Source organism: Doryrhamphus excisus, chromosome 4 (genome assembly GCF_030265055.1).
Source record: "Doryrhamphus excisus isolate RoL2022-K1 chromosome 4, RoL_Dexc_1.0, whole genome shotgun sequence".
NCBI classification, from domain to species: Eukaryota; Metazoa; Chordata; class Actinopteri; order Syngnathiformes; family Syngnathidae; genus Doryrhamphus; species Doryrhamphus excisus.
Window position 1 is genome coordinate 10,919,751 of NC_080469.1, and position 266,399 is coordinate 11,186,149.

At 39.8% G+C, this 266,399-nt stretch overlaps 13 protein-coding genes across 27 annotated transcripts; 9 read left to right on the forward strand and 4 right to left on the reverse strand.

Annotated features, from left to right (window-relative positions):
* Window positions 1–4,063: 4,063 nt before the first annotated feature.
* On the reverse strand, window positions 4,064–53,365 carry ssbp2b (single stranded DNA binding protein 2b). Its single transcript, XM_058070422.1, has 17 exons — window positions 53,101–53,365; window positions 29,001–29,073; window positions 26,498–26,559; window positions 25,852–25,936; window positions 12,787–12,876; window positions 9,525–9,584; window positions 9,370–9,436; window positions 9,227–9,297; window positions 9,075–9,142; window positions 8,852–8,900; window positions 8,735–8,770; window positions 7,765–7,819; window positions 7,617–7,687; window positions 7,448–7,526; window positions 7,322–7,350; window positions 7,150–7,248; window positions 4,064–5,637 (listed from the first exon to the last, which is right to left on the reverse strand). Exons 1-17 carry the CDS (start codon window positions 53,154–53,156, stop codon window positions 5,608–5,610), a joined length of 1,080 nt encoding a protein of 359 aa, XP_057926405.1. The 5' UTR covers window positions 53,157–53,365; the 3' UTR covers window positions 4,064–5,607.
* Window positions 53,366–68,522: 15,157 nt separating this feature from the next.
* LOC131128066 (arrestin domain-containing protein 3-like) lies at window positions 68,523–72,120 on the forward strand. Its single transcript, XM_058070590.1, has 6 exons — window positions 68,523–68,893; window positions 69,206–69,275; window positions 69,797–69,944; window positions 70,422–70,524; window positions 70,601–70,866; window positions 70,957–72,120. Exons 1-6 carry the CDS (start codon window positions 68,641–68,643, stop codon window positions 71,056–71,058), a joined length of 942 nt encoding a protein of 313 aa, XP_057926573.1. The 5' UTR covers window positions 68,523–68,640; the 3' UTR covers window positions 71,059–72,120.
* Window positions 72,121–73,077: 957 nt separating this feature from the next.
* Window positions 73,078–75,753, forward strand: LOC131127750 (arrestin domain-containing protein 3-like). The gene is made up of 6 exons (XM_058069950.1): window positions 73,078–73,192; window positions 74,536–74,596; window positions 74,689–74,833; window positions 74,921–75,017; window positions 75,240–75,496; window positions 75,574–75,753. The coding sequence occupies exons 1-6, from the start codon at window positions 73,078–73,080 to the stop codon at window positions 75,751–75,753; spliced, it is 855 nt and encodes a 284-aa protein (XP_057925933.1).
* A 2,495-nt stretch (window positions 75,754–78,248) lies between these two features.
* Window positions 78,249–84,649, forward strand: LOC131128726 (arrestin domain-containing protein 3-like). Its single transcript, XM_058071836.1, has 7 exons — window positions 78,249–78,590; window positions 81,352–81,396; window positions 81,488–81,548; window positions 81,653–81,803; window positions 82,195–82,291; window positions 82,375–82,631; window positions 83,416–84,649. Exons 1-7 carry the CDS (start codon window positions 78,329–78,331, stop codon window positions 83,668–83,670), a joined length of 1,128 nt encoding a protein of 375 aa, XP_057927819.1. The 5' UTR covers window positions 78,249–78,328; the 3' UTR covers window positions 83,671–84,649.
* Window positions 84,650–84,817: 168 nt separating this feature from the next.
* Window positions 84,818–89,196, forward strand: LOC131128249 (arrestin domain-containing protein 3-like). 2 transcript variants are annotated; one of them, XM_058070916.1, is made up of 6 exons: window positions 84,818–85,159; window positions 85,245–85,323; window positions 85,403–85,550; window positions 85,665–85,758; window positions 86,876–87,132; window positions 87,762–89,196. In XM_058070916.1, exons 1-6 carry the CDS (start codon window positions 84,925–84,927, stop codon window positions 87,957–87,959), a joined length of 1,011 nt encoding a protein of 336 aa, XP_057926899.1. In that variant the 5' UTR covers window positions 84,818–84,924; the 3' UTR covers window positions 87,960–89,196. The 2 variants fall into 2 exon arrangements, with proteins under 2 accessions (XP_057926899.1, XP_057926900.1); XM_058070917.1 differs by having other exon boundaries at window positions 85,248–85,323.
* A 535-nt stretch (window positions 89,197–89,731) lies between these two features.
* On the forward strand, window positions 89,732–92,961 carry LOC131128258 (arrestin domain-containing protein 3-like). Its single transcript, XM_058070937.1, has 6 exons — window positions 89,732–90,051; window positions 90,169–90,229; window positions 90,303–90,450; window positions 90,516–90,612; window positions 91,451–91,707; window positions 91,996–92,961. Exons 1-6 carry the CDS (start codon window positions 89,805–89,807, stop codon window positions 92,242–92,244), a joined length of 1,059 nt encoding a protein of 352 aa, XP_057926920.1. The 5' UTR covers window positions 89,732–89,804; the 3' UTR covers window positions 92,245–92,961.
* A 3,455-nt stretch (window positions 92,962–96,416) lies between these two features.
* On the forward strand, window positions 96,417–99,664 carry LOC131128333 (arrestin domain-containing protein 2-like). 2 transcript variants are annotated; one of them, XM_058071074.1, is made up of 6 exons: window positions 96,417–96,626; window positions 96,727–96,787; window positions 96,845–96,992; window positions 97,084–97,180; window positions 97,577–97,833; window positions 99,135–99,664. In XM_058071074.1, exons 1-6 carry the CDS (start codon window positions 96,437–96,439, stop codon window positions 99,324–99,326), a joined length of 945 nt encoding a protein of 314 aa, XP_057927057.1. In that variant the 5' UTR covers window positions 96,417–96,436; the 3' UTR covers window positions 99,327–99,664. The 2 variants fall into 2 exon arrangements, with proteins under 2 accessions (XP_057927057.1, XP_057927056.1); XM_058071073.1 differs by having other exon boundaries at window positions 96,727–96,992.
* Window positions 99,665–100,976: 1,312 nt separating this feature from the next.
* On the forward strand, window positions 100,977–108,335 carry LOC131128792 (uncharacterized). Of its 8 annotated transcripts, XR_009129703.1 has the most exons (10): window positions 100,977–101,293; window positions 101,792–101,852; window positions 101,932–102,067; window positions 102,890–104,504; window positions 104,598–104,658; window positions 104,737–104,872; window positions 104,949–105,039; window positions 106,572–106,728; window positions 106,905–107,161; window positions 108,021–108,335. XR_009129703.1 is itself a non-coding variant. In XM_058072028.1 (9 exons), the coding sequence occupies exons 4-9, from the start codon at window positions 104,282–104,284 to the stop codon at window positions 108,291–108,293; spliced, it is 1,041 nt and encodes a 346-aa protein (XP_057928011.1). In that variant the 5' UTR covers window positions 100,977–101,293; window positions 101,792–101,852; window positions 101,932–102,067; window positions 102,890–104,281; the 3' UTR covers window positions 108,294–108,332. The 8 variants fall into 8 exon arrangements, 3 of the variants coding, with proteins under 3 accessions (XP_057928011.1, XP_057928013.1, XP_057928012.1); XR_009129702.1 differs by having other exon boundaries at window positions 104,949–106,728; window positions 108,021–108,334; XR_009129705.1 differs by having other exon boundaries at window positions 104,768–104,872; window positions 104,949–106,728; window positions 108,021–108,334.
* Window positions 108,336–119,666: 11,331 nt separating this feature from the next.
* On the reverse strand, window positions 119,667–128,476 carry tmem167a (transmembrane protein 167A). Its single transcript, XM_058071173.1, has 4 exons — window positions 128,362–128,476; window positions 127,353–127,462; window positions 125,722–125,756; window positions 119,667–125,587 (listed from the first exon to the last, which is right to left on the reverse strand). Exons 1-4 carry the CDS (start codon window positions 128,362–128,364, stop codon window positions 125,517–125,519), a joined length of 219 nt encoding a protein of 72 aa, XP_057927156.1. The 5' UTR covers window positions 128,365–128,476; the 3' UTR covers window positions 119,667–125,516.
* On the forward strand, window positions 128,373–149,723 carry LOC131128383 (DNA repair protein XRCC4-like). Of its 2 annotated transcripts, XM_058071171.1 has the most exons (7): window positions 128,404–128,577; window positions 132,564–132,732; window positions 134,426–134,628; window positions 142,914–143,080; window positions 143,522–143,674; window positions 144,616–144,704; window positions 147,226–149,723. In XM_058071171.1, exons 2-7 carry the CDS (start codon window positions 132,594–132,596, stop codon window positions 147,351–147,353), a joined length of 879 nt encoding a protein of 292 aa, XP_057927154.1. In that variant the 5' UTR covers window positions 128,404–128,577; window positions 132,564–132,593; the 3' UTR covers window positions 147,354–149,723. The 2 variants fall into 2 exon arrangements, with proteins under 2 accessions (XP_057927155.1, XP_057927154.1); XM_058071172.1 differs by lacking the exon at window positions 132,564–132,732 and having other exon boundaries at window positions 128,373–128,577.
* A 6,107-nt stretch (window positions 149,724–155,830) lies between these two features.
* On the forward strand, window positions 155,831–190,388 carry LOC131128430 (versican core protein-like). The gene is made up of 15 exons (XM_058071283.1): window positions 155,831–156,044; window positions 156,922–156,985; window positions 159,553–159,936; window positions 160,695–160,869; window positions 160,965–161,092; window positions 163,019–163,312; window positions 166,467–167,576; window positions 170,845–185,079; window positions 185,159–185,272; window positions 185,357–185,470; window positions 186,266–186,424; window positions 186,545–186,627; window positions 188,153–188,297; window positions 188,790–188,972; window positions 189,035–190,388. The coding sequence occupies exons 2-15, from the start codon at window positions 156,922–156,924 to the stop codon at window positions 189,190–189,192; spliced, it is 17,346 nt and encodes a 5,781-aa protein (XP_057927266.1). The 5' UTR covers window positions 155,831–156,044; the 3' UTR covers window positions 189,193–190,388.
* Window positions 190,389–198,199: 7,811 nt separating this feature from the next.
* On the reverse strand, window positions 198,200–210,189 carry LOC131128052 (hyaluronan and proteoglycan link protein 1-like). 4 transcript variants are annotated; one of them, XM_058070571.1, is made up of 4 exons: window positions 210,092–210,189; window positions 200,584–200,925; window positions 200,095–200,397; window positions 198,200–199,359 (listed from the first exon to the last, which is right to left on the reverse strand). In XM_058070571.1, the coding sequence occupies exons 1-4, from the start codon at window positions 210,120–210,122 to the stop codon at window positions 199,070–199,072; spliced, it is 966 nt and encodes a 321-aa protein (XP_057926554.1). In that variant the 5' UTR covers window positions 210,123–210,189; the 3' UTR covers window positions 198,200–199,069. The 4 variants fall into 4 exon arrangements, with proteins under 4 accessions (XP_057926554.1, XP_057926555.1, XP_057926556.1 ...); XM_058070572.1 differs by lacking the exon at window positions 210,092–210,189 and adding an exon at window positions 209,121–209,314; XM_058070573.1 differs by lacking the exon at window positions 210,092–210,189 and adding an exon at window positions 203,264–203,376.
* A 45,134-nt stretch (window positions 210,190–255,323) lies between these two features.
* Window positions 255,324–263,597, reverse strand: LOC131127691 (uncharacterized). 2 transcript variants are annotated; one of them, XR_009129549.1, is made up of 2 exons: window positions 257,414–263,597; window positions 255,324–257,210 (listed from the first exon to the last, which is right to left on the reverse strand). XR_009129549.1 is itself a non-coding variant. In XM_058069827.1 (2 exons), the coding sequence occupies exons 1-2, from the start codon at window positions 263,594–263,596 to the stop codon at window positions 257,669–257,671; spliced, it is 5,835 nt and encodes a 1,944-aa protein (XP_057925810.1). In that variant the 5' UTR covers window position 263,597; the 3' UTR covers window positions 255,324–257,668. The 2 variants fall into 2 exon arrangements, 1 of the variants encoding a protein (XP_057925810.1); XM_058069827.1 differs by having other exon boundaries at window positions 255,324–258,416; window positions 258,510–263,597.
* Window positions 263,598–266,399: the final 2,802 nt, after the last annotated feature.

The following is a 266,399-nucleotide window of genomic DNA, read 5'->3' on the forward strand; positions in this document are numbered from 1 at the left end:
GGGCCACAGCTTGAGGGGGGCCACACAGACGTACTACTTTTTGGACAAACAGTGCTGTCAGTAAAAGGAAGAAAATATTGGAACCTACCATCAACAATTAGAAATTCTCACACTCAAAAACTGGACGAAACAAACTAAGTCTGTGACCACTTTTTTAAGCCTTTCTTCTGTGTTTAGGTTAGTTTTTTATTGTTTTCTCATAATTTATTGTCTTTTCTTGTTACCTTCCAGCTACAGATGGAAACATTTAGTTGAGCATATTCTGGCATATTTCCATCTGTATTGTTTGCAGATGTTCATCAGTATGCATTGTCTCTAATCATTTAGAAGCCCCATAATAAGCAGTAGAATTTACGCAAACACTACGACTTTGCAGTATCTCATGCTGTAGTCTTCTTTAGGTTGTCTGGTTGGCCTGATGGATGACCTCTTCTGGACACAGATCTGGAAGAGAGTGGAGCCTTTCCATTTATGCGTGATGGTGTCAAAAGTGAGATAGAATAGCAGAATAGGAAGCATCTTACCTGTGATGTCTCCAAAGTGCAAATCCTGTGTGAAGTTCAGGCATGCAGCCTGTTTCTTGACAACCGGTAGGTGAGCAGCATCGAGTGTTCCAGACTTTGCTGTTACACACAAAGAGTATTGTGTATTATGTTGAATTCGCTTTGGTGTGAAGGTGAAGCTGTGAACTTACTAAAGAAGAAGAAGTGTCTCCTTCTTTGGGGGTCCCCGTCGGCGGTCTTCACCACAGTGTCGTCAATCCAGAGGAGGCAGTCAGGACACGGCTTCAGTAACTTGCCATTGTGCTCATGACCATCGATGTCAAGGACAAATACTAGATATATCGTACATAAATATGACTCCTGCTATTAACTGTACAGGATATATCTATTGGAATGTACTTACAGTCTACATTTGCAGTGCGACATGGAGTACTTTGATAATAGCATGTTCCAGCTCTGAAGAAGAAAGTAAACTCATGACTCCATATCACAATATCGGCGTTGCTGAAATTAAAATAAGAACAAAAAAAAATTACATTTTATCTCTCCAACTCAATGTGAAGTCAGTACTGTTGGGGATAGGTGTGAGTTCGATCAACGAACTTGTGACTGTTTTAAGGTCATTCATGGAATCGACACTATCTGCTGTTCCAACATGATAGATCCATTTTCCATATACCTATGAACACATAACCAAAACGTTTTGTTATTTCCATTCTGGTAGCTTCACAGATTCTGGGGACTACAAACCTTGTTCCGGTCCTGCAGAGGTGCTAAAACTTCTTCACAGGTGGGATCAGACGTTGCAGCCACAGAAGACAGAGCCAGCAGGCCTAAACACAAGGGAGCAAACATGATGAAATGTTTGATGATAACGAAATGAACACTATTGAGAGCAGGTTGACTGAACATGAATGCACAAAAGAGGGCCCATTATATAACATGACGGACATTATTATGCAAGCAAGGACTTGGGACCTAAGGTTAATATTGACATAACGTGTTATTGTTCATCGGTATTACGGTATAATGTTTTTTGATGCCATATTTGTTTCGCTATTTGTCTGTGTGACATGATTCATAGAATGTACCCGTGGAGAAACAGCAATGATAGCGTGAAGTTGGGGTGAGGTTGTGGCTGATGGTAAGGCTCACTCATTTTGTTTTGTCTGCATTATGTACACTCTAAACTGAACTCTGAACTGAACCCTAAGGTCTAAATCTTTTCCTGTGTACCTTTTGAGTGTTAAGCTACTGTATGATGATTATAATGTTGTTTCTAAACTGTGAATTAGTCTGAGTGACGTCCAAGCTGGAGGTGAGTTTTTCCATAGCTCACAATTAGCTCCTGTCAATATGTAATTTTATAATATGGACACTTGCAGTGTGGCTTGGATTTCAATTTGTGAAAAATATTACTATTCGGCTCATTTTTGCTTATTACTTACTTCCTCATTAGTTCTTAGTTATTTACTCAGTAAATACTGTGTTTTTGTGTTCCTTTTTGTAAAATCAGACCGAGGTCTATCTTGTTTTAATGTCCAATGATCGACCCACATTATGTTTGAGCTACTACAACAGCAAGTCGGTGGACCCAGACTTTGCTTCTAGTCAGTGAGTCCCATCCAATCATTGAGCATGAACTAATGAAGTCTGCTGGGATGATAGGTGAATGTCTCCTAAGACAACCATTCCAGTTGTGATCGATTCAATGCCCCGAGATTATGTATAATGTATCATTATCCTACTTGAGAAAACAACATAACAATATTTTTGCCCCCAGGATCCCCTGATAGTTATGAAATTCAATTTATCAAAGATGGATTTAGACTACAAGGTCGAAATGAATCAATTAGGATATTCCTCTCAGAAGTGGCACAGATGTGTCATTGCAGGGAAAATAGAAACATATCCTGGATATCCTCAGATTGCCTTCAGGCCTCTTCCAAATGTGAATAAAAACATCTGCCACTGGGACGGTGCCATACCCGATTAATCTCAACTTGAATAAATACTGTCAATGCCTCAATACCTCCAATGAACTTGTTTTTTTTCCCATGGGAAAACAGTAACATGTGGCACCGTGAGGGCGAAATTTAACTCTAAAACAACTGATAAACTGATGTGTCACCTGGACCTCCTTAACAAAACACACACCTCCTGCAGAGCATACAGTATATCTGGAAGCTGAAGTTGATGGTGGAGTTTTAATGCACAAGAAGCTTTTAAACATTTCAACATTGAGCCAAAAATAATGACAAAAAAAAGGGGAAAAGAAGTAGACTTAGTATGGAGGGAATAACAAAGGGTGTAATAAAATATGGAACAAAAATTGTTAATTGTCTTGTTTATAAAAATCAGTATAATCATTCCACACTAGGAAAGACCATTTCAAATAATACGAAATAATAATTTCTACTTTCTATGAGTCAATCACGATGTTTATATGCGGTCAACATTTGGGTTAAGGTCCCAAATGTAAAAAAAAAACGCACAAAAAAAATTCTCAACAAACGGTATTTCCTGCCAAGATTACTTTCGAATAGAACATGTGTAGAATTAATGTTATTTTCCATTGGGATATCCCAATATACATGACCGTATACACAACCCGATATTCAGGTTAGAGAAAGAGTAACCGTGGGTAATATTCAGGTTTTTTGTAAACATATGAGGATATTCCTCAGGGTATTTTCCTTTATAATACGTGTACACACACCTGGTCGTCCCCACATATTTTCAGATCTCTCCAGCGATCTTTAATGGAGCAGGTTTTTATCCACGTTTTCTATGTACAGCATTTCTGTATTCAGCTACCCATCTATCCAGACTAGTCGCCCAGTTTCTGACACGGAAATTATTTTCATTTCCATGATGCTTCCAGGCTTCGGTGTACAGATGGTATTGGCCGAGTGATGAGCAGTGCCAGGTTTCCTCCAAACACTACGACTGGTGTCAAGGCCAGAGTTCAGTCTTCAGTCAGTTCAGGGAATTTAGTTTCTCATGGTGTGAGAGTCCCTCAGATGATTTTTGGCAAACCAAAGGCAGGCTGCCATTCATATTTTATTAAGGAGTGGCTTCGTGGCAAGGGGTGGAAGTACTGTAAATGTGTGAGTTCTTAGTTTTTGAAATAATGCAGCAACATAACAAAATGGGAAAAAAACTTGTACTGGATATATGGTCCACTTTTCAAATTCAGTAGGGGTTGTCACGGCAATAACAGATGCAAAATATTACTTCTAGGCAGAGAGTGTATGTAAATGATTTAAAGCTAAGTTGGGGTCAAATTGCCACCTGTTGTATGCTTAAGAGTCAGATATTGGATTGGAGGCCTGCTGTTTTTTTAACAAACATCATTACAGAATGTAATTACTGTACAAAAGGCTCTATCATCATATGTAATTAAATCCAGGCGTAGCTTTATTGGTCCTGTCAGGTGCAAAATTCCAGCCCCAGCCAAGAGCAAAGGTCACCATAGGCTGCTCTCCCCACAGAAAGTACAATTTAGTGTACTTGCTGTTCCTGTTAAAAACACATACACACAAAAGACAAAATATGTCTTCGGCTGAGGGAAGAGAAGCTTTATACCAGCATATTCAAAAACATTGAAATACTTCTCCGTATATTTACAAAAACTTAATACAAGAATAAAAAAAGCGAGAATGAACACATCACAAATGGAGTTCAACATACTGTCACCAAACATGGTCCAATGTACAACTGCATCCTCTGGTAGTCCCACTTATGGCTTCATACTTACAAAAAGAACCACAAATAACAGTTACTGTATCTGTGTTAAGTTGTCACGGCGCATCATCAACATTATCCTCCTGTTTACAATAAGAATTGTCCTTAAATAATATGAATTATAATATCAAATACACATACAAGACAGGGAGCTACATTTGGGGGCTGTACACTTTGCAGTTAGGAAGGTGGAGAGAAGATATTCACAGGCTCGTGGACCTTTTTTTACATGATAAATAAAACATTGAAAAACATGATGTAGAAACTTGCTCACTTTCTGGCTGGAGCCTATCTCAGCTGACTTCAAGAGAGAGGCGGGGGTGCACCCTGGACTGGTGCCAGTCAATCGCAGGGAACATATAGACAAACAACGACTCACTCCTATGGACAATTTAGAGTCTCCAATGAACCTAACATGCATATTTTTGGAATGTGGGAGGAAGCCAGAGTACCTGGAAAAAAGAACATGCACACTCCACACAGAGAGATGCCCAACTGAGATTTGAACCCAGATCTTCTGACTGTTTGGCCAACATGCTAACCACTAGGCCCTTTTCCTTTCCTTTATTACTTAATTTAATATTTTAACCCAAAGGAAAGAGGCTGCAGCAGGGCACATGTGCAACAGCAATCATGAAGCAACATGTAATAGTAACCACTGATTTGTACAATATTTGGTATCAAAGTTTAAAGAACTTGCAAGGGCCTTAACTAAATCCCCAAGTCAAATTATTTTACGTTCAATGTTCATGTAACATCATTACACCATTATGTCAGTCTTTGCCTTGCCTTGACTGCTAGAATTACACATGAAATGAAACAACCTGTTTGAAAGAACACAGAGTGGGTGGTCGTCTCACAAGATGACGAAAATGTAGAAAAATCATCAATGTCTCCTTAATTTTCTTGTGAGAAAGATTTGACAGAAAAAGTAATAAAAACAAGTCCATGTTGACAACCAGTTACAGTAAAGTGAAGTTAACCATCCATCCAACCAGATTGTCTTGAAACTTAAAAATAAATAGGATGCTGGCTGTCTGTGTGTCAGGACATAAAATGTTGTGTGTGTGCTGTCACAAACACAAATATACACACACTTTTCCTCCATGTGTTTGACTGGTTCCTTTTGTACAATCGCATAGTTGCAGAAGAGGAACTGCTGACAGTGGCCAAGAATGAGGCAATTTAGAGGCGACACAAACGACGGGGGACGTGAGGATGATGGTGGGCCAAAGGTCTGGGTCTCTGTCCTGGCTGGGGGGTGGGGGGTTGAGGGTGAGGAGGAGTCACAGGACTACATGTTCCTTTGCTTTTTGCCAAAGCTTGGAAGCAGATTAACACGACGCTTTCCGAGTCCTCACACGCTCATGGTCATGTTTGGAGAATACTAAGTAGACAGGAAAGAGATTGTGTCAACATCCTTCATAAGACAACTTTTTTTTTTGTCAGCATTTTGTAATCGATTATTAATACGCCATAAATTACGGCTTATAAACTGCACTCACTACATTTAGGACAGGAGCCAATCATGAGCTATCACTGCACTCACAATAAGCTTGTCAACCTATTAGAAAATGCAGGTCATTATACGGTATATAAAAGTATAACAGCATCACTGTCTGATTTGTGGTGTGATCTTACTAAGAACACTTTACTAACACTAAATTCATCACACAGCAACTTAACACACTAAAGGTATCGCTGAGAAATATACTAATATGTACCAATGTAATAACATTTTTCTTGCCATAATGCATTGCACTTGAGAAAAACATTTAATCGGAGGAGAGGTAGCAAAGAAAATGGCGGATGGTGCTGCAATGCTGTCTCTGTCCATCACAGGAAGCCAGAATACCCAGAGCCCAGAGCTCGGAGGGAGGCTGACGTCTTTGCAGTGCCCAATTGTATATTTTTGAGGTATACCTTTGGAGTGCTAAGTTGCTGTGTGATGAAGTTGACAATGTAGTGTTCTTAGTACAAGGACTCCATGAGACTGTTATGTTGTTATACTGTTATATATATATTTATATAATGACCTGCTGCGATTTCCAGTAGGGTGACAAGGTCGTTGTGAGTGTACTGATAGTTTGTGACATCAAAAAGCTTTTTTTTCCTCACTGACTTGTGAGCAGAACGGCATTCATACAATTAGCAGTAGTTATGAAATAAAGGACACGTCACAAGCCATAAATTAGCTATGCTGTTGTTTAAGTTTACGAAAAAAGTAGCGGACACACCAGAATTTACAGTAATAGGTACTCTTGTCTGTGTAGGTCATGGCCCTCCAAAAGTGAAATGACGCTCAAGAATGGGCAAGGGTGAAACATTGGACTATTCTGAAGTGGCTTTCTATGAGCCATGATTTGAATTTAATTGAACATTTGTGGAAAGAGCTGAAGCGTGCCATCTCGAGAAGACACTCATCATCCTGAGAGCAGCAGTTTGCATATGAGGAGTGGGACAAAATACATATTGACAGGACAGAGGCAGGAGTCAAGAAGACCACGTTTGTTGTGTTGTTTAACAAGGTTAATCAAGGTTAAGGTACCAGTTTTATTAGTATTTAAAAAAAAAAATTCTAATTGCCATTCATTCCACTATGCCTTCCTTGTCATCACCAGTATTACCATGAATTATTTTACAGGTATTCAATTTTACAGGTATTTTCTCACTTTGTACATACTCTATTGTAAGTAAACTATATATTTCCAAGTCTTATTCTAAATCCTATTAAATGTATGTCAGACGGCAATGAGAATCCCCTGTTGCAAAAACCAACAGGGGTCACTGATGAGTAAGTAATCCAAGAAGCTTGAGTTCTGTGGGATCAAGTCATATCTGTCAAGTGTTTTTGTGTACTTGCAAAAGCATCATTTCTGGCCGCAAAATTGACACTCACACTTTCACTCTGAAAAGGGTTGAGGAAGTTTCCACCCATCTCTCCATCCTCTCTGGGGGTTCCTGGCTGGTTACTCATACTCAGATTACCCGGAGAATTCTGCATCAACACAAGAAAACCTTTTATTATAAGCAACTGTGGAGCTAAAACCTCAGTGATGTATTCATCTTACTTTTGGGAGACTGTCCATATCGCCAGACCCTGAATGCGGTAAATGCATATCTCATTAACATAGTTGTAATTATCTGACAAATTAAAAAAAGGAAAAAAAAACGAAAGAAGACACAAAGACTTGTACCTAATGAGCCATTCATGTGATGTGGCTCCATTCCAGCCATTCCTCCTAATGGGCCGTCACCACCTGCACCCATGGGAAACTGAGGGCAGACACACAGCAGACAGCCATGCACATCTTACTAGAAGCTACACACTGTGGTTCAATTAAAGTACACACTGACATCACTAACATTTGGTCGACTGCCACCTGGAGGGACTGTGTTGATCATCGTGTACATGTTGTCACCAGAGTTGGTTGAATCTGTTGGTAAAATTGCAAAAAAAGTTGATAGAAGGATGGGATGGTGGACAGATGCTGGATCTACATGCTTGTATTACCTGCCGGACTTGGCATTATCGGAGTGCCTGGCGGCCCCCCTCCTCCTGGAGGTCCCTGAAATTTGAAGTTCCATCAGAGCCACTTAATTATAGTCTGCATAAGTGATGCCAATTGACAAATCTTCCTTAATGTATTATGGGGGTAAATTAACAATCAATTAAAGGTCCCTTGTTATGCAACATTTAATTGATATTCTAACAGTAATATGTGTCTCTGGGACCTTTTAATAAGCACCAAATCACTTGTTTATGTGTATGTACTGTATATATGTGTTTATGTAAAAAGTGCACAGTGACACTTCTTGGAGTCACACTCTGTTGGAGACAGGCCTGGACAAACAAACTGATTAGCATCAAAATTAAAGACATATATAAGGGTGCTTAAAAATTGGGCATATTTCAATATAAGTAGTGTGGCATGGTGATTAATCATGATTAATTAATTTGATAACAGTGTTTAATCTGAGTAAAAAAAATATCATTTGAGAGCCCTAGTTATTAAGATTATTATGATCCACGTGCAATATTAAGGGCTCTAAATGCAATATACTAAGTTCTATGTGAAGTATTTCCATAATGCCTCATATTAACTCACTAGCAAGATCTCAGTGTATAGACTGGTCATATATCTCATCTCGTTTCATATTATCTACATACTGTATTGTATATAACTCTGGGAAAAACTGTTGATTTTGTTAATACTTGGGTTGTTTATTTTTCTATATTGTGTATTTTGTACTGCTAAACTGATTCTGTACTCTTGCTGCTGTGCAATGCAAATTTCCCCACTGAGGGACAAATAAAGGCAAATCTTATCTTATCTCATATATGAGCATTTGTTTTCATATTTGTTATATTGCTGGTGTATACCATTGTTTATTATTAAAAGGAGAACCATACAAAAATGCCAATGCCAAAAAAACATGGCAAAACAAATCTCTGTTTTAGTTTAGTAATAAAGCATACATACCACATAACTGCCTGGTGACGCAGATGAATAAGGAGTCTGCAACATACACAACGAAGATGTATAGCAAAACAATCTTACAAAATGTTTCAAATTGATTGTAATTGGTGGAACGCTCACAGAGTTTGAATTTGGAGGATTTGGCCAGGGTCTCCCCGCTCCTGGCCCCCTGCAACATACACATTAAAAAACATTTAGCCATTGTCTTGGGCTGATATGACAAATCTTGCAGATTTTTAACCAGAAGCATGTGAAAGGAACACCAAGTCACACACATCTGCAGACACACACACACTTGTTTAATGTCACCTTGCCTGTCAGTGTGTTTATTAGTAACACTCACATATTCATGCCTGGCATCCCAGGCCCAACTAGCGCATTCAGTGGTGGCCTCATCCCTCCTCCGTAGCCCTACAAATACAAACACAACACAACACAACAAAATGTCATGAGAAAGACTACAGAGTCATTATCAACACACACACACACACACACCTGGGCCCCGAGTGGCACCATGCCTCTTGGTGGCGTCATCCTCTGCATTGGTCCGCCCATATTTGGATGTCCTGTATGACAAAATCAAAACTCTAAACATCACATGTTTCTGTCTGCCTGTCTGTGTATCTGTCTATGCCTACCTTGCTGTCTTGTGGGGTCCATGCCACTGGGCAACATCGGCTGACTTCCTGGCACACCACCAAGCCCCTGCAGTCAAAATAGGATCCATCACTAGAAATATTTCCATCTCCTGTATTGAATATGTAGCCTGCCAGCATCTAATGACTAGTCATACCTGATTGGGTAATCTGAGAGGTGGTCTGGGTCCTCCAGGGTATCGAGGGGACATAAAAGGCTGTAACAAAGTTAAAAACATGTGAATATGAACATAACATATCAATTATATCACTGGAATGCCATGCATTTTATGAATAGACATTTTCAGTCATGCATCTTCATACATATTGTAAATATTGTGATTGCATCCTATTAATAAATTAATAACTGGTATGCAAAATACTGGGAACTACTTTTGCCTCGCATGTAGTAAATAAGAGGATCGCAATGAACAGAAATACCACTGCAAAGCCATGTGGAGAAGTGGTTTTTAATGCAACCACTAGAGGGCAACCAAGTTCTTGCATTGGTTTGGGGCTCCTGTCCTGTATCGTTTATGCTTTGCACAAATAATAACGAATGACGAATTAAAATGTGATTTACAAAAATAGACCTGATTACAAATGAATGAATAAAATGAAATGTTTAAGCATACCATGTGTAGGTAATAAGTGTACAATGAATTGAGCATTAGACAATGTGGAATTGACTCTTTTCTTTGTAACTATAATAGCTTCCACACTTCTGGTAAGAAGAGTGGAAGAATGTGTGTGCAAGGTTTTTTGTACTTTCAACCAGACGAACATTTGTGAGGTCGGGGTCGCTGATGTCGGAACTGAGAGAGGCGCTGTTGCTCTGTTCTATAGTTCATCCCAAAGTTGACCTGGCTGAGGTCAGAGTCTGCCACTCCAGGTAAAATGAAGAATTAAGTTGAGCATTCAGGGCTTCCAAATTCTCAGACTTTTGGTGAAACTATTCCCAGGAAAACAGGTTTTTTTCCGACAAAAAGTGAAGTGGAGGCGGCCCCAAACGTGGTTGTCGGGCTAACCGGTGAGACTCATTCATCTGTTCTATTGATCATATTTATCATTTGTGAGTGGTTAATATACATTTTCTTCAGTTTCAATTTGCATTTAATACATGTGAAGCATATTTTTGCATTTCGCTTGTTACCGTCTGTTGATAATGAACATTGGCAATTGAAGACAGAGGGTTCTGCATCTGAGTAATAATTCCAGCAGTCACTTTTATTGCAAATGTCAACATCAAGCTAGCCGGAAGGTTTAAAGGGGTAGGCACGAGTGGTGTGTTAAAGATAGACAGTTTTATGGGCATATCAATTATTCATTCATTCATTCATTCATTCATTTTCTACCGCTTTTTCCTCATGAGGGTCGCGGGGGTGCTGGAGCCTATCCCAGCTGTCTTTGGGCGAGAGGCAGGGTACACCCTGGACTGGTCGGCAGCCAATCACAGGGCACATATACATAGACAAACAACCATTCACACTCACATTCATACCTATGGACAATTTGGAGTCGCCAATTAACCGAGCATGTTTTTTGGAATGTGGGAGGAAACCCACGCATGCACGGGGAGAACATGCAAACTCCACACAGAGATGGCCGAGGGTGGAATCGAACCCTGGTCCTCCTAGCTGTGAGGTCTGCACGCTAACCACTCGACCGCCGTGCCGCCCGGCATATCAATTAATCACAGATTTTTTTCATTCACTGGTATGTGTGGAATGTAATGTAATGTATGTGTCCAAACTCAAATGTATACTTATTAAGTCGAAGATTAAGCCTTTGTTTGTCATTATGCAATACACAATAAAACTGATTTAGTCAACACCTGAAAAGTCTGTCTGTGTGACAATCTGTACTTGCCAGTATAGCCATCGACAGAAATATTTGCATGAGGTATTCTAAAGGCGATGCATCATTTCAGCAGTGAGTTTTTGAAAGCTTGGACTGGAGAAAGGCCAAAGGAGTTTATTGATCTGCATGTCAGATGCCAGCATCCAGGTTGGACGGATAAAGACAGTTAATCTATGAGCAACTAACTGGCAGAGGGGCTTCATTTGGCTCTGCTAAACTATCCCCGGGCTAACACTGAATCCGTTGCGTATCCGTTGCAACTGCTGGAAGAATTCCACAAGATTGAAATCCCTGTTGAAGTCTCACATTAGCTCCGTGTGGTGCAGCAGCAGCTATAGCGGCCATACGGCAGAACGGAAGGAATCCATTTGAGGTCTATGTTTTTTTTCTGGACGCCGCAGCCGTAGCACTATGTGGTCATGCTAACGGGAATACTGTGTCAGATGCCTCGAGGTTGAAACTTCCAGTGTGAAAACACTATTATGTCTTTTTATTGCCTACACCAGGGGTCTCAAACACGCGGTCCGCGGGCCAAATGTGGTCCGCAGGACACTAGTTTGAGGCCCCCGCCTTGATATGAAAGTTTAATGTTAGTGCGGCCCGCTCAAGTTTGATATGGATGCTGTATGGTATCATGTACCCAGAAAAAATTATTACGTTTGATTAATGTTCATGTTAAAGGTTAAATAACTGTTAATAGTTATCCTCCCTATCTGTGTGGAAGTGGTAAGTTTTTGGCTATTTAAGTTTAAAGGAAATAACTTGAAGGCTACCATTTAGGTCGCTAGCGCTCTAGTTTGCGAGTTAGCATGTGTCTCAAGACATGCAGTTGCAAAAAGAGTATAAATGTGACTATAGTTGTGTTTTGTCATGTCTACTGGGCTCTAATAATGCTTTGTTAATTTTAATCTGATAAAAAATTATTTGTCTACCCACCAACTATGTGTGGTTTCTTAAGTTTTTATGTGCCGTTTTATTGTTATTATTATATATTCATTTATTTATTACTGATTGATTGATTTTATTTATTCTTGATTTGTTTATTTATTTTTCATCTTATTTTGTGTAGAAAAATAAAAAGTAAGATATTTGAGAACAGTGAAATGTTTTATCAGAGCTTTTCTTGTAGAAAATTGGAACCAAAGCGAAGTTTTTTTTTATTTTTTTGTTTTTAATAAATGCGTTTTTTTCTTCTTTTTTTTTTGGAAAACCTGATGAAAACCCAGACCCGAGCTCCAGTGGCCCCCAAGTAAATTGAGTTTGAGACCCCTGGCCTATACACTGGCATTACGTTGGAAATGTAAACATGACATCATTCATGGTAACGTGGTAATCACATCACATATTCAAGAGGCTCATCTTGGAAATGGAAAACCACAGTATTGAGTATGACACAGAAACATACGACACCCCAGCTGTGCAGGCAAATGCAGCTATTGTTTTCATGAACTTCCTGTTTACATGGCTAGTTATCACATGACCATCGGAGTCAGTGCAAGTGCCACTGGATCAGGACCAGAGCTGCACCATAGTCAATGTGAGCCCGGTGTATAAGCTCACCTGAAAAAATCCTGGTGGGACCGGACCGACTGGCATGCCTTCTCCTGGGGGAAGGTTCCCAAGCACAGGGCTGGGAGCTGCTGCTGCACTCTGAAAAGGGAGAGTATACATTCAAATTTGTATGAAAATAAAGAATACTGTCATTGAGAGCGTAGTGGTTCGCCACGACTCTGAGGATAAGCGTTGTTAGAAAAATTGATGGATGGGATGGCTTGATGTAACGGATGCCGCGTGACTCTGTCGTTGTTAAAACCTCACTCCCTCTACCTCAAGAGCTGCACTGACCGTTCGTCTGACAGTCCGGCCTTTTGGCAGAGCGGTCAGCACTCTCGACCCCCATCATGAACATCTGTGTTACATTGGCGGGTTACATTGTTGCCATGACCCGGATGGGAGTGAGGTTTGAGGGGGGGTGAGTGTAACGTATGCCAGCCACTGTGGCGGCGAGAGTGTGAAGCAGGTGGGATACTTGGATATTTTAAATACATATGAAATATTACACAAAATGTGTAACCAATTAATGACAATTAATGAGGGATTACTGTATTGTACTTTATAAGCCAGATATATATATATTTTTACAGTTGACAGGCGACACTGCCACTCTACATTGTCTTGTCTGCATCTTGTGTCATTGCACTACAACTCACAAATCCTAATTAGTTACTATCTTATGCGTGAACATCTACATGTGTGATGATGCAGGAACATGGTGCCTGGTGGTATTTTTTAATTTTTTTTGGTTCTTCTGATCGCTCACTCTCTGGCTGAGATCAATGGGCAATGGTGAAATTTCACCCAGATTCTCTGAAGTTTCCTCCGGCTGACATTTTAGGTCACAGAGGAGCAAGGTTTAATCAGAGCCGAGATAAAAGCAGACTGATTACGCTCTCAAATCCTCCTTCTTCCCTCGTCTTTCATTAATATATATATATATGCTGATGCAAACAGAGCTTTGGGAAAACAGTGGACACAGATAGAATTAGCCAACTAGCGTTGTGTAACATCGAGGAGCATCAAGAGCATAACTTTGTGAGCCCCCCCAATGCATCTTTCTTGCACCCTGGATTACCCAGAATGCATCTGCACTCTGGCAGCCTGGGGGTCTGCTGAGTTTGCCTTCATCCTCAGAGAGAGAGCAAGAGGGAGAGAGAGGAAAATGAGGACAAAGCACAGATTACGTGTATGTGCGCACCAGTGGGTGTGCACTTTTTGTTTGTGTGTGTGTGTGTGTTGGGGGGGACTGAAGGAGAAAAATATCTACCTGACCTGCTGACAAAGCATTTTTTCTTCAAATGAAGGAAGAAGAGAGAGATACGAAAAAAAACAAAAACAAGCGAAAAAATCTGCCTGTCCCAGAGAGCAGCACCAACATCATTGAAACACTTATATGCTAGGACTACGTTAAAAAACCATAGCATTTCAGTATGTGGAATCAAACTATGGAATGGATTGAGTAAGGACCTCAAACAATGCACAACGATGAGCCAATTCAAGAAACAATACAAGCAGTTGATGTTTGCTAAATACAAGGATGAAGAGTCTTGAACCAGTCATGATGTGCTATATATATCACTATATTGACACTTACTATGGTACACATAATGTCATTGTATGGTCATATCACCTTGTACTTCCGTACGGGACCAAAAATTACAAAATTTAAAAATAAAAAAAAAACCAAAAAAAACCTTAAACTGTATAAGCAGGAAGTGAACAAATGCAACTGTTACTGATTGTAAAAGTACCAGATGGAGGGGTAGGATTTAATAAGCTTTGCTTCTTCCTACTCCTTTTCGACATGTGGAACTGTGAACTGATTATGTGATGCATTCAATTGTAATTTGATGCATGTTCAAATTAAATAAAACCATTACCATTACCATCTTTATTCGCGTACAAGGGGAACTGTGCAAATGGATACTACAATATCGATACTTCCCAGACCAGCTGTTCCTGCTCTAAAACTGATACTCAAATCAAAATATTGATACGTCAGTCATTTGAGGTCATGCCTGTCTGAAACATTTGTCTGTTGAAGCGATGGCTGATAATAATCATTGTCACGTTTTATTATTTGACTTATTTTCTTTACAGAGCATTTCACATATTTTAGATTATTTTCTTCTCTGTTTTTGTGGCTGTTGTATTTTAGCTTGCCTACACTGTAAATCACACCGCTACCTCATTAGACTTGAGGATCATTCAATCGTAAGAGTTGTAATAAAAGTTGAACTATAGTAACTTTTTAGTACAGCATCATCAACTTCCCCAAATTGTTTGCCAACTTAATTCAAAGCAGCTTAAGGGAAATCTTTGAAATCACTCCTGTTTTTTTCAGCCTTCTCATTTGCAGGCAGCCAAAGTTAAGCATGGAACATGTACCTAAGACAGCGTTTACTGTAAAGTGCAGTTGGCGTGGAAACAACTGCACTTTAAAGTCACTGTTGACTTGCAGCTGCAACCCAGAAACCCACTCAAAAAGTATCTCAAAAGTTTGTAAACAACAGAGGAGGCGTTATGATGTAAATAACATAAAAACATCAAGGTGAATGAAGTAGAGTAATCAATATGACTTATATAGTACCCATACATCCATCCTCTTCCGCTTATCTTCTTCTTGATGGTAAAGGTTGCAGACCCCTGACCTAAATACTGTATATAACAGTGTTCCTACTGATGGGATGGAGCAACTGTAGAGGAGCAGGATGAGGGTTAGTCTACGTTACAACTGTATTTAATTGCAGAAGCAATCTTGTGGACATTTTGAAATAAACTTGGCAGTGCAGACAAACCACTTGAAGTGAGGCTGATCCCTTTCCACAGTACTTCCCCCGTGGAGAATGCAAAACATTTGTCAGACATTTCAATGGAGTACAATTACACAACAGCACACGATTGTATAAACTAATCAGCACAGAACATACACACGGCACTAATCCCATCACTGTTATGTCTCAGCAATACCTAATGAGATAACACACTATATGTTTACCACTCTTGTTCCTGGCTAATGTGTATGTATAACGCGTCCTTTGTGTATCTGTGTGTGTGTGTGAGTGAAAATGCGGAATCATTTCCATTCTGCTTTAGAGATGGAGCAACACTATGAGAGACACTGCGTGAGTAGAATCTCAAACATCCTCCTGTCGTCTCGCTCTCTGTTTCCGCCTTTTTCCTCTTTGCCTGTATTTCTCCTCCACACTTTGTTTCTGTTGCAGACCGGCCGTCTTATAATGAATATTATATAAAAAAAAAATTTTTATCACACATTCAGTATGTCAAAAAACATCAAAGCTAACATCGTTCATTAGACGTTTGTCACAGCAGAAATACAAAAAGAAGGTCTTTCACCCAAAACAAACTTTAGCACTGTTCAATGGAAAGAGCGTCAATGGATACACATGCTCTGCATTTTGTTCGCAACAAACTTCTGTCGCAAGGTACGTTTGAAAATTCCATAATTTGCTAAATTTGTCAATACGGTGTATGTTGCCTCAAAATGTGGTTCGGGTAAAAATAATTTGGGGGCTTTCCCTTACATATGGTGGTGTGAAAAAGTGTTTCCTCCATGATTTCTTTTTTTTTTTTGCATGTTTGTCACACTTATCATCAAATTTAAATTTAAATATTAGTCAATGACAACACAACTGAACACAAAATACAGTTTTTAAATGACTGAATATTATTAAGGGAGGGGAAAAAAAAGTTATAAAGTCATTTCTTCAAGCTAAAGTAAGTAAGTAAAACAGTGGTTCCTCAAGAGCACAACCATGACTCATCCAAGAGGTCACAAAAGACCCCACAACAACACCCAAATAACTGCACCCCTCACTTGCCTTAGTCATGACTCCACTGTAACAAAGACACTGGGAAAAAAAACAGCGTGCATGGCAAAGTTCCAAGACAAAATCCGCTGCTGAATTCCTGAGGACTTCCGGACTACTGCCAAACCCCACTTTCTAATTTTTTCAGTATAGGAGATGATAATAAATGAATAAACTCTTTGGGGATATACTTGAAAAGGGGTTAGGTGACAAAAAAGACAAAACGCAATCAATAGTGTATGATAAGACATCTACAAATTGTGCAAGTATACCTCATGAAGTGTCTGGTGAGTGTATGTAGTTAACCTGTGAAAATATTTCTCCAACCATGGCATCAGTTACTACGGCTGGGTTTCATTTTGGTGGAAAAAAAATATAAAGATATATATTACTGGCTGTGGGATGTTTGAAGGCCGCCTGCAATACAAGAGCTCTAGAAACACACCACACAGGAAGGAACTCCATCCTTCCCTCTTTCTCACGCTCTTCATCCTCTAAAATGCCATTAGTGTACTTCCTGTGCTAGAGAGGCGGTAGGGTGCAAAGAGGACATGTTACAAGTTTGAAACACACACATACTCAAGCACGTGTGCACGCACCTTCTCAATACACTCTCTTGATCGAGATCTTGCCATCCGTGGTCTCATCGTCTGGAACACACCCTGACCTTATTGGGAGCCATGCACACCACTGAGCGACCATCCATTCATTTTCAATGCTGCTCACCCTCACGAGGGTCGCGGGTGTGCTGGAGTCTATCCCAGCTGTCTTTGGCCAATAAATCTAACATGCATATTTTTGGACGGGGCAAACATGCAAACTCCACACAGAGATACCCAAGGGTAGAATCGAACCCAGGTCTTTCCGACTTTGTGGCCTACATGCTAACCACTCAACCGCTGTGTGGTCCCCACTGAGCGACATTCTGAAATTCTGAAAAGTCTTTCATGTGTAGAATGTGTATGCTGAAGCAGTGTACAAGCATGCATACTGTATCTTGGTTGTCTATGTAGTTTAAAAATCAATATCAACAATTTGTGGTCACAAAAGATGCATGATCTGCTACTTTTTACAACAACAACCATCACTATTTGTAGAATTCCTTCTATGTTTGGAATGTATAATTACATCATTTATTTTAAAGATGTATTGTACAATGTAACCATGAAAACAACACATTTGAGCTTGTTGGTGTTTATAAATCAAATGCACATTAATTTCTGTGTTCACCACTAAAAGAGGCCAAACATAAAACAGTCAAGTTGAGTACAATGAATTTGTAGCAAAACAAATTTATTTAATTATAAAGACTTTTAGAGTTAGAAGTATGTCAATTCCAATCAATAATAAAATATCACTGTGCCTGGACTCTTGATCCTCTCCCATCTGTTCAGTCTTTATCACCTTTAGGAGAAAATGATCCAATTATTTTCTATAATGGCAGCAATGCAAATATACCCGGCTTCAGGGGGTCATTACAGGTAGGATGCTATCAGCTATTCAGCAAGAGGGGGTGTCAAAGACAGTGGCGTTGCTTGTTTATCACTGATATATATCAGCCCTTGTAAACATCTCTGGCCAGTGAGAGACCATGTGAGATGTGAGGTGGCGCAGCGGGCTGATGCTCTGTCAGATAAGTTGCAGCCGACTGAAAATGATAGCCAGCCTGCTGCTGGAGAGCCACACTTCAGCCCAAGTCCCTATCTCACTTGGCTTTAGCCACGCTGGGGGAGATAAGAGACTCAACAGAGCAGAGAAGAGAAAGATTACACCCACAGTTTGTGATGAAGAGGATGCTGTGTCATGGTGTTTTATATCTGACACATGGCCATTAAGGATACATTATGGCCGTAACATTAGGTACAGTGCTAAATGTGCTTGCTTGTTGTGTAGTTAAAATTTAAAAAAAAAACAAGAACAAAATTACACATGAATAATACCAAATGCATTTGCAATTATTATGCATTATGATAACCATATGCATATTTACATTGATTTATAGAATATGATGCATATTCAACATTTGCTCTCATTCCTAATGTTGTGGCCAATGACTGTATGCCTCTAATGTGTAATCTAATTTTGCAGTATTTCATTAAATAAATGCAAGAAAAGACAAACAAGTTTTAAAATAAAATTGTAACTGAAACAAAGATGTGTGTTGACAGCAGCAAAAACCATCAATGGGGTTAGTTGGGGGTCAAAGAGAAAAAAAAAGACTGTGTCAGCATTCCCACTGCTGTCAGTAGTCCTGCCAGTGCTTTAACATCACTATCTACACTTCTTTCACTGTAATCCTTTTCATGCACACAACCTATGAAGGACCATCCATCCATCCATTTTCTATGCCGCTTATCCTCACTAGGGTCACAGGGGTATGCTGGAGCCTATCCCAGCTGACTTCAGGCGCAAGGCCGGGTACACCCTGGAATGGTTGCCAGCCAATCACAGACCTATCAGGGTGTTATTGTGTAAACTTGGCCTGCACTCACCTGTATTGTTTATCATCCAAAGTGTGTCTGATAGGGTACAAAACAAGGATGTTAGTGGACCTGCCTTCGTTGAAATGATGACTGAAAGTGATGCAGTGAAGCTCACAAACACATTTCTCCGTTAAATGCTTGTCCACGATGAATCTTCAGTTGAAACCACAACTGCAAGAAACGTATCCCTTAATGCAGACAAGAGTTATTCAATTTCATATTTGATATTCAAACTTCACGGCTTTACACTATCATGATTTTTCAAACACATATTAATTAATTTGTCACACCGATCAATGGCACAAAACGTGCATTGAAAATGCACATTTAAGCAAATTTTACACATTTTACGTATTGTTTCTTAAAGTACTTAAGCATAAAAATTTCACATTCAAATTGTGAATATATGTATTATTCAACTTTGGTCAAAGTGTCACTAATTGTTGCTGGCTGAGACGAGCACCAGACTTGATTGCTAGTCTGAACCCCCAACGTCACTTCCTGTCCTTCCCACATTCGGAACACATTTACTACAAGCACAAGTATTATTTATGTCTTATTTTATCTGATTATATCTACTATATTGGATAATACAAGTGTAACAGTGACTATAGGGGTGTTATTTCATGTCTTGAGGGCTCGAACAATGTTTTAAAAATCATATTTAGAACATTGTAAACTGATTTTCTATGCATGCCATATATACAAAAAATGTCCATGTATGAATTAAGCAGAAAATCAGTTATCACAGTCGGGTCTGGAACCAATTAATCACGATAAATGAGGGATTATTGTATACTGACAAATCACAATATTAGGTACAATGAGATCCAATGAAAGTGCCTGAAAAACCTCACAGTATGACGCAGTTCTGTTCTGCACTACCTGAAAGTCTGAGGCAAGTGATATGTATGTCTGAGTAAATATTTTAGAACGTTTTTTTGTATCTAAATACTTTGTGTTTAATGTAGGTAAAAAAACACATTTGAACAACTGAGTTAAAAGTACGACACATCACAATACACACCACTTAGAAAAGCACATTGCTATAATATATTGCCCCTTCCTTTAGCTTGTTCTCTAACTCACACATTCTTGTCTTCCTCTGCCCCCAGTTAACCTCTCCCCTTCACTCCACGGCATGCTTTCAGATCGGTTTAGGGGTAGCGAGGTGCACATATGTCAGCAATCACACCAACACATACAACCTCTCACTGCCCTCATGTCCAAACATGCAAGTAATATGACTCAGCGTTAAGGGGCTATGGGAAATGAGCTCCTCTGAAACCAGAACACTGTGTACTTTTTAAGACTTAAGGGTCAGGGAGAGAGAAAAGGAAGTATCCATAAAAGAGGGAAAGGCATCTCAGGTGGAAAACAACGGATGAAAAAGTGAAGAAGGAGAGAAGACAGACATATAGTGCCTCCTGTTTTGCTATACTAACGGACATCATCAAAACCATTTCTACCCCAGCTCAAACTGGAGTTTTTCCTGCTTTGTTCTCCCTCACATCACTCCCTCTCCAATGCCCCCCCCACTTCTCATTGCCATGACGATGATGCTACAGTGAGTCACCTGCACCTCCTCCCTCCTCCTCAACTGTGCCAAGGAACACTGGAGGATGGACGAGACAGAGCGAGAGAGGAGGAGAGACAGCTCTGTTTCCTTGGAAACAGACTGGGGGTCTCCACATCCCCCCATTGGTTCACAACTGGTTGGAAGCAGCTTGTTACCCACAGTGCTTAGAGGCAACAGGGTATCTGCGTCCTTCTGTCCTTTACGGTTATGTTTTAATTTATTTCAAACACGCATACAGTTTACATTGAAAGATTCATGGTTAATGTTTCATGGTTCTGGTTAATGCTCACACACACACACACACACAAGTAAAAGTGTGTTATAGGCTTACAAAATAGATACCATGAAGAGGACAGAAAAAGTGAAAAAAAAAACAGTTTCCACAATTCATGTATTCTATGGCCTTTTCCTGAACAGAATAAAGGGTTTAAGTGAATAAGCTACACATGCAATGGTTTTTACGACCACATCATGGTGATCAACAGTTTCTGCAATCGGCAGTGTGCACTCTGCACTCAGTTAACTCCTGGTACAATCAATCTGAAATTCAAAACAAAAGTCAACATATATAACAACCCCATTTAAATGCACCAAAGTCATAAAGTGTGGTGCAAAGATAATGATTGCACTATTTCCTATTATGGGGGAATGCTTCCATCATGTATTTGTGTAGTCCATCTACCGTATATATGTTAGCACAGTTCCAGTTCATAGAGTGATGGGGTGAAGTTTTGACCACACGGGTGAGGTTCTACCACTTGTGTGGATATCCACTAGAACTCAAACACAGAAAAGAATAAATACATTCAATAAATAAATAAATACAATTCCTATATCCACATTTTTATTGAAATTTGCACCAACATTCTCTTCTACTGGGTCTTGTGCAGTTCAGTCAATCAGTGTAAATGTCATGGGGTCCTCCTTCCCACGTCCCGCCTTGACAGTAAATACATTTCCAAGAGTATCAAAGTGACTTGCTTTCATTACTTTGTTGTTTGTTTGGAATTGTCATGTGTTTTCCATTTCCCACAGTGATACTGTATAATAAGAGTAGGCAGGCTTTTCACTATTTTCATATGATATTGGATGTATCTTCATTCATATACAGAAAAGTTAAGTCCAACTTTAAGCCTTTAAGTCAAACTCATGGATCACCGCCTCAGGACAAGATAATAGTTATGTAGGATATCAATTCGCTTTAATATCTATCTGCAGGTGAAATGTTATTCAATTACGATGGTACAAAATATGTAAATTTTGCCCTGGAATGACAGTATGCATGCAATTAGTGTGAGCACTTTTTGATTATTATTGAAAAAATGTAAATGGATACTCTGTTGACTTTTAAAACAAATGTCACAGCCTCGGTTATGATAGTATATGTTATTTTATGATATACATGATTCCTCATGTTGCACTACATACCTCATGTCTGTTTATACTGTTTACATTGTTAATTGTAATATTGAAGTAGTCTTTATTTAGTTATTATTTTATTACTTTATTTAGTTTAGTTGTTGTACTTATTTATTACTTGTTGCTGAAATTTTATGTATGCTGTATGTCGAGCATGTATAGTATATTTGACAATAAAGTTGACTTTGACTTTTTGACATATTTTGTAGTGTGGTTGTACTTGTCAATGTCACAGCTTTTGTCTTGACTCAATGTTAAAACAATAGGAACCAAAGGCTCTATTTGCCGGTATGAAATTTGCTTTAACTTCTTTAATACTTGGGGTAGAGAAGTGAATGATGTATCAAATTAAAGTTCAAGTCACTGTCATGTTGTATCAGACAGAATTAATAACCTACTTGATTTTACATATGTCAACATTTTGGAACATTCCTAATATATGTGCACTGTAAAACTTCTATCAGTGTATTCTCGCGAGTTGCTGCGCCTCTTCTTTCAAATGCCTAATTTGATCAAGAGGATTATGTGCCAAAAAAGACCCTACTTCCATAAGTTTCAACACCGAATTGAAGATTCCATACCACATTGACTTGCTGAAGAATTTGCATGATGTCCCTCACTTTTGGATTCAGTGTGCAGGTTTGGACTGCATTATTTGATTTTGGATTGCATTCTTTACTATTTTTCTGTCCTCATTGATAATGTATTCTTAAGTGAATATGTGAGCATTATTAATAATTCATACTTGATTCCCTTACAAAAAACAATAGGAATGTAGGAAACTTCACCTGTACTATCTAATACCCAGGTATTTATTTCACAGTTATACTGGGCTATGACTTACTGAATAGTTACTTATCGTATCGTTCTAAATGAACCAATATGGTCCTTGAGTCATATTGCCAACCGCAAATTGTGAATCGAATCATTATATCCCTATGCACAAGTCACAAATCTGAAAGATCACTGTGAGAACTACATCAGACCATTTGCAAAGTTTTATTTCTTTGCACACTCAAAGACATACCATTCACTTATTAAGCATCATTTTGCCCTGAGGACACGTTTTCCCCCACCCAACAGTTTGCTTCTGTTAATAAGCATATTCTTATCAGGGGTTGCACAGCACAGCCAGTACAAGTGTCAGACGCTGATAATGTCCTCAGTTCAGGAGTCGGGTATTGCACTCATTTTTCCATTCCAGCAGAACCTGCTGTACGACCAGTTTTCTTTGTGATCTTAAACTGCCTATGTCTACTCTGAAGCAAAATTAACCAGCGGAAATTGACTGTGTGTATACAGTAGTACTCAACATACCATATGCAATCTTATATGTATAATCGTTGAATTCCTATACATCTTTGAAGTTTTCTTACATTACCTAAAATGCAGAATGCCAATACAGTTTGAATTGAAATACCTCGCAGAGTAGTCATTAGGCTAAAAATGATTTCTACAACAGCCTCATTGAAGCCTGCCCTCTTCAATCAGGCCATGCCTGGACAAAGCATAATCATTTAAAAATAACTTGCTTTCATGACATTGTGGCCTCTTGCAAATGGAATCCATTCATTTACTATTGAGAACACAATTTACAAAGCACTTAACAGGATTGAAAACCGCACATCTGATGCCTGAGAAGCCTAATGATAGGAATCAATATCAGTGCATATCACATCACACAGTTCCTCAGTCTGTCTTTCCCTGGAATGAGAAACTTTACCACCGTTTCTTAAAAGACCATCACCCGTTGTAGTGGCATTACCCTTGCTTGAAAACAGACACTAATTTTCTACCAAGAACAAAAAGATGACATGGATAAGCGTAAAAAACAGCAGCGTTAATTAGCTACATGCAAGTAATTACATTCAGAATGTCTGATTAAAATCTCCATCCATTTCAAAGTGAACAAAATTAAGGCACAGTACCCTTTTTTCAATAAAAAAAAAAACATTTACCACGATTGTCCTCTCATTTAGTTTTAATTGAGCGACAGATATCTCGGTAGTACTTCTGATTGAATCTCAGAGACAGTGCAGGATTGATGTGGTTGATTGAAAGTGACCCCCGTCTAATTACAATTGGTATAATTATACTTATCTGATTATATCCCTGCAGGAAATGTAAAAATAATTTGTTGTTAGATGGATTCTTAAGGTGATGCTGATCACATGAGAAGAAAAAACTGCTGTTGTTTAGATGGCTGTGGTCAATAGTATACATTCTGTACACTCTATACTCATCATGGGCATGAATGACATACAAACTTCAATTATTTTCAAAGTTTAAAGTTTGGTTTTGAAAGTTCCACACAATAAAGCCAAGCCCGATTTGCTTGTCATCAGTGATGATTTTTGTTTCGTTTCATTGTGAAGGTTTATAAAAAGGATACATGTATTTACGTTTATATTTCATATCTGTTTTATCCATCTTTTCACCAGTCCATCTTTCCTACATGTATCCCTCAGGACTGAGGTCACCCTGCCCTCAAGCTGCCTTCCCCACTGCCATAGGATGACATCATCGCATAGCTGCCTCGTCCTTGGAGTGACTATTCATCACCCTGATCATCAATGGCATCACCTGCCCACACACACACACTCCTGCACACGCACACACACACACATAATTGCACCAGTTGAGATCTTGCGGCTGCTCTACAGGACGGCAAACATACAAAAAAGAGGGATAGAACTGCATAGAAGAAGATGTGGAGGACAGGGTGCTCCTGCTGGTGTAGGCAGAAAGTCCTGACCTCTGCACTTCTAACAATACATCTCAATAAAATATAATCCAGACAAATCTGATGAGTCAGACCAAAGGACCCACAGAGCAAACAGGGGTGAGAAGACCATCAACGCTCATTCATCACGTTCTCCTCCACAAGCAAAAGCCAATGTACAGTATGTCTTCTTTATAGTACACTCATTCGCAATCCAATCATGTCTTCGTGAACAAGTAATACAGTCGGGACGAGGTGACCACATAACTGACTGATCATGTGGGTAAAAATCGGGGGTAAACACTTTTCAAGCATTTTCTAGATACATTTTCAAACTATTCCAGCATATTCCAGCCATGGAAAAGCATAAATTTAGAAAAATACAATACTGAACCAAATATAAGACAACCCTAAATAAAAAAAGAGAGTATTTTGCAAGAAAACGTTGTTTGAAAAAATATTTTTACGACACAAAAACAATTACAGAATGATTACGTGACATATATTGCTTTGTTTGTCTCAGTTATTCTGTAAATTGCTCTCAGTTCAATTCATTTACCCATCCACAATTTTCTCTCAAATCAACTCAGGGATGCAACCTTTCAATTTGTTAGGGGTTGTGAATGATGGGACACAATTTGGGATCGCAACCCATGCTGAATGCATTGAGGGCAACATTGTGTACCTCTACACAAATACAGTACACGTGTACATATACCTCATAGTACTATTGTCCTCTCACATTGAAAGACATTACTTTATGCTAGAAAACTAAAATTGGAAGCGAGTTCTGAGATATGAATCATCAAGGCTTCAGTGTCACAAAGGACCACCTAGTATTAATATAACATACTATGTTGCTGAAGGTTGAGTATCCATAGGAACATGGATGTGGTCACTGAATGATTCAAAACAACTGCCGGGAGCCAGACATATAATCAATTAAAAGTCAAGGAGTTTGAGTCGCAATATAAACCGTTTTCAGATAATGCAGCATCATTTGTGGGAGAAATGAATAACATGTAGCTGACTCACGTAGTCATGGAAGGCCTTGGCCTCACTGGAGTGCTCACATGTGTCTCTTCTCTCTGGGGCAGCACAGTACAGGTCCCAGAAAACACTGCAGCACAAAGATCTCTTTGAATAAAGACACCCATCAGAAAGAAATAATAGCATTTTTATGTCATGGTCATGGAGTCGGTCCACTACCTTGTAGAAGAAGGAGCTTTGGAAAACATATATTATAGGCCTTATACTTATTATTTATTATCTTATATCATATTCTCCTCCAACTAATGCAGGACAAAACATGCAAAAACCCTCATACGTGATATCACTGGATAAGCGATATTTCTGTGTAACCATGGTGACACTATACAACCAAAGTCAAAAGGGTTCATTTGATTAGGAAACATCCCTTAAGAATATGTGTATGGGGACAACAAATGTTTAAGGTTGGTCACATGATCAGCAACCTACGGTCAGGCATATGGGTGGTCATGCAGCAACAGGCTTAGAACTTATTTTGTTCCCATACGCTTTCAGTATTTTGTGAAATGTTTTGTTTCTCCATTAATGTGTATTGTATCAGGTAGTAGGTCCATTCAAATTTTCTAGTTGAGATTAAAAAAGTCAAGGTTAAGACAAGGTATGGTTTTTGCTCTATGACATTTAAACTTACCACCACCAAGAATGGAGGAACCCCGGAGGTTCTCCTAATGTGATGTTCTTCTCCCATCGGATCTGAACAAGAAGAGATAAAATGTTGCTTGAGTAAATACTGAAAAGAAGGGGTTGTGATGCAATAGAATTCTTAGACACATTACATTATTATGTCATTGTGATATGGTCAGTGTTTGTCCAAGATCATTATCCATTCACAATAACCTGAAGATATATTTCAACTGAGGTCATGGACATGTACCAGCCTGAGGAGCACAGGCTGCACAAGCACTCTTCCTACCCTGTTTTTGTCCCACTGCAGTATTTCTTACTAAAAATTATTCCCACGCAACTTTATGTGTCTTTAACAGTCCATTGGGGGTATCAGCATGTCAGACAAATAACATTTAACAAAGATGTTGCCAGACCTAGCCAGATTAACTACTCACTATATACTAGGGTTACCAACTGTCCCGTTTTGCTCAGGGCATCGCATATATTGAGCAAAAATGGCACATAATCCACATAATCCTTCCCGACCAATCAGTATCCATCAAAAATACTCATTTATTCAAGTTTGCTTGAACAGTGGACTCGTCAGAAAGGTATAGAAAGAACAAGATCAGGCACACAAATCACTTGGGTTATATGCAGTGACTCAGTGAAGGTCAGTGACTAACACAGCAGTGATGTCACGCCGTGTACTTGAGTTTGATTTATGTTCTCACAATGCATTTAAAAGACATGAACACACATGCCACACAATCACACCACTGTTCTATTTCCGAAGAACTAACCGGTTGTCTTTGTCATGTCTAAATTTAACATTTGATAAAGCCAGACGGAGTCATCTGTTTTAAAAGAAGTACAAACGATAACAGGAAACAGAAGAGCATTGCTCTTTCAATCAGACTGTCCTGACCTCGGCTGCAGGTCAGACTGTGACTTTTGAAGGAATGCTTTGCTTTGAAGCTCATTGGAGGTCAGGAAGGAAATACCTCTCTTCTTGCATGCTTCAACAGCTCCAGCAAAGACGTTAATCTGGCATGCACCATGACGAAGACATCACAGTTACTCAAAATGAAAAAAAACATCCTTCACACTATGAGGTTGAATTTGCCCCTAAATTGTAAAATATAAACAAAACATGAAATACAATAATATATTACAATAACATATTAATATAGCAATGGCAATGACTTCCAGGAAATGTTTGGTGAGGGAAAGCTAAGTTGCCTGAAGTGGTCGGAGAAGAATATGGAAGTGTTTTGTGAACATGGGTGAAGCTGGACTATCCAACACATTTCCAATGTTACTTTTTTCGTTTTAAGAACCAGAAGAGCAACTGTAAGTAGCAAATTTATCAGTGTACTGTGTTTACTCTGTGTACGTAATCGGACAAAATGAGCTTGACAGCTGCCAGGAAGTCGTCGGGATTGTGACCAATCACAGTGGTGGTGGAGCCGGTGGTGGAGTAAATTTAACAGACCGTTTGGTGTACCTAAATAATTTTTTTGTACATTACCTGAAAAACACACTAACCGGGGCAGACACTAACTGAGGTTCTACTATATGTTTCCCTTTGTTTGGTGCATATTTTGCTGCAACATTATTTTTGTGTTGGTATTTTGGGTTGATGAGATTCCTGAGGCGGCAGATACACTTCAAACAGTTGTGGATGATAAAAAAAGTAGATAACATGCCTTTAAAGTTATGTTTTACTCCACCCTACTAGCTCAGCTAAAGCAACATTGGCGCTGAGAATGTGTGCCGGTTGTGTACAAGGCTGTGTTTATACTTGTTGCTCTCTTAGCTAATGCATTCTCACATTCAATCCGACACCGCCTATCCTTTTCATCTTCCACATCTGTGGAAGAGAGTGCACATAAGGTGGAGGAGGGAAAAAAGATGTGAGTTTGCGCATGTGCATGCACACACACACACACACACACACACACACACACACACACACAGTCAGAGTAATGAGAATTGGTGCCAGGTGATGATGTAACCTTTTCCATCCCCTTGTTCTTTGTTCTCCTCTTAGTTACCACAAATGTCTAAAATTGTAATTTATCGTCATTTTGGTTGAGCCACCACAATCTACTGGCCTACTTTTCACCTCATCACCTTCTAAACTCATTTGAATTACAGCAAGGACACACTTGCATTCAAGGGAGAGAGTAATGGAGGTAGAGATAAGGACACAAGCAAGAGAAGAAGGAAGGCATCCAAAAAGGACAAGAATGAGTTTTTGAGGCAATCACAGTCAGTGATATCATTGAAAAGACATCAGCTGTAAGACGTCATGCTTAATGTTCTTTGGTGTAATTTCTTTTAAATCCAGAACCTGCATTAAAAAAGCTTATCTGCTGCAACCAACATGTTGGCTCAGCACTATTCGTCCTGACTAATTCAATCAGCTGTTACATTTACTGGACACACTGCAGGAGGGTCAGACTATTTGTCAGAGTGTACTCAACATGCACCACATTAACATGCACAGCATGCTGGTGACTTACCTCTGAGAGGAAGGTCTGTGCTGACTTCTGGGCTCCTACATGCAGCAGGTACTCGTATACATACAGAGCTAACCTGCACATAAACGACAAGAATGGATTTATAAGTCAACTTGTTTAAGAGAATTATAAAGTACATATTTCGAGCTCATTGATAGTGTCAGTTCAAGCTCCAACTACACTTTTCTATCACTTATATTTCAGCTGGAGCATATCCCAGCTGACTTCATGCAAAAGGCAACGTACACTCTGGACTGGTCGCCAGTCAATCACAGGAAACATTCAGTATAGAGACAGCCATTTACAACCACTACATTATCAGTGACACACTTTGACTACTAATGCAATATAATTACATCATATCTGGCTGCGCCAGGATGCAACGGTGAAGGGCAATGGAGTTTTTTACTCTACTACTTTTTTTACTGGGTACTGCACAGTTAATTCTGATAGCTGTCTTTTGACTTAGAATCAAAGCCCACAATGCATAGGACAGAATTCAGGATAGTTTACATGATTGTAAGACTTTGTGTGTTGCTATGAATGTGTTTCTGAGGGGAACTGAGTGGTGGGACAGACAGGAAGTGACATCAAGAGTTCAGAGCTGAGTTTTAGGTTGGCATGTGTTACAGCTGCAACAGTAGCCTGTGTTTTTATATGTACAGTATTTTATTATCTGTTTAATAAATAAATAAATTCTGGCAATCAAGTCTGGTGCTTCTGTGTCTCACTCAACATTACAGTAATGTTACTGTATAACATTGATTGACTCGTGTGGAGTACTACATAGTATCACGTCTGATTGTGTTTTCTGAGTGACTATTGTATTTTAGTTCATTTAGCCATTTTTATGCTTGAAATTTACATTGCTGTTACTAGTAATAGGCTGTATTCAACCATGAAACTGCATAATTTATGCCATCCATCCATCGTCCTTCGTTTATGCGACATCGGGTTGACAGGGCAGCAGCCTAAGCACGAAGCCCCACCCCAAATCTGACATTTTTGATATACATATACAGCTTGAATCTAGATTGATTTTCTAATGCCTGAACAGCAAAAAAAGTAGTTTATTCTTCCAATATGGTGCAAAACCACAAGTGAAAGTGGATGTGGGGGCGCTCTTGCATCTCAGTTTGTTCATCTACAAACCAACATCACCAGTCCTATTTCTAGTTGTCATTGCATAGGAAGAGAGCTCATGTACTTTATGTTCAGTGCCACCAGCGTATGTACGGATGGCTAGATTATTTACCATAGCATCCCACGCAGACAGGTCAGTTACGATCGCTGATGAATGGTTGCGTCAAAGTGGATGTGAAAACATGGAGACTGACTGTATGTCAGTTTAAGTCCCGTTCCAAGTAAAAGTCCAGAATAGTTTAAATGCGAAGTCAGAGCCCTTTTAAAAGACACCACAGACTTCTATGGAACAAGGTAAAAATAAACTCTCCAGACTTTCTGCATGTCTTGAAAATGATGGACGGTGCACCATTCTGCTGTACTCACAGGTACGTCTTCTCCTCCATCCCACTCCTACACTCCCATCCATCTCCTTTGTCACTTTCTTCCCTGTTTCCTGCTGTCAGTGAGCCAACTTCCATTGCACCCTGCACCTCTCACTGACCATGTTTGTTTAATGATGAGAGGAGTTGTATTGCACCACGCCATCCTTTCTACCCCGTCATCCCTCATGTGGCCTGGTAGTTACGATGTCTCACTAAAGAGATACAGACGGAACCTTACACAGGGACAAGGTTAACGAAACAATGAAAAGCTCGACAAAACTCTCAACACCTTGACAACTCAACATGAATAAAACATGTATCTAACTACGTTTTTCCCCCCCACTCTGAACATTTTGAGGAACAAATACTTTATATCACTTAGTTTTCTGCCCAAGTCAGTGTTTTCTTCTTCTGACTTGTCAAACTTTTTGTCATGCATCTGCCTTGATAGAGTAATTCAATAAAATGATGCTGCATACATGCACAGTTAAGAATGAAAGCTATAATAATAATTATAATAATAACGACTGACGAATTAGTGTCACTTTCATTATGTGGATATTGACAAAAAAATATGAAAAATAACACATTAGAATATAATAACTATTCTAAATAACAATGCAAAAACCAGCCAAAATGGACATCAGATGGTATTTTCTACACAACAAGCTTGTAGATAATATTACTATGACTCATTAGTTCACTCACTCTATCCATTACGCTATAGAACCAACACGCCCTGGTGTTGAGACAGGTGCACAGAGTGAAACCTCTTGACAACCAGCATGTTTGGTTGGAAAAAAAGATGAGGAAAACAAACATGCATCAACCTCCTCCTCTTTTAAAAAAATATTTAATACACAGCAAAAGAAGGCAGAAAGCAGAGGTAGACATAATGGTACTTTGTTAGCATTTCATATTGACTAATGTTAACTGCTCATTTCCTTAAAAGACACATAAAAAGGCTTAAGAAACACTAAAATCTCTAACGCACCTTGCTCATTGTTCATTTCCCACTTGTTCACTTGATAAAAAGCACTCAGCTATGTGGAAGTGGACTGACAGTGAAAATACTGAGCAGAGATAAGCTTTAAGGATTAGAAGACGAGGAGACTGTTCAAGGTTAAGAATCCGCCATATTTGACACAATAAAGTGAGAGCATTAGGGGTCTTGGATGAAATAAACTGTCAGTTTGAATAATATTTTCATTAGTGGGTAAGCAGTTCAGCTTGAGGCAACAGGAACATTTTTCATTGGATCCGTTTCCATGCTCTTGGCCCATTCACATTAGAGTTTTTGTTGTTACACACAAATCTAGATTTCGTAATAGTAGAATTTTTAATTATAGTAATAAAATTAAATCAATTCATCCATTTTTTATACATTACATACATCTGCCTATCACAGATGACTTCAGGCAAGAGGTAGGGCTCACCCTGCACTGGTCCCCAGTCAAACGTAGGGCAGATACTGTACATACAAACAACCATTCATACATAGATTACTTAGATGACTAATCCACTACTCCACAGCATTGCCGTAAATAAGATACTGTATATTAACTTAAATTAAAAAAAACTTTAACTGCATAATAAAACAATACATTATTTCCATCCATCTATTTTTTATACCGCTTGTCCTCACAAGGGTTGCGAGCATGCTGGAGCCTATCCCAGCTGTCTTCGGGCAAAAGGCAGGGTACAGCTTGGACTGGTCTCAATACATTATATATAATGTAGTATTCATTATTATTTCATTATATTTTACAGTATATAATTAAATTGTACTTTGTATATCTTTATAATATGGAAATATGTGTCGGAATTACTTTTCCTTTTCCTTCTGAGGTGACTGGGTACAAGTGGAGGAGGTAAGTGAACCTGAAGATCGCACGTCTGATCTTTTTCTCCATCATATTGAAGTGTTTGTGTGCTCTCTGACTCAAATCTAATCAAATTTATGTTTGGATCCAACCCTCATCCTGGCTGCTGCTGTGTAAAGAAGCAGACAGTCAGCGAGTCAGAGACCACCTTTGTTTGAATAAAGGCACTTTGTGGAAACCGTTGATGGTATCATTTGGCAATATTTTTTGAAATGCTGAGATGAGATAATTCATGAACTGCTTCTTTTTGCATTGTAAGGTTATGCAAATCCCGAGATTAGCTCAGAATGGTATTAGTATTTGATTAATTAACTACTGGCAATTCTGACAAAGCACAACGCAATGGGACTGATCAATGTGGAGTTGGCACGTTCTCGTAGTACTTGCGTGGGTTACCACTCACCTTCCAAAAACATCCATGTTAGGTTAACTGGAGCCTCTGAAGTGTCGATAGGTGTGAATGTGCGTATGAATGATTGTCTTTATGTGTTCTGTGATTGACTAGCGACCAGTCCAGGGTGCACACTGGAAAACCTTTGAGAAAATATGTCGGCGAGAGGGTTTCGGAAATGTCGCCACATTGGAAAAACTGATTCTGTGTCTGTTGAACCCCGTCCCTCCACTGCTCAGTGTGGAACTGCTGCCACACATCTTGACCTATGACATTTGCCTTTAACAGAAAAAATATATGGAAAAAAAACAATTGGCTCCCAACGACGCGAGCCGTCCTAACAGCTGATTAGTTTGCAACTGACACAACACTATACTAAAAGGACTTCAATACTAATTGTGGGATCTGAGACTTATCAACTAAATAATAAATATGTATTGAAATAAATAAATAAATAAATAAATAAATAAATAAATATATATATATATATATATATATATATATATATATATATATATATATATATATATATATATATATATATATATATATATATATATATATATATATAAATCATAATATGTGACACTTTTCTGGAGTCACAACTGAGCTTGAGTCAGTCCAACATAATAGCATATGTGGTTTAAGTGCCCTACTATGAACTGTCACGAATAACTTGCAGGTGACTATGTGACACACACGGGAGAAAGAAAAAGGACTTACAGAGACAGAAAAAAGGCCACATCAAGCGTGCAGAGGTGAAGGCATCGTCGAGCAAGATGAGATGAATACTCGTGGGATTTGAGCATGCTCATATTCCAATTTTGTAGCTGCACATTAAGCAGCAGCTCACTTAACATCACACCCTGCTGTGACCTCCTTTACTTGAAAACAACATTTTTCTCTGCTTCAATATCAACTTAACCTAACTGCGCTGTTTAAAAGAAATGAACACATTTGGTAGAATGTGATGTTAGCGGTACAATGCGTATTGTATTTATATGAGTGAATTTCTAGTTTTAAACCATGAATATTCTTCTTTAATCGTAAAAAAAATGCAAAGCAAAAATACAATAAATCAAGTGGTTCAAGAAGGTCACAACAACAACCTCTTACTGTTAAAATGTCATCGTTGCAGGGTGAATCTTTGCAAAAACGTCAGTTTCGTGGTCATGTGATTGTTGTTAGCAACTGATTATTTGTTAAGTGGTGTTGATGCTTGTTGTTCAGTGGAGAATAAATGAATTAAACCACTTATCCTCCACTCCTGTCTTGTTCTAAATCACATCTCCATATTTGGTGACCCTCGAGGTTAGGGATGAGCCGGATACTGGTTCTACACCAGTATCTGTTACGGATAATGCATTTTTGCCGGTGATGATTATGAAACATGTACATTTTGTCATTATACGTATTCCTGTTTAAAGAAAATGCTCATTATGTATTCACTCTTCATGCACTGTGATTGGCCAGTCACACACAGCGACTGCCTCTCAGCGGTTCCTCATTCACGTACATGGTGCAAATGGGAAGTTTAAGGCGGCTCTGCGTTTGTCACAATGCCTCCACTTTTCTTCAGCTTGCCTCTAATTTGGTTTAAAGTCATTTGGTAAACTCATTCTGGAACTTCAAGGACTCCCAGTGAAACATAGGGTCAATTTTTAAATGATGCTATTGTTTTTAATAGTGGAAGTACCTGTCTGGGCTCTGGCAGCGCCACTCGCCAGGTAGGGCCCTAAGGTCTACAGACAAACCGCTGCTGCCGTCCCGCTCAAGACTCACCAAAAGAGGGGACGGAGCCTTTTCTGTAGCTGCGCCAAAACTTCTTCAAAAGTCTGAGATGCACAAAAATTCAAGCATTTTGTTTTTTCACTGACATTCAACAAAAACTGAACAGGCACACAGATTTTGTTTTTTGTATATTTTATATTTTTTAAACTAAATTCACCTGTGATTGGCTGGCGACCAGTTCAGGGTGTACCCCGCCTCTCACCTGAGCTGGGATAGGCTCCAGCATACCCCCGCGACCTTAGTGAGGATAAGTAGCATAGAACATGGATGGATGGAACTAAATTCGCTGTCTATGTGTTGTTGTAGCATATTTATTCATTGACTGTCTTTTAGTCTGTATGACTTGTGCAACACTTGGTGAAAACTAGTTGTTTTTAAATGTGCTATATGAATGAAGTTTGACTTGACTTGACTGAGTTTAGTGGTTTTGAAACTGTGACTTTCTCATATATGGTATACCTTGAGACCAGTAATCGGCCCATGCCAAATGCTGAGCATTCATCCATACATGCATTTTCTTTACCGCTTATTCCGATTAGGATCATGATAGAGTGATAAAGGAACCTTCCATGAGCCTAACATACAGTATTGTATGTGCAAAAAGCACAAAGCCAGAGCTACCCATGAATGAATGAACCATACCAGCTAAATCAATAATAACTTAATATACTTGTCTACATCACACAACTTTTATTAACAACTGCCTCAAAGGAGACAAATTGTAGCAGTCCACTGAGCACCCTGCATCAAGCGCACGCCACCTGTGGATGAGCTCTGGCTGCTTTACGCATCACGTGCTCCTGACCACTTTGGCCCAAATAGAGAGGGACTCACACAAAAGAGTGAGCGGTGATCAAGCTGGTGCCCCCACTGAGGACAACCCTGTGAGTGCGGGCCAAACACTTTCCCTGATTAATCAAGCCTCGCAGCACGGCTTTATGTGCCATTAAGAGCTGCTCCAAATGACTCCACTTCATTCATTAAAGTAGAGCATCCTCTATGGGTTGGAGCGGCTCGCCAGGAAGACCGACGGACATGTGAGGGCGCCGGGGCACAAGGAGGAGAGAGACAGGGGCACTGAGGCAAGATGAGCAACAACAAATATAGACCCATTACTATGTTGAATAATTCATCGTAAATGCAAGGCTTTGAGAAAACAACAGACGAAAAAAAAATACAACAACATTTGGGATGGGTTTTTTTTCCACCCAGTGAAGATTATCTTCAGAATATTTATGCACAGACATAGTCTAGGAATGTAAGCGTTGCACAGGCAAAACTCTTAATGAGAACATCAGGCTACACCTGATTAATCCCTGTTGCATTATCATTAGACTAAAGTATAATTGAATCTGTGCAAGGGACGACTAGGTGCAGTCACAGTAGCTTGTCTCTTTTGCAAACTTGCACAAAAGTCATACAAACACAAACAGAAGGGGGATGCACAAAAGGTCTTTCATAAATAGACACATACTGTAGCTAAGTGATACATATAAGAAGCACAACAGAAAGATGAAGAGACAGAGCAAGAGAGTAAATGATTAATGAAAGGAGCGGGGAAGCGCAGTGAGAGGAGGTCAGGACAGGGCTGAAGAGGAGATGCTGCCGTCTGGGAGCAAAGCCGAGAGGCACAACATTGTAAACATGCTACACACACAAGTATCACCTTAGTGTGGGACTCAAGCTTATTTAAAAGGGGGCCTATTATACTTTGTCCACTTTCCTGACCTATAAATGTAGTAAAAATGTTGTATTTGATGTATACGATGCCAAAGTCTCAGATAATGAGGTCTAAAAGAATGGCTCAAAACGCTCTGTTTCAAAAGGCGTGGTAAGACAGTTCCTTTGTGACATCACAGAGGGCCGGATGTCCTTATATATAAACTCTCTGCCCTCCCCCAAGCGAGCAATGCCTCGAAAAGGAACACCACTTTTGTTTACAAATTCCTAAAGACGCCACTGTCAGGTACAAGTAGTTGGAGTTCCTGATTCCCTACCAGCAAAAGAAATGTATTTTAATCTGTCACCGGTTTTGTGAACATGGGCCCCGATGCAGCTTGACTACGAAACTGGAAGTGTATCTACGCACTCGGCAGTGTGACCAACCACAATATTGAAGCACTTGCAAACGGGCCCTTTAACTTACGATAGACTTGCCACCTTGCATTTTGAATGATTCAGTATATGTTTCTTGATTTGATACTGTCTGATAATAACCCACACAATTGTGAAGAATATCAGTTGGTTGACTAATAAGAGCACTGGTAATCAACAAACATACCTGATCTTGTCCCTATATGAATAAGACAACAAAAAATGATAAAGTAAAAATAAATGAAATGACACTTATCAGTCTCTTCCTTGCTACACTATATATATATAAAATTGATGCTTTCGATTCATCTCCAAGTGGCTGTGCACTGTAGCTGTATATCACTGGCTTTGCACTGATGCATCTCTAATTGACATTTCTGCTGATGATCATAAGTTGAATCTATATCCTCCATTACACTTCCAAGAAATCCCCCTGAGATATCTCTAATGGCTTCTGCTAAATGCACGGTGCTTGTGCTGAGATTTCTATAAAGTGTTTTCTCCTGCATAGATGTCAGCGGCAGGTTTGGGATGTAGCTAAGTGTTGGGTGGAGCAGCGAAAAGTTCACTCCAGCTTTGAAGATTAGCGGACACGTCATAATCCCACATGGAAACAGTCTGGATGGAAGACATTTGTACTCAAATAAACTTTGTTTCATCTGCTCGTGTTCCATGTTTTGTCTCCACTGTCTTATGCACAGCTTTCTGAGCAAATGTTTGTCATAGTCTGTATCCCTCTCACTTCCATAGCCAATGATGAGGCTCTTGGTAGAGATTTGGATCCACTTTGGCACAATCCAGTCCATGCTGGTGAGAGCTGTACTACAAATACCATACTGGTTGCTGATGAAGGCTGCCTGAGGTGAGCGTGTTTCTCATAAAGAGTAAAAGCTGTTTATAGAAGTTAAGAAGGACTTTCCCTCCTGCAAAGGGAAGAATTCGCAAGTGGAAAGGTCACACGTGAGAGTTTAAATCCAAAGAATGAACTTCATATCCTGATGGGAAGGAAGAGTTCTGTGTTCTTTGGATCACCTTTTGTTTACCTTTCATTAAATTGGTATTCCAGAATGCCCCTCTGGCACTAACATTTTAGACCATCCAATGTAAAATGAAAATGTACAAAAAATGTGTGGTTACACAAGGATTTAGGGTAGTAGTAGTTTTTTTATTTGCTATTTTGATCAACAAAACAATTGAATAACCAAGTAATCACCCATCATCATGGCATGATCGTACTACTACTGTTATATTACCCTGAAGGTGATTAAGGTGACATAATAATAACATTGGTGTCCCAATTTGACATTGATATTTAATATTGGTCCCATATCAGCAAAAACAAGTATTCGATTATATCGGCCAGCATTCAAATCCCAGATATTGGTACTTTGATACATACACTAAAGTCCAGACGCCACTTCAGCACTTCTATGTAGAGTAGCTGGATTCAGCATGCAGATGTTCGTGATTACAACAATAGCGTGTGTTGAAATTTTTCTATACCGCTTAGCATGGAGGTATGCTGGAGCCTATCCCAGCTGTCTTCGGGCGAGAGACACAGGGTACACCCTGGACTGGTCGCCAGCCAATCACAGGGCACATATAGACAAACAACCATTCACACTCAAATTCATACCTATGGACAATTTGCAGTTGCCGATTAAGCTAGCATATTTTTGGAATACTGAAGGAAACCGGAGAACCCGGAGAAAACCAACACACACACGGGGAGAACATGCAAACTCCACACAGAGATGCCAGAGCGGAGAATCGAACCCAGGTCTTCCCAATATCCTGACTGGCCCCATTTATCTTTATTTCACTTTAAAATGCGGTTGTTGTTGTTGTCTACTCCTATAATCTCCACGCTGCACAGTGAACGAACTACTTATTTTAGGAACAATATTGTAACTAAGCTGTCTTTGTAAAAGCAGATGAAATGTAATACTATGAACAAAACAGTGTGAGTCTTCTCATCTGTCAATGTAAGTCACGTTTGTTGTTGTGGTTAAATTTACACACCTTGTTTTTTCTTTTCTGAATATAACATTTTGGGAAAGCAAGCATTTAGATTTTGACATTTTTGACAGGCGAATAAATAATAAAGTGCCTTCGCTTTCTAGCAGAACGTGAATCACGACTTGTGTTGACTCTTTAATGAGCAGGTAGAATTATCCCACATAATACTCTGAATGACAAGATCAATTTCAACAAGCACTTGTAGTAAAGACTTCCCATTTATCTTCAATTGAGACAAATGCAACAGGAGTGAGTCTTTGTGACTGCTAAGACGGCTGATTGGTTTGTGGGCTCCGTTCTGCAGTTCTGGCAGGATGCGGAAAATCAGTGTGGCAGGAATTAAGACATGAGCAGACAACACAATGAGGAAGGACACCTCTAAGCAATCACCCTTGCACAATGAGGCTCACTGAAACAGTTGTTGTTCTGTCAGCAGCGGCGAGACTCTGCTGTCTCAGAGCGCAGACAACAATGCGTGGTGCTGAGATAACAGGAAATGCCAGCTTATCGTAGCGCAGGAGGAGCAGACAGAAATGGTGAGACAGTGCAATGAGTGAGAAAGCCCACTAAATGTATTGATATTTACGACAATTCATGGGCTTTAACATTTTGGTGCAATAAAGGAAGAAAAAGCAAAGGGCCGAATTCAATACAAGCAGATGTGAATGTGTCATTTCTTGATTTTAGCTCTATTTCATTGATTTGTTTAGATTGAGTCACCTCTCAAGGGAAATTTGTTTAATTTCACACATGGAAGAACATAAATGATTTTTAGCAGTGATTTCCTTGTTCAAGTTTGTCTATACAACATTGCAGAAAATCTTAAATTCAACAAAGCTATGCAGTCAGATGAGTTAGCAATGAGCAATTATTCCTGCTATTATTATTACAATTCAAAAGGTAAGCATCAAAGGTATTTTAGGTATCCGCATTTAAGAAATGACAGAATTGTGAGATTGGCTAATAAAAACGGAATTTGCTGTGTTTACGCATTTGGAAGTGGGCCCTGAAAGAAGTTTGGGATAGCTCAAAATGCTCGGTTTCAAAAGGCCTGGTAAAACTGCCCCTTTGTGATGTCACAGAGCGGCAGACTTCCTTATATGGTTCATAGTTAGGAAGTACTTTGGGCGTGTGACCAAAGGCGAGCCGTGGGTGGAATGAATTAAAACAGATCGTTTTGAGAGGAAGCAAAAATCAAAGGAAATACAGCTGGAATAGGTGCATATTCTGGAAAATCTAAAATGTTTTTTGTGGGGGTTATTGTGTGTAGCTGCTCTATAGGAGATCACAGCAGAATTTTTGTTTTTGGGGGGGGATTTTTGTAACTTTTTTTCTGAAAGGACAATGGTGGTATAGAAAATGAAGAACATGAGAAGAGAAAGAGCAAACGAGTCACATAAAGAATTCTCACACTGAAAGCGACAAGACTCCGGTAGTGTATTTGCAGATGATGGCTGTGTCATTACTGAGCAGAAGTGGTAGTTCTGTCAGGCAAGTGCTTCTCAAATAGTGTGGCAATCCACCCTGGGTGGGTATGGTGAAGGGGGATGTGAGTGGCAGAGAGGACTTTCAATATTAGGGCAGACCTGCCAACATGTATGAATATGTCGTACGCAGCATGCAATTTGACTCTTGAATACGCTTGTATGCTTCATAGCGCTCAGTTTTGTTGCATTCCGCTGGTTTCAGTTTTGAGTTCTGTCTGTATAGTACAGATATATAAATTGATTTATAAAGTTCTCAGTAATATTTAAAATGAGGAGGGGGGGGCACAAAAACATTCCTTCACATTCCTACCTACCTATAGACCAATTATATTATTATAGACCAAACGTGCGTGTTTTTGGAATGTGGGAGAAAACCCAAACCCATGCAGGGGAGAACATGCAAACTCCACAAAGAGATGCCAGCACGGGGAATTGGCTGTGTGGCCTGTGTGCTAACCACTTGTCTACCGTACATTTAATGCTGTTTGATTGTTCAACTTACGTTAGGAGCATAGAAACGGTCAATTGCTTGTACAATTAATATGTTTTATACAAATAATAATTATTATAATAATTATAATTATTAAATAATTATTATTTAATATTATTACCAATAATTATAATTAACTTAAAGTTGTTGAATGTCATCATTCCACAGCGATGTTTCATTTCTGTTCTCTTAATAGAAGGCTGCGCCTCAACTTCACCCTAACAGGAAATCTCACAGCCATCTGCATGTTGTTCATCTCCCACAATGCAACATGGTACAATCAGAAGCAAACCCAACAACGCCCGGGGGAGGAGAAGATGAATGTGAGGATTCCCCTACTCTAAATCTTTGGATTAAAATTACTTTCTTTAGAATCCTAATGAAGCTTCATTCTTTTGAACACCAAAACCATGAGATGAGACACAATAAATTTGGGAAAAAAAACAGATAAATGCAGTTTCAAGCAATCAACGGCAAGAATGGGATGCTATTAAAACCTATTGGATGTGAAAGTAAAAAAAAAGCAATCAATAAATGTAATATAAAGTTGTTTTAATTAGCTGCAAATGTAACAGTGGAAATGAACGTAATGAAAAAGAAGACAGAGAAAATAACCTTTTCCATAATTGAAGAGCTCGCCAACAATACACACTGTACTGTTGAACAAGTGAACTAAAAGGTTGCAATGTGACCAATGTCTTCCATAATACTGAACCAGTCAGACAACCAACAAAATATGTTAGTCCTACTTCAGTTCTCTATGTTGGACATAGTTGTGATTTGTGATAGTTGTGTAATTAGTCAATTTTGGACCCATTTTAATCCGCAACGCTAGACAACATCATCTGACACGACCAAAACTAGATGAACAATGGTACCAGCACCAGTAGTGATTGCTGGACTTACCATTTAATTTAATACACTGGTCAAATATGCATTGGATCAGGGTGGTTTGTGTGGTTCAAAGTGATTCTTGATGTTGACCATGGACCATGGGAGTGAGCGGAGTGACTATAGAGAATCTTGACCGATCTTTCAAGGCACATAGAATATTGTTTTGTAGGGCTGTATAAACATGGAACATACCACTGTGCAGACGCCACTGCACAGGACTATCCCCACAAATTTGGAAACATGCAATTGGCCAAAATGTCATGGAAAGATTAACAGTCAAGAATCAGGGCAATCTCAACTTGTCCAGATATATACCACTAAAACATCTTTCTTTTTCTATAAACCTTAGAAATAACATTAACTAGACCTTGACAACGTGATGTGCTATGCTTTTTTACAATCTCATCAAGGATTTAATCGGGATTGGAGGACAGACACCTCTGTGCAGTCAAGTGAGGACGATACAGCTGAAGAACTTCAAGTACACAAAGAAGATGGGGAATGTAGAATGGGTGTAGGAATACAAGTGGAGAAAATGCAGAGAGGACAGGAAAAAGGTACCATGTACTGTACGTTTTAAGGAGTTTCTAAGCCCAGCCGTCATGCATGCTTAACCTTGCGCTATCGTCAGTACGATGCTGCTTGCATACCAATGACTGAGGAATCAGCAGTAGTTGTCTGGCAGGGAGAGGCACAGCTGCACAGAAGACACACACTGGTACTAATTGGTGAAAGATGACATATATACAGTATATACTCACACAGTATACTCGGCTGGTACAGAGGGACATGACTAACAAGATAAATGTGTGAAAACAAACATCAGAAACTGCATCTTTGTCAGGTTATCATTCATTCATTCATTCACTCACAACCATTCATGCTCACATTCCCAACTCTATACAATTTACAGTCTTCAGGTAAGCTACCATGCATGTTTTCTCACTATGCTTGCAGAGAAGGGCTGAGTCTTTGGACTCAGACTATAGTTAAGTTAAAAGTTTGACAACAAAAATATGTTGATTAATTTTGTCCTAGAAAATATGTGACTGTCCACAAAATAAGAGGAAAGTGTATATGTGTGTTTAATTGTATATACTGTATACATTTCAAATTCTATGTACATTTATTGATGATCATAATTATCCATACATCCATTTTCTGTACCGCTTATCCTCACGAGGGTCGCGGGCATGCTGGAGCCTATCACAGCTGTTTTCGGGCAAGAGGCGGGGTACACCCTGGACTGGTCACCAGTATCATAATTAGCTTTATTGTTTTATTTAGGGCTGCACGGCGGTCTAGTTGTTAGCGCGTCAACCTCACAGCTCGGAGACCAGGGTTCAATTCCACCCTCGGCCATCTCTGTGTGGAGTTTGCATGTTCTCCCCATGCATGGGAGAAAACCCCACGTGGGTTTTCTCCGGGTACTCCGGTTTCCTCCCACATTCCAAAACCATGCTAGGTTAATTGTCGACTCCAAATTGTCCATAGGTATGAATGTGAGTGTGAATGGTTGTTTGTCTATATGTGCCCTGTGATTGGCTGGCGACCAGTCCAGGGTGTACCCCGCCTCTCGCCCGAAGACAGCTGGGATAGGCTCCAGCACCCCCGCGACCCTTGTGAGGATAAGCGGTAGAAAATGAATGAATAAATGAATGTTTTATTTAATTTTTGTTTTATTTTGTTTTTCCACCGTACTGATTATTGCACAATAGTATTGATACCATAGTTGTCAACCTTTTTCTATTGAAATACCCCCTGGAGTAGATTTCTTTCAGCAAAGTACCCCTTTACATGTTTTTAAAAAAAAACATGTAAAACACAGTACTGTAGAATGAATATCTGACTTATTAGTGTCCAAAAAAAACACTCCATCTGGAGTGATGATGTTTGAAACATTTGGAAATAAAAATGACATATAAAATAACTTTAATTGTACATAAAGAAATAATTAACTTCATCACAAAAAAAATGTGCAAAAAAATAATTAGCAAATTAAAGTGTCCTTGTTTCTCTTTTGCTGTTCTTATAAATATGTGTTATTTAATACAAACACAAAAACATGTATGAACTTCCTTGTTTTTTATGGATTTATTCTTTACATTCTGTCACAATAAACATATAAAACTTCTGCACTGAAAATATTGCTTTGGCATTTTGTCAAGGCATTCATCCGCAATTTCAGAGGAAATTGGAATTTTTGTTTCCATCAAACAAAATTAAGTCATGTGCCTAAAACACTCTGCCTGCAGACTGAAAGTGTTAGTGTGAGTGTTCTCTCCACATTTGTAGCTCAAGTTACAGTAAATGTTCTGAGGGCACGCACATCTCTGCCGCGCTGCGGTTTAGAGCTAAGCTGTGCACATTTTGTGTCTCCAGTATGCAACACAAAACTTCCAAACAAAACCACAAATGCTACCACTAACAACACAGCCATTACCAGACTTAAGCGGCAACAAAAGGGAGCATGACTGTCTCACCTACTGTGCAGTCTTCTTATTGGAAGATTGCAGGCATTCCTTTACAGTGCCAAATGACAATTAAATATATTAAAAAGAAGGTAAAGTGGAGGGAAGGGAGAAGTGTAATGGTGGAGTTCTAATTAAAACAGAAGCACTTGAGGACACCCACGAGTTCCCGAGGGACAAACATTGATAAATTCACTTAAACGCCTTTTCAAAAGGTGTGACAAAAGGCTTTGAGGATGCTGGGGCCTCTTGTCCTTTTCTCCATCCTCTTCTTCATCACATCGTATCTGATGCTGGTCCTTTGTTGCGTTGATCCTTTCCCAAGGACCCCAGGGGCTTACAGCACCCACCTACAGGTTCCTGTCCATTGACTGACACATCTGTCCGTCACAATTCGGCTTGTGTTCATCAGAAGCACACACAAACACAGCACACACCTTCAATAGGAGGCTGCAACTTTGATAGTAATTCTGTTTCACAGTGCGGACAGGCTTTCGGGATGCCGACAGATAAAAGACATGAAGCGTCTACAATGTAAGCTGCCATCACTTACGGCATTACTGTGGGTGGTCATGGTGCAAGAAGGCAAGAAGTACAGAAACTATACATTATCCATCCATTATCCATATAGTTGGATAGATGGTTTATAAAAGAAAACTCTTCTTTTCTCAAATCATTCTTGTTGATGATCACAGTTGTTTACAAGAGCTCAGTGAGAGCTACAGTATGTAATAATAATGATTATTGTCATTCCTGTACATAGAGGCAGCATGGAGGACAGATGGAGATTGATTATGAGGGATGAAACATATGGGGAAAATGCTGTAAGCAGACAGCTCAGATGGGCTTATGAAGTAGCAAACACTGCTGTCATCCAACACACACATTAATACCGCTCTATCCCTCAAGGCCCGTCGCTTTAGGCGGATGGGTCAAGCAAACACAACAGACTGCACCATCAGATATCACCTTCTGAGCCCTGCTTGCAACTGTCACTTTCTCAACTACCAGATACTCTCGGAACTATTCTACTTCAATATTTTGTATGGTTTAAAAAGGATGAAAAAAACGTTTTGCTTTAAAATTTGCAAGCGAAAAAATACACAGTCCCTTTGCGGTTCGAACATCCCTCGCTCTATCGTGTTTTTTAAAAACATTAATTAATTAATGATTGCTGTTTTGTGGTTAACTACGGCCTATTATTTGTAAAAAAAAAAATATTGAAAAACAAGTCATATGTAGCATTCTGGTCACTATGTACAGTATTAGTATATATACATATACATATATATATATATATATACACATGTATATATATATATATATATATATATATATATATATATACATGTATATATATATATATATATATACATATATATATATATACATGTATATATATATATATATATATATATATATATATATATATATATACACATGTATATATATATATATATATATATATATATATATATATAAATAATAGTAGTTACATGGATGAGACACAGATTACATTACTTTAATACTCTGGATGTTAAGGTAATGGTGACTATAGGGATGTTATTTCATGTCTACAGGGCTCTAATATTGGTAAAAACTGTATGCTCCAACTACAAAAATATTATGTTTCTTAATATTCAAAACTATGTGGAAACATATAGACATATAAACATATAGACAAACAATCATTCACACTCACAGTCATACCATGCACGTGGAGAACATGCAAACTCCATACAGAGATGCTGAGGGTGGAATCGAACTCGGGTCTCCTGGCTGTGTGGTCTGCGCACTAACCACTCGTCCGCCATGCAGCCTTCATTACAGTGTACAGTCCTCACAGTCTGACGCTCTTTTGTAACTTTATTGTGATCCGAACACATCAACAGCAGTGAATCTCAAACAGCACATATACATCTCCTACTTCCAGAGATAGTTCCCTACTCATTCCTAAAACAAAACTCCCTCATTCTAATCTCGCCATACTATCGCTAGCTGCATTTACATTGACACGCCGAACTCCAAAGAGCAAAACAACATCTTTATTTTGCGTGTATGTGTAAAGTAAAGTGAAAGAATAGAGAAACAGTAAGTGGATATTCTTATCTGCCTTTAAGTGTGCTTGGAAATACACTAAAAACTTTTGAATTGAACTTAAATTACATGGTGTCTTTGATGCAAACCCTTATAGCTCATAATAACACGCTTAAAGTGTGATTCAAATGTTATGCGACTATAGGCAAATACATTTACAAATACAAATACGATACAAGTAAATTTGAGCTTTCGCTACAGTTTATTAGGAATGCATACAAATATTTACAGTATAATCGTGTCCTGTCATTTATGTTTTCGTTATTGAAATACAGTAGATTGTCATATTTTAGACATAGTTGTAAATCGTGATTAACCATTATTATTATTTGAAAACTGTGATGACTTTGAAATTTGCATCATATGACAGCCCTAATTATGACTTATGATTTTGTCTTCTTATATGAAGACAGTTTAAGCAAAATTACAATTATTTGTGTCCTTATGTATATGACTGTGACCTGACTAGTCCTTGTAAAAACAATGCTAATATTTCCTTTTTCCTTTTTCAAATTAATCAAAACTAAGCATGATTATCTTTGTTAAGGCAGAATTGTTAAATAGACGTTATGTTACCACTAATTAGATTTGGATATTGATCTTCCACAGCAGTCCTCTGTTCTCAATGACCCTGACAGTAAATGTAGTAAACAAACAAAACACTCCTACATCAGGTGGCAGCTTGTACAGACAAAAGGAGCTCAGTTGATACAGGCCAGTGTGAACATACATTGTGTGTGTGTGTGTGCTCTAATTTCATTGTAATGTGACTCACTCTGACAGCGCTGGAGTGGCAGCCTGAATTTCTTCTGTAAGATAAACACTCCCAGCATGCAATGTGTTGCTTCGGTCTGCGTTATGCTGCAATTGCAGCCTCCTGGCAGAATATGGAGGTGTCTCTGGTTCAGAAGTAGCCGCGTGTCTGCGTTTGTATGTGTGTGCAGAATGTTGATCCACAGCTCCACAAATGTCTAGGTCTCCACCAGATGGAAGGTAGCTTGACTGAACTATGACAATGATAACTACTTATGATTTATTATTTCATCATCAACATTTAGTTAAAACAATGAGTTTAAAAGTTATGGGGAGATGGGCACATGAATGTGCCTCCGGTTGTATGATGCATGGTTATAAATAAAAAGAGTCATACTAGTGCTGTATAATTCACTCAGAACCACTCAAACCTGCAACTACATACATATGTGAACTTTGTCCATCAGCTGTCAATAGCAGGAATTGTTGAACTTGTTAAACAACTGCAGTACACAGTTAGTGGTCATGTACTGTCACTCCAAATCCCAACCAAGTACAAGCCATAACACAGGTACAGCCTGCCAGACAGGAAGAGCCCAGATCTGCTGCTCTCTGAGAGCCGTAAACACTGTTCAGTGAAGCAAACACATATTAAGACTTCACAACCTCATACATTGACACACTATGTTAATCTACACATATGTACATAAATTCAAGTATAAGTACCCCATAGGGCTAATTATTGGACCCCAATGGCCATGTATAGGCAAGTTCTGAGGGTACACGTATACCAAGTGTACAAAAGTACAAGACATTGTAAATGCAATGTTTTCTGACAATAAAATGAATGCTGTCCTTAGTACAAAACCTTATCAGCCACTGTGTTGGCTGCACATGGGTCTGTGAAGAAAAGGCTACAAGTTGAATCACACAGACACTGTGGTGAAAGTCAGCCTGTAGTTGCTATAGCAGCCAATGAGAACTTGACAGCAGGTTACCTGTCAATTAAGCTGAAATATCGGAGTTCTATGTTTATGAAAGCCTCAATGGCCATGGCGCCACTTTGATGACCGTTATATGGGAGGGGCAAAATATTAGGAACACTTCTCAGTAACACCCTGTGCAGTTGTACATCAAATTACAACCTCCTAAACGAGCACTAAAATAAATCAACACCTCCCGCCAACAGTTCCAATAAAAAGTGAACATTATAGTCCTCATAAATGGAAGATTTATGGCCAGGTTTAATGATGTAGCTGATCAGGGCGACGTTCACGTCATCTGTTGCCTCCTTTGTTGTGGCTGAAATACTAAGCATTAACGACCATTTATCATTCAAATAAAGGTCACTTGAGGGCATTTATGAGCAATTGTTTTAATGGCTGCTCATGTTTTGTTTCGACTGTAAAGTGTTTGTTTTATCATCAAGAACAAAGAGATGTGTTGGCATTCAAAACCATCTATTAAAGATGACTATTAAGCACACTATTATATTCAGAAAAGAAAGTGCCGACCGGTCTGCTTATTTCAAATTCTCGGGCAGATTGTGCAGACTGTAAATTACTTTAAAGAGACTACTTATGTGCATCTGCAGCAAGGACACATGGGACAAATCAGATGAGCACTTGCATGGAGGTCAAATGCATTTAGATTTCACATGCATGTACAGTATGTGCAGCTGCACAGGTCCGTATCCTGAGGTCAACACTACATGCAATGAACTAATGATCCAGCAAATTCCATCACCCCAGCCCATTCCTCTCCTCTCTCTCGCTTGCTCTCTCATCTGTTGTCGCTCGCTCGCTCTTTGATGGCCCACTGTGCAGCAGAAATGAGAAACAACGGCTCAGCAGTAGCAGTCAGACCCGCTCTGCCTCTCTGATACACACCACTGATAAACAAGGCTGCTTGTTAAGAGCGAAATTAATCTCGCCCTTGCCTGCCTTTTGCCTTTCGCTGCGTTTCCATCTCGTCAGACAGTTCTTTACTTTGTCACAGCCTAGCAGCGCCACACAATATAAACCTTCCCCTTTTCTTATTTATTTTGATGTGCAGATAACATCATGGTCTGAAATGACTTATTTAAATGTAACACCTATATGATTTTCATAGTACAAATTAGAAGCCAATCACTCGCATTGATCAGTGTGGAACACTCAAAAACTGTATTTCAGGTAGAGATGCATTCAGTATTATTCTTTTACCAAGACAATTACGCTGATTAACACTGACACAAAGCTTTAAGCAAGCTGGGCATCGCTAGGAACACGGTTGTTATTGTCTTGGATACAATGTTGTTTGCTAACTCTGAGTGGAGTATACAAGTTATATGCGGTGCGTACACTAGGAGTAAATTAATGTTTTGTATTTATTGAACAGGGTGAATATGTATGAGAGGGTTAATGTATGCACCACTACATCCTCAACGTGATAGTCAACATGAGTTCTTGAGTAATAAATGTGTAAGAATCCATCTTACTGCACAAATGTGACCTATATTGTGTCAATAAAAACAGCAGCAGATGAAACTTAATGTCTCAGTATGAAAGAAAGGTTTTTCTTCTTTTGCATAAAAGTATAAATCTCAAAGTTGAATTTACCAAGTAATAATGCCAAATCACCCGTCATGCATGTTCCAATTTGGTACAGATGCTTACCAAGCAGCATACAAAATACATTAAAAAACAAATACATTTGGAAACCATAGATTATTAAAATGTTTACCTGTAAATTCTGCATGAATTTGATCAGTACATGTCATGAAATCATGGAAATTGAATATTATGGAACATAAATATGAAAGTGCAAGAATTAGAGGCTCAAATCTCAACATAAAAAATGTTAATGATAACTGCTATAATGCAGTGTGTGACATTATTCGCATACACATAGTTCAATACATCAACTATTGAACCTGGTGCCATCTCCGGGTTCGGGATGAGAGCCTACATTCCTATGAGCTTTGTGTCTTGTCCAAAAGGACAAGACCGCTGGCACAAGCTGCTGAAATCCATTTTCTCCGTGGAGTGACTGGGGTCTCCCTGAGAGATAAGGTGACAAGCACTTTCATACGGGAAAAACTTGGAGTAAAACCTCTGTTTTTCCACATTGAGACGTGCCAGATGAGGTGGCTTGAGCACCTGGGAAGGATGCCTCCCGGATGCTTCCCTGGGGAGGTATTCAGGGCACGTCTGACGAGTATGAGGCCTTGGGGAAGACCCAGGACAGGTTGGAGAGACTATGTCTCTCAACTAGCCTGGGAGCGCCTCGGGATCCTCCTCGAGGAACTGGATGAAGTAGCCAGGCAGAGGGCACACTCTGCTGTGATTGGTCACATTTCCAAGTATTTCCAGACTATTGCCGAACCCCACTTTCAGATTTTTTCAAATCGATGTCCAGCGAGGTTTTCAAGTCAGTTATTTACATGACAATCTCTCAGAAGGAAGTTAGACAGACAGCTGCCAAGCCTGATGCAGTTGTCAAGTTGGTATTCATGGCACAAATTAATGACATGCTTGTGTCTTCTAAAAATGTTTAACTAAAAAAATACTACTGTATAATTGACAGTATTTTTGAGTTGCTGACATTTTAAAATGTTCTCTTAAACCAGGCACTCCTTCATATTTTTTTTTGTTGTTGTTGTTAGCTGAGGATTTCAGCATAGCTAAAGGTTAGTTATAAAAAGATTTACTGACTGCAGGCATAGTGTGTCCGGTGAGAGGATGCTGCTTCTGGCTTCAGGAACAGTTTATTTCACATTCATGTTCACAAAAACAGTCCCATGTAAAATGCAGCTGACAGATGAAAATATATATTCTGGATATACACTGGTAATCACCAACTCCAACCACTTTTGCCTGAACTTGCCTCATAGAAAGTTTTGCTGGGAGCCATAGCTAACAACCGTAAAAAGAGCAAAGCAGAGCTGTGGGCAGGGCAGTCCGAGAACGTATCTGGCCTACAGAGCATGCCCATATAAGGAAGCATGGCTCCCGCACAAACATCCAGTGTTAGAAAAAGCTCTCTGAAGAGCCATCCCAAACTTCTTTTACAGCTCACTTCCAGATGCACAAACCTCATTATCTGAAATTTTGGCATTGTTTAACATGAGAATACAACATTCGAACAACATTATAGGTCAGAAAAGTGGAAAAAGCACAATCAGTCCCCTTTAAACTGTTGAGGCTTAACCATGAAAGGGAACCCTCATTGTCTGGATAAGTTTCCGTTAGATACATTTACATTTTTTTTATATATTGAAAGATATCAAGATCCTGGGGTCCACCATGTTGCATTTCAATCAAGTGATTGCACTTAAAAGTTTAGCCTTGAGGAGCTAGCTGAGTCGACTACCAAGAAGTATCACTATAATACCACACTGTGCAGCGTTTGGTTGTGATTAACAGGCTAAAGAAACGAGGGAACTGACGTCAGGCTTCACAGCTTTCCCACTCATAAGGAGAGGAGAGAGCAGTGGGAGACTGCTTGTGGCCTTAAATAACTTCCAAAGAATTAGCAACTGTGTTCTTGACATTTTTTTTCTTGATGGATTTGACATATTTGATCTGTTGTGTAGAATTCCTCTGTGAGAGGCATTTTCAATTATTTGCCCCAACAACAATAATTATGTAACAGCTCTTTGAAAGTGTCAGTCAATACTAAATATCTTTTTTGGTAAAGCTCTTGTCTCATCTTGTCTTATCATTTCTTTGGTGCTTCCATCTCAGCTGATTCCCACTATGTGGTATGTAAGACGAAAACCCGTAGGGTGTTTTAACAACCACCTGGAAGGAAAACTCTTCTCCTGTTCATATCAATTCGTCCTCCAGACAACTGACGACTTGATGGATGGAGATGTGGTGATGTCCAATAACCACAATACAAGTGGCACAAACGAAGCAGGGAGCAGTCATTTGAGGCAGAAGTCAGATTGTCTTTTACATGCTCATATTCAATAAGTCAAATGCAATACAGATCCCTCACATTTCAGCAATATAATTAGTACAATTCTAATTCTAATCCAACATATACTGTGTCATTCTGAAACAGATCACTAACCTAGCATGATTCCCTGCCTTGTTTTCAATATGGTAACAAACCTGAAGACACCTCCGAGATGACAAGTACCTTGCTGAGAAAGTTATTATGTCATATTATGTCTCTAGACCATAATCCAGTTGAACACCTGTGGCAACCAACTCCATGATGTCAACATGGAGGAGTGGAAGAGGATTCCAATAACAACCTGTGTAGCTCTTGTGAATTTTATGCCCAAAAATATTTAGGCAGTACTAGACAACAATGGTGCTCACACTAAATGCTGACATTCTAAATACAATCTGTTCACTATAAGGTGTATTCATTTGTGTTGCCAGCTACCAAGACATTACTGGCTGTGTTGACTTATTTTCAGGCAGTACAGTGACTACTCTAAAATTTTACACAAAGAACGAAAGCATTAACACAGCACTAATCTATAAGGGAATAATTATAGTTTGTACCTTTCAAAGTGGACAGACAGAACAGATGCCTTGCACATCATCATGCACTAAAAAAAGTATTCACAATGAACATTTTCTCATGGAAAAGTAACCACATGCAAAAAGCCAACTCAAACTCTACTTTAACCCTTTTTAAGAACATTCAAGTTGACCGTTTGTTTTATTGTTCCACTTAGCTATTCAGTCATAACATACTTCTGTCAAACAAAAAAACATGTATTTCCAAGCAATTTTCACTATTTAAAAGTCGTCTTCTCCTACCTTGAAAACATACAATTACAATTCAAGCATTTTCAATAATTTCAAGCACCCATGGGAGCCGTGCATGCAGCAGTTGAATGCCCGCACTTCCTTCCCGGCTCCCTGTGCATCCAGACACAATGTCTAGTTTCACTTTCGCAAGTACAACTAGACTGTTAAGGTGCACATTTTAAACGGTTGTGCAATAATACATCCAGAATTGATTTAAGTATGAGAAGTTGGACTCGACTACGGGATAGAATACAGTAGGTAAACAAACACGCTGAATTCTACCTCAATTTATCTAAAAGCTGTCCAAACTGTCTTTCTTTCCTAAAATAGAGCAAGCAGTCAACTTTCCAAGCCCGAGCAGAGAGCTCCATGCCGCGGCTCCGTGTGTGCCTGTGCTCGGCTGCTCACGCACGTTCCCTCCCCACCCCCCTCCTCCACCAGCAGCGGTTTCCTCCCCCATAAATAAACTTACTTTTCTCTGGCTTGGCTGTCGGACGGCACGTTGCTACTCTTGCCTTTGGCGTACATGCTTGCAGAGAGCTCCGATTGTCACGCACCTGTCAAATCATCACAACCTCCTTGGGCACAGCCCCGTCACCATGGCGACACGAGCAGCGTCCGCTCCCATTGGATGCCGCTTCTCGCAGGACCGCCCACGAGAAGTGGCAACTGCTGGTGAGTGACAACGCAGTCGCCACGCCCCTCCCGGTAAGCGCCGCCTCCTTGCACTCCCTCTCCTGTCTGTCTCACCACTTTGCTTTCTATTTCTTAGCTCTGTCTGTCTGTCATTTCTTCCCTGATTGGAAAGGCTCTCCTGACACACACACACACACACACACGCAAACACACCCTCCTCTCTCAGTGCAAAGGGGAATTTGAAACCGTCCAACAACTGGCTTTGGCTGCTCCTTTTTACAATCACACCCACCACCTATACGCGCACACATACACACACGCACTCATTGGAGTGTGCATACTCTTTGAACACTTTGCACATATGGACTGCTCCTCACAGCTGTGTTTATTTACACACGTTGATGCAAACACATGTCAAGAAGAGCTTGTTGTACACACAGAAAACATGTTTGCACAGGTGAGAGAATGAATATGTGAGACGACAGTGTCAGATAAGTGAAGTGATAGGGAGGCAGAGGTGTAAACAATCACCTGTTGGAGAAACTATACAGTCTCTGTAGTAGAAATGTAATAAGACACGATTGACAACAGTTCAGTCACCCAACTAACGAGACGCGTTGATGCACAAGATTGGGTCCACGAGAATAATGCAAGGCAAGATTTTAACATTAATTTAAAGAGAAGTACACATATTTATTTCCCTTTTCTGTGCATTCTAGCATGAGTAAACAAGTTAATATGAATTGTATAACAACGGATGTCATGGGAAATACCCATTTTACGCTAAAGCCCTCACAATTTTTTTGTTTTAAATGCAGACAGTGTTACAAAACATCTATATTAACCAAGCTACAGCGATATTGTTATTGTAGAAGTTTCATCATTTTTCATTTTCAACCGCTTTTCCTGACGAGGGTCGCGGGGGTGCTGGAGCCTATCCCAGCTGTCTTCGGGCGTGAGGCGGGGTACACCCTGGACTGGTCGCCAGCCAATCACAGGGCACATATAGACAAACAACCATTCACACTCACATTCATACCTATGGACAATTTGGAGTCACTAATTAACCTAGCATGTTTTTGGAATGTGGGAGGAAACCGGAGTACCCGGAGAAAACCCACACAAGCATGGGGAGAACATGCAAACTCCACACAGAGATGGCCGAGGGTGGAATTGAACCCTGGTCTCCTAGCTGTGAGGTCTGCGTGCTAACCACTAGACCGCCGTGCCGCCTATTGTAGAAGTTAACATGCAAAAAATATTTATCATGACGCCTCAGTAGCCGCTAGTCTCAGCTGCTTCTTCGATATTACCGTATTCATTACTGTATCATATACATCATATACTTTATCATTCATAGTAGTGATGCCACAGTTTACAATCTGACTAGTTTGTGACTGCCCTGTTCTCGCAAGGCAGATTTTCTCCAAACGAGATACTCTATGTCATCATATTTTCATCTCATAAGATCTCATGACACCCCTACCATATAACCTACTGTACATACCTAAGTAATTAAGTTGAGAACTGTCAATGATCAAAATCAAGGTGGGTCAACTTTGAGATTCCAACTAAACACCTGGACAGACTGAAGCAGTGGATACTGGTTCTAAACTTAGACCAGACTTGCTTGGGAAACTCAGCAAGATGCTCATTTGGAGTCAGCATTTTTTTTACTTGAGGACTATGCTGAAGTCTAGTGCTGAAAGGTACAGCCATCCCATCAGTTGGCATCACAGTGAGAACGAACAGTGCAAAGGACTGTTTTATTATGGTCTTATTTTGTCTGTGAAATGTTTAGCACTGGTGTTACATGCTCACACTGAGAATGGTTTAGTGTTTCACTATTGCTGTATCTGCGGAGCGAGCACCCAGCAACATTATTCTCTGCCTGGGGGAGTAAAAGTAAAAAGTGCACGTCAGCGTCGTGTCTCACAAAGTATGTCAAGATTAGTGGTGGCAAACGCTATTCTGCTGTTGTTGACGGAAGCAGCGTTCATTGCTATGGGCTATGTGAAATCAATGTGCCCATGAAGGAAGTTCCGGTAATTTTTAAAATGACCAAATTACAGGCAAATATTGTAAGTGTTACAGCTTGAAAGTGCCTGTTACTATCTCGCCACAGCATGCAATTATATTGTTAAAAGTCCACAATTATGCAAAATGTACTTTTTAATAGTGTTAGTATAGTAACATGTATTCTTAGAGCCATGGAATATCAGCACTGCTCACAATTTACATTGTTGTATGTGATATATGGCATCTATTTTGTTGGACTTGTATATGTCAAAAGTGGATAACATGCATGGCAGTGCTTCTTGGAGCCACACACTCTATGTCAGAAATAGGCATGGACAAACATACAGTGGCTGATTAGCATTAAAGCTACAGTACATACACACAAAATAATGTGTTCGCAGTAGGACACTTTTAAAGGGGACCTATTATGCTCATTTGTCAAACTTTTGTATTGAGTTATGGACTCCTATAGAGCAGCTACACACAATCACCCACATAGAAAACGTTCTAGATCTTCCAGAATCTGCATCTATTCCAGCTGTATTTCCTTGGATTTGTGCTTCCCGCCAAAATTGTCTGTTTTAATTTATTCAGCCACAGCCCACCTTAGAACTCCACTTTCTAATATAGTGGGTATAGGAGTTGATAATAAATGAATAAAGTCTTTGGAGAGCTAATTGAAAAGTGTTTAGGGGCTACTGGTGGCTCATGAGCTACTGGCTGGAGACCCCTGACTCAGAGTGGTAGCATAGGCACCACTGGTGCTCCTCCAATCTCACCTGCCCGAGGAAGAGCACTCATTGTCAGACACACTTTGTCAGAAGCACTGCTGGTGCCGTGGAGCTCAGGAGAAATCTTGCCTATCCGAGGAGGAGCACTCATTGTCGCATAATAAAAAAAAATATGAATAATAAAAAGCATATGTCCACTGTCTAATTTCCTGCACCAAGGCTAGATTTTGAGCAACACTCTTCAGGTGAGATTATTAGGGGACTTCTGAAATTAAAATTTTTGGAAAAAGACCTTTAAAAATGTGATCTGTTGTGTGGAATTTGTTGTTGATTACTCATGTCTTGAAGCAATTAAAATACTTGGCTATAACTAGCAGATTCACTAATTTGCTGTCGAATAAGCATGAGTTACAGCCATGCAAATAAAAACATCACAACTCCTTCAGGCAGCAATTTTCTGCTCAACAAACACTGGTATTGACACAGGACTTCAGAACATCCAGAAATTAATGATACCTTTCCATAACAATGGCTTAATCATTCATTTTCACAAGGAAATTCAGTGAAATGCACATCTCTATAGAAGAACTGCACTCCATCATACCAACCAGTTACTTAATGTTACAGTCCTCACAGGAAGTCATCTGTTATCAGGGTTTGCAGGAGGGAATAAGTGCTATGTCATGCCGCTGTCCATCCAAGCAGCTGACAGAGAAGAGGATACACTCCAGCAGTTGTCACAATATAGCATATACACTAAGACGGCACGAGGAAAGAGGTGGACCACAGCACAGCACAGTTCATTGTGAAAAACACTACAGGCTGTTATAAAACGGCTGATTCACCAAACACTAGGCTGTCTGGGAAGTGTGTGCGCAGGTGTGTCTGTGTGCGCAAAGTAAGGGCGCAGCACAGGGACAGCAGTGTTTATGATTATGCAATGCTCCTGCGATGTGACCCACTTGGAGTGGATGCTGCCTTGTTCTCTTCTGTTATCTCTCATACCCCCAAACTCCGATTTTTCTCATCTCTGTCATCACCCCCTGCTCTCCCTCCATCCCGGTGCCAAATTAACCCCTTCCCCCTGGAGACAATTACTGGTTCTATTTCAGACAATCAGAACTTTTAGTTTTGGGATGAGTTCCTCTGGATGGATCACCATGACAACCACTCACATGCAACAGCCATGTGTTTGAGAGGACGGGGAGGAAGACAAAAAAGAGGGGTGGGCGGTATAGAGAAAAGAAGGGTGACAATCCATCCATCCATTCATTTTCTATGCTGCTTATCCTCATTAGGGTCGTGGGTATGCTGGAGCCAATCCCAGCTGACTTCGGGCGAGAGGCGGGGTATAACCTGCACTGGTCCCCAGTCAATTGCAGGGCACAAATAAACAATCATTCACGCTCACATTCATACCTATGGGCAATTTAGAGAAGGGTGACAATGTGAGGGGTACACATGAAGTACATTAATTTTAATTTCATTTTGTTATTTTAATGTTAAAAGTGGTCAGATTCTTTCCATACTTGCATGTGAAAACATTGGCTGTGCAGTTATTAACATTACAGTTTACCCCTGGAAAAAAAATCAAATTTGATAAAAAAAAAAAAACAAAACATTCAATGCCCCACAGTAAATGTGTAAAGTATTTGCATGTGTGGTGACTGGGGATCCTCCGATACATTTCTGTAAAAAAAATATGTGATCAGCATATGCCGATGCCTTATGCCTTTCAAAGCTGATCACAAAAACTGATCGACGACACAAACATGTCATGGATGTGCATGCGTGCTGTGTCACGTAGGATTGACAACACCCGTATTGAGCCAACAAAGAGGATAGTGATTCTGCGAGGATGGTGGCTACTATTATTTCCATGGGATATTGGTAAAATCTATGTTGTCGATGTCAAGGCATTCCCCTGACTGGTCCTACAAAGTTCCAAATATACAATTGTTCAGAAGCTGAGATTGTAAGTATTTAAGAAAATAAGACATCTATTGATTCATTAATGAGATGATTAAAAAGTGTGACTTATGTCAAGTAGCATAAATATTTGTCACCAGACAAGGCTGTAATTATTGACATATAGAATCTGATCACATTTTCGCACTTGGATCCAGGAGAAAATCTGGATCCAGAAGATACTACCTCCAGTCACCTACTGCTTATTACTGCTACATGGTTAAGCCTTGGTGAAGGTCTACACCATCTGACTTATTAAACTCCTATTTTGTCTCCCTTTTTCCTGTCTCTCAATCCATCCACAAGATGCTTCCCCTCGCTGTTTTAGCATCAGTCCATCTCCATCACCATCTTTTACAGATAGCATGTGCATGGATTACAGGATTTCCAGAATTTAGTATGATTCTTTTGGTTGTTTTTTATGCAGTCATGCAGTCACAGAACACTTGTTATTTACACTGTGGATAGACTTGTCTTTCGCTTGCTATACAAGTGTTGGCATGTTAGCAAAACAGCCTTTGTTTACTGAGCTTAGCGATGCTGCATAATCGTATATTTCCACTGAGAGTGTCTGTAAGTAAGGAAGCTAATTAGCAACCAATTAATGTTTCCGCACAAAAGAGGTTTGTGACATTAATTGGCATTGAAGTTTACAAAATGTAGCACATCAGTAAATAATTATGTATAATGAAGCAGAAACAACATTCATTCATTCATTTTCTTCTGCTTTTTCCTCACGAGGGTCGCGGGGGTGCTGGAGCCTATCCCAGCTGTCTTCGGGCGAGAGGCGCGGTACACCCTGGACTGGTCGCCAGCCAATCACAGGGCACATATAGACAAACAACCATTCACACTCACATTCATACCTATGGACAATTTGGAGTGGCCAATTAACCTAGCATGTTTTTGGAATGTGGGAGGAAACCGGAGTACCCGGAGAAAACCCACGCATGCACGGGGAGAACATGCAAACTCCACACAGAGATGGCCGAGGGTGGAATTGAACCCTGGTCTCCTAGCTGTGAGGTCTGCAGAAACAACAGTACTACTTAAATATATTGTATTATATTGTTTTGCAATCAAGTATGATATTATCCTTTCTGGCTCGCCCAACCCAAGATCCATCCCATCAGAGGTAGACATGTACTACAAGTAGTATATGGTCACTTGCACTCACAGATATAGTTTGGTGTTGTGTGCACACACACTCAGGCATGAATGGAACCTATTTGCCAGCATGTATATGTACGAGGTGTGTCAAAAAAGTTCCAGGACTGGTGTCACAATAAATAGCATCCGTGTTATCATGGAGTTGTAGCCACAAATTGTCTTCTCACAACTCCTGCCTCTTCTCCTGCACTGAGGAAAGCAAATGCCGCAGGATCGCTTTGGGTTTCTGTGGCAAGAACTCACAGTAAGCAGTACCCCTCACACTGAAGAATCCAATCAACATCAACAGTCCTGGAACTTTTCTGACACACCTCTAAGCTCACAAACAAGCACACAGCTGGAACAAAGCAAAACACATAAGACTCCTCTGGTACTTGGGTAAGGGCGTCTTGAAACTGCCTGACCCATTAGGCGCTTCCTTCCTTCTTTTTGCTGATGAAGAGGGTGCCCCAACCATGGATTTTACTAATGGTGGAAAAAGTTACCAACCCTCAACATGACAGGCTAACAAAATCTGGAGCTAATTAGAACTCTGGCAGGTCCTATGTAGGCAAATTACTTGCCTGAGGGTGACTGTTGGTGTATAGAGCAACAACATGCAAACATGGATGCATAGGTTTAATTCTTAACAGTAATGTGGATGGAGATGGATCTTATCATGCTGGATGGACACCGGCCACTGACTTGGAGCAGCCCGGCTGATAACTGCAAGAATGGTGGGTGCTTCTATGTTTTGTTTCACATAAGCACAGTGATACATGACACTGTATCAACTGTATCATTGTCATGTACGTCAGCTAATCTGATGTATATGTACTTACTAAAAATAGACAGCAGATGGCAGCATCTAAGCCACTCTATGACCAAAGGTGACTTTTGACAACACACTTTCATGGTGAAAGAAATGCAGTGCAACAATTCACATAACTAATGCAATCCAATACATTATTGACGGGAAGATGAAACAGAATATAAGACAACCCACACACCCCCATCGCTTTCTTTTCTGCCTCTCCATCTTTAGCTCCGTCATTAGATGACAACATGAAAACACAAGTGTTGCCAGGTCTCACAAGACAAATATCCAGCTCTCTGAAAACAAGTGTGAAAAATATACAGTGTATACGTACAGTGGTATGAAAAAGTTTAATTTAATTGTCAAGATTTCCCTTTATAAATTACTGGTTGTTGGAATCAGCAATTTCAGTTAAATAGATCATACAGCAGACAAACACAGTGATGTATGAGAAGTGAAATTAAGACTATAGGATTAACAGAAAGCCTGCAATAACTATTTAAACAAAAGTTGCAGGTGCCTAAATGTGGTCACCTTTTATTAATTTAAACACCTTCAACACTAATTATTGGAACACAAAAACTGTCTGGTAATCTACATACACAAGTGAAGCCAATCATGAGAAAGGGTATTTAAGGTGACCAATTGCAAGTTGTTCTCCTCTTTGCATCTTCTCTGAAGAGTAGGACCATGGTAGCGTCAAAACAATTGTCAAATGACCTGAGAGCAAATATTGTTCAACATCATGGTTTAGGTGCAGGATACAAAAGCTAGCTCAGAGATTTCAGTTTCTGTTAGGCTCCATTCTCATGAGCACAGTGAGGAACCCAACCCACAGACCACCTCCAAAGACCTACAACATGATCTTGCTGCAGATGGTGTCACTGCGCATTGTTCAACTATTCAGCTATTCTGGGAGTCATGCAGAAGACGCCTTTAATGCTTGCAACATATTCAACATTAGCACCCTCTTTGTAAATAGAAAATATAAATAAATCAATGTTATTTTTCACAGAAATTAGATATTTGAGAAGTTTACGTTGAAAAAATTCTGCCATTTGGTTCACCACTTCTCACGGAAGGAATGATGGTGGGCCCAGCTAAACCAGTTGATAAGCACTGTGTTAGACAGCCAGCCTTTTAGAGACTATATTCTCGGGAATAACCACCATTTTATTTTATACTCTTAATACAGCTATGAGCATTGTGCAAAAAAAAATTTTCACAAAGAATGAATGGCAAAATGTCCTTTCATCAAAGTCTGATCAAAGGCTGCGTGTCTGATTTGTTAGGACATAGTAGCTGTTAAACAGGTTGTCATCTATGTCATTTTAAAAGGTATAGAAATAGCTTTTCCAGTAGTACTGAAATACAGTACATTGTGTGTCTAAGACCTTTTTATAGGCAATGACGATGATTCATACAGTAATTAGGCAGCTGTTAAATGGCTTGTTACTCAAGGGGCCTCAAGCAGTTCTACTCAACAGATGTTCAATAATTACGCAGGAGAGATCACTTCATCTTTCTAGGATATATGCAGTGATGCTGACCAACTAATTGATTATGTTAATCATAGTTACGATGCAGATTTTTATTTCAACTGCAAAAACATCAGAAAAGTCAGAAATGTGTGCTTTACTTAAGAGTGTGTATAAGTTCAAATATCCTGTTTTGGTCAAACCTCAACATACACGACAAGACACTTTTGACTCTTATCATTTCTGTCTGGCTTTATAAAAAAAAAGAATGTGACTGCGCAATAGCACAAAAGTCTCTCACAATTAGATGCATGCACTGCCTTTCTCGGAATTCTAAGCAGGTTTTCCATTGGTGAAATTCCTGATGATCTGAGCTGGGTAGAACGTGCGCAGGGTGCTGATGTGGATAAGCGAGCACACCAACACAGGAGCTTCAACAAGGCAGCCACAGAGAATTATGTGTAAGAATTGCTGCAGATGAGAATGACCCAAAACATGACATGAGGCATCTATATCTATCTATTGATCAATCCAGCTAGCTATGGACTGTCTAGCTTTGTTACACGTCTTCACTTGTTTTCATTTTGTTTTAAACTTATGTGTTGAAAAACTGAAAAACAGCATGCATGAGGTACACCTGCAATCCAACATTTAGTACCATGTACTTCATCCAACTATTTTCTATGTCACTCACTAGGGTCATGGGTCATCGGCAGTCTGAGAGCATTGGCTCCATATGAATCGAACATAAAAGAGAGTGAGCTTCTTCTCAGCTATTAAGCTATTTTGTCAGGAGCGGGACTACACGAGTGCTAGCAATTAGCAAACAGACGCAAATATGAATGAAGCCGAATGCCACAGTCCCAATGTGGCTGTGCAGCAGAGACTTCCTCCCGACAGTCAACACGTACTGAGGCCTTTTGTTCGGCGGAGTAAATATTAAACAAAACGGCACAAAATGGTGCAGGTTTATGGTTGCGCACTGTGGTGCAGCTTGTAATGCACAAGAAGCAGTGATGCACAGTGTTGTATTCAAGCATACTATGTATTTTACACAACTCAGATAACCTCCTATAATAGTTTAACAATACACTACATAACTGTACATATGTGTGTGTAGGTTTTATTGAATTTATTTATTTATTTTTTTCTTAACAGAAATGCCACACAGCAATTGATAGTGAGGAAGATGTGCAATGCACTATTCCACCATGCTGCCTTATACCACATACTAAATTATTAGTTGAAATACTACATTGCAAAAACATTGTTGATATTGGCTTTTCTATGCCCCACCTTAAATTAGTATTTTATTATTTATTGTAAAGCAACATTTTTAATGGGACTGTAACATAATTTTTTGTGTCCTCTGTGGTGCACTTACTCTATTTACAAAAATAATTCAAACAAACAGGTCGCAGAGCTTCTTCATTTTTCTGTTGTTTTTTCCAATAGCCATCATTCATAAAATCATAATCAGCAAAAGTAAATTAACAAAACACAATTTTAGAGAGGCCCTGAGAGCAATAAGTGATAAAATGTAATTCTAGACTTTGGTGTGCATTCATTCTTGACTCTCTACAGGCTTGGACAAAGAGCATCTAAGGTGGGTTGAAAAGTATTTCATTTGGAAACACCTTTACCCCTCAATCCCTCTCCAAACCTAAATGATGGATGGTCCGGCATCAAGGTCAGGACAGAGGTTGTGTGCCCATATTAACTGCCCTCTTCCACTGATACACTGTCAGACCCTGTATTTGGAAAGCTCCCATTGGTCCAAATGAAAACGAGTGCAGAGTATGGCTATATGGTTGTGTCATGCCATTTTGAGCATACATATGTCACATGATGTATACAACCCATAAAAATATTCAAATTTGCCAATGTACAGTACAATAGAACCTGAAAAGTAAAACATAATCCGTTCTGAGATGCTGCAGTATTGAAGTATTTAAAGTATTCTGTTCAGCTTGTAAGTCACAAAATTCAGTAACATTGAAAAGGCATTGTTTTGGGAAAAACATTTGATGTTTTCCATGTATAAAGTACCGGTATACCGTTTTACATGTATAAAGAAAGTGTGTTTAAAGATGCAGGGAGATTGAAGAGGCTAGAGAAAGCGACCGGGCAATGAAAGAGAAGGAAAACAAAAGTAAAAAAACAGACAGAAAATGTTGCTAAACACCTTTGACGCGTATCTGTTGGAACGCGGCACATACATACCACAATAGCAGTCCCTTCCAACAATGAAATCCCAGCGGTTGCTGGTGTGGCTGATGGATAAAACAACTATGCACGATGCACACACCTTTTACAATTGCCACCTATGGTGTTTTAAGCAGCAATGTTGTGTAGGTTGTGTGAAAATGTTACTTGTTTGTTCGCAGAATGCCAACTCCGCAGGAGTAGTACAAACATGCAAAAGAAAATGAGTTTCCAATTGCATAATCTAGGTACGGTATGTTAATCTGACTTTTAAAAAGCCAAACACAATCTAATTACGATGCATGGTTAAAAGCTGGTTTATGCCAATTCATGCAAATATTTGTTTTTTTAGGGCATCTAAATGTACTGATTGAGTCGCTGTGTGAAGTTTGGATGAGAGGTCAACTGGATTTGCTTTCGAGGTACTCTCTTACTGGCTGACAGCTTTGATTTAAAAAAGCTAAACAGCTCAAGGCAAATATTTGACCTAGCTGTGACAGACATCCCCTTAATGCTGCAGCGGCAAAGTGATTTCAGACAGCGATCCTTAATCATTTTCACAAATAAATGTTGGTGAGATTGATATAACTTTGCTGCCAAATGCACTTCAGTGTGTGTAACAACTTATTCAGGATTAGTAAATAGGGTTTTCCTAACGTGTGTCAACCTGCATCATGCACAGAATCCTACTTTGACCTTCATTTATAGAAAAAAACAAGTTGAAATGGAAAAACAGATAGCTAAAACTTCCATCTTTGCCCGTAGAGCCACTGTGTTTTTATGCTCCACTGCCTGCTTTAAAAGAAGCACAGTTGCCATGTTCCTGGCTGAGGTCTTTGCAAGGTGAACGGTAATTGCTGAGGGAGGATTTAGCCTGACGTTGGAACAAAGCAACTCTTTTGTTTTACTGAGACACTCCTTCTCTGAGATAGAACTGTGATCTACACACGAACCTGACACATGAATATAATATGTACTGTAGGTTGTGCTTGGGTTTTTTTCTTTGTTGAACATAGCGTACGTATACATGTACAACAGAAAAAGACTGCATAAAGTCAAGTGAGTTTTAAAATACATGTAAGCATATTAATCTGACGGGCTATTTTAAAGTTATTAAACATACAGAGAAAAAAATATGCATGAAATCAGTAATCTGAGAATCAGACCTATGAATCCAATACAGTATGTGCTAATCCTGCAGTGTAGACCAATAAATATGGTACATTAGAGGTATACAGACCACTGAGTAAGCGAGATAATTGAAGAAACATTGAAAAAAAAAAAGAAATCCCAAGTTTACATACTATATTTCACACTTTACAATTGCAAGGTTCCGTGTTTCAGCTTTGTTTGAAGGCATTCAAGAAGTGGTGTCACTGCAGCAAAGCGATGTCATGCCGTGCATGTTGCTGTTTCTATGTGGTATGGAGTGAAGAGGTCTCACTCTGTACCACCACATAACTATAGAGCTGATAAAAAGTAAGCTGATATGGTACCGCAATAACAAAACACAAAAATCTGCAAGAACAGATACAGATGGACAGCAGTTAGGACACGGAGAACCAAGTTCACATCCAATACAATCCTGGCACAACAGTTCACATAACAAAGGTTCCACCTGAATACTGCTCCTACTGCCTGATATTATTTTCTGCTGTATATACATTTTCACCGTAGCAAAAATACACACTTTACACCAGGGGTCTCAAACTCAATTTACTTGGGGGCCACTGGAGCTCGGGTCTGGGTGAGACAGGGCCGCATCAGGTTTTCAAAAAAAAAAAAAAAACCAAAAAACGCATTTATTAAAAACAAAAAAATTAAAAAAAACTTTGCTTTGGTTCCAATTTTCTACAAGAAAAGCTCTGATAAAACATTCCACTGTTCTCAAATATCTTACTTTTTATTTTTCTACACAAAATAAGATGAAAAATAAATAAACAAATCAATAATAAAGAAAATCAATCAATCAGTAATAAATAAATAATTATAATAATAATAATAAAACATATTTCCTTTAAACTTAAATAGCCAAAAACTTACCACTTCCACACGGATAGGGAGGATAACTATTAACAGTTATTTAACCTTTAACATGAACATTAATCAAACGTAATAATTTTTTCTGGGTACATGATACCATACAGCATCCATATCAAACTTGCGCGGGCCACACTAACATTAAACTTTCATATCAAGGCGGGGGCCTCAAACTAATGTCCTGCGGGCCACATTTGGCCCACGGGCCGCGTGTTTGAGACCCCTGCTTTACACTTTGTTTCATTAAATTAACCCCCAAAAATATTTGAACTACTATTTGAGTGTGTGACATACACATACTTATATATCTGAGTCCTGATCAGGAGATAACGTCCAATTCTGAATGAGTCTGAAACAATTTGATCAATTCCCATTTTCATAATTGTTTGAAATGACCACGCCTTCCCACAAACAGAGTTGATCAGTTGTGCATGGTTGTCACGTCTTTCAACACCATTCGAAGCCACATCAACCCTGATGAGCATTGTGCTGCAGAAAGCTATCAGAGGATCTACACAAAATTAGGGCTGGCAACTGTTCCCTCTGTGGCTTTCAGTTTTACTACAGGAATTATTTTGGTGGGTGAAAAAAAATCACAACAGCAGAATACTGAAACATGAACGCCTTCTTACCATGCAGCTCATCTTAGCTTAGCCCGGAGACAGTTTTACCAGACAAACACATCATGAAGTGACAACCTCTCCTCTTAAAAACAGTCAATATCAGTGTTCCTGATTAAAGCACAACATTTCTGACACTTTCATGTTGCTATTAGGATTCTGCTTTGCTTCTTATCATTGTACTTGACTTTCCTTGCGCATTTCCACCCACATACATCGTCTCCCTTCCCTGCATCTAAATTGCAAATGGCAGACTGGCGGCGGAGCTCCTCAATGTCATTAGAGTTGACCCTGTGGATTAATGGGGGGAGAGAGATGCTGTGTAGAAACTACAGATCAATAACGGAGCTTATTCTTGAGGTACTTTGACTTCACTTTGGATTTAGATCAGTTGCACAGAAATATCCACTCAACACCTTTTCAGAAAGAATGAAACAGGCAATAAGGCTCCAAGTTATTCAGCAAACATTCTAATTTAATTGCATTTATAATTTGAAGTGCACCCCAAATAAGGACTGTTGCATTAGGTGTTGGACTTAAGTGGAAATTAGAGCTATTAATTACATTTTGTCCATAGTTACAGTAATTAGTCACACTTGATTGCAGATAGAAATAAATTTTGATCTATAATAAGTAGGGATTTAAATCTTTTAGTGGTAAACAATGATACTCAACTATGATAACAATATCAAATTTTATGTAAATGGATATCAATTTTGCAAATATAGGACATTACTTTATTCAGAAAAATAATAAGCATTCAGAAATCCCCCAGCTTTTGCATGTTGAATGGGAGCAACATTTTGTCTCACTTTGTCTCACAGTCCTTGAAAGCACCTTCTAACTTTGTCCCATGCTGTACAGATTGACTATGATACTGTAGTTTTACACTTTTTCTTTCACCTCATTTTTGCTCCCAAATTCTGATACTACAGTATTTGGGAAAGCATAGAGATAAGATATGATGACCTTATTGAGTGCTCATGAGCATATTTACGTTTACAACCTCTCTGAATAACGAGTCGTACTCTGGTGGATGGTGGGTCTGTATTCACTTTGGGCTTTAAATCTGATGTTGTTCCTGTCATAGTTTTACACAATACATACTGTTATGTACATTACATTGCTGTAATGTGTTGATGACAAGCTAGTGCCCTGCTAATGCTATTGCTGCTAGCTCTTCAGCCATGGTCACATTAACATAAGTCCCCAAATAGCTGTCCTCGGCTAGGCATACTGTTAACTAGCATCACAGACCCAATTTTTAGCTTGCAGGGCAAACCAAAAAATCATCCCAGAGATGGCTGCCATTGAAGGAAACTTCTTAACAGCCCCAGTGGAAATGTAAAGTTTAAGAATAGTTCACACATTTGGCACTGGAGTGTGTGAGAAATTGTTTTTAGTCAGGTAATGATTTGTATTTTTGACAGCAAGCCTTTTTGTCAGAATGTAAGCCGAGGTCTTCATGGATCAGTGCATTCCAAAAAGATAAAAATATAAACACTCATGCTGCCAAAGGTACCACAGTTAACAGTTACCACAGGTACAAGTGCTTACCTTCACCTGACAAAATAGGTGTTCAGGTTATATGGCTTGTATATTGTGCAACATAAACCTATATTTAAAAACATGTAATTATGTAAAAGCATGTTGCAAAAACTGTGCTTGAAACTTGAAAAGGATTATTTTACATAGCTGAACCTGGTAGTGCACACACACACGAAGGACAAAAGCAGACATAATAAAAGTATATAGTGCCATCTAGTGGCTATATGTTTACAAATGAGCGAGTCATTGCATTGCAGTGGCATTCTAAAATGTAACAAAGGAGTGGACTTTACACAATATATTTCATTGGTTGTTTTTAGTGGAATACAACAATAATGACACAGACATAATAAATGCATATCTATTATGCATCATGATACACGTTTATGTTGTACTAGCTTCTGTCTTTAACTGTAAAACGAGGGGAGGTGGGACTAACCATAATAATCAACATATTATCAAATCAACTACATACCAGTTTCAATAACCAACCATTTTGTTTGTATATTAATATATTGTATGTATACAGTACATACATTTAATCAATTATTTTATTCAGGTTGGAAGGGGATCATCCTATGCTCCAGAATATGTCAGAATTCATGTTTGCCCCCAGTTCATGTTATTGAACCACAGATAATTTAGGTATCCACGTAGTCCCGCCTACTTCATCCTGCGCCTGCGCATTACGCACACATGTTGGGTGGGGTGTTGTTGTGGAGTAATCAGGCATTTGTTTCTACATTTTCTGTGCAAACCGATTGATTTGATTTATATATGTAACTAATTGAGATATCAACAATGTTCGCCAAAACGTTTAAGGACTTTTGCATTAATTTTAATGGCAAGAATACTTTTTCCAGTGGAGACCTGATGACTGGACAGATTTCCTTCGAGCTAGCCAAGGCGACAAAGATCAGGTCGATCTCAATGTGTCTGACGGGACGGGCAAACGTCCACTGGTCGTCCGGTGGGGGGAAGAAAAGGAATCGAAGACACTACAACGCAAATATTGACTTTTTTAATCTCAAAAGTATGATTTTGACAGAAGGAGGTACGTGCCCATTATTGCTAAATTCTTGCTGCACAATCAATTGTCATGCGGTAGTGAGTTTTCAAATTGGAGGCAATAATGCTCACTTTTGATTAACAGAAAAGTACAACATTGAGATCTTCTCTGCGTTATTACTGTGAATGGTTTCTGTTTCTAATAGTAACATTCCCAAACGACAAGTATGATACAGTGCAGGCACAGTATTCTGTTCAAGTCAGAGTGATTTACAGAGGAAACTTTGATTAAATTGTGAAGCGTACCTAATAAAGTGTCCAGTGAGTGTGAGAGTCCTAACTCGCCTTTGTCTTCCAGCTGTTGGTGAAGCAGCGAAACTTCCGCCTGGCAGGCATGTGTATCCATTTACATGTCATATCCCACAAGGGTGTGTAAGAGCCTCTACTTTTTCTATGTCGTGTCATGTTGCCATCATGTGTGCAGCATCGTCGGATCACACACACCAGCCACTATATTAGTTATACCCTGCTAGCACACTGGCATTGGTTTCTTCTTTTATTCACTTTCAGAATTTCCTGTGTTCTGGATGCCATTGTTCAACAAGGCACTGGAAACTTTCATTGCAGCATTGGGATGTGCATTTGTCCAAGATATTCTATACCAATTGTCCTTATTCGGGTGATTTGGATTATTGCATATCCTTATTGTAAATGTTGGTCCTTATCGACATGACAGCATCACACAGTTGCTGCAGTTTTGTCAACAGCACATCCATGATGTGAATCTCCTGTGCCCAATACAGTCCAGGTGTACCTAATGAAGTGGCAGGTGAGTGGATAAAAAAATAACTACAGTGGTTTTCTGTATGAAATGAGCCTTCGAAAAATTATTTTAGTCTATTCTCACATTTAAGGTATTGTATTTAAGAAATGCTATACATCAATGCAGGGACTTCCCATCCAGCTTTCATGGACCTCATGGTCTAATACGGTACAGCCTGAAGGTGAGCATCGACAGACCGTGGCATATGTCAACGGATTTTGTGACAGAGTTCAACTTTGTGCACCACATCAATTCCAACCAGCCCGACTTATGGGTAAGTGTCAACTTCAGCTGCTAGCAGTCAGTACGACTGGGTTATTGTTCCAAAATTTCTTTACATTAGACACTTTTAGTGACCATTTCTCTGCTCACAACAGCCATTGTAGAACATTAAGAGATGATTTTGTGTTGAATTGCATTGATCCATTTGAGGGCTGGATCACACAGTAACACGACAATGACACAAGTGCTGAAAAGAGGAAAATGAGACAATGAAATGTTGAAAATATCATTTAAACTGCATATTACATACAATCTGAGCAGAAGATGTTTTTATATGTGAAATTGGATTGTATACAGTGTATTGATAAATGGATATCTTCTTGCATTAGTGTTATTGATTAGTTTTCACTACTCCACTTATTTGTTTGTAAAGTTACATATAGTTTTTATATTGGGGGAAGGAAATATCAGATTTGAAAATGTTGGAAAATGTGAAAAAAAACTCCTTGCTTACATCTTCCTTCTCCAGTCTCCTCTATCAGGCTCCAACAGCATGGAAGTGTGCTTCCTCTGTTGTGCTTCAGGTCCCATCACCATGACAGCCAGCACAGAGAAGAAAGCCTTCTCACCAGGTAGTCTACCTTTCTTTCCATTTTTTAATGATTTGGTTTAATAACCCAACCAATGCACAACAAACACTTCCTCCAGGTGAAATGGTCAAGATAATCTGCGACTTCAGCAACGCTTCATCTCGGACAGTGACTCCAAAGATCAAACTGCAGCAGAAGCAACATTACTATACTATCAACAGGATCCATAGCCGATTAGTGGTGAAAACCATGGTCTCTCAGATCGGGCTGCCCATTGCCGCTCACACCTCAGACATGCATACTGAGTTGACTTTGACTATTCCCATGGACTCTTCACTCTCCATCTCCAACTGCAGCATCCTCAATGTGGAGTACGTGATTGAGGTAGGAGCAACAGTATGTCCTTGATGCATATGTATATACATATTCATATCCAGTCTTGATGCATATGCTTTTGTCTTGTGTGTCTTGTAGCTGAGGCTCTGTGTAAGTGGTTCCTCGGACCTCACCGTGGTGTTTCCCATCATTCTGTGTGACATCCCTTTTCATCCTCTGGCATCTGGAGTAACAACTTAAAGGAAAACTGCACTTAAAAAAAGGCCCATCATCCACAATCATTATCCTTATCCACGTTCTAAAGATATAAAAACAAAAGAGGAAGCTTTCGTTGTCTGTGCGTCTAATCCAATACACCCCCGCTCCCTGGGAAAAAGTTCAGGCTCAGGATTTTTTTAATTTTATTTTTTTACTGTTAAGTCCTGTGTATGTTTTACCATATTGTAAATATATTACATTTACATACATTTATTTAACAAATTTATTTAACAAATACTTTGCACTTAACAGTTTTAATGCTCAGTTTTGATTGAGTGTAATATTTACTTCTCAAGTCTGCTCGGGTGATCACCATTATTTTGTAATTGCCTGTCATAACTCCTCTGTTTACTAACTTGCCAAACCTTTAAGACTGCGTTGACACTTTTGGTATTTGGTATGTAGAAAACGATATGCGGTGGTCTTTTTGTCATCAGACCAAAGGCTGCCAAAATGAATGAAAATACTGCCAAATAATTGGGTCCATACGGTTTATATAGGTTGGTCTGTATTCAAGTGTTACTTACAGTATGTATTGTGAGATGGAAGTTTGTTTTTTCCAGGGAAACATGCCATAATAATTATTCCACAGCAAATTGCAATTTCTTTGTTGCCAACTGGTGTGTGATGTAAGTAGAAAGTAAAGCTTTATTGTATGTAAATGTTCTGCATGAATTGCTTAAAATCCTCAGCCTTATTCTGGATTGCCTTCTCGAAGAAACTGATGCATTCTTTGTTAGTTAGCAAACACTTTTATAGTTCTAAATATCTTTGGACAAATATATCTGACTTTGTTACCCATGTAACTACAGTATGTACATTTTTTAATTCAAAAACGGTTATTGTCATACTACTGCAGGTATTTTTTATTGTAAACATCATGCCTTTCAGAACACCAAATAACAGCACTAACCTCAAACGGTATGCTCTCTTACAACCAGAAAACCATTGTTGAAAATTTGTTATTGATGTTGAATGTTGGTTTGTCTATAATCTACTTGTATATGTCATGCAGTATTAAAGGAAAACACTGTGTTACTGCCATGTGTTTCTGTGTTTGTGTTTATTTTTTGCTTGTTTTACTCATGATGTAAGCCTTTTTAAACACACTGTAATAATATAAATGCATTCTATCAATAGGTGGATATGATGTAAGAGTAAGTATGTGTAATATACAGTGCAGGCACATGTCAAATGAAAATATGCACCATGTATTTGATTGCAGGAGTTCAATTAAGATAGGCTCCAGTATACTGTACCAGTGACACTAGAGAAGACAAGCTGTAGAAAATGGATGGAATTAAGACAAAAACACCAATTAAAGATTCAGTAATCTTTTGCAAACATGTAAGAATAATCTACTGGATTAAGTCATTAAAGACATAAAAAAATACAAGGCCATACCAACACCCTACCTGGACCAGTCAGACCACATATGTATCACTATTTATGTTATCTTCCTACATCCCCATTGGGACAAGAGAGCCCCCAACTTCAAAAAATGTGCCAATACCGATATTTTGGACTGAAGAAAGGCAATATCTGAAATATCATGATATATGATATTTTTTACTGTATGTTCCAATTTTTAACTTATGTGCAGTACATGTGCAGTTAACCCACAGGGGAAGTATTATGCTTATTTCATCTATTGCAAGTACACAAAGAGTGATGGCAGAACAAGTTACATAATGCACAAATACATAACAATGTTTATTACCCATTAGCAAAATTCTAGCCTGTAATTTGAAGTTTAATTATGAGCCAAAGGTTGCTTTGACAACATATAAGTTTAGAACACACCTTAACCATACCTAACTTTCTCACCTGACACTACAGAAGTGTTATTCTTTATCAGCAGGCATGCAGCAAGTTAAAAACTTTTCAGTGGAATACAATCCCATTAACAAAAACAATGTGTTCACCAGTGGTGATTACATTACAGGACAGATTATATTCGAAGTGACACAGGACTGCAAAATAGATTCACTCTGGATCAAGATGAAAGGAAAAGCGAATGTGGAATGGACCGAACACTACGGAAAAACATTTGTAGTATACCATGACAAAGAGAAATACTTCAGTATCAAGACGTTTGTCATCCAGGATGGCCAAGGTAAGTTGTTTCATTCATTCATCAAACCACACTTGACAAGCTGTTACAAATGAAGTGAAACCTTGGTTAGCGTCATTAATTAGTTCCAGAAGGTCTGACTCTAACCGAAATGAATGCTAATCAAATCATGTAAATCCAATCTGTTGTGTTTCCCAATGCATACATGAATGCCTGTTGTTTTGAAGGCACATGCTTTTACACATGCTTCATAGTCAAAATAGGTGTGTCCCAATGACGTACATTGTTAGCTTTCTGGCGTTGTAATGTACAGAAAAGTGAAAGAAATACATATATGTCCATGTTTCATTGTAAATGATGTGCAAAATAAAAAAGTGCAGTTCCACTTAAATCAGCAGTCATATCCTTCTTGCTCATTTCTTTGTTTGATTCTCGTCTTTTGTCGTATTTTTGTTTGTTTGTAAAATTATCCATATTATCCTTGGTATCATCTTCTGGAGAAACCCCATGCAACCAAACAGCTAATCAGTAGAATGGGGGTGTCCAGTTCGCTGCAGTTAAAAAAAAAAAAAACGTTTTAATTTATTATTATTCTTAAAATATAATTTAACAGGAAATCTAAAAACAACAGCAAAAATGGAAAATGAAAAAAGTAATGTTGCAAAATAAAGTCAAAATATTAAGAGAAAAAAGATTAAATTTCACGTCATATAATGAAAAATAATTTTTGTGTCAGAGTTTAAATGTTTATAACATAATAAATATTATGTTAATAATAATATTATTTATAACATAATAAAGGTGTAATTTTTTAGAAAATTTAGGTAAAAAAATGTGTAAAAACTGTGATTGGCTGGTGACCAGTCCAGGGTGTACCTCGACTCTCGCCCAAAGACAGCTGGGATAGGCTCCAGCACCCCCGCAACCCTCGTGAGGAAAAAGCGGTAGAAAATGAATGAATGAATGTGTAAAAAGTTATAATATGGGGATAAAGTTATAATGTTACAAGGGGGACAAAAATCTAAAGATTATATTGAATATTTGAAATATTTGGAAAATAAAAGAGTAAAAAGACTAGTTTTTACTAAGAATATGATTTTTCACCTACAGTATATTAAAATATATAAAACTTAGCAGCTCTACATGTATTTGCTATGCGGGCTGTGCATCCATTAGTTTTCAGCATGAAGCCCTCGGTGGAAAAGGTTTGGACTCCCCTACTTTAGAAGGTGTGACTGAAGACAAAAATGGTTAACTTGCAGGTTTATGATCCAAACAGTTCTCGTCTTGTCCAAAAAATGTTAGCTATGTAGGCATGCAATGTTTAAAATGCCATAAGTAAGGGTATGTTACACACTTGGCAGTTTAACCTTTCCATTTTGCAGGTAATAATAATGTCACTCAAGGTTGCCACATGTACCCCTTCACCTTTCAAATCCCCCAACAGTGAGTTAAAACCAGATATTTGGAATAATATCAACTTTGTACGATATGCTGCTATTGGTTTTCACTCGTAAAGTGTGTTTGACATCCTGTAGAGACCTGCCGTCTTCATTCAAGGACTCGTCGGGAAAAATCAAGTACACGTTGGAGGCAAACCTGAGTAGGTCGATGAGAGTGGACAGCAAAGCCAAGACTCATTTTACTGTCGTCCATAAAGGAAGCTGTGACCCGACCTTGATGGTAGCCATCCTACAGAACACAAATACACATTATCATAGCTTTTTAATGATGACATAAGCACTGTAAAACTTCTTTAATCCACGTCAGGTTCCACAACGCGACATCATTGATAAGAAAATGAGCCTATTTTCTTCAGGCTCAGTCAGCATGGAAGTTACTATTGACAAAAGCTGCTTCTTCCAAGGTACTTTGCAATCATAGGTTGCTCAAAGTCCCCTTTGACGTTTTATGGTCTGAGGATAAGGTATCAACTGTAGGTTGCCACGGTTGCTCTAATGAGTTGAACAATACAAACAAAACACTCCGTACACACATCCACACCCTCAAGTCAAATAACTAGTGCCTACTTTGTTTGTTTCTGACTTGTATGAAGTGTATACTAAGATGTTTTCTAATTGTTTTGCAGGGGAAGACATGAAGGTGGTGGCCTATATTCAGAATAGGTCTTCTCAAAGTGTCAGGCCAAAGTATTGTTTGTATAAAAAGTACAGTTATTTTGCAAAAAGCGAAAGGCGAGTTGAAACCAAAAACATCCTCAAAGAGGTGGGGGACTCCATCCCACCTTTTACTGGTCACAATGTCATAAGATTCATCACCATACCTCTCACTACATGCGAATCCATCTTGAACTGCAATATCATCAAAGCAGAATACCGGCTGAAGGTGTGTATGACAGGATTACAACATACTGTATACGTTTCAATGATCCTGGTCAGAACTGACTTTCCATCCCATTGCAGGTATACCTCGATGTCAAGTATGCTTCTGACCCAGAGATCAAGTTCCCAGTGGTTATTGTACCGGCTTGGCAGGGATCTGATGAGGAGCAGTTGCCCACAAATCCTGAATTTGAAGAAAATTCAAAAATGGGTGCCACATACTTCATACAGGAGCCAACAGCCTCACTTCCTAGATTTTAGAATCTAAGCTAATAATCGTGCTAGTAATCGTGCCAATTGGATATGTCCTTTTATTTACTGTTTGTGATTGCTGTGAAAAAACAATAATAAAATTTGTCTTGGCCAGAATTTATTTAATTCTGTGAGATTCCTTATGCCGCAACATCAGTTTCCTTTGACCTATCTCCTTAAAAAACACCATAAACTGTCCAAGGACAAAGTCCTTTTTTATCCTTCCTTACCTGTCATAATTGATTGATTGTTGTACTCTTATCAAAGTAATACAAAAGCATTAGAATGATAACTATTACTAACAGTGCTCAAAGCAACAGGCAAGGTCAGGGTCAAGAAAATTTTTACTGCAATTTTGTATATCTTTCTAAAGCCTCTTGGCGACTAATTTTTTTCAAGTGTAGTTGGAGACTTTTCTGGTATTTGGAGAGTTAGCTGTCAAGAGGCTTTTACAATGTGTCACAAGCGGTCAGTGCGCAGTCAGCTTCCGTGGCACGCTACCTGTTTGTCCCAAAGTCACCACCTCAACGACTAGCGTGTCATGGGCGCCACCAGATAGCTGTAGTGTGTTTGGCATTAGAAATAATTTTGCTGGTTTTATTTTTGCAATTACTTGCTTCAGACGAGCTTTGGCGAAGGGAGCCGAGGCTGAAGACCCACATGGTTCTGCCGACCGCTGTCCGAGGTCAGTCAAGGTCAAGCCTTTAATTTGGCCGAGAGGTGTAAATACCTCTGTGCTGTGCATATTGACACATTCTCTCTAAACTGGCCATTACTGTCTTTGCAAGAACCTTTTGAGACATTAGGGGTTACTTATGTTGTGGCCTTGTGTGCCTACATTTTCAATGGTCAAAGTCAATGGTTATTTGGTTTAATACCAACATGCCAACACAGTTACAATAGGGAATGCCACATGTTTACACTTGTACAGTCCAACATATCTGAAAAGAAGTGGGAATAAGCAAAGCGGAAATCCCTGTTCCTTTGTTCACTTCCTGTGTATGACTTGTCCACATATTAAATTTGTTTCCATAGACACAAAAATAAGAAGGTGTGATAGTAAGACTAAATCTTCCGTGTGTCACTGGCTCAAGAACAAAAAAATACAAGAACATAACAACGTGCTTTAAGAGAACAGATGTACCACGTAATTGCTCACATTTGTCATAATTAGAAATAAAATGTTATAAAAACTGTCAACTGAAAAAACTGTCAATTATGGTTTTGTTGCACAAAGGCACAAGACTGGTGCATGTGCAGATCACAAAATTAATCCTTTGAAACCGAAAGGATTTAAAAAGAAATGCTATACTGGTTGCTATATTCCTGTTGAACCAGTGCTTTTTCAAACATTGCTTTTGTGCCTTATCTACCCTTTAGTTTCGTGCTTGTGGGGCGTAGCATAAATTGTCATACCAGGAAGGGCAGGATATAATGCTTACAACTCTTGAAGGTGAAGCTTGAAGGTGAATGGCCTTTCAACCACTGCAGAAAGCAGCTTTATTAAAGTATTTTTTGTGGATAACTTATTCAGTAGTGGCAGAAGAAATAGAAAACATATAATAAATAAAGGAGTAATAATAGACAATAGAGAAATATATTTCATTTTCTACCGCTTATCCTCACGAGGGTCACAGGGGTGCTGGAGCCTATTCCAGCTGTCTTCGGGCGAGAGGCAGGGTACACCCTGGACTGGTCGCCAGCCAATCACAGGGCACATACAGACAAACAACCATTCACACTCACATTCATACCTATGGACAATTTGGAGTCGCCAATTAACCTAGCATGTTTTTGGAATGTGGGAGGAAACCGCAGTACTCGGAGAAAACACATGCATGCACGGGGAGAACATGCAAACTCCACACAGAGATGGCCGAGGGTGGAATTGAACTCCGGCCTCCTAGCTGTGAAGCCTGCACGCTAACCACTCGGGTTCCGTGCAGCCCAGAGAAATATATAATGTACAAAATATATGACATGCAATATCTTCATTCATGCATTAATTCATTCATTTTCTACCGCTTATCCTCATGTGGGGGTGCTGGAGCCTATCCCAGTATTATGAAAAATACAGCAAAAAACTGACAGCTTTGTGTAATGATATGTCAAACCGTCAGTGTCAGTAAATAAATATTGGATGGTATTCATTAAACAAACATACACAAATTAATTCAGGATAAATTTGATCAGGAACTGTGATGTACAATTAAAGAATAATACAGAAATTAATTAATTCCAAATGTAATCAGACACTGTGGTGCTCGGCATCCAGCTTTTGTGTACTCAGAAAACACTGTTTTGTACACTGTAGTGTTTCTGGCTTCATCGAGTTCCTTGCTCAAACCATTCCACAGTTTACTGTTATGTTTTGTCTATTTCGTTTTTCTCCTCTCTTTATAAAGTAGGTACATGTTAGAGATGGGGATATAATATTTAAAAAAAGTAACCGAACCGTCCAGCAATGAACAGCGACGGCCAAGCGCAAGCGGGTAGACAGCAAATTGAGACACACCCATTGCGGAAGTCGATCCTTGTCGAGACCCGCGGGAGTCTTGGGGGTAGAGAGTGGACTAGTTTCACCATGTCGAGCACAATAAAGAGCCTTAAAGTTACTTACAACGAGAACGGAGATCGTAATACGTTTACTGGTGGTGACAACCTGACTGGAAATGTCACTCTGGAAGTCAGCAAGGATTGCGAAGTGGAGTACCTCTACGTGAAATTTAAGGGGAAAGCCGAGGTGTTGTGGACCGAGAGGCACGGTAAAACTACCGTCACGTACCACTCAAAAGACAAGTACTTCAGCATTAGACATTACTTTATTCGAGACAAAAACAACTCAGGTAAGTTTTTTCTTTTCTTTTTTTTGCATGCATCCACGCCTGTTCATCATTCTCAATTTACTCCACTTAACGGAAATCCTGAAGGTTATTTTTAAGCTACAAGAGAGGTCGCCTTGCCTTATGTTACTTTACTGTTAGAAAGTTAGAAATGTTTCCACAGATTCGAACTTCCTGTTAATGACCCCCAAGCGAATGTTTGTTACACAACAAACGATTTTTTTTCAACCGTCCTAACACAGATAACGAGCTGCAACCCATTTTTTGTCCGTCACATCCACTTTTGCCAACTTTTCAGTAAGAAGATTATCTATTGGCTGTCCTCGAAGTAGATAGCGTCATCGTCTATTTTGCATATTATTTGCATATGATGTTGTTAAATGCTGTTGGAAAAAACATAACCCCCGAGGAGAGGAAAAAACAGTGATTAAAACGCCCTAATTACCTTTAGAATTGTTTGTTAATTTAAAATTGGCCATAATTTCATGAAAATAACATGTTGGCAATTGAGAACTTAGCATTAGCACAATTGAACAGTGAATAACATTATGTTAACATGACTCTGTGTGGTTCATGAGTAGTACCCTCTTCTGGTGAGTATATGTAATGGTAATGGTTTCATTTTATTTGAACATGCATCAGGTTACAATGGAATCCATCACATAGTCAATTCACAGTTCCACATGTCCAAGGGAGTAGAAAGAAGCAAAGCATATTAAATCCTACCCCTCCATCTGTTACTTTTACAATCTGTAACTGTAACATTTGTTCACTTCCTGCCTTCCTGGTATGTATTTTTTTAAACCAAATACAGAAGTATAAAGTGATGTAACCATATAGTGACATAATGGTGATGTCTTTACAACTGCAATGATATTGACCATAATTATTATTAACCATATTAAAATATAAATTAACCGTAGCAAAGTAGTGATTTATAATAAATAAACACACCATGACTTGTATTTTGCGACTGCATGCGTTGTTTCTTGAATTCGCTCCTCCTTGTGCATTGTTTGAGTTCCTTACTCAATGTGTAATAGTTGTAATAGCAACTGAGAACATAGAAATACAGTAGGCTTAAAATTACTTACATTTTCCTGAAGCATTGTAAGCTAATCCACTTAATTTTATTCATAAAGAGTACCAATAGACTAACAATAAAATACAAATGCACCACCTCAAAAATGTTGTTAATAGTATTTCCTAAAATATAATACAGTAAACCTCGGATATATCGGATTCAATTGTTCCCACTGGTTTTGTCCGATATAAGCGAAATCCGTTATATGCGTATACCGGAAAATGTCCGTTTTACGCATATATCGGATTTATATCCGGTATATGCGTAAATCGGATTTTATCCGTTATAAAAAGGCACTTCCTTGACTATGTTTCCAATGTACCTGGACGCGCAGGCAACGCTGCAAACGCTGCAAATGACGTCGTATAGCGGCCTGTCACGATTCGGCGAATCGGAGCGCCACGATGCGGCCATCCGATATATGCGAGGGAAATTTAATGGAAATGCATTGGAACGGGACTGGAGATTTTGTCCGAAATAGGCGAAATCCGTTATAAAAAATCCGATATATACAATGAATTTTTATTGGAAATGCACTACAGAAAAATTGGTTCTTTTTTATCTGTCCGTTGTGAGCGAATTTCCGATATATCCGAGTCCGATATATCCGAGGTTTACTGTACTTGAACTGTAATTTTATAGACACAGTCTATCAAATGCAAACATGTCTTTCCATGGGAAGTGTCATCACAAAAGCAAATAGTTTAATGTTGCCTATTTACACAATTTATACAAAAAAGAGAATCATGTTTCTATGTTTTCAGTGGATTCAAAAACATTATTGCCTTCACTTTCAAATCACTTTGCCAGGCAAGTTGCTGCTTGCCTGGCAAGCTGTGCACTGGGAAACCTAATGATCATGACATATTGTACGTACGATTCCATAGTAATTACATGCGGTTTCAATTTAGAGTTGACTTACCCACTTATGGATGTCCACCGACAACCCTGGCCAATAAAACCTTTTAGAGATTACATCTCTGGTTTTAGTTTGGTCACAGTGTGCCCCAGTAGGACTTGCATGAATGTCGACAAATATGTCGTTGGCCACATTAGTCCCACAGACTACTTTAGTTTTTATGGCTTTTGAAGAACCCGTGTAAGCTCTGCTCCTATATAGTAATCCTCTTGTTTATTCTGTAGCCATTCTACTTTAATTGCTTCAGATGTTTTCAATAATTTCAGATATAACCATATATACCATATGATACAACCATCCCCTTCCATGTGTGGGCTTCTTTTCACACACAAGTGCAACCTGTATGTGGCGCCATCTAGTGGTTTAGGCTTGTCATTCATATATCTGACCTTTCAACTGATTCGTTTTTTCCTGATTTCGGAGTCGCCACAGCGAACCTTTTGCTTTTGGCTTGAGCACTTTTTGAGCACTATTCTGGATGCCCTTCCTGACGGATACCAATGATGCTTACTAGTGGAGATTCAAACCCAGGGCGTTCTGAAGTCCACAATGCTAACCACTACACCACTCATACAATACTTCCTGATTTACTTTACTTTAAGTGCATGCTTGACGTAATTTTTGAGATGAAAAAAATCTTAGGGGCTCAGGAACTTTTTAGAAGGGCTCAATCAACCGTAAAATAGACATGGTGACTGATGATTCTCACAACCATCACAAAGATTTTGGTCACTTTGAAATGTTCCATTTGTTCTCCATAGGGGATGATGATCAATCACTACTGAAAAACCATAATGGAGAAACATGTAAGTATGAAAGACCAGGTCGATTTTTATTTGTAATGTAACAGTTGGACTTTTTAAATGTATATACTGTGTTGTGTGTGTTTGCTTTTAGACAGTAATGTACTTCCTGTTGGAATTCATGTCTACCCCTTCAGCTTTCAGTTCCCTTTGCAGTAAGTCCACTTGTATAGAAACAGATCAAAAAGCTTAATGTACTTATTTGGTCTTCATATGAAAGCCATGAACTAATGTCCTCTGCTGTTTTGATGCTCATTAGGGACATGCCCTCGTCCTTCAAAGGTTCTGCTGGTAAAGTTGTGTACCTGTTGGAAACCAAGCTAAGCAGATCGATGAGGTTTAGCACAACGGATACTATCAAGATCCCCTATGTGACACAATGTGCGCCAAACATTATGCACGAACTAATGGTAGGTGATGAGTTCCATTGAAATGTCATTTAAATGAAGAACACATCTATGGGTCAATGGTATTAAAGGAATGATTTCTCTTAAGTAAGTGTTGTTAAGTTGGAAGTTTATTGAGCAATGTGCGATGGTATGGTTTGGACAATGGTATGTTTTTACTTTCTCTGCCAAACCACACAGGCTGAAGGGGTGTACTGCAAGGCAAGTTGAACTGGTTAACACATTCTGTTGAGTCTAAAGCCAGGCTTGCCTGTACTACACCAAAAACCTACACCAGAGGTGTCAAATTCATTTGAGCTTAGAGGAAATATAAATACGTTGCTGGGATTGGGAGTTTGGGATTATAAAAGTGTATAAACATGCCTTTGTTTATTGGATTGTTTTTCTCTCATAGGCACCGCAGCATGAGTGTAAAGATAAAAAAATGAGTCTGTTCAACTCAGGAACTGTCGCCATGGATGTCAATCTTGAAAAAACAGGCTTCTTCCAAGGTGATAGTCCCTCCAGTAACTTCCACTCACACTACCCCTACTTTGTCTGGCATGTACATGCTGAATCATGCTCTGTGTTACAGGAGAGGGCTTAAAGATTGTGGCATTCATTCAGAACAACTCTTCTCGTGAAATCAAACCCAAGTACTGCATCTACAGAAAGCACAGCTTTTTTGCGAGAGGGAAGAGAAGGCTTGATACCAAAGATCTCATTAAAGAGGTTGGAGAGCCTCTTGCTCCATCTACCAATCAAACGGTTACAAGAGTCATCACAATCCCCCATGATGTGGACCCTTCCATCCTGAACTGCAGCATCCTTAAGGCAGAGTACAGACTTAGGGTAAGTATGTTCTTTTTTATGTTCTTTGTTCTTGAAAAAATAATTATTATAATATTCAATTTATTAAACAATCACAGTATACTGTATGTAATATACACAAACTGTATGATGACCAACGATATACTTCAGTATGCGTCTTATCTCATATCTCATTAGTATTAAAACGCTTGTTCATGTGTAATTTTATCTGTATTAACAATGTTGTGATTACAGTGCGCCTGTATAGAAAGCCCACAGCAAAATTAAATTTTTATGAGCAAGTCAAACTTTGTCTCAACCACTGTGACAAAATCAAGGAAATTATTTTAATTGTATTATTTAACAAAAAAATTATAAAGAAATTACTAGGGCTGTGAAATGATTAAACATTTTAATCAGATTAATCACAGTTTTTAACCACTGGTTAGATATAAACTTGTTATTTTGGACAGCCCAACAAATGACTGATTATTTTAGTTTAACACACATAATTAAAAAAACAACCAGAATAACGAATCACAGATCTTTACAAACCACGCTAAAAGGATTATTAAAACATATAATCTAATTTATTCCAATATGTTTACATCCAATTCTTGATGATACTCTAAATAAGTGGTTCACTCCAACACACACAGCCCATACAGTATTCATTTGACTATCACATATTAAAAAGTCCAATTTATAGTGTACTTGGTTTTGATCATACAAGAATGAAAACTTTTTTCTGACCCTGTTTATAGCCACTGCACTGACCTTAAGTAGGTTGGATTCATATTTCTCACTGCAGCTATATTTCCCATAGGTTTACCTGGATGTAAAATATGCTTCAGACCCAGAGATCAAATTTCCTATAACCATCCTTCCAGCCCCTCAAGTGTCTGCAATGGCACCAAGCCTGCCTGATGCTTCTGCTGGATTTGAATTTGGAGCCTTCGGAAGCCAAAACCTTCCAATGTGGAGCACTGTGCCACCATCACAATCTTTCAATCCCCCTCCTCCCTATGAAGCTCATGGAACATACCCTACGTTGACAGATTTTGGTGGTAAATACCAATGATTTTATTCTCCAGATGCTTGTACACCAAGGGTCTGATCAGCTAAGATTCCAAAGAGCAAGCACTGGATTGCATGTCTAAAGAAAAAAATACATACTGCGTGTTGTGGTTGATGTACTTTGATTGCTAGCACAGCTTTAACAGTTACAAAAGTGGTGTGGACCAGCCTATTTAAATGAGGATTTGGCTTGTGCAACTGGTTGAGTTTGAGGAGAGCAGAGTGGCCACAAAATAAGGTTTTGGTCGAAGATGCAAATAAACACCGGTGAACTCCAGCAGAGACATACCATCATATAATATTTCTATATTGGTGTATTTTGTCATTTAATATATATATGTCCGCGACCCTTGTGAGGAAAAAGCAGTAGAAAATGAATGAATGAATATATATATATGTTTTACACAACAATATATTAGAAGAATATAGAAGAACAAATGTATCACTGTGCATCTTCGGGGAGATGGGAGACTTGTATAATTTGCTCTTGATGCTATAAAGCAAGTACCGATCGGAGCACCCCTAATATATTGTATGTACAGGGTGATTGAAAAGTAACTCACTACTTCTAATTTCATTCAGAACTAAAATTCCTACAAGAAATGAACATGAGAAGAATGTATTGTATGGAGTTTTATTTAAAATTCGATATATGTGCCAGACAGCGGAGACCATTGATTTTTATCAAATATGTGACCTACGTATATATCTTCATTGTAACAATCTTAGCTTGTATTATTTGGTCCAATTAAGATTTATGATCATATGTTTGCAAAGTGACTTTCAAGTTGGTTGCTTAACTAGATGATTTGCCTAAGTAGTGTATATACCATTTTTATATTTTAGACATTTGTAAGCAATTATGTGTGTAACTACATTTCAATCAATGATCACAGAGTACTGAATTAGTACACTGATTTGTCCTTGTCCTATATTATATTTCACTGCCCTATTTAATAAATAAAGAGTAACTATACAATCGACTATCGAATTGGAGTGTGTTTCTTTGTTTTTCTTTATTTTTGCTTCACCCGCCCCCTTGCTCACCGTAAACCAGTAGTGGACGTGCATTACAAAATGGGAGTGGCACCAACATTTTAGTTGACGGAAAACATTTCATTTAAAATGTGACAAAACCTGACTAACCCGCAGCCTGTCATCTGATCATGTGACTAAAAACAATAAGCCCATATGTAGTTCATGCAGGTCACAGTTTCTTTCTAAATATTAGCTTAACATTGTAGGATTCTTGTGGAACATGACCATCAGTCATTTTTCAATTGAATACGATGCCATTAATCATCAGAACACCTTCACAAATGGAGATACCATCAAAGGAAGAATCATTGTGGTGGCGTCAAAAGAAACTAAAATCCAATCACTGACTTTGATTGCGAAAGGAAAAGGAGAAGCCCATTCTTCTGAGGAAGACAGCACTTTCAGTGTTTATGAGAAATATTACACCATTAGACAGGAGATCCTGGGACAAAATGGTAATGTATCATTTTATCAGTTTTTATTGTTCTTCGAGGCACTTCCTCCATGTGATTACTACAATGTAACATAATGAAATTAAAGCAGACTTTCATGAAGCCAGAGTGGGATCAATTGCTCAAGGAAGAAACGCATTTCCTTTTTCATTCAAGATACCTGACAGGTATTTGGTTATTTTTGTGTTGACTTGACTAGACATGACTGTTGCGCATATCATTTATATGTTTTTTTTTTCTCTACAGAGATATGCCGTCATCAATCAAATGCCGTTTATGTAGAATTGTTCATAAGCTGAAGGCAGAGCTTAAGCAGTCTAAGAAGTTGCCGAAAAAAGCTGACACATACTTCACATTTGTCTCCAAACCAGCTGTGGCTATACCTGGCCTTATGGTGGGAATTGTTTTATGTTTGAAATGAAGCTACTAAATTGACAAAAATGAAAGTTATTTTTTGAAAAACAATACTAAAAACGCATGAATTTTGAAAAGCAATTTGTTCCTTCAGACACCTCAACATGGTTGCAAGCAAACGAGTGTTAACTTTGGCTCGGGAACAGTTTCCATGGATGTCCACACAGACAAAATGGGATACAAGCAAGGTAATCATGTATGCATATTGCTATATTATACATTTGCTTTCAAATGTGATTAACATAATTAGCGTTCAGGTCTATTAGATTATGTAGTCGTGTTGCAACATTTAACCTTTTCACAACTATGCAACCTATGAAATTTTAACATAAGCAGGAGCTGTTTTAAGTACTGCCAATTCTGGCATATTTGCCACACCCACATGTCCACGTCATAAAATGGCGAATTGTGGCTTGCAAAATTGTGGCTTGGTCTGTGAGGACCATGTAGCTCTTTCATAGCCAAATATGAGCTATGAAAGAACTCACTGCAAATTTGTCAGCCCTTTGGAAAATGCAGGTTATTACTCAATATAACAGTCTGACCGATCTTACAACGAACACTGAAATCATCACACAACAACTTAACACTCAAAATGTATATATGAAATATAGAAGTACCAATATGAGTTTAAAATAAAAAATTTTTTTTTTTTACTTTTCCCATAATGCATATTTTCCCAGCCAAGCCTTTCATTGTTTATTCCTGCCGTGGCACTGCAATGATATTAGCCTCCCTCTGGGCTCCTCTGGTGGAGAGTGGCAGCATTGCAGCACCCGGGCAGCAATAACCAATGAAAGGCTTTCCTGGGACTAAAGGTAAATGCATCATGTGAAAAAGTTTTTTTTTCTTTTTTTTCTTTTGAATTTTAAATCAGTTTTCTTTTTGTATACTTCTTAGATACCTTTTGAGTATTAAGTTGCTGTGTGATGAGTTTAGCATTCTTTGTATGATGACACCATGAGTCAAACTATAATAACTTCCTGCAGTTTGCATTCAGTTGACAAGCTTGTCATGAGTTCACTTAGAGCTTGTGATTGGCCAAAAAAGAGCTGCCATTTCCTCACTGGTTTGGTGACTCTCAATGTTGAAAGAAATACTGTATTTTTACATTTATTTATAGACATCCACATGATGTTTTGCAAAACCAATGCAATACATTAAATAATACATAAATGAAACATACGCTACTTTTCAGTCTGCCTGGACACATTCTTCTCACACAGATTTAAATGAATTAAGCCACTAGCCTTTTTTAAAGGTCTAAATAAATGTACCTAAACTAAAGCATGCCTCTTCTTATAGGAGAGACTCTCCATATCCGAGTTGAAATTCACAACCAGTCAACTCGTTTAGTGACACCAACAGTGATGTTCTTTTTGAAGGAGACGTCCTTTGGAAATGGTTACCAAAGTGTAGTTGAAAAAAAGCTCCTTCAAATGGAGGCCCAGCCTGTGGCTTCTGGTAGCACGGAGTCTGTCATCAAGAGGATCCCCATCCCCAGAAGACTACCACCCTCCATGCTGAACTGCTGCATGTTCACGTTGGAGTACAAGCTCAAGGTAAACTAGACAAGGTTGCAACTAACAATTATTTTAAGTTGATTATTCTGAAGCTTATTTTGATTAATTTTGTAATCACTTAGGTCCTGGATAGACCAAATCCATATATCCATTTATAAGCCATATAAACCAAAAACAAACATTTAGTGCTTTCGGTCAGAAGATATTCAGATTTTTTAAATAAAAAAATGATTAGTCGAATACCAAAATAGGTTATGCTTCATTACTGAGTTAATACGTTTGCTTGTTTGTCATTGGTTATATAAAACAATGTTGCACTAACAAACAGATTAGCAAACCTATGTTGTCATTGCAATACACAATGAGGCTGTCAGCTCTGTTACAAACTTTATTTGAGCCATACAACTGAATAAAAAATGTAGTTATATTTCGACACATTAAAACGACAGCATAGGCCTATTGCATCTCCAATGATAGGATTCTGTTTCCAGCTTTTCTCGCAGGCTTGTGTGGCTACTACGCAGAGTTGATCAGACTCAATCATAAAAGCCCTCAAGCTAATTAAAACATGTGACTTGAGTACTATTATTAATGCACAACTTAACTCTAAAATTTATAAAATCAACAACAAACTCAATGATTAAATAATATTTTGTGCTTGAAAACAGGTCTTTCTGGATATCAAATACAAAGTAGATGAGGGGGTGACAATTCCAATAGTTGTCCTACCTGGCATTCGAGAACAACCAACTCCTGCAGCATTTGGAGGTGAAGCATCAGGGAACCCCAACCACCCAACCTGGAGCAGTACTCCTGAATCTTTGGAGCCCCCACCATCCTATGATGCATTGTACCCATCCAAATAATGGTTCTGCAATGTAAGTGGACTGTAAAGAAAAAAACACCAGTGGAAACTTTTGACCATGTTTCCCTATGATGCTTTGTCTTGTGTGTCATTATTCCTTTAGATTATAGCTCTTGGTTTATTCTCCTGGGTTTAACATAACTACTTGTAATATTATAGCTGGAGCATACCTAAGCTGAGCACTTTCATTGCAGCTACTGCCATCTTGTGGAGTTCATCAAAACTGCATAAGGACGTTGCCTATAGCCACAACTGTTGTATTGACCTGGTGCAAAAAAAACGACTGGTATTTTATTTTTGTAGACCACACCCAGTGACTTTAGGAGACTTGGTGGGGAGTTGACTTGAGCATTTATGGTATGCTTAATAAGTTGTATGTTCGATTGTACTTTACCATACTTCTGCCCTAATTTGGGTCAATGCACTTTACAAAAACAAATAAGATAATGATCATGTGCTCGTAGCACACAAACAGATTGTTAGAACCCCACATCATGTTTGTTATTGCAGTAGCCAACTATAGGTTGCAAACTTCAGACTGCTGTCTTTCTTCTCAGACATTTTATAAATAAATCGACAGGGTGAGCCAAAACAGAAGCACAAAAAAACCTGGTATACAGTAATCCTTCCTTTATCACAGTCAGTTAGTTACAAACCTGACTGGAACAAGTGAATTTCTTAGAAGTAGGCTTCCTTTTTTTTATAATTGCAATATTTTTGTAGTTATGGCATAGAAAACCTGTTTATGTTCTCCTAAATAGTTTTTTAAAAACATTATTAGAGACTTGAAACACCCACATAGTCAATTTTACATACATATTAGCCAATATAATATATAATAATCAGAGAAAATGAGCCATAATTAATAGACCTTTACTTGTATAGTGCATTTCTACCTTCAAGGTACTCAAGCGCTTTTACACCGTTACCACGTGTACTGAGTGATAATGCAACATCAGTAGCAACTGGGCTTCAGTATCTTGATACTTCGATACTACTTCGAAGTATTGAACCCACAACCTTGAAGATACCACTATACCACTTGAGCCAGGGCGTCTCTCATAATAAAACTTGTGCTTGTCTGTGTTGGAATAAATGTGTTTCAGTGCGAGTAGGGTAGCAGAATCGATGGCGGACAGGAAGTGATGTTGGGAGTTCAGAGTTATTATTTTTACTGTGATGTTATTATTATTGTGCCTGTTGTGAGATAATTGAAACCTGCAATAAAAGCCTGCTGTTCTGGCAATCGAGTCTCATGCTTGTCTCACAAAGAGAGACCAAAGTAGATGCTTGAAAAAGCTTAATTTACTGAAACAAATACATACAATTTGCTTAAATGTAACATATATTTGAAAAAATGAGTGAAGCCACAAAATTGGAATCACGATGTGGCAAGGGACAAGTGTATGCCAGTTTTTGTCAATTGTGCCATAATATAAGTTTAGTTCATCAAATCAATCAAAATCAGTATGAGGGCAACCATATTATGGAACCACAAACCTTAACAGGTAATTTCTCAGTTTATTTGTAACGGTGTCTCCTGTTATAATAAACATGGTAATTGACCTATTGAAAAAGTCTTTTCTGTGATAAAAAGATAATCTAGTGCTTTATAACACTTTACTTTTCATTCCCTTGTGTCCAATTCGTGTCGTAGTAGAAAACTACTTTGTTATTACTTTTGTATTGTATGGAGACATAGAGGTGTCACAGACGAGAAAAACAAGTTTTACAAAGTCTACGTGCTCCATTCCACCTTTTCATACCGTCTCTCTCTCTGAGCTCAACAGTCATTTTCTGCTTGGATTTACTGCACACTTTCATAATTCACTTTTCTTTTGGGAAAATGACCATTAAACATTTCTCCATTGAATATGATTCAATCAATAGCCAAAATGTCTTCACAAATGGAGACACCATGAATGGAAGAATTATTTTGGAGATCTCCAAAGAAACTACAATTCAATCACTAACTTTTATTGGAAAAGGAAAAGCAAAGGTTCGCTGGCAGGAACATTATGGACAACATGATCATCGTTACTACTGGTCTGATGAAAAATATTATGATGTCAAGCAATATATCTTGCGAGATGGTAATGTATCATCTTATCATATATTTATTATTTTTAGACATTGTGCTCAGTGCAGTTTTGGATAATTTAATTTTATTATGATGAAGCGCTAATTACTTGAACATTTCACTCTTCCAGGTGATCAAATAATCACCAAAGGAAGACATGTGTTCCCTTTTACCTTCAAGATACCTGACAGGTGAACAGTTATTGCAGTTTACATTATGCTAAATGTTGCTTTCAGGTCATTAACATGTTTTTGTACTTTACAGAAATATGCCATCATCATTCAATTCAGGGATCGGCCAAATTACTCATAAGGTTAATGCAGAGCTCAAACAATCGATGAGGTTCACAAAAAGAGCTAAAGCCCACTTCACTTTTGTCTCCAAAGCAGACATGGGGATACCTGGACTTATGGTGAGAAATCCAGGGCATATTTTCATGAATGTAGTCCTTATTACAGATTGGCATGCTTTTTTCAGGAACCTCAACACGATTGCACTGATAAAAGTCTCAGTGTCTTTGGCTCTGGAACAATTTCAATGGATGTTCACACAAACAGAATGGGATACCAGCAAGGTAATGATATACTGTATTTGAACTACCAGAGTTTTATAGGGTTAGAGTGAGTGTTAGTGATGATTGAAGCCCATACATTGAGTACACCCTCTTAACCACACACTAGTGGTGGGCGGGTCGATCCAACTATCGGTAATATCGATCCCAATGTTGGATACCAATGTAAAAAGATACTTAAAGGGGACCTATTATGTTCATGTTTTTTTTCATTGTATTGATTTGTGGACAGAACGCTTTCTAGATCTTCCAGAATCTACACCTATTTCATCTGTATTTCCTTGGCTTTCTGTTTTAATTTATTCCACCCATGGCCTGCCTCCGGGATCGATACCAAATCTAGCAGAATCGCACACCACAACTACAGGCGGAACTCACTTCCGTGACCGCCTTCAAAATGAAAGTGCCATTTTCCCCATGTCTGCGTAAACAAGAGTGCCATAAAAAATATCTCATATATGCATCTGGAATTGCATGGGTGACTACATATTCCTTAATCACAAGCACAGACAGTTTGACAGTTTGTTGAAGATTTTGTAGCAATGTGTGCAGAGCCTGACTTCGCAGAATATAAATTATATCGTGATACATCCCAAAAAATATTGTGATATACATATGCTAAGGTCCATATCGCCCAACCCTACATGAAAGACGAGGTACACTGTCACTAACTGACATGGCTGGTTAAGGACACAAGGTCAGAGTCATTTTTCCTATTCCATTGTACCAGAGCAGATCATACTTTTGCTGTTATATTGCCATGAAAGTAGCCACATTGTTCATGTACAGGGCTCACCATAGCATTTTGTGTTCAGAAACCAACAGCACTCTTCCTTTGCAGGAGACAATCTCCAACTCAAAGTTGAAATTCACAACCAGTCATCTCGTGCTGTGAAGCCCAAATTCATACTCTACGAACGGCAGAATTTCTTTGCCCAGGGTCACAGGAGACAAAACACAACGAAGATCCTTAAGGAGAAAGTAAAGACCATTGAGGCGCATAGCCAAGAAACTGTGAAGAAGACGATCACCATCCCCAGAGAGCTTCCATCCTCCATTCTGAATTGCTCTATCATCAAGCGGGAATACAGGCTGAAGGTAAACCACAGAAGTTTCCTCCCACATTCCAAAAACATGTTATGTTAATTGGTGACTCCAAATTGTCCATAGGTATGAATGTGAGTGTGAATGGTTGTTTGTCTATATGTGCCCTGTGATTGGCTGGCGACCAGTCCAGGGTGTACCCCGCCTCTTGCTCAAAGACAGCTGGGATAGGCTCCAGCATGCCCGTGAACCTTGTGAGGATAAGCGGTATAGAAAATGGATGAATGGATGGACTATAAATTGATTGTTATGTTGTAATCCAACAAAGTTCGGTTTTCACAGATCTCTCTGGATATCAAGTACTCGGTGGACCCAGAGATCAAGCTTCCAATTGTTGTCCTACCTGCCTTTGAGGTTCCTGACATAAAACAACCACCTGGTCCTGATGTCTTTGGATTTGAGACATTTACAAACTCAAACCAACCAACATGGAGCCAAGCACACCAGCATCAAGCAGCACCCCAACCACTGGAGCCCCCTCCACCATATGCAGCACACGCAGCATACTCATCCTCGCGTAGTCATTACTAAATTGGACACTTACTATAAATCGCATTCCAATGTGTTTCCATCGCAATTAAACACAATGTACCGAGAATGGCAAAGAAACTACCTAGAAACACAAAGAAACTAAAACAATAGTTCCCAAAATGTTTAAAATTAAAAAACACAGGTGAGATAAGTTTTTGTTATTTTAGAACACATAAAAACTAGTACTTTCAACATTGCTTAATCACAATTGCCTAAAAATGTCATCCAATACTTCTCTACAAGAGAGGAGAAATATGAGCCATAGCACTTCAGTATGTGGAATCAAACTATGGAATGGATTGAGTAAGGACCTCAAGCAATGCACAACGATGAGCCAATTCAAGAAACAATACAAGCAGTTGATGTTTGCTAAATACAAGGATGAAGAGTCTTGAACCAGTCATGATGTGCTATACATATCACTATATTGACACTTACTATGGTACCCATAATGTCATTGTATGGTCATATCACCTTGTACTTCCGTATGAGGTGCATTATTATATACATATAAAAAAAAACTAAACTGTATTATGGAAAGCAGGAAGTGAACAAATGTAACAGTTACTGACTGTAAAAGTACCAGATGCATGGGTAGGATTTAATAAGCTTTGCTTCTTCCTACTCCTTTTGGACATGTGGAACTGTGAACTGATTATGTGATGCACTCAATTGTAATCCGATGCATGTTCAAATGAAATAAAACCATTACCATCACCATTACATTCATTGATAGGGATAGGTTCCAGCATGTCCACGACCCTCTTTCTTGAGGATAAACAGTACAGAAAATGGATGTATGGATGTTATGTAGACATTTTTTTTTTATTACCCTGCCTCCCGACCACAAGTCACTGGTAAAGTTACTAGTTAAGTGTATACTATACATGAACAAGTTCGGGGGGGGGGGGGCGTGAAGTTTTTTATAAAGGAGTATAAATCATCGCATTCAAATTTTTATTATGTTACTGTAAATGTCGTAATCCTGATTGTGTGGCCAAACCTGAAGCTCCATTGTTCCATTGAAGGAAAAAGCAGCCCAGATCATGATGGCGCCCCCTCACTATGCTGTGGAGAAAAAAAAAATTGGAGGATCACCTTGTCATGCCAGTAGCGTTGGAAGACTGTCAAGGTTGCATTTTTTACTATCAGAGAATAAAATGTTCTTGTACCTCATGTTTGGTGCTCTCATGCAAATTCCAAACTGGCAATTTTGTGGCGTTGTTCTTAAAACTCTGCTACCACAGATGCCATCTGATGGTTATTGGATTGCACTCAGCACCAGTAACAACCTTCATTTGGGCCGAGGACCTTGATGAGCAGCCAACAGGATCCTCCGACTCAAGGCCATTTTACCTTGGGATCTTTTAAGAACTTTAAAACGTCTTACTGTGCCCAACATTAGCAGCAATGACCAGCTGCGGAAGGCCTTGCTTATGTAGCACAACAATCCCATCCCTTTCAATAAGAGGAAGCTTTTTTTACCTTCGTGATCAAGAGACAGTGGGAATATGTGACAAAAAATTTTTTGCTAAGATTTTGGCTTTCAAACATTTTTAAAGGTTAACTTTTAAAAGTCTTGATCAGCTAATGAACTGTCTATTTCAGTTTGATGGCTGTTTTGTCTCATTCTAATTTCTTTTAAGTTCTACTTTGAATCTCCTTAAGTACAAAATCAAATTGGAGAACTCAATCCAACCTGGAGGGCGGCACGGTGGTCTAATGGTTAGCGTGCAGACCTCACAGCTAGGAGACCAGGGTTCAATTCCACCCTTGGCCATCTCTGTGTGGAGTTTGCATGTTCTCCCCGTGCATGCGTGGGTTTTCTCCGGGTACTCCGGTTTCCTCCTACATTCCAAAAACATGCTAGGTTAATTGGTGACTCCAAATTGTCCATAGGTATGAATGTGAGTGTGAATGGTTGTTTGTCTATATGTGCCCTGTGATTGGCTGGCGACCAGTCCAGGGTGTACCCCGCCTCCCGCCCAAAGACAGCTGTGATAGGCTCCAGCACCCCCGCGACCCTCGTGAGGAAAAAGCAGTAGAAAATGAATGAATGAATCCAACCTGGACGTATTTGCTTGTATATACAGTATACATATATAGTGGTGGTTGAATGATACCCTGGGCGTCAATACAAGTACTACCCCTCCAAGCCCCCCTTTTCCCCACCTCAACACACTTCAACTTTTTCCAACTACAGAAAGATGCTCAATCTCCCATTTAATTGCTTTTAACTCAAATCCACATTTACACAATTAAAAGTCTCATTCAAGAAAATAAATGAACAGTCGTTAGTCTATAGCAGGGGTGCTCATTAAGTCGATCGCGAGCTACCGGTCGATCGCGGAGGTGGTACTGGTCGATCGCTGGTCGATCGCGGCCTGACGTTAAAGAAATATCATCCCTCATCAATGCCGTCACTTGATTGATATACAGGGCAGCCATTCAGATGACAACTGAATGTTGCCCTTCGGGCGACCAATCAAATCAAACAACGTCTCTAAGTGCAGCAGAACTTACGATGTCAGCCTATCATCCATTGCCGTTACTTGATTGACATACAGGACAACCAGTCAGATGACAACTGAATTTTGACCTTTAGGTCACCGCTCATGCGTAAACAACGATGCAAAGTGCTAAGCTAGTCGGCGAATTGCGAGATTTTAAGCCCTCGCTAAAGTTTATGGTCACTAAAATGAGTGAAGGAGCTGGACCAAGTAAAAAGGCAAAAACTGGACCAAGTAAAAAGGCAAAAAACATATCACTTCCATACGGATATGGAATATTATACGGATATTATGATACGGATATTATCCATGACTGATAAACATTTGGAAGTGTGCTTGAGGCTGGCTATCAGCAGCTACTGTCCGGACTATGCATCCCTGGCTGGTTCAATTCAGTGCAAGTCATCAAAGTAAACTGAGGTAATTACAAAAAATGTTAATAGTTAATTATGTGTGTTTTGCAATATTGGCTCATTTGGTTATGTAAGGTACATCAACATACATTGTACGTACAAATAATCCTCAATACATTTGAAAATAAAGAGATGTTTTGCATTTTTGTAGTGGGTAGATCATTTTGACTCGGTCATTTTAAAAGTAGCTCGCATGCTGAAAAAGTGTGAGCACCCCTGGTCTATAGCCACCAAGTAATGTTAGCTTATTTCATTCATTCATTTCATTCAGGCGGGGTACACCCTGGACTGGTCGCCAGCCAATCACAGGGCACATATAGACAACCAACCATTCACACTCACATTCATACTTATGGACAATTTGGAGTCAATTAACCTAGCATGTTTTTGGAATGTGGGCGGAAACCGGAGTACCAGGAGAAAACCCACGCATGCACGGGGAGAACATGCAAACTCCACACAGAGATGGCCGAGGGTGGAATTGAACCCTGGTCTCCTAGCTGTGAGGTCTGTGCGCTTATTTCAGCTCTTCTCAATTATTTTCTTTCATGCCCCCCCAGAGACAGAAATGTTCTACCCCTTCATTAAAATCTAATGTGTACATTTCATCATGTACTGTTCTGTTGTTTAGACAAATTATGATCCAACAAGAAAACCATCAGTGTAACAGAGTACTGTAAAACAAGAATACTCTGGACACTAGTGTACAGTGTAAATGAAGATCATATTTATGATGACCATATGAAGAAACAAACCAGCTACAAGACCAGAATTTTCAGGGTCTGTGAGAACCAGGTTGCTCTTTATTTGACAGGAGCCAATCAAGAGCTATGAAAACACTCAACATGAGCTTGTCTACCCATTGGAAATTACATGAGGTCATTACTCAATATAACAGTCGGACATCTTACATATAATCTTGAAATGATCACTTAGCAACCTAACACTCAAAAGGTAGCCAAGGAATATTTGATTCTAATTTAATAGCGTCCCATCATGCATTTCGTCAACCTGTCTGCCAGTGCACAACGGCGGCTGATGAATGATTGAAGCGTGTTACACAGACAAAACTGGTTTTATAAACTCTCCATACGTCACATCACTACTTAATAGCATCTTTGTGAGATTCACCACTCATTTTGTGTTTGGATAAGCTAGAGGCTTAAATCATCTGCATTTTTTTGACCTTTTTGGAAAATGACCATCACAGATTTCTCTATTGAATATGATTCCATTAAGAGCCAAAACATCTTCACAAATGGAGATACCATGAAGGGAAGAATTATTTTACAGGCCTCGAAAAAGACAGAACTCAAATCATTAACTTTGATTGGAAAAGGAAGAGGAAAGGTTAGTTGGACGGATGTTGAAAGTTACGACGAGACCCTGTTTGTGTGTGTTTGTCACCAGCGTGCAAATGAGAAGTATTATACTGACAAACAGGACATCCTGAGAGATGGTAATGTATCGTCTAATCATATTCACTATTCTTTTATGTTTCCAGTGCAATTTTAAGATTATGATTATGATGCTTCAGTTACTTCTATTCACTCCTCCAGGTCCTGAAATAATTACCAAAGGAAGACACGAGTTCCCCTTTGTCTACAAGATCCCTGAAAGGTACAGTTATTCCAGCAGAATGCTTTCAGGTCATTTACCTGGTTTTCTACTTTGCAGAAGCATGCCATCTTCGTTTGAAAGAAAGAATTGTAGAATTGTTCATCAGATTAAGGCAGAGCTCAAAGAATGCATGAAACTAACAAAAACAACTAGAGTCCCTTTCACATTTGTCTCCAAAGCTGACATGAGTATACCCGGACTTATGGTGAGAAATCTATGATCAAACAGTTTTTGATGGTTTCATGAATGCAGTGCTCATTAAGTTAGCAGATTGACATGCTCTTATTTTTTTTCAGGAACCTCGGTATGGTTTTTCTCATAAGCGTCTCATTGTCACTGGCTCTGGATTCACTACAATGGCCGTTCACACAAGGAGCATGGGATACTGGCAAGGTGATGATATAGTTGAACTACACCAGATTTTTGAAACTTAAGAGTGAATGAGTGAATACATTGAGAAGCAGGATACAGCAGCTCTGTCACAGCCTAGAAACTATTTAGCGAGTACTGGAGGAAGTGAACCGGACGATGAATCGTATGTAAAGAATGAGGTTGGATCTGGTGTATGACATCATGAGGATATGTTATTTCCTGGATGTTAGTTCCCTGAGCTAATCAATTACATCAGAGATAGTTGTTCAGATAGTTCCCTGTCAGATCAGTCAAAGGACCAAAACAAGTAACACATTTTTACTGTAATTTCATATAGATCATGTACAGCACTCTGCCACTGCTACAACTACACATGCGATGTTGTGTTCAGAAACCAAGAGTACTTTTCTCCTGCAGGTGAAGATCTCCATGTCAAAGTTGAGATCAATAACCAATCATCTCGTGACTTGAAGCCCAAATTCGTATTGTACGAAAGGCTGTGTTTCTTTGCTCAAGATCGCTCAAAATGTTGCATGACGGAGATCTCGAAGGAGAAAGGGGAGGACATTGCCTCACATTGCAAAGACACTGTGATGAAGGTGTTTACTATCCCCAAAGATCTGCCTTCCTCCATTCTGAATTGCTCCATCATGAGCCTGAAGTACATTCTGAAGGTAAACCACACACATGAATTCACTTGGGTGGGATTAAGTTATGAACTGTTTCAATGTGTGCCATGAGGTTATTCACAGGGATGAGCGAGTACGCTATCTGTTCACCGATATAAATTATCTGTATCTATGCTCGGAGTAGGTGGGGCATAGATGGAGTGGGTGTGGCTTATATTGGCACATTATTCTAAGTCTGAAATTGACACGGAATGGTCAGAAGTTGCAATATTTGTGATTTACTATTCAGTTATATATGTAATGTGTATGTGTGTAAGTAATCTGTAAGACTATTATTTATTTTTTGGTATAATCTGTGTGTGGCTTATATTGGCACATTATTCTAAGTCTGAAATTGACACGGAATGGTCAGAAGTTACGATATTTATGATTTATTATTCAGTTAGTTACTATATATGTACTGTGTATGTGTGTAAGTGATCTGTAAGACTATTATTTATTTTTTTGGAATAATCTGTGTGATGTTGGTGATTCATGCCAACATCCAGTGATGGCAAACAGGGAAATCATCAGCCTTGATCACTGTATTTTTCTTACAAGCACCGCGTTCAGTACTACAAGCAAAGTGTTCCATGTGTTATCACTACCCAAATTAGAAGCAAGCAGACAAAAAAAAGCCCATTGGCAACAACTAATTGATCGAGCCATACACAGCTGTCTTGTGAAATACACAGAGTATTAGTTATTAGTTATGAAACAAGAGCATACTGCAACGTATTAAGAGGGGTGTAAAAATTTACCATACAGGCAGAATGTTTCTCTTGTACTACTGGTGCACCTAATGTTGTAGCCAGCCGATGTCGGTTACCTTTACCGCTGTATGTGTACTGCCAACTGAAAATTACAAATATTCTTATATTGTAGGTCGCACACCTGTTTTATGTTCACTTCATGTAATAAGCCAAAAATACACTTCATGGAAAAAAGAGGTCCTGTTACACCGGTGCATTGAATGACTCAACATAAGCCTGCCTAGCGCTGTTTTGTCAAATGCACTGCATAACTTATGAAACAAGTAACTTTTTTCCAAGTAACTTTAGTTACAAAGCAAAATAGAGGCAAGCTGAGGAAAACCTAATAAAGTTTTTAACTTGCCAATTGCACCGTGTATGTGAATGAGGCACCGCTCAGCTCCTCTGTGGCCGCTGCCTGCAGAGTATAAATAAAGGGCAGAGGGGAAATCCTAAAATGTAAACAAAACGGGAAATTAATCATCCAAGAGGAATATGATCGGTATTTGAAACGATATTTGTATGTTTCATACCGACAAAGTAGTATTTTTACAGATCTACCTGGATATAAAATATGCAGTTGACCCAAAGATGGAACTGCCAATAATTGTCCTACCTGCCTTTGACCGTCCTGTTGCCTTTGGATTTGACAAATCTGAGAACTTAAACCAAATGACCTGGAGCAAGACACCACTCCAACCACTGGACGTCCCTCCACAATATGAAGCAGATGAATGTAACAACTGATAGATTATAGTAATCACCAGTATTCCTACCTACAGTATGTGGAAAGATATATTGAATAATGATCATTGATTGTTGCTTGTTTCCCCTCTGTGTGTTTGCTTTGACTTTTTGTACTGTTTATGTGAAAGCGGCAATGTAATTTTTCTTAATGCCTGTATGTACTAAGGACATTTATACTTTTGGTTATAGTAAACCTGGTTCCATTTTTGGTAGTGTGGACCAGTTTGCAGTGTTTTGTTTATTAGTTTTTAATTAAATGTTTGATGCAAATGTTAATCATAAAAACACTGAATGCAAAAAAAGTCTGAACACAATAAACATTTATATTTATAAGTGAGAATAAAATATGAGACTACATAATTAGCCAATTAAAAGCCATCTGGAAGCAGACACTGACAAACCAAAAGAATCGACTCTTAAATCCTCACGACGTCTCCATCATGCAATGAAACCCTATTTTAATACATAAAATATGAGTTAGAGCAAAATATAGAATGGATTAAAATATTTCATAACCGACTTGAGGAAAACAGAACCATTTCCACATCATGAACCTCTCAGCTCAGTTATTTTTTCAGCTCTGTTACGTTCTCAGCCCCCCCTTACTGTTTACTGCCCGCTCCTGTAGCATCTATATTTGAGAAGCACTGCCCTAGCCTAATGAAGACACACTAATGCGGTGTAGAAAATCCTTAAACTCCTCTCCTTTAACTTTGAATTGAGGACCCTTGTATTTATTGTTCATTATCATCAGCTGTCATCTCACTCATATTTAATGAATGAACCAGCTCAGAGGAGGATGGAGGAAGATGTGCAAGAGAGCAGGAAATCAGGTACCATACGGGAGATAATGGTGATGTTCACTCTGAAGTTCGCAAGGAATGACATCCACTCCGGATTGTAAATTGTGCATTTTTGTAAAGATTTTTACTCTAGTATTCAAACTGTTATAGATAATGACATTAAATAAAACAATGTACTTTGTTTATTCAAACTTCCTATTGTTAATCATTTATTCCTATCTTCTTGCTTTCATTACATTTTGATGTTATTTATTAGTGATGGTGTGGATGAATTATGGAGAAAGGGTAAAATTAAAAACCTTTTTCCTCTTTCTACTCCTTTTCAGAAATGTTACGCAAATTTTACCACATGATTAATATTCCATAATGCAACTTGATGTCTGAAACCAATAAACCAGTTTTTTACTCAGTAAGTCTTTTCAATGAAATGACATACCAAAGAAACTGTCATAATATATTGGACTGATCGCCAGCCAATCACAGGGCACATATAGACAATATAAACAACCATTCACACTCACATTCATACCTATGGACAATTTGGAGTCGCAAATTAACCTAGCATGTTTTTGGAATGTGGGAGGAAACCGGAGTACGCGAAGAAAACCCACGCATGCACGAGGAGAATACAGAGATGGCCGAGGGTGGAGTTAATGTAACTTGATGTCTGAAATTTAAAAAAAAGGCCATAATTTGTGCTTGCTGCATTTCAAGTTGGGCCTTTTTTGAAACTTTCCATTGGGATGACGTGACCAAAGTCACATACCAAAAAGATGTCACTGATAACGAAGTTATGAAACACACACACAGACAAACAGGTTTAAGGAACCTGAGCACTGCAGCTGTTCACTCCACGAGACAACAACTACACAATCTCCAGGAGGTTTCACTTTTTCTATATTTTCAAAATGACTATCAAACAATTTTTAATTGAATATGATGACATCAATGGTCAAAACAGCTTCACCAATGGAGATACCATCAATGGAAGAATTGTTGTGGAGGTCTTGAAAAAAACTAAACTCAAATCAATCACTTTTATTGCAAAAGGAAAAGAAAAATTTCGTTTGATGATACACCGTGTAACGCTGGGCTATTCTTCGGAAACTTCCTATCCATCTGAGGAGATATTTTATCGGGTCGAAGAAGACATCTTAAAAAATGGTAATGTAGGCTTTTTTTTTTTTAGATTTTTGAGGCAGTGTTTACTTTTCAAGTAGATAGATATTAACTGACTTTTAAGCAAGTTAAAAGAACATATAAAAATATCAAATAACAACTCCTTTGTTATTTGCATTTCATTCAAAATGCAGGGTTTTATTGTTGTTACGACTTAATATCATATAATGCGGCCATTGTTACACTGGTATAACTGTATAAAGATGTTGGATTAATTGGTGAGTCCAAATTGTCCATAAGTATGAAGGTGAGTGTGAATGGTTGTTTGTCTATATGTGCCCTGTGATTGACTGGCGACCAGCCCAGGGTGGACCCCGCCTCTTGCCCAAAGGCAGCTGGGATAGGCTCCAGCCCGCCTGCAACCTTCATGAGGATAAGTGGTACAAAATGAATGAATAACTAAGATAAGATTTTTGTAAACTTTTTACATCAGTGACTTTAGGATAATGACATTGATATTTAATACCAATAACCATTTTTCAGGCACTCAAATTATTGGTAAAGGAAGACATGTGTTTCCCTTTTCCTTCAAGATTCCTGACAGGTATTTGGGTTTCCTTCTCCCAACCCATGTTGACTTTTATTTATCCATCATTTACGTGTTTTGTTGTTTTTCTTCTCAGGCCAATGCCACCCTCTTCAGCCACAGTTCACCATAAGCCAAAGGCAAAGCTTAAACAACCAATGATGACACAAAAAACATTTGAAACTGACTTCACATTTTCTCCAAAAGATAACATGGATAGCCTTCCACTTATGGTAAGATTTATTACTCTTTCTATTGTTAAAGGCCTATTCAAACTAAAACTATCGTATTTAGGAAATATAACTGTTGTTGTTTATTTGCATTGTTGGGAAGTTCTGCATGCAGATAGCAAGGTGAAACTCCCTCATTTATAGTGAGCTTTAAAAAAAAAAAGCCATTTTTGGTTGCAGTGGAAAGTTTTTCTTGGCAATCTCCCACAACCTTTAAACAATTATATTTTTATAGTGGAAAACATGGAAATTTGGGAGAACTGTAAAGTATACTGCAACATGTAATATCAAAACATAAGAAAAAAAAAAGAATAGATAAATTACAACAGTGGCCCGTGATGTGACAACAACTGTAAATGCAGCCAGCTAGATCTAAGTTAAGCCAGTGATGCTCACAGAGTGCAAGCATAAACCACTGAACTAAAAATTAGTATGTCATATGAAGAAATGAACAGGTGGGTCACTAGACGCAACACTACCAACAATCACGGTGCTAACACACACAAAAAAACATGCAACAGGTAAGTAATCCAAAGAAATACAGCTGAATAGGTGCAGATTCTGGAAAAACTAGAAAGCTTTCTGTGCTGGTTATCTTGTGTAGCTGCGCTATAAGACTCCAAAAGTCAATACAAAGGGATGAAAAATGAAAAAATTCAAAATTATGGATGAAGTGTCTGACAAACGGGTGGCACGACAGCCATGAACATCCACCTCATCCACCTTACTTTCCTTTACATTGTTGGAGTAGACAATTGTACACAGTCTGGGCTCTGAAGCAAAATGTTTTTATTTGTTTTATTAGATTTTTTTGTTGTCCTACAGGGGAGGCTCTTCAAGTCCAAGTTGAAGTCAATAACCAGTCAAGTCGATCAGTGAAGCCCACATACGTGCTGTATCAAAAGCAAACTCGTTCTCTGCCAGGCAAAGCAATTTAAAAAGGCACCTACACTTTTGATAAAGATGCTTAAATGGGACCTTAAGTGGAGGCTTTTTCCACTTTTCTGACCTAAAAATGTAGATAGAATGTTGTATTCTTTAAACCATGCCAAAAAGCACATGTTGAATAGAACAAATATATTAGCAATTGATAAGAAAATGAAGACAGGATAGGAATTAATTAGTTCTGCTTTTTTGAATTGTAATATGTGCTGTATATCAAAGTAAAATATATGTATGTTCAAATAAAATCAAACCAATACTTAAAGGTATGAAAACGTGTCCATGCATGGAAACACCGTGGAACATATATACATACATATATACATATATATACAGATGCTCCACCAACTAACTGTAACTACGTTCCTCATCACCAAAATCTGACCACAACTGGGCTCTTGGGACAAATTGGGGGGTAAATCATAGTTGATGCACTACACTGCTGATGGGGATGCCACACAATTTCATGTTAAAAAATTCAAACCATCTCTTTAAGACCTTGATCATGATTTTTGTTGATGTTGATGATGTTTAAATTATGACTGATGAATCTTTGAAAGTTTACATCTAAACCTTGTTAAGCTTACAAACAACATTAATGACCACCAGAGTATGAACCTTAGGGGTTCTATGGCAACTAAAACTTATTTGCTTATTTTCTTGTAGCCCATCCCAGTCTTGTACAGATCTACAATTTTATCCCTAATGTCCTTAAACAGCTCTTTGGCCTTGGCCATTGTGGAGAGGTTGCAGTTTGTTTGTGCGTGTGTACAGGTGTCTTTTATACAGGTAACGAGTTCAAACAGGTGCAGTTAATACAGGTAATCAGTGGAGAACAGAACTTCTTAAAAAAGAACCAACAAGTCTATGAGAGCCGAACGTTTTACCGGTTGTTAGGTGATCAAATACTTATTTCATGCAATTATATGCAAATGTATGTATACGCTTAACCCATCAAATTAGAAAAACAGCACACCCCACAACCCTAGTGAGAAAAAGTGTTATAGAAAATGGATGGAAATTAGGAAAAGTGTACAATTATTATATATTACTATGTACATAGACTACCGTTTTTGAATGACAAACATTGAATGAATTAACCAGGTTAATATGAGGGTTAAGACATGATTGGTGGAATTTTACAGCAAGCAAATGGAAAATTTCCCTCAATGGGAAATTTCTAGAAGCTAATGGAATTGTACAGGCAATTTAAACCCGTGACTTCAAACCTGTTTTACAGGCTCTTGCAAAGGCTCAGCTCACTCATTCAACCACATGATCTTGATCTGTGCAGAGCTTTTTACCTGCTGTCCTCTTTCGAATAGCTTCACAAATAAAGTCTTCATGGATTCTTTGAAAGAAACTGAAATCCAGTCATTAACTTTTTTTGTAAAAGGAAAGCAAATATTTGATTCGTCAATACATCGTTCTAATTTTTACACCGACTACCAATCCCAGGAGAAATGTAACTATGTCAAACAAGATGGTCTAAAATCAGGTAATGTACAAGAAACCAAGAGATTGCTGTGATTTTCTTCTTACTTTAGTAACATTGGATAAGGATAATTATACTTACAACTATTTTTTTCAGGTCCCCAAATTATTGTTGAAGGAAGATGTGTTTTTAATTTTTCTTTCAAGATTCCTGACAGGTATTTGATTTTCTTTGTCTCAATTATTTACATTTGGTTCTTTCATTTAAATGTTTTGTTGTTGTTGCTGTTTCACAGAGTAATGCCTTCTTCTTCATGTTGGGTTCAGTATAAGTTAAAGGCGACGCTTAAACAACTAATGAAGCAAGAAAGAATTGTTGAATCTGGCTTCATATTTCTTCCTAAAGAAAGCATGGATAGCCCTCTACCAATGGTGACATTTTTTTTACATAAATGAATATTAATATCAATATCTTAGGAGAAGACTGCAGTAAAATGTGTTCTTTCAGGAACCTCAGCATGTTCACATCCCCAAAAAAGTCTGGGCTTCTGGAGCAGTAGCAATGGATGTTTACACCCAAAGAATATCATACAGGCCAGGTAATATATACAGCACACACACACATGTACAGTATATGTGAACACACATATATAAGTATAGTATTATAGTATTGTTTTGGTGTGGATTTATCATTTTCCAAAGGTTACCAATTATTATAAATATCAATAAGCTGCTAAACATATTGCAGAATGATGTACACCTCTGCCGTCTTCAATCAGTTAGAGAGAAAAACTTTCGCCTATGCTCAGATTTGGAACACTTCCTCTCATTTGTGAAAGAGGAGGGACAGGGTGCGGCATAATTTCATGCACATGAAATGGTAACAGACACATTTCAAAATCGAAATAAAACCCACGGCACTTAGGTTCTCACACGACTGCATTAATGTGCGTAATGTGCGTAGCTGCTGCTAAACCTACAAAAGCATTTCAAATGGAGTGGGGAAAAAGAATAATGTAAGACTCGGAATGGGAGGATAACTTTTTTGGGGCTGACTCCATGTAAAGTAATGTAATGGAACGTCAATGTAACATTACTGATGCTAAGTGACCAGAATACTGCATGTCAACCACATAACAATGATCACTTATCAATTCATGACTTTTTGAAAAATTGCGATAGAGTGAGGGAATGATGTTCAAACCACGATCGAACGAGGGATGACTTGCACTCTCAAAAACATGCATGTTTGGTTAATTGAAGACTTGTCTGTAGGTATGAATATGAGTGTGTATGGTTGTTTGTCTATATGTGCCCTGTGATTGGCTGGAGACCGTCCAGGATGTACAAAGTCAGCTGGGATAGCCTTGTGAGCCTAATGAGGACACGTAGTATAGAAAATGGATGGATGGATGGCACTGACTTCTTCGTCTTTCTCTTTGAGCTTTTCCCTTCAGAGGTCGCCACAGCAGATCAATCTCGTCCATCCAACCCTGTCCATCTGTCTCTCTCACACCAACTGCCCTCATGTCCTCCTTCACTACATCCATAAACCTCCTCTTTGGTCTCCCTCTACACCTCCTACGTGGCAGCATCCTTCTACCAATATATTAACGATCTCAGTCCGGCCTCTCATATTTTTTCTCCAAGGCCTCTAACATGTAATGTCCCTCTGATCTACTCGTTCCTGATCCTATCCATCCTGGTCACTCCCAATGAGAACCTCAGCATCCTCATCTCTGCTACCTCTAGTTCTGCTTTCTGTCTTTTCCTCAGTGGCTGGTCTCATGGCTGGTCTCACCACAGTTTTGTATACATTTCCTTTCATTTTAGCTGAAACTCTTCTATCACACATCACGCCTGACACTTTTGTGTCACAGTGATGGCACTAACTATCCAATATTATATTATGATCCGTTGTTAATTAATATAACGTGTTTCACAAATAATTTATGCCTTTTAATCTATTTGATCTTAGTTACAAACATCTATCCATCCATTTTCTTTTGCCTATCTGGGTATGGGTATTGGGGGGCAGCAGTCTCAGCCACCTCTTCCAGTTTTAATGGGGGGTACTGAGGCGTTCCCAGGCCAGCTGTGAGACATAATCCCTCCAGCGTGTCCTTGGTAGGGCATGCCTGGAACACCTTACCAAGGAGGCCTCCAGGAGACAAGATGTTCGAGCCACCTCAGCTGCTCCTTGTGATGTGAAGGAGCAGCAGCTATACTTTGAGCTCCTCCCGGATGATGGTGCTCATCACCATCTTAGACAACATTTTTCAAAAAATGTGAGTTACTTATGGTCATTTATTTCTTAGATAACAAAATATGCTGGAATGTTATCTGTACACATTTTAAAAGTTCTATGATGGTGGAATTTGAACCCCAAAACAGAAAAACATATTTCTATGATGTATTTTTGAAAATGTTCATTCGAAAGTAACAAAATATTTTCTCATCTTAGGTGAGACTGTCCGAGTCACAGCTGAAATAAAAAACAAGTCAAGTCATTCAGTCAAGCCAACGTACATATTGTACTGGAAGCCAAACTGGACTGTCTCAGGTCAAAGGATACGTTACATGTTTCCTATTCTTGAGAAAAAAGCCAAGCCTGTTGCCGCCCATAGCAGAAAGATTGTGACCAAGATGATTACCATCCCCAAAGGGTTTCCTCCTTCCATGTCAATCAGACCAGAACTCAAGAATGAGTACTTCCTGAAGGTAAACAAGACATTACCAGACATGTATGTGCCTCTATTTGTCAATTGTCATGTAAAAAGACTTCAGTAGCAGCACCGTTGTTAAAGACACTTGTAGTTGGATAAACAAACTAGAGGTGGGATTTGGGGCTCTTTGAGGGGAGCCGGATCTTGGTCTTTCAAACAGCCGTTGTATTAAGTTTTATAAAGCCAGCCTGGTCTCAACTTAATAATAATAATCACTGGGAAGCATGAATGTAGATATCCTACCAATGTGGTAACCTTATTTGTTTGACATACGTATGTGGATTACATTTCTAAAAAAAAAAAAGTCTTATGTAGATTTATTGTAAATATTCCACAGGGTGGCACTATATCACTTTGACGGTGACTTCACAATTTAAAAAAAACATGACTTGAATATGTGCAAACATTAAAAAGAAAGCAGGCTACAATGAATTACCATGCAAAACATTGCAATGGTTTCCACATAGACGTATTGTTAAGTAATACAGCACAACAAAGCTACACTGTGAATAGTGCTCCTGTTTTTTTTAATTCTTGTTTTACTGGCGCACTCACGTGAAAGTGGCGTGTAGAAAGTGGCGTGTAGAAAGTGGCGTGTAGAAAGTGGCGTGTACAACGTGGCGTGATGCTATTTGCATATCCACGCTCCTCCCCGTGTAACTCTGGAACAATTAACTCTTCCCAGCTGCGACTCGGTTCCCATTGTTCTTGCAATTTACTTCTATGTCATCCTTTCTTGGACATTGTTTTGTTTTATGTACATACAACATAAAGACATGAAGACTTGTATCTCCTTAGCTACTACACGTTAAAGTTGCATCATGCCATAAAATGACAAAGCATCTTTTTCACAGGTCAATCTGGATATGACAGGGACAAACTTCAAACTTCAAGTCAAGCTTCCAATATTTGTCCAGTCTGACAGTGTTGCATCACAACAACAATCACTGAATGCTGTTGACCTTGGATTTCGTGGCTATCACAACCAAAAGCAAGACATGAGTGATGGAGGACAACCAAAAAAGAAGGCCCGATCTATAGGCTGTCCTATTGATTTCAAAGAAATAGAAAAGGATATGTACCTGATGGATGAATACAAACCAGATTATTCTGAGGGTTTCAACTAACGATTATTAAAACAACAAGAGAACTTACTGTTTTGTTGTTGTTATTGGAATTAGAAAAGGTTTTTCCTTTCAGTGATTCAGGTTTGTCCATTTGACCAGCGATATAGTTTCAAGTCTACTCTGGTGGTCATTGTTTTGGCTTCACAGCATCTCCTCATTATGTCATTACAGTCTACCCAGCTGATTTTGGGCAAAAGGCGAGGTAAGGCAAATTGGTAAGGCAAAACTTCCTGCTGGAGAAAACCAGAGAAGTTGAATAAAACCCACCTGGCAACTCCACACAGAGTTGTTCCAACTGAATTTTACCGTTGATCTCGTGACCTTGTGGCCAACACGGTGATGACGTAAATGGTAGTAACAAAAATTAAGTTACTATTGGTTCTTCGTTTGCCACTATTCATTTAGTGGCACTGAAATGAGCACACAGGTTGCTCATTAGCCACCTGTCACAGGGCGAGATGCATTCATGAACGACAGAATTCTCAACAATGTGGAATGTTCACATTCCAGGTTTGTGAAAATGACACATTGCTGTTACGCAATGTGTAAGTGGTGACATTGGATTTGCAAACATGACAGGAAGAAGCGCCCATGTGAATTACAGGTAATAAAGGGTATACTGAATGTTGTACAGATCCATCATATGGTTCTTTGGAAGAATTCTGCACTCTATGTAGTCACATTCTATTTAAATGTTAAGTATTTCAAAATGTACATAAAAAAGAAGGCGTGGGTATACCACATGTGGGGCATACCGGTACTGCGCAAGAGGGGGCGCCAAAGCGATGTGGTTGAAATTATTTGGAGCTGCATTGGTCTGTGCAGGTATTAATTATATGATCATATGATCAATAACGACCAGTTTTGTTCGCAGTGTCTTACAAATGTCATGCATTGTGGATTACCCTTTTTGCATGTTTGCATGCCCTTTAGAAAGTAGGTAATTGGGCTTCTCTGGACATACATAGTAAAAGAGCACACGCTGGTGGTCCTTTCTGCTATTGAAAAACCTGTTGAAACACCAACTGACTCATGTCACTTGAGTGCTACATTTCAAAATATTGCTCTTGAAAAGAACATGAAATGTCAAACAGCCATTTAAGTGATTTAGTTGCTCCAGTTATGGTAATTACATGATGAATCTGACGGTATAATGATTTTAGGTGACAAATCAACCAAAGATAGCACCAGGATAATACGGAGCAGGTTTATATATGCATATTTAGTTCACCTTTGGTCATTGCTTCCTTTGCCACCCCCATTATGTGACATGTGACATATATGGAAGTACAGTGGGAGTCGAACAGTGGCTTTGCATTATGACGAGAGCCTGCTAACTAGTCTGATTCTGTGTACAGTGTGGAGGCGGTCAGCTCCACACACACACACACACACACACAGAGCGCTTGATTTTGGAGAAAGGGTAGCTTCTGGCACCTCCCTCCACCGTATAGCCAGAGTTAGTACCATGACAACCATGCGGGCCCGCTGGCGTCTCCCTGTCTTCAGCAGCCGCCGTTGCCATGGTAACTCCCCACGGGGCTCCCTCAGATCAGCGGGATGGGCGTCCAGTTGACTAACGCGCTCCCAGCCTGGGAATAGCTGAGGGAGGAAGGAGAGAGCGTTGTGCAGGCGTTGTGTGAATGTGCAAAGCAAAAAACTGCGGCTAGGCGTATAGCTTTTGCTGCATGCAGCATTTAGCACGCTATCCCTATTATTATGGGATATTATAACCTCATTAAAACAAGGTTGTGTTATCTGTGAACAGCCCTGATGCTAAAATGAGGTCAAGTTTAAGTATCAGCACAACAAAGTCCTACCTGATTTGTTGAGATTAGACAAAAATACACACAATACAGGGGGCTGCACGGCAAGTGGTTAGTGCGCAGGCCACACAGCTAGGAGACCCGAGTTCGATTCCACCCTCTACCATCTCTGTGCGGTGTTTGCATGTTCTCCCCGTGTATGCGTGGGTTTTCTTCATTCCAAGTTAACAAGTTAATATGAACTAGCTAACAACGCACATCAGTGGGACCTACCTATCTAGCCCTCCAAAAAAATCCCTCTAACATTGACTTATTGTTTGATATACATGCTGTGGTCATGCATTAACAAGTACATTGATGATAACATGTAATACTTAAAGTATATTGCTGGATTTTGACAATTGAAAACATTACCAAAACGTCTTTCATAGGCACACTGATTTAGCCCAGGAGCTTACGCTACTTCTGTCAACAACAACATAATAGAAACAACGATAACACAATGTCCGCTCGCATCGGGATAGCTGTGTCTTTCAGCAAGACTTGCGCTCCACTCCTCAGACATCAAATGCTGACAGCAAACAAGCATCTTGTTGAGTCCACCCATCCATCCATTTTCTATGCCGCTTAGCTTATCTAATCTTTTATTTATTGTAATTGTGTCTTTCAGATGGAAATTATTTTAAAAATGGCAAAAAACTGATATATGAATTATACAATTTTCTTTTTCTTTTTTTTTACATTTTGACAAAATGATTCCCATTTGTCCTCTTGTTATAGTTTCTTTTTCTGAAAAATATATGAATGATTGTCAAAATGTAAAAATAAAATCAACAATTGGGCCTTAAATCTGCATGCTTTTTTTTTTTTTTTAAAAAGTAGTACACAAACCAACAAAACTAAGGTAACCTACCAGTCACAACTTTATGACCTGAAGTATAATCTAATGACATCCAGTGGTGTAAAACCGCACTGCATCATGTTGAGTGGCGTTTCACATACAGTATTTTGGTCATTTAGCACTGCAGTTGTACGCCACTGCAATCTACAACCACATTAATACAAATTTCATTAAATTAATACATTTATGACAGTGTCAATCAAACAGAGTGTTATCTTTGCAAAGATAGAATTGATGATATAGTTCTTGCCCCGTGTTTTATACAAGTCATACAGTTCATTCATATACTATATCACACATTCACACTCACAGTCGTCCGCTATGAAAATGCTTATTTCTGCCATTGAGAAGTGACACTTTTGGGAGTTTGGAACTTGTGTGTCCCCCATATGGCCTTACTAGGTCCAATAGCAGGACAGGATTGTGTGTTTTTTTTTAAATGTCTTTAATTGCTCCAAGCTGTGAGTGCACATGAGCTCCATATTCAAAGAAGAACAGGTTTAATCACTTCAAGCCAAAGATGGAAAAAAAAAAAAAGATAGTGTTGTTTGCCATGTGTGCACAAGAAAGGGAAGATCCAATTAGGTACATCATAATGAAGCATTTATTTTGGAAAAAGACGGATAAACTTTCCATAGTAAACACTTCCTGGTCTAAAGTAAGTGCAGAAATGTTTTCTCTTCATCATATAAAGTCCTTACACATATAAAAAAGTGACACAAGGCAATTCAGTCAGTGTTACAGAAGGCAATGCGCCAAAACATTCTACACTAAATTTAAATAGTTCATTGTTTCTAGTTATGCGTGCATGAATACGTCTATCTTAACTAGCTCTTAAGTGTGTGGCTATATTGCGCACTTGTAGTGGTCACCTTTGGAACTAAAATTGGTTTGATTAAAAAAAAAAATCCCTTGATGCGAGATGATTATACAGAAAGGGTATAAAAGAATGAGGGGAAAAAAAGTTCATTTATGAAACTCAGAGAAGCAGCCTCCTCTGCATAGATGGACATTGCATATCTTGCAGCCAAACACGCTCTCATGCCGTAGTCCCTTGTTGGTGCAGTTCCTGCAGCGCCGCGAGCGCTCGGACATGCGCTCCAGGCGATGTCCATACTCAATGGGTGAGTCAGCATGCCTCTTCCTGGCGGCCCTCTCCATGCCTCTCGCCCCCTGGTAGTCTCCGATGAGCTGCTGGGCGAGGCGCACCCGGAAGTGGCGCTGCGTGAACTGCTTCCCATTGAAACCAGCGGGCGGCGCGCCCCCTCTGCTCTCCCTCAGGATGATGTAGGCGTTTACGATGCACAAATTGACATAGAACCACAGGAAGTAGCGCCACCACTTCCTGCACGGACGGCCCACCTGGTAGCACTCCCTCAGCTGGTCGCACAGGTCCACCCCCCTCATGTTCTCTTGGTACAGCAGCAAGGGAAGAGGCCTTGGCACGCCGAGAGACAATCCTGAACTTTCCATGCTGTCGCTGTCCACCTCACCATCCACCTCACGGCCGTGTTGCTCCCCTGGACTGATACCCACAATCCCCGGTGCAGAGTTGGTGGACAAGCAGCTAATGACCTTGATGTCCCGTGTCACTGTTGCCACCAGGTTGCCACGCTGACACTGATAGAACTCCCCCTGTAACAGCTTTCCCACATTCCGAGGGCGGAGGACCTCGGGATAACCTTTGCGTCCCGACTGGGTGGGCCCGCAGGCATAAAGTCCATCCCTTAGCAGTCTCTGGAAGAGCGGCACGGAGGTGAAGAAGCTGTCCATGAAGAGGTGGTGGTACTGACCTTCCAGGCCACGCACAAGTGAGGTCACCACGCGGTACCCCTGTAACACCACCGCTTGGTCCTCACTGGGCCGGCCCATGTGGATTTTAGCCCGGTGGCAGTAGCCCGAGCGCGAGTCGCACAGCATCCACACACTCAAGCCTTTCCTCAGGGGCTTAGAGGGCATGGAGTGCGTGGGTGAGGAACGCCCTCTTGTGACAAGGGCGCTCTTGTCTATGGTCAGACAGCGGTTGGGCGTGTAGGCATCCCACATGGTGTTCTCCAGCACATCCAGGAGAGGCCTGATTTTAAAAAGGCCATCATAGCCACGCTCACCTCGCACGGGCTCCGCCTCCCTGTCACACAGCTGGAGGTACTGGGTGAGCTTCTCAAAGCGCCGGGCTGTCATGGTCTTTTTAAAGCCTGCATTGCCTATGAAAATGTCGCTGGCCCAGTACATGCCAGTATCTGGCAGCTGATTGATGCCCATGAGGATGTTGAGGCCCACATAGGCTCTCATCTCCCTTGCATGGGTCGGGTGCCAATGTGGGTCTGTTTTGCCGCTCCTCCTTTGCCGATAGAGGGCGTAGTTGTTTGTTTGTTCCACCATGTGTTCAAAAAGAGAATCTGGAAAGAGTATCCGGAAATAGTCACGGGTGTCGGCGTCGTCTCCCAGCGAGTGCTGAGGGCCGCTGGCAGCATTGAAGGGCTCGATAGCAATCACCTGGTCCGGTTCGCCCCAGAAGTCCGGAGACGTGCAGTCCTCATGCAAGTCTTCGTTGTAGCCGAGAAAGCTGGCGCGCTCCTCCTCCTCTTCCTCCAAATCGGAGAAATCGAGGTCAGAGTCGTTCGAGGTGGCGTCGGAGCAGTTAGTGGAGGTGCAGCACTCCTCCGAGTTCTCCTCCTCTTCGTGCTTGAGTCCATTGCTCCCAGTCACCAAAATGATGTTGCAGCCTCCCCCGGCCACAAGGCTGCTGGCCGCTGCTGTGCACGCGGAACCATTCTCCCCCTCGCCACCGTCCTCCTCGTCTTCCTCCTCCTCCTCCTCCCGCCGCGCTCCGTCTTCCTCGTCCGAGTCTGGCTTTTTATACGGAATTTCAAACCACTTCACATCGCTTGAAAGATTTAGCGGGTACTCTTGGCTGTCGCACGCCGCACTACTTTCTGTATCCGCGCTCGTTTCCAAAATGGTAAAAAGCTCCCTTCCGTTTCTTGCCGTCGCCATGTCGGGATATTAAAGTGCCCCTGCATGAGTCCCTTTTCGGCGTGTTTTTTTCCACGCGGCAGGGAAATACACACACAAAGCAGTCATCCGAAGTGAGCCGATGTACACAGGAGGGCAGCGTCACGGCCAAAAGTTGAACCTTATGCGGCGTCTGAGGGCTTCATTCGCGTTGTTTCCGCTCCCGGTTCTTTGTGGGCTTCGCAGCGCAGTGTGGCCGCAGACGTCAGAAGCTGCATGCATGTCCTGCTTGCTAGGGCGTTTTGCGACTGCAGCTGGTGGGGTTGCTAGTTCGCAAGGCTGGCAGATGGCCGCTCGCTCTTCTAATGCCCGCTGGCATTCAGAGCATAGCCATCATCAGCCTCGGAGCAGTTTGCACTAAACATCACATAATGCAGTCTTAACAATGGCAAACTTTTGTGTAGCCATAACAAGCAAACGTTTATTCACATCATCATAGTGCATACATCCACTACTGGGAGGTGCATGAACAACTCACAACATGAATGCATCCTGAGTACAATGCTGTGTTGATGCACATCACACAGCAGTGTGGAGTCATCACTAGGGTGAGCAGAGAGGCAGTGTGTTCATTCATAAACATGTTTCTTCCCTCTGACAGGTTCCTACATGAACCTGAAGCCCTATAGGCTATTGTGGAATTAGGGACCTCCCTCTCTTTTATGAATGTGGGCAGATACTCCTGTGTTTTACTCCAGGGCTGAGAGTGAACAGCTCCCCCTGATGAGATTGATGGCTCCTCTGCAGGTTGTTTAAAAATAGAAAGCGGTTCACTTGTGTGTTTACACTGTTAACATTTGATTTGAATCAATACTCTTATTGTTGGGCATACATTATTACATGCAGTGGACCAAATTTAACCTCCGCTTGTGTGTATGTGTGTGTGTGTGTGTGTGTGTGTCTGCCACTCATGATAATGATTTTGATAAAGCTTCTCAAGCAGAGACAGATTACAATCATCACTCAAATTTAATTCAAATTCAATCTTTTCCCAAATGCAGAGCAGAGTATTAACAGACCAAGCAGCGATGTGTACATGGTATCCAAATTTTGTGATTTTGAGAAAAAAAATGTAAATGTGACTCTGTTATTGTCATGTAAAGACGCAATTTGGAGCAGAGATTATAACACAGTTGGAGTCTATCTTAGTCCCTTAAAGAAAGTGATTTTCTGGAGCATACAGTATTCTGTGCGTTCTGTTCACACTCACTGTAGCAACAACAACAAAAAAAATCAACCAATTTGGCCTTTGACATCATTGAAGTTAACTTATCATGTTTGAAGAATGTTTTTCTTTATTTTAACCAAGCTACTGCGGCTTCCCTGAAGTCTTCTGCCACCCTCCTTGGGATCGCTTGTTATATATTATATTGCTTTTTTGTTGAACTATTTCACCATGTTCTGTTACGGGCCTTATTGGCAGAGGTACTCAAAAGTGCCCTTCAAGCTGATGTCAGTTTCTTTAAATTTGACTTAAAAATAGCAAACAACCCTCTGTAGGTGGATTTTTGCTCACTTGGGAGGTGACCAGTTAAATCATGTCTTCCTGTTTGGGGAGTGGGGGGATGGGCTGCAGGAAGAGTCCCTTCCAAATTCTTTGAGCTGCGGCCTGCTAGTCTTCATGGCTGGCTAAGCAGTGGGCCTTGCAGAGAAGGCAGGCACAGTGTATGCATCCTTTCTTACGAGCTTATCGCTTCTTGTTTCAGATTCTTGTTTCAGTTGGGGTTGTGTTGCTGCAGTGTCCTGTTTGTTATCCACGGCGGACATGGGCTGACATTGGGGAGGCAGTGAGTTTGGAAACAGTGGGAAATGCGACAGGCTAAAGCCCTCAAATTTTTTTTAAACCTAAAAATAGAAAATAAAGGGGCAAAAAGGCGCACTTCCAACATTTCCAGGCCCCTGGAGCAGAGTGCTGCAGCAGACCCCTCAGAGAGACTCCTGTGGTGGGGTGGAGAGACGCTGACCAATGGGGGCTTAGACCTTCTGTTAGCGTGTGTGTGTGTTGCTGCTCCTAACTCAGCTCCTCCATAGCTCAGCTCCCTCATGGATGAGTTCAGAGAGGGCCTCAGTGTGTGTACAGTATATATGTGTGTGTGTGTGTGTGTGTGTGTGTGTGTGCAGCTGACATCATAGAGTGTAAGAAATGGTGCAGCCCCAAGTAAAACTGGATTGGTGTGATTGGTGTGTAGCTGGTCTTGATGTTATGGCAACTGAAAAGTAAAAAAAGAAGCACAATCATCACTGGAAAAAACAGCAAAATATACCAAAAGATTGTTAAAATTGAAGTATGCTTGCCAAGTGTAATTGCCATTTACATGTATTATTTATATATAATTCATTGTATTCAAAGAAAACCTGGCATGCATCGTCTTGGAGAGGCGTCTGTACAATCGGCCAGCGCCCTCTTGTGGTGTTTACAGAGAAGACAGTCAACACCATTTTTTAGAGTGACATTTTGCCCACTTGTAATAATGACATATGAGTACTGTATTAATTTAAAAAACAATACTAAGTACTCTATCGTAATGAATATCTATATATTTGTATATATTTACTAGAGCTGCAGTGACAGCAACTTGCATGAGAAAGAAAAACTACACTTTTAACCACTAGGTGGAGGTAAAATACAAAACACATTGGAGCAATTTGCATGCTTTCATTATAGTGAACGTGTTTCACGCTTTCTCAAAGTAAATAACAATGAATGTGTTGAAAAAGAATTTGATTAAAAAGATTATATACTCATCCCTCTGTCTTAGACTACACACACATTTGCTTTGGATTTTGGCTTATGGTCACGAGGCCATGTGTTCTTCATTACAACTGCAATGGAGGAGGACCAAGGTCAGTCCACTGGACCGTGTCACTGAGGCCCCGGCACTCTTGCTGGTTCTGTTTTACAGTGGTTTTATGATTTTAACTGTGTAAATTGATAGACAGCTTATAGTTTATTTGTTTTGAGTGCAAATAGTGTCTCAGCGGTTGTGTGTTACATACATGACAACTTGCATGATTTATTCTATACGCAAAAAAAAAATTGTGTTTCATCACTGTACCGTATTAAAAATGAAAGTTGTATATTACTGTACAACATTTTTGACTCTGATAACTAAGACACACTATGGTAACTAAGCTGAACCTAAAAGAAAAATATGACTATTTTCAGAATTCTTCATTATTTTATATATATTCAATGTGATTGTAATACTCCCTTGTGGGTGAAGTAATTTCAAGTTACCTTTTTGTGCATTATTATGAAAATATGACACAATTATTTTGATTTTATGCTTGGCCAAATGCTAGAAATCTCAGCTTGTCTCCGCTGCATATTAGTATTGTTATTGTTGTCTTGTGACATAACATTTTAAGGAAAATCCCCAAGGTGACGCATAAAAGGGCCACAAAGTACACAGTTGAATATTGTGCAAAAGTCTTTCCTCTGCATATAAAAATGAGTGACGGAAGCTGTGTCGATCAGCAATTAATGATAGCTTTGATGAATGAGTCACTAATCCTCCTACACACAATACGACAATAAAATTGCATAGTGAGTCACAGCAATGCGAGCATAGTAGTGTGAAATGTTCTGCATTTGGGTTTTAGATCACTGGTGCATCCCCTGCTGTGATTTATCAGTTATAAATAATGGTTTGCAGTGCTTCCAATTCCAAGAACTGTTTACATGCTTCATTAAATGAAATCCAAATGATAGCGATGGGGAAACATCCACCATTAGATGTTGTATGTAATCATTTATCAGTGGTGTGGTTGGCAAAACAATGATTTCACTTACATAGCAAGCAATTACCTCACCAAATACTTTCTGTCATGATGCCAATGTAACATTGCTGACACCTTGTGACTGGTATAGAATACTATATATTATGTGTCTTTCAATGCCTTTTCTGAATGAATTAGATTTGTATTTTACTTTATTTAGCAATGTTTATGTGTGTAAATACTTAATTTTGGCCAAAAATGGCCCCAAAATTTGCTTCTTCTTCTTTCTCTTTGGGCTTTTCCTTTCAGGGGTTGCCACAGCAAATTAATCTCCTCCATCCAACCCTGTCTTATGCATCTGTCTCTCTCACACCAACTACACTCATGTCCTCCTTCACTACATCCATAAACCTCCTCTTTAGTCTTACTCTATGCATCCTACCTGGCAGCTCTAAACACAGCATCCTTCTACCAATATATTCACTATCTCGCCTCTGGACATGTCCGAACCATCTCAGTCTGGCCTCTCTGACTTTATCGCCAAGGTCTCTAACATGTAATGTCCCCCTGATGTACTCATTCCTGATCCTATCCATCCTGGTCACTCCCAATGAGAACCTCAGCATTCCCATTTCTGCTACCTCCAGTTCTGCTCACTGTCTTTTGCTTAAATAGTCAAATTGTTCCGCTAATGAAGAGTCTGCCTCATTTCAAGTTTATTTGTGCACTTGGATGATCATGCAAAGCAGGGGTGTCCAAAGTGCGGCCCAGTGGCCATTTGCAGCTCGCAGCTAGCTTTTTTCTTTTAATCGTCTGAGGCCTGTGTAGAAATAAATTGGATTTTTAGTATGCCCCCCTCTGAAAAAAGTTTGGACACCCTTGATGTAAAGGAAATATACAAAAGTGTAGTTCATGTTTTGACTAATAACTCAGCCTTCTGCTTGTGTGTGACTTGACAGGCACATGCAAAAAGGTCATGGAGACAAAAAGCTGTTTTTTTTCTTGACTGATAAACACCTTGTGGCTACAAAGTTGTCAGAGAGTGAGTGGTATTTATAAACGCTTGACGTTGTTTTAGTGGCCCCCAGTGACTTATAGTGTTAACTAAACAGTTTTAAACCCATCAGCCGGAAGAATATAACACCCTTGTATTTCCTCTTCAATGTCTGAATGGTGTTTTTGCCATTGAAACATCACCTAAATCATTAATGGTGATCAATCATTAATTATACTGTTTTCATGGTCTTAGAAGCTGTGATTATACAGAGGAACTTGTGCCAAGATCAGGGAAGAAAAGTGTCTCTGAATGAATTACACATTATCTATCCAAGTTTCTTTTCTGGAAGGTTTCAGTGTATAAAAATCCTAGCCAGTCATTTGCAACACACTCTTTTCTAGCCAATTCATATTCTTCCCACTTGGCCTTTGCCTCCCTGCTCATGTACTCTTGTCAAGTCAACTCTTCTACATTGTAAGCTATGGAAGGCCTTCCCCAGGCATGTCTGCCTCACAGCAAGGTAGTTCTGGGTCTGAATTAGCACTGCAATTATGAATCAATGATTATTCTATTATCCTATTCATCTACAACTATTTTGCTATTCCATTAAATTATAAATATATTCTGACTTCAGCCTCTCAAATGTGAATATTTATAATTTTCCATGAAAGCAGAGCATATTTGTGTTTTAGACAAAACAAGGTATTGACACATATCACCTACGACTTTGAAAAACAGCAATGGACATTTTTGCCTCTTTTCGGATAAGATGCAGACCACACCAATAACTGGTTGTGTTTGGTTCACATTGATTTGGTCCGTTTTGGGTGTATGTGTCAAACTCTCACCATGGAGGGCCGAGATACTGCAGGTTTTCTCTCCAGTGGGTCATTTAATTGATGAGCTCCTTCCCTCATGAAAATCACTTGCTTTATTGACCGGCTGGAGAGAAAACCCTGTGCAGCCTGGGGGGACATTTGCAGCCCTTAACTTGTTTTTATTTATTGGCCCACACTACCAAGGGGAACCTCTAGAATTATTGTCACAGTTTTCCAAGTAAGGATTCCAGACGCAGAGCCACTCCACAGTTCAAGTGAAAAAAATAAGTATTTTAATGAACAAAAAGATGGTGAAGACCAAATTGCTGAGGTTGACGGTGCAAAACAGCGCAGGGCACAATAGAAAAACCATTAGTGGAAGAAAAAAAATAACTACTACAACAACTAACAAAATATGAATTTCATGGTGACCAGGATGGTGTCACAAGGTGCAAGGAGGCTGGCATAAAGAATCACAAACCAGAGCAGACACAAGAGCAGCCAACACTAACCGGATAGGTAAGCAGGACAAATACCCCTAATGGCAAAGTGGCTACAGGTGCACCTTGAGCCACCGCACCTCTCAGGAAGTCACAGGGTCTTAAGAGGAAACAAAAAAAGAAAGGCCGGAAAGGCAAGTTTATTTATAGAGCACTGTTTGTATTTAAAGGGAACAGTGTTGTACAGTATTTTGTCAGACTTGCCATGTTTTGATCAAACTACATCATACAGCCATTATTTTTTAAACATTTTGTCATAGCCTAAACTCAGGGTGGGTGCGAACATAACTTATACAGCTCATCAGGAGTCTTCTTACTAAGTGGGTGTGTTATTTTCATTTCACAGGACCAAAGCCTGCGGTATGAAAGTATTCTACTTGTGGCCCCTAAACTGCTAGGTTACATCACAACTGAGTTCCATAACAACTCTGATGATGGAACCACTGGTTCAATATGACAATTGATGCTTTCCCCTATTTGTGATTTAAGTACACTAGTTCCAGTTGCATATAAGTGTGGCTTGAATCATCAAACAAGATACTTGAGGCTGCAAAGGAAGCTGGCATGTTCACATCGGCCTTACCACCCTGGAATCTCCTGGTAATTGCACGCTCGTCCATTCACAGCATGCGTCATTCAGCACCAACCCAAAATTGCATTGCCACTGGGAAGTTAAACAAAAGAGTTGACGTAGTATATTTCATGAGACCACTGCAGACATATAAACTGCATTATCAATGGATGCATGGGAGTGTATTAAAATATGTAAATACATAGTGTGAGCCATTCAGCAGCAGTATTTTAAATGTGCTTACTGATATCTGATAGTAAGTAGCTCATCATCATCATCATCAAGGGCGAGTGTTGGTGTTCCAAATGATTCCTTCCAGCCAACTATGGCAGCTTTGAGAAAAGAGGTAGAAGGACTTCCCACCTCATGTCTGGAAATCTGCCTGTTACACTCCAGAGGCCATGCTTGCTGCCAAGGCTGAGATGCTCTCTGGTTTTCCTGGAAGTGACAGGGAAACTCTGGCCGACAGTGCATACTACTGATTATTGTACACTAAAGCTTCACTTATTTGGGTGGGTGCCAACACAAATTCTACTATTTTTTATTGTACCAGAGTATGCAAGCTAAAAATATTCACTTCAGTTAATTTATTCTATTGCTTTGCTTTAAAGAGTATTCAATCACTACAATGTTATTATTCTATGTGAATATTTGGAGACTCTCTGAAGGGGTTTGAATGATTCATGGATAGTCCTCTTCCCGTGCCCAGATTGCCACTAGTTTGCAAAGCGACAACCAATTATTTTGGAATTGACTGAACTGACTCCTTATGTGCAAAACACACCACAAACATAGAGGATACTTTTTTTTCAGTTTCAATGTGGCTATTTTCTACTTACTGCATTACTTTGTGACGAAGATTTACTTTTTCCAAAAATGTTGTCTTCCTATTCATTAAAATTCATATGTGGAATGCCATGATTATTTAATGACCTTAATATCTTATTACTCCCACTGATAAATCTCTGCTGTCAGTGACCTTGGGCTGTCCAGCTTTGCGGACCCGCCTTTAAAAAAAAAAAAGAGAGAGTGTGTTCTGTTTCCTGAGGCTTATGAGCATGGAGAGAAATGTCATGTGCACAAACAGCCACCTTCAAAGGAGACGTGCAGTGCTACAGTTATGAGACCACAGGGAGCTGTCTGACTGGACTACGTTGAAAAATGTCTCATGTCACCATAAAATTTCTGGTAAAACGTACATGTGGAAGGAATTAGAAGGGCTGAGAGGGCTGAGGATGAGTCTGAAGAAAATAACGAACAGTGTACAGTGAGACCTTGGAACACCAGCACAATTCTTTTCCAGGAGGTGACTGATTTGTTGGGATTGATAATGAATTTCCCCCATAAAAAATAAATAAAAAGACACAGTTTGCCATCATAAACGTTCTTGATGACGACTTGAGTGTAAAAAGAAGTTAACGCCCATAAAACGTAAACACACCAAAACACCCTACATTAAAGGGGAACTGCAATTTTGGGGGAATTTTGCCCATCATCATTCTTTCTTTTTTCTGTGCATTATAACATGAGAAAAGTTAATTTGAGCTAGCTTACAATGCTGTGATATACCCATTTTGAACTTCTGAAAAAAAAAACCCTCTAACAACGTTACATCATTTCACATACATATTAACACATACAGTGATGATAACAATGTGTATTTTGATTATATAACAGGGACACCTTGCCAATTGCTCGCCTCAGCATCAGATCAGGAGGTCCTGGGTTCGATTCTCCACTTGAGCATCTCTGTGTGGAGTTTGTATGTTCTCCATGTGCCTGTGTGGGTATTCTCCGGGTACTCCGGTTTCCTCCCACATTCCAAAAACATGCTAGGTTAATTGGTGACTCCAAATTGTCCATAGGTATGAATGTGAGTGTGAATGGTTGTTTGTCTATATGTGCCCTGTGATTGGCTGGTGACCAGTCCAGGGTGTACCCCGCCTCTCGCCCGAAGACAGCTGGGATAGGCTGGCATACCCGCGGCTTTAGTGAGGATAATTATTTTTAAAAATTAAATTATTTTTTTGGTCCTGATATATGACAACCAAATGTTTGGAAAACTTTTCCTTTGATGAGTTTTGCTCTGTTTTCAACCTACTCCACTCCATCCTAAATCCTAAATGTTGCTTGTACAACAAAACATTAGGAATAGTCTTCATCCTCTCTTCTTTCATACTCTGTCTGAAGAAGTTTGGGTTAAAACCAAAAAGCAGCCGCCCAAACTAACGAGTCATCCAAGATAGCAGTAAACCGAGAAGCCACTGACCATTCAAATAAACCAGGATGAAAAAATAGACTGGGATAAATGGATAAATAAAACAAACCTTCTGGAACCTATTGACTCATCCACTGCCCTGTCTTCTGTCGTCTCTTTTGGGCTCCATCAACATCCCTTTAACATTCCTCAATCCGTCTGTTCAATTTAAGAGCGATATCAGGAAAAACAGTGATAAGATGGGAGAAAACTTCACTGGAAACTGTAAGGATTCCCATCTGTATGGACGTTTCTATTAGGCTCAGCAGGGAATGGAGAAATGTTGAATAACTGTTGACTGTCACTTAGTTACCTTGAAACATATTCCATCTGAAACATCACACGTAATGTGCTGAACAAATAAAGTTAAAGCTGACAATGATAAATCATATGCAACAAATTGAACAAACTGTGACTATATGGCATAAACAGTTATTTTTCAAATTCATGATGATGGTTGCTTCAGGTCACTTTACAGGTACTTGGACATAATTTCCACAGTTCAGTTTGATCTGTCCCATAAACCACATAATCTTCAGGATCATTGTTTTCCTTGCTTAGATCTCCAAACATTATATGTAAATCAATCAGAACACTCAAAGTCTATCCAAGAAGCAGGGCCGATGAAAGCGTTGTCTATCATCAGGCCTACCGTATTGTTTCCCTTTCATCATCTGCCAGAGACATTAAGGTGGTTCATTGACTCAGTGATGTTCTTCCAGCAGTCCAGTATCTCTGCTGACCCAAGATGACTGAGAGCTTCCTGCTTCTCTCTGTCTCCTGTGTCCACATCACGGCCTGATAATCACGACTTCAACGGCAGGCATCACTTGATGCTTTATCTTGACCCGGGAGGGTTCAAAACAACTCAACATACAAGGTGCATTCCCTAACAAGGCCCACAACGGAACATATGGGAGTGGAGGGATATGGACACTCATCAGGTATCAAGATTGTCAAAGGTGAGGGTGTCAACAAGTGTTCTTTATTTAGCACTCACCACTACATGGAAAAAAGGCCATATTTGTGTCAGAGTTGCTTTATTATCTGTTGATTTAGCTTTCAGCCTGCTTGGAACCAATTGATGCAAGGATACTGCAAAACTATATTATGACATAATAATTTAATCGCATTACAGTATCACTGCATGCTTTACAGCTCGTCAATGCAAATACTGTATTGGCAGCGGTGATTTTGAATGGGAGTGTATGAAACGGTGTCACACCGGAGCCAGCAGATGGTGCTGTTAGTAAAAAAAGCTTGTTAATGTACAGATTTAATATAACGTCAGAGTTGATGATTGAAGAGTTGAGTGTCGGTATAAGGTTGTTTTTTGTTTTTAATGCAAATGTTCTTAGTCTTCACAAATGAGGCTTCTTCTTTGGAAAAAAAACAGTGATGAACAAATGGCCACTGCAATGTTCCTGCTGCTTTGCCTTGTAATATATTGCACTGCAGTACATTGAAGATAATGCAGTTTGGGATTTTGAAAGAGAATGTTTGGTTTTGTACTGGATGTCAATATAGTGTAAGTAGTTCAAGTGTGTGATGCACTTCCTGTTGTGTGATGCAGTCAGCTGACCATCCCCTACATCAGTGATTCCCAACCACGGGTACGTGGAAACATTTCATAAATAATTTCCAGGCTAAGTAAATATTCTTAATATTTCATATTAGGTCAGACAATAAAATGGAACGTGTGAGTGGCACACCGCTTCCCCAGGGAGACAATAACCTGTGATCAGTTGGGTTACATTCACTTTTGGAGAATTATCGACACATATGAGTGAGTGGTTACTGTAGGGGTACACGAGACAAAAAAGGTTGGGAAACACTGTCCGACAAAGATGAGTGTTGACAGTAAGGTTGCACAGGAGGTTATCAGAAAGCCACTCGCTCACTCGAACCAGCGAGCCGGATACACTTTACATTGCTTTCTTGTCAGGTCTAAAGTCATTCAAGAAAGCTTCAGAAGTTTTGTTCTCTGCACTTTATCTTGTATAAACAGTGATGCATTTTCAAAGACACAGAATGCATATAAGTTACCGTGGATGTGTTTTGTATGCAAGTATTAATTTCATTTTACAATCTAGTATTGGGATTACACAAGCACAAAAATGCAATCAATGTGGCTCACATGTTTACAAAAATGTTTTTATAAACAAATATGGCAGACTGGTTCACTTAAAAAGACTTGGGGTGCTCTTTGTGAGGGGCGATTGGACAGCTGGGGATTTTGTGTGATATGACCATTAACCACCATTGGGCAATGGAAGTACACAATTAAGGGGGACAAGATGAAGAAAAGCAACCAGCCCAGTCCCATCACATCTAAATACTGTAGGTTGCCAGAAAAATTGAAACTCAAAAGTTAGATTAAGCTTTTAGAGTCAGCTGTTTGAGATGTTTGGACCTGCATCATTTGATCCAAGATCTTATTTAAGAACCCTCTCCATTGGTGCTCCACCCACATGGATGCACAAGAATGGAAAAACAAGGGCAGGCCTCCATATTCACAGTGGAATGAACATACTCCGGGACTATCTGCTCCATGGCAACAGGGAGTGGCAACAAGTCCCTGTTTTTACATTATCCCACAGCCACAGTTCGTGTTGTGCTTCTACCATAGTATTGTCCATGTTCGTGTTATTGTTTCCATGTGAGTCTTCATTGGAGTGCTACTGTAGGAACAGTATACTGAATGCCATGATGATACAACAGCAGGCCACCCATGGACTCTTGCGCTCCCCTGCAATTTATAAAATAATAATGTCAACCCCTCTGCATAATTTCACAAATTTAAATTTGGTTTCAATTTACAAACATCATGCTTTATATATACACAGCATATTTCAAAATAAGGTATTAATAATTTTATCTTACCTATTCTGGCACATTTCCAGAAAATTCCTAGTAGCCTGAGAGATAAATAACATTTACAATTAAATTCAAATTTTCCTTTTAAAGTAGAAAAAAACCCCACCACTATTTCCCTAAGTGTCATCCCATGTTTAATACTGTATACCAGCGTCACCAAATGATTCGCTTAGTCAACAAATAAAACTATTTTATGACACACTGTGTTCTTCTGTACCGTACTAAATACAAATACAAAATAGATATTGGAGAGGTTTTTCCATGAGAAACCACCTTGATATGAAATAACATTCAAATTCTGTCTCCCAATTGACATACTGACAGATGGACAGAATGCCCGGCACATAATAGTCTCCTCATGAGAGGCTTTTCCATGTTGGTGACCACTATAATGCCACAGAAAAACACTGTAATGATCATGACTACTACATTGGACTCCGGAATTTTGTAATCACTAAAGTCACCTGGCTACGATGTCATGAGCAGTTCTTTGCCAACAGTCTCAAAAATGTTATCACAAAACCCTGTTTTGAAGTTTTACAATTATAGGTTTACATACATAAAACAATTATAAATGCATATAAATGAAAGGGCTACATTTAAGGTTACTTTTACTTTCACTGAAGACCTGATTGTTGATAAATACGCGATGTGGCAGCAAGATCAACATGGTCACCACCTTGGGTTTTGCTATGAGTTATTTCTTGAATTCAACTCAATTTGTTTATCAAATGTTGGCACTTGCAACATTTGCTGGCTCCATTTTGGGTTATTTTACATGTTTAGAGACTTCAGGTGAAAAACACTATTGAATTATATAATTCATGGCAAAACAAAGTTCTCCTCCGTATTCATCTCACTGTCAACATTCACAACTTCAATAAAGGTAAAAGTAAACTTTAGGGACGCTTTGATTGATCATTGGGCCCCATGAAAAATAAATCATGTTGGGAACCCCTTTTAATTTTTTAATAAATTACCAATTTTGGGGGGCCCGACGTCCGTCAGGGCACCAAGGACTTGTCAAACTTTTTCCCGTTATATGGCACCCATGGCCAAGAGCACTCAAATAGAAAAAAGTATAGTTAATCCATGTGATTCATATCAGCAGCATAAAACCCTGATTGGAGCATCCCTGGTAAACATAGATCTTCATTTATCCCTTTCATTCACCATCCATATATATTTGTTTTTATGCATGTAACACAATAATTGTACATATAAAAATGTGTTTTGTGTTAGCATTTTTGGTTTTATGGAACTGATTCATTGGATTTACATTATTTCCTTTGGGAAAAAATATGTTTCGGTTAGTCAGACTTTCTGGAAAGGTCTAAGGACGCTAACCACTGTTCCATTATACTCACAATATAGCTCAGTATGATACAGTGCAGTTTTAATAAACAACAATGAAAACGGCAAACAGCATCATAAATTATATATTGTTGAATTAATACCTCTGGTAGTGTCAAATAAAACAGCATTATTATCATCAGCCAATTTGTTAAAGTGTGCAATGTGCATCTGATTATATACAATTATCCCACATTTCCCATTAGATAAGTCATCGAGGAGTTAAAACATTACAACTGACAATTATTTAAGAGGAAATATAAAAGATCTTGCTGGAATCATACCCGGTCTTATTCTTGTCCAGCAGGCTGGGAGCCATCGCTCTGATGTAGGCACAAGTACAGATCAGGAGGAGAATCACTGTTAGCAGTGACTGGAAGTTGAAAATGGCTGACTGGAAAATGAGAAGAGATAAATACATTTAAGCATGATTGAGGGTCCACTACCTGGAGAACATACCAACAGAAAGTGTTTTGGTGTGTTTTTGACTGTGAACTAGTGGCAATACAGTTTATGTGTATAGTTTTGGACTCCCCTCTGTTATGCGTTTATTACTAAAACAAACCATTCTCTACTTATGAGAAAAATATGTGGATTGTGTTAAAAAACCAGGGAGAAAAATGATGGAGAATAATACGGACATAGACTAAGACTAAGCCTGCACTATTTAGAATAGCTTTATATTCTAATAGTACAATTCTAACTCTTGTTTAGTGATGTTTGTTTAAAGTGCTTTGTTTATATGATTCGAGTTAAATATTAACAAACTTGTTGCGCACTATGAATGCTGCCGTACAGCATCTTCACACTCGTTAACAACTCGTTAACAACTCGTTAACAACTAGTTAACGAGTGTTAACAACAAGGACGTTACACTGGTGCATAACATATTATGGACTCTGTAAGTCGCAAGCTTCAACGGGACCCCGTGCAGCTACGTGGCACTGCACAGAACTCATAGCGGAGCTAACATAAGTTGCACTCAGCAGAAAAATAATTGTTCATAAGACTCATGTTCGTACAGCATGGTGAACAACATGATGACGTTAACGGTGTTTCAAAAGGCAACATAACGTGATCATTTAAAATTAGCTAAACATCGAACCTCACATAGCTAGCTAAAGGCAGCTAGCTAGGTAGTGTAGTCACAAATGCGTATAACTATGCGGATATAAATACATGACTCACAAGCGTAGTGTGATTGCAAAACGAGTTAAATTAAGGGCACGTTTTTTAATCATAACTAAAAGAAAGAGCGAGAGAAGACATTCAGTTCATAAACAATATGCTTACCATTTTGGTGGGAGTCACTCACACTTCCGCTTCGAGGACCTGACGTATGGTTACGTAATGACGTAATGCGCACCAATTCCTGCTTGTTGATTGGCTGACGAAACAGAGGTTGAAGGTGACAACTTTTGTCAGCTGTCAACAGGGAAATACCACTTATTTCAATTTCAGAACGCCCTTCCTTCGTTTGGGATCGCACTAGGGTGTCCTTATAACTCGGTAGGTCTTTTGAGGTTGTGTTTTTAAGCGCGACATAAATCCATAACACGCGTTTATTGTCACCGTTTGAATTTTGTGGTTAAATCACTGTACAGTACAGGCATTTCTTCATTCCTTTACACCGAATGGTATGACCACACTACTTACTGACACTAATTACTTTCAACCACTTTGTTTGTATGATGTAGAGTATCTGCAGAAAAGGGCAAGAAGTGGTTTCATACATTACTCTAGGGCTAACAGGGTGGAGATTCACATCATTTCCGGGTTTTGAAAGTACAAAACTCCCAAATGATTTCTTTATTTATATGCACAATTAATTTTTGTGCCAGTTTAGGTATTCATATGATGTCTTAATCTGCATCGGCAGCCTGTATTATGGCATTTACCCCTTAAATCTAATCAAATCATCAACCACAAAGTAACTTTTGTCATGCTTCTGATTTAGTGTTTTTGACTGCAGGGCTCTCAAATGTATATGTGTATAAGTTAACAATATACATTATTTGCCTTTAAATATTGAATGATAAGTATAAGGGAGTGAGGTTTCCAACAATGGAATACCATCTCGGAAAATCTGCATCATCATATTTAGTGTAGTTCCTACAGTTGCAGCTTGTGGCAAAGTATCTCTGTTGTTTACATCACCTATTTTACATACAGCATACTGTATCAGACAACATATTGCTCTCATGATTCTAATGCACAATGATTCCTAACATTCATTATCAGTGACTTTATTGATATCAATGTATACAATAAACATGTATAGTTCATTAATTCTTTCGTTTTTACTACTTACTGTGTTTGGGGTCACAGATGAGCCCCAGGTGACATTGAGCAGGAAGCGGGATACACCCTTGACTGGTCACCTATCAATCAAAGGGCTCATATAGACAACCATTCACAGCTATTGACAGTTTGGAGTTCAATTAATCTAACATGCATATTTTTGGACTTTGCAACCAAATGCATTTGCTACCCAAATATGACATAAATATGTAATATTTAATTATATTACATATATATCTATAATATAATCTATTATCTGTAATCCATAATATCTATAATATATCTATGAAGACAGAATGGACATTTTACAAGTTTAAGGCAAACACACCTTTTCATGCTATATCAACAATTCCCTGCAAACTGATTAGGAATGATAATTTGTCTGATTATTAATAGGTTATTTACAATTATTACAATTAATCTTAATCTTATGTGCAGTTTTGAAGAGGAAAATGGAATGCATTATTGACACAAACATGAATCTGCCTTTCCGTTAAGCAGGCACCCCTAATGCTTTCAAAATACTTGAAAAGTCATCACTCGTCAGCTTGCGTGAGTAAAACTGTGGTTTAGCAGGCCATACTAGCGTGGCTCAGGCTGTATGAGCGTGTTTTCCGCTTGGTAATAAAGTGGTAGGAACTGCATTGTAACCACATCTTCCTTAACCACAAGCTTGTTGACAATTTTGTTAAGATTTATGTTGATGAGCTAGCCAAGCTACACCCCTTTCTGTTTCTGTCTGTCTCTTTTATTCACTGATACAAAAAACGCACACTCTGTGGTGGTAAAATGCGTGGATACTCCCCTTCCACATGGCTCAAGGCGGGGCAAGGTGTTTTGAGAAATGCAGGCTGGTACGTAGCACAACATTGTTAGCCTGAACCGAGGGGATTAGCTTGGGTAATTAGCGGTAATTAGCTGAATTTGGTTTTGCACCATTGTTGTTGTTGTAGTAGTAGTCGTAGCATTGACAAGTTGCATGCTTTGAAGAACAGAAGCAACACATGTCCACTTTTTTATGTACATCACTGATGTTGAAAAAGGAGTTCAAAACAGTCAGAGCAAGATACTCACATCTCTCGATAGGAACCTGATGGAAAGTAAATATAGTCAGCTTACCCAGGCTAGCAAGGTTAGCGCGCAGGGTAGCAAAGGTAGAACATCAGTATGTAACATGTCCTTAAAAACATTTCCGGTAATTAAATTCATTGATCAGTAATTTTCCAAGAACATTGTGAGAACTGCAAAATTCTCTGCAAAACTTGTTCTCATGTTCATTTTAACAACACAGTGAGGGAGATGATAAAAAGAGAAAGTCCAGTGAAAGGCCATCTTATTGTCACAGCCTCTGTCTTTACACTTTCTACTCACCATCTAATACAGCAGTATTCATAATTAGTGACTCTGTAGCCGTTCCCTTCAGATAATGCTTTGTTTTTATTTTTGTATGTTGCTAAGACAAGAAATGACAATGAAGAGGTCAAAAGCTGTGTGTTGAGACTGCAGGGGAGCTATTGCTGGTGATTTCAACATCTCAGTGATTGTGTGCACTGATGAACACGTGAACAGATGCCGAGAGGAAGACTTCAGGATTGACTTTGAAGGTTTTTGTGCAGCTCACCTGACAGACAACTCTGTTTTTTTGTTTTTTTTTTAAATTGGACTGTCCTTCTGTCATTACTGCAGGGTCATCGTCCCTGCACACCAGATGTTACAGTAACTAATTAGTAGCTGGCCTCCCTTTATGAGGTTAAAGTTGAACCCTTCATCTCCGTCATCTCACTTGGTCTCTTCCTCTCTAGACACACCCCTTCTTGAAGCACAAAGGGTCAACTTTAATCTGCTGTGCAAGCTTCTTTATGCACGTGCACACTTGCATGATTTGGTACGGCCAAGCTGGAGTGCAGCTTGTCAGCATGTAAAGTGCAAAAAAAAATAGGCAGGGTTCTGACAAATCATAACTTATTGCATGGTGTCCAAAGGGTTTCATTTTCATGTTTCAAACATGTCCAACTAGGCCAACTGATAATTTGGTTTTTCCCCCTCTATGTCCACTTTGTTTGCCCTGTATTTAAGCATGGATGATGGCCAACTCACTTCACTTTGCACTAATCACCTTTTCTGGCTCGGACATCCATAATCAAGTAAAAGTCCTCTAGTTTTTTTCTCAGGAAAAAAACAAATACTGTATGGTCAATAATGTAAATGTCCAGTTAAATAATTATTTAATGGATTTTGTTGTAATTGGCGAGAGGTGGTTTCTGACAGTGGAGTCACTATAACAGCTAATGCTGCTCCGTTCGTTGAAACATTAGCTTGAGGGCACATTGACATTGCTGAAGGAGTGTACATAGCGCTCATGTCAGCCACTTTGACCACAAAATAACGAGTTGGTAATTTGAAGTAATGTTAGCTTTGCATGTTGTGGTCTTGAGCTGTCCCAGGAGGATTTTTGTTTTAATAATAAGCTTCAGCAAATGTTTTTTTTTTTTTTTTTTGCCTTCAAGGGGACTTATTATGCTTTTTCTACGTTTCTGCCCTATACATTTAGTTAGAATGTGTTACAACTTGTGTAAAACGATGCCAAAGTTTCAGATAAAGAGGTTTGCACATCTGGAAGTGAGCCCTGAAAGAAAAAGGAAAAGCTGCTTTATAGGAGTCCACAATTCAATAGAAAGGAACGAAAAATGAGCATAGTAGGTTCCCTTTAATTTCTAGCAATTCAAACACCTGATTAAAATCATCTCTGGCAAGGCTTTGCTCTTAAATTAGGCAAAAGTTAAGGCATTTTTGCAAATGTCATTGTGTTCCTAAGTCTTCATACAGTCCATGCGGCTGCAGAATCTTGTTGTAAAGGTTGGGAAGTGAGATCTAATATACCAGAGACTGACTTGAATATTTACGCATATTTTAGGACTATAAACTGGATTTTTTTTAAATGCAACAATTAAGGCCTCATTTCCACTCAGAGAGGACACACTGCAACACCCAAGCTTGCCAAAACCTGATTATCTCCACGTGTGTCCATTGACTCAGCAATACCCCCATTGAAACACACACAGAGGCTTTTATTTGAGAAGAAAAACAATGGCGCATTTTGATGTAATGCTAAAGTAAATGCACACTTTGCAACACTGAACTGGTATAATGGGACTGCACCCATCATATTCATTTGATTTTGTTTGTGTGTTCAGTTTACTGCAGGTGAAAGTGACACTTGAGTTATGAGCAGTACAGTCCAACAGATCACTGTGACCACAGACCCAGGAACCCCTTACTTTCTGTGTGTGGACTTTGCCATGGACCTTGGTGCTGGTTTCACGCTAGTTCTTTCTGATGGCAGCTCTGCCTGGATTGGAGAAGGTAAAATTAGCCATTTAGAACTACAATTTTGAGCTGAAATCTACTAATCTGACACTAATGGTGTACTCCTTGGTACTGCGGTTTCCTCCAAAATTCCAAAAACAGGGATGTAAATCTGTGTGGTTGATGATTCGATACGCATCTAGATACTACACATCTAGAAGGGTTAGGATGCAATTAAAAGACAATATATTTGAAAACAGAAAATCATTCGATACAGTGTACACACAATAACATTTGATTCTATACCATTCAATGGATAGACTACTGTGATTTTCCCTTTTTCGTTCACCTCATATTTGGTCCCGAATGCTGATACTATGTGGGAATACATTAAGGTAAGATTTGATGACTTTAATGAGTGCTAATGCACATACAGTATTTGTTGGTGCATCTTTTTCAAACATCAACCATCCAGGCTCGTACTGATTGATAGTGGGTCTGTACTCATTTCATGGTTTTATTTTAAATAATAATAAATAAATAATACAATAAAATAAATTGCATTGCTATAATGTGTTGCTGATGTTTTGAAAATCTTTCCCATTCTCGCCATGCTACGGAGTAGAGCTGCAATAATGAATCGATTAATTGATAGTTTATTGATTACCCAATCAATCAACAACTATTTTGATAATAGTTCAGGCTCTTGGATTGTTTAAGAGACTGTCAACTGGTTGCTAGTCTTGTTATACCCAGTGAATTTCTGTACATTCGATTAATCTAATAATTTATGGCTGATTCTTATCGATTCAGGAGGCTGCTACTAGGGATGAACGAGTACATCCGTAATAGATACTCTGTTATAACGTTTTTCATCATTAATCACATCGGTTTATTGTATACAACCTATTAATTGGTGCGCAGTTGTGAATAACAGTGTGACTGGTAGTTTATATATATGTGATTGATTGTCAAGGTTGTAATCCGCCTCACGCCCAAAGTCTACTAGTTTAGACTTCAGCACACCTGTTACCCTTACCAGGATAATTGGTGAGAGAATTGATGAATGAATACGACCTCTGAAGGATGTAGCCCCTGAATTGAACAGAGCTATACCTTTAGACACTATCATCTTTAGCGTGCTAGCTCGATTGACTTGTCACCTGCTGTATCAGTCATCAGGATATCGTAACCATTGTCACACCTGGCCCAGCCTCATCTTACAATATTGGTTCTCTTTAACGAGGAGGACAAAAGTAAAGCTCTTTCAATAATCACTTCACTCCTGTGTTGCAGTCTACAGGTGTATAAAGTAGATTAACTAGCATAACGCTTCTCTTTGTATGTGCACGCCCAAGTGTGTGTACCCACTTTCTGTGGAAAGACACCTGGAAAATAGGTGCTCGTTAGATTTCTATTGCTGTCCATCTGCAGCGTTGACAGGATGCGATGGGGCAGGGATGGTGCTGTGACAGCAATGTGTGGGTTCCTCGCAATCCTTGTGTCTGCGTTTGATGTGTTAATTACGACCCTTGGCCCTGGTGTGAGCAGCTGTGCAACAGCTGATGACATTCCCGTCAACCTTCCCTGCATGCTTCTCTTTGAATCGTCTTTCACATACATTCTACATAATTCATGTTTACAATTTCGGTCTGCAGCCTACTCATAGCCCTTTCCTCACTGTCCAGTTTCTCTCTTGTGTATGACTTAGATAGTCTAGTCAAAAATGCAGAAATGTATTTTTTTCCAGTTTCAGAAGACGACGTGACGAGAGAGGCTAATGACATGAAGGTCCAGCGAGAGAGATATGTTGAGGATCTTCTTCAAGCACTGACTGGAAGTCGACAGGGAAGCGGAGTAGGGAGGAGAGCAGATGACACAGACGTGTGTTTTTTCCAGCTCACTCCGGATCGCAGTCGACTCTCATATCACAAAGTTTGTGATGGTGTTTCGGTAAGCAAACATCTAATGGTAGTGACATCATAAAAACACAGACTCAACAATCATGTATTAAAATTAGGGCTGTCCAATGATTACATTTAAAAAATCTGATTAATCGCAGTTTAAAATTAATTAATCAGGATTAATCACGATTACGTCACGATTACTACGTCTAAAATGTGCCAAATGTGCTAAAAATGTGCTAAATGCTCCACTCTGCTTTGAAGCACAGTGGAGAATTCCATGTATTCCAAAGCATGGAATTCATTAAATAAATGAGTTACTGCCGTTATTTTTGACAGCCCTAATTATAATGTATTTCATTGAAATCCAGGGTGAATTAAGCTCATGATTGCAATTCTTTCCTCGATTGCCTGAAGGTGGCACAAATCGCATGTGGTGAGTTTCCCATCAAACTTTTGAATGTAGCAGTCTGCAAAATAGGTCACTAATATTGTATTGCAAGTGGGTCCATGATTGACATTACTATGCACATGGCACAAATGGGATACAAAACCAACATAAACAAAAACGTATTTACAAAAAAACAACGCTGCACCGTTACTTTTCTGTTAAATCCTCAACATCGTTATGCTGCTACCCCAACCAGCATCGTACCTCAGGGAGAAATACATGTGACATACTTCCAAGTAAAAAGGAAGTCATTTTACAGGGGGCTGTTAAGAGGATAAGGTTTATAGTCTCCACATTATTGCTGAAATAGAAAAGCCCACTTGCCTCCAGGTGGTTGTGGACAAAGCCACAAGATCGGAATCTTTCCATTTGTTGCCAGGAGATTGGGCTCTAATGGATGCAGCCTGTAAATGTTTTGGCAAAAAAAGGTTTACTAACTGAATTTTGGTTAAATAGCCAGGCAGAGATCGCTTCCAAAAGGTCCTTCGGTTGAACATAGATTGGCTGTGGTGGTACCACATGAGAGGAGTGAGATTTCACATAGTTCTTCCACAGTTTACGGTGAGTGACTGTTTTGATTGAGTACAGGTCACAGAGCTCTCAGTGGATCTTGTTGTTATTCATTCAACTGTAGGAGGGTGCTGTTGCCTCCAGGGTACAGGGCACGCGGAGTCCTAGTGTGTATGTGTCGACAGAGGAGACAAGAAGGAGAAAGCCAGGGGGTTAGGACCATAAAACCCTGATTTATGGACAGGAGAGTCCTAATCCCCCAATGTCATCCACCAGTTGATTAGAGCCTCCCCCTGGCTTTCTCTGTGAGTGTGTGGGCCATGTATGAAAGTGTGCTTGTACACATTTGCGTCTGTGACCAGGCACGTACAGGCAAAGAGCCAGCCTTTCTGTTCTGAGGAATTGCCTTTTATTTATGTGGCAAGTGACTTTATCCCAACAATAGTGAAGCTTTATATTGTGTTTTTTTGTATTATGAGGCACACCTTCACAAGGCAATAATAAAATCCAATATAATAACTTTACACAGATGCAAAGTGAGATTGTTCACATTCAGATGACTTTGCTTTTTAAAATCATGAAAAGTGTGACTTAACTTCGACCATGTTGCATTTTCAACAATTAGCATTTTTGCATCAAGTGCAAACTTCTACTCTTCATGTCATCTCTCTTTCACTGCACCCCCACAAACTTGTCAGAAGTTAAAAAGTGGAACATGTTTTTCCAGCCAGATAATTTGAGGGTACAGGAATGGCCAAAACCTAAACACGTTTCCTTTAGGAATAGAAGAAAGGTAGGTTGGGACAAAACAGGTGGTGAACTTGACCTTACATCAATATTTTATGAATATGACCCTAGAAGCTGTAATGATGAATGTAATGTGGGTGTTTGTGGTTAAATTGCCACTAAACAGGTGTTTTACATTGCTGAGTTAGACATTATCTCCTCCTTATTGCCTATTTAAGTAGCGATCTGTCATTGGGAGAAGAATAAATACTTCAACACAGACTTTCACCCATCCAGACTATTTCTAGTAAAAGTGATTTAGCAGATCCTCTTTTGTGTGACTTGACGCTTTGGCTTTGCTGGATGTTAGTGTAGTTTGTGATGTTCCGATGTGCCCCATTAAATTATTTAGATACATACCTATCTAATGCAGCATCAATATTATGTCATTTATATATTTTGTTAAAGTGTAACAAGTGGTTCATAGAAATCTCTACAAATTTATATTACAAGAAAAATTGTCCCTTGTATTTTAACTTTCATTCATTCATTTTCTACTGCTTATCGCAGTGTGCTGGAGCCTATCCCAGCTGTCTTCGGATGAGAGGCGGGGTACACCCTGGACTGGTCGCCAGCCAATCACAGGGCACATATAGATAAACAACCATTCCCACTCACATTCATACCTATGGGCAATTTGGAGTCACCAATTAACTTAGCATGTTTTTGGAATGTGAAACAGGAAACCCGGAGAAAACCCATGCATGGAGAACATGCAAACGCCACACAGAGATGCCTGAAGGGGGAATCAAATCCGGGTCTCCTAGCTGTGTGGCCCTCGCGCTAACCACGGCTTCTGCAGTGCAGCCTGTATTTAAACTTAATCATAACAATTTACCATGTTGCTCATCTTTACAAAGATTTTTGGGACCTCCATAACATAGTATAACTTTTTAAATTGACTGCACTTTATTTTATTTAAGTCAGTCTCCTACATTGTTTCCTCTCTGTTTTTAGCCTCCCCTTTGACGGTGGGAACATATGTGTTATCGGGATGGACTGGCGACTTCCTGGTCTTTATCTGGCCTCACGCCTCTGCATGCTGGCTGATGGCTCTCATCTCTGCATAATGCCCGCACTTCCTGTGCTCAGCAAGCTAGCACACTTTCAGTTATTTTTATGCTGTTCCTTTGAGACATTAGTTAATGCAAGGACATATCAAGAATAGTCTCTCTGACCAGGATATTATGTACAACTGCATGCAATCGATATCAAAAACTTGATTTGTAGCATGATTCGTGGTTGCCGATACGATTTAAGGATGATATTGGTTCATTTAGAATGATACTATTCAAAACAGTTCAGTAACTTTAAGTGGATTCAGTGACTTTTTAGCCAAAAATTAAACTAATGTGATTAGGAAATAAATCCCTGGATCCTGGACAGTCTCAGCAAAGGGGATCTGCCTTTTAAAGCAATTATTGGCTGATATCAATACCATGCTTTTTCACTGATATCGGCCAATTCCGATTGGTTGCCAAGCACCCCCGATTGGAGCCGTGGTATTTTACTTGATCTTCACGTAGCAACTTCATTCGAACTTGTCCCTCTTTACAAAAGTCAAAGTATTTCCACACACTGTCACGTTTAATGTTTTTATCATTAAAAGTACCCAAAAAAACACATCCATATCCAGCCTTACGTGCTTAAATGCAACGCTTTATTTCCTAGTATCGATGCAAGCCTTTTAAACAATGTTAGATCTATATATGTCTTCTGAAATGGGAACTTGATCAACAGATCTATATAATATGCTGCTAAACAATGTTTACTGGGCGGTGAAAAGGATGTTTATGTACTCTGACCTTTGTGTTGGAGGTGTTCGGTTGCAAGCAGTGTATTTGATGGTGTTATAAGCAAAGCTTTGTGTCTTCTTTGCTCTCAGTGTTGTTATGGTATCACTTTCCCTGGGACTGTGTTCATTAGGGCTCGTCTTTTACACCTACTTCTGCCCTATCTCCATGTGTTTGACCTCAGAGTCTGCCTTAGCTGTCTGAAGACACACATACACAAACAAACATTGGACCTCACACATGCACATCAGATCATATTGTGATGTGATGATTCACTTTTAAGATATGCTGTGAAATTTAAGTTGTATTTAAATGCGACTGACTGTAGTGTAGAACGACACTGCATTACACTGAGATACTAGGTTTCTAATATTTTGCAGCACTGGAAGGTTATAACTCAAGACACCGTTCAGTAGGACACAGTGCAGTTTTAATAAACATAATAATCATAAACATATTGTGCAGGTGTCCAGTGTGTGTGTGAAGGTAATGTTGATTACAGACTACTTTTGGATCATTTTATTTGAGTATCAAACACAAAGAAGTGGCAGTGGGTTGTGGAAATTAAACAGCAGCGGGACCTCCCACACCTTGGCAAAGGCAGGCTGACCTTTAACTTTATCTCTGTGTCTCAGGGGAGAAGCAGATGCTGACGAAAATAAATAGAGGATTCAAAACTCCTCTGTTCTCTCCACAAAGAACTAAATAAATAAAAAAAACAAATTCCATTTGCCTATTCCATTTGTATTTGTAGTTGTTAACTTGTTGAGTGCATTCTTCCTTTTAGGTAAAATTGGTTGGATAAACTTTTAGTGTGGCATTCACGACACAACACAAAGTATAAACATTTGCATTGCAGTCATGGCCAAAAATATTGGCATGGCAAAGATGAAAATCAGCCTAATTTATAAAGCCAACAACAATCAATACACATACACATACAGACAAAAATGTTGAGTCTGCAAGAGCTATGCTGTGTGACTGTGTGGTGTTTTGGTCATTATTATAACTTGTGTACCCTATGTAGTGGGGACGCATTGTCCATTTCTTGTCACACTGTTTGCACTCAACTTTTCTGTCTGCCAATTCAACAGTTTTAACTGCAGTCATGGCTGCGGGCGGTGGGAAAACATTCAAATTCCATAGCACATTTCCTCAACAGGGCAAGTCAAACTGCGATACATACAAGTATGTCGAGGTCCTGATGAGGCATGAGTGTCTATCTTTAGAATATTGTTAAAGGGGACCTATTATGCTCATTTTAGACCCTTTGTATTGAGCTGTGGATTCACTATCTAAAAAGTAGATATTATACTTCTCATCTACCTAATTTTTAAGTAACAGAAATAATGGACTACATCAGGACGGCTTTAATACAGCATTTCAGGTTTGCTGTGTCACACTCCCTTACATTATCTAGTATTAACCTACTGATTTATTACACAATCACTTTACCTTTGTACAGTAAATGACATGCAGCAGCAGGTTGAGGAAAGGATTATGGAACATTAGAGCAAAGAGATGAAAGCATTTGGAAGTAGAACTCATAAATTATCTATATATATATGTAATTACTTTAAATATATATGTACGTAGTTGTCTTACAATAGCATGGTATTTACTGTGCGCCTTTTCGTTCAGTCAAGATAAAGAGTTCATGCACTTCCTGGGCCTACACCAACAACAGACTTATCGTTGTATGTCGGGGTTCAATGATCAGGGTTTTATGTTGCTTTAATCCAGGATTGAAATCGGGTCACATGGATCAATTATACATTTTCAATGTATTTATGCTTTTTGCCAATGTTGCGGTCAAAAAGGGGAAAAGTCCCTTGACTGTCAGGGGACCCAAAAAATACATAATTATCAATACAATTAGTAATTAATACAATTAGGCTGCATCCGTGCTACTGGCTATATGATATGGAAAAAGGAACCAACTTAGACAACAACATATTTACTTATTTTTTCAAGAGACCATATATCACTTGTGAAACTGATGAGACACCTTTTTTTAAGGAGACATTGGATGTGAGATGGAAGTGAGAGAGTACTTGGCAACCCTGTGTCTTTCATCACTGAAAAAGGCTGGTGAATTAAATTATTTTTCGAGTTATTTGCTTAGATTTCTGAGCATCATGCACATACGGGCGAGTGTTGTTATCGGCATATGCAAATCACGATTTTCCATGGAGCTCTGTGATCAGTGGCCCATTGATTGGAGCATGGCTAGTTTTATGTTATGAGTGGAACATCTTGCACAGACTCTGAATCACAGCGCAATGTCACATTTCCTCTGTCTCCCTTCACAGAGGCTGCATTGGATCAATTTGACATCCTTAGTTACTCTGACTTTTATGAGTTCTTCAGAGCATCCTTCTTCTTAGATCTTGGGTGGTCTCCTCTTGTGTTATTTCCACCAACTATACTTTTTTTTTGTTTTAATCAAATCCCTGGTCCCTTTGTTGTGTTCAGGCTGGCCAGTCACTGCAGTGGAACTCGGAATAAGAACTGTTTGTACAGAATTAAGTAAATTTACTGTAAATTTAGACAGAAGACAAACCTTTTAAACAGTCACTAATGCCACTAATTTAAATGTGAGCACACTTTTGTTTCAAGGCCATCGCAATGCTGCACTTGTAATTTCTCCTATTTTTAGTGACATCAATGCTTCAGAAACTTGATGATGATTGAGACAAATGAAGAGGGTGCAGGAGCCTCCAAAAGACCCCGTTGGAAAGAAACTATTGAAGGCAAAGAGGACAGATTGAGGCAGACAGTTTTAAATGTGCAGAAGCGATGGAAAGCAAATGCCCACTCATGATAACATGTTCACAGGTGGAAAGGAAAACAGCTGTGTGGCCTGCCAGGGCAACATTGGCCTTGAACAAAAATGACAAGTGTTTTATGAGAGCTTTTGAAGACGGCAGCTTTATTACAGTGAGTTTGAAACCTTGACACAGCGCAGTTAAGATTTAGCACCTCATCACCTTCTGGTTTCCCAGAGCATCTCGATCATTATGGTGGCGTGTGTTTGAATGGGCAAAGAGTGCAGTCGCAGGGGTACAGAAGTCTGCCTCAACATCTACCCAGGCTAAATTATGCAATTAGTTACCTACTTATGGTAGAGCATCAGAAGCAAACAGAGGCTCACTCAGGCTCAAACCCGTGTCAGGACAACCACTCTTGCACCTGAGCTGATCATTCAAGGTTTTGAATTGACTGAGTCCGGTATTTCTCCTCATGTTTACACATCACATCTTGCATTAGATTGTGATTTAAGTTATGTCAAAATATAACTGATAATATTTTTCAAAACTATATTTACTCTAAAGGGCTGTCCACACTGAAAAGTTTTCAGGGCAGAACGGCAAAGTATTATCTTTTTGGCTAGTGATGCTCTGATCAGGGTTTTATGCTGGCGATTTTGATCCCGATCACCCAGGACTGAAAATGACCGATAACGACCACATGGACTAATTATACGTTTTTCTGTTTATTTATGATGAGTGTTAATGAACAGGAGTGCCATATAAAGGGGAAAAGTCAGCACAATTCCAAGGTCCAGCAAGGTCTCGAAAACTCACCATACTCCATCAAGTCTTTGTTCTTTAAATGCTGTATTAAATTAAAACTCTTTAACGTCCCACAAGATAGTTTTCGTGGTTTGTGTTGGCACAGCAGACATGATTGTTTTTGTTTTGTGTTTAGTTCTGTGAAGGAGAGTGGGCGGAGGGTAAGAGGGTAAGACACTACACTACTCTATGCAGGCTGCAACAGTACTAGCCACTGGTGATCGGCTTTTGTGATCGGCGCTGAAAGGCATTTATTGGCATATTCCGCTCGGGTGATTTTTAACGGAAATCGGTGACTGATTGATCGGAGCATCCCTCGTTTCGACCTTTCATCCTACAGTGTTCTGGGTGCCGTTTCATTTTGTTTCCTCTCTAGCCCATTACGATATGGTGTTTATAAAGGATTTGTCATCATTTTTGGACAGTTGGAAATCACCCTTTATTATATTGATAGCGTCAAAGCTGAAATGATTAATGATTCAGGGCAACTTTCAACTTAACATTTACAACCAATGTTGTCTGCTTTTTACTGTTTTTGTCATTTTATTTTTAATGCACCTTTGTTAAGAATTACCTTTAGCAAACACAGCAAATACAGTGATGTTGTATAGGCAATAGCATACAAAAAAAGCCAACTTTATATCTACACGCAACAAATGGTTTGGAATTTATTTACCATGGAGTTCTATTTCCTAGCAGATACAGTTTGCACCTGAACAACATTTCCAAACGGCTTAGAAAATATATGATTAAAAAAATATTTATGCTCATGAAAGCATGGCTTCATAAGAGGCAAATATGCAATTTCTCATAACAACCATCATGAGCTTTTGAATCAAAATGTGCTAAAAGCGAAGAGGAAAACCGTTTGTTGACTCTCCCAAGTTCTGCAGGTGAGCAATGAATCCCTCCTGTATTTCTCCCAGACAGACGAAAACACCTCATCATCACATACAGTCTCACACTTCAGAGAAAATGTGAGGTCATGGTTTGTTGCACCTTCGCCCTGCAGATGATCTTGAGATGGCACACAAGTGCAAATGTTTGCTGAAACTCAAATTTGAAGATTTTGAAAGCTTAGCTATTTTTTTTTAATGTGATGACAGACGTTTTCTGTTTCCTCTACATTTCAAACGAGGAGAAAATGTAAGCCTCCGAGCTGAAGGCTTGTCTTGTCTACGAGGCTTTGTACCTAACTTTTACCTGTTCCCTTTTTCAGGTGCACTTGGGTTCTTTGAGGCTTAAGCCTACTCCACACCCCTTACAGTTGAATCGAGAGATGATTGGTCAGTCGATCAAATGCAACATCAGCCTGAAACAACAAAACTTGCTGTTGCTGGAGGAGAACCGTAAACTGAAAGAGGAGCATGAGCACATACTCCGAGAGTAAGTGTAAGGAGGGACTCTTGTTTTTTTTATGTTGTTTTTTGCCTTCAAATGTAAAGTAGCCAACACATGACAGAAAATATTAATAATATTCGTTAACAGTTAAAAGTTGTTTGCTGACAAACTCATTGCTTTAGCATTCACTGCCAGCTGTTTTTATGCACAGCAGTCATCCGGTATGACATCATCAACGGTCGCCCCTATGAGGTTACACCCAGTGCTGCAACCTTGACTTGTGATTTCTGGGAACTGGCACATGACTTTCTGTGCACTTGTTTGTCTAGGTAAATTTAGGGAGGATTGTCATGTGAATGCAGTTAGGCCACCATTATGGGTCTTCTGAGCAAATGACCCTCATGGGGGCAGACAAGTATTTTCCAAAATGTAATGCATATAGATGTTTGTGTGGACACTTCTGTTTCTGGGTGTCTTTGTCCATAGGCTTGAGCAGAAGGTTCAGGATAAGGAGACAATGGAAAATGAGCTTTACTCTCATTTTGTCATGGTGCTAAATGCAAAGAAGGCCAAGATCAAAAGCCTACAGGATTCTCTCCAGCAGCTCCAACCGATAGCCGGCTTTCACAGGAAACAAAGGTCTGCACACTACATAGCGTCCACAGATTTCAGACATATTCTGCATATTTTTTGGTCATAAAACAAGATTCTATATCAGATGGTCTTAGGATCAAAAACTCCACTGATTTACAGTGAGCATGGTTTTTGCAGAAGAGCAAAAATGAGTTATAAAAGTTCACATAAGGAGTATCCAATAAGTTGACATGAGTCTGATACTGTCTATAGTGACTTATTGTGCATGACTGACACCAAAATATATTTCACGTATATGTTTTCTTTAAAAAAGCAAGATATATTATACATTGCATTCCTGTACTACTCTACATTGACAGATCTAAATTGATTAGGTAATGTTATGTATCTGATCATATTTTCATGGATCCTTCCATTTAATTGGGTAGCTGCAAAATCAAAGTAGTCATACATTAAAAAAGTGCAGTTATTATTTTTGCCCTATGATTGGCTGTGCAAGAGGAATACACCTTGGACTGCTGGCCAAATTCCCAAAGCCATAGGCTGCAGTTCCATAGAATACGACCCGTGACCCTAGAATGTTGAAAATTGTGAATGAATGGTCTTTATATTAAAATAGTTTAAGTAAGAATAATAGGAAATTGTAAATACCAGTGTATGGCGTAATGCATGAAACTTAAGAGGCCTTTTTTCCCAGTGCCACACTGACGTCAGATCAGAGTATGCCCCACCTCAACGGAATGCTATGATTGGTTTATGTAGCGTTTTAAGAGTTTGCTTTATGTCTTCCCGTATTGCTTTGCCATGCAGAGATGGAAGACTTTACTCATAGCTTTGCCACCTTTCCTTATGGTTTGTGATAAAAAATAAAGAGAGATTTCCCTGAGACTTGGCCAACAAAATGTGGTGGGGTCTGTACATTAAAGCTTATTACAGTATAAGTCATATATGATGCAGATAGTTCTTCCTTTGTCACTTTTCTTAAGGAAAAATGAGACGGCTCAAAGTGAGGATGATAGCTGTCACAGAAGAGAGAGAAGCTATCCTTCACTGGAACCAACCATCCTCACCTCAGGTTTGTATTTTGAGTACCGTATGTAAAGTGAAAAATACATGTAGGTTCACTCTGCACAGTATCCGAGTGGTTAGCATGTTGACCACACAAGTCAGGAGATCGGGAAGACCTGGACTTGAATCTCAAATTGCAAGTTTTGCATGTTTAACCCGTGTGTGCGTGGGTTTTCTTCGGGCACTGCAGTTTTCTCCCACATTCCAAAACCTGCATGTTAGGTTAATTGACACCAAATTGTCCATAGGGATGAATGTGAGAGTGGATGATTGTTTGTCTGTATGTGCTCTGTGATTGGCTGGCAACCAGTCCAGAGTTTACCACGCGTCTCGCCCAAAGACAGCTGGCATAGGCTCCAGCATACACATGACCCTAGTGAGGATAAGTTGGATGGATAGATATTGACAGTTGAATGTAACTTATTACATAAACAGGGGTTCTGAATGTAACACACACTCAAGCAGAGTGATACCCCCAGGTAGATACATTGTGGGAACAACTGTAAGTGAGTCATGCTGTGAAGTTGGCCCGTGATTGCTTCAACGCAGGCAGCTGCTAGGTGGTCTCTGACTTCCTGCGTCACACAGCAGGCGTGATGTCACAGCTGCTGATTCATACATCCCCACACCACACTGATTGATCACCCTCTAATTTCTCTCAAACTACCCCATGCCCCGTGGCCACACACCCTCCCCTTCACTGTCTATAAATTTACTGTTCACTCAAAGCGTGTCACTGAAAATCACTTACTGCTCTTGCATCAATTAATTATTCCTGCTATTCTCCACCATTATACATGTGTTTTCAAGATTGTGTGCATGGGTGTGCCTCACGTAGTATACAGCTGTGTGACATTTTCTGGGTGTTTTTCTCTTGGAACAAAGCACTGTGGTAGAAATGAATCATGTATTCATTGCAGCTACATTATGCTAATGACGCTTGTATGCATTGTTCTTCTTGTTTACTATACTCTGGTAACCCTAGAAACTAATTAACTATCTTTAGCAAAGAACAATACAAACATTCTCTGTGTCATTGAAATATTTGACCTGACATCTTTAACAAATAGCATATTAATGTTTTCAAAAGCCCCATGAAGTGATGTACTATGAAGGATTTGTCCTCATTCGTAATGTCTGTTGAATACTATTGATGCAAGATGACAGAGGGTGCTATTAAATCACACAAAACCAATTTGTTTATCAGTCACTATATTCAACTACAGACTTACAGACTTAATACTATATACGGTATTTACACACATATATATTAGGGCTGTCAATTAATACAAATATTTGATTTTAGTTATTAATCACATTTTTGGCCATGGTTAACTCAGAATTATTCATATTTAATCGCAGATAGAAATATATTTTTATCTATAATAAGTAGGGGAAATCGCTTTGTGGTAAACTATTCGATGTGCAACTTCAATGATAATTACATCAAAATTTATGTAAAGGGATATCAATTTCGGAACTATGGGCCATTATTTAAAACAATACAGTCAGCAAGCACATTTTTGTAATACTGTTTTTCTTTATTTTTTATTTTTTCACATTAATCGAGCGTCAAAAAATGCCGCCATTAAAGGAAACCTCCGTTAAGGCATCATTAACACGTTTTCAGACAGTGCGCTAGTATGAGTTAACTTGAGGTTATGCACTGTGCAAACTCAACACAGACAGTCAGTGTTTTCATCTGTGAAACTTCAAGAACTCTAAAAACCCACCAAAAACATCACTCTATTTACTAGGTTGTTGTCCTGTAAATGCACCCTGAGTTTGCAATTAAAAATGTACCCCACCTTAACTTGCATAATAGGCAGTACATTTACACCTTTGACATGCCTGGCCCTTGTTTGCCCATAGGCTGTGCTTTCATATAATAGAGGTCTGATAAAGAAGCGCTAATTAAAGAGCCGAATTGGGAACAAAGGAATAAACACACCCTCCAGGTTTATTGTCTGATAGTAACAACATAGGAAGCAAATCACCAACAGTGATTAGGTAGTCAGTTGCAATGTAATGTCAAGTGGTAAAAAAACACCATGTTAATTTCCATTCATCCATCACAGTGGCTCAATCTGTTCATCTTTGAATTTGAATACGCTAGTAGCAGTGTTAAAGGGCAAACAGGTGTGTTTGTGGCTCTGCCTGTATAGAAATCCTACTTTGACCCAACTTTTGTGGAATGCCAGATCTGTATTTGCGATTAAAGGTCTTCCCACTTCAGAACTGGAGTTGAACGTGGTGAGTCATTGTCCTCCTCATGCACAAATATCCATAACTGCGACAAATGTGCCATTGCTGTTAGAAATTGTTTAAATGATCATTGGGATTTTGCAATGTAGGAGTCAATAATCCCATAATAATCCCATAATCCCACCAATTTAACGGTAGACAAGACATTTGTGACATTTGAGTTTCCACATCAGCAGTCTAATAGGAATGATAAGAAGTGTAAATGTACACCTACTTGATGTACCTGTGTAATATTCTGCAAGTATTGATGTTTTTTCATTCAGGACATAGTGAGGTGAGCCAGGGATTCTCAATGGACCACGCCATGCCTCTTGATGACAATGTGCAAACAAGAAGGAAACCAATGGAAACACTTGACTGTCAGATTCCAGGAACGTCTGATATGGAATGAAATCACAGGTTTATCAGACAATCAATGAGAGACAATGATCGATGCCTTGCTTCACTTAAACATTACATTAAAAACAACACAGGTGACATTACAGGTGTTTACTATGCAAAGAAATGCTGCAAATTATTACAGTAGTTTAAGCAGTGTATGTGCTATGTTTTAAATGTTATTTGCAAAGAACAAAATCAGCAACAAGAAAAATCAAATGTGAGATCCATGTTCAACATTTTTAATATTCATCCCTGAATTGGTCTTAGGGAGTCATGCTTTTATAGTTTGTACTGTATTACAGTCTATGTTTAATTACACATCCAAAGAAATATCGAATAAATGTGAAACATATTTCAGTTCTTTGTTTCCTCTTCTTCAGTGAAACGACATCCATGACTCAGCATGAACATAAAACTCTAAATCAAAAGCAGTTGGGATGAACTAGCTGCCTGTGGAGCAATGTCGCAAGGTTCTTTTGGCTGGTCAACCCCGCTCCCCACCACCAGGCCTTGAGGGGGTCCTCACATTTGATCCAAGATTGTTTCTGAGATTCTAAGAAACAATTTCACATCTGGATTGTTTTAATTGTGGCTCAGCCGTCATGGAGACATCAGCGCTGCTGTTAAGGCCTGTGCTCGCACTGAGAAAAAGAGGAACTAAAAGCTTCCCCTGAGGTCTCTTGGGACTGGATGGCGTTGCCGCTAATGACTTGGAGAACACAGTCAAGACTCTACAAAAGGAGCATGGAAGTAATTTCTCAACAACTCGACGTTGCACTGAGCTCAGCGGACTTGGCTTTGAGTGAGATCGACAAGAGAGTAACATCTTGTACAGGATACACCCAGAATACATGGCGTCATCACTAAGCAACCAGTGTTGCTTTGTTGCAGTGTATTCATCATGACAAGCTCATTTTACCCCTTCCCTCCTCACTATTTATGCAAAATATATACCACATCCAACACAAGTCTTCAGAATGTTGTTCCATTGTTCCTTGACCCAAAGAAGTTAAAGGGTGTTCGGCTGAAATTAATAGGGTTCTTTAGTCTCTCGCTTTCCTCACCTCCTCACCACTCCCCTTATCTCGGCTACCAGCTTCAGGTCCTGAGGTCATCACAGTCAGTCTCCTCGCTGACAGTAATGAACCTAAGGAAACCTGCTGACAATCCTTGCAAGTCAGACCATTCAACCTTTGACTCCTGGACCTCCCAGCTGTCCTTTATGATTCCGACTGAACATACAAGCCTGCTGCGAGGCACCACGTGGCCGCCGTGATAATCCCGCTGGACAATCCCCATAGGAATGTCTTTATAAAGCCAATATCATAATGTCTTTTTCGTCCACATGTCTAGATCAGTGCCAGAATATAGTTTATAGATGACAGTATAATATTACTAACATTTTACGATGTCGCCGTAAGGGTTTATGAGCACAATTCATACACAATGTAATTCAAAGTTCTTTAAAGAAAATAAAGGTATCATCATAAAATCATTCTAAAATCATCACATAAAATTCCATAAATCCTTACATAAAACAAACAAAATAAAAAAAATGCAGATAATATACATCCAGTTATCAAATGCACAGTTGAATGTGTTCCGTTCTTTGTGGTGGACAATAAGTGACATCGGAGGTTTGCAGTTGAGTTTTAGCTGGTTTACGACCACAGTGCGACAATTCAAACCTGCAATAAAAGCCTGTTGTTTCGGGGGATCAATTTAGTTAATTTCACCATTTTTATGCTTGAAAATGCTTAACTTGGGCAAAAAAAATGTTTTAATTAATCATGTATTTTTGAGAAAACTTAATAGAGTGAACCCACGATGTGGCCAGCGACGACTATATCACATCCTCAGCATGTTAATAGGCTAAACAAATGAAAGTGCTTTTTTAAATTATATATCATCATCATCATTTATTTCTACCTTGCACCTGTCGAATTCCCATCATTTCAGAAAATGACAGCCGTCTTCCTGCTTTCCAGTCGCTGAGGTGCAGGCAGACAGAGTGAGCTTTGTCTGGTTCTGGCTCCAGTGTGCGCTCACTGTAATGTCTGAAACAGTTTAGCCTTACCCTAGCAACTTTTTCATACCAAGCCAGACTACTTGTGTCCAATATCGAAAACTGAATCATGTACATGAAACAAAACACTCAGCCTTTGGGCATATTGGCATAGTTGTTGTCTTGCTGTTCACTGAACATATCAGTCAGTAGTGTTGATGTGCATCGAAAATGTCTATCTATATGTGCCCTGTGATTGGCTGGCAACCAGTCCAGGGTGTACCCCGCTTCTCGCCCGAAGACAACGACATTTCGTTGGCAATTTCACTGCTGTGTTATTGTGCAATGACAATAAAGAAAGTCTATCTATCTATCTATCCATCTATCTATTTTACGGAAAAAAAATATTGTTAAATATTGTATATTGATATTCAGCCGGAATATATTGGAATATGTGTTTTGGTCTAGTTCTGGCCCAGCCCTACTTGACATTTAACCGTGTAATTACTCTAAAGAATACTTTTTTTGGCAGAAGTTGGTGTTTAGCAATTCCCTTCATAATACACTCCTGGTCAAAATTTTAAGACCAGATGACAACTGCACATTTAAAGACATGAATTTGAAGAGGTGCAAATGGGTCCGTTTTGCACAAAGCTGCAATATATTTAAACAGACACAGGGGAACTCTCTGACGTGGTCTAACTGGTCTGTTTCTCGTTATGGACCCATTTTCTCGGGTACTTTTCACTCACTTCCTCTCTATTTGTTCTGATGCCATTCTTTCACATGAAGCGGTTTCTAAGAAGGTGGTGGTCACAGTGATTCAGCATGCTGGCCTTTTCAAATAATCACCATCAGAACTTTAAAAGAGGCTGGGTCGTTGTTGGATTAGTTGGTTGAGTCACTGGGACCAGTCTGCAGGAATATAACTTGTTATGTTTGCACCTATGCAACACTTCCCACAGATTGCACTGCACAAAAAGGCCATTCCATTCCATTCCAAAATGGTAGTCTCTTGCTCCATTTCCACAGCACCTCAGCTCAATTTGGCTTTACTCACCTAGGTGCGATGCATTTTTATACCTCAAAAGAGGGTGAATTAGGGTCTCCTGTATTTGCTTTTCGGCATGAGGCTATTTTGTTTGAAAGCAGACCAATGCCTGCAAAAAAAGAGAATGTGCTTTGGTCAATGGAAAAGCACCAATTGTGAGTGGAGCCGTGTCAAGCCGAGTATTCTTACTATACAGTAGAAAAGGAGCACATGTGACGACAGTAATGGAGTGGAAATAAAAGGATCCCTTTCTCAATCAAAGTATAGTTCTTTTTCTGTAGTCACATATTTGTCTTCCATTCACTGTTTCTGTTAAACTGCTCTGTTATACTGTATAACAGCAATAAAGTGAACAGAATTGACGTACTTGAAGCATGACATGTAAATGTTGACCCCCGCTTCAGCCTGCAAGCTGAAATCCATTTAATTTATAGGCTGTCACAAAAACAAGCTGAAGTGCAAGACAAGTCAATCAACACCTTCCCAATGACCGACAGCTGCTACATGCAGCCAATCATTGACACTTCATTCTTCAGTCTGAAAGCCTCCCACCCTGCACTATAGGGGAAATATTGTCAATCTTCATGTACTATTACTCTACTGCAGTTTTGCCCAAAAAGTGCCCATCTTGAGCTGTATTTCTTAGTTGGGTTTTAGGATTAGTTACATAGATTTCAATACAGTGTCTTTTCATACATGCACAGTCAGTGACAGTTGAAGCACTTAGTGGAGATTTGTTTTGGTCCTTTCAGTCATTCATTCATTCATTCATTTTCTACCGCTTGTCCTCACGAACGTCGCGGGGGTGCTGGAGCCTGGGGGTGCGAGAGGCTGGGTACACCCTGGACTGGTCGCCAGCCAATCACAGGGCACATATAGACAAACAACCATTCACACTCACATTCATACCTATGGACAATTTGGAGTCACCAATTAACCTAGCACGTTTTTGGAATGTGGGAGGAAACCGGAGTACCCGGAGAAAACCCACGCATTCACGGGGGAGAACATGCAAACTCCTCACAGAGATGGCCGAGGGTGGGTTTTGGTCCTTATTTCTGTTGATTATTTTTGGGTGGTCTTTAATGATGCCATCTTTTACTGTATAAAAATAATACTGATTTGAATGTTAGCAATAGTAAGACCAAATCACACTTACTTACTGGCTTACTCTGTTGTGTCAGCGCCTGACCGAATAATTTGCAAACCACAATATTTGAATGTGGAACATGTCTGGTTGCAACTTTAAGCTTTTGCTAAAAGCTGTAGTTTTATTGATAATCTTTTTTCCCTCAGACAACATCATCGAAAACGCAATCGAAACATCAGGAAAGCATAACTTCCATCACATGGTTTTGGTTGGAGAGAATATATTACAAATCAGTTAATGTGCTGCTGGTGCTGACCTCTCTTGGCCTACAAACAAAGCCAAAGGGATCATCCTCAGTGGTCTGAGCATCCATGCTTGGCTACAAGGGATAAAGGTTCACATTTGTCCACTGGTAACTTCATTTTCCCACAGAGTAGAGGGCTCGGTCTGTTTCTCTACGTTTTGGAGCTTTCAATGTTTTTATGGTTCGAAGCACACTTTTACTTTAGGCTAATTGGGGACTCTAAATTGTCCATCGGTCCATTGGTAGGTTTCCTAGCTGTGTGGCCTATGCGCTAACCACTCGGTCAACGAAATTATCACTCTAGTATTTCAACTCAAGGGAGGGCAAAAAAATTCCGTCATTTGGGGGGGACATGACAGGTAATAATTGAGAAACACTCCCGTAACCACATGTTGCTGGTTACAGGTAGACCCTTAACTCTTGGACTACCTTAATGGTCACTTTCAAAATTCTAATAATAGTTCTTAGATTGTTAAATTACTTGATACTTTACTGTAAAGTAAGTATAGACCATTACAAGAGGTTTAAAACAAAACCTAGTGAGGCTTTATTCATCTGTGATGCTGCCTAAATTTAGATTAAAATCCCAGGACAACTTTAAATCTCAGCTCATGTCTTTATACAGACATTTTGTATTACTCACGTCTGTGTATATAAATTGTCATTGTGATATTTTTGTGCTGAGAAAATGTAAGTCTGTTTCATGTTTGACATATTAAGGGACCTCAGGAGTGTTCTAAAAGTTGATTCTCACTGAGGCAATGTTTTCTCATTATTGTACAGTAAATGTCACTGAAGGAGTCCCCCGTACAGAAAAGACGGATGGTTTGTGATCAGTGAAACTCCCACGAATCAGAGCATCCCACTCTGTTTCACCAAGACAAATCCCTCCAGGGTCAGAGCGAAATGTAATGCCCCTTTAGTACTGTCTGAGGTGGCATGGGGCCGGAGATAGACCACTTTATAGGTCATGTGATATGCGGGACATCTTGGGGCCCACGCAGCAGAATCCCAGGATCAAACACTCTTTGATTGGCTCGTTTAGTCGTTGATTTATGGATACTGAAAGGCAACAGGAGATCTTGGCTTACGCATGCAGCTGAGATGTTTTACACAGCAGTTAGTGACCTGCAACTTTTAACTTCCTGGTGGTGAATCACTTGAAACGGTAAAGCCGTAAACTGATGAAATGATTCCCGTAACCACCAAACTGAACTGGTCGTTACGTCGGCGTCAAACGGTAAATTCCATTCATAATCTGGTTAGTTTTAGCACAGTGCCAACTTCAGTGAAGCTACTGTAGGTCATCATCAAAAAGCATTGGTAACTGTACACCGTAGAACATAATGAAAACTATTCCCTTACAGGACACTCTTCCAGCCTCATACAAATGTACTGGTGATCCCTGGGATGATAAAAGTGCAGACAGGCATGGAAAAGGCTCTTGTGATTTTTTTACAAGGGCCCTTGGGAGTCAAGGACAACCATCTCTGTCGGAGGGTCGAGGCTTAGTTTCAGGCTCTTGTCTCCCCTGAAGAACTGACACAGGCCTGCTTCACAACAGGTCGTACTCTGAAAGCAGTGATGGGCAACTCTCAAGCTGATATACATTGTATGATTTGGGGTGAACACACAGAAATGCATTAGACGTCATGCTGTGGCACATTCATGTCACTTCTTAGATGCGTTGCGTTCACATTCACAATATATCATTCACAACAAGTCACACATTTTGGTAATGTGAACCATATTTTTAAAAATCTGATATGGTCCGTGATCATATCTCTGTCACCTTTTTCAGCAGAGAAGCTATGTGAAACAGTGTTTTATTGACATGCATAGATTAGTGATCAAACTAACGGAGCTGAGTCTGTCTCCTTTCATTTGCTGCTGGATCTTTGATTTCTTGTCTGATCACTGTCAAAGGGTGAGAGTAGCTCTCCACACCTCTTCAACCAGGACACTCAGCACAGGCTCCCCTCAGGGCTGCACACTAAGTCCCTCACACTTGTGATTTTCGACTGGTGGGTCGCGACCTACTTGTGGGTCGGTGAGCCATTTTACATGGGTCGCGGAGTCTTTGCCAAAAAGACAGTGTAATGAACCAATGTCTGTGAACGCATCTCACGTCTGCGCTTTTCACAAGGTGCGTGCCATGTGTATGGTTGACCTATAAGGAGGTAAAGTACATCAAGTAATGCTTAATGCTAGATAGCTAGATATCTACTGATACCACCAGCACTTAGCAAAGGCTCCTGTGCATGTGTATGTTACCTGGGGCGTAGCTTACATGATCGGAGCAGGAAGAGCATATAATGCTTATATAATGCAACATGTTCAAATGTTAGCACCCTTTAGACAACCACATGACCATTGCTACAGTGTTCTTACATTTTAGCTTGAAATAAATACAAAAGGGCTGCACGGCGGTTGAGTGGTTAGCACACAGATCTCACAGCTAGGATTTCCACCCTCAGCCATCTCTGTGTGGAGTTTGCATGTTCTCCCTGTGCATGCATGGGTTTTCTCCGGGTACTCCGGCTTCCTCCCACATTCCAAAAACATGCTAGGTTAATTAGTGAAATTGTCCATAGGTATGAATGTGAGTGTGAATGGTTGTTTGTCTATATGTGCCCTGTGATTGGCTGGCGACCAGTCCAGGGTGTACCCCGCCTTTCACCCGAAGACAACTGGAATAGACTACAGCACCCCCTGCAACCCTAGTGTGGATAAGAGGTAAAAATGAATGAATAAACAAATACAAGTAATTTACCAAATAAATAAGATATTTGAGAGATTTACATTACAAATTTCCACGATTTGGGTCGCCGCCCGTCATTGAAGGGTGATTATGGGTCCAGCAGCAAAACCAGTTGAGAACCACTGCTCTCCACGACATCCTGTACACCTTTGACTGCACATCCTGCAACTCCAATGACACCATCATCAAGTTTGCAGATGATACATTAGTAGGACTCATCTCAGAAGACGATGGATCTACCTACAGAGATGAAGTGGAACGGCTCACATGGTGGTGTGACACTACCAAAACCCCCAGAACAATAATTGCTCTGAACAAAGACTAATTATCATTTTTGTACTTTAGTCAATTTTATGTTTACATTTCCTCTATCATGATATTGCACAACACCACGGCTTTTACACAGCATTTTATCTTTTTTTTATTTATTTACATATATTAATACTCTTTTTAAATGTGCAAGGGTTGCACCTAATTTCGGTGACCAACTGACAATGAAGTTCCATTCAATTCTCACTGATTTAAAATCACTGCCTGACTCAGGCACTCCTCCCTATCTAGCAGTAGCCAATCATGCTGCTTATTAGACCAGACTTGATAAACTGTGGTCCAGCCTCTCCCCCCTGTGGAAAAGCTCAGCACTATAATTCATAGAACATTTATTACAGTGTATTGATAATCGACCTTTCCTTAATTAATTCTCATACAATATGCATTTCAATTTCTTAAAACACATCATATTCAATTTGATGATTACAAAATAAAGTTGAAATACATCCTGTCAAGTGGTTCTGTTGGTTGCACGAGAACTCCCTCCCAGTACTGACAGAATTGCGTTGCTGGCAACAACAAGGGGTTGTGACTCAATTTGGAAGCATAGACATGACTACCACCCTATTTCCATTGCGCACCCTTGGGTGAGTAGTGCGCGCACAGGGCTTTTATTTTAAACGTGCTTGCTTGTTGATTTAATTTGTCATATAATCGGTTTTGTTGAATTAAAGCTACTCGATTATTATTAGTATCACATTTGTTGCGAAAACGGCTCCACTCCATAGTGACAGATGTTTCTCCTGCTAAAGTAAACTGCGTAATTTCGAGTCTGGTTGTGTGAGGATGCCCTTCAAATGCACAGAGCCAAATTAAGGGTTCCCCCCTCCTTCTCCAAGGTGTCTCACTCACTTTCAGAATGGAACTCTGCCCCTCCTCTCTAAACACCAACGAAATAACAGTGTGCGTCAAGCTCAACTCAAATTGTTGCTCTCCGGCACTTCACTCATTTCTGCCTCTCCGTCCACAATCAGGTCCAATCCCGGAGCCGGGTCCACGCAGCCCTGGAGTTGAGCATCGAGGTGGAGAAACGTGCTGTTGCTACGTCGGTCTGAAGTGGACACTCTTGGAACACTTTTACGCACGCACTCTTACGCACTGGGACTTACGGGATTTAAGGACATAGTTTTGGCAGTATATGGAATAAAAGCAAATTCAATGTAAGTATTTTTGGCTTTTAGTATCACACATTTCCTGGCATGATTCGTGATTTATTGTTATATTGAAAAGAGAAAGTATACTTCTTTTTCTATGCACATTAAAACAGATGCAAACATTCTGTTGAGATTAAAGTTGTCAGTTGTGGATTTACCGGGAAGCACCCAATGATGCGTTGTTGTCCTCAGATAACCTTCATCAGTGCGCCATTAAATTTGTTGCGAGAGCCACTTGAATTTAATTTTACTGAACAACATAATGAGAAATAATTACAAAGTCATAACTAGGATACACCAACCAATGATTGATTGATTGATTTTAGTTGCATCCACAAAAGGCAGGTGTTTTTATCCAACCGGTGCCAGAAAAAGGGACCAAATCTTGTAGGTAATTGCTTATATTATTGGCATATTGGCCATGTTGGTGTATTTTAAGCTTTATGCATCTTCTAATTAGAACTTCTTGAGGTTTTTTTTACATTTACCAAATTTTATCATCACATTTGCCATGAATTTTGTTATGCTGAATTTACTTTTTGTTTTTTTTTACAAAGTCTTAAAAATGTCATTGTAGAGACAAATTTCTAGAAGACCAATTTACAACACCAACAACCACCATTTGTGTTTAAACAGTGTAAATGAGAGTGTGGGGGGTTGCATGTCCTCCTGTGCAGTCTGACCCCACAGGAAGGCTTAGTGCAACCACCCAGAAATTGACTGGAAATACAAAATTGCATCCTTAAGTTACGCTTATTTTGTTTTTAATTGGGGAAATTGTCATATTCCAAATGTGCTCCTATGTAAAGATATGTTAACTTTGGTTGAAAACACATTATAATGAAAATAATGGCATTTGTTTTTTGTCTTTTTCTACCAACAGATGATACTACATATAAAGCAGATTCTGTGGATATATTGTCTCTGTCAAGCAGCAACTGCAAGCAGTAAGTTTGAAATGCAGTTCAACTTATCTGTACTTCTCCTCATCCCTCGTTCATTCATTCAGACGAGATCATCTCCAGCTGTGTGCTACTGACCGATATGTTGCAGTCGATGCCTCACAGCATAAACGTTCCCAACCTGTGAGATATTTCTCAAGGTGTGACAGTGTGGCTGAGGACATTTGCACCTGGGGGCCCCACTGGCCCCCTAGGCTCTCTTAGACACCATTCCCTGTCTGTTTCTGAGGATGGGGGGAAGGGGGGGCGCCTTTCAATTAGTGCAAGCTACCAGTCTGGAAATAACAGCTGTTTTCGCCTCTCATCCTAATAAGGCCCTCTGTTAAAGCACACACACACACACACACACACACACACACACACACACTCATGCCTCTAAGGCAGTCCCACCACAGCTTCCAGAGCATTCCCTACATTATTTCTCCTAAATGCTCCCCCACCTCCACTTCCCCCGACTCACAACCCCTTTGAGAAAAAACTAAATCCCCTCCTCGCCACATGAGTCAGCATGATTCAGCCTGTTGCCATGTTGTGTTTGGTTGTCTGTCTGACATCTCTGCTTCATGACAGACTGAGATACAGTCAGCAGGAGTATAACATTCACTCTGTCTGGTTCACGACAAGACTACTGTATGTTTCATTACCTCACTGGTTATTGCATTATACCATTAAGAGTGAAAAAGAAAGTCATGCGTGAGCTGTATGTAATTATGACATAATTCCTTGTTTTTAAGTGGGTCTGCTGGTCATCATCAGGATGTATAGTTGAGAAACACTCCCTTAGTCAAAACACATGCATGTTAAGTTAACTTGAAACTGTAAATTGTCTATAGGTGTGAATGTGAGTGTGAATGTTTGTTTGTCTATAGGTGTCCTCTGATTGAGTGACGACCAAAAAGCGAATGAATGCATGAACTGTGTGACAGGGTGTTTCACCAAATGTCTTTAATTTCATGTATGCTAAACATTCTGTCTAGTCTGAATTAAATTGGGTATAATTATTAGGATGAGGTGTGACTTTGGAAGAGCAATTTTAAGACGTATGATGCAGATGTTTTTGACAGTTTGAGTGGTGTTGTCACAACACACCAATGCAAATGTGTTGGGCAAAATGACATCATCACACCTTTAGGGTTGCTTGATGCTTGACTTTCACAGTCTGGATCCTGTAACTTTTTGGCCTTTGCACATTTGGTCAGGTTAGTTGTATCTTGAGGATTACAAATAGATTCATGCTTTACCGTGAACACAACCATGTACAGTACTCCCTTGTTTATTGCGGTTATTTAGTTCCAGACCCAAGTACATTTCCATGAGGTAGGATTCGTAATATTGAATAGTTAGAGCATGGAAAACATGTTTATGAACTTCTAAATACAGGTTTTGATACTACTACAGCACTCTTATATGAACACCCTGATAGAGTAAGACTAAAGACTAAATTAGCCATTTAAGATATCAAAATAGACTGCTTGTGTGTTGCTGTAAATATGTTCCCTAGTGGAGCTCAGTGAGTGGTGGTCAGGAAGTGACGTCAGAGGTTCAGAGTTACGTTTTAACTTGGTGTACGTTGCACACAGCAACAGTTGCTTGTGTTTTATTAGTTTTTTTTTAATTGGGGATTATTGTGCTTCTCGTGACGTAATTCAAACCTGCAATAAAATCCTACAAGAGATCTAATCAGTGAATCTGTCTTATATTTGTATTTTAGTACCTTTCGCGATTTTTACGCATTAAAATGCTTAAATTATTACAAATATTTTTTTTTCAATAGGCATATTTTTAGGCAATATTCAACCACGAGCATAATTTATTAATTAATATATTAATTAAATTTTTATAACTTTTATAGCAATGTTTTTTTTTAATAACTTTTTCACTTCGGATTGAGTGTCGGCCAGTACCAATATCACCCGATATGATATCAGCACACATACATACACACATATTACACACGTTACTTATTTTCTAGTGTGGAATGTTAGAAAACGCTTGGTCAAGTAGGTATGAGAAAAACTCAACTTTCTCATGCTTTGCGGATTTTTGCGCTTACTTTTGTTTTTTCGTGGTCTTGCGAGTATCCTCATGCTGTTTTTTGTACCGCTTCAGGTGCACTCTAGGGTTGATTGTGTTGAGAGGGCTTGTGCATGCCGGGTTGTGCACTTGGCTGCAACGTCTTTTTCAGACTGTGGCGATAGGTGTTGCTCCTGCTGATTTGTTAGCGCATGCTGTTGTTGTGATCACTTGGGCTCTGCATGATGGATCCGGGTGTTGCTGGATAGAAATGTGGATTACGGAATGGACTGCTTGAGATTTTAGATGCAGGTCAATATAATTCAATACATTTTTTGTATCATCAGATCAGATAATTTATATTGCTTTCTTGTAGTGAGCTCCTGATGCTTCAGTTTTCTGTTTTATGGTTATTGCTGTTGACCCTCCTCCTTCAGTAGTGGCATCACAAGTAACATTATACTTCTGTTTCTTTCAGACAGTGAATCTATTGTATTATGTCATTAACTGTGTTTTTTTGTGTTTGTTTTGCCTTTCAGTTCCCAGCACACTATCAATCATCAAGCCAGTCACCGGGTTCCTCTCTGGGAAGGTGAACCTTCCCTGCTTCTTCTCAACAATTCCCACCTCTGCGCCAGTCATCCCTCCAAATGCTACCATTCTTTATTCCAAAGACTACTTACGCATCAAATGGACTAAAATGGAGGGTGGGGTTGAGTCAACAGTGTTGGTGGCTCAAAACGGGGTCATCAAGATTGGCTCTGCATACAGGAACCGGGTATCGGTACCCAGTCACCCTGAGGATGTGGGGGATGCATCATTGACCATGGTGAAGCTCCGTGCTAGTGATGCAGGCACGTATCGCTGTGAGGTCATGTACGGAATTGAAGACACTCAGGACACAGTTAACCTCGATGTGAATGGTAAGATCATCTTATCTGCCTCAATGTGATTTGGAATCCAAAACCTTATTCCACTAGGTGATATAGTTCAGTTTATTGCGTGTCCATTGTGAATGGTCGCAAAATATCGAAACCGGAGTGTCGGTTACAGTAGAACGTGTTGGGGTGACACCTGAATGTTGCTGGTTCGATCCTCTGTTCTCCTGTGATCATGTTAAAGTATCCTTGGGCAAGATACTGAACCACCGATGCTGCGTCTTCAGGGGGTAAATGTAAAAACAGTTGCCTGCCTTGAAGGTGGAAAAGCCTTATATAAGTGAAAGACCATATACGTATGTGTCTAAACATCACCTTATTTCATTATGGATTTCGTTTCACTTGGTTTCACCTTCAGTCAAGGCTGTTGCATTCTGGAATGACATTAAGTGAAATATTTTCCTTCTCTTACAATATCCATCAACACAATTACAAATGGGCTGGGTATATGCTATTTGAAAATAACTAGAGAGCCAAAAGGTGAAGTTCCTTTCACTGTAAGTCACCCAATATGTTTTCACTATAAGTCTTTTTTTGCAATATATAGCATGGGTGGGATTTCTATGTGGGCCGTGTATCAGGGTCCTGTCAGTGAGAGTTTATCGCCCATCATCTTTATTACAGTCTTTCACCTTTCTGAAGTCAAGTCATGACATGGAGAAATTAAATTAACCTGATCAGTTCTGGATTAAATTCAATATGCTGCATATTGTATCTACATTAATGTACATTTTTGCATTTAGGTGTCGTCTTTCACTACCGTGCCAAAACCAGCAGGTACACGTTGGACTACCAGGAGGCTGTCGAGGCCTGCCAAAAGAACGGAGCAACCATTGCCACATACGACCAGTTGAAAGCAGCGTACGAGGATGGTTTTGATCAGTGTGACGCTGGATGGGTTGCTGACCAGACAGTTAGGTGTGTTGGAGTAAAAATCACATCACTGCATTTCATTGCATTTAGCCACATATTGGAGTGATGTAAAATGGACCTTCTGTTATCTCTCTATACAGATACCCAATTATAAACCCCAGGAAGGGCTGCTATGGCAACCTTCTGTCAAAACCTGGGGTGAGATCATACGGAATCAGGAAACCTACAGAGACCTATGATGTTTATTGTTATGTGGACAAACTTTATGGTAAGTCTCACACAAAAGGAGGCTTTCTCGCAAAGCTACAGCTAAGGAGTAACATATAACCATAGAATTGTGATAATGTCTGTTGTAAAAGTCTCTGACATTTCCTTTGAGGATCTACCCTCCTCAGCTAGTTTTTCTCTTGACTCCACTTGCAGACTGTATCCACTGACAAGGTCACCACACAGAATACCTTTTAATGACTCTTTGACCCAAAGTATGGTCATGTTCTGGTATTGAAATACAAAGGATATGTAGTATTCTGGTCACTAGGGGGCAGTAATGACACCAAACATTGAGACATTACCTTACATGACTTAACACGACATCAAGTCATGAAGTCAGCAATGGCATGGCCGACATGATAGAGTGAAAAAAAAGTTCTCCTCCCATTCTGTGTGGAAGTGGTATGTATTTGGCTTCTTCATTTGAGAAGAATTCGAGACTAAGTGATTAGCTCGCTAGCTAGCGGCCATCTCAAGTCCCTGCAGTGTATTAGTTAAGTAATAATTGATGCCGCACAGGCACACACTCTATCCTGCCTCCACACTACACTACACTACTCAATGTTTGCGGACCAAAATTAAGTTTTGAATTAATTTATGGGAGGCGCTTGTAACAATGAAACATTATAACACAGAACATCATAAACTAAAGACCACCTGCAGTTTTGCATGGGTTGTCCAGCTCACATGTTGTCTTGCGTACAAAACATGATGTTGTTTTAGTTGGAATAATGAATGAATAACAAGTCATTTTCAATGGTGACATTTGTATGGTTAGTCTGAACAGATGCATACAGTGGTGTCAGCCAGAGAACAAAACCCAACCCCACAGCCACTAGGGAAACACATACATTTTTCCTCTGTGCTAGTCAATGCAGCAATCAACTTTTTGAAAAAAACAATAACAAACTTGTATTACAATGTTGACTGATTGTATATTTTTCTTCGTCAGTTTGGCCGATGATTAGGGTCCATAACAAAAGTTAACAAAAATAAAAACAAAACATGTACAGTTACTAAAGGATTGTGATCAGCTTCAGGGCTTACTTGTTTTAAAGTGATAAAGGGATGGGTGGATGCCAGAATCATTGTAAATCAGTGGACTGGATCTATAATGGGACTGGTTGAAATGTTACACCCCGATGTTACACTAAATGAAAACAGATTTTATCACCTCCTCCTTTTATCACCACCTTTATTAAGTTATCACCTCTTGTATCAGTAGTTTGATGACTGCATCATTGGAAATACTGCATGCGTGTATACATAACTAACCTCAATTAGACTAAAGCAGAGCATTTGTTTTGCTTCAGTCAAATTGAAAACTTTGTGTCCAAGCAGTGGTGTAGTGTGTATTTGTACTGCTCCCTGCATACATGTTTACTTCATAAAATATGGACCAGACCTCTTAGTAGGGGAGGGTGCTCTGAAGCAATTATGGTAGATACATAGAGGATCTATAAATAACTATTACTTTTAACGTCTTTTTGGCTTTGCAAAAAATGTTGAGCCAGACGTGACCATGACCCTCGCTGCCCCCATGACACCCTACTGCGACCCTAAAGTATCAGTAAAGTTGCCAATTCAAAAGGCTCCAAAAATGACCTTTTTGATAATGAAACCACAACAGAATGGGTGCCAATCCAAAGAGTATTTGTGGCATAATTTTCCAGATTACACACCACCTGGAATTATTACACTCTGTCTAGGGGAAAAGGTCAAGGGCCTTGAATTGAATTGAATTATAGGATGGTTTTACGCCCTGCCTTCATTTGTCAATGGTGAAGCCCCTATAATGATTTAAGCTCCATTCAACTGTTCATCTTTTACTAATGCAGCATTGATACCATATTTGTTGAATTATTATCATGTTATCGTTATGCAATTTATTAACACATTCCTTAATTTGTCACGTTCATTCCAGGCGAGGTGTTCTTCGCTCCCGTAAGCCATAAAATGACGTTTGACGAAGCAAAAGAAGAGTGTGAGAAGAGAAACAGCGAGCTAGCATCTCCTGGTCAGCTTCATGCCGCATGGCGACAGGGTCTGGACCGGTGTGACTATGGCTGGCTTTCAGATGGCAGTGCCCGACATCCCGTTGCTGTACCCAAACTTCAGTGCGGTGGAGGCCTGCTGGGGGTCAGGACCATGTATCGCTATCGGAATCAAAGTGGATTCCCAGAACCAACAACTAAGCTTGGAGCTTACTGTTTTAAAGGTAAGATGATACACGTCAATGTGTCAATATGACGTTACCTGTAAGTGATGGTGCATTCAATGTGTGTTCATATTTGGCTTAATTAAAGCCAATGATTGAAAGCTCAGACATCCAGACTATGATCTCATCTTCTAGACAGTCCCCACCCTATAGTTTTTTAATCTCTATACATTCCCCAAATGTGAACCACATCAAACATTTTGCTGTTTTGTTCCTTGTTGGTACTTTCCATAAGCGCAGTATTAATTAACAAGGCTGAGTAATTATTTTTCTCGAGTGTTGATGTACCAAACTTTGCCCGTCCAGTTGACCTCACTTTTTTCCCCAGTCCATTACTTTGGCTGTAAAATTAAGGAATTGGGGAGGGGTAACATGGCAAACTATATACAGGACATGACTTTAATGGGAAGATTAAAGTATTTATCCTTCTGCTTGATTCTTCTTATCCTTTAATCTGTTCTAAAACAGCTCATGCTCTCAAGTACTATTCAAGCACTGTTCAAGGGACCAAATTCAACCCAATTTCTTACATGTTCTTAAGAACTCTCCATTGAAAAGACTCCAGTATGCGTACAAATAAGGTCATTGATGTGCCACGGGAACAGGGGAGAACACCACAATGCATCTCAATACAAGTGACACGTCACGGGTCATTGGAAATGAGCAGACTGTGACGATTCTTTACTCACCCACAGGGCAAAGCAAACAACTGATGATAGTTTCCATTAGGAGAAGAAGCAGAATCCCTCACCTGTCAGCCCTTTTAGTCTCACTATCTTACTCTCTTTTTTGCCATTCTGCCCTAATTTCCGCTGTCAGACTTTTGCGCTCCATCATTCTCACTTGTACTTATCAGAGCAGACATACAGATAATAGACAAAGCTACTGCTGGACTTCTAAATTCAGTCATCCTTGGCGACCCTTGACCTGGCCTTTCCATCTTTACAAATGGGAGCTTCGGCAGATAAGCCGTCCCCTGCCTGGCCATTTAACGCTCCTGAGCAAGCCCAATTCTCGTGGTGATAAGTCCCCATGGAGTTCAGAGGGCACACAAACAGCCCACCCTCTGCTCTCCGCTCTGTGTATGCCATGTCGGCTCTCTCAGCCATGTTGTATTTACGCCCCCATCTAAGTGCTTTTCAAGTACCCTTGTATGGTGGGACCTACTGCATCATTTCCTGCCTTTCCGCTCTCAGCCACATGGAGAAAGGAATTATTATGTAAACTATGTATAGCAACATCAATTGGACTACACAGAAAGATAGGATGAAATTGGACCTTATAGAATGGAAAAGTGGTGTAATTGCTGTCTGATTGATTCTTGGATTGGCTTGGACAAAACAAAGGCACCCCGTAATAGCAACGACTTTAATGAGATAATGCACTCCCTTGAAAGCAGCATGTGTTTTCCTGTTTGGAAAAATCGTGTCTTACACCTTGCATCAGAGATAGTTTTATAGGGAAAGAGAACCTGGATGTGTATGTCACAGACTGAGTTTATACATTCTCCACACCATTGAGGAAAAGCTCTTTACAGCTGTTACACTACGTTTTGGAAATAAGAACAACATCTTGGGATTACAAGTTAAGAGGATTGGTCATTTGTAAAAACATTGCAGATTCATAGTCATCCCTCAGTTTTTAAGAATTAGGATTTTATTTGAATTACAGTTGTCCATCACATTTTGCGGCTTCACTATATCATGGTTTTTCAAAAATATATTAATTATTAAAACGTTCTTGTCATGGTCGTGCATAGTCGGCTTTGTAGTTCGACCCCAGGATGTAGAGAACAGGACCAAATGCAGGTAAAAATATTCATTCCTTGCAATAATAGCAGCAGCAGGATAAAGCAACTCAGGTAGGCAGACTGACAAATGATAATGATCTCAAGGGGAGAAGCACACACCTGAACTAAATAGGTAACAGAAATTAGAACAGGTGTGGATGATAATTACCACAAAGGAAGCCAAGTCAAATCAGGAAGTTAAATACAAAATAAGAGCCTCAAACCAAAAACTAAAGCCCAAGAAGGTAACATAAACTGTCACGTGGGAAGCTACAGCGGGCGTGACAGTTGAATATGGCCTATTATTAGGCAAAACATATGCATATTTAAGCTAACGCTTCATATTTATTTCCTAAACTAAGCATTTTATTGTATAAAAATGGTTAAATGAACTAAAATATAAAACATAAGCATTCGAAGATGAATTCAAAGACAGTGACATAGTATTCTACACTTCTAGATTCACTAGGTGTCAGTAATCTTACTGTAATGTTCGGTGAGACACACAATCACCAGACTTGATCGCCAAAACAACAGCCTTTTATTGCAGGCTTGAATTATCTCACAACAGGCACAATAATCCTTGATAAGACTCTCTAACAAAAACACAGGCTACTGTTGCAGCCATAATCCATGGCAAGATGAAACTCGATTCTTAACCTTGAAAATCACTTCCTGTCCACCACTCACTCTGCTGTTTGCTAAGCACTCGGCTATGCTCTACATTTATAAATAAGGAATCCTACTTATCACAGTTCTCTTATCACAGTTGGGTCTGGGACACATTAACTGTGATAAACGAGATACTACTGTACATTCAAATTTGGCGCCTTAAAACTTCCTATAACACATGTAGTAAGAAAACTTGTTCATCAAAAATCTATATTTTTATCCTTTGTTTTTTTACATTTCATTTACAATAATCAGTTTTTGCATTGTTTATACAGTATTTAATATCCTGTGACAGAAAGCTGGAAAGGATCAAGGATGATGGTTTATGCAGTAAAGAACTGGAACTAAATGTTTATATTCTGTTCTTCAAATAATCACATTGGTTGTTTTAGACACTCAAGGAAATGTTTAGACAAAGAGTTTTTGTGTAAACTAGGTCACTATCGCTATCTTTGAAACAATACTAATCATTTTTAATCAGGGAAAGTCTTACAGATGTAACAGCATATTTTCTATTGATTAACATTTTTTTTATTTTACAACATTGTGTTAACTAGTATAACGACTAGTTGTCATTCACTCTGATTTTTTTGACCAAACAATATTACTGTGTTACATACAGTACAGATATCGCTATAGATGATTTAGGTGATCGCTACAGAGGATTTTTTTTAATATCTGTGTTTTTTACAGGAAGGAAACTGATGATCAACCAAACTTCTTTTGTGGATTTGTCAGTGGCCACTACCACCAGTGACAACATCACCTCCTCCACCACTACTTTACTAGAAAGTAGTGTGCCTACGGAAACCCAAACGTTGGAAACTGGATCAGATGCCGAAGCGGAATCTGCAGTTCCTACAAATCCTCCATTTATGTTTTCTACCAGTATGGCTCCACCTCGACCCACTCCAGCAGAAGTAGAGGAAGAGTTATTCACCACTGTGGCACCGACCATCATGGAAGAACATGAAGACATCGACGACCTGGCTCCAGTGGATCCAGACTTTGATGTTGAAGACTTCATACATGAAAATGTAACCTATGTTGAATCTGTTCCCCAACGGGGCGACTCATTACCTGAAGTCCACATCACAACTGGAAGCACTGACACAACAGAAGCAATTGAAGAGCCAAACGATCATTCTGTGATTGAGATCAGCACCATTAAACCCGACATAGTCCTACCAGATGCATCCCTCAGCACAGAGCCCATGTTTGCTGAGGGGAAAACTGAAGAAACTATTGTGGATTCTGAAGCAAAAGAATCAACTGATGGGACGGCATCAATTGATTTAACAAACACCTTTCCACTCTATGACGATGACACTGATGAGATGGAGACAGATGTACTAGTAGAAGCACTGCCGCCCATACAGCCAACATCACGCGACCTCTTACTCAGCACAGATGAAACAGACACCCCTGCCACCACTGACATGCCAACCAGCACCACCACCTTTATGTGTAACACTCAGCCTGGCGGAGAAGTGGACATCGCCACAATCACCCACAAGCCACTGGGAACAGCTACACAGGACATCATAACACCGGAGGAAACTCTTTCAGCATCTGGGACGGGTGCTCCCATTCTCATCGATGTCAGTGTGACATCACAACAGGATATGTTACCGAGTGTCTTTGATCAGTCCACCGCTCAGGTTTTGGAACAAAGCAGTGATGCTCTCACGACAACAGACATTGATGCTGAGTTCTTCACATCCGCTCCAATGATTTCAGCAGCAGGCAGTACCAACAGCACCATCGCCCTGGAAAAAATGGTCACAGAGCAGAACACACCAGGTAAGATACTCATTGGAATTATAATGTACAATCTAGAAATGACACTGAAGTATGTTAACATCTTTGGTCACCTCTTGGTCTTAGATGTCGAGGTTTGTTAGTAATGAAAAGGTGGACATGAAGTGAAGCTGTGGTTGAGATCTCAAATTTATCTTCTCACTAGCTTTTATTTGGAGGTTATGCAAAATCCTGTTCCTACTCAGTCTCAGGTGTGTGTCTTTTTGCGTGTGTATTTATAGTGCTGACATATGCTGACAAATTAATCATAATATGACAACTGTTGATATTACAGTATATACAATTGCACTTGACGTTATTCAAAACCCATCGTAAATTTGCAAACTATATCAATTGCAGTGGTTCACACTGGTAGTGTAGCATTGCATGCTTTCATCCATTGGCATGGGTTCGACTCCTGGCCAGTGCCCCGATACCCAGCCAGTGGAGCTTTCCAGTACACCAGTACAGGTCCCAAGCCAGGATAAATGAGAGGCTCACATCAGGAAGGGCATTCACAATGATATTGAATATGATGGAGTTCAACTGTATAATGATTTTCATGAACCTCCTTATGACAATGTTGACAGAAAACAAATGCGGTCAACAACTGGGTTTATGAACGCCGTTTGCAACTGGGAGCTGCTTGCAGATCAGCAGCACATGATCTCATTTGCAAACAGCAGGTGCATCCCTTCGATTTACGATTTGGGATCCATCGCAGCTACTATGACTTCAAAAATGACTCAAGGGATTTCCGAGTTAGAAAAGCCATTCGTCTTTTTTGGCAGATTTGGAAACTCACAGGTTATTCTCACTGAAATTGTCTGTGTGTTTAATGGAAGACTTGTAGTCAGTTTCCAGTTGTACTCATTGCTCAGCTAACATGTGTGTCAGCGCCAGCTTAGAGATACAATAACTTTCCTGGATACATTTATGGATATAAGTTTCTGCTAAAATCCAGTCGTGTGATTTTTCCCAACTTCCTGGAGGGCAAACTCAATCAAACACACACAGTGTACTGTATGTGTAATGGCCACAAGAAAGCCTGCTTTCAGCTTACATTGGACCGGAGTTTATGTGGTGATGTCATCGCTAACACAAACGCTCCCCTCGCTGCCAGGATAGCCTGAAGACGCGTGACCAAAAGTGGGCGATTACAGACACTTTTACTGCTACATCATGTCATGTGGCTCATATGACACACACTTTTTGCTCTCCGAGGATTTGTGGGAAACGTTTCTGGAAAAATGTCATGACAGGAGGAGTGTCTAGTCTGGTTGCATGGTAACAGGGCAAAATATGCCACTGACACTGATATGTGCTTCATTCTTAATGATGAATTAAATACTTCTTTGTTTAATAAGTGCAAAGTTGGAAATGTAAAGTCACAAACCTGGAGAGACTAAGCTTTCCCATCAATTCAGAAATTACTCAAATATGTGTACTCAGTATGGATTTATAGTACTTGGACACCTTCCATTAATATCATTGAGAAAATAGCCCTATGTCCTAAGCTTGTTTTAGCCAAATGCAAATGTTTAGATAAGACACAGACAGTCTAGAAAATAAAATACTGCAACCGTTTGTGGTTGTGGTGGCTAATTTCTGTTGAAACTTTGGCTCTGGGCCCAGGATGGAAAGAGAGAGGTCATTTGTGAATAAGGTGAGCATGTGTGGCTCAGTCAAATGGGTCCCCCTCCATGTGTTCCCAGGCCTGGTCTGAGCGTTAAACAGCTGCTACAGGTGTTCTTGGGTGCAACCGATAATTTTTTTCAATCACCATTTACAATCATTTGTGGGAAACAGTGAGAAAAAGAGAGAGGGTGAAGCTCGTAAGTCTGTATTCACATTGTTGTATACCAATAACATTTTCATTGCCTTGGCCATGATCTCGCGTCACTGTCTGATAGTTGCATATGTCATGGTAGGGTTTTTTTTTCTTCTCACATTTAATGTGTGTTCGCTATAGTTTTTCTGTTCACCAAATTTAGTTCACACCTGTGGTCTATTCATTTATTGCCATAAGAGTAAGACTATAAAAAAAACTAATGATAATGACGATACATAAACTTATGATACTGAATAATTAATTTCAACCAAATTCACAAAAAAGCCCTTTGCCAAGAAAGTGTGTGATGAATTTGGGAAATCCTGTTTTAGAGCAGTAGTTTAAGAAAAAAAAATGGCAACTTTAGTAGGAGAAATTATTTTTGTTTTAACAGCCAACACATGTAATATAAGTCCAAATAAGGAGATATACTATTTGTACATGTAATAACGGCTTACTGTTTCCTACAGGTACTTATAGGCTGCATATATCCAGTTCATATATTCACAATATTTTACACCGCAATCAGCACAAGTCAAGTTAAATGAGAACTTTTGGCCCACATGTATCAATTAGACTCAGTTAAACAAAAATATACCTTTATCTGCTTATCACGGTCATTACCTCTGGTCTTAAAAAGTCAAGTGTGCAATGTACACAATAATCTAATCTACTACTATCTACCTACTAATCTGAATTGATTGATCAATTGATACTCTACTAAAGCATTATCAATGTAAAGAGGTTTAGCTCTTATGAATGTGTGTAAATGTGCAAAATGTTATGGCTTTATAGAAGCTTCACTGTATATTTCTTACAAATATATAGTAATTAATAAATCCTGCTATTTTGTGGTTGAATATGGTCCATTAGTTAAAAAATGCATATTTCAGCAAGTTTTTGCCTAAATCATGTGTCAAACTCAGTGCAATTTCATCCGGCCTGTGCAACTGTTTGGAAAATAGCATTGAGTTGGCCCTCTTCACAGACATTATCAAACAAAGTGTTTGGAGGTGATCTGAGTAAGTAAGGAGGAGGTAGGACACAAACAGAAAGGTTGGCGGTTCAATCGTCCCTCCCACAACCCAGTTCCTAGATTGTGTCCCTGGGCAAGACACTTCACTTAACTTGCCTCAAGTGATGTCCACACTTTTGTTTGAATGTGGATGAATGTGTGGTGGTAATCGGAGAGGACATATGTATGAATTGGCATCCACGTTTCTGTCAGGGCAGCTTTAGGTACAGACTATCACCACCAGTGTGATATCTAATCTAGAATTATCATTATGATAAATGAGGGATTACAGTATACCTTTCCCAAGATTAGAAATTTAATAATCAATATTACATTGTTTTAATTTTTAATTTGAGTTGCTAGCTGTGTTTCATGTTAATTTAAAATACATTTACCACATTTTTCCTTCATTCTTCTATTTGCAGTTGACAAGGTCCTTCAGTCACAAGACCCTCATTCTCCTGCCATACCGGTAATGACTGATCATCCCACTCCATTTGTGGTAGATGGTGAGCCCACCCTGCACAGTGGAAATCCAGACTCGTCGCCTGCCAGTGTAACTGTCGCTCCAGTTGTAAGTTTTATTAATGGCAAACATGAGATCACGCTCAATCCGCTGGGCCCCGAGGACAAAGAAGCCAAAGGTACCCGTATCATGACAAATGTGACAACTTTCGAAGAGAGTCAAGAAATAACTACAGTGTTTGAAAATGAATGGCCCGACCTAACTGTCAATCACGTCACTGAATCAACAGATGGAATCCTCTCAGGCATAAAAACACTGAACCTGGATGAGCCAGACTATGATTTTATTCCAATAGTTGAAACAAAATCTCCTCAAATTTTCCCTGAACATGAAGCTGTAATGACAACCACTGAGGGGATGTGGGATGTGACAATTACTTCTGCTCATATGCTTCCGAGTGTATCAACAGCTGAGCCACACATGACAAATAAAGCAGAGCACACCCAAACAATGATAACAGATAAAGAAACCTCCAATGTCATCACCATCTCTGAACAAACGGAGATTGGCAAGTCAGAGGGGACGCCCACTACTATGGAGAGTGACTCACAAGCGAGTCAAACAATAAAGGTGGAGGGTCGATCCCCATACCCTTCTGCAGCTGAAATTCACACAGACAGACAGACCACAGTGGAGGAAATAAAAAGCACCTATACCCCTCAAGCTCCTGAAGACTCCTCTCAAGATACTCCACAGTCTCTGTACCAATCCTCGACTAATGATGCTAATTGGAAAACAACAACAAGAAATCACTCAGAGAGCTCCACTCAAGATGGAGAGAAAAAGAAGGAAGTCCATACAGATGAGGGATTTGTCTCCAGCACAACAGTTCCCACATTATTAAGGACTTCAGAGTTCCCTGAAGGGACTTCCAAGGCTGAGTTAACACCTGATGGGGATGTTGAATTGTTGTCATCAACCTCTACCACATCTGAGCCTTCAGTGGGTACAGAGACAAGTCAAGTAGGTGAAACAGGTAATCTGACTGATGGGCCATTGATTGATGAACAGGGCTCGGGGGATCAAACTTTAGAAGGTTTGACAATCAGACTACCCTCACATACCTTCTCAGGATTTGTGACATCTTCCTCAGGTTTACGAACTACACAATCAGAACATTCTACTCATCAGAGTAAAGTAGATGCAAGCATGTATACTGAGAGTCCATCTCCTCCATCTCATGAATCCATTACAATCACCACTTCACCTTTATACAGTACAACTGACGTTAACAAAACAACAATAGCATCCCTCACTGAATTTGTCAATAAGTCCTCCCCCCAAAGTGCTTCCCAAACAATTCCACTACAGAGCCAAAAAGTGTACACAAGTGAAGCAACTGCAGTGACATCAACCTCTCCACTCTCTAGCACATTGAAGCATGATGGAAATATTCCAAACGCAACTGTACGAACCACCAGTGACACTAAAGATCATGTTCAACCATCAACGGCAACCCCAGACACAAAGTCCTTCCATCCTTTTGAGCAAGACACAGCAAATCAAACATTTGCTATGACATCAATAGAAAATGCAGTGACCCCGAGCATGGAACAAGTAGTAACAATGGCAAGACAACATGAAACTATTCAAACTGTGGCTACCTCTATGACTGAAAAGGCAGACACAAGCTCTGGAAGTTACATAGTCACATCTCCAGTGTCTAACACAGAGGATCATACAACATTATACAAATGGTCAGAGAAGCCATCAGAGACAGTTACAACCACAGAGATATTTCCAACAGAAGAACCTTCCTTGGAACATGATGCTTCCACAGTTCACACAGTGAATGCAAATGATCTTTTCACATCATCTGACGTCGATGGGTCTGGAGAGGAACTTGGGGAAATGTCCACACAATTTAAACCAAGTACAGTTTTTACTTATAGCACAGCAGCCACAGACAGAATTGATATCTATGCCACTAAAATGACCACAGAAGATTATCCACAGAGGAGTATTTTCTCTACTGTTTCAAAAACAAGGGATACAGTTTCTTCATCCACACTTGAAGAGGAACTCTTGAAGACAGAAGAACCATCAGTCCTGACTCCTGTTTCTGATTATGATGATATGATAAGCAATGAGACAACGATGATCGAATCGGTTCCTCCCGTTAGTGGATCAACCATCAAACCTGGTACACAATCATTTGTCACTACCACAAACACAGAAACCTCCAGAGATAACATTGATGTATCTACCAAAGAATCAAACATTTTACCAGTGTTTAGTACGGAGACACCAGCAGTAACAGCATCACATCAAGATGGAACATATGACATTTCTGCCTCTTCTACATCACCCCTAAATACTGAAAGAACAACTTCAGGAAGTTTGGAAATACAGGTGACTGGTGAAGTATCCATGTTCCCGGGGGGAATCTCTACTTTGCCAACATCTGATGAAAAAAGTTCAGTTGATCAAACCCAGGCAGCGTCTTCTATATTGTCCTTGTTGTTTAGTACCAATACATCTCCAGAGCTGGATGCTGAGAAAACGGAAATGTCCATCACAGAGCCAACAGTTTCATTCACTGAAGATGAAGTGAGCAGTGTGCGTACGATGGATACATCCGTTCCTTCATTAAGTGGATCAACAAGCCAACCGCAACTGGTATCATTCTTCACTACCACATCCACAGAAAGTTCCGGAGACAGCACAGATGAGTTTACTGAAGAGCCACAAAGCAAAACAACCGTTTCTTCAATATTTAGTACAGAAACACCGTTATTGACAACATCATACAAAGATGGCACAAATCCCATTCCAAGAACATCAGTTACTACTGCCACATCCCTTTATACCACTGAGAAACCAAATCCAATGTCTCCCAAAATGCAAACATTCAGTACAAAGACTAATGAAGTAGTATTACCAACCAAGAATCAGGTTCTGAACCCAACCGATCAAGACAGTTCAGGAGGCGAAACCAAGGAAACAATGTCTTCTGTCACTGCTGCTTCTACTCCCTACACCACCGAGGCACTAACAGCAGAGGCCGCATCATCATCAACACCACCAGAGACAAGATCTGCTACTGAGATGCCCACAAGAGTCATTCCATCCTCAGAGGGTTCCTCATTTTTTATCACAGAAAAACCAACAGAGCTGCTGGTCGATGATGTGACAAACTCCTCTACAGTTGTAGATATTGTGGATGAAGGTATGCTCAGTGAGATTATGATGGTCGAATCTGTTCCCTCACTCAGTGGACCAACCATCAAACCTGAAATTGCATCATTTTACACCACATTAGAAACAGAAAGTTCTGGAGACATAATTGATGAGTTTACTGGGGAGTCAAACATCACAAGACCAACTGTTTCTTCAGTGTTTAGTACAGACACACCAGCAGTGACAGCTTCACATAAAGATGGAACAAGTGAAACATCAGAAATGAGAGTTACTGCAACGCCATCCCTGTACAGTAATAACATGAATTCTACTAATGTCCCAGAATATCAATCTGGTTCCGGTCATCAAACTCCAGATGGATCTTCTGTGATCACGGTATCTACTCTCCACAGCACTGAGGCACCAAAAGCAGAATTTCCAAATGTATCATCTGCATCTGTCATTGGCTCAAGCATGACACCTGACACTAAATCATTATCAGTCAGTACGATGTTCTCCGAAAGTTCTGGAGATGAGCTCACTGGAGAGTCATTCATTTCAGCAACAACTTATTCTTCAGTGTTTAACACTGACACCGCAACAATGACAACATCACATGAAATGCCAACAGAGGTCCTTGCACACACAAATCAGACTGGCGACTCATTAGAAACACCTGGAAACAGTTCAGCTTTCCCAGACACAGAGGGACAACATTCAGGAGAACAAATGACTCCAACAGCTTCCTCAATTTTAAGAACAGTAAAAACAACGGAACTTCCCCTTCAGGATAAAGAGAAAGGTTCATCCTTATACAACACTGGTTTCCCACAAGACATGTTGCATCAAACAACAGAAAACAACATATCATCAGTTACACAAGAACCTTCAGTTTTCATGAGCTCTGATGTGACAACACCAATATCAGCATCTCCAACTGCTTCTCCTACTGTATCATCTGCTATTTCAGATATTGAGGATGAAGTTATAACCAGTGGTATGATGGCTGAGCTCCCATCTTCCTCCAGGGGGCCAACTATGAGGCCTGGAGTCCCATCATTCTTTAGTACCACAGATGCAGAAAGTTCTGGAGATGGCAATGGTGAATTTAGTAATGAGTCAAAAATCATAACTCCTTCTGTTTCTTCATTGTTTAGTACAAAGACCCCAGCACTGACAGCCTCCCGGATTGATGTAACAAAAAACAATTTAAAGACACCCCTTACTACTTTGTCATCCCTCTACAGTACTGACTCAAATCAAGTGTTTACTGAAATGCAAGCAACTTTAATTCCAGCTAAGACTGAGGAAACATCAGTTGTGATTTCAGTAGATGAAGGTGGTTCAAGTGAACAGACCCAAGACACATTAATTCAGTCATCTCAAAGTGTTACGTCTACTCTCTCCACCATTGGAGCACCAACAACAGGATATCATGTGAGATTATCAACTGCTCCAGAGACTAAAGTTGGGAACACTGAGTTAATCCCATCCCACACTGGATCAAATGTTTCATCTGAAACAGAATCATTGTCATTTGTCAGTACGACTCCCACAGAAGGTTCGGGAGACATCACTGTTAATCCAATGACTGATATGCCCATGGATGTCACTGCATCTCAAGCAGTTTCCCTCACAATGCACAAAGGAACAGATACCGACAACAACAAGACACAAACAACAACACAAGTGCCTCTCGAGGAAAACAAGACAACAGGTTCATCTTTATTATACAGAATCGAGTCAACAGAAACATTGTCGAAAAAGACCACAGAAAGCCTTGAAACAAAATTCCCATCTGTTACTGCAGATCCTTCAGTTTCTCAACACTCACTATTTACATCTCCAAAGGTTTCTCCTTCCTTGCCATTTACCAATTCAGACAGTGATGATGGTATTATGGGCAGTGAAAATATGAGGGTCGAGTCAGCCCCTTCTTACGATGGAGTAACCCTCATACCTGGAACGGCAACATTCTTTACAACCACAGAGACAGAAAGTTCTGGAGATATCATTGACCATAGTACTACAGAGCCAAACATCAAAACAACCAAAACTTCAGCTGTGACAACATCACATAAAGATGAACATAAAGATGTAACAATTTATACTTCAAAATCGTCAGCGACTGCTACTGCCATGCAAACATCATTAAGTACAGCTAAGACCGAGAAAGCGATGTTGACAACAGGGGCAACTTCTATTCAGACCCCAGCAGATCAAGACGATTCAAGTGACCAAATCCCAGACATCTTCATTCAGACATCTTCTGTCATTACTGCTACTCCCTCTTTCACTGAAGAGCAAACATCAGGACTTCCTATTGTCCCATCAAGTGTCACAACAATTGAGATTACAAATGTGAGAACTGAGTCGATTCCATCTGTCATTGGGTCAAGTATAACACCTGCAGAAGAATCATTATCATTTGCGAGTGTCACTTTTACGGAAAGTTCTGGAGACACAGTTGATCTCACTGGAGAGTCATTCATTTTAGCCACTACTTCCTCTTCTGACATCCCAGCTGTGACATATCAGGAAATACCTCCTAAGCAAACAAGTCAGACCAATGACTGGTCAGTCACACCAGAAACGGCCTTGTTTAGCACAGTGAATGGAACAAAACTGCCACTTGATGAAAAGGACACTGTTGCCTCAGGATACTCCCAATACAACACTGAATCAATGCCACATGAAACAACAAGCCATGAAATAAAAATGGCATCAGTTACAGAAAACCAGTCTGTGGCATCTGTCCCAATGAGCACAACAATGTCTCCATCTACTACATACTCCACTCCTTCAGACATGGATGGGATTCTGAGCAGTGACACTACAATGGCTGAGTCTGTTCCTTCCATCAGTTTATCAACCATCCAACCTGGAATTTCATCAGTTTTAAATAGCATAGACACAGATGGTTCTGGAGATGGTACTGGCTTCAGTGGAGAACCAACAACTACTTATTCAGTGTTTCCTACAGAGACACTGGAAATAACAGCATCATATGAAGATGAAACAAACACTTCAGGTGCCGCAGTTTCATCTCCCGAAAGTACTGAGGCATCAACAAAAGAACCCCCTGCTGTATTTTCTACTGTACCAGTAATTGAGGTTAGCACAGAGTCACTTTTATCTTTCACTGGATCAGTTATGACACCAGATACAGATTCATTAGTCAGCACGAATGAAGGTTCCGGAGCGCTCTTTGATGTTACTGAAGAGTCATCCATTTCAGCCACAACTTACTCTTCAGTCTTTATCACTGACATCCCGGCAGTGACAGCAGCACCACCATCAGCACAGGGGACAATTCCAACATTCCCAGAAATGGAAGAAGAGAGCTCAGGTGAAGAAAAAACACCACCATCCTCATTGTTCAGCACAGAAAAACCAACAGAACAACCACTTGAAGAAAACAAAATTGTTCCCAAAGGTTCAGACTTGTACAGCACTGACTCCCCAGAGGGAACGTCAACAACAGAAAGCCACAAAACTAAGTTTTCATCAGTCACTCCTATCACCACGACAGACACATACAGTTCAGGAGATATTAGTGATGAGTTTACTGTGGAGCCAAATCTCGTCAGACCTACTGTTTCTTCATTGTTTAGTACAAAGACACCAGCGGTAACAGCAGCATATGGTAGTGGAACTAGTGACTTTTCAAAGACATTTGTTACAGCTGCATCATCTCTGTATAGTACAGAGAAACCAACTACAGTTGCATCTACTCTTTCAGAATATGAGGGCATTGATGAAAACATTAGTAGTGACACCATAATGGTTGAGTCTGTTCCTTCCCACAGTGGATCAACTATCAAACCTGGAATGCCACCATACTTTACTATTCCAGACACTGAGAGTTCTGGAGACAGTACAGATGAATTCTTGAAGCAGGCAACAGTCACAACTCTTGCATCAATGTTCAGTACTGAGATACCAGCATCGACAGCTTCACAGGATAATGAAACGAGTGCTGTTTCCAAAACACCAATAAGTGTGTCATCCATCTACAGTACCGATGAACCCAATTCAGTCTCTTCTGAAATACCAAAGTCTGTGACTTCAGCTCAGATAAATGGACTAATGTACACAAGTGGGACAAGCCTTTTCCCAACCTCAAGTGATCATGAAGGGTCGGGTGATGAAACCCCAGATCCTTTTGAACAAACATCTTCCCCATCAACGTCTGTGATCCCCATCACTGAGACAGCTGAAGTTGTAGAAAGTGACCAAGCAACCAAACCCATGATGTCTTTATACTCAAACGAACCAACTGCCACTGCTATTTCTTTGGAAAAAAGTTCTACTACAGAATCTTTACTTACAACACCTGTTTTGTCATTCCCTCTTTCGGAAATTGAGAGTGACATTAGTAGCCAGACCCACACTGTGGAATCCATTCCTTCTCTCAGTGGAACAACCATTGAATCTGAAATCATTCAAGATATTGACAGCTCTGGTGACCATACTTTGGACTATTCTAAATTCCAATCACGTGAAACAACCGCTGTCTCATTCATGTCCAGCACACCTGAACCAGTAACTGTAGTGTCTATCCCACACAGCACAGAAAAACCAACGTCAATGTCAACTGAAACAGAAGAAAACGTTAACACAAGTAATAAAGAAAAAACAATAACTGCATTTGAATCAACTACAGAGGCCAAGATAATCTCAGATGTTTCGATCAAGGAGAATGTTGTCATGATAAGCTCTGCTACTTCACTCAGCCCTGAGAAACAACCACCAGAGTCAAGGATGCACACCTCTGATCATATGGAAGGCTCTACTGAAGCAACTCGTAGGTCTTATGTGTCCAGCATGTCTGCATTGCAAGGAACCACTGCTGCAACACTTCTACAGTCAACAGTCACACAAGCTCAAAAACTACAGAGCACTGCAAAATCTTCAGTTATTCCAATCATAAATGAATTTGATGCAAATTCTGCAGTTATTCTGACAGAACATGACAATTTAAATAAACAAACAACTGAAATGTTAACAGAGGCATCATCTAGCTTGCCTTTTTTGCCAACGACAGACAGTATAATGGAACACAGTGGCCACTTTGCTATTGTGATTGGAACCTCACAGGAAACAGCCACAAAGTCTCCAATCTCCCTTAAGCCTTCCATTCAAATCATTGATGACACGGAGCGTATTGATGAAAACTCAGATTTTACCAAAGCCACTGGACAAACATCGACAACCATCTCTTCGTTGTTTAATACAGCAAAACCAGCGCTATCAACAACATTCCATGCAACAAGTGGACGTGACAGCTCAGAATCTACAGAGTCTTCTCAAGATATCACTGATAGCCCACTTTTACTTTCTACACAAGGAGAAGAAAAACCCACAGTAACTCCTGAAACATCATCTGTGACCATCTCCACTGCAATCACAGATGAACCTCCATCTCGCCCTACTGTTAATATTGCATCAACATCTGTATACAGCAGAATGAAAGATGCAGTTACAGGTTCCAACACAGATGTTACCAATGTTGACGAGGGCTCTGGAGTGCCACACTTTACTTTTGCCAGCACTGAGCACCCAGCAGTTTCAAAACACAGCATCAAAACGGACAGTGATTCACTAGAATCTGTTCCTCCCACAAGAACATCAAGCACAGTTTTCGTCCCAGACTCAATATTCACAGATGAAGGTTCAGGTCATTTACCTAGTGCTCAGGTTACAACCATGATCAGCACAGAGGAACCCAAATCATCAATTTCCTCTGCTGAGGTTAATACTGAAAAGATACCAAGCCAATTTCCTACAGGATCTGTAATGTTTACAACAACACCATCACCTGAAACCCAAACAAATACCGTTTTAAAACCTCAAGTCACCTTAGTGTCTTCTCTGTTCAGTACTGAGAAACCAACATCGATGCCCTCATTTGAAAGTAAAAACACACCACCGGTATCTTCTGCAACAGAAGAAAGTCAGAGTTCTGGTAGCTCAGAAGATGCCATATCTGCTGGCACAATTGCAACCCCCCTAGAAAAACCAAAGGAAGAATTATCTGTTGAGAAAACAACCTTGGCAAGACCCACCTTCAGGCCATCAATCACATATGCACAGGCTGAAGAAGAAAGTTCAGGTGATTCCCGTATATTTGAAGGAACTCATCTCACGGTAACCCCCAGCTTCACTGTGTTCACCACAAAAGAAACCTTTACTTATGATGATATGGAGTTTTCTGGGCTTTCACCTGAGGACGACTTAGAGACAAGTTCAGATGGTTCAGGAGACAATATACCCATTGATACAACAGATGAGACGGAAACTGACACGAGTGCATCTGATTTGTTAACACAACCAAGCAAACAGCCCACTGAGGAATTTGTGTCATCGACCAAATCTCCAAGTACCACAAGTGATGAGATTTACTTTACTGACCAAGGAAGTGGTGTCTTCACTGATGATTCCACTACAGATGAAGAGAGTTCTGGTAATGACGATTTTGGCATGTCAACAACATCTCTGCCAATAGCAACATCCTCAGTGATTGACACGACTGTAACGTCCACAGATCAAATCACTCTTTCACCCAGTGCTGTTACTGAGCACAGTTCCGATGAGTACACTGACACTGAACCTGAAAGCAATGCACCTTCTTCCTTGTACAGCACCGTGAGTGCAACAGTGTTTTCACCTGAGACGCAAACAAGATCGGAGAACAAGGAAGAGGATGGCTCAGGTGAACATTCCAAAAATGTGCTCACAGATGCTTGGAGTACTCTGTCCTCAAAGACAGTATCTCATGAAATTACATCTCCTGAAAATGAAACAATTACAGTACCTTCTGAGACCCCGTTAACAGCAACTCCTGGGACTGCAGCATCTTCTCTCTTTAGCACAGTGAAGCCAAATTTAACATCACATGTGGTGTCTTCTGCCCAATCAGTTGTTACATCGGAAACTGAAGAATCATCGTTATATTTCACATCGGTAGAAAAGGAGAGTTCTGGTGACCAAACCACAAAGAATTTCACTGTCAATCCATTTGTAATGCCTGTGACAGGAGAGACAACGGGTGAAATCATTTATTCGGCTACTTCAACCACGGATGAGATTTCCTCTCGAGAGATGGAATTTACTCCCAACACCCCTGAGATGACACATGCTCCCATTTCTAGCACTAGTTCTGATGTAATAACTGTGGCCGAGGATGCAACACAATCAGTCTTGACAACTCCCCTCCCCCATTCCATTGATGCTGATAGTGCAAGAAGCCTCACCACAATGATCCCTAGCACTGAACACCATGACTTCACAAATTTGCCAACCCCAAGTCCTTCAGTTGTATATCACAGCATTACAGACCAACGGGTTGATATCGTTACTCCTAGCAGCCATGCCAAGACTGACCTAAAAGAACAAACACCTACCATGGTCCTGCATCTGTCAAAATCGTCAACCAGCCAGCCAATTATTTTTACCGAAGATGCAAAAGATGAAGACAAACTGTTTGCTTCAGTTACACAAAGTACACAAGAAGGAAGTTCTTCTCCAGAGCTCATCACCAGCACAGATATCATTATTGATGCAGATACCATTTCCATTGTCGCCTCTTCGCCATTTAACCCAACTATCCAGACAGAAGAGGCTGGTGGCATCACTGCAATTACAATGACACAATACTTGCAGATGACAGAAGAACCAGAGGGTTCAGGAAGAGATGCCTTCGACTTTGTCACTCCTACACATGTAACTTTACGTGCATCAGCTGCCTCGGACACTTCTGAATATTCCCCATCCATGACAGATACTACAGAAACAGCCACCAAACACACTGAAACATCATTATCTCAAACCAGCATGACACCACATTCAGATCCCAAGCAGGTGGCTGATGACAACTTAACCTCACCGACAGCCATTGCAATGACAAGTTCTGATGTGAGTTCATTGTCACAAGTCTCTGGATTCTCAGTCACTGCTGTACCACACACATCAGTGTCTACTGAGCCTGCTTCAATAAAACCAACCAGTCAAGCACCTCAGGAAGAGTCATCAAGTATGTATGATTCAGATGAAGGCTCTGCAGTTGAACATCTGATTAGTTCTGAAACAACAGCATCAACATCTTCTGGATGGACATGGACAGCATCACCAGCTGTGTCATTGTTGAGCACGTATAACCCTGAAACTATTGGTGAAACCGCCACAGATGAAAGTGTAAAAACTGATTTATCATATCCCGTTAGTACAGTGGCACCAACAGCCACTATTGTACAAGATGTTACTGACATCTCGGTTAAGGAAAGATTGACTATTTCAACTGTGAAGCCTCAAACAATATCATTTGCAGATTCTTCACATGAGCTTGAGAGCATGGAAACGGAAATAGCAACCGAGAAGCCATCTGTCACTTCATTCACTGATATTACTGAAACACAACCACATGACCGCACCTTTTTTTCAGAACCTTCACATACAGCTACTGCTGCTTATAGCAGAGATAACACCTACCAGAGGTTCTCCACAACACTGGTATATCCTTTCAACGTGGAGGGCTCTGCTGATCAGATCTCAGATAAAACAACAGCTTCCACGACCAAAGTAACATTTGAGAGTGAAAACAATGTGGCCAGTACAGAATATACTCTGTTCAGCACACAGAATCTCAAGGATGAAACTACAAAGTTGGAGGAGATAACATTATCAGCAGCAGTTTCACTTCCCTCTGATGGAAGAGTGTTGTTCCCATCACAGAATGACAGCACAATAGACTTTGTCACTTCCTCATTTTCAGAGGACTCTACATCAACAGGACCTTCTGTAGAAAGCACCTCTATTATCCAATTTGTTACCACTTTACTGAATACTACGCCATCCGAGATTGACTTGCACCAGGCCAGGTCTGAGATTACATTCACTCGTCATCCCAGTGTTGCTGAGACTAGTGTTGTCGACAGAACAAGCCCAATGTTGCCCGTTGAGGGGTCAAGTCAATATTATGAACCTAGTGGTGTGCCTCCACAGACTGGAGAAGAAGATAAAAATGCTGAAGCATCAAGTCATGGACCTTCAGTTACTGATGTTTCAAATACCTCATCTCATTCACATGAAATGGAGGATACCAAAGCAACAATCCCTCCTGAGGTTGAATCAACAACAGTAGCTCCAGAAACTGTTCAATCTGCAAAATCAGAAGATGAAACTTTTGAGACTGATTCATCTATGAATGTTCCATTGGAAACATCTCCCGAAAGTCCAACCAAACAAAGCCTCCAGGAAACAACTGAATCATTCTCCGCACAACCTGAGATTACTCACTCAACAACATTGTCATCACTGCCAAGTACTTTGACTCCAAATGTGGCTGCCATTTTAAATGTTAGTCAACAGTTTGGTTCTGGGGAGACTGTGACTCCAACTAGTGAAACGGATACATTTGATGAAAGTTCAAGCTCTTCAGAAAGTGGGGAGATGTCTGCATCAACAGAGATAAGTCTTCTCTCATCAAAGGAAGAAGACGGTTCAGCGGTCACAATAACAAGCGTCTTTGATGCAGACCCAGCTAGTCCAACTATGTCATTCGGCACATCAACACAGTCACTGTCATCATATGAGGAAACATCTGACCAGCTGTCTACCGAGACACCCATGACAGAGACGTTTTCAACGCAGTCCCATGATGTGACAAGCACTGTTGTGGCGCAAGGCTTTATGGAGTCAGGATCGACAGATATCGATAGTGAGACACAATACATGGACATAACAAGCACACAGTACCCTGGTCTGACAGTGTCTATGGACCCTAAAAAAGTGGCAACAACGGTACCTGTAGAACATACCTCAGGTGAAAACATCCTTTCTGAAACTAGTGAAACCTCCATGACAGAGACATATACTGTTGAGACAAGTACTGTTGAGTTCCCTAAGACACCAAATTCTTTTGACTCTGGTTTGACAGATGTTGACAATGAGGAGACACAATACACTGACATAACAAGCACACAGGACCCAATTGGTTTGACAAGTTCTAGAGAAACATCTACAGACCATAATGCAGTGGCTACAAGAATGCCTGAAGAACATATTTCAGATTATTCTCTTCTTCCCGGATCAGTGCCATCACAGGAAAGTATTTCAGTACAATTTGTCACAACCTTTTCTCCACAACAAAACCCTACACCGCCCCAGGAATCATTAGAGCAAGCACGTTCAGAGGTTGCACTGACCCATCGCCCTCACACAGATATCTTCTCTGAGGACGTATCAACAACCAGTCCTATGTTTACAAGTCAGTTCAGCGAATCAAGGACCATCAGTGCTGCTTCGATTTCAGCTCTTGAGCCTGGGTCAGCCTCTGTAGAAAAGGCTACAATTGAACCTACCGATGAAGAAATTTCAAGTGGTGAAAAGACCGAAACAGAAATGACAACACAGTCTCCAGGTGACAACATTTATGAAAGTATAAGTGAGGAGACCCCAGACTATGATGTATCAAATCCCAACATAGTGGAGAGCATTCCACATGACAATGACCGGACGAAACCAACCGAAGTACCAGTGCACACTACTAGTCAAGCTGCTAAGCCTTTTGACTCAGTAAGCAGTACCAAAAGTACTGCAAGCTCTGCAGAAGCTGAGAGTCTGTCTACATATTTAATGACCACAACAAAGCCAAAATCTGATGAAATCCAGACGGTCTTCAAGATAGATGCTACTACCACATCTTCAAAGGTGGAGTCTGCTGAAGTTCATCGCACTTCTGTGGAAGAGAAAGTTACAGAACTAACAGAAAGACCTTCGGGGCCGCTGAAAGACCATAAAGAATTCACAGTGACACCAGCTAAACATCAAAGCCAGAACACAGTGACACCAACTCAGCCATCATTCTCTGGTAATGATGACAAACCGGACACTGACGTAACTACACGGTCATCTCTGCCTGGAGGAGAATCACCAATCAAAGGGGAGGATGCAACTTTGCCTCTTGATACGGATCTTGATCACACCATTTTGGGTGTGGCTGTTGAAATTCCAGGTTTGTTACTATCAATAGCCAATAGTCACGCTTTTGTTTATTTTTCAACTCATTTATTTTGTTTATCCTTTGTGTACAGAAATGAACTCTTGTACTGAAAACATGTGTCTGAATGGAGGATCCTGTTACATGAGTGGCAGCATTCCTACATGTAGCTGTGCACCTGGTTATGGCGGTGATCATTGTGATACGGGTAGGATATATTCTTAGAAAATGTTCTACAAACATATTTCTACTTTTAAAAAGCTTGCAAATAACTATGTCTCTTTTTTAACAGACATTGATGAATGCCAGTCCAGCCCTTGCCGCAATGGTGGATCGTGCATTGATGGAGTGGCTTGCTTCACATGTGTTTGTTTACCAAGCTACTCTGGGCTGTTTTGTGAGGAGGGTAAGTCTCCCTACCAAGAATAAATTATTTTTGTGTGATGGGGCAGGATACACAATTCAACAGTTTTTTATTCCACATATCACTTCTGTGAGGGCCAATTAAAAAACCCATCTTTCATATTATTATCAGTTCCTCTTCACAGTACACTGTACATATCTTATAGTTTTTTGCCATATAGTCTTGTCCTTTCCATGAGAAAATACCCATTCACCAAATACAAATTCCTTTTTTACTCATAATTTGTCCTGAGTATGAATCATTTTAAGCTTCATTGTACAAACATAAACTACATATTGCTGACATTCAATGGAAGAATGCTGTTTTTCTTTTTATTCTGAATCCGGGGTATTTTTTTTAGGGTGTAGGCACTTTTGGCCTGTTTCTATTCTACGCCCTTCATTTTGCAAAAGATCACTCATCAGTGAATTAAACTCAGACTGTGTACTCTATGCAGCTGCTGTTTTAGAAATGCTTGGTTAAACTGCAACCCAGAGAGATGTCTGCCTTTGTTTTCCCCTCTTACTTTACTGAAACAAACTCACAGACTGCAGTTGTTAATGTTCAATGTCCAATTTCTGGTCAAATCACCTTTTGGCCTCACCTTTTCTTACCAGCTGGTCCTCTTCAGCAATTACAAACTAGCTCAGTGCATCGTGAGTACTAACCACAGAAAACAGTGAGCTTCAAGGCTTAAAATGCAGAATTGTTAACAATGGATGCAGTAGAGAAGATATTTATGGATGCTACTCTAATATTTATGTGTTCCTAAATCCCGATTGCTTTCTTTCCTTGCAGACACAGAGACGTGTGAATATGGCTGGCACAAGTTTCATGGCCAGTGCTACAAGTATTTTCCCAGCAGAAGAAACTGGGACACAGCAGAGCGAGAATGTCGCATGCATGGGGCTCACCTGACCAGCATCCTTTCTCATGAGGAGCAACAGTTTGTTAACCGTAAGATTACTTTATTGTCGGTCCGAAAACACCACTGCTTTTTTTGCTTCTTCATTTTTTGTACTTTAGCAGTCCTAATATGGGCGACAAATCTAATCTGTTTTCTATTCTGGTTGGTAGGTCTTGGACAGGACTACCAGTGGATTGGCCTGAATGATAAGATGTTTGATAGTGACTTCCGATGGACTGATGGCAGCCCTACGGTAAGATAGGGCACACCATCTTTTTTCTCCCCTTCAACAAACATGGCAAAGCAACAGTCTAAATATTTGGACGTGGTGTCAATGACAGATGTTCTCATGGAGAGAGGAACACCCTTTATTGCAGCATTGTGGAAGATGTTTCCAGTGTGGGGCCCAACTACAGTATATATGAAGATGGCACTGGGAGAGTGTATATAGCAGAAGTGGAAACCTGTTAGCATTGTGGATCCGTCACTAAACAGAAAGTGACTAATTGCCATGTGCATCCGTGTTGTACAGAATGATGTCCTCACTTCAAAGATGATTTCACAGATAGGAGATGCACATAGGCCACCTATTGAGAGCCTTTCTCAGTTGACGGGTGATGAGGGTGTGAGTGACACTTTTGGGGAAGCGATGGGGGGGTCAGGCAGTCGTAGACAGGTATACTATAGTATAGTAGTCCCCCCACCGCCTTTCCTAAAACAGGCAGCCACTCGCTACTGGCTGGGCCCACCAGGCAGGAAGACAACACAGATGGACAACACCTGTGTCTGCCTGCAGAAAGATGGACTCAGCAATCTGGGGGGTCCAGGGGTGGGTGGTCACCCTCACCCATTTTACTATAAAAATGCTAACTTCTCTGACTTTTCTTCAATATATTCATTTGAATTACTCATAGAATAAGTAAGTCTTCGGGCCGCAATGAAATAGAAACAATTATACAACCTGAATGAAATGAGAATTTTGCAAGAATTAATTGAAAAAGGGACAAATCAGGAAAAATGTGTTTAAGATTGTGTGGGAATTTGAATGGACTTTATTATTATTTATTTTGTATATATTTTTTCCAGAAATACAACAGATGACATACGTTTTTTTTCACTTTCTCTCATCAATTTCTTTTCTATTCTAAAGTTAGCTATTATTATTTTGAGCAATATGCTGTCCTGCAGTGAAGCTGATGACATTTGTTAGCTTAAGGAGTGAGTGAGCAGGAAGTTTCTGTGTTTGTAAAGCCTAATGACAGAGTAGCACGGCCCAGGGACATGACTTGTTGTAGAAAAGGGGGATGGTCTTTGGGGGTGTGACGAGGTCACATCTTTGAAGAGGTCGTTTGAGCCACACAATGTGCTGAAAGGCTGCAGGACATCGAATGGCCCACAGCACTGCAGCTGTGTGTGTATGCTGTATGAATGTGTAAATTAGCAGCACATCTGTTGAATTTCAGAGCTACTACACTTATAATGCTAATTTTAATGATTTTAACAATGTCATGTTAGGTCAATGCTTTAGTCAAATTGCCCTTACATGAATACCAATTGGGGTGCTACTTTAAAATCATACTGTAAAACACATAGCACTATGGTGTTGTTCAAAAATGCATGTTGTCTGAATCAAGGTGTTTGTTTGGATCAAGTCACAGAGATGACTTGATTTTATTCTACTCACACTGCTGCGCTCTCTTGTGGGCATGAAGAAATTTGCAGCTAAATGACAAGCATTTTCTATAGTGCATCTTATCCCCGTATGTCTTTAATTGCAGCATTATGAAAACTGGAGGCCTCAGCAGCCCGACAGCTTCTTCTCTTCAGGAGAGGACTGTGTAGTGATGATCTGGCATGAGGATGGCCAGTGGAATGATGTTCCGTGCAACTACCACCTCACCTTCACTTGCAAGAAGGGCACAGGTAAGGAAGAAAATTCCTAATCCGCAAGCCTTAACTGGGAATTTTCATTGATAATCCAATTTTGCATATATATTAACCTTACATAACTGATATATTTGTGGAGAAATTGGTTAGCGAGTGGTTAGGCCACACAGGGTTCGATTCCCTGCTCCGGCATCTCTGTGTGGAGTTTGCATGTTCTCCCCGTGCATGTGTGGGTTTCCTCCCACATTCCAAAAACATGCTAGGGTAATTGTCGACTCCAAATTGTCCATAGGTATGAATGTGAGTGTGAATGGTTGTTTGTCTATATGTGCCCTGTGATTGGCTGGCGACCAGCCCAAGTTGTACCCCGCCTTTTACCTGAAGTCAGCTGGGATAGGCTCCAGCATACCCCCGCGACCAAATGACGATAAGCGTATAATCCTGCAGTAATGATAATCATAATAAGCATGCAGTAATGATCCAGTAGTGCCAATTTATGTGAAATTTATTGTTGCTTGTGTTCCTTAGTGGCATGCAGCCAGCCCCCGATGGTGGAGAATGCACAGACCTTTGGTAGACAACGCGATCGCTACGAGATCAACTCACTGGTGAGGTACCAGTGCCGGATGGGCTACATTCAGAGGCACCTTCCGACTATACGTTGTCGTGGGAACGGACACTGGGATGCCCCTAAAATCACCTGCGTTAACCGTGAGTAAAGCAAGTGACCACAATCAAGTTCTTGAGCTAACTTTACATGTTTGTTCTTGCAGCATCCTACTACCAAAGAAGCTTCTTCAGAAAACATCAACACAAAAGTCTGTACAGCATCAACAACTTCAAACAATGGCCAGGTCAGGCCTTCCATCTCCACCATCAGCGCTACAGGGTACAGAGAGATAAGACTGAACACAAGCAGAAGAGGGTGTGATTCCCAATATACTGTATGTGGCTCTAGAACAATTCATTACTTGTGTGAGGGAATAAAGGAACAAGCACAAGGGAATACAAACAATTCAAGAGGACTTCCATTCTGGATGGACTTTTATGAAGTGCCTTTTAAAGAAGATGACTTTTTGCAATCAAGAGACACTGTTTTCTAATATCAATGCCTGTGTGGAGTATAATTTCAGCTGGCTACTGGAAAAACGAAAAAGTACAAATATATATATTTTTAATACTGCTGGCTGTTACATAACAAATTAGTATTCCGACTGTGCTATTTAAAAATCACCGGAAGTGTTCCTTAAAAAAAAGATGATGTGAATTTATAGCGCTTATGTTATGTAAATGAATTCTTTATGTTGTCAAGCTGGAGGCATCGGTGATGATCATGCAAAAATGTCTTCAAATAAAAGGTACATATGTTATTTTGGTATTTTCTCATCATGTAAGTGTCTATTTTGAATCAAACCAAGCCGAGGCAGCTTACAAAAGATGCCAACCTGATCTCCAATGCTCATATTTTTAATGGTAAGATTTCTATAGAGAGGATTTTTCAAATTAAATACGGTACAGTGCATTCCAGATGGAGATGTTTCTCTCTGGATGCACAGCACAATAAAGACTTTATCACCTAATGCACAACTTTTTTTTTTTTTTTGCTATGACATGTTTACAATAACCGTAATGCTGTTCATGTTTATGCACCAAGGAGTCTCGCTCTCATCTGCTGCTTTTGAGCTACACTTCGTGACGTCTATTATTGAGAGAATGTATTTTGTGAAACGCTTCAAAAGAACGAAACATCTGTTTGAGCAGAGATGCAAATAATTTATTTCCCATTATGCTCTTTATCACTTTAAATATTTCTACTCCACTCACAGACTATTCTATCAGTTGACCATTCAATGCATTTCATCTATCACAATCAAACTGAATATGTCTCAATGGACCAAATAATATGGAAGACACCCTCAGGTGTGATAATGTTGTGTAAACAAATACATAACAGTTTGGTTTAACAGACACATGTTTGTTTTTGTCTGCCTGTGAATGTCTCAGCCTTAATGTGCACATACCTTTTTTTTTTTTAAATATTTATAACATTTTGTTTCTTGTGTCACACTGTGAATGTCTGGGGCGTTTTTTTTAAGAGGTCACCCTGTTTCCCTCCTGCTTTAACTCACCAAAGAAATAAAAGGGAATATTATATGGTCTAATAATGGTGTGTCATTTCTTAATACAATGTCATAGAATGAGGATGGCTGAAAAGAAGGAATTGTAGTCCTGTACAGGATGCAATGCTAAACTTTCACCAGCAGGTAGCGGTATTAGCCAAGTTTTAAAACTGATTTTCTTCTCATTCCTGGCAAAATCATAAACATCGATTTCCTTACTTTTCGTCCATGATACTACCACAATATTATAAAAACCTGCACAGGTACAATATGTCTATATACAATTATTACTTACTTAAGAACTTTATTTATCCGTTAGGAACTTCATTTGTATGGAGCATCAAAGCGTGTGTAGTTCACGTACCCAACAATACAACATAAAACAACACATACAGTCAACAAATACAAATAATCAAACACCAATTTGCAGAAGAAAGCCTGCCACGATAAAAACCGTGATAATGAAACAATTCGCTAAAATATGCATAAAGAAATAAATATTACCTGATAAAGTTTAAAAAGTGTCAATCAGCTTTCGTGAGCCATGTACATATGGATACACATATGCTTACCTAACATGCACACACATGAAAATAATGAATTCATGAGCCGGATGGATGTCGATAAAAAACTTGATTTGGCTGTCTTAGTCCTAAAAGCAAGTGATCTGTATCTTTGTCCTGAAGGTAGCAGGCTGTAGTGGCTGTGCAATATGTGAGTAGTGTCCAAAGCTATGATCTTACCTTTCTACTTAACCCTTCTATTATAGTAAATGCTGATGAGTGATTCCTGGTGTTGTCCAATTATTTTGCTGCTCAATATTATGATTTTATTTAGTGGGTTGCGATTAATGTTTGATAGTGAACCATACCAAGCTGAAATTTTGAAGGTAATTACAGATTCAATGAAGCATCTGTAAAAAGTGCTCAGTACTGACTGATGGACCTGGAGTCTATGAAGCTTCCTCATGAAGAACAGACATTGCTGACACTTGGAAAATATGGTTTCACTGTTCAATTGAAAGGTGAGCCTGTGATCAATTACTGTCCCAATGTATGTATGTATATGACCCTTTCCACCAGCTTTTTGTTGACTGACAAAGTGGGGTTGAAGGTGGGGTTCTTGCGAAAGTCAACAACCACTTCCTTCTTTTTGAAGGGTTGAGATCAAGGCAGTTCTTCCTGCACCAACCTTCAAAAATGTCCATCTCAGACTGTAGTCGTCCTGATGTGTTTGTAGTGTTCATGATCACAGTGTTGTCAGAATATTTTATGTATGTCATATCTAGATTGGTGCTCCTGCAATCATCCGTGTACATCGTATACAAGACAGGATTACAGGCCCTGTGGAGCGCCTGTGGAAACAGATTTTGATGAGCTCAGGTGACAAATTAACTCTGACCCGCTGTTATCTGTCAGTCAGGAAAGAGAGGGTCCAAAGGATCAGGTGTGGATTGACATCTATTTGGAGTAGCTTACGCTCCAGCAGGTGAGGTTGGACAGTGTTGAAGGCGCTCGAGAAGTCCACAAACACCAACCTGATGAATGACTTGGGCTTGTCAAGATGAGTATATGCCCTATGCAGCAGCATCAGTACGGCATCCTCCATACTCCTGTGTTGTTTGTATGCAAACTGGAGGAGGTCAGCATGAATACTGACCTCCTCCCGGAGCTGGGGAAGAATAAGGCTTTCAAAGCCTTTCATTACCAGAGATGTCAATGCTACCGGCCGATAGTCATTATCACAGGTGGGATTCTTCTTTTTAGCTGCTGGACAAATGATGGAGGATTTCCAGAGTGATGGGATATGATGTTCAGACAGGGAGCGGTTGAAGAGATGGCAGAGCTGACTGCAGCAGGCCTTCAGCAACTGCCCGCTGATCTGGTCGGGCCCTGATGCTTTGTTGGTTTTTGTCCTCTTAAACATGAGCTCCACTTCAGTCTGTTGCTTGGGTGGATAACCTTGGAATGAGCTCTGCCATAAGCTCTCTTCTCTCCTGTGAGAAGTCGGACTGGTCAAAACTGCAGTAGAATTGATGAAGGTTTTCTGCCTTATTCATGGGGTCCTTTGTCCATGTATTTGATAATGCTGAATTATTGAATTATTGGAGAGGACAGCCAGTGTTTTAACCCCTTGCCAGGCATTCCTGGTATTGCCTTTCTGAAAAGGTTTCTCAACCCTCTCCTTGTACCTTCTCTTGGCTGTCTTTATTTTTTTATTCAGTCTGTTTTGGATGAGTTTAGACTCAATTTTGTACCCTGAATTAAAGGCTATTTTCTTCTTATTTAAAGTTTTTTAAGGCTTTTGTGATCCAGGGCTTATTATTAGAAAACTCATTTACAGTTTGTGTGGGGATAATCATTTCATCACAAAAGGTGATATAATGGGTGACCACCTCAGTGGCTTCCTCGAGGCTGCTCCCATCAGTAAACACGTTCCAGTCTGTGCACTTTCATTTCATTTATTCATTTATTATTTTTATTTATTTACAATTATTACTTGCAATATATTTTGTGTAATAAAAATTACATTATTACATAATACAATAATTATAAAATAATGGGATTTGGACAGAAGTGTATTTTAATCCAACTTTATATGCACATAGCTGATCGCAGCATGATATGAAATATGATACAATAAATTGGTGCCACATCTTGTAATGTATGTATTGAGTATATTAATGCACCTTCAGCATCCCCTGCATGCTGACTCAGTGGATGTCACAGACAGCATGTCTTACTTTGTGTGTGTGTGTGTGTTTTTTTTAGGGAGGAAATAGATCATCTGTGCTGACTCAAATGTAAAATAAAGATGCCTTTTTTTATCCAAATGTTGTTCCTGCTCGGGTTTGTATGTCAATGTGTTTTGTACTGTGAAGCCCATCTTGAATTACATGTTTAATGCAGCACTTTTTATGCAATATAGCTGTTGTATATAACAGGAAAATATGTATTTTTTCTTTCTGCCCGATGTCCTGCTTTACCTTCCCTTTTCAATTAAATAAAGACTCTGCCTTAAATACGGTATCCAGGTACATCTAAAAAATTTAAGTGTCATGACAAGGGTCAATATTTTTTGTCCCTCATTTCAGAATGTGAAACCCATATATAATACACATTCATTACACACATAGTGAAACAATTCAAACATGTCAGAAAATTACAATATTACGTAAGATCAATGAAAAAAAGGATATTTTAAATAGAAATGTCAGAATTCTGAAAAGTATGTTCATTTGCATGCACTCAACACTTGGTTGGGCTTCCTTTACTGCATCAATGCGGCGTGGCATGGAAGCGATCAGCGTGTGACACTGCTCAGGTGTAATGGAAGCCCGGACCCCCCCTCCCCACCCCCACTCCCACCCCCCCACTGCAATATAATTTTTCATGATGTATGTGAGCTGTGTACGTGTGCTCACAGGGCGTGATTCACTATTATGATCTGTACATTTTGGCAAACTAACTCATTAACAGGCATCCAAAGCAGTTAAGCAGAAGTGTTAAGATTAATGACCCGCAGCCAAATGTATAGCGCCCAATATTGAACGCCAGCCAAATGGCCCTGTCTTTCATTGAGGGAATAGTCTGTTAAGTGTGATTCTGGCTGCGGGTGCTTCCTACAGGTTGCCAGGGCTGTTTGGGGAAATGCGCTTGCCTGAAAATGGCCTGAGTCCTTGAATCCATGCAACAGTGTTGTTATTTATGCTCATTATTCAACATGAAGAACAAGCATTGGAACAAGTGAGTAGATGTTGTCATGATCTGTGTACACCAACTGTGTATTCATTACAGTGAAGCCTGCATAGGTGAACATAATACATTCTATAATGATTCTGTAAATAACCAATCGTTTTTATGACTTCAATGTTTGAGCGACATCACACCTCGAGAATTTGTTTTGAGATCACTTTCTGAAGCTCTATTGTACTATTGAATGAAAATGCACCCCAGATCATGAAAAACATCTTATATGGCATCTCCTTGACATGCCAGTGATATTGGAAGCCACCAGGACCGTCAATGTTACATTTTTTGTCATCGGAGAATAAGCCTTTTCCACTTTGCAATGTCCCTTGTTTGTGGCTCCTGTGCAAATTCCAAATGTGGCATTGAAGGTCTTTGAAGATGTTTTTTTCTTCTTTCTGCAACAGTACCGACAGGATTGTCCTGTGTCTTGACGGACAGCCCTTAATGGAACCATCTATTCCTGGGAATATCCTTTAGAACAAGTCACAACGTTTTCTAAGCAAAACTTCAGTTTGCTTGTTCACCACACAACTTAATGTCACCCTGAGTAAGAAATCAGTGACAGACTTTCTGACTCCAATTGCCAGGGTGATTGTTCAGGGCTGCACCTGTGGTGAAAGGGGTCAAGGGTTGTGTACATCTGTCCATCTGAGCGCTATTATTGCCTGAAGGGTTCAGGCCCTCCTATCAAAAAAAGCCCTGTGAGGTCTAAATATGGAGGTCACCAAGCCTGTAGGAGCCCATGTTGATTGTCATGAATTGCTACTATTATTGTGTTTTGATGTAGTTTTCAATGGCTTAGTCATACATTTCAGCAAATGCATATAAAAATATAATAAAAATAAAATAAACATTCCAATGACTTAACTATCCTCTTTTCTAATTAAGGTGATAGTCAACACAGTGGCAAATACAAAGGCTAAGGATAATGGTAGTAGACATGGAGTGAGAAGAGAACACAAATATATATATTTTATATATTTTTTATTTGGTTCAGTATCCAAAATGCACAATCTTTTCTGTTTTGTTTTGTTTTTCAGATATTTGCACGCCTCCTTCTCATTCAAATCTATTTACATATTCGTTAAAGTGACCCTATTATACTGTGGTTGGCTGGTGACCAGTCCAGGGTGTACCCCGCCTCTCGCCCGAAGACAGCTGGGATAGGCTCCAGCAAACCCCGCGACCCTCGTGAGGATAAGCGGTAGAAAATGAATGAATTAATGCATGAATGAATGAATGAATTAATGACCCTATTATACTAATTTTCAGCCGGTTCTATTGAGTTGTGGACTCCTACAGAGCAGCTACACAATAACCCACACAAAAAGCTTTCTAGATCTTCTAGTATATACCTCATCCAGCTGTATTTCTTTGGTTTTCTTTCCATGATGGTCTGTTTTAATTAATTCCACTCACGACCTGCCTCCAGGCAGTTTGCACATCAAGAGGAGTCCCCCCCCCCAAAAAAAAACAAACAAACGCTTTTTCTGTGTATGGCAGTGGCAAGCACCGAAGCTCAGGCACACCCCTGCCCCTTCAGGGTGAGAAGGAGTATTGCAGCCCCTCAGGGTATTACATTTAGCAGGTATAATGATGTCACACTCGCATGAAAAACATTACATTAGTCATGGTGTGTAAGAAATGGTTCTGCAAACATTATATTGGTGACATGCTGACAAACAGGCACGATCCCCCGTCCAGTGCTGTCAGCCCGATGGTAGGCTCAGCTTGTGCACTTAAACAGAGAGGAGAGAGTCGCTGCAGATTCATCTCAGCTTTCTGCCATGTATTCAATCAGGAAAAAAATTTCTCCGGACTGTTTTTTCCAAACACTGAACATGTGGTACCTCCTGCAGGTGACAAATTATAATGTTTTTATGCCAAAGAAGCATTTTTACAAGCTTGTGCATGAAAAAAAAATCAAATTTCATATCCCGCTGATGTGTCTTTTTTTGTGGAGCAAATTAAAAAACTGCACGTCTGATCCGTCACTTTGTGGAGCTTTACTTCCCACAGTCAAGATGTCTTTGAAGTAAAATGTAAACAGTCTGATTAGGGCAATAAATAGATGGAATTTTCTAAATCTGCCAAATGAGGGGCCACGCTGTTGACATGGTCATGTTGCACTGAAAGGATTTAACACTATTCCAACACTTCATTTGTGTGGCTTTTTATAGCTAGCAGTAGTCTGCCCCCTATGTCAGACAAAAGGAATCGTAGTATGTTTCAAAGAGCTGCCTGTTGGAACGCATGGGAATTAGGTCAGATTTAGGTTTTCCTCAGCTGGGAAATACCATGGTGAAAGTGATGCAAATGTTCTAGTCGGCAGTATATGCTGCAGCATATCATATGGATAGAGTCCTTGCAGTACACTGACGGGAAACACTTAAACACATCTTTGCAAAAAATTTAGTTTGAACTCCAACAATTAGTTTATTGAAAAAATACAGCACCGAGAAGATGGGAAAAATTAAAGAAGATGGAAAATACTTAATTTATAGGTATGAGGAAGTATGTGTCTCACTGGGATCTAAAAAATGAAAGCAAATGGTCATTCATTATTCAGTGAACTGTTTGATTTTCTCTTGTGTATTTACCAAGCAAACCACCCTAACCAAGCGAAAATATGTTTTTGCCAATTACTCAATTAATCCAATGAATTTTCAGTAGAATATACAAATACTAAAATGTTTAATAGCTGCAGCCCTAATCTGATGTAATGTATTTTCCATTCAATCAAATTATGGATGGTGGTACATTAGGCCCAGCATATGCAACTACTATGTTGTAACAATGATTAACGCTCTGTTGATACCAAGGTGCCCGCCAGGTCGATAAAATCAGGACTAGCCAGAGCGTCTTTCCTTTTTAAAATAAACCAAAAAATGGACTCCTCTGAGACGTGCACATAGAGCTCCATTTCAATGTTTTTCCACCGGTCACCCATGAGACGTCTGCATTTCACATGGAGATACTGCACCTTTGACTCCCTGGCCAGGACTTCCAGCAGCAGCCTGTAATCATATATTATATCTCCCCTGATGACTGGGCAGGAAGCCTGAGTGAAAACCCCAGCAAACCACAAACACTGCATTGACCAATTAGATTTGAAATGCCACACTAATGGTGCCATTAGAGTCAATAGGCACTCCGGGTGACTTGCAATCGCAATGCAAAAAATGGGAAGAATACCGGTAAAGGTTAATGCACCCAGGAATGCTTTTAGAAAGTGACTCTGGTTATAGATCATTTTTATCAAGCGGTATGGACAATATATGAATGTCTACATGAAATGTGTGGGTTAAAGAAGAATCACAAAAACAAAATGTTCAATGATAGTGTGGTCTTGTGGGACTTGAGAATAAGACTTAGACTGGACTAAGACTAAGACTGGCTTTGCATCATTGTTTAGATGGAAGTATGCTGTAGTATAGTGTATGATAATGGAAGACATGGTCACACTCAAAAGTATATGGCGTAAATGCAATGAGGTTACTTTCGCAGACACCAAGCTAATGGTGAAATACCGCAAATAATGGACACACCCAATTAAAATGCCTATTATATGCCGCTCACGTGTATTAAATGCATTTTTAGTTATAAAATGTAGGACTACTCACCAGTAATGATGATGAAATTTGCTGTGCCTTACAATGATGATACCACAAGCGTCAACAACAAATCATGAAATAATCGTAAAAAAAAGAAAAAAATGCAACCTTTTGAAAAGAAATAATGAGTAGAATATACGGGTGGAGGGCTGCATGGTGGCCACAAAGTCAGGAGATCGAGAAGACCTGGGTTCGATTCTCCGCTTGGCATCCCTGCGTGGAGTTTGCATGTTCTCTCCAATTCAAAAAACATACGTTAGGTTAATTGGTGACTCCAAATTTTCCATTGGTATGAATGTGAGTGTGAATGGTTGTTTGTCTATATGTGCCCTGTGATTGGCTGGCGACCAGTCCAGGATGTACCCTGCCTCTCACCCGAAGACACATGGGATAGGCTCCAGCATACCAGTGAGGATAAGCAGCATGGAAAATGGATGGCTGGATGGAATATGCGGGTGTACAGAATGCCAAACTATGAATAGGCAGGGATCTTCTGTACTCAACACTTTTAATTTAAAATGAGACATAACGTGAGTCAGTGACAATCAGTGTAGCCTATTACCAGCATCTTTTATTTTATTATTGTTCTTTCATTTTTAAAGGTAGTTTGTACCGATGCTCCTCCATTGAAAAAAAAAAACAACAATGTACATGATTTATATCCCCTTGTTCTTTTTTGCAATGACAGGTAACATTTTCTGTTCTGATACTTTTCTGATACGTTTCTGTTACTGTACATCTTAATTGGTTACTGAGATCCGACTTTTGAATCAGGGCAACAGTACTTTTACTTCATCTGTACTCTGTCCAACTCTAACAAAAATAAAAATATAAAAAGACACTGCACATGATTATAATAGCAAACGTGTTAGTTTGTTTGGTGCCTTCTATGCAAATGATGTCACAGTCTGTGTTGATTAATTCATTTTCACTTTCACAGTCATTAAAAAAATACTCAACCAAGTAGTAAAAAGACATTCATTGTTGAAGATGTAAATCTTGTTGTAACATTTTAACTGTTGCTCAATAGTTGTGACATTTGCCAAATGTGTTGTATTGTTTTCCAGACATTTCAAAAACCAAAATCATGACGTAATGGTCTCTGACAAATACATCATATTTCAACATTGATGTTTGACATGCATATATTTTTTTATCAAACATGAAATGTCCAGTAAATGTTTCTTATAAGTAACCACAGTTTGTGGTTATGTAATGTAATGTAATGATGTTCATTCTAATCAAGATCCAAAGATAAGCTAACTTACTATTTTGGGATGCGCTAGCAGCTCTTTGGTGGTCAAGGCTTCAAGTGCACCCACTCAGGGCTCAGCCTTGTAGCAGTAGACACCATAGAGCTTTTGCTGCTTGTCTGGGAATCCAACAAAACGCACTGCAGCCTCCGTGGGGCTGCAATTCCTGCGGGGCCTGGAGATCGGGTAGCGGACACTACCGTCCGCCAACCAGCCAGCGTCGCAACGATCATAGCCTTCGAGTTTCCATGCAGCAAACATGTGGCCCACCTTGGCGATCTCTGCACCGTCGTTGATGCAAGCCTGCACTGCCTCATCGAAGGTGAGCCTGTCAGGCTGGGTCAGCCAGTAGAAACGTCCTGAAAATGGCAGACAAAACATTTGATCAGGAAGTAAAATGAACTTTGATAACTTAATAGTTTTAATGATGTATGGCAGGTCTAGTGCTCTGGAGTAGAAATCACAGCAATGAATTGTGGTCGAGATCTGCTGGCCAGATGTATCCTTGCTTATTCTGACTCCTCTCTCCATCACAGCAAGAAAAAAAACAAACAAATGAATGCATGGTTCTGATAACTACACCAGTAGTGTGTATGGTGACAAGAAGGAAGACCATGGAGGGAAATATCAACAGACAAGACCAGGGCCATCTGTAGATCATAATTCTTGAAGGCTTTGTTCCATACTACCATTTAACAATTCCGTCAATTCCTCCATCTAAATATTCAAATCCTACGTCTTGGTCAGTATATCATGACTGTAAAAACATGATTATTTTTGTCAAAATGTTATCATGTGACATATGTCCAAAAGCCATAAACTTTTGAAAAAGGGGAAGATTCCCCGCGAGTAATGGTGAAAACTGTAAAAAAATAAATTAATAAAAAAAAAGCTATCCAAAGTAACATATCCCAATGTTTGGAATGGCTGACACCACCTGTCAGTGTCTGGATACATCTGTAAAGCAGCTGAATAAGTCATTTAAAAGTAAAAAAAAAAAACCCTACGGCTTTGTTTTGTTTTTTTTTTAGAGGGAATCGTTAAACGGCACAATGAGACCTTTACTAGCATTTGGATTTTATTTACATATTCACCCTTCAAGGCAGGACTGTAGCAGAACACATCAAAGCGGCTCAGGTACTTGTCACGCCTGCCGTAGTTTCTGATGCCAGGACTGTTGTTGGTGCCGCCACAGGGCTCTCTTGGCTTTGTGATGGGATACTGCACGGTACCGTCATCCAGCCAGCCAGCATTACACCAGTCAAGGCCACCTTTCCAAGCTTCAAACAGCTGATCAAAAGTAGCAACCACTGCGTCCTGATCCAAACATGTTTGCACGGCTTCATTGAAGTTAATGCTGTAGCGTCCGAGAGGTGGAAAGTAGGGGAACACCACACCTACAGCAGAGGATATGGGATTATTATCGGATATTTAGGACAGTCAATGTGTTCAATAACCCGTGACCCTGGTGAGGATAAGCGGCATAGAAAATAAATGGAAGGATGGAAAGTGTTATATAGAAACATGTCCATAATCTTTTTTTTTATTATGCACATAAAGTATCCGTACAACAATGCATTTACCATCTGTGAGGCCACTTTGTACTTCCAGCTCAATCTCTTGCATGGTGTCCACCATCCCGTTGATGATCTCACAGCGATACTTTCCAGTGTCATCTGTTGAGACGTCAGTTATCACCAAGGAAGCATCCTCACTATCCAGTTCCTGCAGATAGACGCGGTCCTCAAAGCTGCCGTAGGTCTTTTTGTGGAAACCCATGGAAAGCAGCACATCTTCATTTAGAGCCTCGTCAAGGGCGACCTTGGTCCATTTGACTCGAATGCCGATGCCAAAGAAACTGTGGCCCTTGTACGGAAGACGGCACGGCAATGTTACGTTGGCCCCAAGGTCAGCGATCACCTTAACTAGAAAAGGGGAAGAAGATTGTTCAAAGTCATTTTGTTTGCCATTACTTCAAGATAATGCAGTTGAAATTAGGAAAAGTCCACTTTTAAAGAAAATTTTGGCCATCATCCTTATGTTTTCTGTGTTCTAAAGATATAAAAACAGCTAAAAAGACTTTGCTAAGACTGCAGGTAATGGGAAACACTTATTCCACTTACGGAGCCTTCTGGGGAAAAAAAACACCCAAAAAATTATTATTACCTCATTCAATCCCAATCATTTTCATCATCAAGACATCCCTTGACGTTTTTAATAATTTTTTAAGGCACACAGAATATTATGTTGTAGGGCAATATAATTTTGGTACATACCAAACATTAGATTAGACAAGATTAGACTTTCCTCTTTCATTAGAAAAAAAATGTTTGTTTGTACCTTTTTCCCGTCCGTTAGTAATCAGCAGTAGAGCATAGGTATGTTTCATGCAAGAAACATACCTATCATGCAAGATTTCAGTTTTCAACAAAAAAGGGAGACTTTTTGCTTTTATTGAAAAAATCCATTTCAAGTATAACTGGCACAGATTTTGCCATACATATTTAGCCAAATAAACAGGAAAATGATGAAAAACATTAGATCCTAGAGGATTCATATGCTTGTCCTAAAGGACAATGGACGGTGTGTGTAGCAACAGTGGTCAAAGCACCGCTGTGCAGAGCGGGGATGTAAAAAAAAAAAAAAAAAAAAAAAAAACCCAAGTGGCAAAATGCGCAGCACTTCCGATAGTGGAGAAGGCAGTTCAAGATTCCACTGTAAATGATGATGATGATGATGGCTGTGTGCTTGCACCTAAAGGGTTAATTCAGATGTACCATTTGCTCCATTTCAGTATGCTGGAAATAGCACTGAAAAAAATTACCTTAAATTATGTGATGTCTGTGAACACAATCTCTCATTGCTCATAATACATAATAATGTATGTATGCATGCATGTATGTTACAGTATGCATGTACTGTAAAACCATAAAACCTTTTTAGAGGTTTTAATGACAGTCTTTGTGTTCCATTACATGCAGTAATGAGTTGGCTCTGTATCGCTTTTAATATCATTAGAACGCACAGACAAAAAAACAAAAGTGCAGTTTTCCTATCACATAAAACAAACTAAGCGAAGCAGATGACAAGCGACACATCTATTCATTAAGATTTCCAAGCAGCCCACCCTCACTGAGGTTCCACAACCTCTGTATCTGCCATATTTAGACCTCACAAGACTTGCTTAGATAAGTGAACCTGAAGCAGCAAAGAGGCGGCGACCCCCTCTCGGCTATAACGAGGCCCAGATGGACAGATGTTGACAACCTTTGACCCCTTTCACCACAGGTACAGCCCTGAACAGTCAGTCTAGTAATTGGAGTCAGGATCTGCAGTGATCAGGCCTGAAACAGTCTGTCTCTGATTTCAGCAAGTTGTGTTGAGAACAACACAACCAGAGCTGTGTGTCAGTGCATCCAAATGATATCCTTCACTGGCTGTGACTGGTTCCACTAGTATCTTGGCATCGCTGTGTAACCTGCCCTATAGCAAATCAACAGTTCTAACCACATAGCAAACATATCTTGACTTTGTTCAGAGATTGTTACACCGTTTATATTGAGCTTTCCTGCAGAGGGACATAATGAGCAGACGCAATCATCACCATGTCAAGTATTACAACAGCTGTAGGAAACACCCCTTGTGTGCCAGATAATTATATATGAATTTTTGTATTGCCAGTAGGAATGAGCTGGATACTTGTTATATACGAGTATCCGTTATGGATAATGCATTTTTGCCAATTCCGAGTATGAAACAAACACCACTGTCAAATATTTGTATCCGTAAAGTATACAGTTCTGTAGTTGTCAGGAATAAAGTTTATTTTAAATCGGGTAATGGATTCACTATTCACTCATCACGCTCTGTGATTGGCCAGTCACACACAGCAACCGACTCTGTAGCCAGCAAGTCTGTCTTTATTGTGTTTGTATATGCAGCGATAATAAGCCGCAGCAAAAAAACGTGTGCAAAATTGGGGTATCCGTACGTGGTGAGTACCCAGAGAAAATCCACGCACTCATGGGGCAGAACATGAAAACTCCACAGAGAAATGTGCCAGGAATGACTCAAGCCTCATAAATACTATGCATTTAATGATGTGTGCTTAAAAAGAAGGGACTTCTTGTTTCTCGGAGGCGAGGAAAGTAATATAAGAGTCTTGAAACCACTTTTTCATGGTGAGCAATAACAGTTTACAGCAAAATCACGATGATAGAAGACACATTTTGCTCATGCAGCAACTGAGACACACCCACTCACTAAGAAGATGCTTGAACATCCCACTTCTCTTTCCTCTGCTGCTGACCTGTTTGTGTCATTATGGTGAAATAATTAACAAGCACAGCTGGTGCAAACACGGCATGCTAACACCAACTCTCTAATTCCAATACACTCTCTCTTGCTCTCCATGCTGAATAATGTGCACCAGCATATAAAATGGGTACAACACTGTTGCATTGATGCATATAAGTCATTCCCCAGCATACGAAACTGTCATTTATACAAGCCTGTCATTTAATAAGTGGATAAGTCATCAGCATCTGATCATGTAACATGAACACTACTTTGGATTGAGGCCATTTCCAGGCAAGCCTCATTTCCCCAAATAGCCTTGGCAAGCCGTAGGAAGCATCCACAGTCAGAATTCCACTTAACAGACGATTACCTCACAGAGAAAGAGGTTCTGCTGATGTTCAGCATTGGGTGCTATACTCCTGATGGTGGGTTATTAATCTTAACTCCGCTCCCGTCACATGTTACTGTAGTAGACTGCCAAAACGCTCAGAGCGTCAGAGTGAATCAGTAAGCGTAAGGGCAGACGGCACCCGGTGAGCACACACACAATACACTGTTCACGTGCTTTCGCAAAGGGTATATTGTACTGCATGGAAGTGGTAATTCCACACCGGGGTATGGGGGCTCAACATGTGTACATTCTATTTAATACAATGAGTCAATTATTCAAATGTGAGTGAATTTAATTTCTGTTCCTGCTGACTTTATTTTTATGGTTATTCTTGAACTCTGCCTAGTAACAATTGTAACACTTAAATAGATCTGTTACTTTATTAAAGTTCTGACATATTATAAGTTGTTTCTGTCAGTGAAAATAGAATTTAAAACAGCACATCAGACAATAATAGATAAGACTGTTATGTACCCATCCTAATTAGTATGTTTTTCACATATTAAACCAAAACAAAGGTTCTAATGTGTGCTCAGCTGTGCAAACACTCTCACATACACACTTCATTGGCCATTGCAGGTTTAGTTCCATTTGGATTAAAAAAAAAAAAAAACATCATCACATCCCAGAGCTCACACTTTTATCTGCATATGACCTATTTCCTCTTATCTCAGGAAAAAAGAGGTATTTCGCCTGTGATATACAGTATAATGTCACAGGCATGAGTGAGCATGCAGTGGATGCTAAATATGTGATTTTGGGAGTGTTTTATAGCATGCAGTCAATACAATCAGGTATATGGATGTGAGTTGGAATTATAATACATGCCTCCCTTGCAATCCTATTACATCTAACAAACAACCAACAGTGCAACCAGAAGTGTCCATTGTTCTGCCCTGCCTCAAAAGTGCCAGTGATTGATGATTTATTAATGTGGTGGTCTGCAGGTAACAAGTCAATGAGGCAAATGTGTGTGATATTACCCCGGAAACCTCTCCTTCAGTAACCTCTCATGGGTCACCTCCTAATCCTTCTTCTTAAAATAAAAATAAGTAATATTACTTATATATTTTAGATGTAATTTGAATCTTACCTGAATATGGTGCATTAGTGGCCATCAGCTGACTGTACACAGGGTTAAGGGTTAAGTAGAAGAAGGTGATGCACAGCAGACCTGTCATGTTTTATATAATTCAGATTAAGGCAAAATTCAAAAGAAAAAGAAAAAAATGAATCTAAATATTAGATTGTTAGCAAATTTTGAATGAAAATCTGTGCAGCAGCCACCTTTGATGCTACTGGAAAGTTTGGACCCCTTATAGGTCTAGACAAGTGGCTTTTATTGAAGCCTTGTGTGGTTTAGACCACTCCCCTTACCATTAGCCCATCATCATGTATGGCTCTTTAGAGGCTCCCTTTTGGCACGTTATGTGGAAGCCCCCTCCTCCACCTTGGCAGAATGGGAGACTTGACTGTGTTCCTGACAACCAGCACGTAGACAATGTATGGAATTGTTTGGACTATTGGGATTCATGGCTGGACTGCAGTGATTCAGGTTTATTTGTACAGACACTGAAAAACATGTTTGAAAACCACATTAAGATACTGATGAAGCGGTCATAAGTCAGATAGGGTGAAGGATAAATACATTAGTACAGTGCTACATGTAAAATACTGTTATAGAAAGGTATGTATTATATACTGTACATGTATACATTTAATGTGACCTAAACATCAGCCTACTATCTCAAAATCAGCTCTAACATAGGTTATGTGTAGTTTTGCCTTGCATGGAAGATCAAAGTCTGTAAGCAAAAAGTGATAATTCACTGTTTTGTCACTCTCTTTTCCAATTTAATGAATCCTATGAATACAATAAAAAATTTAGAAGAGCTTTTAAAGGTACACGTACACCCAGTATGATTACATGCACTAAAAAAACCCTAATTATTGCACGAATTAGCCTAAAACTAGCTTTTAAAAACGCATGTAAACACCTTATTTAGATTGCGTCAGATTAACATACCAACATTATACCAAGATTTTGCTCTTGCATGTGTGTGCTACCAGAGCAGAGTCAGCATTGTGTGCACACACCAGTCTCCAGGTGGGATGTAACCCAGAGTTAATTGTGGCCAAGTGGGTCATGATTGTGTAGGTATTGCTAAATGTTCCCTGTATGTACATTGCCAGGAGCTGTTCAAGCTAATGCTGTATGTGTACATATAATGGAAGAAGCTGAACTGCAATGAAAAGAATAGCCATCACACTCTATTGTTTATTTTTTACAAACCGCTCGCCATCATGGTATAGATCATACTTTGATCTCTACAATTACCTGCCAGACACAGCTGAGGGCAACAGCTGTGTCTGGTAGGTAATTGTTTTGCATAATCACCTCAACTGAGACACAGTTGACAGCAAAATGTGGCTCTTATAAATCTTTCACATGCACATTTGCAGTCGCTGGCAGCCAAGACATATTGCCAGGTCTCGTGAGAGAAACAAGAAAACCTCACAGAAAAGCTAGGAATTTGGGAATTTGTAAGTGACTTTCCAAAAAACAAGCCCAAACAAACTTGAACTTGGAAATTTGCAAGGGATTAAAAGTCAGTGTGCTTCTAATGAGCAGATTTGGCAACAATAACAGGTCAACTGGAAAAGTCAAACATTTACTTGAGCATATATTTGTATATGCTCAAGTAAAGATGGTGGTCGAGTGGTTAGCACGCAGACCTCACAACTAGGAGACCAGGGTTCAATCAGGGTTCCACCCTCGGCCATCTCTGTGTGGAGTTTGCATGTTCTCCCCGTGCATGCGTGGGTTTTGTCCGGGTACTCCGGTTTCCTCCCACATTCCATAAACATGCTAGGTTAATTGGCGACTCCAAATTGTCCATAGGTATGAATGTGAGTGTGAATGGTTGTTTGTCTATATGTGCCCTGTGATTGGCTGGCGACCAGTCCAGGGTGTACCCCGCCTCTTCTTTTTTTTCCTTTCCTGCTAAATTCTAATAAAAAAAAATTAAATGCTTTGATGATGTGGATGAAATTGAAGAAGATTGGATTTGCAAGCAGCGGACATGTTCCCAGCCACCCATTTTGTCTTTGAAAAATAGCAAATCAGGAACGGGGCAACAAGGTGCAGATGCTGCTCTTAACAAGCCCTCCATCTAAATGACCATATAAGTCATTTGTTTCAGCCCACTTGAGTTATCACAGCTGTGATAACCTAAATTGTTTTTCCTCTCGCTCCTAAGACTGCTTGTCAGTCTTTGAAATCCCACCGACATGACAACATTGTGGGCCTCAGTTGTATATTCTACAGTCCCAGCATGTTCCAGTCTTAGATTCCCCAATTCCCCAGAGTTCTGAATGAACGTTACATCAGGCAGCCAAATTGGACACACAGTACAGTGAAATTACAAACCTATATGGCCCCTGTGTGCATATTACTTTTACCCCTTGTGCTTGGTGTGACCTTAAATCACTGCTTCAATTCCCTTGTTCTTGTTGCACCGTTCTGTAGCTGCAATGCTTCGCTTATGTAATCTGCAGTTCTCACAGTTATGTTGTTAAGACGCAGTAAGGATAGCATTCAGGGCCCAATTTTTTCAGCATCCAAAATGCAGTTGTCCAAATGGCAGTTATGTCAGCACATTTTTGTCCCTATTTTGTTAAAATATTCTTGCGTAAATGGCCTCTTTATGACATGATCACTTTCTCTCCCAACTACTACTCACATCCAAGTGTAACAGAAACATCATTCCCTGACTCCGTAAAGAGCTGACAGATAGGCTTTTAGCGTTCCGCTAGTACTGCTCGACTCTCATTTAATGGGAATCGGTGCACCCAGGTTTGTGCCCTGGAAGGTGCAGGGCCATGGGTGTCCACTGTTTCCCTGGTGCCGAGACCTGGATGAGAGTAAGTTTAAGTGGATGAGTGTAATGGGTGCCAGCCAAGGTGATGTGCGGAAGTACATTGGGAAACCTCACTGCCCGACACCTTAAAGAGCCGCGCTGGACGACAAGTTGACAGCTTTGGCTTTTAGCTTGTCAATTAGTGCTTTAACTCTCATTGAGTGGACTTTGGTTCAAGCCCTGGGCAGTACACAGGGGCGAACCAGACAAGAAGTTACACAAGAAAACTTCAATATTTTCGCTTACTGCGAAGACAGATACAGTATGTTCTGGCAGTGCGTACTGCTTAGGCTGGCCAGACAGGGCATATAAATGATATACTGTGTATCTATGAGATGAGCCGTAAAGGAAACCAGTATGACAAATTCATGGCTTAACATGGCTGGCAAATCAATCATCGGTGTTCTAAACACATTCTGAAAGAGATGCCTTTTATTATTGCATAAAAATGGTATCCCTCCAGCTACATTATATGGATTTCTGGAGATTTCTTCCCATTGTGGGATTCAATGCAAAAATGAGAGATGAATTGCTACATAACCGCCGCGCCTTATTTAAAGCATGAAGGCAACACATCTAAAACAAAATATATATGTACAGTATATATAAATTAGGGTTGCCAAAAAATGATGTGTTAATGGCGGTAAGTAATTTATTTAATTTATTGTGTTACATTTTTTTGGTGTAATTAACACTTGCACGTGTTATATAAATATAAATATATAACAATTATATAAATAACGTATTAATGACGGTAAGTGATTTTTTTAATTAATTGTGTTACATTTTTTAGTTTAATTAAGACTTGCACGCCAGGTCAGGTCAGACGTCATACACACAGCGGAGCACACACTGTGAAGCACAGTGGCACGTCCTCAGGCAGCCTGACACTGTTTTATAACTTAATTCTGACCTCAACATACACTGCAGTACAATATACTGTATGTATCTCCAACACACACATCTCTAGTTCCTTCATTCTTTCTTTCTCATTTTCATTACAAGAATGTGAGATGCATTTAGGGACACCCCGAACATCACAAAAATCATCACAAAAAAGTACGATAAGAAAACCATGAATTGGAGGTTCTTATCACTCACTTTGTAACTCTTAAGGATTGAAGTGCATCCTGCATGAAAGCGCACGGCTGCTATTGGAGCTTCACCATGTTCTGGGTCGCAGGAGGGGACACCCTAAAGGATTCATATGGGTCTCCTAAAAGACAAAGTGCGTTGCATCTAGCAACGGTGGTCAAAACACCGCTATGGTGGTGGTAGGGGCGGGGGTGTGGGGGTTGCAGAGTGGGAATGTAAAAAAAAAACCCAAAACCGCCCATGTAGGGACAGTCGTGGAATATGTGAATATGTAAGCATATTTGTACATAGTTGATTAATCATGATTAATTATCTTAAAATCTGTGATTAATCTGATTATAGTTACCTTTACACTTGTATTACCCAATATTGTAGACATTATCATAGAAATAATCCATAAATAAAGTAGACTCACACATTAGCATCGACAGCATACTTCCTGTGGCTACTGTCTCATCAATGGAACATTACACCGAGAGACCAGTGTTTAATACTACTCTACTGCCACTGTTTGGGGTTAAGAAGAGACTTCAATCGCTTAATTAACAAGCAAAGAACCCATGCAGTGAACATTCCCACAGGACATACACTGCTAACGTCCTGCTAGCACTTAGCTGACAGTTATCTCTACAAACTGACTCTCACACTTCACTTCGCAGGCCCCGCTTCTTAAAGGCACACACACACAACAACAAGTCATAGGTAATGTTTTACACTTCATATAACTATGAATGATTTAAATACCATTTATATGTATTGTCCTTCATTTTGACATTTTATGCTTGAAAATGCTTAATTCAGTCAATGAATACATAGAATCTACTTAAATGTGCATTTTCTTTTACACTATTATACCAAATAAGCCTTTGATGACGTTGGTCATTTCGTTTTGTTTTTTTTTAAACCTCCAAAAATAATTTCAACTCACTGCATCAAAATGTGTCAGAATAAGCAACTAATTTAGAGACATCATGCATATTGTTGCGAAATCAACAGCAAAAATCAGTTTTTGGACTATGTGTTATAAACTCATGCATCAGCAAATGTTCAGCATAGTACAGAATGTACCAAATGGATTGGATGGATGATGGATATCTGGAAATCATGAGGAATTGGCGCTCCACCCAAAGCGTCTTTCACAGGTCTACTGCACCCAAGCCAATTCTCATGTCCTTGAGCACATTCACAGCTGGCTCTGATGAGTCAGCTTCCAGCTTTGGCTGGACTGTAAAGTTGCATCGAACAACGAGCAGTTCTTATGGTCCTGGCCTTAAGAGCACTCCGGAACATCTGTATAGCGACCACCGGGTCTTGTGGGAGTTTCTTACGTTTCTTACGTACTTTGAACAGGAAACGTGGAAGCAGAACAAGCTAGAGTTACCTCACCTTCATACGATCCATGCGTTCTCGTTATCATCCTGTGCTATTCAAAGCTGAAGACAAGATAGTACATTGCTAATAAAAATATGGCAAACAAATTAAGTAAAAGAGAAGTGTCTGTTGGGTGTGTGCAGAATGGGAAAAGTACTAAAGTACTAAATGTGCTGACTGGATACAAATGTGAGCTTTGACATCATACAGATGTTGTGTGTTTGCTGCGTGTTATCAGAATGGGAGGAACAAAAATAATGTCTTGTTTTATTACAATCGTTCCAAGCATGACTCATTACATGTTGGTGTCCTGCTCTTGATTTATTGGGTCATTCTTGGTGACTTTTCTGTGGTTGCAGTGGCTGTCGGGTAACGAAATAGGGTGGGATGGTTACATAATGTACATCTTCAATATGTGTAGTATACGTATATATTCTCTCCCCCTACTTTTTCCTTGCCAACATACAAAGGATTGATTTCAACTGATCTGGGTTGACCAATACTTAAACTAATACTCTGTATAGTTCCTGCAGTTGCAAAGCATCTCTGATTTTACTTTGGATTGACCAAGTCTTAAGCATGTATTGTATTTGTGTACGTTGTGGTCCCAAACCGCGACACTTCAAATTGTGGCAAACATGGTGAGTGATACGTGGCGAGTACAGCCTCTGTGCGGATTTGGGACACAGCACACAGACACAATGTTCTATGAACAGGCTGTGTGAAGGCTATGGCAGTCGCATGTGGAGCCTATACGTTATCAGATAGATACACTGAACTGGATTGTTGCAGGGATCATCTCCCTTCTCATCTCTCTTATCACTCTTCTCCAAGCAACACTGCCAACTTGACAAGCTGTTGACAAGCTAAAATGGTCCATGGAATAGAACAATCCACTCAGCCAGGGAATATCCAGATTCATACAGGTAATTGTATTCTCAGAGCTTTGAATTGATCGCAAGTGGACTGTTCAGGTTGTCTTAGAAGATGTTTTATTTCTTGCGAGTTCATGCTCAATCATTAGGTAGGACAGCTCTAGTCGGCCGAGATAGGGAGCGCTAGACTGAACCTTACCTGAACAGTCCAGTTGCACCTGAGTCAGTGGAGAAAAGTCCAATCACCTTGTGAGTTCTGTTTTGCCTTGTCTACTTCACGGTTTCTATCCCTGCTCTTTCTCAGATGTGTGTATCTTGTTAATAGGGATGGACATGGAGAATAGATGGGAACTGATACTAACATTGTGATTCTGCCGAGATCATTCACATTTTTTTATGTTGATGCCCAGATTTGATGCTGACCATTTTTACCATTTTTGATGCTGACCAGATTTTTCTGACCATTACTCTTAATAGCATTTGAATCGAGAATCATTAGGAACCGGAGTTGAAACAAGGAATTGGAATCAGATCCAGAATTGTTCAAATACAACCATATCCATGTCATTTCTGAAATCGGTTCAGCACCAGAGTGCAGTTAACAGCATTTAAGACGTTCATATATTCACCCAAATGTACACAATATAGAGATGACTACTAAAACCATGACTCAGAATATTTATCATACATAGATGAGTCATACCTCACCAAACAAAAGGTCTATAGTCAAAGTATGTATGGAGCTTACACGTTTGTACATATGACCTGTGCTTGAGGTGAGCTAATGCAGTAAGGGGTAGCCATAACACAGTGAGTCACACATGGAGATTACCATGGATACAGTGCAGTAAAGAGCATTACTCTGTGTCGCATGCAGCTGGAGTTCCCAATGATACATGTTTCTGATACAAAGTATTTTCCAGTGTAACCGTGGATATGATACTGTTTTGGCAAGAAAAAAACATCTGTGAGGGATGGAAAACCTATGGTAACAATAACAACCTGAATGAGAAACACAATCAATCTCACTCATTTTTACACTGTTGCACTTTTTTATTTGAATAGGAATCAATCTTAATTTTGACACATGCACAAATACTTTATGCGATATTTGATCATGGCTGCTTTAGCAAAAATTGTTTAAGCCAAAATACTTTTTGGCAAAACCTTCTCTCTCTCTTCTTTGATAACCGCCACCTTTCATTATAGAAAACGTTTACATTAGGTTACGTTTTACGGCTATATTCGTAAAATGTTTGTACGCATATAGGCCACACTTGGCGAAAAGGCACAGGTAGACACACTATATAATAATAATACATTTTATTTGTATAGCACTTTTCAAAATACTCAAAGACACTTTACAGAAAAATTTAGTTGAATAAAAACAAGTAAACAGAGTAAAAGATACGTTAAAATACAACATTCATTCGTTTATACACAGTTAAAACATGAGTATAAGCGGGACGGGGCACAGCAGTCAGGTATAAAAAGTTAGACATTAAAAACAGATTTAAAGATGTGGGTTTTTAGTTGTTTTTTTTTAAACTGGGAAGGTCAGGGCAAGCATGGCGTGAATGGGGCAATGAGTTCCAGAGCTCAGAGTTCAGAGCTATAAACCTTGCAATCCTACCCACACTCAGTGTTCCCAGTGACAATTGCTGCTTGAACTGCCGCAGTCCAAGAAGAAACTCCTACACCTGATCACACTTGCTTAAGATTTGCCAGATCAAAACAAAAGCTGTATAAGACAAAACGTGATATTAGTATTCACTTGACTAGTCCAATTCCTAGACTCTAAAAATTGTAGTTCTTGTTGCTGTAAAATATCGTTTTAAGCAACATGATTCAAAGTGTATAGAAATAAAGTAGCGCTGTATAATCCAGAATTTAGAGTAAAAAATTGGAAAACTATAAATTCCATTTCTTCATTCATTTCTGTCTGAGCTATGTCAAGGTAAGCAAAAGAGAATCACAGAGTAATTAAAGGTAATAGTAATGCCTAAGGGTACATCATTTGTAGGAAACTATTTTGTGCTGTGTTTTCAAAGTTTGACTGTACCACTAATGCGCTTTAGAAAAACATATGTGGCCTTTGCTCCAGGAAGAAACAAACTTTTTTTTTTGCATAAAATAGTTATACAGCGAGCCATTAAATGAAAGCCTATTCGCCAGAAAGCGTTTGAACTTTTTATTTTTTTAAACTCATTTTCTTTTATTGCTGTGAACTCATTATCAGCAACTTTATGGTCTATATTATTTATGTGCAGTATATAGAGAGAGTTGGAGTTGGTTAGCGTTAAAGAAAGGCAGAAAAGTTGTCATGCCTCACTCAAAGCACATTTTAGCTGAGGGGGAAACCTGCCATTAAATGACATTTAGAGGGGTTAAATATGGGGATACAGTCTGGGTGGATTTGATATTAAACACTTACACTTTTAATGAACAGATCAGGGTCCTTAAGCCACATCTGCTTTTTATTCAGGGCTGACTACAAAGTCAAAGACTCCACTATGAGTTCAGGGTCCTGACCAGAGAAGCATCCAAGGATATGGGTGGAGTCCGCTATTTGGTATAGAACAAAAGAGAGACGTCAGACTGTTTGCTGAAATGTTTACATTTTATTAGAAGCCAAACAGCATTGTCACGCCTCTGATGAAAATGAATGAGGCGTTGCAGCATGGGCTCACACAGCGCTGCATTTGATGATTGGAAACAGATGGTGTGAGTGTGTCTTGAAGGGTAGCACAGTCAAAACTGTCCGATGCTTTAACTATGACATGTTCAAAACTAGGGATGAGCCGGATACTCATTAAATCGCACATCCGTCCATCTGTTTTCTGTACCGCTTGTCCTCACTAGGTCCACAGGTATGCTGGAACCTATCCCTGCTGACTTCAGGTGTGAGGCGGGCCACCCCGAACTGGTAGAAATCATACATATCCAACAAAAAACTCAATTTGGGTGAAATAACATAGTTGTACTGAAATCATATAACGGTAGAGCTAGCAAATAACAGTACAGCAAGTCCAACATGATGAAATACTGTGTCCCGCTTCCTAGCCAGTTGTAAGATAGAACTATAGATACCATATGTTCCTTCGGAGACAAGCAAGGATATGTATACACTCATCAGGCCTGAACGAGCAATAAATCAAAACAGTACATGTCATTTGTATACAGTTGTCATCACTGGATACATGTACACAGCAGGGCCTGGATGAGAATACATTTCATCTCATGTTGTATAAAATGGTCTGGCGTAGAGGCACCTTTTTTCAATTTTTTTTGTAGAATTTTTGCGTGAACAAATACCACTATTGAGAAAAGTAGCAATTTTACTGTGCAATCTACTCAGGGTCGTCCCTGACCAAACTGGGGCCAAATGAAAAAAACATCAAATCCCCCCACCCACAAATAAAAAAATGGCTATATTACAAATAGGGGCCACGTGACGAATTATGTCAGCACCAAAAAAAAGTCACATTGGGCCCCTCAGGCAGCTGTAGTCACTCCATATTTAGCACCTAACTGGTCCATTAAAAGCGATTTTTATACTAGTTGACTTGAACCTGAAATTAGTTATATGCATGTATTTGTGTAAAATATACGAGTACTTGGTACTGTTATTGCAAAATAAGTAATTAACACAAAATGTCCAAGTCTGGGATGAAAACCCACACCCTTACCTTAACAGGTAGCAGCTGTTTCATTACACCACCAGGAAGTGACAGGTGGGTATGTGAATTCTGCTGCATGCTGTCAGTAATTGTGCTAAAAAGCAGTGTCAGATTGTTTGTCTGTTTTGTTTTTTCCTTATTCTGGCTGGCTTCCTATGTTTCCTTGAAGTAATGTGTTGCAGAGAATGTGCTCCCCTTGCACAAAATGTATGTATGTGTATGTATGTGCCCTGTGATGGGCTGCTAACCATTCCAGTCTTCACCCGAAATCAGCTAGGAGAGGCTCCAGTTTACCAATGACCATAATGAGGACAAGCGGTATAGAAAATCAATGGATGGATTATAATATTAAAATGCTTATAGAATGGCAACTTCATTATTCTATGTTATGACAAGCAATAACTTTACAGCTGGTCAAACTTGGGCTAATCCAGATTGGTACTTACGACACTCTGGTCACGTAGACTTCATAGACACAAACCCTTTTATTGATAAAGCCACAAGTCTTTTTAAGCCTGCGGGCAAAGAACTGTGCATTCCCCCAACCCAAATAAACCCCTCCCAGCTCCTCCACTAGCTGGCACACATCATCTCCTCTCACACAGGATCCTTTGTGTAACAGGCAACAGTGTGAAAAAGAGAGACGGAAAGAGAGTGCAATAGATTTGTTATAACCCTTTTCTTCTCCTTCTCAACCGTGCTGAAAGTCCCAAGTTTGGCAGGAAATAATTGAATGAAGTAATGGTTGTAAAAAACGTGAATGCCAATAATTGCTGGAGTGCTGATTGCACAGGTAGTGACTCGGTACTAAAGTACTAAAGGAGTGGTGGGGGAAGTAGTAATAAATATTGCGATTGTTTGTGAGAGGGGACAAAAAGCCTAGTGCTGACATTTCCAGAACATTTGCAAGTTCTCCAAATTTGTAGTTATGAGTGATGTAATACACACTCAGCAGCCACCTCAATAGTGACACCTGCACTACTTAATAAGATCCAATACAAGACTTCATAATGATCACATGGGTAATGATTACAGCTGTTGCTTATTAAAATACTGCCTCCACAGGTAGGGATAGCGATAAGATGCGTTTGTACTTATTATTATTGTATTTATTTCACTTGAATTAATGTTGCAATTATTTTCTTAATTTGTAAGAGTGCTTTCAAAGGAAGAACATGATACATGACATAGTTTTAATCACATTATGCAGTTTTTGGACCGGCACCCATCTCGAGTGTACCCCACCCCTCAAACATAGTGAGGCATAAAACATGGATGATTCAATGGATATGCGGTGGTGAAGAGGATGTCTTTCTTATATTTAAATGTTTATTGAACATTTATTGAAAATACCCATCGATAAAACGCATCACTGCAAACTGTAACCACAATAAAATTGTTAAATTCATACCTCTCTTTCATTCATTCATTTTCAAATGCTTATAATGTTCAGGGTCACGGGTGGATTGGAGCCTATCCCAGCGGACTTTGGGAAAGTGGCAGGATACACCCAAGACTGGTCATCAGTCAATTTCGGGGCTAATACTGCTCTGACAATGTCAATGAAAACTGATTTATAAATGCAAATGTTTATTGGATGTTAACAATATGATGCTTCATGTGATATGATGTAAATAATCTAATTGTCCAATATGGCCACCATAATTAACAATTTAAAGAGGGTATATATTCTGTAGGAATCAAACTTTAAACATTCTTGTTCTATAAATGTCAGATACACTTCGAGGACAAGATTAATCTCCCGCTGGATTATTTTCTCTTCATGCAGCTCTATAAACACAAAATCAAAAGAGGTGCCTCAAATAGGGGTGAGCCACAGGGCCAACGTTTGAAGATCGTACAATTGTTAGGCACGGACAGGAAGTCTACTTCCAAAACTCCAGTTGGTGACAGTGTTGTGGTACAGTTGCCAGCTGTTGCATTATTCCACTGTAATCTTGAATATTTACAACAACTATGTTTGGATTGTCTACCATATGTTCACTAAGTCACAAATGGATCCTAACTTCTCCTAATAGTATATGAAGTTGTGATCCAAAAGAGATATTCTGCAGTCAAACCTGGTCCACTTCATTTGTAACTACAACAGTCCAGCACATACATTCTGGGAAAACCTTTTAACAAGCTTGTTGTGTAATGTTCCCCTAATGCACGTTCCCTCGCATTGTAAGTCTTTTCCCTTCAACGTCTCTCTCCTCCTACTCATAAAAATCTCCTCCTTTGCCAGTCATATAAACATCATTAAACAAAACATCAATGAAAAAATACACTGATCCCCTTGTGGACCGTGCTGTGTACATTGTTATGAAACAGTGATAAAACGATACAAAAAGACTCAAGGTTTTTGAACAGTTGTTTGTCATCTGCTTTGTCCTTGAAAGTCTTTGAAGGAATCTTCTTCTGAATCTGTATTTTAAATACTTACTAACTGCAGAACAATTTAAACATGATGTGCCCCTCAACGATTCCCTTTCCTGGGGATCTGGCCTGCTAACATGACAATAGTTTCCACATGTTATCCCACAAAGGAAGGCACTGACAACAGGAATGATAAAGGTAGCAGTAGAACATTCAGCAGATGTGTTCTATATCCGACATCGTTTTCCTCTACAATTTGGAGCAGTAGGGTGGTCTCCTTGTGGTTCCATGGGTTTCTCCCAATGATCTAGTTTCTTCATAAATTCTAATTGGAGACATTAAAATATATGCTTACAAAAAAAACAACTTAAACTGCATTGCAACCAAATGCTGCCATTTTCATCAAGGACTCACACCGAACGGGAGTTTCCATGAAGGCTCATTCTCCCCATCAGCGAGGAGAGCTATCATTCAGCAACTGGTGGGAGGAGCAATTAAAGCAATCACATTGATTGATTGACATTTATTGTGTTTTTTTTTTTTTACTTGTCTTTATTACATGCACAAATGTTCTCCTGAGTGAGCAAGCATGACATGGTTTTGACTTTCTATTCATTTCTATCAAGAAACTGTCTTGAGACCTCCCATGAAAAAAGGCAGCAAGATCATTGGAGTTTATTTAAAGCAGAACAACACCACGAGGAGAGTAATAATAATGATTTGAATGAGGTGTAGTATTTAAAATGTAAGCAGATGGCCCTAAAGATGGTATGTGTGTGTGTGCATGCGTGCGTAGGTGTGAATGTGTGGGAAAAAATAATTGCCATCGCAATGCTCTGGAAGTTGTGCTTCATACTTTTTACTTGTGCAGCTGGAACAGGGGAACAAACATCCCAAAACAATGAACATCCTGGGGAGACTAGAAGAAAAAAATGAACTCAAATCATGACAGCAACATGACTTAAGATGTGGTTTTGTCGCTTCCATGTTAATGTGCCAAACCACTTGTCTGGAGAGACGTTGGTTGTTTTGTTATTAGGGATTAAAGTTAAAATGATCCATCTTTAATGAAGACATTGTTGCTATTGCCATCCAAGGCAAGATATTTGGAGCTTAGCACCACTAAACAATGGGCGGTAAAAGTACACTGCACCCACCCACATCAAACGACGCTATTATTTTCTTTGGAAAATAAAGTCTCAGTTCTTATAATCAATACTGTCTTCATTTTGTGTTTTTAATTTTATGTTGTGTTTTTTTATATTTTATTTTAAACATCCGTATATGACACAAGTATCAGACTGTTATCAGAACGATCACACATGGCTCATCAAGCAGCTCATTGGCTGGGGGATCAGTGGGGATCAGCTTGAGCCTATAGCTTAGGTTACATCGGACGTATGATTTATTTGGCCTTCCCAAAATTGTTGTGATTTTTGTTTTGTTCGTGGAGAACATAGTTGAGTTGACCATGACGGAGTCACACACGGCGAATGCACATCTGAACGTGTGTTGGTCGCACTAATTACATAAGTGGGGTACAACACACATAGGAGTCCGGAAGCGCAACATACGAAAAAAGTGACATTTTACCCAAACCTGACATGAACAAAGTGCATAGGTTTGTCTCGTAACTCCAAAAAAACATAAGCATCTGTAGAGGTTTTTTTGGTCTGCGGACAGTCAACGGCTCAAAAATTAGCACATGTCAAAAGAAAAATAACAAACTCAAACAGTTCGCTTTTCCCTTCCGGTCATCATCACTCATAATAAAACCATTACCATTATTTTTATAGGACTATATTACTGTATTAAAGAAAACCTAACATGTGGCATTTTGACAGTTATACAGAAACCCTTTGCGATTGATCTGTTGCTCATGTCTGTGTTTTTATTTCACATTCATCTCACATATAGTAGTGGACTCGGCAAAATGAACGCTAGCCAATCAAAAATTCAGAAAACCATGGGTACGTTTGTACACTGCTATTACACGCTTCACTGAAAACACCCTGATGTTTTTTGAAGAGCTGTGTCAGTTTGGATATTATAACCCTCATATTAAGAATCTGTCATTAGTTGTATGTAACAAACCACATAGCTGCAGCTGAAGAAAAGAAAGCAAAGCAAACTGGCCATCGTGTCAACTGTAGCATGGAGTTCCCTCATAGAATTCAAAGAAACATGAAGGGCATTATTTTTATTTTTCAAGTCAGTGGTAGTTGTAGCTTCAATGGCGCCGTGTGACAGATCCCCTGCCACCTCCCCCACAAACACACACACACACAAATCCATATGATCGACTGCCACATGAATTGTTTGTTTTATTGGACATTTTCAATCATCCCCCACCTCACCCTCTGCGGGTGCTGTATTTTATTTAGGTGATGTCTGTGCTCAACACATAGTCGGTGCAGCGAGAAGGGGGGCTAAGTGCCCACAACATGCCACCAATGATAGGCAAGAACCAAAAACAATTCACAGAGCAATCGATTACCTTTCTTTGTGGGGATACACGCCAGCCCTTTATCAATGCACATGCAAAACATGCCAGTGCCATTTAGGATTTTGCTTTGTTTTTCTCAAATTCAACAAAATCCCAGCAAATTCTGCACAACCTCACACCTTTGTTCAATCCTCACAACTTCAATGTGCATTTTGGCCAATTATTGTCATCATAGCACTCAGCTCTCCCATACATCCATCCTCACTTGGGTCACGGGTATGCTGGAGCCTATCCCAGCTGTCTTTGTGCAAAATGCGGGGATCTAGCTCATCCCTAATTTATAGTCATGGAAAAAATTATTCGACCACTTGGTTTCTTGTTCATTAATCCCTATTTATGACCATTTTTAGAAGGTCATAAACAGGTTTGTATGCTCTAACTACGAAAATAGTCTATTAGTATTGAATCCTACTTCGTGGAAATTCATCGGTCAGGACTGGAATCAATTATCCACAATAAATGAGGGACAGCAGAGTCGTCAAACATAAGTAAAAACTTTGCTTTTTATGTTTTATTTAATGCGTTGATCCGCACCCTCTTTCCTGCCCAGTTATCTTCCTTAGAATTGTACAATTAATTGTAGATTGAAATGGATTGTTGATGGAGTACGGTGTGTTGGTTTAGATTACAGCTTTAGAGGCAACTGCTACTTTGCTGCAATCAGCCTTCACTGTCAGTCCTTTGCAGCACACTGACTCATTGTAGCGTAAACATTTGGTCCCACTTAGTTCTGAAGGCTCCCATATGCTTCCTCCACTACTTAAAACTGAAATACAGGACACTTGAGATTTGTCTTCATCTCATCATGTTTTGTGGGGACATTTGTCTGATTTATGCGTATATGCACAGTCGCATAAAGAGAATGGCATAGAGGTAGAAACTAATCTGCTCATTTTCACGTCTGAAATATTATCAGTCTGCCATAGGGATTTTCCTTCAATCTAACCGCAGCTACTTGTGGCTCATTGACTTGCATGGTGTCTGTTTTTTATAGCAGCAAAATGCTGCTATGAATCACAAAGTGTTGACAATGCATTCAGCACTATGGGATCCAGCACATCAGCATTGTTAAAAATTCTACCTTTACATCATCAGAGAGGTATTGATAAAACAATGTTTATTATTGTGGTTTTAGTTTGCAGTGGTATAGAACTGCACTGAGTTGTAATAACTATTTCTTCTCTTTAGCCTTTAGACTCATACTCCTACATACCCAGATTCAGCTAAGACCCATAGCTCACAGCAAGCATTAAAAAGTATATAAGTACATATTTTATTTTTCTTTGGGCTTTTCCCTTCAGGGGTCACCACAGCAAAACAATCCTCCATCCAACCCTGTCTTCTGCATCTGTCTCACACACACCAACTACCCTCATGTCCTCCTTCACGTCATCCATAAACCTCCTCTTTAGTCTTCATCTACACCTCCGACCTGGCAGCATCCTTCTACCAATATATTCACTATCTCTCCTCTTGACATGTCTCAACCATCTCAGTCTGGCCTCTCTGACTTTATCTTCAAGGCCTCTAACGTGTAATGTCCCTCCGATGTACTTGTTCCTGATCCTATCCATCTTGGTCACTCCCAATGAGAACCTCAGCATCCTCATCTCTGCTACCTCCAGTTATGCTTCCTGTCTTTTCCTCAGTGGCACTGTCTCTAGACCAAACAACATGGCTGGTCTCACCACAGTTTTGTATACCTTTCCTTTCATTTCAGCTGAAACTCTTCTATCACATATCACGCCTGATACTTTTCTGCACCCGTTTTATCCTGCCTGCACACCTCCAGGTGAAGAAGCATTCTTATTTAATTATATAAGTGTATATATATAAAGCGGTAGAAAATGAATGAATGAATGAATGAATATATATATATATATATATATATATATATATATATATATATATATATATATATATATATATATATATATATATATATATATATATATATATATATATATAGTATAGATATTCTGCACCCAGGTTAGTTTAAGTTTAAGTTCCAGCAGCATCAAACGCTCATTAACGTGAAAATGTGCTACTGTGAAAATAAATGTGAGAAATTCACAGTACAATTAATAGAAAAGTGTGACAAACATGCAAAACATCACACCACTGTATGCATCTCAATGATGCCATATTAGGACCATTTTTTCACTTGACTCTTACATTAGATCTAATTAAGTTGTACCTAATGTTGTGACTGGTGAATGTGTTTCCGATAAATTGTTTGTGGTACTATTCCTAATAGCTTGCTTTTGTTGCCGTTTGTTGTCACCCCTAGTATGAAACTAATGTACCCTGCATAAAAGAAAATATAACCAGACTTGTAAATCGAGAGCCAATAAGAAGAATTTCAGTTATTCCACATGTATCTTCCTCATTTCAAAGGTGTGGTACAACTGCAAATAAGCAGTGCTTCACAGAAAAGTCAAATCCTGCCGAGCAGTGGAATCCCGATGGGTAGAATTGTGTTGTATTGGCATGCAGAGAGATCCTGTTCAGAGAGTCATGTGTTTTTATCTCATGACAGCCTTCAAGTGTAGTGCCTTAGGCTATGCTGAGGCATACTGTTGAAGAATTATTGGAAATAGACTCAAAAACATAGGTGTGCAATATAAATGTATCTGTTAGGGATGATCCAAAAATGATCTGTATCCATATCAGTGGGTGGGAAATGGTTGGGCTTAAATCTGTACATTGTTTTAAACCTGCAATTGACATGTATTGATCAGAAGTTTCCTGCGATTGGCTGGCAACCAGTCCAGGGTGTACCCCACCTCTCACCAAAGACAGCTGGGTTAGGCTCCAGCATACCCGTGACCCTAGTGAGGATAAGCAGCAAAGAAAATGGAATGTCTCTGCATCTCGGGGGTCATGATAACACCAAATCACAACAGAATGCTCCAACCAAACAGTGACCTCAGAGATTAAGTCTGCTGGACCCAGCTGGTCCTCAAAACCTTGGAGGTCAAGTCTGCATGGTTCATGCCAGAGGAGCTGGAGAGAACAGTGTTGGGACCTGATAGCAAGCTTGTCCCCATGGAGTCGGTGTACCCTTGTGCCACCTCCACGACGCAGACAGACATCTTGACCAGCTCCAGCAAGGGCTCCAAGTGGTCCTGGTACTGTACATATATCTGGTGTCGCCTCAAGTTCCTGTCCAATCTCAGCTCATGCGTCAGCCTCCACCAGTTCCACTCCTGGTGCCGCACCAGCCCAAGACGCTCACCTGCTCTTCTGCGGAAATGGCACAAGAACCGCGGCCTCCCGGCTCTAACTACCCCCGGGACGGGTGCTTGTAGATAGGCTGACAACAAATATTAATTTTAAATTGGTTTAGAACCGCTTTGTGATATAAATGGTGATACCAAGTATAACCAGTACATTACTCTTAAATAATTATAGAATATTCAGAATATTCAGTGTTCATATCAGCAAAGTTGTGGTACACTGATATTTGTGTGTGTGTGTGGTTTTCAGTGGTGCTCTAATACACTTTTCCTGGTAGGAGGTCAGACATTTCCACATTTTGAGTTCTCTGGAATGAACCAAGCTCAGAATTCACAGTTTCCTGTTAGGATTGCTTTCTTTTGCTAAAGCGGAATTAAACTGTGTCAGAAAGACTCAATCCAGTGATTTACCAATTAAACGTGCTGTCTGTCACGGTTGGGTACTGCAGTAGGGGAACTCGTGTTGTCACATACAATGACAGTAAAAAAAAAAAAATGTTGTGTTAGCTACACTAAGCAGTGCTAGCCATTCCAAAACATTTTTGTCAATGAGGTTGAGACATTGAACGACATACAAATATGGACGTCAATAGTAATTGCACTTAAGCTGTAACAAATTGCAGATTAGGTTAAAAATAATTGTTGCCAGCTAGTTCTCTGCTAATTACTGATAACTTCCCTGAGACTGTGTGTGTGTGTATATGTGCACGCACTCACAACAGACAGCCGTGACTGACAGCCATTCCTGCCACTCCTCCTTTTTGTGCAGAATGGCAAATTTCATTCAGTGTAACATATGCTCGCCAGTGGTGGTGAAAGTTTGGAGCAAAGGAGTGATTGTTTCAGAGGTTTTCCTCTAAGTACCATCAAAATCATAGCAACCAAGGGAGGTAAACCCTCCATCAACGCCACAAAATGAACAAAAGCTTTTCTTTTTATTACAATGATTACACAACTGATTCCCACAACAGAATGAGTACTCTAGCTGCCAAAGCACAGACCTCCATCAAAGCCAAACTGTTAACAAATGCAAAATCAAATGGTGCTCCACACCAAAATGTAATGTGCTCTTTTCTGACCAATGTCCCGCCCTCCCACAGAGTTAAAGCATGTGGTCATCATGCCTGCCTCACAAGGTTCTGGGTTTGAATGTCTCAATGTGGGATTTGCACGTTCTCCCTGTGTGTATGTTCACTCTGGGTACTCGGGTTTTCTCCCACAACCCCAAAACTGCAGGATTTCTCATTTGAGGAAAAGCTGTCTAACAAGAACAGGGCAGCCAAAAATAATAATAATAATAAATACAATACAAAGAAATACAAAAATACAATACAAACAAATGCAAAATACAAAGAATAATACACCTACTGTGGAAGTGGCAGTGTTCAAGGCATTATTGGAAGCATTATTATCCCACATTATGTGCTTGCAACCGACCTCAGTGTTCACAGCGTCAGCGGTTGATGTGTGGATGTTTTTGCATCACAGTCGTCTCGCTTATTGTCCAGGTAGACGCTGTCGTAATTATAACAGTAACAATAACAAAACTCTTCAATGATTACAGTTGTTTTGTTGGTTACTCCACCCATTTCTGAGTAGATAAATAATGTATTACATATTTTGCTTGTGCCTTGATTCATCCCCGCTTGTTGTAGATAAAAACTACTTTGCTAACATCCACTATGAGTCAACTCTTGAATGATCATTATTCTGCAGAGTGTGACTGATATTGTAGTCGTTTACTAACATTATGGCAGTAAAGGAGAAGCAATTTAATTAACATGCACCATTAACAAGGTGGTACCTGATTTTAAAAGCAAGAACCATTTACCCCCTTTGGCCAACAGCTATGTGCTCATTTTTTTAATAGATTCTGAGAAATATAAACAGATGCACACAATTTTTACACAAGATGATTTGTTTTTGTAAATGCGGCAGTAAAACAACAGGGCTGCAGCTTTCAGGAGGCAAATAATTGACAAACGAACAATTATGGCTTCTGTTTTTGGCACATTAGCCTTCGCTGTTTTGGCTTTTTTAAATTGAACACACATATATTCTGATCCCAACAAACAAAACCACTTTTTTCGCACTTGTAATACAAAACGTTTACTTCCAAATTGCGTTTAAGCTACAAATAGCAACCCAAAAATGCCACTTTGCTGTTTCTCACTGCTTGTTTGTGCAGAAAATAGGTTTCAGAATGATAAATAAAGTGTCATGCTCAGCGCAAGAGCGAGGCTGTAATTCCTTCAAACACCATCCCCGAGGGGCTTCCTTGTACATATTTAGGCGCCCCTGTTGGATAACTGTCATCTGCTTTTCTTCTGTTTAGCATCACTGGATATATCTGTGCCTGGTTAAGTGGTCCACATGATCAGCTGAGAGGTCAGTTTGTGTCATGATACTACATCCTGCATTTGGCATTCTAGCATTATAACATTGTCGAAAAAATTAAGTGTCATACATTTTTATTGCCCGATTAATTACTGTAACAGCCTAGTATAGTGTATAATTGGTCATGGAAATTAACATAGTGCCTTGGGTAATGATGTATAATACAGTTCAGCTCTTACTGATCATACAACTAACACAGCACAATACAAAATAAACATTGTGTCATGCTAAAGAAACATACTGATTTCTGCTGATTGTGCAGCTAGACGTAATACCAATATGTGTAACATCATTTAATTATCACTTGCTTTACGTATGCCTTCATGTTGCAGTCTCACATTAAAAAAATCGTGTAGCGTGTTAACTGTGATGATGCTGAAACATAGTTCACTTATACTGAAAATAACAATGCACTATCATGACTAAAATACAGTTATTCATGTTTTATTATGTTTGGTCATTACGTTTGTAATATAATGTAGGCAATTCCAGAATAACTCCACAACCAGCTGTAAGGGGTATAAAGGCATAATGACAGGTCGGTAGCTACCTTTGGTTTTAGGTCACGGTGTGGTTGATTTTCGGTTGTCATCCACAATGTAAGCCAGTGGAAGTGCTCTGCACGCCTGGATCTCCACCTCTTTGCTGAATTTACACTTTTACTTTGCATTGTGTGCGAAATGAGTCAGTCTCTGTACTGAATCTAAGACATACCCAAGAATTCAATGTATCAGATGGATTTATTACTGCAAATTTACATTAATAAAAACATTCCTCAACAGCAGAATAGTCCTCAAACATCTTTTTTTTTGGTCTGTATATCAACACAAAATAAAATAGGAATGTTAAACAGACTAAACTGTGACCACTGACCCTTTATAGCTATGGTCCACGTCTTGTGATGAATACTGTAGCATCTCCACTGTGTCTGCTTGGAACACTGAAACATCAATATGGCTTGAACCCCACTTTCCTGTGTAATTGGTAGTAAATCAACTGACTGGGATGTCCTGCTTGAGTGGCAAACACCCTCAGAGACCAGCAGCAAGGCCCCTGGCTGCAGACAGACAGCAAACACAGACAGGCAACAAGACAGAGCTTGTGTGCCCCTATTGGCCTAAACAAACACACTCTGATATAGATATATATCAGGGTAGCCGCAGCTACAGCAATTCCTTTTATTCACCTTAGCTGCAGTAGGAAGGTGCTGTTGTTCCCCTACAGCCTCATTGTCTCCCAAGACTCCTTGTTGGCTTCGCATTCACGTCTCGTCTTGAGCTATTTTTTGTTCTCCTTTTTGCTCACCTTCCTGCAAGAGCTGTAACCCACCTGGCTCACTGATAATCGGTGGTATCACTTCCAGTTTTTAGTTTTACTTTTGCTTCATTTAGTCTGTTTTTCGTGCTCTGTAGACCTGAACAGGCCCTACCGCAGCGTTTTGCGATCTGTCCTTGTTGCGTTGGTCTGAAACTTGCTATGTTATGCCTAATATATTTGGTGATAAAAGTGTCAAGGTGACTATAGGGGTGTTATTTCATGTGTAGAGGTCTCTCATGTCACAATATGCTTTTACTATAAGGGGTAAACAAGTTTTCTATGCTCTAATGTATGAAATGATTCCATTTATATAAAAGAAATCCTACATCACAGAAATTCATTAATCCCAGTTGGGTTCAGAACCAATTGACTGTGATAATACTGCTATACAAGCTGCACACTGACTCCTCTAAGGTATATCTAAGTGTCCTTTCTACACTGTTGTGCTGACCCTTGAGATGATACCATAAAATGATTGCTGAAATGGAAAATATCATTTTCATTGCCATTTAATTTCAATTTAAAAAATGGAGGTTCTTTTCCCCAGCCTGTATTTCCTGCATTGACCTTGCATCAGCTCTGCATCCCACATCATATTCAGAGCACACATCAAGCCCTGAAATGAAGAAGAAGGGAACAAAGTACAAGTCAGAGCAAATGAGAGCCAGCTTCCAAAGAGTGTGTTCGACATGTTCACATTAACCACCAAATGTTAGCCCGAGGAAGTAACTTAGTCATGATAATTGGAAGCAAACTTCAAAACAAATGCAGAGTTCAAAAAGAGACCCTCCCCTGCTTCCCTTGGGCTTATAATGACATACCGATTCTACACCCACAAAAGCCTTCATGCTCATTTTTTCCCCTTGCTTTTCAATTATTCAAATGCAGGATTAATGTGAAATATGTCCCCACAAAGACAAAAGAACATCAATATTATGTTTTTCTCACCATGAAACATTCAGCCACATTAAAGAGACCCAAATCGGACTGTGATGTTTTTTAAAATATTCCAAAAGGTTACAAAGTTTGCTGCTCAAGATGACAATTAGAAACAGCTTGAACTACAACAGTTCATAGTGCACGAAAAACAAATTTGTGTGAGGTGTGTGTGCAGTAGACTTTTGACAAATGAGGAATATTGAGCAGAATTCGGGTGACGTTCGGTGGCTGGCTGACTGTTCTTTATCCACCCTGGGGAGTAATTTCACACACTTGAGAGGCTCCCGCACACATTTTTCAAAACGGAGGGAGGACTCATGCAGGGTGCATAGGAGCATTTGATTTCCCATGTGTGCACCTGGTGATAGGTCCGCTTTTGGAGAAGTTTCATGCACCATAGGACTCTAGGGGTTTTGTGAAAACGCCTTTCACGGAGGTGATGGGGAGCACATCTGGCGTGTCAGATGAAAAAACAGCACCCATCGTCTGTGTTTCTTGAACGTCTCCCTGCAGATGGGACGAGGATGGAATATACAGCAAATGCCAAAGCAGACACCAAGCCTATCAATTTTTCCGGGTGAATTCATATAGGAGTTATATGTCTGTTCTATGTTTTTGCTTCTATTTTCTGACAGGTTGATTGAGACACCCTTTCTCCTCAAATAGAACTACGAGCAATAAAACTGTGTTGCTTTTTTCAGAGGCCACAATAATCCAAAAGCATTATTAGAAGAAAGCCATGTAAGCATGACTGGAAAGTAAAAAGAAACAGGAGAAAAGCACATTTTATATGCTTACCCTTTTTTTGTAGTTGTCAGATGTACATGTAGTACCACGGGGCTTCTACCATCAAAGCTATTCAAATATATAATGTGAGAAAGCGATTTCTGCTGACCAACGTAAAACTAGATTGTAAAATACCCCCTCAAAGCCTCAGTGGATCTATGAGGTCTGAGGAGAGACACCACTGAGAATGTGCTGCACTTGGAAACCTTTTTAAAGCTCCTCTTCACGCCACCAAGTTTGGACTCCCTCACCCGCAATAATTCACATCTGTCAGTGTGTGAGAGGACAAACGCCAGCTGTACGGCATGAGACCACTTCGGTGAATGAGCCCATTATGCTTACTCAGGGTCAAAAGTCAAGCACAAATATTTTGGATTTACATCCTGCTTGAAGGCAAAGTGGCATTTGTGTGACAGGATGTTTTATTAATAACTCAAAAGTAACAATATATATTATTTATGTAATCTTCCGCAGAGCAACCAAGACACACACTGGACGAGACACAACACTTGCATGAATATGCAAATTTATGAACACCAAAACAACCTGTAATGTCAAAGACTGTCCTTAGTATCATTCAGTGAAGGCGACAAAGTGGGCAACTTGTTTCAATATTGACCGTCTGCATACATTCTTCCTGCTGGGAGACGACAAGAAGGCAACACATTTCACAATGAACCCTTCATCACCAGCACAAAACATTTTGATGACAAAACAAAACAAATTATGACATCTTTCCACTACACACTGCTGGCTCAACTCAACATCAAATATTAGCAGGAAAGTCTGAAATTCAAGCAGGATTGAACCGCCGGAACAAGACAGACTAACAAACAGCAACTATAGAAGAGAACATTACCTTCTCTCCGTGTAGCAGTGTTTTTTTTCTTCAAGAGGAGACTGAGAGCAGCAGTATAAGAGACTGACAGGAGTACTATACAATATCAAATTGGCTTTCTTAGAACCGCGGCTGACTAGAAATAGTACCTCATAGTATAATGTAACCATATTTTGATTGGCAAAAACCAGGACACTTGGCCTGGCAATTCATGCATTAATTTTCTACCGCTTATCCTCACAAGGGTTGCGGGCGTGCTGGAGCCTATCCCAGCTGTCTTCAGGCGAGAGGCGGCGTACACCCTGGACTGGTTCCCAGCCAATCCCAGGGCACATATAGACAAACAACCATTCACACTCACATTCATTAATTCATTCATTCATTTTCTACCGCTTTATCCTCACGAGGGTCGCGGGGGGTGGGGGGGTGGGGGGGCTGGAGCCTATCCCAGCTGTCTTCAGGCGAGAGGCGGTGTACACCCTGGACTGGTTGCCAGCCAATCCCAGGGCACATATAGACAAACAACCATTCACACTCACATGCATACCTATGGATAATTGACCTAATGTGGGAAGAAACAGGCATGGGACACGAGACTCCACAACAAGATGCCCAAGCACAGATTCAAACCCAGGTCTTCTCTATCTCCTGACTGTGTGGCCAAATGATTACTACATACAAAAGTCATCTTATCGGAAAGAACTGGAGATGTATGCATGCAAACAACAGCTGGTGGCATCCAAGTTTTACCCAGACATTTTCTTCACGCCCACACACCAGTGATAATGAAAGTGATGGATTAAGAAGATCCGTAAATCAACTTCAGAGCAGCTACAAAACAGGATGTAAGAGATAATGAAAATATGTGTATTGCAATGTCTGCTTGTGTGTCTGAACAGGCCAGAGACATTGAATGGAAATCACAGACATCCTGTAGCTTACAAGCCACATCGCAGCAGGACACAAACAGCTGTGTCAATGCCCCTTCCTACTCCTCCTGAAACCAAACACGGCTACAAGATTCCTGCAGAATTTTCCCTTATAGTGCTGGTGCCTCAAAGACAATTTGCAAATTAAACTGTTACATACCAAAACAACACAACAACCACCTCAGTTTATCTATGAGGCAGCGTGAAACCTTCCCACTCAGCGTTGGGCTTATTGAGCTGTGATTGGCTGCTCACATTGACCTGAGCACATCATCAATCACTGCCGCCTCCAGGTGCCCCACTTCCCCACCACCCCTTGTATGAGTCTCTCAAGGGCCAATGCCATGATGGATATTGCCAGAGGGATATTGTTTATCTCTTTGGGGGGGGCTGATAACTTCGGGGGGTGGCACCACCCCCACATTCAGGCACGTACAGTGGGTGAAGAAAACATTCAGGTTAAACAACAGACTGTTTAAGATCTTGTGTGCTATGATGCATCAAGGCGATGAATGCGGTTTACTCAATAAGATGTTTCTCTGGCACTGTTATCCATCCATGGATTGATGCATTTAAAGACTGGGAGAAACAGATACTGATAGATTTATCCAGGACAGAACAAAACAGAATATCTCTCCAGCCCTATTAGTGATTCGACATGCAATTAACAGAGATGCTGTGATAGTAAATAAAAAGCTGAAAAGCAGGCGTGACATGCCCATATGGTTAATGGAGCCACAACAAGGCCTTTTGTCTTTGCAATGACGTATACTAGATAACATACTGTATGTAGCGTGTGGATCACCCTTATCTGAGCTCCAACCATGTGCGTTTAGGGAACAAAACCATATTCCATTTAAACCTACTGCCTCCATTTCCATCTGTTGATATTATAGTAGTTGTTAAATCAGATAGAGGCTCCACCCTGAGGGCCATGAATAAAGCAAATGAGTTACAGTAATATACATAGATAACGCAAAAGGATGTGGCTATGTGCTGAAATTTGCCCATCATCCACAATCCTTATGTGAGACATGATCATACATGACTTTCTCTTTCCTTTGCGTATCTAAAGATAAAAAAAGAGATAAAAATAGACAGCTCATCACTGCATGTGATGGGTTACACCTATGCCACCTGCAAAGACTGCTACTAAAACACCTCCAACAAGGTTTTATTGTATTATATACTTGTAACCATGTAGTAACAGGTACATGGTTATAGATAGCACATATAGCATGTAATACTTACAGTATTTTGCCATGTTTTAGGCAATTTCAGAATTTCTGGATCTTTGTTTGTAGGCGCATTGATTTCACATTTCACTTCAACATAGAAATGAACACTACACCTAGCATTAACTTTCCCAAACACAAAAATATACTGACAGTCAATTGAAACTTTGAAGTTGAAATCTATGCACATTTCTACCTGTCGGAGGGCTGTAATAATACCTTGTGGATTTATTGTTGACTTAGTACTCAGGGAGTTGAGATAATGATGCGTTGTCATGTTGTCACAGTTCATTGCACATGGGTTGGTCTCTGTGCAAAAGTGGAGCAAATACACGTTACGCAATACTCAGTGGGTGTCTGCATTATTTGAGGATTGGTTTTGGAGGCCTATATATAAAGGCCCAAAAAAGGCCAGCATTGTTAGTGCAGTGAACGGCATCATGCCATGTCTATCACCTGAACAATGCCTCCGGGCACTGGCTATGGTAGATGCCGGTTTGGGTTACAGTGATATAGTAATCTAGTTCATGGCTTCAAAATAAAAATTATGTTGAACAAAAATAAGTCATCAGCTGGTAGCTAGCCAGTGTGGTGTGGCAAAGTGTCAATGCTGCAGTAATGTAGTTTGATCGGCGTGCCCATGTTTATAATAATAATAATAACAATGTCGCTGTAGCGTCGTTAATATGCATGTCACATTATATGTGAATGGAGCATTGTTGGCTCATTTTGGAGTCTTTTTCAGAAGGATTTATTGTTAAAAAATGTGTTTCCCATTATGTGTAATAATGAGCTGTCTCTTTATGCGTGGTTTTATATCCTTGGAACGCACAGAAAATAGAAAGATATACGTGTTCATGTCTCACATAAGGACTGTGGATGAAAGTGCAATTTTCCACCTTTTTAAAGGTTCAGAAGTAAAGTAAAGTCCAGTGTGAGGTACTGACCACCAGATGGCGTTATTGAACACATCATTCTCCACTTTTCCCTACTTAAATGGACTAAGCATAAAATGGAGCATGGGCTGCATACAGGGTTCATGCTGCCACTGTTTTTATTTGTTGTAAAATGATCTGCATTTTTATCTTGACCTTTTACACTTTGACTGTGTAAATATAATAACATAGTATGTATAACACCTGCAGTTCAGGACTGCTCTCATGGGGATCCTACTTAGAGTACATAAGGGAAACACTGTGCATAAGATAAAACAAATGATACACTGGGGTAATAATAAACACATACTGTATGTGCATACTTGGCTGGCACATGGAAGATCTCCCAAGGCAATATGCATCCATTCGTTTTCTACTGCTTATCCTATGCAGGGTAACTCGTAAGCTGGAGCCAATCTCAGCTGACTGTGGGTGAGAGGTGGGGTACACAATGGACTTGTAACCAGTCAATTACAGGTAACATATAGACAAAAAAAAAACACTAACACCTGTGAACAATTTAGACCCATCTATTTTCGATGCCACTTAATCCCCATGAAGGTCACAGGGGTATGCTGGAGACTATCCCAGCTGACACCCCAGTCGCCAGCCTGGACATGGACATGAGGACAAGAGGAATAGTCGAGATGAAAAGCCTGAACCACCAGGATGTGAGCAGAAATGTGAACCACATCACCAACAAGCTGCTCAGAAAAACTTTAGGGAAGTTAAACTTACTGTAAACACTAGGGGATTACGTTTTTTAAATCAATATTTGTTGATCGCTGCCACATATCTGAACAACTCTCAAAATGTTACTGTATTTTCTGTTCTCTGTTGGATTGTGTTGTTATGATGTCCATGTTCCTACCTGATCCTTTCTCACCTCTTGCTTTGTTTGCTGAAACGTGCAGTGATGCTAAGGAAGACCCTTACCCCCCACTCACCACTACCACCTTATTGCATCCCAACCTGCATTATTGAACATGCCACAGCACAGCCAGAAGCAAAGACACCACCAGGTCAGAGTCGGAGATTCCGAGCAGTTGTAGTGGACAAGTTCTATTTAGATAAAGGTCAAACATGTTCAGGAATGATCTTTGGGTGAATACTGGTTAACATTTCACTTTCAGCATTAGTGATTGACATAGCAATTGTAATGGAACTCAGACACATTAAAGAGTCAGTTTTCCTCATGAAGTCAACATGGTGTAATACAATATAATACAATACAATATACTACAATACAATATGTCAAAATAGACATAAATATGGATCTGGTCCTCCCTTGGGAATGTAATGCAATAAAAAAAATGTAACTTGTAACTTTTTATTTTCATGTTTGATGTATTTGTATTTTTTGTATTTTTTTGCAGGAATCAGCTGATTGGTCCTGCCCTCTCTGAAGTGTATAAATGTGTGCAGGTGTGCTTTGCTTTCGCTCTGCTCCTTGCTCTGCTGGTACTGCCTTTGTCCGCTGTAGGGTCCTCCTCATCATGCTCTAGGGCCACTCAGCTGCCTCTTGCTGAATGATGGCATAACACGGAGCAGCAGCCTGGGTTTTCTTCAATTAGTTCTTAGTTTCATGTTTGTCCTGGTTGTCTTGTTTTTGAGCTTTTTTGGGTTTTAGTTGTGTGTTTATATTATTTAGGGGTAGCAGTGAGGTGATAGAATGATACCTTAATACAATATAAAATGATGCTGTGTTTGAATCCTCGTCAACATTTGTTTACCATCTACAAGTTCTATTGAGTGAAAGAGCCTATTGTTCACATTTTCAATAATTTAGCCAAAGAAGGTGATTTGAAGTAATCATACTCCATCATGCTTTATGAGGCGATTGCTCCATCAACATATTACATCATTCTCATTGGGCACTACATGTTGTCCAGACAACGTGAACTGAAAAAAGGCAAAAAGCTGCTTCATCTTTCGTGGAGGAAAACAAAGAAAAACAGAAATCTCCCCAAATATGTAAGTATTTACATATGAGTCTTTATCCAATTATTGTCACAGTTGACTGCACTGGAAGATGAGAGATTTAATGGGATGTATTTGGGGACACTGAGCCAGAAAGTGAGTCTGACAAGTGAGAAAGATGGCCACAGGGACCCAAACAGCAGCAGTAGCATCTCCATGACAGATGGACCAGGAGGAGTTCAGAGCCTGTTTAATTTTTCTTTTTTGTTTATGTGTCATTGTGTTTACTGTTTATTATATCTACATTGCCTATTTAGCATATTAAAGTATTTTTCCAGTGGAAATAATGGCAACAATAATAATCTGTCCCAAGTCAAACTGCCACCTTTATTAACTATACAGGTCATTGAATGTCTGATGACCTTGAAGTCAAGTAATACAAAGAAGAAGCACAATAAACACATCACCTCTCCAAAGTATAAAATAACATATACGTAAATGTGAAACAAGTGGGCTGAAGTTGTTCAAGGCCCAGATGCTGAGCGTTGTAATAAGGCCGTTTCTTCTGAGGCTCATTTGTTGATAAACACAATTCATGACTGGAGGCTGTGAGAATTTACCAATTATCCGTGTGTGCCATTGAGCATCACTGTTTGAGCTGCTTATAATGCATGTGTTTGGCTCCACAGCACCCACTGGAAGGGCCATTCAGCCAGCAGTGAAGCTTGCGGGGAACATATAATTTCAATCCGTATGGGCCTGATAAAGCAGCAATTGAAAAGACATTAAAAGTATATTATGCTATTTCGAAAACAGCTTGATAGTGACTATTTTACAAATTGCTTCCTTATAAACAAAAAAATAATGTAATTCATCTATTGTTTAGTTTGTTTAGTTTATTTCACTTCACGTTTATTTACATAACATCAGACTCCATACATCATGTTGCAGGTGTTGTTCAACACAAGGCTTATGTGTATGTACAATCCGATGTTTTAGAGTTCTGTAATTTTTTAGGTTGCAAACTGTCCAGTGTCATTTTTATGAGGATGTGTCAGAAGGTAACGGCAGAAACATCTTTCTAAAAAGGTGGAATACTTTCTCAGTGGCAGCAGAAGACGTGTTACTGTTACTCAAATATAAATGGAAAATGTTGCAGGTTATTTGTTTTACGGTTAAATGTGGAATGAGAAGAATGCAACATTATAACCTTGAAAGTCAAACAGTCTTTTATTTTTACCTATCGCCTTTACTAACTGTACAGTGACAGTTTATCAACGATGACACGTGCCAAAAGTTGTAAAAATTAATCATATGTGAGACAGACAATGACAATGAGAGAGACTTTAATAACTAATGGTTATGGTTTAATCATTACTGACTGTCACACAAGCAGGATTCAAGTTATGTATGAGCCAAAGGGAGTGAAGCCCATCCTATTCTCATTAGGGTCACGCATTACCCACAAAACCAAGGTATCGCTAGTGTTGGGCATCGAGCAACCGGGACTAACATTCTGATTCTCCCGTAATTGTTCATTTATTTTCTTTTTTTTTTTTTTCAAATTTCAAATTTCTTACTTGCCCGCCGATCGCTAAAAATGGCACCCAACAGAGAAGAAGCGCTTGTTTTCATCAATTTCAATGGACAGTATGCGCTATTGCTTAAAAGCTTGGCTGAAATTCTGCAAGAAAAACAAATGGTCAGCACAGTGCAACATTTGCAACGCCATCATATCATGCGGAGGAGGGTTGCGATCAAGTTCATGATATAATTCATATCAGTGGCTCATCTGAATAGTGGGTTCTGGAACTAGTGAGCTGACGGACCCCTGGTGTGTCGGAGTAGTGGGTTGCGAGAACCTCACTCCATTCACCGTACTTGATACTTAATATTCTACACGCAGGTTAGTAGCAACTCGATAACATGGTTAAGTTATACTTTGTTTATTCTGTGTCATAAACACTCTCCAACACATAAACAACAGGATATGTGGCATTGTTTTTTCATAATTTGTGAATGTGTACTCTTATGTACACATTATGTTCAAGTTCTCTGGTTTAGATATTTAGACTGTATACTGGTTGAAAATAGCCCTGTGAGAAATTCATTGTGAAGTAATAAAAACAAACATAATCCTTTTTACTCATGCTCAGGCATGTTTGCTAGTATAATTCCCACAAAACTTAAATGCCATATCCAAAGCAAAAAAAAGAATAACAAAGAGAAAGTTATATGACTGCACACTCTTAAGAAAAACCTCTTATTACCATTGTGTGCTGCAATACAGATCTCCTAGTAGTAACAAAGACGCAATTAAGTCAGGCAATAAAACAAAGTCGTTTAATAAGACTGTGGTAAAACTGAATTAAAAACATCTTGTTCCAGTTAACAAGTGAGACAAACAAATAAATGCATTGCCCTCGCTAGTAATTCAGGAAGTAACACAACTGTACACAAGCTTCCTCACACAACCTGGGGTATTTATTTGTAACGACAAATAAGTGCAATAAAGCATATTTTAAGAAAGTCAAGCACAGGAAGTGTGTGTAAGCATCAGCTGAAAGAAACAAAAATAGAAATAGCTAAAACAACAAACAAAGAAGGGCATGAATAATTTACACCAGAAGTCCTCACACTAGTGCACAGGCATTGTGTGAGGTCTTATGCTGTATGACTACAGTATGTGCCCAGTTTGGAGAGGAAGAGGAGCCCTGTGAAGGTCAGAAGACACTTCGACACAGTGTTGGCTGCTCCGACAGAGCACAGGTGACAGCCATGCATTATGGATGGCACAGGAAGGGACGACATTAAGACATTCACACGCGAGGGATGGGAGGCATGGTTGACTTTGAAACTGTTTCATTCACATGAACATGGAGGAGAGTGCAGTGAACATATGCATAAGAGAGCATGAAGCTACAGCTAGGCCTGGGAGTATTTCGATAATGACTGTTTTTGACACATTTTACACTTAAAATCTAATTTTTATTTTTTATTTGACTGATCATGAAACGGCGGCACAGTGGTCGAGTGGTTAGCGCGCAGACCTCACAGCTAGGAGACCAGGGTTCAATTCCACCCTCGGCCATCTCTGTGTGGAGTTTGCATGTTATCCGGGTACTCCGGTTTCCTCCCACATTCCAAAAACATGCTAGGTTAATTGGCCACTCCAAATTGTCCATAGGTATGAATGTGAGTGTGAATGGTTGTTTGTCTATATGTGCCCTGTGATTGGCTGGCGACCAGTCCAGGGTGTACCCCGCCTCTCACCCAAAGACAGCTGGGATAGGCTCCAGCACCCTTGTGAGGAAAAGCGGTAGAAAATGAATGAATGAATGAATGATCATGAAACCAATATCAACTTGTGTCAGAGTGAGGGGAAGAGGAAAGTATTCTATTAGTAATTATTCATCCTTAATATCTTTACTTATTTTATTTTATATTTGGTCTCTGTATTCATTGGTATTTTATAAATTCATATTATGTTTTTTTATTTTATTTTAGTATTTCAACATCTTTATTTCTTCATTTTCCTTGAACACTGCACAAGCTTAGTATTGTCAATATATATATATATATTTTTTCAATACTTTACTATTCTTTCTGTCCTTTTCTGACAACAAGACTTGCAACTTGACTTGAACTTTGACATTGACCCTGGACCAGACTCAGACTTTAGTTTGATGACTTGAAAATATTTGAGATTTTCAGTGAATGTCTTGAGTAAAACGTGTCTCCCCATTCAAAGTATTCAACTCACATGATCGTGATTAAATAATTCCCAGCAAGACAACACATTTTTCCTCTGAATCTCACTCACTGAATGCATCTATTGATGTCCAATCAGGTTTAAAAACAAACAAACCACTGTGTGTCTAGATTCCATTCCACATCTGTCCTCCTTCGTTTTGGGGGTAGAAAGGCTGCAGGTAAGAGAGTGTTCATTATCTCTAAATTTGTTGATTATGTTTTTAATTAACTGTGAAAGATTAATGCCTCACATAAGAATGTGTATACACTCCACTGTTCGGTTGACTTCACAGGAATAATTATGATATATTTCAATTTGTGACTGAAATATGTGCTCTAGATTAGCTAAATGTTGTTTAGACCTAATACACCCACTGGTAACAACAGCTACTTTTTGTTTATTTGTTTCTATTTGATATCACCCGCGGCATCAATATCAATATATACATTGCCTTATAATCTTTATACGAGACATGAACTAATACCACCTATAGTCATCTTTACACTCGCATTAACCAATACAATAGACATAAATAAGACCCATGCTTGTGTGTGTTGCTATAAATGTATTCACTAGGAGAGCTGAGTGGTGGGTGGACAGGAAGTGACTTTCAAAATGCAAAAAAAAAAAATAAATGGTAGTGAGACAAACATTTTTTTTTCATGTAAGAAATTTATTGTAAACAATCATCAGTTGATCAAACGTGTAAGACCACAGCCTTTAAAAGCCAAAATCTTGGCAAAATGTGGATTGAATGTCTTTTTCTGTCAGTGTTTACACTGTCATGATATCTTGACGGCAAAGGCAAAAAGCTTTCTCTCTTTGAAAGCGGTTGCATTGTTGGGCTGCATAAGCAAGGCCTCTCAGAGGTTGTAGGCAGTAGGTAAAATTCTTAAGATTCTGAGGGTTATTGAGTGAAGAAATAAAAGTGCTTTACCAAAGAAATTTCACAAATTTTGATCATGAGTGTAGTGTATTGTAATAACGGTCTTTATTCATTTTGTGATTTTAGTTTGATCAGTTTGCTTTTTTTTTTTTTAAATACATCAGTATGGATGGATAACATGTGACCCTGCTGCCCCCAGTCTGTCAGAGATTTGCCAGAACACAAACTGGTCCATGGGGCTCAAAGAGATTGACTACTGGTCTAAGAGATAATAAAAGAAGGGATAAAATGAGCTTGTGCATGCACACAAATATATATACGACACAAGAGGGACTCCACTCCACGAGCCTTAAAAGGTTCTAGGTAGAGACATTATACAGTTTCTCATGATTAGTCTTTCAACAGGCTGGAAATTCTTAATCTTAATCTGTCTCCTATCTCTGGTGCCAGAAGAGGGGAATTGGTGGCCTTCACCCCACCACTTGGCTTCCCCTCATACCTTGGCCATTTCTCCTCATTACTGCTTCAAAGGACCATGTGGGCCAGCATGATAATGCCACAGCTAGAGCACTACTAGCCTGTTAGCCCTATTCTCATTCTGTGCATGATGAATGATGTGTGTCCTCTGTGGTGTCCCCCACACTGATTTTTTTTAGCAGCTCCTGTTCAAATTGTAAGAGTGCATATTGTGCTAGTCCATTGCACATGAGAATCAATGTATTATTGCATTTGTATGGGAAAATTAATGCCAGCACAAGAGAACTTTCACACAGATTTTATGTACTATGCTTGGCAAATCCAATAATGCATCACTTTCAAATTCAATACTTTATTCTCTTCAACTCCCATCTGGATTTTGTATCATCATAGTTTAACAGTACAGCATCATTTTTACACCGCTGACATCACCTTTGCAGCATTTATCTGATACATTATGGGATTCATCTTACAATGAGAACAAATTGAATTCAGCTTTTTGGGTAAATTATCGTAGGTCCACACAAGTCTTTAAACACAACACTTTCAATCCCTGAACAGTTCATGCAAAAAACGGGATGTAAATAAGTGATGAAAAATTGCAAGGGGAAAAAAAACAAAAACAAAGAGAAAGGGCAAAAATGTCTTTTGAATATAGATAAAAGTACATGCACATCTTATCGATGTCTCTTTTCAATTAATGATATAGCCTCTGTGTTGTCTCAGAGGGGTGACACTTTCGGTATAGCTGTACTTCCTCTGATTGTGATTTGACAAATGTTATTTTCACGCAAATGTGCTTTCTGTGTCATCTTATTGTTTCATGTGCAAATTAAACCACAGCTTTGCTGACAGCTTTGACCTCTTTGGCTACATTAGCAGTATCAGCAGTCACAGTACATGTCCCAACACTTCTAAGCATTGCTTTCTTCTCAGCGAGGCTGCAAAGAAAGACAATGACGATGAACAGAAAAAAAGACAACTCATCACTCAATGTAGCCTGTAACTCAATAATCAGTGTAGACTGTAACCCGCACCCAATATAGTTTGTAAACCAGTACAGAGATAACACCCAAAATGTCCGTGTAACTCAACACTTAGTGTAGCCTCTAATGTAACGTGCAAGCATGCTGTTCAACGATTAGTGTACAAATAAATATACAAATACAAATAAATACGTAATAAAACAAAAAAATTAAATCTGTAGGTGCAAAATTCACATAGGATAAAAGCTTTGAAAATAAGAAAAAAACAGCAGAATTCCGATTTATACAGTACAGGTGTCCTACGCAAATTTCACAGCTTCATTCAATCCCAGTTTTATAAAAATATATTAATCAATAAACCAGCCTGCTCTGTGGTTGAATATGGTAATTCTAATGGTTTAGTTTATTTTGAACGCACATACAAGTTACATTGGAATACATCACATGGTACAATTCACAGTTCACAAAGTATATTCAAGCAAATTAGATTTTTCTTTCAAAATTTTTTGCCTAAATTTAGCATTTTTGAGCACAGAAAAGGCTAAAAGAACCAAAAAAAAACCATAACAGACACTCATACACACTAGACTTGATCACGGGAGCAAAAGGCTTTCATTGTTTAAATAATCTCACAAGAGGCACAATAATTGCAAATAAAAATCCTTAATAAAAATAAAACTGCTATTTTTGTAGTAACTCACGCCAAGTTAAAATCCAATTGTGAACCTGCAAAGTCTTCTAGTCTGCCTATTGAGTTCCCCTAGGGAACATTTTTATAGCAATTTACATCTTAAATTGCTTATTTACCCTTATTATGTCTATATTGGGTAAAGATGACTATAGGGATGTTAGTTCATGTCTATAGGACTCTAATGATGTTAAAAATGATTTAGACAGTCAAACAGGTTTTTGATGCTGTAACCACATACATATTTTATTTAATAAGGATCCTAATTCACAGAAATTCACTTACCACGTGTCTTGTTGTGTCTTTTAGCAGTTAAAGGGATCGTTCGGATTTTTTGACATGCCCCCATAAGCAGTGAAGTCTGCTTATAGGAGTGTCATACAACTTCATCCAATCCGAACTATCCCTTTAATGGATTGATGAGCCCCAAAGATGTGCACATGAAGCTGTTTTCCAAAATGTCTCATTAATTTAAAATGGCATTAATCAGTAGCGCCTTAACGCACCTCTTAGAAAGCTCTTATTGCATGCCTGCCAAGGAAACTCTAGCTCAAAATTTTGAGGACAGCGCCACATGTTGCTACTTTCAGTCATCTGAGTAATGAGCTGTATGTGAGTGCATGGCGGTTTGACAATTAGCTAACAACAGTTCATCTTGGTAATACTGGGCTCCCTTTGCAGAGCTGCTCGCCTCATACAAATATCTAATTAAAAAGTGAATTAGGTTTCATGATGACAAGCTCTCATGGTTTCTCTCGTTTCTCTTTGCCAACATGTGTTTACACATGAACCAGTACACAACATCATGTATGCAGCCCTGTATGCATACCAGTCTCCAATTAGCAGGTCAGGGCTGCATGCTAGTCAGACTTAATGAAGGTTGATATGTTCATACTATTTTATCACTGTAATTATAGTCATTTGTTATGATGTTCTTCAGCAAATATTAATAAAGTTCTGATTCCAGAGCATGTGGAAATGTATACAAACTGGATAAGAAAAAAAATAAATACAAAAACGACAAAATGTATCAGGCCTCACAGCTAGGAGACCCGAGTTCAATTCCACCCTCAGCCGTCTCTGTGTGGAGTTTGCATGTTCTCCCTGTGCATGCGTGGCTTTTCTCTGGGTACTCCGGTTTTCCTCCCACATTCCAAAAACATGCTAGGTTAATTAGTGACTCCAAATTGTCCATAGGTATGAATGTGAGTGTGAATGGTTGTTTCTCTATATGTGCCCTGTGATTGGCCATTTTAACAAGAATACAAAAATGCAACAGTGCAGCGACCAGTCCAGGGTGTGTGCCGCCTCTCGCCCGCAGACAGCTGGGATAGGCTCCAGCACATCTGTTAAAAATATGTCATTTTAGGTTGAATTCGGCCCACCAGTTTAGTATTTAATTTCAAATTTTAACTGTCAATCAATGAATAGTTTATCTGAGACAACCATTTGATATTTTAAGTAGCTTTTCACATGCAGTCATCCAGATAACTACCTCACCTTGCTGACAAACAAACACAAGTCAAAAAATATGTGACACAAATTAACCTACTGCACGGTCAGGGGTGCAACACAGACACAGACATCTCATTGAATTACAACTCAGGTAAAATACTGTAGTATAAAATAATTTCACACAAATAAAAAAGCCAAAAAAAATGATCATGCAGAGGTGAAGCCCATGGGGTAGGCTGGCGCTGCCAACAAGGTGCCCCTTACAAGGGAGTTGTCAACCCTGATTCTGTGTTAAAATGGAAAAGGACTGTGTAACTGCCTACATTAGTAATTTCTCTCCAAGTATCCTTTAATTCTTAATTTATATTATGCAGTGTAGTTATAGGAGTGAAGATTTGTGTGTCGTGTTACACACAATGGTGTTCGAACATAATGGTGTTAAGAATACTGATACATTTCGGTATAGTCTAAAATGAGCCTGGAAACAAATTAAATTAATTATAACAATGCGATAATCCCTCATACATTGCGGCTAATTGGTTCCAGACCCGACTGTGACAAGTTGATGTCTGTGAAATGGGAATACATAGTAAGAAATAAAATATCTCTGTGGTTACAGCATAGAAAAACTGTCTATGACCTTCTAAAGACATTTTTTCTTTTACATTATTAGAGCCCTCTTTGTCACGATCTGTCAATGGCTTGACCCCCAGGATGCAGACACACCGGCGGCAGGTTGCACGTAAAAATAGTTTTGAGTACAGGCAGAAGCAACAAAAGGAAACAGAGGAAAAAGGCTCTGTGATGACAAAACAAACTGGCAGCGGCACAAAAACTTAATTCAGGTGATGGCACAGGTGAGAACACACAGTCGCAATGAACCAACGCCATCCCTTTGGTGACGCTGGGCTTTTAAACCCCACTGATTGTAATTGCCGTCAGCCGTGTACAATTACACTGGGGTCAAGCTGCTGCAACTTCCCTTTACACTCACAGTACCCAATATAGACATAATACGGGTAAATAATTTAAGTTAATTTAAGTTGTAAATTCCTATAATACAGCATAGAAAACCTGTTTACAACCTTCCAAATACAGGTTTTAACATGATTGGAGCCCTCTGGACATGAACTAACACCCCTATAGTCACCTATCCACATTATCCAATACAGTAGACTTAATAAGAGTGAATAAGCTATTTATGACATAAATAAAATGTACATTTAAATGTGTTTGCTGGGGTGGTGATCAGATAGGAAGTGACATTGGGGATTCAGAGTTTAATTTTAGCTTGGCCTGGGTCATTGCAGAAACAGTAGCCCGTGTTTTTATTAGGGAATATTGTGTATTTTGTGAATTAATTCTAACCTGCAATCAGGTTTGGTGTTTGTGTGTCTTACTGAACATTTCAGTAACATTACTGACACCCAGTGACCAGTGTAAAATATGACATATCATTCATCGTGTCTTTGAACACATCTGAATGCCTTATATATATATATTTTTAAACTTTATTTGGAATATATAATGCTTGAAAATGATTTGTTTAGGCAAATAAATATGTAAAATTTGCTTTACTAAGCATATATTTGACCAATAGGCCATTATCACTAAACAACAACAACCTTTAATGAGAGCATGTCTATGAAGAGGGAAAACATCGGTTGATTGTATTTATTGCATTTTTGTTCATTAGGTGCTTGAATTACAGCCCAGTGCTAAAAGTGCAGAAAAGTTCCAAAGTGCTGTGTTTCCAATAGGAAGATGGAAATCCATCAGTGAGAGTAATGACTGCATAAGAGTTGCCAAGACATCTCACCTGTCCGAGTTGAACTACTGTCATCATCATTCCTGGGGATGTTTGAGCCTCAAGCCAACGAAAAGTGGTTTTGGTAGGTGGCCTGACCTTAGCAGATGAGAGCGAACAGGGACAGGTGCTGCAGGGGACAGATGCCACCATTTGGAGCATTAGAGCGGATTCCATGTTTGGAATATGAGAAGGCTGCAATATTGTGGAGGTCCTTCAGATGATGTCACTGGCATGCACTGGCATTCACCTTGAATGGATTTATCAGCCATATTGTTTCTGCATCAGGATGTTGTAGGGCTGAACCCTGAATTGAAACCCCTCATTAGTGTTAATATGCACTCTGATTGCTGATTCACCACACTGAAGTTGGAAGCATGAAAGTGTTTTCCAAGACATAACCAGCCCGATATGTCCTTCCCATTTTTTATTTATCCTGTGAGGGAAATTAAGTATATCTGGACTAGCAGAAGAAAGTTCAGACCTCAGCAAAGCTTGAAATGTTAAACAAATGCATGTTTGCCAGACCATAGTAAGGAGCTGTTTCTTTACAGACTGTGGTATGTGATGACAATAACAATATGGCAGTGCATGGTATTTAAATGGCCGTGAATGTGAAGCCTTGCACAAAAACAAATGACAAAATATGTTAGCAACTAAATTGACAAGAAAAAAATAATATATACAAATATATATATATATATATATATATATATATATATATATATATATATACACACATATACATATATACATATACATAATATATATATATATACATATATATATATACATATATATATATATATATATATATATATATATATATATATATATATATATATATATATATATATATATATATATATATATATATGGGGGGGAGTTACTTTTGATTACAAAGGCAAATAAAATACACTCAATTATGAGCATGTTATACTAAGAGTCCACTGGGCCGGCGCCAGTTGGTGCCAGTCCGCGCCAATGCAATATGCTCTGGCGCCTAGTGCCTAGAGTGGCATGCAGTGGCTCAAACTGCCTCCCAACTGGCTCGTGGTGGCCCATAAAGGTGGCAAAAATTGAGTTTGGCTGCAAGAAAATGTCATAATGTTCAAAATCTTTGTCGTGCGAATTGCTTGATGAAGTGTCCACCAAGTGGAACCATATGTCACAAACAATGTGGATTGGAATCCACTGGAATGTAATGGCGCGAGCCAAGTTGCGCCAATAATTAGGGGGTAGGGTGGTTAGCTGGTTGGCCATACAGTAAGGAGATCAGAAAGACCTGGGTTTGATTGGGCATCTCTGTGTGGAGTTCGCATGTTCTTCTTGTGCGTGTGTGGGTTTTCTTTGGGTGCTCCGGTTTCCTCCCACATTCCAAAAACATGTTAGGTTACCTGCGACCCTCGTTACCGGTTAGCGGCATAGAAAATGGATTGGTGGATGGTTAGCAGGTTACATTTTGGTTAATGGAGAATGAGTTAAGACATTAACACGATGCCAGACATCAACCTTCCATTTTTATTCTGGGGCAGAGGAATGTGGGATGGGGGAACAAACAAAGAGTGATCAAAAGAATACCTCTAGCCTCTGCGATCAAAGGAGGTAATTGCATTTTAATTGTATTAATTATATTTTACAACATAATTTTTTATTAAACAGAATCACATTTTAATTGATAATACATAATATACAAAACTATAATCTGTAAATACAAGCTATAGTTTGTGAAGCTTAGCAAGCAATCAGCAAAGGATTTGCTCTCTTTTGCATTTGATGCGATGGGTAAAGATTTTCCCATTTAATAAAACTACCAAGTCACCCAGTTGAGCATCAACACAGCACTGTATTCATGTGCAGAGATGGAGGCAGGTTGTTTTGAAAGGCTCTCTCAAGTGAAGCGCTGCACCCAAATGGCGACATTTGGCTTTCAAGGCAATTTGGTATGATCTCATGCTCCTTGGAATGTAAATAAAACAGCTCATGCAAATGAAAATAATTTAGTATTTCCGAGAGGATGTGGCTATGTGTTTAAATTAATAGTTATCTGCTAGGATTGTGTGCTTCTAGGAATATTTATTTGGGTTTCAAAATGCTGTTTAATAAGATGCATGTACATTATGTTTACCTTTTGTGAGTTTTTCCTAAGGAAACTAATGCAGGTAAAACGTTTTCAACATAGATGCATTGCTTCTGTCTATAAAAATAAGAAATTTTGAGTTTTCACATTATTTGGGAAGAAAAGAAAAGCAGAGTGTTTTTCTTTGAAAGAAAATATGCTTGCATTTGTCAATCACGATATACATACATCCATCCATCCATCCATCCAAGGAAACCAGAGTACCCGGAGAAAACACACACAATATACATGTGCAAATTTAAACAAATTAAATCTTATGTTATTCCAATGTTATTCAAAATAGTTGTTGCTTTAATCAAAATATAACTAGCTGAATAGGGGACGTAGATATCAGCCATGTTGCAAAACCGTGTGTTATCAGTAAGGAGGCCCCAGAATCCATCACAGTGATCCAGGAATTCAGTCTAAAATGTCCTTGAGGTTGTGATCATGAATTAGATAGTGTGTTTACCCTCTAGATAACCCGAAGAACGTCATACACTGGATGCTAGAGGACATCTTTAAAAAGCATTAGTCAGTCCATTAAAACAGTGCAGTATGTAGCATGCTGTGTACAGTTGTAACACACACATTTTCTTGTCATAATTCTGACTTTATGACCACAATATTTTGACTCTATTATCGTAATATTAGAACAGCCATCACCAAATGGTGGCCCTCGGTCGGGATCTGGAAACAGTGAATGCCCTTTGCGGACCGATTACCAATTAAGTTGAATGGGAAATATAAATATATATTCTAATGCTTACAGACCGATCGCAGAGGCAGTTTGCCAGCGTGATTACTTCAGCTATTACGGTTAACATGACAGCAAACGCGGTGATGTCATTCATAATGAGAAATTGAAATTGTTTGTTTACCGGCAAGGACACTCCATCCATTTTCCATGTCACTAATCTTCATTTAGAACCATGACTTGCTCAAAAGTAAGAAGCTGACTGACTTCTTTCAGAATCCATTGCCAAAGCATTGTGTCTCATGCATCATTGTGTCTCATGATTATGTTTTAATATTCATATAAGCTAGTCTGTTTGACGAAAAATAAGGTTAGTGAAAGCAATTGCATAAACGGACCTTAGTCAATTTTAATTGAAGACCCCTGTTATAGAACATGAAAGATACAGGCCAATCAGAAGGCTTTTAATCATCTGAACTAATAAAATGTTAATTATAAAAAACAATAGCTGTCAGTTTGAGACCAATATAATGCAAATTACACTATGTTGAAATGAAAGACATTGCTGTAGGTAAAAAAACAAGTCATAGAAGTACCCCAGTATTTTTACCTGGAGGGATTTTTACTTGTAGTAGATTTTAATTGGGTCCAAAGGGAATGGTCAGAATCATACATTTTTATATGATTACTTAGAGTACTCATGTAATTTCTAAATGATGGTTTGAACACAAGCATCCAAGGTAAAAACATTTTATATATATTTTTTGCTCCTACTGACAATTTTTTTTGTCATCTGAGCAACAGAATAAGGAAATAAGTACACAGACATGTCATTATTTTCATAATAAAACCGTTTGTCTTTCGTGACTTCCTATTATGTTAAACCCAGTGGCAGAATTGTGAGTTAACTAAGTTGTTCTGCTGCAGATTTACGAAATCGACCCTTCCCGGGTCCCAGTGGATGATTTACCCTCAACAACAATGTTTGGGTTGTTAAGATGCCAACCGTGGACCTTCACATTGCTCTTGACATCGACAAGACCTCATGCATCTTTCATGGATTCCGCTGCAAGGTTCTTCTCACCTCCACCATACAATCACATCACCGAGGAGCAATAAAATAATCAGTGAACTCTCATCCGTCTCTACCTGTGGCAAACACTTTTTGATTCACCTGTCCTTCTCCCTTGACGTCTCTGTCTAAAATCTTTCATTGTCACTGTCGTACTGCAAAACTAACTGTACTAGTTTAAGTAATGCGTACAAACGTGAATTTCTAGTACAAAACATAGAAGGCACAGGGAACAAAACAGGTATACAATCTTGGGAGATGTGTCACTAAATGAAAAGGGAGCTGCATACAGGCAAAATAGATAACCGATAATGTTCAACTCTCAATTTTCGATTCCGATATCAACCAATACCAAAAGGTGTACCACCATATATATTTTTATTGAGTTAACGCAGCAGCCTTCTGCCAATATATTCACTATCTCTCCTCTGGACATGTCCGAACCATCTCAGTCTGGCCTCTCTGATGTACTTGCTCCTGATCCTATCCATCCTGGTCACTCCCAATGAGAACCTCAGCATCCTCATCTCTGCTATTTCCAGTTCTGCTTCCTGTCTTTTCCTCAGTGGCACTGTCTCTACACCAAACAACATGGCTGGTCTCACCACTGTTTTGTATACCTTTCCTTTCATTTTAGCTGAAACTCTTCTATCACACGTCACACATTTTTGTTTTCTATACTTCCATCCTTGGCCATCTCTGTGTGGAGTTTGCATGTTCTCCCCATGCATGCATGGGTTTCTCTAGGGGGCTCCGGTTTCCTCCCACATTCCAAAAACATGCTAGGTTAATTGGCGACTCCAAATTGTCCATAGGTATGAATGTGAGTGTGAATGGTTGTTTGTTTATATGTGCCATGAGATTGGCTGGCGACCAGTCTACGGTGTAACCCGCCCTTCGCTGGGACAGCTTTTCTAGACAGCTGGGATAGGCTCCAGCACCCCTGCGACCCTCGTGAGGACAAGTGGCAGAAAATGAATGAATGTTTTCTATTCAATGTGGCCCGAATACTGTGTACTTTTTCTTTAACTTCAACCCTACTTAAAAATGTGCAATGCTCACGAAACAGTGGATATATTTATCAGAAAGTGTAAAGCAAACAATTCATACATAATTAAGCAAGTGCATGTTAGACGTTTTATATTGAAGTGAAGATAACCAAGGGCAAACAGCTTGCTTGGTCAATCTCTGTCCTTGAATGTATTTGTTAGCAGCAGATACACATAGATTTTGTGAGCAATATCAACTTATCTTGGGGACATCAGGGAAAAGATGTAGTCTAAATTGGCTTGCAGAGTACGAATGTGGTGCATAGTGAAGGTTATGTGAAATAATGCATAAACGCTGGGCCTACAATACCCTTGATATCCGCCTTACCAAACAAGACTTTTCTTAATGTGTGCACTTCAATTGTGTTCGGTTTTATCACTTCATTGGCATTCTGCTGAAGAATACATTTGTCAGCCTCTAGTCAAGATCAGCTAAGTAATGAATGAGGAGGCACTTTTAACAGTCTCTGGTGGCTTTCATGGTCATTTCTGTCCTTTTTGAATGCAGCAAAATGTAAACCCAAAATAATATTTGCAGTGTTTTCATTAGGTGAGCAGTAGGCACAAGATTGGCCCAGTTCTGCCAAAAAAAGGGAAAAAAAACCTCCCCAAAGACTACACAAAGATAAGCAGAAATATCACGCAAAACTTGCTTTGCCCTCAATACTCATTGTGACAAACAAAACGTCATGAAGACAAATTTAGTCCATATGATAAGTGACACTAAATATAGCTTCAAAGCTGGGTGGTGCTGTGATGTGCTAGATTTCAGCTGCCCTGGGAAGATATAAAGTCTCATCAAGATTTTTGAGGCTGAAACAAATACTACACACGAGCGACTACAGTATGTTATGTCTGCTTTGTCATGTGGAGATCATTTTAAGATTATTAACCAAACAAGTGTGCATATTCAATTCCATATTTCTGCGATGGTTCCGTTGTATCAGAAACACAAATATGAGAAAATTATTTAAGTTTGACCTAGTAGCTTTTACTGTGTTCTCCCCTGCAGTTGAAAGGAATGTACATAAACCTACACAAATAAGGTAATGGGGGCAACAAGTACAATCAAATCTTGTTTTTGCATACGGTTCAGCCAAACATCGCGCATAACAAACAAGCTCACGTAGCATTTTGCAAAACCAAGCGCTCCAGCAAAGCATGCCACGCATTGGTGACTCAGCCACTCAGAGTGGGACCGCCAAATAAATGGCCATGGGGCCAAATAAAGTGCCAGAAATATGATAAAGAAAGTGACACACAATTCAATTCAATAAAAAACTGAAAAAAAATCAGAGCATCTGTTTTCTGAATTAAAACATAAACAGGGAATTATGGTGAAAATGAAATAATTTCTCCATCTACAAAGACCAGGATAGGACCAATCGAATAGTCATTGGTGATAATTCAGCTAAGGGGTAAACTGTATTAAGCAAACAACAATGGTATACAGACATATGATCTATGTGATGTGATCCTTTACTTGGCTTAGGTGGTTGAGTGGTTGTCTCCCAAACTGAAGGTTGTGGGTTCGATCCTCCCTGCCGTGATCATGTCAAATGCCTGTGTAGTCCTTAGTTATAAATCCACATTTTCACAGTTAGAGCATAAAAAATGTCTTTACAACCTTCCTGATACATGTGTTCCCAACATAAGGGCCCTCCAAACATGAAATAACACCCATATTGTCACCCTTGCACTTATATTACCCAATGTAGTGAACATAAGAGAAAATAAGACAATACAGATTCACACGTTAGCAATGTGAGCTCCTTGTTGTTACCTTTTTAACTCCTGGTTTCTGTACAGTACTTTCTGCAGTGATTATTATATTATATTATATATTATATTATATTATCTAATCAGTGTAACATTAGTGGCACCTTGTGACCAATGTAGAATACATATCATATCACAACAACAACAACAAAAAAATGAAGTTTCTAGAGAATAAAGAAGACATCAAGAAAGCTAGAAGTTGTAAAGGCGAAACAAATCACAAATTCACAAATGATCATTTTGTTGAGAAGTCCTTATGAAGTAGGATTCCACTTCCAAACAATAACCTCTTCTGCACCCTCTCTTCTCCTTCATAAGCCAACGAGAATCTTCAAAAAAGGTAACAGTGATATCCATTTATTGATTTTTCTGTATTTTGGGGTGCCTTCTCCAAACTGCACATTTCAGTTCTTTCCACAGACGTCCAATTGGATTGAAATCAGCACTCATAGCAAACCACTCCAGGATGTCTGGAGGCAAGGTGGTTGGAGTCTTGCCTAAGGACAGAACAACAGTGACTGAGATGGTGAAACCACTGCCACTAATATATTCTTTATGCATAAAGTATATCTTTTGGTGTAGTGTATTTAACTTTGAGAGGTGCTCAGGGACAAATTCCATTGGCAAAAATCGGACAAATATTTTTTGTAATGTCATGACTATCCTCGTAAAATTAAATAGACATTGTAATCTAATCAATCTTTCATTTACTGAATGCATATTTTTGATAGTTTTTGTACTTTTGTTCTGTGAAAGGCATATACTGTATGTGTTGGTACAGTATTTCACCATCTGGTAAAGTACATTACTCATGCTGTATTGTACTCCTTGCTATCACAATGTTGCTTTCAGACATGTTAAATCAGCCTTCATCATTTACATTGCACTGTACTTTTTCCAGTGCAATGCAGCCTGTCACTTAGTTTTGCATTTTTAAATAGTGTTTATTCCGTTCCTCTAAGCCTGCATTCACAACCTTCTCTTTATGCCTCACATCTGCTGTCTGAGTGTGATGTGGGAATGTGCCAACTGTTGCTGTGGTTGCAGTAAAGCACCGACCTAGTTAGGAGAGCTGTTAATAAAAGCTCTAAAGCATCTCTATATGCAGAGGTTGGATGACATCAAGATCAAAATGTTATCTGTCTGAAGTCTGTTTGTTGACTGGGAAATCATACAAAGAAGATTGTTTTCAATTGATTGTCACGCACTACAATAGGCAGTGTAAGTTTATTATGTTCAGCATTGCAATGGTTACCATGGAGTCTTGCTGTAGTCGGTAACAACCCAAAACTGGAGTTTAACACATTAGGGGTGTAACAGTACAGGTAACCCACAGTACAGCATGTACTTTGGTGTTTGGGCTATGTTTTTTTTGCGTTTTTGTAAGTTTTTTGAAAACAGAAAACTTTTTTTCTGGTAAAATTCTCTATTATTTCTTCCTATTATTATTAAATGATTTTCCACTGGCATAAAATTCTCCTCTACATAAAATTCTCAAATAGAATGTATGTTTACCACTGAACTCTGCACTACGCTAAATTCCGTCCTTTAAGACGCTACTTTTCACATGCTTTCAACCCTCCGACTTATACAGTCAGTATTTTTCTTCAGTGAAATTACTTAAATAATCTGGTTTCTCCATTTTGCACACCCCAGTGTGACATCCCTGTTTATGTCCAGCATTGGCCATATGCCGAGTGCCTCCCAAAACCCTAGATGACACTTATGTTTCTTTCAGCAGAAGTGAAGGCTTCTCGGATTGATCTGTTACATCACATGGGTGTACACACAAAGTAGCTTAGCGTGTGTTTCCTTATACGTGACTTGGGCTTGTTGTTTTGTAGCGATGCTTGTTGTTTCCTTTTGTTTTTGGCTTGTTTTCAGAGAGCTAGTCTCTGCTGCCAGCAGCTGCATATAGTATGCATGAGAAAGACTCCACATTTTGCCATCAACCACGTCTCCGTTGAAGTGATTATGCAAAACAATTACCTGCCAGACACAACTGTCACCCTCGATTCAATTTAGATAAATAGATAAGAGACTTTTTACATCTCCAAGAGAAATTCACATTTCCAACAGCTCTACAAAAATGTCATAAGAAATTTAAAACACTTAAAAAACAAAATAAACAATGAACGATAGGAGCGATAAGAAAACGAAGAAAATAAGATCACTTCAAATTCAATACTTTATGTAATAAGTCAAGCCTTGTGTGTGTTTTTATTATTTATGACAAGCATATTGACCTGCATGGCTAACAGTTTGCACAGAAACAATATAGGGCGCCGCAGTGTGATGGCGACTCAATTTCATCACAAAGCTTCCTGCATTCATATGTACACATATGAGCTGGAACAGCGACTAGCGAATGTGTGGGGACATTTAGCAATTTCTATGCAATCATGACCCACTTGGCCACATTTAATTCTGGGTTCCATTCGGCTGTGGAGGCTAGTGCATGCACAGAATGCTGGCTCCACTCATGCTAGAGAGAACCAATCCCATAATCTAGGTATGTTAGTCTGACTTTTAAAAAGCCAAACACAATCTAATTGAGGTGTTTACATGAATGGTTAAAAGCTAGTCTTATGCCAGTTCATACAATAATCTTGTTTGTGTGAATGTAAATGTACTGAAAATGTACTTCAGTAAGATTTTAAACAAGGCGGAGCTGTGCTACTGCGTCACACGGAGATAACTTCAAGCTATTGTGAGAGCAATAACCCACGTTAAATATTACTTGTGTGGCGTCATATGTTGTGGAGTGGATGGTAATGGATGGTAATGCTGACGTTATGTCCCGGCACCTTTGAAGGCCGGGGGAAATAACTGTGTGAAGAGGAACAAGAACCCATGCATGATGGGGATGTCCCTGTGTGTATGGAGGTGCAAATTTTGGACACACCTGATTGGAGGATACAGCAGGAGCAGGATGCCGATCTGCATTTAGAGCTGCAGTTGCTGGAGTCAGGACATAATCTGCCATGGGTTGAGGTGGCACAGTGATTGCCTCCCACTGAAGGACTGTGTGCACAGTTTGGGGCTCTTTGTGTTAAGGATGGAGTACTCCAGAGAGCCTGGAAAGAGCCAGCCACAGGAGAAGAGAGGTGGCAGGTGGTGGCCCCCAAGTCTTGGAGACAAAAGGTGTTGAAATCCTCCCATGGGATTACCGGGGCGGGTCAAAAACGCTTTGTTGACTACGGCAAGGTTTCTATTGGGGACGGCTCATGAGAAATGTTGAGGCCTTCGGTCCACAGTATGACCATCAGTGGGCGTAAAACAGAAAAGGAATTACGACTTGTGGGCCAGGGGCAAAGACTTTAAAGCCGGGGACTTGGCTTGGGTGTACAGTTCAAAGAGGAAGAGAGGTGGGTCCACCAAGTTGGACAGCCACTGGGTAGGGCCTTGTGAGGTTTTGGAGAAGATGGACTAGGTGCTATATAGGGTCCAACTGCCATCCAGGGGGGAACGGGTGATCCTCCACAGGGACATGTTGGCCACGTACGTAGGCGATGCTCACCTGCACCAGCGCCATAGGCCTCTGGCACCTTCCCGGCAGCACCAGAGAGCCACACCCCCATGTCTAACTTTACCTTGCGGCCTTCCCGAGCTTCCTCATCTCGAGACTTATCACCCAATGTTTTCTTTTTGGTATGTTGTGTTCTGGAGTGAGCGTGAGTAAGCGTGTCGTTCAGGAGTGAGTTGAGGAAGCGCTTTGGTTGTGGGCAGGTGTTTTTTCATGGTTACGGCGGACATTATTACTATTACTGTGTGCATTACAAAAGCTTTTAATGTTAAAATGTTAATGACCACAGTCTTCTGACTTCAATAGCTACAATATGAGTTATTGTGCCAACATGTTATACACATCCACTTCCTGCTCCTTTTTGGATATGTTAAATTGAGCACGTGCATTCATGTGATGCTCCCTTGTTTAGCTTGTTAAACATGTCTGCAACACTAATATCCAATACATTTATGGTTCAGAAGCACTGCAGCAGGAGCACACATCATTTGTGCCAACACGTAGAGTGTAAATAATTTCTTTCAGTGCCTGGGATGAGTGATTTAAAGAAGCAGTTTGACATTCTGGCTCTGTCTAGCGGGCAAACATGACGCTACAGCCTGGGAGCCAGTGTGCTTAGATCCTCAATAACCTGCTGTGACCTCTCACTGTTGCAGCTGCTTGCCTGCAGCCGCACCAAGCTAACTAAGGTCAATATTCTGTTCATCTTTTTTTTGTGCTATTGCAAATAGTTTCAGCACATTGAGCTGGACTTAGTGGTTTAAGTATAAGTGGTGAGACTTTCCCAAAATGCAATGTTGTCCAAAGCTGTAGCACCACCATCTGGATGGAAAGGATCAGAGTTTTTGGAGGACATTTCTTTTCCTTGCTCAGTTATAGAACCAATGCTTGGTTTCTTTGCTCATTCCAACTCTCAAAATATGAAGCCACAATTCAACTTGACAATCTCATCATGTTTATATTTATACAGTTAGGTCCAGAAGTGTTTCGACAGTGACAGTCTTTATTATTTTTCAATCATAGACAGATTTGAACCAAAATTACAAATACGCAATTCAAACACGTCTAGCATTTACTGTTTAGGAATTACAGTAAACCCTCATTTAGCACAAAACTGTTTGCAGACCTGACCGTGGTAAGTGAACATCCGTCAAGTCGAATTCCTCAATCATAAATACAATATTTTCATAGTTAAAACATAAAAAAACACATTTACGACCTTCTGAATACACCTAGTGACCAGTGTGGGATAATTCATAATTCATATCATTAACATTGTCTTCAGAATGCCTTATAATTTAGTTCATTCGGCCATTTTTATTCTTTAATTCTTAATTTAGGTACGTAAATACATAAAATGATTTTGCATATTGTTTGACAGTGACATATGAATATGTTTTTGAAAAGCCAAGACGCCATGAGATTCTAACCACAAAGGGGCAACTGCAATTGCAAAATTGTTTACATTAATTTTTTTCTGAAAGTAAAGTAAAAAAAAACAAAAACGTAATTGATTGTGTGCCACAGATATTTAAAGAAAAGACAACCACAACATTTTCATATTTTTATTTGTCAAACTGAACTGAGTTTTTGAGTTGAAGCATAATTTTTTTTCTTATTCCATAACTGTACATACCTTCTGTTATTCCTTAGCTGGCTTGAACATAACCAGCATTTATAATCATAAGTACATTTTCTAGAAGGACACTCAGGCGTAGATGTAGACAAAGATGATTAACTTTTGTTTACAGACCCCAGGTGTACATGTACATCACACAAGACTCACAATGGTGAGTACAAAAAGTAAAAGGTTTGAGACGCAAGAACATGATGAGCCTGTAGACATTAATGTACTGTACACTTCAAAGTCGTCATGCAAACCTGCCTGCTCACAAGCAATGTGGTTGAAGGGATTTGGATGTAAATATATATTATTTGTCTCAGAGTAAATTTTGAAATTGGCATTTATCTGACTGACAAATAAGAAACAGTCTGCTAAAGATCCTTAAAAATAACATTTTTGTGTCAAGATAGGAGGGCAGTAACTTGTTTTTGTGCTGGACTTGGGTAAATCCTTGAAGCTTTGAATTAAAAGCGAATGAAACAACCATTTCATCATTTGTTGAGCTTGAAGCATTAAATTAAATACTTTTTTTTCTCTTATTTGATTATCATTTTCCATTTCAGGGTCTACTTCCATCTCAGATTGGATGTGTTGCATTTGTACAATATGAAATAATTGGTAGTTGCATTTGTTAAAGTTCATCAGTCATGTGATTCAAGGGAGAATTAATAAATATTCCAAGGAGGAGATCCAATTGTCATCATTGTAGACAATTATTAAAAATGCACATAATGCCATTCGGTAATCAACCAAGCCAACTAGATATGTCGGATGGGATTGGCATCTTTGTTGTTCTTAAGCTTATTTTCTACTGCATAGTACCTACGTATTTTGCTCCACGTAGGAGCACAGCAAACCCTCGTTTAGTGAGGTTAATTGGTTCCACATCCGACCATAACAAGTGAATTTCCACCAAGTAGGATTCATTATTTATATATGGAAAGGAAACCTGTTTACAGCCTTGTAAATATGGTTTTCAATATTATTAGATGTAGTAATGGGGGTTTAATTGGGTGCAGCAATGGTCAGCAATCACTCCAGGGTGTCGGGTCAGGACAGCAATTCTGCTCAGGTGAGTGCAGTAGCAATGAGGGACGTCCACATCCAGCTTGATGGCTGCTTTATTTATTTGTAATACGTCGCATCACAGGTAGGGGGGTGCGCATGGGACTTGTAAGTGTAGTGTGGGTGTGTGGAGTGTATGGGTTGTAAGGTGAGTGTGTGTATGTGTGTGTGGTTTCTGTGTGGGAACAAGCACACAAACAATACTAGTTAGCAATGCGTTCACGTCTGAACTGCAACACAGTAGCGATGCTAACGAGGCTAACTAACAGGCAGTTAGCAACCAGCCAGACGGCTGGACATAATGGCACAAAAACGCTACAATAGCGAACTAGATCGGCGGCGTCTAACATTAAATGAGTGATAATAAACTTTACTCACGTTTATAGACGCACACAGCTATACATATCATCCACCACGATGTCCGTGTGGGCACATTAACACCCAGGGCTAAGCAGTTCGAGTGACATCAACTCACGAAGCTAGCGGCTACCGCGGTGCGTTCAAGTACTCGACCAGCGTAGTAATTCCGAGTCACGCCCACACTCATGTCAGCCTAATTAAACCAGAACAGAACAGGGTATAACAAGGAGTCTTTTGTACAGCCGCCCCCAAATTTGTTAACAAATTTGACCATTAGGTGTCATCAATGTCCCGAGGTAAGGCTGGTAGCTTGACAAGACGAACAACTGGCCGCGTGTACGTCCGGTCTTTTACTCGAATTACAGCTGTTCTCACTCGGCCGTCTGCTCCAGGAATGACAGTCTTCACTGTCCCTATTTGCCAGAGGGCTCTTGGGGCTTGCTGATCCACAATGAGGACGACTGTGCCGACTGTGATGTCATCACTCTCCGTCTTCCACTTCTGTCGGGCTTGCAAGGTGGGAAGGAAGTGCTGAATGTAATGTTTCCAGAAGTGATCGGCTAGAATCTGAGAATGGCGCCACCTTTTCCGACTCAGTAGTTCTGTTGCAGGATAGATCACTTGAGGGAGTGATGAGTCCGGCCGCCCCATCAACAGGCAGTTGGGTGTGACTGGGTCAGGGTCAGCAAGGTCAGAGGATACATAACCCAAGGGCCTTGAATTGAGGATTCCTTCTATTTCAATTAGGACGGTCATCAAAACTTCCTCTGGCACTGTCTGAGCTCCCAAGGTGGTACGTAGGGCGTTCTTGACAGATCTCACTTCTCGTTCCCAGGAGCCGCCAAAGTGTGGAGCATTAGGTGGGTTGAATTTGAAACGGATCTGTTCGGCTGCAAGTCGGTCCTTGATTGCAGGTTCTAGGGCACTGAAGGCCTCATGCAATTCTTTATTTCCTCCTTTGAAATTGGTGCCCTGGTCTGAGAGTAGTTCATAGGGCTTGCCTCTGCGAGCAACGAAGCGCCTGAGTGACATTAGAAAGGAATCGGTATCCATGTTAGGTAGGAGATCCAGGTGGACTGCACGAGTAGTGAGGCACTTGTACAAAATGCCCCACCTCTTCTCTGTGCGTCGTCCCACTTTAATAATCATCGGTCCGAAACAGTCAACACCGGTGGAATAGAAGGCAGGTCGACATAGTCTCAAACTGGAGGGGGGTATATCGGCCATCCTTGGTACCTGTGGGCGGCTTCTCCACTTCCTACAGTCCACGTAGTAATGCTGGTGCTTCTTGACCGCTTCTCTGCCTCTCAGTATCCAGTATTTCCTGCGAAGTTCAGCAAAAACACGCTCTGATCCAGGGTGGTGCAGCTGGTTGTCATAATGCTGAATTAGAAGCTTGACCACTGGGTGGGAAGATGGCAGGAGAATGGGATGCAGTTCTTCTTGGCTCAGACTATCACATCGTCTAAGCCTTCCCCCGACACGTATCAGACCTGATGACTGGTCATATTCGGGAGCTAGGGTTAACAGTCTACTGTTAGATGAGAGGGGTTTACCCATTTTGAGCAGGGATACTTCTTCTGGGAAACTCTTTATTTGGGTGTACCTGAGGAGGGCCAGCTCTGCTTCGTGGTAATCAGCAGCAGTGGGACGTGTGTTGTCAGCCGCCCCGTGCAGCTTCTGCGTGGTTGCCTCCAGAAGCTCTTGAAATGTTCTAAACTGAATGATGTCAGGTATTTCCGAATTGGTTGAGCTGACCGTCAAGCCACAAAACATGGCATTCCTCAGTTCCTCTGCTTCTTCCAGGACTGGACTGGGTGGTGATTCAGGCCACTGGTCAGACGGTTGTAGAAGAAAGGGGGGTCCATGACTCCATCGGCTCACTCCGCTGAGCTGTGTTAGTGTTTTTCCCCTTGTAATGTCGTCTGCTGGGTTTGTGGCTGAGTCAACGTAGCGCCAGGCATTGATGTCAGTCAGATCCTGTATCTCTGCAACTCTCGTGCCCACAAATACCTTATATCTGCAGGAGTCTGACTGGAGCCAGTGGAGGACTGTGGTGGAATCGGTCCAGTATACTACTGCTTGGATCTTGATTGTGAGCTCTTTGATCAACACAGAAGCCAACTGTGCACCGGTTAAGGCTCCACACAGCTCAAGTCGGGGTATGGAGAGTTGTTTCTTTGGCGCGACTCTGGATCTAGCTGCGAGGAATGCCACTTGAACTTGTCCTTCACCGCAGTCGGTCAGCAGGTACGCCACTGATCCATATGCACGTTCGGATGCATCGCAGAAGACATGGATGGTCCGGTTGCTGATACTGCAATCAGTGAAGCGGTCAGTGTAGCATCTAGGTAATATGACTTGTGCCAACTGAGGAAGTTCATATTCCCATGCCCTCCAAGCCTGCAGCAGATCTTCGGGGAGATTGGGATCGTCCCATCCTCTTTTCCGGTCCCAAAGGCGCTGCACAATAATCTTGGCTCTTGTGATGTAGGGAACGATATATCCCAGAGGATCATATTGTTGAGCAAGAAGACGATAAATGTTGCGCATAGTCGGTTCGGGACACTCACTCTGGTGTTGTTTGTAGCCAAGTGTGTCTGTCCTACACTGCCATAAGAGTCCAAGTGTGCGTTCCTGAGGGTCAGCTGTCTGTTGCGCGAACCATAGGGTGCTACTTTCTGACTGGGATTCCTTGGGCAGGTGTCTAATGACAGCAGGTACGTTGCTGGCCCATTCTCGGAGTTCAAATCCGCCCTCCATCAGTAATGTGTGTAGTCGGCTTACCAGCTGCTTGGCTTGATCTTCTGACTGAAGGCTCTGCAGGCAGTTGTCAACGTAGAAGCAGCGTTCTGCTGACAGGCGGGCATTCTCCTTTGGTTCAGTGTGCCTGTGAACGTGAGTCTGAAGGGCAAAGGTAGCACAGCATGGACTACACGTCGTCCCGAACGGGAGTACTTGCCATTCATAGGTGGTAGGTTCTTGATCCACTTTAACGTCCCGCCACAAGAAACGAAGGAATGGTTTGTCCTCTTCAAGCAGGCGGACTTGGTGAAACATTCCCTTGACATCACTGCTGATGGCCACTGGGTGTTCCCGGAACCTGAGCAGGACCCCCAGGAGGCTAGCTCCAAGTGTGGGTCCGGGGAGCAGGTGGTCGTTTAGGCTCTGTCCATTGAATGTGAAGGAGCAGTTGAAGACTATTCGGTATTTCCCATTGTGTTGCACCATGTGGTGGGGGATGAACCACGAATAGTTGGTCTCTTTGGTCTTACAAGGAGAGATGGCCTTGACGTAGCCGGCATCGATGAGCTTGTGGATTTCTTTAGAGTAGATGGCGGCTCTCTTGGGATCTCTCACAAGTCGTCTTTCTGCCCCACGTAGCTGGGACAGCACTGCTTCCTTTGTTGCCTGAAGCAGAGGTAGGCTTTGTTTCCATAGTAACGGAGTAGCATACCTGTTTACGCCATCTACCATTACTCTGGTGGTCTTCAATTCAAGGGTGCGGACTGCTTCTGCATCTTGTTTTGATCTAGTAATCAGACGCTCACTTCTGTATGGTAAGGTGTCTAGTTGCCATAGTTTCTCCACATGCCTGAAGAGTTCTTCTTCTGGAGCATTGCAGGCGGTGAACAGACATTGCTGGGGGGAAAGTTGGTGGTTCAATAGGCTGGTAGGGCCTTGTAACGTCCATCCGAGTCGGGTGTGTACTGCTGCAGGTCCGCCGGGGGGGCCTAGACATACTGGTTCCACTGGTGTAATTAGATGAGGATAGTCTGACCCAATCAGCAGCAGCGGCTGGGCATCCTTGATGGGTGGCAGCGGAATGTCTCTCAGGTGGCGATATTTCTCCTGTAGCGCTTTGACTGGATAGGTGTAACTGGCTAGATTCAGCTCTCTGGAAGTGAAGGCTTTGTTAATCTTGTAGCATTTGTCTGGCTGAGAGGCAGCAGCTACTGAGAAGGACACAGTGGCTCCATGGATGGTACAGATTTCTTGTCGGACTGTTCGGAGTGTGAGGTCTTCAGCCTTCCCACCAAGGCCCAAACGAACAGCAGCATCGTTGAGGAGTATTGTGCGCTCTGACCCATCATCCAATATTGCGTAGGTCTCGAGTACCTTGCTGCCGCTCTGGAGGATGACTCGACTCAACTTGAGTAACACTTGGCTGCTACTGGCTGGCCGATCGATGAACAAAGTCTCTGACACGGAACTCACTAAACAAGTGCTTGATTCAGGTACTTTGGGTTTACTGGGTGCTGAGGCATGTTGACTTGAATTGACCTCATGTAGAACCTCCAGGTGCTTCCTCTCGCATCGTTTGCACTTAGCTTTCAGGTTGCACTTTGCTGCAAGGTGTTCCCGGCCGCATCTCCAGCATCGATTATTTGCTTTAATCCAATGCATCCTTTGCTCTACGGACAGCAGTTTAAAGTTGCTGCACTGGTTCAGATAGTGCTGCGCAGTGTCACAGAAGGGGCAGTATTTCTTTGGCTTATCAGGCGTTGCATCCCTCACTGGAACAGCTGGCGCTCTATCTGAGTTCTCCTGCAGGTCGGTAGATTCGCTGCCATGAAGAATAGCAGTAGTTCTCTGTGACTTGTAGTCGGGAGGTCGAGTCTTGTATGAGACTTGTCTCTCTCTGGCTGAGGTACTGCTGTGTTGATCTCCACTGACTTGAACTCGTACCTCATATTCAAGCCAGTCTGCCAGATTGATTAGAGTTGGAATAGGATTATGAATGGGGTTCACATATCTGTGGAAATTAGCTCTTAGGTCGTGGGGCAACTTAGCTAAGAGGCGAGACACATGTGAACCACATCTCAACTCCATCCAACCTTGGCTTCCAAGTTGATGCAGCATTCCGACAAGTGCACGAACCTGGAGCGCGAATGACTTAAAGGCCTTAATATCTCCAGTCCTGACGTTGGGCCCATCCATCAACATGGAAATCCGCTTTAGCGCCAGCTGCTGTGGTTGACCATACATCTCAGTGAGTGCCCTCATAGTGTCCGCAAATGGGCGTGGACTGTTGCTGTAGGAGTCAGCAATGAGTAACGCTTCCTCACACTTGAGATGATCCATGAGGATTTGGAACTTGAAGCGCTCCGGAGCATCATATGGGAGTAAATTGTCCAGGGCCAATTTCAGTCTTGCAAATTCACGAGGATCCTCTGACTTAAAGTCTGGGATGGTTGGTTTCGGTCCACGGTAGGAGTCCAAAGCTGGCATTCGGCCATATGGAGTGGTGGAAGGATATGGCGGGTCAGGTGGGTATCTCTCCTCCCTTTGCCGATTGTCATGTCCATAAACAGCGCTGTTATAATCATCGAGGTGGCCTCTATATTCCAGAGGGTATCCACTTTCGTGCCCGTAGTAGCGGCTTTCGTGACGGGCTCTTGGACTACTTTGTAGACGGGATGTTGCAGGATGACGGCCTTCATCGCTGTAGTAAGGATAACTTGGATGGCGTGGAGGATGATAAGGACGATGATAGTGGTTGTCGCCCTCTTCATAGCTTGAGTGATGCTTGACATAAGACTGCCTAGGTGCAACTTTAGGCCAAGGTTGTTGGCCATAGTTAGACTGATGGTGAGCTTTACTGGGTGGTGAGCTGTCTTGGTCGTCGTGGTGACGCGGCTCTTGGCACTCCTTTGTGTAGCTCATCTCAAATTTGTCTTGCGAGCAAGGAGTTGAAATGCCAGACGTGACTTGTGACTCGGTGTGCTTGTTGGCTAATCCTGCTTCCTCCAAACACTGTCTGAGGTCCTCAACAATGTCACTTTGGTTGCCTTGTGGAGGTGAAAGAGCATCGTTGTTCACCGGTGGATTAATGAGTGGCTGACGTGGGCCTTGATGGCCACTAGATGGCGTCGGCTTGCTGGCGAGTGCCAGTGTGGTGAATATTTCCTCCATTTGGCGTCTGGACTGTGTCTGACTCCTTGAGGAGGTTGCTGGGAGACTGTGGATCATGTCTGAAAGACGTTGGACATCTCTCCGCAGCTGGTCATTTTCTTCTCTCATGCTCTGGATCGATCTAATAATTTCTGGAGAAGACATTTGTGTGGCCCGCTCATCATCTCCAGGAACGTGGCACCTCATAGGGTAACTGACCTCGTAGTCCTGAAGATGTGATGGTGGTTGTCTTACTCTTTGTGGGCGGTCCACACCTCTAGGCTCTCTCTCCTGTGGCCTGAACATAATGACTGAAGTGGTTGCTTCTATCCGGCTCGAAGGACCAAAATTGTAGTAATGGGGGTTTAATTGGGTGCAGCAATGGTCAGCAATCACTCCAGGGTGTCGGGTCAGGACAGCAATTCTGCTCAGGTGAGTGCAGTAGCAATGAGGGACGTCCACATCCAGCTTGATGGCTGCTTTATTTATTTGTAATACGTCGCATCACAGGTAGGGGGGTGCGCATGGGACTTGTAAGTGTAGTGTGGGTGTGTGGAGTGTATGGGTTGTAAGGTGAGTGTGTGTATGTGTGTGTGGTTTCTGTGTGGGAACAAGCACACAAACAATACTAGTTAGCAATGCGTTCACGTCTGAACTGCAACACAGTAGCGATGCTAACGAGGCTAACTAACAGGCAGTTAGCAACCAGCCAGACGGCTGGACATAATGGCACAAAAACGCTACAATAGCGAACTAGATCGGCGGCGTCTAACATTAAATGAGTGATAATAAACTTTACTCACGTTTATAGACGCACACAGCTATACATATCATCCACCACGATGTCCGTGTGGGCACATTAACACCCAGGGCTAAGCAGTTCGAGTGACATCAACTCACGAAGCTAGCGGCTACCGCGGTGCGTTCAAGTACTCGACCAGCGTAGTAATTCCGAGTCACGCCCACACTCATGTCAGCCTAATTAAACCAGAACAGAACAGGGTATAACAAGGAGTCTTTTGTACATTAGAGCTTTCTAGACATGAATTAACACCCCTATAGTCTATAATCTATACCCGTATTACCCAAAAAGGTAAACATAATTAAGAGTAAACAAGCCATTGAAGACATAAGACTCGTGCTCATGTATATACAGTGGTATGAAAAAGTTTGGGCACCCCTGGTGATTTTCCCAATTTTCTTGAAAATAAAATGTTATTTGGACATAACAAAGGGCATAGGTATGCATGGCGGATGAACACAGCATTTCATGGCAAACACTTGCTACCCACAGTAAAATATTGTGGTGGATCATTGTGCTGTGGGGCTGCGTGGCCAGTGCAGCTTCAAGTTGAAGTTTGCGTGGATTCCAGCCAGTATCAGCAGAATCTTGCCAACAATGCTCAAGAATCAGTGACAAAGTTGGAGTTGCGCCGGGGTTGGAGACTGCCAAGAATACAATGACCCTAAACACTGTTCAAATTCTACTAAGGCAACACATACAACATTCTGGAATGGCCATCTCAGTCCCCAGACCTAAATATTATTGAAAATCTGTGTCGTGATTCAAAGCGGGCCGTGATGCAATGATGCAACTGGAGATGTTTTGGAAAGAGGAATGGTCAAAAATCTTCAACCAGAATCCAGAACCCAATTGGAAGCTATAGGAAGCATTTCAGCAAAGGAAGCAAAGGAGGATCTACCAAAATTTTATGTCATTTTTTGTTGGGGTGCCCAAATTTATGCACCTGCCTTCTTTTGTATAAATCATTATTGCACACTTTCTGTAAATCCGATAAACCTTATGTCACTTCTCATCTATCAATGTGTTCGTGCCCAAACGTATTCATACCACTGTAAGTGTTTCATAGGGGAGCAGAGTGAGTGGCAGACAGGAAATGACGTAGGGGGTTCAGGGTTTCGTTTTAGTTTGCCCTGGTTTGCAACAGAAGCCCCATATTTGTTAGTGATTATTATGATCTGCAAGTAAAGGTTGCTGTTCCGGTGATCAAAGTCTGGTGCTTGTGTGTCTCACCCAACAGTACAGACACCTGGAAACCAGTATGGAATTCCACAAATCCTTTGCAGTGTCTTTGAATGTGTAACTAACAATACATAACAATTCCTTCCATTTCTATACCGCTTTCTCCACATTATTATTATTATTATTATTATTTATTATTACTTATCTTCTTTTGTGTCTGTTATTATATGGGAGCCAGGCAACGACATTTCGTTGGCAATTTCACTACTGTGTTTTTGTGCAATGACAATAAAGGGAGTCTATCTATCTATCTATTATCCTCACTAGGGTCATGGATATGCTGGAGCCTATCCCAGCTGTTTTAGGGCGAGAGGCGGGGTACACCCTGGACTGGTCGCCATCCAATCACAGGGCACATATAGACAAACAACCATTCACACTCACATTCATACCTATGGACAATTTGGAATTGATTTTAGGAATGTCCGATCCCATTAACTTTAAGACAGAATTCATAATCGGTTTGAATAAGCAAGAGTGTCCCTTGGTAAGTATGACATCGCATGTTCAGATATAATGATCTATGATAGCGCTCGTTTAAATATACCACTAATTACAGTTCACTTCAATGGTTCAATTATGGAAATTTGTCATTACAGCTGTCTATCACAGTCATTAAATGATGCACAGATACAACATATTAAAATACGTGTCCCGAAAGTGTACATTTGTGGGTTTTATGAGTGACATACAGTACTGTATATCCTGAGATTTTGAACAGATGAGCTTACATTTTTGCAACAATGTTCAGGAATCTGAAAAAAAAAAATTTAAATCAACAAAATAAATACAAAATGTAAACAAAATGTCATATCTATTGATGATCAAGTGACACTGAAAAGAAATGTTAACATCCTAAGTCTCAGTGTCAGTGTTGCGATAATATATGAATCAATGAATCTATTTTGCGATTTCACTAAGCTTTTTGGAGTGCTTCAGAATCATTCAGAAATGTACATTAACATAGTTGCCTAAATCGAAGCCATCACTTTTAGGGCTGGAGGTTTTTAGGTTTTCCTTTTTTTCTTAAATTCACACACCATGCAATGTTTTAGTCTTTTACAT

Coding starts and splice junctions, on each gene's coding strand:
- ssbp2b (XM_058070422.1), bottom strand. CDS start 53,156: ATGTACGCCAAAGGCAAGAGTAGCAACGTGCCGTCCGACAGCCAAGCC. Junction 9,585..12,786: donor TCCCACCAGGATTTTTTCAG/GTGAGCTTATAC, acceptor ACTTTGTTACAG/CCTTTTATGTCCCCTCGATA. Junction 7,820..8,734: donor CGTCACCAGGCAGTTATGTG/GTATGTATGCTT, acceptor TTCAAATTTCAG/GGACCTCCAGGAGGAGGGGG.
- LOC131128066 (XM_058070590.1), top strand. CDS start 68,641: ATGTTCGCCAAAACGTTTAAGGACTTTTGCATTAATTTTAATGGCAAG. Junction 68,894..69,205: donor TATGATTTTGACAGAAGGAG/GTACGTGCCCAT, acceptor TTTGTCTTCCAG/CTGTTGGTGAAGCAGCGAAA. Junction 69,945..70,421: donor CCAACCAGCCCGACTTATGG/GTAAGTGTCAAC, acceptor TTCCTTCTCCAG/TCTCCTCTATCAGGCTCCAA.
- LOC131127750 (XM_058069950.1), top strand. CDS start 73,078: ATGAAAGGAAAAGCGAATGTGGAATGGACCGAACACTACGGAAAAACA. Junction 75,018..75,239: donor CAAAAGCTGCTTCTTCCAAG/GTACTTTGCAAT, acceptor ATTGTTTTGCAG/GGGAAGACATGAAGGTGGTG. Junction 75,497..75,573: donor AAGCAGAATACCGGCTGAAG/GTGTGTATGACA, acceptor ATCCCATTGCAG/GTATACCTCGATGTCAAGTA.
- LOC131128726 (XM_058071836.1), top strand. CDS start 78,329: ATGTCGAGCACAATAAAGAGCCTTAAAGTTACTTACAACGAGAACGGA. Junction 81,397..81,487: donor AAACCATAATGGAGAAACAT/GTAAGTATGAAA, acceptor GTTTGCTTTTAG/ACAGTAATGTACTTCCTGTT. Junction 81,804..82,194: donor ACATTATGCACGAACTAATG/GTAGGTGATGAG, acceptor TTTCTCTCATAG/GCACCGCAGCATGAGTGTAA.
- LOC131128249 (XM_058070916.1), top strand. CDS start 84,925: ATGACCATCAGTCATTTTTCAATTGAATACGATGCCATTAATCATCAG. Junction 85,160..85,244: donor GGAGATCCTGGGACAAAATG/GTAATGTATCAT, acceptor ATGAAATTAAAG/CAGACTTTCATGAAGCCAGA. Junction 85,324..85,402: donor TCATTCAAGATACCTGACAG/GTATTTGGTTAT, acceptor TTTTCTCTACAG/AGATATGCCGTCATCAATCA.
- LOC131128258 (XM_058070937.1), top strand. CDS start 89,805: ATGACCATTAAACATTTCTCCATTGAATATGATTCAATCAATAGCCAA. Junction 90,451..90,515: donor TGGGGATACCTGGACTTATG/GTGAGAAATCCA, acceptor TGCTTTTTTCAG/GAACCTCAACACGATTGCAC. Junction 90,613..91,450: donor CAGAATGGGATACCAGCAAG/GTAATGATATAC, acceptor CTTCCTTTGCAG/GAGACAATCTCCAACTCAAA.
- LOC131128333 (XM_058071073.1), top strand. CDS start 96,437: ATGAAGGGAAGAATTATTTTACAGGCCTCGAAAAAGACAGAACTCAAA. Junction 96,993..97,083: donor TGAGTATACCCGGACTTATG/GTGAGAAATCTA, acceptor ATTTTTTTTCAG/GAACCTCGGTATGGTTTTTC. Junction 97,834..99,134: donor GCCTGAAGTACATTCTGAAG/GTAAACCACACA, acceptor GTATTTTTACAG/ATCTACCTGGATATAAAATA.
- LOC131128792 (XM_058072028.1), top strand. CDS start 104,282: ATGATCTTGATCTGTGCAGAGCTTTTTACCTGCTGTCCTCTTTCGAAT. Junction 104,505..104,597: donor ACAAGATGGTCTAAAATCAG/GTAATGTACAAG, acceptor TATTTTTTTCAG/GTCCCCAAATTATTGTTGAA. Junction 107,162..108,020: donor AGAATGAGTACTTCCTGAAG/GTAAACAAGACA, acceptor TCTTTTTCACAG/GTCAATCTGGATATGACAGG.
- tmem167a (XM_058071173.1), bottom strand. Junction 125,757..127,352: donor CTGGACAAGAATAAGACCGG/GTATGATTCCAG, acceptor TTTATCTCTCAG/GCTACTAGGAATTTTCTGGA. Junction 125,588..125,721: donor CTGGAAATGTGCCAGAATAG/GTAAGATAAAAT, acceptor TATAAATTGCAG/GGGAGCGCAAGAGTCCATGG.
- LOC131128383 (XM_058071171.1), top strand. CDS start 132,594: ATGAGCAGTACAGTCCAACAGATCACTGTGACCACAGACCCAGGAACC. Junction 132,733..134,425: donor CTCTGCCTGGATTGGAGAAG/GTAAAATTAGCC, acceptor ATTTTTTTCCAG/TTTCAGAAGACGACGTGACG. Junction 144,705..147,225: donor ACCAACCATCCTCACCTCAG/GTTTGTATTTTG, acceptor TTTTTCATTCAG/GACATAGTGAGGTGAGCCAG.
- LOC131128430 (XM_058071283.1), top strand. CDS start 156,922: ATGATACTACATATAAAGCAGATTCTGTGGATATATTGTCTCTGTCAA. Junction 186,628..188,152: donor GGACTGATGGCAGCCCTACG/GTAAGATAGGGC, acceptor CTTTAATTGCAG/CATTATGAAAACTGGAGGCC. Junction 188,298..188,789: donor CACTTGCAAGAAGGGCACAG/GTAAGGAAGAAA, acceptor TGTGTTCCTTAG/TGGCATGCAGCCAGCCCCCG.
- LOC131128052 (XM_058070570.1), bottom strand. CDS start 204,871: ATGACAGGTCTGCTGTGCATCACCTTCTTCTACTTAACCCTTAACCCT. Junction 200,398..200,583: donor ACAAAGTGGCCTCACAGATG/GTAAATGCATTG, acceptor CCTCTGCTGTAG/GTGTGGTGTTCCCCTACTTT. Junction 199,360..200,094: donor CTACAGTCCTGCCTTGAAGG/GTGAATATGTAA, acceptor TGCCATTTTCAG/GACGTTTCTACTGGCTGACC.
- LOC131127691 (XM_058069827.1), bottom strand. CDS start 263,596: ATGTTCAGGCCACAGGAGAGAGAGCCTAGAGGTGTGGACCGCCCACAA. Junction 258,417..258,509: donor GGACGACGCACAGAGAAGAG/GTGGGGCATTTT, acceptor AATGTCACTCAG/GCGCTTCGTTGCTCGCAGAG.